General features: G+C 39.8%; 9 protein-coding genes across 11 annotated transcripts in view; 6 read left to right on the top strand and 3 right to left on the bottom strand.

The window, feature by feature from the left end:
• The window catches only part of rbms3 (RNA binding motif, single stranded interacting protein), a 220,201-nt gene extending 216,283 nt beyond the window's left edge, over positions 1–3,918 (top strand). The window contains exon 14 of the mRNA XM_066691284.1: positions 1–3,918. This exon is cut by the window's left edge and continues 4,558 nt beyond it. The gene's annotated coding sequence lies outside the window, so the exon portion shown is untranslated.
• A 46,435-nt stretch (positions 3,919–50,353) lies between these two features.
• tgfbr2b (transforming growth factor beta receptor 2b) lies at positions 50,354–79,134 on the top strand. 2 transcript variants are annotated; one of them, XM_066690541.1, is made up of 8 exons: positions 50,354–50,673; positions 56,181–56,246; positions 58,401–58,548; positions 58,839–59,029; positions 67,803–68,602; positions 70,648–70,789; positions 76,520–76,647; positions 77,942–79,134. In XM_066690541.1, exons 1-8 carry the CDS (start codon positions 50,598–50,600, stop codon positions 78,119–78,121), a joined length of 1,731 nt encoding a protein of 576 aa, XP_066546638.1. In that variant the 5' UTR covers positions 50,354–50,597; the 3' UTR covers positions 78,122–79,134. The 2 variants fall into 2 exon arrangements, with proteins under 2 accessions (XP_066546638.1, XP_066546639.1); XM_066690542.1 differs by lacking the exon at positions 56,181–56,246 and having other exon boundaries at positions 50,358–50,673.
• Positions 79,135–83,075: 3,941 nt separating this feature from the next.
• Positions 83,076–96,927, bottom strand: LOC136713710 (acidic amino acid decarboxylase GADL1). Its single transcript, XM_066690900.1, has 15 exons — positions 96,832–96,927; positions 94,651–94,817; positions 93,788–93,914; positions 93,521–93,611; positions 93,094–93,203; positions 92,650–92,765; positions 92,398–92,477; positions 92,235–92,289; positions 91,766–91,882; positions 91,525–91,589; positions 91,276–91,357; positions 89,282–89,481; positions 86,637–86,688; positions 86,234–86,323; positions 83,076–84,429 (listed from the first exon to the last, which is right to left on the bottom strand). The coding sequence occupies exons 1-15, from the start codon at positions 96,866–96,868 to the stop codon at positions 84,256–84,258; spliced, it is 1,563 nt and encodes a 520-aa protein (XP_066546997.1). The 5' UTR covers positions 96,869–96,927; the 3' UTR covers positions 83,076–84,255.
• A 13,688-nt stretch (positions 96,928–110,615) lies between these two features.
• On the top strand, positions 110,616–164,337 carry stt3b (STT3 oligosaccharyltransferase complex catalytic subunit B). The gene is made up of 16 exons (XM_066691381.1): positions 110,616–111,100; positions 141,560–141,668; positions 142,948–143,235; positions 147,107–147,172; positions 149,202–149,301; positions 152,921–153,019; positions 153,737–153,883; positions 154,694–154,742; positions 156,191–156,345; positions 156,847–157,058; positions 158,059–158,246; positions 159,416–159,587; positions 159,768–159,941; positions 160,513–160,626; positions 161,316–161,528; positions 162,033–164,337. Exons 1-16 carry the CDS (start codon positions 110,850–110,852, stop codon positions 162,111–162,113), a joined length of 2,418 nt encoding a protein of 805 aa, XP_066547478.1. The 5' UTR covers positions 110,616–110,849; the 3' UTR covers positions 162,114–164,337.
• Positions 164,338–166,281: 1,944 nt separating this feature from the next.
• osbpl10b (oxysterol binding protein-like 10b) lies at positions 166,282–245,741 on the bottom strand. Of its 2 annotated transcripts, XM_066690559.1 has the most exons (13): positions 245,031–245,741; positions 230,858–231,033; positions 227,575–227,654; positions 222,185–222,253; positions 213,999–214,196; positions 204,541–204,748; positions 200,483–200,637; positions 183,368–183,514; positions 177,956–178,454; positions 173,491–173,677; positions 172,850–173,032; positions 171,136–171,289; positions 166,282–171,037 (listed from the first exon to the last, which is right to left on the bottom strand). In XM_066690559.1, the coding sequence occupies exons 1-13, from the start codon at positions 245,300–245,302 to the stop codon at positions 170,993–170,995; spliced, it is 2,373 nt and encodes a 790-aa protein (XP_066546656.1). In that variant the 5' UTR covers positions 245,303–245,741; the 3' UTR covers positions 166,282–170,992. The 2 variants fall into 2 exon arrangements, with proteins under 2 accessions (XP_066546656.1, XP_066546657.1); XM_066690560.1 differs by lacking the exon at positions 222,185–222,253.
• Positions 245,742–247,487: 1,746 nt separating this feature from the next.
• On the top strand, positions 247,488–261,346 carry gpd1l (glycerol-3-phosphate dehydrogenase 1 like). Its single transcript, XM_066690864.1, has 8 exons — positions 247,488–247,679; positions 248,361–248,538; positions 249,042–249,182; positions 252,793–252,931; positions 253,656–253,768; positions 258,352–258,588; positions 258,699–258,805; positions 259,316–261,346. The coding sequence occupies exons 1-8, from the start codon at positions 247,624–247,626 to the stop codon at positions 259,410–259,412; spliced, it is 1,068 nt and encodes a 355-aa protein (XP_066546961.1). The 5' UTR covers positions 247,488–247,623; the 3' UTR covers positions 259,413–261,346.
• Positions 261,347–262,046: 700 nt separating this feature from the next.
• kiaa1143 (KIAA1143 ortholog) lies at positions 262,047–264,397 on the bottom strand. Its single transcript, XM_066690979.1, has 3 exons — positions 264,155–264,397; positions 263,896–264,040; positions 262,047–263,519 (listed from the first exon to the last, which is right to left on the bottom strand). Exons 1-3 carry the CDS (start codon positions 264,260–264,262, stop codon positions 263,314–263,316), a joined length of 459 nt encoding a protein of 152 aa, XP_066547076.1. The 5' UTR covers positions 264,263–264,397; the 3' UTR covers positions 262,047–263,313.
• Positions 264,398–264,834: 437 nt separating this feature from the next.
• On the top strand, positions 264,835–280,279 carry kif15 (kinesin family member 15). Its single transcript, XM_066690412.1, has 35 exons — positions 264,835–264,970; positions 265,867–265,894; positions 266,216–266,402; positions 266,720–266,796; positions 266,906–266,943; positions 267,219–267,316; positions 267,578–267,754; positions 267,971–268,180; positions 268,293–268,418; positions 268,557–268,679; positions 268,814–268,964; positions 269,324–269,415; positions 270,143–270,352; positions 270,575–270,752; positions 270,873–271,014; positions 271,201–271,342; positions 271,461–271,655; positions 271,775–271,882; positions 272,170–272,275; positions 272,697–272,862; positions 273,192–273,342; positions 273,564–273,649; positions 273,814–273,892; positions 273,982–274,068; positions 274,221–274,325; positions 274,477–274,599; positions 274,728–274,874; positions 275,137–275,238; positions 275,362–275,526; positions 275,770–275,867; positions 276,168–276,228; positions 276,918–276,955; positions 277,205–277,337; positions 278,636–278,767; positions 279,217–280,279. The coding sequence occupies exons 1-35, from the start codon at positions 264,952–264,954 to the stop codon at positions 279,310–279,312; spliced, it is 4,176 nt and encodes a 1,391-aa protein (XP_066546509.1). The 5' UTR covers positions 264,835–264,951; the 3' UTR covers positions 279,313–280,279.
• Positions 280,280–280,437: 158 nt separating this feature from the next.
• tmem42a (transmembrane protein 42a) lies at positions 280,438–285,515 on the top strand. The gene is made up of 3 exons (XM_066690413.1): positions 280,438–280,756; positions 281,780–281,926; positions 282,188–285,515. Exons 1-3 carry the CDS (start codon positions 280,574–280,576, stop codon positions 282,329–282,331), a joined length of 474 nt encoding a protein of 157 aa, XP_066546510.1. The 5' UTR covers positions 280,438–280,573; the 3' UTR covers positions 282,332–285,515.
• Positions 285,516–288,358: the final 2,843 nt, after the last annotated feature.

The following is a 288,358-nucleotide window of genomic DNA, read 5'->3' as shown; positions in this document are numbered from 1 at the left end:
ATCTATTTCAAATCAGTTTGAAGAGAAACTTATTCATAGTAAGGATTGTTTGGAGAAAAAGAAAACATTTTCATTCTCATTCACAGTTTAAATACACAAGTTCTTACCTGAAAATGTTCTGTTTTTCTTGGTTTCTTTAATTTCTTTTGTTCGTGTTTTTTATGGAAGGCTTTTCTTCATCAGGTGTCATGTTGCAGGCATACACATTTCTGTCATAAGTGGAAATCAAATTACTTGTAAAACCCTTTATGAAAACATCTTATAGAGTTTTCTGGAGCAGTATTTCTTTGTATGTCTGTATTTTCTTAAAATCGATAGCTGGTTAAAATATAGAATGATATCCATCTGAAAATACGCAGCAAACCTTTAAGATGTCTGATTGGTTACTGATTGCAGTTTTCATGGAATATCAGAAATTCCAGTACTTCTCCACAAACATAGGTACAGTTTTCAAAGTAAATAAATATTCTGGAACCAGTAAAGATCTCTCTAAACTTCAAGACACTGAAAGAGAAAACTGTTACATTAATTATTGTATAATTACAGACATACCAGACAGACCTAGAGGAACAATGAAAACTACCACAGAAAATTCCATTGGATTGTATATATGTAAACATACACAGGATACTGTATGTAATCAGTGCCGTCAGAACCCCCCCTTATCTGAATTTAATAATAATTAATGGAGATGAGAACAATCAGTATTTCTCACCAGGCACTGTTCTCTTTGGCTGTCAGTCAAACCCTGTGTTTAATCATCCAGGGGGAACTTGGGCAACAGTCTGATTTAATTAAAATGACTGTAGCCAAGCCCACAATTCTTGACATTGGAATCTCTTCCACATGATTCGCTTGGATTGGTCCACCAAGGAAAGGACATCTTTATTCAGACACATTGCCTTGAAAGGTAAAGAGCAAGGGGTTCCTCTGGTCCTGAGTGTGTACAGGCTATCAAATCAATGAATGATACTGACTCTGTAACAACTTGAATTGTTATGGTATAGCATTTCCTTACTTTAACTCTTTCCCGGTTAGAAAACGCTATTGTATAAAAAAAATAATAATAGGATCCCCCGCCCACCCAGAAGAATGCTTTTTGCAAGGTTCTTTTTGTGTATCAGCTTGCAGAGCAACCTCAGTTAAAATGGGATTTGATTATTGTTTCCTGTATCACAAGACTCCTTGTTGGGTTAGTTGAGTGCTGTCCTAGGGGGAAACAGAGGGAATCACAGGTATGGCCAGACTGCCACTATTACAGACGGGTGCAGATAAAGAAGAGGCATCTCCTCGTTTTGCTACTCTCAGAACTACAAAATTATTGTTTTTTTCTGCCTTTGGATGAATAACACTAACATGTATTAGCTGCTACAAATGTTCAGTATTTGAAAACTAGATGTGTTGGAAAGGTGTGTGGCATATTACTACTTCTGAGTACTGAATGAATCCAAATTTACCTCCACATGCGAATATACTGATCATTTAAAGTTAGTTCACAGAGAAATGTAACTGTGCTTCAGCCGTAACATGCAATGTGGTGATTCTGATTGAGTCGTGTTCAAGAGCAGACAGCATGTTTTCTACGGTTTGCATAATTGTTGAATTCTTCCAGAATGGTTCTGTATTAAACCGTTTAACTATATTAGGGATTCCCAAACCATTCCTGGAGGACCCCCTATCCTGCTGGTTTTTGTTCCAACTGAGATCTTAATTGCTTAATTGAATCCTTATTTGAACTAACAGAGTCATATAAAGCTTAATTTGATCTTGGTTGGAACAAAAACCAGCAGGGCAGGGATCCTCCAGGACCAGTTTGGGAATCCCTGAACTATCTTTTACTTTAACCTTAGGACTTTTTTGCAGCTACAGAGACAGGAAATGTATAAGACTTAACATGTCATCCAGACATCATAATGCATTTTCAAGCAAGTGGGCTGCCCAAAAAATATATATAATCTTATAAAAATGTCTATGATCTCAAATGAACACCACTCATAACTGTCAGAGAGACAGTGCCTGTGAAATTGTTGAAAATGAGATTTGATTTTGACTGGCAAAAATCCAGATGCATTATTTCAATACACCGCCATGAAACTGAACTATCGTCCACACACCTCACTGCACGTTTCAGTCTTCCAGATTCTCATGTGTGTAACCTATCCGCTTGACCCTCTCCGAAAGACTCTGATAGTCAGGTTGTCATTAAATCTCTGCCAACCCTGTATCTTCCAAGAAAAAAACAAATAACTGGTGTTCTTCTTGAGACTGTTTTGGCTACGGTTTGAGAAACTTTGCCATTATAGTTTCACAAGCCATAACACAGGCTCATCCCAGCACTGCCAACAATGTCTCATTCTTTGTCCCTGAATAATGCAGGGTATCAGCCCAGCAGCCCCCCAGTGCTGCAGAAAGGTGGCAGTGTTTGTGTTGTCCGTGCTTCTAAATCCTTCAGTTTTCATAACCAACAAAGTTTGACCATACTTAAGTAAGGGAGATAAGGATCGGGGGGGTGCGATCAAAACATGTAGTCTTCCGAAAATGGCTATGATGCGATTGAAGCAGAATTCAAGCTCAGAATACAACAAATTACATTCCTAGAATCTGCACAGAATAATAATAAAATCCGATAGGAGAAGGAAGCAGTGGAGGCTAAACATGTTCATATATGTCCTGCTTTGCTCATCTCTAAAATGGTTAACTCGCCCATCTTCCCACACCAAAACTCAGTAATAGGATCCCAAGCGCTGTCAATTGTTAGAAGTCCTTGAGGAGGGAAGTGTTGTTACCCAGCATGCAAATAGGTTCTGCATTCTCAGTCAGAGCATCTCTTTCCCCTCAGTCCTGTCGTGAGCAGCTGGCCTTCCTTTTACCTCATTTGAACACCACATCTAGCGAGACATTGATTAATGGGACAGATCAGCCTGGGAGAATACAAATTCAGACTGAAATCTGCACAGGGCTCTGAGAAGGCGGCCATTAGCTTCTGTGTGCCTCCAGATTCTCACTGCATCAAAATGGGGTATTGCCTGTTTGATATTGCTGTATTTTGTTTTATAGTCTATACAGCTGTGTTTTTTAACTTTAAATGACGTTGTTCTGAAATTGGTGTTACAAGTTAATAGTAAACCTGCAATCTACTCCCAGGATTTTCTTGTCATGATTCTCTCATAGTGCCTCTCCCCCTGAACCCCCTCAGATCATCTCAGACTTAATGGTTGACTGAACAGTATTTCATGAAAACACAATTATCAGCAAAAAGTGTGGAATAAAGGTGAAGAAGTTTGTGTTTGTTTTTTACACTGCATTCTGGAGCTCTAATTGTAACGATAATAATGTATAATAAATGTATCAATCCCGCAGTCTCTGCCCTGCTGCAGTGCTGGTAACAGGCTTTGCCATCCTTTTACTGCCAGACTACATCACACTTAGAGAGCAACTCTGGCCCCTGAAACACAGGCAAGGCAAGAGAGGAGAGCGCCATAGAGGCAAATCAACACACCGGGCTACTGTATATTGGAAAAATATCAGCATTGAACTCGAGGTTGATTTTACGCAGAGTGTTAAGCCCACACCTTCCTCAACTCAGTCTGGTTGCAGAAAATATTAAAAATTGTATTTGAGTAATGTAGGAGAAATCAAAAATGTTCTACCAAAATTTTTAAAAACAGCAAAACCTCCATTAGACATTAAATTATTGAGAAAAGAATATTTATGAAATCATTTTTGTACAGGTGTTTAAAAGATAACGCAACAGAACAGTTCTACAATGCTATTTTTTTATTTGCAGCACGATCATGCCTCTCATGTTTTCGGTTGTGATCCTGGGAATTTCTGTAGATCAGTGGATGTTAGGTTTAAACTTCTGTTTGATTTTTTTCTTTGATGAAGCTTTCAATAAAAAAATGTTTAAAAGAAAAAGTCTCATTTACAGATTTATTTATTTGTTTTTAATTGTCTTTTAGGTCAATGTGGGAAAACGATGACAATTGTTTTAAATACATTTTGTGCAGGAAAATGAATGAATGATTTCTGAACGATTAAATGGTACATAAAAAAAGAACTGACATTTATTGTTTCCAGTTGATACAGGTCATATTTTTAAATTTCATCTCATAAATCAGTGTCTGCCTCTTCATACACAATCAGCCTGTATTCCTGTAGAGCAGTATAGAGAATCCTCGTTAGGAGACTGTAGACAGCATTATAAGAGGAACATGACAGTCAATGATAAACAAGCCGATGATAGATTAGGACATATTGCTGGGCCTATCAGAGTACTTTGCAGGCAAATGTTGAAAAAGGAGAACTTGTCATCATTTTAAAGATACTAGATTCCTTGGAGATGACAATTCTGTAAGTAACCAGTGACAACCAGGTCTGGCCTAGACTGGCCTGTTATCAAACAATGTGTCCCAGCACCCTGCCATATTGCAGGAAAACATTCAATGCTTGTGGTTCTGTTCATGTGTTATCTGTGTTTTACAGTACTGACCCACTGGTCCATGAGGGAGATGGTACTACAGAAATATATGCATGTGGTAAAATACACAACATATGTCAAGTGAAATTAAAATTGCATTACATTATTTATTGAGTGAAATAACATTTCATATATATATTGAAAAAACTGCTTTAAAGAAGCTGAATCTAACTTTATATAAAGGGGGGCCGTGCTCAGGATTGTAAACCCAGGGGTCAGAGCATTAATGTGATTGTTTGGCCAGATGGTGCAGCCTGGCCTGAATATAGCTGTGGGAAACCATGATATTAGTTTTGCAGAGATGGATGGATATTCCTGTCACAATATCACATAATAAAAAGTTTTTAAAAACAGTTATGACAAGTAACCCTGCAAACCCTTTAAAGGGTTTCAATCAATTTGAATATTGCGTGTTTATGTTTGGCAGTTTCATACATTTTAATTACATGTACAATAATGCCATGATTGCAGTGTTGAAATGTTTACAGCATTCAGGTCCCATCTAGTCACCATCACATCACTCAGACAACCACGTGTAATGACGACACAATGACAGGACTGTCTGTTAGGAGAGACCATTCGAGGTATCAACTCTGCACATCATTACTACAGCTGTATATGCAGCACAAACCACCTAAAACGTGCGATGCCATCTGTGGAAGGAAATTGCTCTATTTTTAGTGGCAGTAGCATAATGCTATGGGGTCAGCCTATTGATGTCAATGTTATGTTTACCTTATTTTTGGACCCCTTTTCCTCCTGTTGAAGCAGCAACACCACTTCAATTTAAATTTTCAACAAGATAATGCTAGTCCACAGTAAGGGTCCCTCAAAACCAACCACCACACAGATTGACTAGAGAAGCTTCCCTCTAGTGTGTGTGCAGGTTATTCAGTAAATGTTTGTGTTCATTGTAATGGCAGATAAACCAGGTAAGGGTAACTGATGCAGCATTCAGAGCCACCCATATTCAAACCACCTTCTCCGACACCCCTCTGACCACCATATCCACACCACCATGCCAGCAGAGCGATGAGACCAGATGTGGGGGGCAGTTGAATGCTTTGAAATCTCTGTAACAAGCTCTATCTACCCAACTGGATCCTGCGTGCGCCCCACAATACACGTGACTGACACGCTTTGCCATCGGAGACTTGCTTCCAAGTGATAAAATAACGTCAGAGCCAAAAGTGTATAGTACAGCATAAACCTAATCCTGTCCTGTAAAGTTATTCATCTGAAATGTGGTTCTCTGAGGTTTTTCCGGTATAGAAGTGAAACGTATGCATTTTGATGTGCGCTCATTTCAGAGTGTGATTTCAGAGAAGCGAGACAAAGTCTTTCAAACATTTAAAATATGTTGGTATTTAACATTTAATGTGTGCCAGGCACCAGGGCTACCCACTACCCTAGCATACATATGAATCCTCACCCGGTTAAGTATTTTTAATTTTTGGCAATGCTTATTATGTTTGGGTTTCTTTGTAAGCATCACTGTGGCTAAAAATCTAAATCAGCATGGAAATATAAATATAACTGTCAGTTTTACCATTGATTTACCCCCAAAATTAAATCTTGAAAGCATGCAGGCTTCAGGATAAAGTTACACTTCAACCACATAAATAGTCCCTCGCTTGTCATTTAAATAACATTGTCATGGTCAACACTGCAATCTAAAATAGATCACTTCCCTAGCAATTAAACTAGCATTTGGTTTCAATGTAGCACTAGCTCTGGCGTACACGGTATGTTTTTTCATTGTTGATTAGTCATTTATTTCATTATTTTGCTCTTATCCAAACTCCATTTTTCATTGTATTATATCTCTATTCCTTAAAAAGAAATCTGCTGACACTAAGATAATATCAGGTAGCATGATACAGCTTTTTTCTGATGAACTCTTATCTGACCTTCATTCCGTTCTGCAGCTACAGACACTGGCGGAAATGTCATACACACAGGCTGCAGTGGTTAACAGGGCACACTATTGATTTAACATGAACTAGTTTTAATCAAAGTATGAGGAAAAGGAGAGGGGTGGGATCTATTTTAGTCAATCAAGCACTTTACTCCTGTTTAAGTAAATCAATATGCAGCCCTGCCACTTTCAACACTAGAAATGAATGTCACAATTTATTTCATTATCTTAAAAAGAGGTTTGATGGCTCATTGATCAGCACAGTTATAGTGTCTGTGGAAGCAGTAGCACTACAGTAATGCATTCAGGCCAAGGATGGGCATGGAAAACTAAAACAGATTAAACATACTGAAGAGAACCTTAACCATTCAGTCAATATTCATGGTTGAATAACAATGTGGCAAGCTTGTCATGAGAAGAACAAATACATTTCTATAAAAGTTACTGCATGCATCGCCCTTGAAGAAGTTTGCACAGAAACAATTATAAACCCAAAGGAAAGAGTTTTAGTATTAAGTTCTCCTCCCTTATGCAAATGAAACATCCTGGATTCTCAAACAAGTGATTGTCTTTGAGAGGATGAAGAGAACACAATCAGAAAATGGACATCCATCACAAGTGTGTCAATTTTCCCTTTGCATGGATCACGGCACAGCTTGTAACTGGGAAAATGTTTGTCTGCTCAACTAATAAAGCATTTCTTAAATGGACAGCCGAACGTGCAACACTTTATTAGCCCAGAATTACAATCCGACGCTGCCAATCGGTTTTCGAAAAGCCAATTCATAGTTGTGTAACAATCTTGGAAACACTCCTTTTCCCTCAAGCCCTTTGAAGCCTCAGAAAGGCATTTACATTCACGCTGGCCTTTTCTCCCCTGCCAATCCAGCCCAGATAAAAGCAGGACTCGATCCCCACAGGCCTGCGGAGGTCACCTGTACAAAGGCTTCATCAGGCAGGCCGCGGTGTGTTGTGCAGCCCTCCTCATCTGACTGCTGACGCGCCTTGAAAGGAGCCCTTTAATTAAACCCTTCACGACGAACGCGGGGAAGGGGTCCTGATGAGTCCCTGCAGCGAAGGGACAAAGTAACTCAGAGGGAGGGGAGCGCTGAGTGACAAATTACAGTCAAACAAAAACTGCAGTGTATTACCAACCGACCGCCACATTGTCGTGCGATGGGGAAAAATGGTGTGCTGGAAATGGAGTCTATCTAGAGTATATATTCTGAAGGGTTATATATGAAGAAAGCTTCCATTACCTCAGCTTTCTATTCTCCTCATCATACGTCATATGGATTTTTTACCTTAGTTTCCAAAGTCATATTCTTATAAATTGTACCAGGGCTGCTTTTTGAGTTATTAATTCATGATAAACGCATTTTCTAACTAGTGCTTAGCCATCCGTTATGATCACGATTGTAATTTCACCTCATATCTCTGGATGGAACTCATTTCAATTTGACTCTCACCTTCATCACATTTCAACTTTTCTTCTTCTTGATTTCTTGGGTTGAAATTATTCCTATATCTCTGCACTACATAATCTGTTCTTTTTTACCATTCTTCTCACCCCAGTGTCAATATACAGTGGGATGCCTTCAGCAACGTATAAATCTTTAAACGTTTCATCAGACTTCACAGTTTCGACTCTCATCACAGTTCTCATTTCATAGCCTGCCAGCTGGTTGAATGTTGAATGTTGAAAAAGTCTAATCAGTATCTTCTTCCATCCCGAAACCAGCCTGCTTCCTGACCTCCGGCCAAGCCCAGGTTCTGATGTTTCCATGTAGTTTACAGAGCACACATCAGGTCGTTTTAGGCCATCTGTAGAGTTATGACACATTTAGTTTATTGGTATACACTGTAAGGTCTCCTCAGATTTATAAACCTACAATAGATTAGCTGTACATATACACTCACCTAAAGGATTATTAGGAACACCATACTAATACTGTGTTTGACCCCCTTTCGCCTTCAGAACTGCCTTAATTCTACGTGGCATTGATTCAACAAGGTGCTGAAAGCATTCTTTAGAAATGTTGGCCCATATTGATAGGATAGCATCTTGCAGTTGATGGAGATTTGTGGGATGCACATCCAGGGCACGAAGCTCCCGTTCCACCACATCCCAAAGATGCTCTATTGGGTTGAGATCTGGTGACTGTGGGGGCCAGTTTAGTACAGTGAACTCATTGTCATGTTCAAGAAACCAATTTGAAATGATTGGACCTTTGTGACATGGTGCATTATCCTGCTGGAAGTAGCCATCAGAGGATGGGTACATGGTGGTCATAAAGGGATGGACATGGTCAGAAACAATGCTCAGGTAGGCCGTGGCATTTAAACGATGCCCAAATGGCACTAAGGGGCCTAAAGTGTGCCAAGAAAACATCCCCCACACCATTACACCACCACCACCAGCCTGCACAGTGGTAACAAGGCATGATGGATCCATGTTCTCATTCTGTTTACGCCAAATTCTGACTCTACCATCTGAATGTCTCAACAGAAATCGAGACTCATCAGACCAGGCAACATTTTTCCAGTCTTCAACTGTCCAATTTTGGTGAGCTTGTGCAAATTGTAGCCTCTTTTTCCTATTTGTAGTGGAGATGAGTGGTACCCGGTGGGGTCTTCTGCTGTTGTAGCCCATCCGCCTCAAGGTTGTACGTGTTGTGGCTTCACAAATGCTTTGCTGCATACCTCGGTTGTAACGAGTGGTTATTTCAGTCAAAGTTGCTCTTCTATCAGCTTGAATCAGTCGGCCCATTCTCCTCTGACCTCTAGCATCAACAAGGCATTTTCGCCCACAGGACTGCCGCATACTGGATGTTTTTCCCTTTTCACACCATTCTTTGTAAACCCTAGAAATGGTTGTGCGTGAAAATCCCAGTAACTGAGCAGATTGTGAAATACTCAGACCGGCCCGTCTGGCACCAACAACCATGCCACGCTCAAAATTGCTTAAATCACCTTTCTTTCCCATTCAGACATTCAGTTTGGAGTTCAGGAGATTGTCTTGACCAGGACCACACCCCTAAATGCATTGAAGCAACTGCCATGTGATTGGTTGGTTAGATAATTGCATTAATGAGAAATTGAACAGGTGTTCCTAATAATCCTTTAGGTGAGTGTATATTTTCAGTTGTGTTATTCAGCAGAGGATGTATTCCAGAGATTCATAACCTTGCTGGAAACTGAGTGTGCTCTTAGAAAGGACTAGCTTTGTTTATATCCTGCTGGGTACTTACAGACTGGGGTTCAGTTTTGTTGTTCTCTCTCTCTGTCTAGTTTTATATGAGGGAGTAACGTCTGCCTCACTGTCCTTATTGCACTTGCGTCTTCTTGCCTTTTTGTGCAAAGTTATTGTCTATTTTCCCAAATCTGGGCCTAGTTCCCTCTAATGCTCTGGTGAAGAATTCCAGGTGATATTCCTCAAGTGCTGAGCTCAAACTCTTTTTTGGTAATATTGGCCACATTAGCTGGCATGTTTCCGACTAAGCTAGCAACCTTAATCCTAAAGACTTAACATATTTATATCATTAGTTGATAAGAGAAAAAAAAGAAGGATTTTAGGATTTGATATTAGGATTTTAGGTTGTGCGTTTGCTTTATTGTCTTGTCAAGCTCGACATTTAAGGATTAAAATATATTAAATTATCTAAGGCTTGTAGAGAGAGAGAGAGAGAGAGAGAGAGAGAGAGAGAGAGAGAGAATACAAATAAGGAGCTGTCTCTGCTTACAAGCATCATTCCTGAGGAAAGCAGAGCTGATCTGATGAGTGGATAGGATCATTTGCCTTACATAAGCATGTGATGCATCTACAGCATGGTTATCAAGTTACTTTTGGGTGGTCAATAGAAGTGGTATAGTCTTAATATTAGTCTTTCAAGCTGCTCCTCTTAAACACAAATGGTTTTCTGTATTATTTATACATGATGATTACAAATAGATGTTAACATCTGTGTTGTCTGCTGCTTTAGAGGGCATTCTGAATGACAGAGGAGAGAGTCCAAACATCTTGTGTGTCTAAATAATGTACACAAAATAAATTGGGCAACGAGTCTTCGATCACGCTTGTTTACACGGAGGAAATTGCATCTTAAAAACAGTCTTTGCATTTCCTGTCTCGAAATAGCAAAGTTATTGACAGTGGCGAAGTCGTTGTCCTTCTCAGAGCATTTGGTAACATACACAGCATCAAGTACAAATTACACTGCAACCCTTCCTCGTGCTACAACGGTGGACAGGAGTCCCAAAGGAAGGCTGTGTTTTGTGTTCAGTGGTTCGCCTGTGCAGCTATCCTCATTTTACTGCACTCTCTTAATAATAATGATATGCTAATGTGAACAATGCTGGTGCTATTCAGATTATCCTTAAGCAGACTACAATTTTGATGCCTCACACTGCCTCTAAAAAAGAATAAATAAATAGGCTACCCAAACTCTATTCTGTCTGTTGCGGATTTCCTGTGAAATAAAAATGTAATATATGTTGAACCAGAGAATAATTATAATCTTAATTCCTTTTCTATAAATCAGAGCTGTGATGCTGGTTCACAGAACAGACCATCGCCACCTTCTGGGCAAGCGGTACATCAGAGAAAACAGCATGAGATGGATTCTGTCAATATTTAATGCTTGTCAAAGACTTCCATGAGAATCGGCATTACTGTTTCCTAAATTCCTGCTATGTCATGCGTGGAGTCTGAGTTGAACATATGGGCATTTGTTTTATGACCAATATAATTTGAGAAGCAAACTCAGCAGTGGGTCTGTTGCATTCATTTTCAGATTTCTGTCTTCGAGGAGGCTTTATTAATACAACACAAATCTTAATTTGATCATAATGAAGCTCAGTATGAATGTGTTCTCGCAGCCTTGTAACACTTTCTATAAATTAAAAAAAAAATACACACAATGGCCCATTTTCCTTTTAAACACACAACCCAGCTATTGTTAGAATCTTGATTTTGGCTTTTGAGAAATGTCTCCTGGTTGCAAGCTTGTTAAACAGTGATATTATTGACAATATGCTTCATGTTGACAGTTTGCGGTGTATTTGTCATTGAGGCAGTGTGCAATCCTTTGTCTTCAGACTGTCATTGATTCCTCTGATTCATAAGAAGTCTATTGATCTCATCAACGTCACCGGTTCCTCTCTCTTTCTAAACCACATCAAACTTACTGCTCTGCAAGAATCCAACATGCATTTATTAATGGCTATATTACAACAACAGATAGAAAGGAATATTTATTGATGTTAGTTTAGCAATGCCTTAGAGAAATAATTTGCATATGAAAAAAAGTCCAAATGTAAATGATTAGTTGTCATACTGCGCTGCTGAATATTTGTGCAAATCTTCATGTTGTGAGGCCCAGTTTCTAGAGTTTTTGAAGGTTTGTTTTATGCACAAAGACACTCGTCTCTTAGATGTATGTCTGCTGTTCTAATAAAGTCGGGATGCCCTTTTTGAGAGATCAAAATAATAACCTAACAAACTTACAGGCCCTTTGGGAAATGGATATTTTGATTTAAGCAGGGAAATGATGCACATACAACTGAATCACTGCAATGACAGCTTGGTATTAAGTTTGGTTTTGTTTTCATCAAATTACTTTGCATGTAACTTATTTTGCTCAAATCAATTGAGTATGGTGGCAATAAAGAACACTTGTGTCCTTGATAAAAAAAATGTTTAAAGTGTTTCCAGATGCGCCTCTTTAAATGAACAGCAGATGGCACTGCAATCAACATGTGGAAATATCAAATGCGGGATTCTAAGCATGAGCTTTGTGCTGGAGTTGTGCAACCTGAGGCCTGTAACCGTGTTCATACAATAAACATGACATAATCTCTGTGTTTTAAGGCCTTCACTGAATCCACAACCTTGTAAAATTACTGTGACTCCAATTATTGTAAAACTGAAAACAGTTTTGAAAGTAATATAATGGATAGATTAGAAGTATAGACAGGTAAATATGGTTCACCTGTACAATATCAAGAAAATTGTAAGAATGGTTTTACATGATGTTACATGTTTTACAAGTGCAAGTGATGTAGGCAACACTGTTGAAATGCAAAGCAGCAACACCCTCATGTACCAGAATACCTCCCCGCACCAATGCTGCTGTTCCGGTGATGAGTTAAAATGCATATCTGCTGCTAATTGGATGAAAGGTAGACTAGAGAAAAAGAGAAAGAAAGGAATGAGGTGAGTTTGGATGATATTCTTTTAATCTAGACACAAAACATGCAGAATACACTCAATATCAAGAGTTAAGCCTTACAGTCTATTTCTTACTGCACTGCACATGAAATTCTCATTGTTAGACCTGGAAAGATATTTCTGATTCAATCCACTGGGGAGCAGCACGGTTACACAGATCAATGTACTGTATGTGTATACTTGAGAATTCAATGCACTGTGAAACATCCTTATACCACCAAGTGTCCATGTTTTCTTACGTGCAACGATTTTGTTAAAAGTATACCTCATTTAGTAGAACATCTGTCAAAAGATGTCCTTTGAAGTAAATGATGGAAAATGTTCCCCTCTTCCTTAATTTGCCGAAGGTGACGCAAATAAAGTCTACTGAGAAAGCTGTGGCAATACATGAGGGGTGCAATTGTCCTGACAAGATGTTGAGTGGGGCGTGTGGGTGTGATTTGTCGCTTTGCCATCGAGTTGTTCAACATCGACTCTATACGACTTCAAGATCGACCGGGAGATCAAAGGTTGGGGAGCATTATCATAAGCAGTGATGAATAAATGAATGAATAACTGCTGAACAAGATGTTGACAGAAACCTTTTTTATATACATTTATATGGCTTCTGAATTGGATACCAATATATCAATCACAAATCCGGCCTTTTCCGATCATTTCAGTACAAATTAAGAACACGGCAAAACTAACCAGTGAACAACAAGTAATTCAGTCACGTCTCAGAGCAGCAGAAGAAACAGTATTTCTCCAATAAATCAAGATAATTGTATTACAGGAATTGGTAATGGGTCTAGCCCTGCTGCAATACACAATGAACTTAAAGAAACAATTAGGTCTTGTGGGACACCACTAACACAGCACTTCTTATGTTCCAGGTGGTATTCTCCAAAATTTCTGGAAATGATTTTTTGTGGGGGGGGGCTCGCAATAGCAGTAAGTCTGGGAGTTGTATTTATACAGGACTTCTCAGCACTCTGTCTGCGCACAGGAGTGCTCCAGCTGTTCCACATCAGCACAAGGACTCGGCCCGCCGTCCGACCACACTCCCCGTCTCACTAGAGGACACCAGCAGAAAGGAAATGCAAATAAACTGGCTGGTCTGTGGTCACCAAGGGGAATATATAGAAACCACTGACATTCACTCACTGACACTTTTGTTTGTCTTTGACTAGTTCGTGCGATATCTTTTTCAAAAGGTGTCTGTCTTAACCAAACATCTGAAATCCAAATGAGAGGAAGTTAAAGGGGGAAGCATATGAGGGGTACAACAGCTAATGCAGCTTTCATTTTTGTGGGATCCTAAGACACCTATTTCCTCTTCAGAAGTGTTTTTTACAGGAGTAGAAATTCAGCAAGATGAATCATATTTTATTAAGAAACACTGTTAGAGAATCAAAGAGATTACGATTTGTGGAATAAGAAGCAGGCCTAATATATTTTTTATATAGGCCTACAGTATTTATGTATTTATATAATGTGTATTACACACACACTCGTTATTTACAAACTGCTGAATAATCATGTTTATCCAATATGTTGAATTCAGTTTGAAATCTCATATTGATTTCAAACACATTCCATATTTGTTGTTTGCTAAACCTTAGTTTCTAAAATAATCACATGAGAAAAGACCCTATGGAAAAGATTAGACAGATGTAATTATATAGATGCATAGAAAGATGTATGTGTGCCTGATAATAACAGTCACGTCAGCATAGTTAACATTATTTGTTTTTAATTTACCCAACAGTCTTAGTTTCTAAATAAGCAAGTTGCCTTTTTAATACTCAATAATTAGTTCTGTTTCTCAGTTCCTTTCAAATCTGAAGTACTTGTTTGGAACTAAACAGCTGCAAAATCTATTTCTGAAGATTTAGTTTTTCTTCTAAAACAGGAAATAAGTTAAAACCATAAAAGGCTGGTGAAAGATTCGTCTATGCTTTAGAATACGTCTAAATGTGTAAACAAGCATAGATTCTTGGCACATACATTGATAAGTAAACTTCCTGTTATCTGAATGTTTAAAAGAAATCGCTTTCAACAGCAGATACTATTTCAAGATATCATAAGGCTGTAGCTTTATAATCTTCCAGTTAAATTTATCTGATTTTAGTTAACATCCAATTTAAAAGTATACAGAAAATTCTATAGAAATAGCAAATCTTAAATAATAATTCAAATTCATGTTAATGAATATAAGGATGGCTTGTGTTGAACAGTTCCTGAGTAATGTCCTGAGTGTTGATTATGAATATGTTCATAGTCAATTGGTTATTAATTAATTGAAATTAGAAATCTTTGCCAACTTACCTAAAGTATTAAGTTCTTATATTATAAAAGAAGATATTTTCCCACATCCATCCATAAACGTATAATAATCAGTCTTATCGTTTGCTAGCTCAAGCAGAATCACAGTACCCTGTGTGACCTTTCACCCCTCACTGGACGTTTGGCATATAGGACCTTGATTACCATCTTAAACAAAGTACAGATTTATATGTGACCTTGAGAAATGTATAATTTCAAACATCTCTGTCTTACATGTATCCCAGCAACCATCCACCCTTATTGTTACCACTTAAACATGTTGCATAATTTCTCCAATTGAACGGTCAGCAACTTCAAGAGTATTAGAAAGATAATCCTTTATACATCACCCTATTAAAACATTAAATTGGAAAAGCACAAAGGCAAATTCGACTTAATTTTCTGTATAGATAGGTCTGTCATGAAAGAGTATTAAGACTACGAAACTGCTTGATTGCTTTACAGTGCATCATGTCCCGGAGCTTGCTCCAATATGTGAACAGAATGCAAGTTAAAATTATCCCCAAAAATTATAACAGTTGGATTTTTTTTTTTTATGATACACTTAATTATTTTACAAGAAGGGATACAAATCAAATAGTTTCTCTTCATACAGTTTTGTTCCTGCCACTTCAGTAATTTCAAGTGGACAAATATACTTGTTTTTATTGAAATGAAGAAATGAAGGCTATTAATTCTTGTTTGTCTCACAATTCTCCACTAAACCCATCTGAACAGAAATGCCTGGCCTCCAGAGAGTCTGAGGTTTGATGTGTTTGGTATTACTGCTCAGATAAGCTTCAAGAATCGGCTTTAGGATCAGTCATTACAACCGCCATTTACAAATCATTGCGATAGCTTCCTGTCATCTACTATGTATTAATCCTGCAGCCTGAAGTCTATCAAGTTTTTTTTTCAATTACATGCCATAGTGTTTGTTTTTTTCATCTATACAAGGAATGTCAATCTGTCAGTGAGCCTGAAACAGAGACGGACTGTCTCAGAGAAACAGAAACCGCTTTGAACAATGACGTGTGTTGCCTCTTCTACAGAAAAGGCTCAGACTTCAACAGTTAATGCTGTAGATCTGACTGAGCACAAACCATAGCAATTCTGTTTTAATGCTGTGAGCAAAGATGGCGTAACAGATGAGACTAAGGCCGTGGGACAGGTACAGTTGGCCACAATAAGAAAAAAGTGGTGTCCTGATGCTCGTTTAGGATGGGATCTTGTGGCAGCTGTACATACATGCAAACTCTTCTAGAAACACATTTTGTTTGAAAATAAGAGGTTGTTTTTTCTACTCATGGTTGTTTCTGTAATTTGAGCTTTTTCCACTGTTTATAGCATTTCCATCACACAGTTTTTAAAATGTCAATGCGTGAGGTTTGTCACTTTAAAAAAACAAGGTGTGACAGTGTGAGGTGGAGCCTCAATGCATGAGCTATGATCACAAATGATTTCTCTTTAAATGCCTCTGAAAACATCTAAAAGTACACAATCTGCATAGCGAAAAAAGCATTCATCATCCCAATTTTCCCCCTAAAATGTGTTGCATTTGTAATTTCTGATGAGTGTAAACTTTCTGCTGTGTGATTGTTTCTGGTGCTGGGAAATAGTGTCAAATTTTCTAGTATTCTGATTATTCTGATTTTGTAGACTTGTATCAGTATGCGGGAGAAGCTAGTCTCCTACTCACAATTTAATTTACTTAATATGCGATAGTTACTTTTTTGGTCCCCCTACTGTCTGACACTGAACTGTCACCATCTGCATGCTTGATGACTCTATCATCGATACAAATTGACACGTACTCGTGGGAAGGCCAATATTTCTTTCTACGTGGTTGTTGTTATAGTTGCTACGAAGACAAAATGGCGGCCTATTCATTTTCCCCCCAACAATACCAATTGCTAATGTAGGCCAAAAACCATCCCTAATACCTTTTTTTTCGTGCTGTACAGTACTTTTTCATGTCTAGCAGCTCTTTCACTACTTCCTCTTCTGACCACATACCTACACACATCCAGGATCCTGGATTAACAAATAAAGCTGTCTGGAGAGACACTTTGGCAATGGCTTACTGTTTGAACGCTTGCCTGTAGACTGGAAGAGCGGATTTATTTGCTTTTTTCACTTAGTTAAGACTGCTGTAGGGAAACGCCAATGAAAAGATCAATGATAAAAGAACTGTGCAAAATAACATGCAGGTGAACAAACACACATCTCATTATTACACGTTTTACTAACTCCAGACCACACAGGCTTCTAGCACCGGTGCCATTAGGATACTGATTTTAGGATTAGCGATTCATAATGTAAGCAAAGGATGTGTGTGGCCCACTATACCAATATTGTGTAGTACCATGTGCCTACGAAATTTCAACTACACCTACAAAAAGCTTCATATTCACATAAAAGTAAGAGATTTGAAACAGGTGAATGATTCAAATAAACTGCAAAACTAAAATGCCATTATCAAATTCACTGATGCCAGAGCTACAACATCCTAAAGGATCTGCCTTAACACAATGTGTTATGTTTTCCCAGCCATATTGCATAATTGTAGCCATTATATAAAAGGTGAACATTCTCCATGACCATATTTCCTTAGTTTTGAGTGAGTGCCAGGTAAAGTTGACATTACAGTAATGCTGGAGCAGAGTTCAGACTAAATGGAAACTCGTGCTTCAATTTTACTACAAAACAAAAAAAAAAAAAAAAAAAAACCTTGAAAAAAGGTGTCTGAAAGCTAGTGGTAATAATTCAGGAATGTGCCACCCCAAATCTAAAGAGAAAGGAAATTACCCTACAGTTGGCAACATTTCTGAAATTGACAGCAGTGCTGTAGAAATGAAATTCTTCAGTTTCAACAGGGCCTGTTAACATGTTTTATCTTGATTTCAGGTAACGTGTTAATTTCCAGGGACTAGTTTTGTTGGCAGATATCATTCAACAAGACCCACGTTATTTTTGTAAAAGGCAATACAACAGAAACTATTAATAAGTGCCCCCCACTCCCAAAAAAAATAATATATAAATCAAATATTTTCTTCAGTATTATTTGCCAAAGGCTGAGTTTGCTTTTGGATAAAATAAACAAGATTTCCTTTTTATCATTGTGGCCTTCTCAAACTGCTGCTGAAGTCCTCGGCCTGTGGGAAAATTGGGTCGACAGGAACGCTTTCCCTATTTTTCTGGAGGTGAGTACAGGATATTTATTCTGCATTCGTTCGTAGAAACACAGTGAGGGGATGAAAGGTTGGCGAATTGTTGCTTTTTTGGAGCCCAAGATGATGAAATGGCCTCTCTTCCTGTTGTTTCCCACATACTCTCCTTGTACAAAGAAAAGAGGGCTGAATGCCAGGAGAATGAGCGCAAAAAGCCAGTTCAGCATGTGTATTCAGACACCCCTGGGAACAAGCCATGAAAGAGCAGGAAAACTTTCTCAGGAAGAGGTTATAAAGAAAAAATTAATCACCATATCCACAATTGTTCAGAATCATAAATAAGACTTTCACACTTAGGGACAGTATGAATACATGCAAATACAAATGTATTTGTCTTTGTATGTAAATAGCCTATCCTCATATGATTATGAAAGAAAACTACCATCACTATACCAACAAATGAGCAATGGGACATGAAATATAAAAATTCCAAAACACTGAATCTTGAGTACTATCTTCTTGCTCTGTGCAGTTCTTTTCCAAACTGAAAATTGTCAGATTTCAGTCTCCAATTTTCAATTACACAGCCAGACTAACATAATACAGTATATGTTGCCCGAAATATACAGTGGGAATTATCATTTCAAGATTGCAAACCATTGAAGTTTCCCTCGAGTGAAAGAATGTAATGAAGACAACAGCGGCCTCGGTCTAGACATTGACTATATAACTAACTGTATCCAGATGCTGAAAAATGCCAGTGTCCAGAATGGCTTTGTAGGAGACAGCAGAATTAACCATTGTCAAAATAGTCTGTATTCATTTTTTCCAATACACATTGACTGCATTGAATTAAAAAGGATCCTGAGTTACTCAAAATAAGAAAAAATACACTTGTTATTCAATGAATATTTCTTTAAATAAACCAATTGAATCATATTTTTTTAGAATATCAATGCTTGAGGCCATCCTTTCATACTACAATCAGGATGCAGTGTACTACATACAACATACTATGTTGTCATCTATTCAACTAAAATTCAAGTAATATTAAAACAGTATGAGGATTTTAAATGCATGCATCACACTATAGTTTACTTTTACAGTGCAAGGCTGACAAATGTAAGTTTGTGAAATTTTCATTCTTGGTTTAATTATTATCCTTAGAAATAGTAGTTGTCGCACTACTACTATATTACTATTATTATTACTAAAACTTCCTCCAAAAGCTTTCATGAATCAGCCCCCAAATGTAGTCTCCCACCATGTTCTCGTTATACTTGGTAGCGGCGTTCAAAGTCCAGTATATCCTGGTGGAAGCGCTCGCCTTGCTCCTCCGAGTACGCTCCCATGTTCTCCTTGAATTTATCAAGATGAGCATCAAGGATATGGACTTTGAGGGACATTCTACACCCCACTGTGTCGTAGTGCTTCACCAGAGTCTCAACCAGCTCCACATAGTTTTTGGATTCATATGTTGTTTTTTTCTGACTTTATGTGAATGAAAAGACACACATTCGCCCGTTTTGTCATTGGAAATAGGTACATTTCAAAATATCACTGTCCCGGTCACAAAAACAATGTTTTTTGGGGAATAATAGCCATTTTCTATACTTTTGAGGCATAAGCAATTAGGAAATAACACTTACTACCCAGGAACAAAAATTGTGTTACATAGTGTTATAATAATTTAGCTTTTCTGATTCTGGATGAAATTAAATACTTACAGACTTTGATTTAACCAATACAATCTGCTAAGCCTATGAAAATAACTCATTACAATCATGACAAATTACATTTAAAAAGGCTACATTCTATATGTATTGTATGTAAAAAATGTAAAATGTTCTTACATCCCTTTTAGTGCAATAGTGTTTGAGGTGAACAAGCATTTTTCTGAACTCAAATGAAGCAAGTGTTGTAAGTATGTCAAGTATAATTTCTCCTGAAAGTGTTTTTTTAATAAGCTTGATTTAAGTCAGTATTTCTTTACAACCCACTTATCTTGGAGTTCCCAAGAAACACACATGTACTTCAGCCAAGACTTATGAAAAAAGAAAAGGGACCGTTATATTTATACGAGCTTCAAGATTTCATGGTGACAAGGTTTTCCGAAACATTAGAGCACTGATAAAGATTAGCATTGTCCAAAGTGTTGAGCTGTTGAGCTGGGAATCTGTAATAATAAGAAGTGACCAAGTATTAAAGTTTGTTCCTGTAAAATTGTTGTTTTTCCATTGTATTTGGGTGACTTAGGTGTCATTGTGTTGCCAGATACACTGCAGATGTGCAGCTTTGAAAGATGCCAAAAACAATGCAATTAAACATTTATATCACTTCAATTGTAATGTGCTTCAGAATACATTTCGCAATTTAGGGGACGATTAATATAAATCAGTAAAGGAATAACAGAATAATGAGGCTGTTCAAGAAGGGGCACAGCAAAATACAGTGATAGCAGGGGTGGGTGGGGGGGGAATGGCAAAACAGCATGAGAGCGGCGGTGGGGGGTTTGGGGGCGTGCAGCCTGTTCTGGAGGACTGTATGACCTCTGTATTGTAACACCTAGGTGTTCGAGACTCAGGATGACTTTGAAAGGCAAAAGACCGAGACCTAGCACTGCAGCACTGTACATTGCACACTCAACACCAAGTGCGTTTGACACACAAGGTCTCGAGCCTTGTTAAAGAATTACCTCATTGTGGGAGCGGAAGTTTAACATTTCATTTTTCAAGGCAGTTAAAGCACACACTTGTTTGGACACCTTGAAAGGCTTCATTGTGGCTGAAGTGATTAGAATCAGGCCGAAAACCATAAACACTCCCTGTGGAAAAACAAAAGCTAGGTTTCCATCACTTTCCGTTCTAGAATGCCTGGCAACAAGTGGTGAGGCCTTCTCTGTGCTCTGATCTCTCATTGTTTTGTGGGAAACATTTAGATTAATTGCATTATTTTTCTTTTTTTTGCATACTTGCGCGGCTGCTCTGCTTGAATTAACAGCCAAGGAAATGTAATCTGCTGGTTGAACAATTCCCTGTGTACAGTAGGAAGTCCAGCCAAAGCTAATAAAGCAATGGTAATCGCTGATGGTTTCTATCTGGGACTTCTCTCTGCTGTTACCTTACAGATGCCTATTACTTTCCACTGAATAACTCAGATGTGTAGCTGGTTTCCATGGTGCGGAGTCTAATAGCAAGAGTAAACAGTGCTAATTTACGGGGGGTAACAGTTAATTATACACCATGGAGGGAAAGGATAGTGTGGTAGGGGCAGCTGTCCTTTGTAGCTCCACAGACCTGAGCTCCACCCTATTATTGCTGCAAGTGATAAACAGTCACACATGCAATGTGTGCAAGTGACTGTAAACAACCCAAAATAAGACGCATATGTTAAGAAATTATAAAGAGAGCACGCCTAGATTTCTCTACTGGTTTCGCAAACACTGGGATCTTCAACAGTATCCAGTCAAGTCTGTTCTTAATAAGACTATTTGACAAAAACATCTTCTGTCTTTAAAGCAGTTAAACATACTATCAGAAATATCTTTCATGATAGTGATGCTGCAGATTTTATGTAGAGGCCCATATTCTCATCTTCCTTGTTGAGAGCTAAACGGTTGCTTTTGTGATCTATACCTCATGCCAATAAAACTAATAAACAACTGCTACTGAGCATAAACTCCATTGACAGTGTACAGACAACAGGGCAGGCCCAAACCAACATAAAGACTGAACATTTACTCTGAAATACTAATTGAACCGCTTTAAGATAAGTGACACTGTGAGAAGAATAAAAAATAAATATCTTGCAAACATGTAAAGCTACTTCTCTTTCTTTTCTTTTGTCACGACCTCCTTCGTGGCGATTATTTTTAGGTTGTCGGGAGAATCCTATAAACTCTCTTTAACATTCATAGCTATGCCATATACATTAATTAGATTTGAAATACATGATTATTACCTAAGGAACTAAAGAGTATATACTAGTGCATCTCCTGAAGATAATATTTCATTTAATGATTACTATTACCATGCATACACTGCAGACTACTTCTGCCTGGCTCATATCTCTCAGACAGCTGCTCAAAGAATGTGTGTGCTGATATTTGTTAATCATTGCTCATGCAGTGAATGTTTGAACTTCTGAAAGGTTTTCATTGCAAACATGCACTGGGATATTAGTTTGCCTATTACTGCAGTGTAAGTAATATTATTCTTCCTATGATTCATCAGCTATGCTTTTGGTTTGCTTAAATATCACATGAGAAGATTGGATATTGACACCCAGGTGCTGAAAGCTGTGAAATGTACAAATTAAAAACAATCAATTGTTCATATTTTAAAAGCACACTTTCTTTTAATAAATGTTTAAACTTTTAAAATGATCATAAAATACACTGACTTTCTGTATAGCGTTGAAAACAGAGATGCCAAGTCTTTTAAAGGAAAACATGTAGATCTTGTTTACAATAACTGAATATAAAAGTGTAAATGATAGCAGAGGAATGTATTCTAAAGACACATTGTGAGACATCTTATAGTTCACTACAACAGAGGCAATACCAAACTGGACTCGGAAGCAACAAAATCAGAGTTCATGTTTTTAAGGGGAAATTATCATCAATCACAGAATGACTTCAACTATTTCTAAAAAGGTTAAGATTTACAAGTGTGCATCTATTTTTTCAGTAAGCACCATGTTCAATCAACACAGAACTCATCTGTCCTTTATAAAAGCATCACACAACCACATGGAATTACACTGGATATTATTACCTTGATCATATTATAGGTCAGTTTCATTGACGCCTCTTGTTCCTGTTCAAACAATTCCTGCTGTAAGGACCCTTTCTTGTAAGATTATGAAGCTTTCCGTCTTACAACCAATGGATTCAATCAAACGTGCATATATAGTCTAAACAATAGCGTTAAGAATTAGGATCACTTACAATAGTTCTCGGTGTGTTGTTATTGGAAATGGCAATACAGCACACTTCACAATGATTGAGCAACAGACCACATTGTAATTGGCAAGTTCAATGCCATTCTTTCCCGTTTGTGTTTAGAATTCTTGCCACTGACAGTTTGATTTTCTTCCCTTTGTTGTTTTAAAAGGGAAGTTTCCAGTCACGTGGCACTGGGCTGTTTTCTTAAAGCCTGATATAAAAGCACAGCACTTCTCTGTCAATCCAGAACCTATTTTAATTTAATTACACAGTAGAAGAGTTTGCTCATCACATGATCATCATCATCATTATTAAAAAACACAATTTCCAACAGTAACACAAGTGTATTTCCACTCTGTTTGGTCCATTATAATATGCACAGATCAATGTGTCCACTGAAAACTGGCAAAACCTTCCAGGCTGCACACTAGAGCCTAGCAGTACTGAGAAGGAGGCCTCGCAACTTCAAGCAGCTCGGCTTTGTTTGATGGCTTGTGACCATCCATCTTCCTCTTGATCACATTCCAGAGGTTTTCAATGGGGTTCAAGTCTGGAGATTGGGTGATAGGGTCTTGATCTGGTGGTCCTCCATCCACACCTTGATTGACCTGGCTGTGTGGCATGGAGCATTGTCTTGCTGGAAAAAACAATCCTCAGAGTTGGGGAGCATTGTCAGAGCAGAAGGAAGCAAGTTTTCTTCCAGGACAACCTTGAATGGGGCTTGATTCATGCGTCCTTCACAAAGACAAATCTGCCCGATTCCAACCTTGCTGAAGCACCCCCAGATCATCACCGGTCCTCCACCAAATTTCACAGTGGGATCGAGACACTGTGGCTTGTAGGCCTCTCCAGGTCTCCGTCTAACCATTAGACGTCTAGGTGTTGAGCAAAGCTGAAAATTGGACTCATCAGAGAAGATGACCTTACTCCAGTCCTCTACGGTCCGATCCTTATGGTCTTTTGCAAACCTCAGCCTGGCTCTTCTTTGCTTCTCATTGATGAAGGGCTTTTTTCTAGCTTTGCTCGACTTCAGTCCTGCCCCTAGGAGCCTGTTTCGAACCGTCCTAACCGTGCACTTCACCCCAGCTGCTATTTGCTATTCTTTTTGTAGGTCACTTGATGTCATCCTATGGATGTTGAGTGACATTCGAATGAGTTTGCGGTCATCCCGGATAGTGGAGAGTCGTTTTTGTCCTCTGCCAGTAGTTTTGTTGTCCCCAATGTCTGCTGCTTGACCTTGTTCTTATGAACCGCCATCTTTGACATTTTAAGGATGGAAGCAACCCGACGCTCACTGTATCCCTCGGCCAGTAAAGTCAGAATTGAACACTTCTTTTCCTCACTCAAAACTTTCCCTTTCAACTCTTTTGGCATGGTCAATAGTTATTTTTTGATTCCAATTACTTTTTAGGTATTACTAGCACTGTTTTTGCCATCCAGCTGGTCCTATTGCAAGGTTTTCAACTGTGAGCTGTGGAAAATAACTGGAATTAAGAAACTTGGTTATGAGTAAGTGCTTTGAGCACATGTGAGATTTTATCAGTGATATTTTACGGGAATAAAAACACCTCCAGTATGGAAGTGTTATTAATTCTGATTGCTCAGAACAGCCAAAGGGCATCTACATTGATTTCTGTAACTATGCAATTATGCACACTGGTGCCAAAGTTAAAATAATATGAAACCTTTTCACTCAGTCCAAATTTTCTTTACTCAGAAAGTTTCTGAGATGGTAAATTAAGATATCTTTCTTGTTCACTTGCTCATAGAATTACATTAATAGTTTTTTCCATCCATGTAGCATATATGTACACGTGATATTTTGTCATATTAAGATAAATACTGACAACTGTTACTAGTAGCAATCAATCTTTGGCACCAACTTGAAGAAACTGGGTACAACAGTACATTTCTCTAGGTAGAAAGAAAGAAACAATCCTTTGACCATCTAATTAAAAGTTCTTAAAAGAGGGGGAAAAATAAAATCTCAGTAAACTCAAGTGTTTAAAAATAAATAAAAGTGACAAAGACTGGAGAGAATTCAAAGAGCTGTTCTTCAATTGTACAATTTACTAAGGATTGATTTGCTCTTGCCATTTTAACAAATTTCTTGCTGAAAATATGTAAACAAAATCAGTCACATAGTCAAAAAAAAAAACTTGTAATAGTTTATTTCTTAAGAGTCTAAGGATCAATATGTCATGTTCCCTGTGAGTCTTTAATTGTACCTTTTTGGTGCGCTGCTAAATCCTGAACAATTTGTGTATCTCAATATGTGGTTTGGGTATCATTTATTTTCTGATCTGCATATCATGCTCTGCAGGGTTATCTTGCAGACATTCAGGCCATTACAGATGATATTTACTCTGTCCAGCTGAACTAATGTGTGCTAAAAAGAAACAGGATGGAAAAACTTAATCTTTTCTGATTGTGCACAGATTAACCTGTGTAACAGTTAAAATGACAAAGTCACCTTTGTACTTGAGGAATGCTCACAAACTGGAATCTACAGGAATAATGTTAGTTACCATTTTATGAGCAATACACCAGAATAGCTTTTTCCACTTTGGTTTATGAGACTCCTTGATATATTTTCCATATATATGAAATGCACTCCATTCAATCCTATTACTGAGAAAGCTGGAAGTGTCGTAGAATGATTATGCACAGAGACTTGAATGTTCTGTATATGACCAGTGCTGTCTCAAGGTAGGATGAGTATTTTAATTATTTGTTCCAATCCTATCGGTTTAAAAAGCGGGGCTCTGGGCAGTGACTTGCACTGATGCATAATTGCTTCAGTCTTGTTCTGCCATGTGGCGGTTGTGTCATTAATACCCTTATCTGCTGCAGATCAGTCGCATGTGATCAGTCACACCCGCTCCACCCACACACATTTCAAATTCAATTTGCTATGGCTGACTAAAGCCTTAAACAGTTTACCACGTCACCTTCTTCAACTCATTGAACAATACCCTCACCCGCATAAAAATAAGTTGCTCTCAACTGAAGAAGAAAAAAAGTCCAGAAGGATGTGTAGAGCTGAATAGACAGGCACTGTCCCTACACATGCCTTGCCAGTGAGATCACGAGTGTGCAGTAGACATGATTTCAACATTTTGTGTACACTGTATAATGTAAACAGGGCATATGCACATTACAGTGCAAAGCAGTTCACTTTCATTAAAAGATGATTGAATTATCTACCACAGTTGACATAAATAAATATACATAACTAAATAAAATTATTTAAAAATGATTTAGTGCAATAGCACAATAATACTTTAAAATAATTACAGAAATAAGATCCCAGAATATCCAGTCATGTTGTAAAGTTATGAAGCCACTGATCAGTCCTTCTTCACAATCAATATTTGAGAATAGCCTGTAATGTACACTTGAGGAAAGGCAGCTTTGCTTATTCAGATCCACACACAGTTTGTGAAGTAAGGCCATTGTCTGCTTTAATACCGATTTGTAATTTCCATTCCATGTTTAGTTTCCGCTGGAGTTCAATCATATTTTTAAGCCAGAGGCAAAACAAAGGCTTTAGTTTTGTATAGTCCATTGTTGTAGTTCTGTTTGAATACCACTGATCTAACTGTATCAGCATTTATAAGACAAAGATTATGTTCCTGTTTTCTAGCTTTCTACTGAAAGCTGAAAGACAACTATTTGTCAGGTTTCAGTGGTGTGAATGTTTTATTTTTTTTTAACTGAGACTGTCTATAATTTAAAAAATGTATACATTTTTATACAGAATTATGACAAAAAGCATTTTGTACCACATTATTGCACGTGCCAAAATAACACAATCAGTCTTTGTTCAGTCCTGTGTATCTCCATTATTCTGAGGCCTGGGTAACACACACACGCGAATACATACAAAAATATCTCTGGAATCGCTGCAATGTGGGATCAAAATGAGGCTCTTTTCTCATTTCTAATGATTGTAGCGACGAATATTTTCCATTGATTAAGAATAAAAAGAACATCCTGTCACAAGAACAGGCTGTCTTTTGGACAGTGGATGCATCTGAAATGTTGGTCATGATCCGCTGGAATGCAGTGCGGACCGAAGTTCTGAAGACTTCAGAACAGGACCTCAACGCCGACCAGTCAGGACAGGCATGAAAATCAGAGCTGTCACAGTGGGAGGACCTTCAAATAAGTAGGTCTAAAGAAGGAACCAGGAGGACAGTTGAACACAGCACGACAGGGTGACTGGATGCTGCTAAGAGCATAAACTGTATGCTTTGACTGAAGCTGGATATCAGACCAGGGTTTGAATCTGGACCTTGATTTCCACTGGAAATGCACTTGGCATGGTTCACTTCCCTTGTTTGATTGTTTGATTGATAGTTTTAATGTTCAATAGGCCGATTGATTAATTCAGTAGGATTTGGCGATATCCTTGGGTGTGTTTTTCCACTTTTGGAACTGTTGTTGTGATGATGCTCTGTTGTGGAGGGATTCAAAGCTCAGCTCATATCTGTGGCTTTCCTCCTATTGTGTGTTATGCCAGACTCTCCTACTACAGTGTACAGTCTGACCTAGTCAACAGATGTGAACATTCCCTGAGTCCACAACCAGCAATTCCTGAAAAGAGAAGACACCCAGACAAGCTTGCCTTCAATTACCAGTTCCAATTCCCCCACACTGGACTCATCTGAAGCGCCGTTCCCAACAAACAGATGACGTTTCTTTGCACTTAAAATTAGTAACGTGCCATGAGGGGGGGATCTGTAATTGACTACAGCCCTGCTTGTGCGGTAGGTAGGATGCTGTGTTCTGCCGAGTGAGACGATAAGTCTTTATCTTCATACAGCACAGTGAAGAATGGAAATGTGCTTTTTAGTTTGTGTTGTGGTGTAGACTGAATACCCAACCTGTGGATCATTCCCATCTCTGCTGTGAGACTCTGTGCTTAAAAAAAAAAAAAATCTAGATCCAAGCATCCTGTCTTACTTGAAAATTCTTGCTAAATAATAATAATGTTACATAATGTTAAACAGGAAATTAGTGAAATGAAAACTGAAAATGTACATGTAGATTTATCATGCTTGATAAACCTAACACCACTCTTTATTTTCAGCATTTCAGAAGGAGCAGCACCCCTCTCCACGCCCTGAGTGCTAACCGCTGGCAGCTGCTCTATCCAGGGGGAGGCTCTGTAGCTTTTATAAGTGGACTGTAGAAACACCTCAGGAATTTCTCCTCTTGATGCCCAGTAAACAGAGCACACAGACACAGTGTCCAGTGGATTGGTCTATCAACAGCAGGTCATGCGTGTGTGTGGGTGTGCTTGTGTGTGTGTGTATGTGTCCGCCTCCCTCTCATTCCTGAGTGACCACAGTAAAACGGTATGCAAGAACTCCACACCACTCCCCAGGAAGCTAGCCTCCAAGTCTCCAAACTGACACCTTGTTTACAGTGACCTACCACCTCCCCCCAGTGCTAAAGTGTAAGAATTACGTGGGCAGAAAATATGAAAACCTAAAACTCTGTGTTATTCAAGAATGCACAGATATTGCCCTGGAAACGCTGAAACATTTAGTTATTCTGGCTGACCCCAATAGTGTGGTAATTGGCACTGAACCTTTTGTTAACAGTTCAAATGTTTAATTTGTTACTGTACTACATTTACAGAGTAATGAAAGACAATACTGGAATTCGAACAGATGTTTGGTTTCCTCCTCACTGACCGGCATTTCAATAATTAATCTATGTGACCCCATCATTTTCAATGTGTATTTGTATGTGTGTGTACGTGTCTGTGTGTGCATGTCCAACCCCAAATGGCATCACAAAATATATAGAGAAAGATAATAGGCACATTTACTTTGTCATTTCTGATCCGAATCAAATGCATCGGTAGCACTGGCAGTGTAAACGCTCGACCGGCTCAAGTTCCGGCATGCACTGCGGAGGCGTGTGTTTTAGAGACAGGGAAGTGGACAAACAGCCTTCACATCAGTGGAGCAGATAGGAGAACACATCCCTGCTGCCTGTATTATAAATAAAATACTGTTAAATCTCTAAATGGCTTCTTATTTTATGCAAAAATATATAACTGATTTTTTATTGTCATTGCTTGTGAAAAAAATATGCAAGTGCATTGGTTTTACATGTTATAATAATTTGTAGCGAGATCAATACAATTTTCGATACAGCCCTGTGTTCTAATTGACTAATTTAATATATACATATAATTAAGTTTGATCTGACGTGCTAATGCAACAGTGTTTTAAAGGCAGGCAGCAGATCAGTGGAGCAGACCCTTCCCTAGTCCCATTACTAAAAATAAAATATTGTTAAAATTAACACTAAATGGCTTGTTACTTTATCTCAGCAAAATATATTGAATTTTTTGAATTTTTTTGTTGAGGCGAAAAGTAACATTTTATGTTTGCAAAAATTGTTTGTATATGTATTTTAAATGCGTTGGTTGCGAAAACTATGCAAGTGCATTGGTTATACTTGTTAGAATAATTCGCAAAAAGATAAAACTATATTTTTGATATAGCCATGTTATAAAGGACTAATTTAATCTATTCATATGATGAAGTCTGGACTTGTGTGCTAGTGCGCATGCGAGGACCCCTGTGGCAGCTGTAAGTTGATCCTGTTCAAATGGCAGTGTAAACGCAACACCACTGATCGTGATCAAATGTTACAATGCATTTGATCCGGATCAGAAATGGCAGTGTAAAAGCCTAATGTGTTTATTTACATACATAATAAGGATGTATTTATATTTATTTGGACTTTGGACTGGGGAGAAAAGATTGAATGGAGTTTATTTGCTCAATTATTACCTGAATATGAACTCTTGGATGCAAATAAGAAAACATTAGCTCAATGGACTCAAAATAAACTTGAGTAAAATCAATAAAAAAAAATAAAAAAAGTTTATTAATGACTATTTTATATTGTTATTTTTAAGTAAATTATTAGTACACCAAAAAGTAAACATTACAGGGGTAATAAGTCAGGGTATCTCCAATTTGTAATCTAAAAAAACAAACTCTCACTCTCTTCCCAAATAATGTTCCCTTTAAAACGTTAAAGCAGAAGACTCATGATTTCATGGCACTACATTAAATGGTTTAATTATATTACAAAGACCTTGGTCAAAGGTTACAAACTCTGGCATGGGCTACTAATATGCAACCAGTGATCATGTGGACATCCTGTCACAGATTACAAGGCCAGGGGATAATGACCTTAAGTACCTTACAGTAATTTATAAATAACTTAGTAGTACATGTTCCGTTAACTTGACTACCCCTAAACTCAGGCATGATTTTCGTGCATTTGGCCACAAGTCTCTGTCAAGCAGGGTTGCCAAATGGTGACATCCGTACATGTCATGTTGTGTTATGCTGTTTGTTTACTTCATTAGTGCACAGAGGAAGTACCATCATTGATAGCATAATTCTACTGGTACTCATTTCATATTTGGATTTGGACAAAACATTGGTAGATTAAACTGAATCCTTTACTTTCAGTTCTGGCAGTCACTTTGTTTTTCCGAACTAGTTTTAACCTGCCAACTGCTCTGGTATATATTTTATTAGAAATAATGAGAAATTTGTTCCTAACTTAATTTTTTTTTTTTTAAAGAAAGGCTTATATTTTCTTACAGGAAGTCACATGCTTTGCTAGCACCAAGCCTGTAAAGGTTTTCATTGACATCTGGAAAAATAACATTTAACTGAAAGGGTCTCTATTGGAAAACCAGACTGGAAGACTGTCCTTCTCATGTTTAGAAAAAAATATTTTGCCATGATGTTTTTAAACTTAATTTCATATTGTACTGAATTATAAACACATTCCCCTCCTTTACAAACATATACCTATGTACAATAGGTAAACATTTAATAAGTTCTAGTTAAGAAAATATGTATTGAGTACTGTGTAGCGTCACATAATTACTTCAGTGCAATACAAAGTCACTAATTATTTCTGAGAAATAAAACTTCCATGCCTATTCCCTGTCAACTGGAGTGGAGTGATTTTTTCTTTTTCAAAAATATTAATATTGTATTCTGCGCAAAGAGAACTCAATGTCAATGTCAAATCTTGAGTCAAAAAGAAACCAAGTAGGAATAATGATTCGTGAACATCAGAGTATCATCTCTGATACATCAAGATCTCTAAACACCATCTTCAAACAAACGCACACAAATCAAAACAGGTGGAAAAAAATAAATGTCTGCTATGAGTGTATAATCTCTTTGCTCTAACTTTAAAACATCAAATGTACTTTTTAAACAATGCCTAGAGATTATGCATGCTCTCTGTTCTCCTCCACCCTCTTCTGGCTAGTGGACCCGTTTCCTGTCTGGGTGTGTATAAGAACATGCTGCTCCTTTCGAGGGGCTCATTCCATGTCGTTTGGGTCTCAGGTTTAATGTGTACCAAGTTCGTTCAGAGCTTACAACTAGCTGAGAAAGAATTGAACCCTCACAAATTAAACCAGGCACCAAATATGATAAACAGGTTAGATAAAAAAACAAGCAAACTATTTTTACACAATGCTGTTGGAAAGTAACTATTTTTCTTCTCTCTCTATTGAAATCATTGATTTGCTAATTTGATCTTACATCTTCCTTTATTTTAGAACAATTAAAGCTTCTTCACAAAGTGTTTGCTGACCTGTTGGTCTTGACACTGAATGCTGCCAATCGCCTGGGCTGGTTGTAACCTCTCTGCCCATCTCTCTGGCTCTCTGAGCTTCCCTGGCTTATCAACTGAAAGTCACAATGGTATTTCCTGACAGTGTCAGAGCCTGAATGTGGCACAAGATAAGAGCCGCTTCCTACAATGGCACACCCAGCACGTAGTCCCTCTCCTCCTAACCCCTGAGCCCGGGCCTCTCCTCTCTCCCACAACCCCACACTGCTCAAACTGCAGGACGTCATGGGAGACAACATCTGCCATTGGGAGATTTCCACTTTTTCCCAGAGAATCCTATTAGATTTCAATTGGCCCTTTTCAGTTTTATATTGTTCCACTTCTATTCTTAAGAATGGAAAGACTCCATGCATAAACAGGAATGATCTGTTCCCAAGAGTCGTATCATGAAATAGTTATCAAAGTTGACTGCTTTGATGTGCCGAAAAGCTGTTTTCATGCTTGGAGCACTGCTGAAAATGTAGGGTTTTGTTTTTGCAGTAGCTTTACAAACAGGCACAATTCAGAAATGGCCAGTTATGACAACACAGCTACATGCACAGTAGTACCCAATCACTGTAATGCAAAACAGTTGCTAATTACGACAATAACACTTCTCCATGCCCGCACATGGACTAATCCACACACACCCACACACCGGCTACATGCCAATTTTTCCCACAATGTATTTGGATATTACCCCAGACCGACCTGCGCTGGCTCTTCATCGCCGGGGTCGTCCGGGCCCTCGCAGGGTGGCGGGGGTGTAGGCGCTTGTATCGGGACGGTGCTCCTCCAGGCCCCTCTTCACTGTGGTCTCTCCTTTGGCCCCGGGCGGCAGGACAGGTGCGCTGCTGACTTTGCAGCTGGGCTCCTCGGTCATTGGCGACAGCTCGGCGGCCTCGGTTGTCTAGTCTTCTCTGTCTCCCCGCCGCTTTGATCTGGTGCTACCAGCTACAGTACAGACAGTCCTGAACACAACGTTGCACATTTAATTTCACTATCTCTAGCTACTTTGTGTAATAACGTTAACCTTTATCTGGACAGGACAAAACAGACAAACAACTAAAAGATCCAACACTACTTGCTAGGAAACTTTCTCCGAAAACAGGAAAAATTATCCAGAGAAAGAACTAATGTTAACGTTAGCTACATGCGTGGTGGATTTTTTTTTCCTTGTAAAAGTAAAACTCAACTGTCAAATTCACTCCGAGTTCCTAATGTAAAGGCGAATCTAAATTAGTTTTTTAATGTTTGGGACTCAAATTGACCCCATGGCGTGAAGGCCAATCACAATTCATTTTGGTTTTTACAGCTGGTAAACTGTAGTGTGATGCGTTGCAGGCGGTTTATGAATGAAGCATGCGATACAGCATAGACACAATACATTGTGGGCATGACTAAGGGGGCAGATTGTAGGATAGAATAAGGATACAAAACTGACTAACTTTTTCTCCCTCTCTTGGCCACCTTTCACAAACATTTACTCCAAATCCTTGCATCATCTCCCGAGATGTCTTTCTGATGAAAACAAGTTGTAATTAAAGATTGGATTAATCAGAGGGTTTATTTATGCTGAATAGAGTGAAGCCTTCTATTTGAGCATTGTTTCAGCACTCTCCCTTTTTCAGCATTTCTGTCCTTAGCGAAATTATTAAAATGTGGTTTGTGCATCAGCGTTTGAGTTCTGGGGCTCTCTGGTGATCATCAAGAGAATATCACATTGATGACTTTTACACAACTCTCCATAGACCAAATAGAGTAGACCAGTATCAGCAGTGTTTAATTTCTGTGTAACATTTCCAGCTTTCATGTCTTTTAACTGTTACAGTTGCAAAAGGTGACCAAGGGGAATCCTAAAGGTCCAAATGCATAAAGCACTGTGAACCAGAGTTTTCTACACTTTCAGAAAACACAAAGTAAAGCAAATTCCTTGTTTTGTTTTTGGTGATTCAGAAAAACTGGTGTTCGTAAATGTTTGATGAAAATTGTTCAAATGGACCAAAATAGAAGGAAGCTCAGCAAATGAAAGCAGTGTAGCATATTAATAAGAAAGGTATAGGTATTCCAGTTGCTCTTTTTAAAATAAATACATTTAACTTGAATTTATATACACTCACCTAAAGGATTATTAGGAACAGCTGTTCAATTTCTCATTAATGCAATTATCTAACCAACCAATCACATGGCAGTTGCTTCAATGCATTTAGGGGTGTGGTCCTGGTCAAGACAATCTCCTGAACTCCAAACTGAATGTCTGAATGGGAAAGAAAGGTGATTTAAGCAATTTTGAGCGTGGCATGGTTGTTGGTGCCAGACGGGCCGGTCTGAGTATTTCACAATCTGCTCAGTTACTGGGATTTTCACGCACAACCATTTCTAGGGTTTACAAAGAATGGTGTGAAAAGGGAAAAACATCCAGTATGCGGCAGTCCTGTGGGCGAAAATGCCTTGTTGATGCTAGAGGTCAGAGGAGAATGGTCCGACTGATTCAAGCTGATAGAAGAGCAACTTTGACTGAAATAACCACTCGTTACAACCGAGGTATGCAGCAAAGCATTTGTGAAGCCACAACACGTACAACCTTGAGGCGGATGGGCTACAACAGCAGAAGACCCCACCGGGTACCACTCATCTCCACTACAAATAGGAAAAAGAGGCTACAATTTGCACAAGCTCACCAAAATTGGACAGTTGAAGACTGGAAAAATGTTGCCTGGTCTGATGAGTCTCGATTTCTGTTGAGACATTCAGATGGTAGAGTCAGAATTTGGCGTAAACAGAATGAGAACATGGATCCATCATGCCTTGTTACCACTGTGCAGGCTGGTGGTGGTGGTGTAATGGTGTGGGGGATGTTTTCTTGGCACACTTTAGGCCCCTTAGTGCCAATTGGGCATCGTTTAAATGCAACGGCCTACCTGAGCATTGTTTCTGACCATGTCCATCCCTTTATGACCACCATGTACCCATCCTCTGATGGCTACTTCCAGCAGGATAATGCACCATGTCACAAAGGTCGAATCATTTCAAATTGGTTTCTTGAACATGACAATGAGTTCACTGTACTAAACTGGCCCCCACAGTCACCAGATCTCAACCCAATAGAGCATCTTTGGGATGTGGTGGAACGGGAGCTTCGTGCCCTGGATGTGCATCCCACAAATCTCCATCAACTGCAAGATGCTATCCTATCAATATGGGCCAACATTTCTAAAGAATGCTTTCAGCACCTTGTTGAATCAATGCCACGTAGAATTAAGGCAGTTCTGAAGGCGAAAGGGGGTCAAACACAGTATTAGTATGGTGTTCCTAATAATCCTTTAGGTGAGTGTATATCATAAAGTGCTAAAATCCATTGAGAATTATAGTGGTTGAAAATAGCACCATTAATTTGTGCTTGAGATATACATATTTTAACATATTAAAAAGAGACATCTGAGTAAAATGTTATTTGTATTAATCTGATTCTGTTTGCATCACATAGCCCATCTATGAAGGACCGACATTGATAAACAGTTTTAGACAAACATTTAACCTGAAAAGTCTCTGTAAATGATATCCTTTTTGATTCCTCTCTTTATGATACCACAAGAGTATTACCTGCACTGGAAAAATATATAACTTGCTCTTTGCTGTAATAAGGCCCTTTTCCTCATGTTGATCTAGGCTTCCACGTCTACATTTACACAGAATCTCCTCTCAGTAATACAGCTGTAAACGTGCTTCACTACAGCAACTAAATGTTTATCCTGCCCGCTGGTTTACATCGGACATTAACAGCTTTGTTAAGTTTCTGTTTTCTCTGGTCAAAAAACACATTGTGTGTTTTTAGAAGCACTGTGTAGTGTGTGGCTTCAGGAACAATATTTTGTGGTTTGTTGTTTTTATCGCCTGTTTGTGTCTATATTTTCCACATTTCTCTTAAATGTGTGAGCACATGGTCATGCTAGTCACCACATCACAGTCTTCTATGGCCTAGTGATAAATAATGCAGTTAAATTTGCTTTGATTACTCTGTCACTCTGGTTTATTGGCTGTTTTTGCCCACTGCTGCATTGAAGGTTGTCCGATAAAGCAGCTGGACACAAGCAGCTCCAGAATAATGAATTTGGCCTGCGATGGCTGTAAGCATGGGGGCTCTTCAATGCTTCTGCTTTGTTGAGGTGATCTGTTACTCTAATTCCTGTTTTGAAATCCTGCACCGATGAATGTGTTAATGTTGGAAGGCTATTTTATTACCACATTCATCTCCCTAATAACATTCATGTTCAGGTAGCAGAGCATAAAAGATGTATAAATGATTTGATTTGAACATTTTATTGTTCTTATTATCTAGCTTAAACTGGTTTTGTTCATTTTTCAAAGCCTACATTATGAAACCTCCCTGGATATGATATATTTGTGAAGTAAAAAATCACTGATGTGGGGGTTATGTATCTTTAGAGCATTTACTGCCCTTAATTAATTAAAGAAAACTTGAATCTTTAATCTGTAACAGTTACTTTTCTAGCAGAATATCATTAAAGGCTTTCTTCTCCTTTGCAGTGCAATAGGTTTATCACTGATTGTTATACATAATGAACACTTAATCTTTTCCAAAAACTCTCAAGCCCTGTAATCATGGTTTAGCTTAGAAAACTGAATGTCCTTCCACTTTAATCTTCACAAACATTTAATTAAAGACTTTGAATTACAGAATGAAGAAACTGCTCAATTTCTGTAGATGTGACATTGTTTACTTTGCAGTTCAAAGCCCACCCAATCACAGGACCTTATTTTCATGAACAAGAGGATTTTGTGAAGGAATGGGAGTGTTCAGTTTATATAATCAAAATACAATGTGTTCTTATTTATATTTATGTATATGTGTGTGTGTGTGTGTGTGTGTGTGTGTGAGAGAGAGTTCCTTATTCACTGGTAAGTGGTGGAAATGTAACATCTTAAAAATGAAGATAACATGAACAGGAAACCGATGCTTAAAAATAATAATTAAAAAATAAGCAGGTTGTGTGTGAAAGTGTACAATAAATCTCACTTTTTCTCAGGGATGGCGCTCATTACGTCCTGGTAGCACTCAAGCACTTTTGCTACCGGTCATGCTTCATCAGTCTGAGTGTCCTTTCCTGCTTTTATGTCCACAGATCACGGGCCAGAGAGTTCAATACCAGCAAAGTGCGTACTGTTTGGAAAGCACTTTTCCTTCCTGAACCAATTCAGAGAAATTGTTCATTTTCACAATAAACGATTTCCAGAATCATCCAGTGGTGGCATGGTAAGAAATTATATACATAAAAAACAAGTAGCGTTTAATTAATATATATATATATATATATATATATATATATATATATATATATATATATATTATATGATGCACAAAAAAATTGAATACATGTTTCTGTTTTATAATATGCTTCTAAGTATTCATTTAAAATTAGTTAATCTGGGAATGGTTCTCTTTAACTCAATGGGATTCTTCATGTAATCTCATATTTTGCAGCTCCAGCTATTCATTTATTTGTAACGTCTTAGGAGTCTGCAGGATGCTTTCCTTGGCCATATTCCATCCATGCTGTGGGAACAATAGGTATGAACTGCAATGACAATGATCGACACAACATTTTTTATATACAGTATAGTTCCCTTTCCTTTGATTTTGCTCCTTGACAATGCATTTCCAAAACAATACGACTTTTCCAGACCTAACCTTAAATGAGACACATTTAGTCAGCAGATTGATCTACAAGTTGGGATCCCTAATGGTCTGTGTGCCTGAAAAATAACTTCATTGTTTACTACCGTTCCTGAATCGAACAAAAAATACACATACTCTGCAAAAACAGGATTTAATCAAAACTTCAAAGTGACTGGATTGTATTTTTAAATGTTCTGGTTTAAGGGGGAGTTTGAATACCCACATCGAAAATGCCTTGTGATTTCAAGTACAGTTGGCAGGTATGTGACATACAGTACAGTGAGGGAAAAAAATATTTGATCCCCTGCTGATTTTGTATGTTTGCCCACTGAAAAAGAAATGATCAGTCTATAATTTTAACGGTAGGTGTATTTTAACAGTGAGTGACAGAATAACAACAAAAAAATCCAGAAAAATGCATTTCAAAAAAGTTGTAAATTGATTTGCATGTTAATCAGGGAAATAAGTATTTGACCCCTTCGACTTAGTACTTGGTGGCAAAACCCTTGTTGGCAATCACAGAGGTCAGACGTCTCTTGTAGTTGGCCACCAGGTTTGCACACATCTCAGGAGAGATTTTCTCCCACTCCTCTTTGCAGATCCTCTCCAAGTCATTAAGGTTTCGAGGCTGACGTTTGGCAACTCGAACCTTCAGCTCCCTCCACAGATTTTCTATGGGATTAAGGTCTGGAGACTGGCTAGGCCACTCCAGGACCTTAATGTGCTTCTTCTTGAGCCACTCCTTTGTTGCCTTGGCTGTGTGTTTTGGGTCATTGTCATGCTGGAATACCATCCACGACCCATTTTCAATGCCCTGGCTGTGGGAAGGAGGTTCTCACCCAAGATTTGACGGTTCATGGCCCCATCCATCGTCCCTTTGATGCGGTGCAGTTGTCCTGTCCCCTTAGCAGAAACACACCCCCAAAGCATATTGTTTCCACCTCCATGTTTGACGGTGGGGATGGTGTTCTTGGGGTCATTCCTCCTCCTCCAAACACGGCGAGTTGAGTTGATGCCAAAGAGCTCAATTTTGGTCTCATCTGACCACAACACTTTCACCCAGTTCTCCTCTGAATCATTCAGATGTTCATTGGCAAACTTCAGATGGGCCTGTACATGTGCTTTCTTGAGCAGGGGGACCTTGCGGGCGCTGCAGGATTTCAGTCCTTCACGGCGCAGTGTGTTACCAGTTGTTTTCTTGGTGACTGTGGTCCCAGCTGCCTTGAGATCATTAACAAGATCCTCCCGTGTAGTTCTGGACTGATTCCTCACCGTTCTCATGATCATTGAAACTCCACGAGGTGAGATCTTGCATGGAGCCCCAGACCGAGGGAGACTGACAGTTATTTTGTGTTTCTTCCATTTGCGAATAATCGCACCAACTGTTGTCACCTTCTCCCCAAGCTGCTTGGCGATGGTCTTGTAGCCCATTCCAGCCTTGTGTAGGTCTACAATCTTGTCCCTGACATCCTTGGACAGCTCTTTGGTCTTGGCCATGGTGGAGAGTTTGGAATCTGATTGATTGATTGCTTCTGTGGTCAGGTGTCTTTTATACAGGTAACGAGCTGAGATTAGGAGCACTCCCTTTAATAGAGTGCTCCTAATCTCAGCTCGTTACCTGTATAATAGACACCTGGGAGCCAGAAATCTTGCTGATTGATAGGGGATCAAATACTTATTTCCCTCATTAACATGCAAATCAATTTATAACTTTTTTGAAATTATTTTGTCTCTCAGTGTTAAAATACACCTACCATTAAAATTATAGACTGATCATTTCTTTGTCAGTGGGCAAACATACAAAATCAGCAGGGGATCAAATACTTTTTTCCCTCACTGTATATGTCCCTAATTAATTTGAATTCTCTATAAAAAAAAGTATTGTTTTCACCAACAGAAATATTTAAAGCTGTTTATATTTAGCTATTATCAGTTCTCACCCTGAGCTAATTTTACATTCACGTAGATTCTGCATTGCTGTCAATGTTGACGATGAGGCCTATTAATGTTAATGACTACTCTAGTAATCAGTTAAAATATACAGTGCAGGTTTTGTTTGCTTATTATTTTAATTATTCCTCTGCACAGATGTTTGCCTGTTTGTTGTTTTAATGTTCACAAACATGTTGGTATCTGACACACATGTCCCCCCACGTGCTCTTGGAACAATACATGGACTTTCTAGCTGCTCATGTCATAAACAATCCACAGATTTTTTTTAATCTTCATGAAGAGTACCGATATTTGCATTACAACAGGAAATAGCACCATGTCACATTTGTATTTGGATGGTATATGAAAGACTGTTTAGTCACTCTACCCATGACTGTGGCCTGTAAGAGCTGGAGCTTCCAATCATGGTTGAACTTCATTTCCGTTTGAGCTACGAGCCGAGGTTTGAGGTCTTTCTAAATGTAATCCACATGTTACTATGGAGCTGAGTAATCAGTTGTTTCCAACATGTGCTCTTTATTAAATCTCTTCAGTCATTCTGACCTGGAATTGTTTTAATTATCCATAAAGAGTGTATGGCAACTAAAGCAAGTCCATGTGTTATCTAATTGACTGTGTATGTGAAGATTAATGATACAAAGAAAACAAATGTACAGACGCGAAGCCCTTTGTCAACATGTGGGGATTATAAAATAAAAAAACACAATAAAACATCACTCTGGGAGGCAATAAAAAAAAACTGCAGGCAGTGATTGACTGCAAGGCAAGTTGGGATCAGCTGAGCCTTTGTATTGGCGTCCCTTATTATGACACTTATACGTGTCATTTGAAAATGAGATCCATTCAGATGTACTTCAATTGTCAATGTAAAAACAACATTGGGCGTGTTTCAGACCTTTTATGTTTTCTCATGGTGAGAATCTGATGAGGGAGAGTGTCTTTTTCTGCCTGTCAAGTGTTTTTTCATGTGGATTGGAGTTGTCTGGATCCTCTCTCAATGTGCCAGAGCCTTCTTCAATGGGGCAAATTACATGCAAACCGACAACACATTTCTCACTAATTTGTCATCAGGACAGTTCTGCTTCCCTGTTTAGATGTGAGTTGTTGTTTTTTTTAAAGAAAGAATTCAGTCTTCAAAATGCAAACGGCCCCATTCATCATCAAATTATGTGAGGGTTTATTTAAATATTACATAATGCACTGAAAAGAGATGTTGCCTTACATGTTCACATGTGGTGTTACGCTGGACAGAGATGATGAAAGAGTAGGCTGCCCCATCTGTCTAGGATGCAAAGGGCTAGCAGTTAAAACTATGCATGCAGCCATGAGGAAAATAGTAATAATAATATTAACAACTTTAATTACATTATTACTGTTATTGTTAATATTAGTTGTTCTAATGATGGTAGAAGTAGTGTGTGTAAAAAAAGGCGACGAGACAGCAATTCCTATTATTCACTCGAGTTATTTTGCACGACTTTCGAATTTGTGTTTTATCAAATTATAATGACACGTCAGTTGCACACTTTTGAACAAGCACATTCACAGTGCAATAAAAACTTCCATGTAAATCCCCCCAGTGATTTTACTGTCAAGAGAGGAATGGTTATATATCTGTTACACTCCTGAAGGCAGCACAACATTTACTATGCATTTATCCTAAGCTTTGAAGAGGATTGGAATGTATCCATCAATAACATTTGGGTTTAATATTTTGTTCTGTAAGTAAATACATATAATATTGATTTGTTTTTACTTTTAAGGATGCAAATTTGATAAAGGTGGTGCTCTCTCTATCTCTCTCTCTCTCTCTCTCTCTCTCTCTATATATATATATATATATATATATATATATATATATATATATATATACAATCTCTCATAATAATTTATTTTCAAACTCCTTTCAAATAAATTGCACTGAAAAATGACTCCATGGTTTCCATTATTCTTTGTGAGACTGGCAGAATACCAATTCATAATCTGGGTAATAGGAACATGATAGCAATAACAGGATAACAGTATGTGAATGGAAAATATGTTGCCCCAAACATGTACACAAACATATTTATTATACTTATCCTGAAGTGGCTTTTCTGAAATGATATCCAATGTAAACAAAATAAGATTCATGTTCCATTGATATTAGCTATTTGAACACAGTTGTGCTGCATTAGAAAGCAAGGAGCAGTGGTCTGTACACTTTCCCTGTCACTTTGTGAGTGATAGGTTTCCTTCCATGCATGCCTTTCTCATGAGGATACCCTACTCTTAGAGACGTCATGGCAAAATATAACAGAAATGTTCCTGTCACTGTTAATTAGGGAGCACAAGTAAAGAGAAAATTCAGTGCGAGTGCACATGGTTTCAGATGTTCAAGTAATTAAGATAACATCAGTGTACTTGCAGTAATGTATTCAACTCATGAAAAATAAATACATTTTCCAAAACTTAATTCAGCTTTGTCAACAGAATCACTAGGACTCTGAAACCTGCATCAGCAAGAAAGATCTTCAACTAATACTGCCTCATTAACAAAGTGTAATTTTGATATAAGTAGCAACGTGGCATAACCAGACAGTATTATTTTCTTCTTTTCTGAAGTTGCAGACAATTCACTTGTCTATGATTCCGAAAATTAACAATGTTTCAAAAATACATGATTTGTAATATTATTCAGGTACAGCTATTATATATGGAAAACAATTTGCTAAGCCTTAGAAAGCACATCATATAAGCAGACAAACAAAAACCTGAAAGCTATTCTAAGGTACAGCATGTTTCTCTACAATGGATGAATTTCGCAATGAGAGCCTGTGTGTCCCAACAGTCTGCAGTTTAATCTGATCTAGTGCATTTTTGTGTTGACTTTTTGACCTTAAGCATGGGCAGAGAAGAGGGGCCCATGGTAAAGCATGGTCTCATCACGCATGGAGATCATGCTATACAGGTGTCCCACTATGATTGGTTGAGAGGAACACTATAAAGCTTTCTAAACTTGCAAACTGAACAAAGGAACGAAGAACAGCAGGAAAGAAGGACAGGAGGAAGACGAGAGAAGAGAGACACACCAGAGGCTGCCTGCTGCTGGATGTCTTACTTAATCACCTAATTATTAAACTATCTTGTTTGTTTTCTTTCACTTATTGTTTAATGGTGTTTTCTTGCTGTTGCTCTCCACCGCAGCCAAAAACATCTGCAACTGAAGATAAATGATTAGATGTATATCAATACAATCAATTGAGCAATTAAAGGATCTTTAATATCCCTACAAGGGAAATTAATTTGGACCAAAATAGCATCCACGTATATAATACCAAATCCATTAAAAAATTCATTAAAACATTGAAAAAACAGACATTTGAACATAGAACATAACAAAGACACATCATTAAAAATGTATCATCATGAAGTGCATTACCAGTGCATTTCACAAACATGAAATACGACTTCTACCGGTCCCTCTGTGTCCACTTACCATCAAGTGCTGGCAGAGACGAGGTCCCTCTGCGAAGGCGGTGTCCTGGAGTCGGGATGGGGCTGCCTGGGGAGAGACGCGCAGTAAACAAGGGTGAGAATGGCTGAACAACACCATATAACCACGAGAGCCTGTGGAAGACACTCAGCACTGTGTGGTCCTACCGCCCAGTCTAATTAAAGGCAATTTTAATAGCTATATTATCATGTGATTAATAACAGCCATCTGTTCTGCTCAGCAGACTTTTCACTACCCTGTGGAGAAATAAACAGTTTCCCAGACTGCAGTGTGTCCGTGGTGCAGCACTGGAGATCCTGCCGAACCTGTGTGGGAAAGGGGTGACAGGGAGGCTCGTGGTAAACTAACCTGGGGTGGCGTCGTCATTCTTTGTTCCAGTGTTGGCATCTCTCCAGTGGCACTGTGAAATACAAACACACAATCACACAATACCACATGGACACGTGCTGAGTGAGGCCACTTCCTCTGTTAGTGGTGAAATGGCAGGATTAAAAACAGGGGTTCTTAAATGGAGAGCAATGGAGGGCTGGAACAACAACAATCTTCTTGGCGGGGCGACTGTGAGCTTCAGTCAGTGATGGGGTCTTGATTGTTGAGGGCCTATGTACGTTAATACCAGTCCGCCACAAAGTCAAACTCCTGGAACAAGTCCTGCTCCTCCGGGCTGAGGAACCTGGAGCCAAGACTGAGGGTTGGGGCTGAGGATGTTAATTCATTGCCCACATCCTTGTGGTCTCTCACACTGGGCACAAATGGAGGCATTACCCTCTGTGCCTCCAGCCCAAGCCAATCCACACTCTGAAACGAGGGAGCAGGAAAGAAAGATGGTCAGGATAAGGTGGTGCTTCATGTGAAAGAGCAGATGTAAAACGGATGGGTGCACCACATACCCTGAAGAAGGCATGCTCCATCACTTCTTTGGCGCCTCGTGGCGCCAAGCTGCATCCTTGCTCATCAGCTGCAGATTCAAAACAAGAAGGAGACGCACGTTAGTCTCCATCAATGGACTTAAAGTTGATACATGATGTTAGCAAAAGGTTCTGGTAGTCCTCAGTGCCAGTGAGCGTGTGTGCATTGTTATTGTGAAGCTCACTCCACTGCTACATACAACCCTGGCATACGAACCCTTGTCGTGACTTAGACTGCTTCGTTTGACAGGTGCTGGGGGAATGACACTGGATCATTCAGGATACTTTCATACAGATAACGCTCATTGGCTCCAGTAAAAGGACGCTATGGGCACAAGGAGGAAGAGAGGACAGCACATTAAAGGGTTACTCCAGATCGAACCGACCGAATATTCACAATCTGAGCCCAGGAACGCAAAACCCACACAGACACTACAACAAAATGGTCAATTCACACCTTATAAAACTTATTAAAGCAGATCAATTATAGAATACAAGGCAGAATTCATCCCTGCAATAACTGCAATCCTACCAAGAACCTGACCTGGTGAGCAAAGTGTCCTGATGGAGTTGTGATCATAACCTGGCAATAAAGGCATGTGCTTTCAGTTCTGTGTGCAATAGAATACTAACTGGTGCTTCAGTTTCTGGAGCTATAAGATCAGATTTTCATTTACTTTGGCATTTGCAAAATCATTTGTGAGCGTCACAATAAAGCATTTACAGCATCTAAGAGAAATGAAATGAAATGGGTAAATAGTTCAGCTTGGGCTGTATGATAACTTACCTGTGTGCAATGTTGTGCCTGTGCAGGAAATCCACCCCCAGCACCACACAAGCAGCACTGAATCTGTTCAAGAAAAGAGACCGACCACAAAAAAAGCACAGTTAAAACGTCCATTTATAAAAGTGCATCTTAATATGATCATGATCACAAATGGTATGATTTAGTTGCACTGGTTTAGTTATTCAGAGGTTGTGTACCAAAGGTTAGGAATAATGGTTTGCAATCATTTCTGACTATATCGGTACACAGTTCTGAAACGCACCTCAGGCGTGACATCATTACTGTGGGCACAGAGAGCTTCTCTACCGAGACGCCATGCAGCTCAGTGTCTCAGTTACACAGCCCGGGTCTCCGAGATCGCTTCTCTGTCCAGTGTGAGGTCTCCCCCTTCGATGTATTCCATGATGAACACCAAAAACTCCTCCATCTCCAACCGTTCATTCTCCTCCATCTCCAGAGACTCACACTCCTCCAACTCCAACTGTCCATTCTCCTCCTTCTCCAGACACTCAAACTCTGCCAACTCCAACCATCCATACTCTTACAGATCTTCAAACTCCTCCTCCAGATCTGTAGGGTCGTTCAAGGAGTCCGAATTCTCCACTGCATCCTGCAAATGAGCATTTTCATGTAAAGAGCAACAGCAACAAAAGTTTTGTTCTTTAGGGTTATAACTGAGAAATGTCACATCTCTGTATGAAAACAGTATTTGATTGTAGTGTGGCCTTGACTGTAGTGGACAGCACTGCACTGATAAGGTGTGAAATGCACTGTGAAACTCAACTGGACACGTTAAGGGACTAATCCGAATTATGCATGAAAACAATATAAATTGAACCGCAGCCTGTTTCAATTAAAACACTGCATTATAAGATGACTCTGGCTGTTTGTTTTGCAACCCGATATACAATTATATTTCTAACGGAAAAAAAATGGATTTGGGAGAGTTGCAAACAAAAACTATATCTCATTCTTTAGCATTTGAAAACAAAATCAGATAGAGGTCTAAACATATGCGGCCAATGGGATTTTAAAATTAAATTTTTGTTATCTATATTTTAACATTCAAAGCTCATGCCCATTTTGATTTGTAAGTAACAAAAGTTAATGAATGTCAAATTATTATAGTATAATGTTAACGTGTGTAGATTAACCATTTTGAATAGTCTGCAGCAATAAAAAGCTATGATTTCCCCGTGGCCAAGTGTATGCCTGTGACTTAAATGTAGATCACAGTTTGTGAAATCAGCAGCTGTTTGGGCATTCATCAAATGACTGTCCTTGTCGTGCTGATGGGAGGCCCACCAACTGTCCTGTACCTCAAACTCCCAGGTTTAATAAAGACTTGATTTCAGAGCAATAGGGACGTTGTCTGGTGAAGTGACCAAAGCCTCCAGGAATGTAACTTGTTTTCTCATCACATTGTCTGTACTCCTCCAGAAACTCTGTAAACCACTGAGTCATGGGCTGAAGGGCTCAGATTGGTGGAGAGCACATTTTGTGTGGGTGTGCATTTGCTATTGCTACATGCTATAAAGAGAATGTCATTTAAACCCCCATCATCTAGATGAGGAAAACATGTTTCTTATTTACTTGTTTAGTTGAAAGGAATACTTTTTTGTTTCTCCAAATATTATTTTTGAGATCATTTTCGTTGTGTGGGCTATTTGTTTCTTTCCTTGATTCTTCAGTTTCCTGCAATGTTTTGGGGAGTTTCTGATATTTTAGCACATGCAGCGACTGAATCACCTGGGAATCACCTGAGTACTGTCATCATTTTAAAACACTATTTGTACACACTTAGAAGGGACTAGTTTTTGACATCACTGCAGCAAACTTAAGATGAATGTAGTACTAGTATAACTAAAGACCTCTGGACAGTAACCAATCAGGAATTAGTTTCAGAGATATTAAATCCTGTGCCGAGGGCCCTGGTCTGTTCCATTTTCATTTAACTGAAAATGAATATGAAATCAGCTGCTGTGACATGAAGGGTGAATTATTTGACAAGGGGAAATAAGCACACAAATATACAGGACATTACAATTTAATTGAGTTTAGCCTTCTAGTTTATACAGATATTGATGGAACATTGTGTGAACACTGTTTATAGCTCCTGGTAAAAGTATTATACTTTATTTGAATATACTAATGGGAGGATAATATCCTGTTAGAACCAGGAGAGAGAAATATTTTGGGTTATAAGGTCAGGAGAACTATGCTAGGTATTTTAACAGGATTACACCCATTTCACGGAGGAGCTGTGGATTGTAATCAACATATAATTAATTACCTAAGAGTTCAGGACAACAGCTAGTGTAGGTTAGCAGTGTGGAGTAATGGTTAGGGCTCTGGACTCCTGAGCAAAATGTATTTAATAAGACGTAGGGTTAGGCCTTGACGACTCCTACAGTCCAGAAAGGGGAGCATACCACACATTTCGATACATATTCCTGTGCCATTTCTTCATTCCACGGCAGTGAGAGAAGTTGGTCTCTGCAGTGTTTTTGTACTGGTCTATGTAATGATGTTGTGTTTTGGTGTAATTTGCAAACTTGTTAAAAGTTGTTTGTGAAAATAGGCATAGAGACCTATATCCGTATGTAAAGAAAAAGACTGTTACAGTAAATGCAGAACTTACAACAAAAGGAAAACGTTGCTTTGTAATTGCAAGTGTTGAGATGAGCAGGGCAACACAAATCTCTGTCTCAGCTAACTTATTAGACACACAAACTCTTTCCTTTTCTTAAAGTTGTCATTGCTTAGAGTAGAGTAAGCATTTGAGGATGCAATAATATACACAATCTCTGTTTCAACTTTAATTGCCGAGTGTTTTCGACACAAAACTGTACTTGCTGACAACTGCAAAGTAATCTTTTTGTTCGCACCTTCTTATTGCAAAAATAAAAACCAGTTGCCAAAACAAAGGAAAGCACTGTTTATTTAATCTTACCGTGGCAGAGGAAAATCTTGACACACATCTTGCTGTTTGCATTAACTAGGAGAGTGTGTTTTTAAAGTTGTGAGAGAATTCTTCTGGAATGTGCTTAAAATAATGTTTTCATGAATCTGGGTTTAAACACTGGCCATATTAGATCCAGTGCTTGACAATGGATCAGGGGCAAGCACCATTTCGTGTCTGTGCCTGCTGTTGGATTTGTCATGATGACAGTGAAAAAGGAAAGATGTTTCCAACTAATTAAACAACTATTGGTGTAATTATTCTAAATACACTAAATAAACCTCTATACATGCATCTAGTCCCTAGTCTGTGAAATCAAAATTGAAATGCAGTAGCCTTTATTGTTTTAATTTAGATACATAAGTTTAATGTTATATTTATATATTTATTCCATATATACTTTGTATGTCAATGTGGAATATTGTAAACAGGAGTATAAAACAAAAAAAATACAGCTATACGTATTTTAATGTATTTGATGATTAAGAAGAAAACTCTTACCCTGTCAGTTCCTGGATTGATGCTGATAAACATCATTAGGCAATTAGCCCATTTATGAGAATAAAGTTATTAGCTTTAAATGAGTGACTTTTGGCTCTGCTGCTACACAAACTGGCTACCTATTCCAGAAAGATAAAGGAGGGGAATCTCAGAGTGTGACAAGCCTGTTACAGCAAACAAACCATTTTCTTTTCAAACTACTGATGCTTTTATCATTAAACAGACATCAAAGAACAAGAAGCAAACAGGGTGCAAAAAGGTCTTTAAAAAAAAAAAGACATATATAGCATAGGTGACTACAGACAATTGTGACTTGCGTGCCACAAGATCAAGTTAGACGTCATTGTAAAAAATGTGCAAATGATCTGGTCTGTTCTTACAAAAGCTTATTTTTGTTGATATAATATAGGCCTGACCTTTTCCATGTCCTTTTTACCACCTCCATTCAAAAATATGCATGTGAACAACATCCAAGAGTACTCCAAATACCTTTGTAGATGAAAATGCTATGATTAATGAATTCAGTAGTTACAAAAAACTGTTCTCCAAGTGGGACTAGAAAAAAGTTGAATAAAATGTATTATTTCCTTATTTGTTGATGTTGACTGTAAACGTTTGCTTTGTCTGGTCATACACAAGTATCTTTCAGGTGAAATAATAAGTCAGACCTCACCGGAAATTTTAGTCAAACACAGCCTTTCAGTTCCTTTGGTACACCTTTGAACAGGAAATCAGACACAGTGTTTAAAATAATTAAAAATTCCAAACTGGGGTAAAGATGTTTATTGGGAGATTTGAGAAATTCCAAAAGGCATTGAAACTAAAATCCACTGAAATGATCACTGTGCACTCATCAGACAGAAAAATAAATTAAGGACAGTTAAATATACACAGAGAAAAAAAAATAGCATAATAATATTTTGTACCTCTAATTCAATCTCTCTGCATCTGAGTAAAACGTTTATTGAAGAACAGGTATTTGTCAGTTTTAAAGCCATAATCTTCTCATAAGAGGATGCATTTAAGGTTATGTATGTGTCTGCAGGAGTCTGGCAATTATTGTTAGCTATCATATAATTGTTCTAATGCCTTGCTCACAATACACTGTATTTTATAATGGTAGCTTGCAACTGCCTTTCCTGAAGACTTATTAGATTGATCCCTTGGTTCCGCTTTGTTATGAAGTATCAGACAACCCCCGCTCCAGAAAGAGAGGCAGTTTAATATAAAAGGAAATTACTTTTTACACTATTACTTTATATATATATATATATATATATATATATATATATATATTGCAATACCTGAAAACTGCTTCCAACAGTTTCTACCAACACAGGTGAGATTAGATGGACAAGGAAATTCAGTTCCTATCTTGCATTATGTGACTTCTTTGGATTATAAATATTGTTTGCAACAACTATTATTGTATTCTTATTTCTTGTGATTTTATATTCATGTTGTGTCCATTCAGACTAAACTAGTATAATAATAACAATAATAACAACAACAACTACTGCTACTGCTATTATTATTATTATTATTATTATTATTATTATAGCGTCCAAGAATAGTGCTGTGGGGTGGATGTTAGGGAAATACTTAAAAGAAAAAATAAACTAAGCTACAATAGTTATATTATTATGATAATTCTGCCTCTACGTTACAAGTATGAAAGTCACGGGATATCACTATGTTTCTAAAGGGCAAGTGCTGACAGAACTAAGGAGGCGTTCGTGTCTGCGCAGATGTCTACAGTTCTGCGCGGATCCACCAATGGCATCGGCGGAATTCTGCAGATCTGCACAGCACTGCGGACAGCTGCGCTACAAAACGTGCCCAAAGCTCCAGATGCCGGTTGTACTAACGTGATCCGATTCGGTTTATCTTGCATTAAGTTTATTTGAGGACTTTTTACACAGAACCATTATCACCAGCAGCTGAACGTGGAAGTCGTCAAAAGGCATTGCATCTTTAATACGTATAATAAAACCAAACACGACGCCAAGCATTGGAAAACCTGGAACAAATACGGTTCCTAGCCTCTATACGCAACTAACGTATATAAGAAGTTTTATAGGCTAAGATTAGCAGCGCTGCATTGACTTCTTCCTGTAGTTTCCAATTAACCTATATAGCTGGAAAACAAACGTATAATTGTGGGAAAAGTAGTGTTTTCTATATCTGTGACTTAAGCCTGTCATTAGGAGCCTGCCTGGGCTAGTAAAGGACTGACAGCTTGAGAGAGAGAGAGAGAGAGAGAGAGAGAGAGAGAGAGAGAGAGAGAGAGAGAGAGAGAGACCTGCCCTTTTTCTGCAAGATTTCCTGTTTCACCAAAGAAGTGAAGGCAGCCTCGGTGACTCACAGCCCGGAGTCAGTGTTTGTAAGGCTGGAGACAAGTCCAGCCAGCGGCCGCTCAGACCGGGAGGACGCTGCCCTCTCCCCGCACACCGACAGCGGATACATACCCTCGCAACTTCACTCGGGATACCGCTTCTGGGACAAGAAAAAGAAAACCACTTCCCCAGTTTTGAAGAAAATCAGAGGAAGGAGCTGCTTTCCAGATGAGTCGGCTGGGCTTTTCCGTGTTGTGGTGGACGGTGACTCTGTGCGGCAGCGGCGTCTTCCCTGCCCGGGCGGGTGAGTCCGCTGGCGGCGTTTTTAACTCCTTGCGTGTCGTTTGTTATGCCCTCCTTGAAGTGAACCTCACACTTCCCCAGACACATGCCACTGGTATTATTAGTCGATTTTAAACCGCAAACACAGACAGACACGTGTGAGTTGGATGTGAACTAGTGAATATATTGTGTGTGTATTAAATCGGGGTGAATTCGGAGCAGACATGTGCGACAGGTGGTGGCATTAATATAGAAGAACTAGAGATCAGGATTGTGTGTGTGTGTCACTGTCACTTCTTTATGGTACGTTATCAAATGTTCAGTAAAGTTTAGCCACACAATAACCCCTCTTTACAGTGCCCTGCAACTGTTAGTTATTATTTTAGAGTACCTATTTCAACGTATAGTTAGATCACGTATTGTATGACTGGTAGAGATGTGACTTGTGCACATTTCACACACCAAGAAAGGTGTTGCTGTGTATCCATCATTGCTGCTGCTGAAGTTTATCTGCGCACCCTGACAAGGTATGCACAGGCTTTGGCCAAAGTTCAAGTATTATGTAAACGCATCCTTACTATAAATGTTAAACCTTATATTATTATTAATTGATCATGCACATTCCATATAATATCAAACTTGAGGTTAAACTCAAGGGAGGGAAACAAATGTACTTAAAAAAAATACTGGTGGTGAAGAATTCATATAAATGCGTGTATATTCTTAACATTTATTACAAATGCATTTGGTTCCTGACCTATATACTGGTTAATGTTAAAGTACAATGTATTGATTATACTAACTGCATATTATTACACTCTGATACTTGTATTGGTTATTTGTATGTCTCAGCTGGTTAATTGGCAAATGCATTGGGAATTATATTACAACTGTGCACTAGTCCTTAACGCAGTTTAATCAATAGTGCCCATGATGGGGACAATGGATTTGAACACAAACCTATTTACATGTCAGGATTCCAACAGACCACAATGCTTTGGCCTGTAAACAACTTCAGAGACACATATGTCACGCGTGTAATATGTAGAATTCTGGAACATGATTTTAACAATCAGTTGCTGAAAGTGTATCTGAGCTGAACAATTTCCACAGCTCATAACATCATGTTGCTGTGCTTTAGTGTTCTTTTGGTCTCCCTTGTTGTAGCTGTTGTTGCTGCATCTAAGTGTTGGCCAACCATGAGCCCACCAGTTTTGTCAGTCATGCGTGCCTAAAGAGTGTGGGTGTGTTTGACATGGTCATGCATTTGAGGCCTCTAAAAGTCAGTGCTTTGAATCACGTTTGGGCCATTGCTCCTTCCATCAGTGTTTATGTATCACATTACGTTTTCATGAGAAACACCCATCACAGAGCGCTTTACAAGGTCTTCCTAATCATCGGACCGTGTGACAAGGACAGGGTCATCCTTATTTTCATACAATTGCACCAATCTGCCAATTTAAATTGTATTGAACCTTTTTTCATCGTAAAGCACATCACAGTGAGTCACTATACAATAGGAGGGAGTCACAAAGAAAGCAAAGACTATCTAAAAGTGATAAAACAACAACACGATGATAAACCACACATGTAGGATATAGCTCTAAGTACGTTACATATGACAGGAAACCAATAGATTTGGAAAAAGATAGTGGCTAAGCAATGTCACAATGTAGAAAAAAGTTTGGGGCGTAACAACAATCAGCACAGCATGAAATACTACAGTTGTTGTCAAGAAGGTTATAGAATAGAGTATAGTGAATAGAAATTAACAGGATTTCTGAAAAGGTTAGCTTTTGAAGTAAAGTAAAGAAAATGTGATTTGTACAAGGTTTTCCATATAGAGTGTATTATCACGGGACCAGTTATAAATGCAACTAAATGATTCAGGAGAGCTTATTAAGAACATGCTTATAATTCAATTAATTGGTAACTGTTAATATAACTTCCTAAGTATGATTTTTGTGGATCAAAACTTGTGTGATTTATTATAGCGTCTCATGTGGTTTTAATAATCCTCAGTATATAATATGGAATAGTGAAATATAATGAGCTCATGTTGAAAGTATGAGAGCTGTAGGTATTTCCTGTGAAAGTTTGTACGGATTACAAAACAATCACGTGTGTGGTAGAAATGTTCTGCTGCTCGGACTTCAGGGGAGCCAAGGAAGAGAATTCATCTTTTTAGCAAAGCAGAGGCTTTAATGGAAATGAAAAAGGGGCAAGTAGGCGAAGTTCTGACATCTGATTATTTCTTCCTGCAAAGTAAATGCTCTAGGAAGAGGGAGGACAAAACCATCCAAACAAAGCCCACCTACTGAATGCAGTGATGTAAATCTGCGTGGGATGTTAAAAAAAATGAAAACAAAAAACTGTTCCCAATGTTGTCATAACCCACATATAACAGAGAAGGATATGAACTGTTTTCTTTTTATGCCTGCAATTGTTTTGATTGTCTGGAATGTAGGTATAGACCTGGATTTTCTGTTGGTTTACTTGGACACCATTTTAAAAGAAACTCAGGTGTCTGTACCACATTGAGACTTTGATCCAGACTCCTTAAATTAAAAAGTTGTGTTTGCATGAGGTAGAAAGAATAATCCTCTGTCAAACATGTAGCACTGGAAATGGATGGTGGGTGAAGGTTTTGAATTAGCCCAGGTAAGACTCATCCATGGGTCCTCACCTGACTATATGAAGTCAGACCTTGCTGTGCTGCTCTTTGCATATCCTCTGACCACTATTACTCACAACCTCTGAAGGGACAGACAGGCTGATTTTCATGTGCCATCATGTTCTACCTTTTCATTACCTTCTCCTTCAACCACTGAAATTACAGGTTAGCCGACTAGTAATTATCGGAGTTCTTGTGTGTTTTGTTTTTTCCACTGGGTCCCCAGAGTTGGTGGGAAGGAGTTTTAGGTTGTGTTCGCACATGCTGTAGCTTTACGCACAGAATAAAATATGAGGGAAGTAAAGTGTCGATGTTACTGAGATGGTTGTACTGCATGTTTTCAATGTCTGCTTGCCATCCCATAATTCTTTATTGTAATTCTTATAGGGTACCAGTGTGACAAAATACTTTGTTTTCTGCCACTGCCTGCTGCATTTATAGTATTTTTTTACAGCTGAGTACACAACCCTCTGTGATAATGATATATAAATTGAGATATTGTATCACTACACCCCTCCCTAAGAAAACTATATTAATTTTTGGTAGTCTCCTAGTGAAATAGGTGTAAAGTGAAAAGTATAAGCTTACGCTCACGTGATTTAAAGTGCATTCCAAATAGGCTGCAGACCTTGTGTGAATGATTACTAGGAAGGAATGCAGCTTCTTTTTATACCAAACTTGCAGGCATCTGTAGAAAATGCTGAATTGCTATGTAGTGATGTGAACCTCAAACCTGCATCACTGTATTTATACTAGTCTATAAATGTCTACACATCACACCAGGAATAATGAGAAACCTCAGTAGAACAAGTCTCTGTAGAATAAGATATTTTACTACTTAAAGCACAGGCATACCACTGAAAAATTAACCAAGAGTGTATGTCTATGGTGAGAGAAAAACAACTCTGTCTTCATTAAAGGGCTGGTAATGGCCGTTGAGTTCGGCCTATTTCTTGCTGAAAGCAGTTTCCTGAAGTTGTTGCCTGCTTTACCCCTATACAACACCCCCACCACAGAGCACAGAACATAACTGAGTGGAGTCTGTACAATAACTCAGAGGTTTCAAATGAACTTCAATTATCTGTAATTCTCTTGGATTCTGCTTAAAGTAGAGTGTGTTTATTTGTATATTACAAGAGGCATGTTCCTTTTCCCAGCATACTGCTATGGAGCATTTGTGACAGGCAGTAATTGTTTTAATTGAAAGATACTTACAAAACTAGTGTGATGAAAACTAATTTGTAGATTTGTGGAGCCCTGACTGAGTGACCTTGCCATCACAATTCTTGCTCTGCACTGAATTATAATAAAGTTAACTACCTTGTATTGTAAAGGACTGTAGTGCAAACAAATGGTGCATGGTCCAGTCAAATGCAAAATATTTTTCTTCTTCCCATTAGATCTTGAATTACAGAAAGCCTTTTTCACCATTTGTATTTGTTTCCGTTTGCCTGACAGTTATACCATGTTACGTTCGCTTGCAGATTTTGTGGCAGTAGTCACTTAACTAATTGTTTATTGATTATTAGAAGAGGAGTATTTCCCAAAACTTCAAAGGTAAAACAGCCTGCATTGTTTCAATCACTGCACTACAAAGACGGAGATTATCCATCATTTTCTGTCAGGCTGGATTGTATGTATTTGATATATTTTGCAGCAGGAACGAACGTATGCCGAAGCTGCTGCCTTTCAGTCCAAACTGTTCCCTTCTCACCCACTCGCCTGCCCATTCCAAGCACTGAGACCTCTGCCGTGAGGTGGGGTGCCTTGAGAGCTGGAAGAACTATTCACGTCTAATGTCAAGACCGGGAACTGACTTCCACCCCTCTCTCACTTCCCTTAACTTCCTTGTGCAGAACGCCCTGCTCCTCACACAGAAGTCCTGGATGTGGATGAAGTGTAGGCATGTACACAGTGCTTCCTACATCAGCTTTTTCTTCAGAGTGGTGGGGGACGGGGCTGTGTGTGTTTGCTTATTCATTTCCCTGGAGAAGGTTTAAGATCGAACGTTTCTGGCAGCTGGAAGTGGTTCTCATTTGCATGTAATTCAGAAGCTGTTTGCCTGTGGAGGACTTCACTGATAGCAGTGGATTAGCTTCCCATTCAAGGTCTGTGTGCTGTTTCCAGCAGTCGGAGACAGAGGCAGCCCGAGTACAGTTTATCAGGAGAGCACATGTAGCGCTAAATAATTGACCGTGGGCCAGTCTTCATGGCAGACTCCTACATGCATATTCCCTGATAGATCGCGGGTTGGAAAAAAAGACTAGATAAGAGCATTTGAAAATAAACAGAGATACTGGATGAATGTAAAATCAGGTATCTTCAATTTTCTTTTCTTTTGATGTTCGCCCTGTGTTTTCTAAAGATTGAGGAAAGAAACTGAACAACATGCACTGGAATCAAGCATGCATATCTGTGCAATTTGTAATGTTTTCCTCTTAATAGCAAGACAAATGTTTAGGATAACAAATCACCGTCTTGTATCGCCAACAAGAACAGGTTTATGTGTGTCACTTTGGTTCCCTAGATGTATAAATGCCAATGTGTCATTTGCATGCTATTACACATTCAAGAAGATCAGAGACCACTTGTGTTTAATTCAGTCTGAAACATTTCTAAGAATGTGTACGAACACCAACGAGTTACCTGAAGATATGAATAAAAAAGATGAGTGGTGTTAGATATTTGACACCCTAGGCTTTTTCAAAACACAGATACTGACACAATACGGCTGTTTAGAATAATCAGTTATGTACTACAACCTAAATAGCTATCAGTGACCTCAAGAAAGAAAATGGAGAACTTTGATCCTTTTACAAAAAATAAATTCTGCCTCATATCTCTTTTGCTTTCAGACTTTAAAACCCCATTATGTGGCTCTCAAATGGCATTGCAGTTGGAAAGGAAATTTAGTGACAAGGGTAAGATCTACCACACGGGCCTACAGATAATGTAAATGGTTTAGTCTGAACATTTAAAGATTGTAGCTCTCACGACAGGAATGTGTGCATTACCCAGAACTCATATAATAAGGAAATTAACAAAGAGCTAAATAAATTGGTAATAAGCAGTGTGGTGTCTACAAACTCTGTAGGGAAGATTCGATCTTACAGGAGATTCTCACCAGACTTTAATCCAGCCTGACAGAAAATGATGGATAATCTCCGTCTTTGTAGTGCAGTGATTGAAACGATGCAGGCTGTTTTACCTTTGAGGTTTGGGAAATGGAGCAATGGTGTGCTCTTGTTTGGGGGAAGGGCCTGCTCTGTTTTTCGGAGCTTTCAGTAAGTGCTTCTGTCTGTGATAGTCGAGATCTTGCACGTGCCGTGATGCATGATATCCTGCATGCGCCAGCCTAACCTGCTGACCTCTGCTGGGATATAAACACACTTGTACCAGCGGTAGGGCCTCAGTGCCAGGGGATAAATACGTAATGACCTCTTGTCTCATTGTGATTTAAATCAACAACAACAACAATACTGGCTCAGTGCACTGTGTCTTTTGTCATGATGTTTTGTGTGATGAAAGATCCTTTGATAGTATTTTATCTTGGGTGATTATGGCTGCTGTGCTGGCCAGAGCTGGGAGTGCACAGAAAGCCTGTCAGAGTCCTTACTAATAAACTAACCAGCAGGATAATGGCATGAGTCCTGTAAGGAGGCAAGAGTGTGTTGTCTTTTCCATAGCCATAACTGGTCTGAGGTTGTGTTTCTCTGCAAGTTATGATGTGATGCAACTACACATATGTAATATAATTACTGACATAATTCCATCAGATGACTGTGATGGTGAGGCTTCCAAAAAAATGGCAAGGCAATTGAAAATAACTCAAAGGTAGTTTAGTGAAATAGAAAGATTATGGGTAGATACATTTGAGTGTGTAGGCTATGTGGTGTGTGTTTTCCTGGGGTTAACCACAGCCCCAACTGGCAGGAAAATGAATATTTCTGTCCTCCATCAGACGTCTTTTTCCGAATACAGTGATAGGATTAGCTAAATCTAATAAGGTCAAGTAAACAAATACACATTTTATATATCAAATCTGAAAGTGTACAATTAGATTATGCATCATGGTCATGCTTAACAAGTTAGAAATGTGAGTTTTATGCCCAATGTCATTTACTTTCTTTCCATACAGTAGCTCCACTAAGCGTTTTGGCATCAGATGTACAAATTAGTTTTTGTAGCCAATTAGTGACGTCTCCTGGCAATTATTAAAAATGACAGGGACAAGAAGAAAATTGTATTCGTGTTATTTTCAGAGCTGTTTTATCATAGCATGAGCAGAGCCAGCATCTTATTGAAATACAGTAAAGAGGCAAAGAGTGATTGACCTAAACAGGCTCAGCCCACTTTGCTTAAATATGGACACACAGTGAAAAATACATTTGTGAACCTACGTAGACCGTCGCATGAAACGGTCAGGGAGAGTTCAGTACCATTATTAACAATACTTCCTTCTTCCTAAAGTAATAGCCCAAATCTCAACATTCAGCTTTGATCCAAACATGCTGCACGATGACACACCCATTTTCCTACTCCACAACACAATACTATAATGCACACACACATTATTATTATTATTATTATTATTATTATTATTATTATTATTATTATTATTCTTACCAGACGCCCTTTTCCAGGGTGATGTACAATTTTATATCACATTTACATACTTATGGATATTGAGACATACAGCTTTGCTTATTATTAAGTTTTCCTCTTAAAATGTTTTATGTATTCATTCTCATGTTATTTTCAAGACACGATTCCTTGACTGAATAACAAATCAAAAGCAATTTCATTAACCAGCATTGACTTGTATTGGTTCCTGGTTGAAGAAATGGTTTGAAGATGCGCTGTATTTATTTTAATAAAACATACTGACATTGAGACCTTTTAAGCCAGGGTGGACTTGGATATTAGGGTGGATATTAGCAAAGTTAGTAGTAGTAACAGCAGAAGAGAAGAAGAGTATAAACTTAAACAGGAGGACTGTGTGCAATTTAACGCTGCTGTTCAATGTGAAATGAAACTTGTAAAAGCTTGATGCATTTGTGTTTGTTTTTGTTCAGGGGGGGCTGTGAACACGTTCAAGATGTCTAGACTGTGCAAGTTTTGTGATGTGGAACCGTCAATATGTGACAACACCAGCGAATGCCAAACCAACTGCTCCAGAACGGCGATATGTGAGAAGGTGGATGAAGTCTGTGTGACCATTTGGTAATTCTTGTATTTATTTGTCAATGTAAATAAGATTATTTACCACAGTAACTGTGGAAGTCCACAAGATTTTTAACAGGATTTTTTTATGTATATATATATATATATATATATATGTATATATATGTATATATATTATTCAAAACTAATCTCACAAAATAAGACATTCTATACCTTTTTAGTTATTCAAATATGTACATTTGCCTCTGTATTTCCATATAACCAGCAGATCTGTATATTAAAAAATAGACAAAATATTGTGGGTTCTGAAGCCTGTTCTTTTCTTTCAGGAGGAAGAATGATGAAAACATAACCACTGAGACGTTGTGTCACGACCCGGCGAAGGAATTATATGGCTTTCTGCTGGATGACTACAATTCCACACGCTGCTATATGAAAGAAAGGAAGGCTCCGGGGACACAGTTTTATATCTGCTCTTGTAGCGATGACGAGTGCAACCATAATCTTATTTTTTCACCATGTGAGTAGATTCTACAGATTTTCTTAGATGATATACAGTAGCCTCCAATTGCATTCACACTCCTGATGTAATGTAATTCAAGGATGATATAGCACTAAAATGCTGGTCTACACTCAGTATTTTTCTATAGAAACAAATCACATTGCAAAGAACTGTGACTGTCATACTATGAAAGAATTGCATGACTCAGTAGATCACAAAACAGCAATTGCTACTTCGTGAATCTGCCTTTGGCTTGGATACTGGAGGAGACTCTTCCTATAGGCCTTTGATAGATTCATCCACCTCTCCGCATAGCATAAATATAACATTTATGTGATTAAATTAACTTGCATGCATCTGAATAGGCGGGGAATAAGTATATTGATTTTTTTAAAGGGAGAAGTTTTTTAATATATATATGGTACAGCAGCAATGAAATCAAAATGGGTGTTTTCATAATAATTCCATCTGGGGTTATACACTATCAAGGGAACGAGCAATAGCATAATCACTTGTCGTAATGTGTTATCAGCTCTTAAACAAAAGCAGCTTTGAAATGCAGGGAGTTGTAACATGCTGGTAGGGGTTGTGCTTGCGATCTCAGACATGTGGTTTCCTGTCTGTGTTTAAGTTAGAGCAGAACATCATCTTCCAGCCAGCATGCTGATAACTTCTGGTGTTTATAACGACATGATGCCAGCAATGTGATTTAACTTTAGTTCAGTTTTCTCCTTTTCCTCTTTCTGGCTTTTCATTCTGTGGTTAGAATAAGATAAATTCACACTCACAAATGATGGTAACCAGTCTTGAAATCTGAAATCTCGCTGCCCTAATCCTTGAGGTGTTCTTCATTATTGACACTGCTATGGGAAAAGAGTTTTGTGTTGTTGATGTTTTTGTAGAACATGAGTGGGTAGGATAAGACAGACATCTGGGACTACAGTATTTTGTTTTAAGTTCAAATGCAGCTTTATTGCTATTAAAGGAATTGCTCCAGGATGTTTTCACTGTTCACAGCTTTATAAGTACATGCCAACATTTTCATATACTGTCATGTAATGCCCTTGTTTAAACTTAATAATTATAAATAGTAGTAGAAGAAGCAGTATACTCTAAGCAATTATTGGCCTCTATATTACACATCAGTAGGGTATGAAAAAAAAAAGTTCAGAGCAGACTAATCATACTTCTCCAAAACTGTGTTTCAGTACAGGCATGACTGTAGTTCCTTGTGAAATTCATTTTGCAATCTAGATGGATTTTGCTCATTTTAACCTGGAGGTTTTTATAGGAAATGTTTTTTTTTTGCATTAGATTTAATTTGTGCTTGTTCAGAGCCCTGCCACACTAAAATGAACACTGATGGAAAATCAGGGAAAGACATTTTGCAACAGGAACCATCTTTTAAAACGGCTCTGGGAACTCTGAGGAAGAATAGCTTGTTTCCCACCAGTGGGTGTAGCTGCAGCCCACCTCCTGTGATCTGGACACTTCACTGGCCTCAGTGACCCAAAGAGAGATGTCTAGAAGGAATGGCAGTCTGGCATATCGCATTACTGGCTGAACTTCCCATAGTCTGCTCGTCAGTGGAGGTGGTTCATGTGTATTGCCCCTGGACATGCACGTGCGCTGCGTTCTGTGTGCATGCACTCCCTGCATGTACCTCACGGCAGCTGGCATTCAAGTCAGGACACAGTGCAGACACTTTCTGCTACGGCACGTGAAATCGAATCCCCAGCACATCCATAGCTCCAAGTTTAAAATCAGCCCACCTCCCGTCTGAGTTGGCTGTCTGATCTACATTTCAGACAATTTTCTCATTGCTCCGGCGACTGAGTCGTAGGTGTCCTTATTTTCAGTGAGAAAGTAATAAATAGGGTTATGTAAACTGGTAGCACTGTAGATACATTTCTCTCACCTTGGGTTTAGTGGGTGCATTTAAAAATAAAAGCTTCCAGTTTAGCCTTTTAGTGTGGTTTCAGCTGCATTTTTGCACCCTTCATCAGTCAAGTAGTTTACCTTACAGCCCAGACACAAGAGACGTGGAATGAACATGACTAAGTCACCCTCAGACTAAACTTCAGATTTCACCGCCAGTTAAGCAAAGTTTAGGACAAAAAAAAAAACTAATTTATCAAACCATCTTTGTTGCATTATTTTGTTTTTTTATGTGGTAGAAATAAAGTAGTGTTCCTCATATTTGGTAAAACGGTATTAACCCAAAGTCTCAATGATTAACCTTGTTGATTATTTTCATCTGCCTTAGAATGTAACTTAAATTTAACATTGTGTCATTGGTGCTTTGGATACATAATTTAACCTCCTCTCTATTTTTCACTGTATTCATATGTGGGGATAAACTGTTAAATATAAGTTAGACCCTGCAAAAATGATTGGGCAGCTCTCCGGAGGGTGTTCTTCTTTCAAAACTGCATTTGAAGGGCCGTTATCTGGTGAAACCACTGATGTCTGCGCTGGATGACGATGGAAAGTGCGTCTCACTTTCCATCGTCATCCAGCGCAGACATCAGTGGTTTCACCAGATAATGGCTCTACAGAGGTCATACTTCAATATGTATCGGCATGATAAAGGTTGTTCAACATCTGCAATGTAAAGCAGATGGAAGGAAATAAGAATATAAATAACATGTTTCCTTTAATTGGAGTTTAGGGCTGCAAAAATAGCAGTGACCTAAGTCTTCTATAATGACAACACACAGTAACATCACAAGAGACCATGTAGAAGTACATCTTTATTATATACTGTATTATTCCTGACATATAAAGCAGTCAAAAGGCACATACAGAGCCTTTTAATGACCAGGAAAATAAATGACGGTGACAGTATTACAAGTATTATAAATGGCATTACATGAGATGTGCACACACACCCGTCTCACTCTATTCATTTTGAAATGTACAAACATTGAGATGCTTTGAATGAATCTGACAACAAAAATCTGTCAGCACGTGTTCTGACCTACCGTTCGCAAAAGAGTTAAACTTGCAGCAGTGCAATGGGTGTGAAGTTAAACTGTAATGATAATAATTAGCTGACTGATGTCTTCCTGGCTACAGCCTTACATCTGAATTTTATTTTGGGTGCTCAGCAATTTGTAATGCTTTATGTAATACAATGCATGTAAAATATGATAACTTTTTTTACAGGTGGCAGGAACCGTTAGACAAATTTTGTAGAGTTCCCAAGCTTACTGAGGAACCTGAAGTTAAAACCTGTTAAAATGTGGTTTTAAAACATTGATTTGCCTTTTCAAATGATATCATGTCTGCTTCTCCCCTCTGGCATTCTGTCAATAATGTCAAACTCTTTGCCAGTATGGCAGTCCTTAATGTGTGCTGTAGTTGACAGATTAAAGGCATTTAAAATAGTTTTCATTAATCTATATCTAAAATGTTGATGTTTTTTGTTGTTGTTCATTGAAGGGCCTAGCTAAAGAAGTGGTATATAATTTGTCGAGTTGATGGAGGGTTGTCTGGACTCTTTGGACTTAACAAGCATCCTTCATATAAGGCAACAAGAAAAATGAACTGTACTCTGCTGTGACATCTTGAAGTTATTTTTATAAGTTTATATTCAGATTGAAAACACACACACATACACACGTTTGCTTGGGTGGTTTTTGACTGAATTGTATATTCAGAAAAGGACATGGTTTATAAAAAGAGAGGTTTGGCCCAAATTCATAAATAATATGGTGTGGTATATTTTAGGCCTGGAAAGTTACTCGAGTTTATTTGAGAGGAAAGACTTGTATTATTTTGAAAGCATGCTTTCCCGTCTTCCTCTTCTAGTCTTTTATTTTTGTTTTCCTGCAATTACTCACATTTTTTATTCCCACTTGGTAGCAAATAATCCTTACAGTATGTTGCAGAATTTGTGTAATACCAGTAAAGTGAAATTTGCTCATGGAAACCAGCCCATTGGATATTTCCATAAAGCATAGTTCATTCCCTTTTAACTCGTTTGTCTTCGTCCTTGTACGTGAAATTAAGATTGTATTTGAAATTCGACTGACGGATCTTCAAAATTAATTTCTGTGCAAATGTTTTGGAGGAAGGAATGAAGTGTGATGTAACAGTGTACTGCATTAGAGCCACGCCCTCACATGCAAGGGCAAATTGTACATAAGTAACCATGCAAGTGCAGTCTGTTTCTAGAAAGTGTTGGTCAAGCTTTTAAAAGCCGTATCTAGCTGATAACTGATGTTGATTAGACTCACTCACTGCACGGACTGAGAACAGGAGAAGGCAAACATCAAGCTGGTTATACTTGTGTATTTACAATTCAGAACTTTATTCCAAAACAAAAGTATATCATTGCATTGAAGAAAGGAATTTCAATTGTTCACGGAGTAATGAGTTGAAACCCTTTACCTGTTTTTGGTTCTACAAAGCCTACAATCTACTTTACTATTGTTTTGGGGTGGAGGAGGTTTGTAACTTATCGTATAAGCAAGTGAAGCTTGGGTTACTGTAAAATGCCTGTTGCACACCACTTTCTAATGAATTAATGCATTTGGCATTGTGGGGTTACCTGTAATAATATTGGTATGAATGAAAGCATTTTGCATGGTGGATTTATCAGTTTTCATCCTCCACTGAACCAGGCTATACAAAGGTCAGGTTTATTAACATCGAAAGATCCCCTGACTCGTCCCTGCAACAAAAATAAAAATGTATTTTAAGGGAGAACTGTCAGCAGGGCAGCAACACGATACCCACAAGCTTACCGAGCTGCTCCAACAGCGGCAAGAAAAGTGCGGCTGGATAATTGGCATGGCTGGATGTTGGGAAAACAATGTCTGTGAATGACGTGTTTCCTATTCCAACTATTGTCCGAATAATCAAATAAATAACCCAATGAACGATGTGTGACATGTTTTGGTACCGCTGTTTATTTCCTTAGTTGCGGAACAATATCATCTGCATTCATATTCTTGTGGGATCCTCCTGAAAATCATAATATAATCCATAGATACATCACATGCAGGAGCATGTGGACAAGGAACAGGGGTGCAACTCGTGTTTCACAGGAGGGGTTTCAAGAGGTAACTGTGGGCTGCTGAGACACCAAGTATTTGCACTCAAAAAACAAACCAAAAAAGCTTAGTTTGTATTATGAAACATCAGTGCTCAATTACTGAGCGCAAACCGAAAAAACGGTAGGAATCAGAAATCATTATTTATGTAATGTAGCATATTTTGTCCCAAGTATTGCACTAATGTATTGTAGTTAATTAAGCCTGGTGTGCGTGTTAGTTCTGGTATGTATGTGTATTACGCAGCGTGTGGTCATTGAGCAGTAAAATCGGCTCCCCATCTCCTGCTCAGCCAATCAGCTGCTGCCTGACGCGCAGACGCGCTGTTGATCTCGGAGGAGTGGCGGCTGCGCTTACCCACAACCCCCTGCTCTGCGCCTACACAGAAGCATAAATCGGCCTGAAGCCGTCTTTGTAAGGACCAGACGCCATTTTAGAAAATTGTAATAAACATTGAGTTGTTTATTATGAATGTTTACCTAACTTAATGTTATAAGTTATACATTATTTCAAAAATTCCGTCTACTCCTTACATGGATTAGGGCGTCTGCTAATATAATGATGATGATGATGATGATGACACATTGCCGACTCGTTTTACTCTGAGCAGATTTTGCTCTGAACTCGGGCTGCTTTCTGCGCATGTCTGATGTTGCCCTCAGCTCCGCCCTGAAGCCCCGCCCCCGAGCTCTTGATCCTGACAGCTGATTGGTCCCCAGTTGCCTGCCTTGATGGAAGCAGTTTTGTCGGTATTGCAGGAGTGGAAGGAAAGTCAAATATTATTAAGTGGATGCTGATTAAAACATTCGTTTTACATATAATTGTATCATAATACGTTTGTAAATTAGTTATTTTGTCAATCCAAGAAAATGGATGTTGGACATAGTGGAGACCGGATCCAAGATGACTGCCAGGAAGGAAACCACGTTTTTAGACGGAAAAGCCGTCTTTGTAAGGAGCAGACGCCATTGTAGAAATAATGTGTGACCTATAAAATTAAGTTCGGTAAGTATCAGTTTAATTAAATATGTTAAAGCAAAATGGGTCCACCAAGCGAGAGTGGGATTAAGCGAGATTCACATGACACGGATTGTAAACAGCGCTGAGCGTCGTGTTCGTATGTTTGTTAGTAAAACATGCTTTATTCGCAGTACTGGGACGGGCCTGACTGCAGGCGTTTAAAGCGCATTAAGACACGTTACGCGTTTGAAACTCCTCTGTGTCGGTCGGGTTACATGAATGGAGACTTCAGAGGCGAGGCTAAAATATGTCCACACGGCAAATAATCCGCAGTTTAGCTGTTCATTTATAGAAATTAGGAAACCCGCTCCTGCCCCAGCCGAGCCGGACTCTGCGCGAACTGACTGCCGGGAACAGCAGCTCTCTGGACATCCGTATCAACACGTCACGTCCTATTGGCTAATAACCAGGAAGGGCTGCTGCTAGGTTCCACAATAACGAGCAGTGAGTGCAACAAACCTCCATGACAATACATTAAAACACAAAACAATCATGATCATCCGTCATTCAAATAATGCTGGCGAGCCGCCTGTTGACTACCCCTGCCGTACAATGTACAGAGGGTGTACAATAGGACTGCTCACATGCGTCTGATTATAAGCCCATGAGTGTGTAATGTCTCACTCGTTTAGCAAAATTCAAAGTGTATTTCTGATGAGACACAGACAGACAGTCGGCGTTTTCCTGAATTATAACTCTTGGAAGTAGAGCCCTGCTCGGGATTGTTTCTTGCATTTCATATCCCGCTCCCACCGCTAAAACCTTACATCCCGGTCGGATACGCTGCTATATAGACGGATTTCAGACACATTTACATAGTTAAACCTTTATTTAACTTGCTTTACATTGTTGAAATTATTTTTTGTCATTCCTTTCTTAATGGAAGGTTATTTAGAAAACATACTTACGAACTGTGAAACATGATTAGCCTGTTATTCCTTTTTGAAAAACTGATCACAGTATTTCTCCAAATCAGAGGCTGCTTTTCTGCTTTAGTGTCCCACAGTCACAATACAGTGAACAGGAGCTGTGGAGACTCGTTTGACAATAATCATCATCATCGTTAACAATGCACGGTAGTTAGGCAGCTCCAGGCCCACAGCCTCGAGTAACACGCCGGCTGTCAATTTCTTCATCATCAACTACCGGATGTTGTTGTAGCGGAGGCCGGATCCAAGATGGCTGCCGGAAGAAACAGCACTTTTTTAGACGGACTAGCGGCGTTTGTAAGGAGCAGACGCCATTTTAGAAATAACGTGTGACCTATCAAGTTTAGTTAGATCAACATCAATCCAATTCAATATAAATATGATCAAGCAAAAAAAAAATTGCCGGAGAGAGGGGGACTCGAAACCTCTGGTGCTGATCGATCAGTCATATTATTATTGTCCCTGATGTTTGTCATTGTGACAAGAGTTACCTGTCTAGTTTTTGTTGTTGTTGTCTTTTGTTAACCTCTTGTCTGCAAATATTTCCCTAACTTCCCTTATTGTGTGTGAATGTGATACGAATGAGGCATTCCTTCCATTCCTTTCCCAAAAATCACTGCAGTGTATGTCCCATACATAGAGATCAGGTCATGTTGCTGCGAGTTTACTGATGAGTTTAAAGATGGCAACTTGGGACAAATGTAGCATGCCACACCAGCATTACAAAATGTCTGCCTAAGGTCAGAGGTCGAAACGTAATGTTTTATGGTTTTTGTTTCACAATTTACATTTTAACGACATCATGACTTTAGTACAATTAATAATATATTGAAGTAAGCTCATAAGCATGATTTATTAACTGTATGTATGTATGTATGTATATATATACATACATACATACATACATACATGTTTCTTTGGTTGGGTATGGTCAGAGATGTAATCAGCCATGCATTGTATTTCTGCATTTGTGTTCGGTGTGAGCCCCTTTAACCCATGCAGGGATGTGAAATCTAAGCTGTCCTATTTAATTAAAGTAATACATGAGAGATCACATGGTACATCTAAGTAATTTGAGACACTGGGTGAGCGCCTTCTAAAATATTTAAGTCCGTTGTGTATTTTAAGGGACCATGTAGTATTGTGTTATATCTGTACACCTTAAACCATTTATTTGATAATTGTTTCATTGTAATTTCATTGACACGGAAATAAAACCACAAGAGATTAATGATAAACTCAGTTTGTGTAATAGGAATAGGATTACGAAATAGTTTGCAAACGTTTATTTACAGATTCTGCATTATATTTGCAGAAATATATGTATATATATATATGTTGTTCATATATTTACAACTAGCAAGCTAAAGAAGTTTGCAGTTTGCATCTTTAAATGTTAAGCCCAGCAAAATTCAGACCTCTAGGGATGTGCTGGTAAATCATAACGTCCTATGTAATTGCTCTTATCTATAAACGTCCTGTAGGTATAATTAAACTTCAAAAACTAAAATGGAGCAATACCTGTGGTGATGTATTATGATCACAAGGGTTTATCCTTCCTTACCCTTATCAGTTATGTAAAACTAGCTTGATTTACATTATATTATGTATAAATCGCACTCATCATTAGTTACTGTTACAGATTGGTTTTGATTTCTAAATGTAACCTTTCTTTGTTACCTAAAGGCAAAGAATACAACAATAATAATAATGTGAACCAGGTCAATATTACACATTTTGCACTTTAATATAACAACGGCTTCCTTATTTTTGCTGTTGCAGTGGAGAAGAATCCGAAACAAGAGACTCAAGTGTTGCCAGTCATCCTGATCAGTCTCCTGCCGCTGCTGGTCTTGGCCATTCTGGTGATCACTGTGTTCTACTGGTATCGCATATACCAGCAGAGGAAGCTGAACGAGGAGTGGGCGAGCAAGAAGCCCAAGCAGCGCAAGATGGGCCATCGCGACTGCAGCGACGCCTGCGCCATCATGATTGATGACGACGGCTCCGACAGCAGCTCCACCCACGCCAACAACCTCAACCACAACACCGAGCTGCTGCCCATCGAGCTGGACATGCAGGTGGGCAAGGGGCGCTTCGCTGAGGTGTATAAGGCCAAGCTGAAGCAGAATGCCTCGGAGCAGTTCGAGACCGTGGCCGTCAAGATCTTCCCCGATGAGGAATATGCCTCCTGGAAGAACGAGAAGGACATCTTCTCCGACATCAACCTGAAGCACGAGAACGTCCTGCACTTCCTCACTGCCGAGGAACGTAAAGTGGAGAAGCAGTACTGGCTCATCACAGCCTACCACCCCAAGGGAAACCTACAGGAGTATCTCACCAGGCACATCATCAGTTGGGAGGACCTCTGGCTCCTGGGGGGCTCTCTGGCTCGGGGAGTGGCCCACCTGCACAGTGATCACACCCCCTGTGGTCGCCCCAAGGTGCCAATTGTGCACCGGGATCTGAAGAGCTCCAACATCCTGGTGAAGAATGATCTCACCTGCTGCCTTTGTGACTTCGGCCTAGGCCTCAGGCTTGACCCCTCACTATCTGTGGATGACCTAGCCAACAGTGGACAGGTGAGACCTTTGTTTGGGGCACACTTTGTTGGTTCCTGGAGTCACTTTTAAATGTTATTTACAGTGCATTGCCTTTCTTATTTACTGAGCAAAGCAGTAATTTTCCTGATGCATCAGAGAAAGTAAAAAAAAAAACATAGTTATCCGTTTCCACTGTTTCTGTTGATGCCTTCAGAATTTTTAGACAATCCAGGAAAGTTCACTTATTATATAAAATGTCTTCCTAAACTTAAACCATCTGACTGTTGATTTTTTTCTAGAGAACCATTACAAACCTCAAGGATGTAGCACAACCAGACTACTGTCTGAAAATGTGAAACTCTCAGAGCCTCAAGCAAACCTGCAGTATGTTTTGTTATAGGAAGAAAATACCACAGGCCAAGTAGGATGGTATGAATAATAACTCTGCTGTTTTACTGTAAACAGTAATTACTAGTATTCTCTTAAACGTGGGCTCATTCTAAAACTGTCAGCAGTGGCAATCCATGCTGAAAGAACTTGGTTACTAATGGGTGATTTTTGCATTTCCTTTTCAAATCATTTGCTGGCTGTCATTTGCTGGAAAAACACTTTCTACATGCTTATATACCATTGACTCATAATGGTGTTGTAACAGCACACGTTTATCTTGTAATCTCAGCATTCAATTAATGCTGGATTTTTTGTATTGAAGCATATTAAACCCTTATGTTCAAAGTGACTAATCCATGAGCAATATAACAGTCATTAAAGCAGTTTTAGCAATGATGCATTATGACCTGTGTGAGAAGAATCCCATCATATTTTTTAAGGACTCTTATGCACTAGTCTGTCTTTTGTTATGAGTTTAACATCTGGATGGTTTGCTGGAGAGTGCACATATATGTATAAAATCCCTTTAGTCTTTCCCAGTGTCATACAATTGATCAGCTAGGTTTCTGTTCAACCATAGGATCTGTCAGGTAGACAATTAACTACAAAATGTTTTCATTTTAATTAGTTTCTTGGTTTTCTTTTACAGTATAGGAAAAAGATGTGTAATGTTCCTAATGTCTTTGCCAGGTTGGGATCCATTCAATCTTTTAGAACAGTTTTCATTCCAGTCTCTCTTGCTCGCGTTCGCTGTGAGGAAGCCTCGCAGCTAAAAACTCTGAATGTCTGCTTTCACTATACAGACAGTATTGACTGAAAGTTACTGTGGACTGCTTGTGGGACAGCGTAGGCAAAGAAAGCCATAGTGAGTGTGCGTTTGACATCAACAGCCCAGCTCCCCTGTGCATTGCTCCTCAGTCATAAATAAACACAGGCCTCCCACTCCTCTGTGGTCTCTGCTCCAACAGACTGATGGGGATGTCCCTGTTCCATTGTGCCATTCTTGTTTTTTTGGTGGTACAAAACAGGCCTTAATGCTCACACTGACTCAGACAGCATGACGTCACCATGCCAGATAGCTGCAGTGTCACGCACTGTTCAGTTGTTTCTGCTGTGGTAAAGCCCTCTTGCTAACCACAAGAAAAACAAAGGTTCACTTCGGCGCTCGGAACAAATGCTGCCAATGAAGGCCTATAAAAAGACACAGAAAAATCTAGCTTTTTGAGGTGGGCCCCATTTTGAGGTTCTGCCTTTGTCTTTGCGGCGCCTGCCTTAATAATACAATGTTGCACAGGTCAATAGTTTTGATGCTAACGTGCAGTCTCCTCCAGCCATATGAAGAGCAGGTTATATGTCTGAAGAAGTGTGCTCAGTGAACAGTGTTATAAACAGTGTCCCAAACTAAATGACTTACCCCATCATAATAGTAATTTTTCCAGTTTTAGTGAACGTTTACTTCATTTTGGTCCGAAGTGCTGTATATTAGCAGATGAATGCTGATGTTAAACAAACAAGTTCTGTTAAAAACAACTTTATTAACAATGAATAGAGCTTTCATAAATCTAGTTGTCCTTCATTTTCATTTGCAAATGTGAGATTATAGAAATGTTCAGTTTCAAGAAGGACCTAGTGTTGAAAGTGCTCTGGAATGCATGAGCCGTGTCTCAAAGAACGCTGTTGTGTTCACTCCACAGGTTGGGACCGCCAGATACATGGCACCTGAAGTTCTGGAATCCAGAATTAATTTAGAAAACATAGAGTCTTTTAAGCAGACAGATGTGTACTCCATGGCCCTGGTGCTGTGGGAAGTCACCTCACGCTGTAACGCCATTGGTGGTAAGTAATGAACTTTTCATGCAAAATATTGGCTATTGGGTATTAGTGCTTCCATTAAATTCATACTTTCCACCCCTGGGATCTTGTGTGTCTAAGGCCTGTTTGTTTTAATTTTTCTGCAGGTCTAGTTTGCTTCTCTGTTGTACAGTATTTGCAGTGCCCATGCGCTAAATATTACTGAGCATTTTGGGATTGTGGAAGACACAAACCAAAATTAGATAAAATACAGTTACCCTTCTCAAAGCCAACAGAAATAGAGACCCAAGTGCGTGTGTGCATGCGTGCGTGTTTTTTGATTGTTAGTATTAGAATTTGTGGATTCAAATCATTATGCGACATTTACTTAGAATTATTAAAAAGGCATTACTGGTTTTCATTGTACAACAGCTGATGTATTTCAAGTTGATACATAATGTTGCAATATGAACAACAGGTGTTTCAAATTAATTGATATTATCAGGTCATGTGACATCATGTGTCTTGGTTTACTTGCACTGCAGTAGAAAAAGGAAAGATTACCTTAATCTAATCTGACCTGCACAGTTTTAGTAGCCCTGGAGTAATTGTTAATGTTTTTAATTCTTGGTCCTTGTTTAGTTTTCTGCATTACAGAACTCAATTGTCTGAATTTGTTGTAATATTTTTCAACACATTTCACAAAACAAAGGTGCTCCAAACAGGATATGATAAAAAATATAGTTCACTTCCTCCCACACAAATAAACAATAACATATTATAAACTCTATGAAACACAAAGGCTTGGATTTTCTCTTTTTCCTCAAACTTTATTCTTTTTTCCTGTTTTTATTTTTTCTACTAGTATGTGCTTACAGTGTCTATTGTGTAATTGTTGTGAATTAACAGTACTGGTCAACCTGCACACTGAAATTTCCTGTTTTTTCCATCAACCCCTCAAAATAACTCTATAGTAACACAACTCCAGTCTCCTCTGAAAGAATGTTTGGTGAAACAGAGCGTATAACTTTTCCCTTTAGATGCCCTTTAAAAAGAAAAAAAAGTTTTACATTCATATGGTGGGGGTTCAGAATCATAAAACAAAAGTTTTAAATATTGTGATAGATCGATCAGAAATTCTCCTCTGTGAACAAATGTGTATAGAATTTGTAGTTACATTTCGACTTTGCATCAGTAAAGTCAATAATACTCCAGTGCAATCAAGAATGAACAGTGAACTAACGGATCAAGTCACAAGGTCATATGTTCTGGATTTTATTACCCACCACCTGACCTAATTTTGAGGCCCGGAAATAGAGGCCTTGTGGTCTTGAATGTCACGGTCAACTCTATAGGTTCACAAAGAGACTGGTGTGTCTGTGGGGGTCAGATGTGACTAGGAACGTTTGACTTCTAAACAAGGTGGTTATTCAGTGCTGGGGCGCAGGGTGTGTGACTGAGCATGTGCAGTTTTCCCTTATAGTCATGAGGGGTTTTGTGTTTGTTTGGTAGGTTGTTTTCTTTAGAGAAAAAACAGCAGGGTTTTATTCCTCACGTTCCAATAAATATATGTTTACAATATTCTAAAGACACAGGGTCTTGCATTGCAAGGGATTTAAAACCAAAAATAATGGACAGTACATACATTCTATTAAAGTAAACCACCAGAATAAATGAATGATTAAATAAATAAAGCAATAGGAACACGTTTAATTTTAGAAGTTGAAATATCTGAGTGGATCAAACCTCCCACTATTTTAAACATGCTGCATAATAAAAAAAAATTATAACTTGAGGCTTTATGGATCTTTCCCTCTGCAAATGTATTTACAGTAGTACTTTTTTTTTGTTTTAAGTAATGCATTCAAAAGGAGTTAACCAACTGCTATAATTCCTCACTGACAAAACAAATTCAATATCAAGTCCCCCCTGTGGGAGAGTGCCGATGTTCTGACAGAAGGGAGCTTTGTTTTGTGTCTGACCCTTAGCCTTGAGTTCTGCTTTTGATATGTTAAGCAATGGCTTGGCAACAGAAATCAATTTCAAGATAACTTGTTTCGATAACTGCATCTTGCGAACCTTGTGGCTTTCCTTTTGATTTTCCAAAGCAAATCTAGAATAAGGGGCATATTCTCCACAGCAAATACCTTGAAGTCTCATCTACTGGACTGCACAGCCTCTGCAGTCATAAATTACTCCTGGTCAGCATCGTGATTTTCCATTCTTGTGCATACGGATGTCAGCCCAGCAGGAGAGAGAACCGGGATGTAATGGGTTTGCAATGGGTAACAGGAGACCCAGAATTAGGGCACAGCTGGGAAAATGTGTGTATTTTGGTTAAGTCTAGTCTGTCCATCCTGACTTTCCTGTGTGTGCGTAATGCATTGAGAGGCAGGGAAAAAAACTGAATGCGTTTATAGAAATGGTCATTATTCAGTTTGGAATTGAAACAAAATTCATACATGGCTAAGCAGCCTAGATTAAGGCTTGAGTTTTACAGTCCTTTTCCAAACCCACTATGTAAAAACTCATGTTCTACACAAACGGGTGGATTTAAGATGGATTCAAATCGACTACTGTCTTTGTGGTGAATTGCATTAATCATGGCTTTTATCTTTTAAATAGTGTTCACATAATGTGGGACACATTGTACGTCGGTCAGTTTTAATACCATGACAAAGACGTCCCGTACTTTATTAGTGAAATAGTTGGCACAGTGATTTTCGTGCATAAATATGTCATTTCAAAGGATTCTGTCTTGTATTAGCCGCATAAGGAACGACTTTGGAACACCAACATTGTGCAAGACATTTTTGGGTTTTGAAAGAAAAACTAACAAGAATGGAAACCATACACTCAGCAAAGAGAGGCTAAATGATAAATAAATAAGAACTGAAAATATCACCTCTCATCACAGTTTTCAAACTGTTTATATTTGCACCCCAATTTCAAGCCTTTGCCGAGTTCTCCCCTCTACCTTTATACTGGACCCTGGCCTAAGAATTTAGAAATGAGTCTTTACGTTTTATCACATAACTACTGCAATACTTTCACCCTGAAGGGAAGTCGGATCTTTGAAGGTCATCTAGACTGGCACAACTCATACTCTGTGAGTGCATCACCATCATGCTAACCTTCCCCCAGGCCGTCATTCACACAGTTTTAAAAGTTTTTAAGTTTTAAAACTTCACTGACTGCAACCATTCCCACACAGCGAGTCACACATATTAGTGTGTGATTTCACATTGTGAATGGTTTACAATGTGATTGGAAATCGGGCAACTTTTCTTCGACTGCTCAGCCCATTACATTATTCTAATAATGAATTATTGTTTTTATGTATTTCCCATACCCTCACCAGGAAAAGCGGTGTAGAAGATGGATGGATGGATGGATGTATTTCCCATTTAGTTTGGTTTGGTACAGACCAATATATTCAAGACATAAAATGGTTTCTTGCAGTTGACTAATTTGAATGAGCAGCAGAATAACTCCTCTGTTTAATGGCTGCATGGGTGGACTCCCTGTCAGAGTTACCTGCTTTCAGATTGTCCATTACAGACATCCTGTGCTGCATGGTACATTAGGGAGCAGGCTGCATAGTTATTGTAAGCTTTTAAATGTCAGTGATAAAAAAAAAAAAAAAAGGAAAGGAAACATATTTATCTAGTTTGGCCTACTCAAACTCAAAAATGTCTTCCTGAATTTGAATCTACCCACTTCAGTTCAAATCAGACTTCAAAGGGCGACACAAGAATATGCTCTTTATCCAAAAGTGAAGTGTGGGTAGGAGCATCTCGTTTTGTCATTCATCTCCTATATAATTTGAGTGTCCGGAATTAGAAACGGGCTTTGGTGGGGTTTTGGAAGAGCACTTAACTGCGCTGACTGCCTGCCAGTATCGGAATTCTTTTTCTGGAACTTTTTCAGCAGCTGTGGACCAGATGTCAGGCTAGGCGTGGAAGCTGTTTGTCACTCAAAAGCTTTAACAATCTGTATGACGCCAATACGCAGTGCAAAACAAGTGTAATTCCATTGACAGCTTTCTCTGGGAGAATCAAAAGCATCTGGGAGGCAAGGCTGATAGCAGATTTATTTAGTTTTTTTCTTTCCAGTCGGCCCTGGCCTAGGCCTTACAGAAAAGTGCGGAGGAGCTTCGGTTGTAGGCTTTTCAAAAGATGTGGTTAGTGTTTGGGTCTCTGAAATTGACTCCCAGGCCATTAAATCTGAACCTATAGAATACAGCTAATGACAGCTAAAGCCAGAGTTTAACTTCTGTTTTAATGCTACATTATGTTATCAATTAGTACATAAGTTAAAATGGAAGACTTGACCTGCTGTCTGCTGTCTGTGGCTGCTGTTAGATATTCAAAACACATTGATCTATTTCTCAAAGAATACAATATCAACTCTCCCATTTAATGTATAGAAATAACAAGACTAATCCCTTTGACTACAGCAATACACACAATAAATATAGGCAAGATTGGCTTGGATGTATTTAGTCCACATTTTTGCAGTCTTAAAGGGATATGGGAGAGTAAATGACCGTAACCATTTTTCAATGAGCCCATAAACATTTTGTAATGGGAGGAAGCAAAACAAGAAGTAGTCAATCTTCCTTGTAAAATCTGGAGAACTTGCTCAACCCAAAACTGGTATAAGCTCAGCAGCTGTTCCCAGATCAACCATGGCATTCTTCACATTGCAGAAGGACCTACTGTAATTCTTCCTGTTCAAACGAATGAGAACCCCCTCATCTAGGTCACATTTTCCCCCTTTTCCACAAAAGAGCCTTTCGTTTGGGAGTATTACGGTTTTTATTTGTTGAACTGTTAAAACCCGAGAGCTGCAGATGAGCTCATTCCTGTGTTTTCTTTTCGTTTTTTTTAATGAGGTAACCAGCTTAACAGATAAGAGACTATTTTGCTCAATATGTTCTGTGGAGAAAGACATATGTTGCGATTACAGCTGAATGTGATATAAATAATGCTAATAAGAATAACTGGAGAGTGGATGGATTTACAAAAAATAAAACCTGAATACAGAATTCAAATGGAGGAAGTGCCGTTGTCAAAAACAGGAAGGGTTACGTTGCGGCTTGGCTAGGTCTCAGCCCCCTGTTTCCTGTCCTCCCTGGATCTGTGCTGTAGCCCAATTGGCAGACCAGATTAGCTTCTGGGTTTCCCCCCGGAAACTCCCAGTAAGAAGCCTGTGCTCTGTGTGGTGCGTTTTACAAACGTTTTAAAGACACACTGTGTGAATTTGACATGGATCGTCTGTCCCATGCGTTGTAAACATGTGCATGCACACAAAAACAGTGTAACAATATTAACACCCCACCTTCACTATGTTATGAACAATCTTGGCTGCACTGCACTGAAGGTACGGGGCCATACTATACTGTTGCATATAGTTACATTTATATTGATAATTTTTCTTTCTCTTCTTTGTCTTTTTTTTCTATGTTGTTTGGGGTCTTGCTAGATCTGTGCTTTATGCTTCAACAAACATAATTGACAGATTATATGACTAAGACAGTATTGTGGTACAAGTTGTGATATAAAAATAAACCAAATAAATAAATGTTTGCGCATCAAGATCAAGAAGGACATGCATTTTCTCCTACTAATCAAATTGGGAGGGAGGTATCAGCATGAGTTCTCACATGCCATTCCTCATAAGACAGGGCATTCCTCATGACTCGGCACAGACGCCTTCATGAACGCACACGTTACATTTCTGTGTTTCTGTTCTCTCTCTCTCTCCCTGCAGAGGTGAAAGACTACGAGCCCCCGTTCGGCTCCAAAGTGCGGGAGCACCCCTGTGTAGAGAGCATGAAGGACAATGTCCTCCGAGACAGAGGCCGTCCAGAGATCCCCAACAGCTGGATGAACCATCAGGTAGGAATGTGCAGTCCACACTAAGAGCAGGACAAGATCCCTGGTCTTGTTTACTGTGCATTTTCCAGATTCAGCACAGAAACAAGTATGTGTGTGTGTATTCTTTGTTTGTGGCTTAAAATGATCAGTCGTCGTGCTTGTTCTGTATTATGAGAGAGCTTCTCACAGTGCTGACTCAGTGGTGAATCACTAGAGAGTCTGCCGAACTTATGGTTTGTTTTCATGTCTACTGCTCTGGCATAAGACACAAAATATTAGAGCTTGATATGGAATCGGGTAACAATTTGTATGTATAGTCACCCAAATTTGGTAAGTTCATGAAATGCCACTGAATTTGTTAGTTTAATCAACATTGCTGGTTATCCTAGTTTGGTATACTATACCCTTATAAATAAGACCTAATGACAGGGCACAAGGAAATGTCAGATATTGTAGATAGAGCTGTCTGACATGTTGAAATGTATTTTCATGTAATGTTTGTGAAGGTCACAGGTCTCCCACATCAACCAGACAAAAACCATAACATATAGTACAACTCAAACTCTTGTAAAATAATACAAGAAGTATCACCTAGTGAGTAACTGCTGTGCGATTGTGTGGGCTTTGCCTTGACATGAGTCATTAAAATATCTGACCCCAGTGCCTTTTTCTTAGTTTTCGTTTAAGACTCACAAAGCTCAGAAACCGTGAAGTTCAACTTTCACTGAAATTAGATTCAGCCTTTTGCAGTTGCAGATAAAACCAGTGACATTCACAATATTCATGTAGAGAAATGCTGACTGATCGTTCTTTGCCATTCTCAGATTGCAATACTGCTATTTGAATAAAAAAAATCGAATCATTTCTTAACCATTTTTACAGCCGCAGTCTAACACTTTCTTATTTTAAATACATGTCTTTAATGCAGATTTACTTTTACTTTACTATATATCAGTGTTTCCCACCAGTGTGCCCTTTCACATTGCTGTACCATCAGCCATGAATATGTGTGCCACGGATATCAGTCACGCATAAGAAACAAAATATGAATTCATAAATAATGTATTCAAATTAAATACATCCTGAGAGAATTGAACTCAGGTTGGTGTGCCATACTTATTTTAAGTTAAGTAGGTGCTTTATTGTATTACATCAATAGATACCTAAAACAGTCATGAAGTGTCGAATACACAAAAACACAATACAGATGCAAAAGTCACAGGTTTCAAAATTCTCACGAGTTCCTCCCTATTAGAGTGATCAGTTGTGACCGCACTGTAATAATCACAGTCCTTACTCTGTACTGTGTTTCCAGGGAGTGCAGTTTGTGTGTGACACCATTAACGAGTGCTGGGACCACGATCCGGAGGCCCGGCTAACCGCCCAGTGTGTGGCCGAGCGCTTCAGTGAGATGGATCACATGGACAAACTGTCAGGCCGGAGCTGCTCCGAGGAGAAAATCCCAGAGGACTGCTCTGTGAGTGACGGGAAGTAGGGGCTCCCGAGAAGAGGACGGCCCTGTCGGAGGGCTGCTGGAAATTTCCAAGAGGGAAAAGGCATCCGATTGAGCAGCTTTGCTTTGGACTTCTGACTCACTTCCTGGGGAAAACACAGAGACTTCCTGTCCCCCTGCCTCCTATGTTTTATTTTTTGGGGGGGAGCTGTCATAAGTTGCCAGGGCAGCTGTGTCATTCTGTCGAGGTCATTGGAAAAGAACGAACTTATAAGAAAGGGAGGGTCTTCATTTCTTTGCTTCTTTTTCTCTCAATCTGTTGGGAAATCTTCACAAGACGGAGATGTCAATTACAGGACTACGGAAATAAGCTTTTGTTATAACCAATCATGTTTGCACTTTATAAATATATATACATACCAGATTGTTTTATATTCAAGATAAGAATATATTCTATCCAATAATAGTGGGGTTTGACTTTCCCACTTCAGGTAAATAAAACATAAGACGACAATGTAACACTTATGCTTTTGATAATCTGGCCCAGTTTTTATAGGGCATTTTTATAATAATTGTTATAAAAGGGGCAAAACATGGGGGAGATTCATTTTATGGGGGTCTTTTATCGGTGACTGGCTGGGAAGCAAGTGAATCTTGTTGGAAAAATCTTTTCACGTCAAGAAATCTCAGTTTCTGCTTGTGTGACAGAGATCGGGTATAAAGAAACACAGACCGAAAAAGAGAACTGAAAGCTATGCAAGCACTTAAGGAAAAGGGCATCAAAACTCATTCGCAAAACATTGTGCACTGATACGCTGATACGTGTCAGGGGAGCGGACATCTGTAATCCCACTACATGTTGTCTGTGGGCATTGTGCTGAGAAATACCAAATATCCAGCCTCTTTTTTGACTTTATTTCTCTATATATCCACAAGATCATATTTCTGCTGATAGTTATTAAAATGTATAAGTATTTACTCCACAGAGTAAGATGTTGATCTGTTTTTTTTATTCCAGCTAACAGTTTTATAAAATAAATATGTTTGTCTTTTTTCCCCCGTTTCTTTGTTGTGTTTATTAAGGACTAACCCTTCTGGAAGTGGTTCTATATTTCAGTATGTACAGAAGACAGTAACACTTGGAACATCTGTAATGAAATGTCTAGATGAGAGGAAACTGTTTAACTCATCTTGCCTGCCTAGTTGCATGTAGTTAATTATTAGATTATGCAAGGTTTCCCTAGTATAGCTTGTCAGTTAGTATCAGTAACATTTGCTCCTGAATCTACCTGCACTCCTCTTGTTCACTGATTATTTAGTGTTCAATTTAAAGAGAAACATGCTCTCTGACCAAACATGATGGTTTTATGTGTCTAGAGTATAAGTAAGATGTATACCACTCTAATTTAATTGGTAAATACACAGTAATGTGTGTAACTGTGTGTGTTCAGCAGGTAAATAGTAACTTTCTTATTCCAGTACAATCTGCACAAAGCAGTTGGTTTTGTCTTTTGCAATAACAACACTCATTTAGATAAAGCCTAAGGTGAGGGCGCCACCTACAAAAACACAATAATATCAATTGTGTGACCATAATCCTAATCATTACTTGTGTATATTTGTTGATGACGTTTTGTCCGAACTGAAATGAAAACATCCACATCTGTCACTACCCAAAGAGGACAAAAGCGCACAACGAAAAAACACTGTTGCTTATAAGATCGACTAAATCTGGAAGAGTGGTATGTGTCTCACCTTTATATAATAACAACACATAAAGACGCACGAAACGGTGATTTCCGGAATCCGCTTTAAAGTAGTAGTCTGTCTCAATGTGTTAATGTGTATCCATGCATTCTGATGGTCTTTTACCATTCCAACACATGTTCCTGGATGATGTATAAAAACTATCCCTGGGTGCACCACTGTGAAAGTCACAAGTATTATTGCTTTACAGATGAATATCCTTCTTTTTCCCATGACCTGTCATGTCAACACACCACCATCAAAAAGCCCTGTGCTTGGACTTTCACCCGTCTGAAGACCAAGAACTGGGTTTTCAAAAAGACATGGAAATATGATATTGACCTTCCAGAACCATCCTATGTTTTGTATCTCCTGCGAGCTGGTGACCTTTTGTGATATTTCTACTGCTGATGAAAATCTGGAAATGTGCATGCGTCTAGGGATGGAAAAACACTGACCCAGGCCAATATATTTGCCACACAGGCCAGCCACAAGCAGCTCGGAGTGGAGCAGTCGTAAGTAGAAAAAGCCATATTGTCTCTCGTCAGTGGCTCAACCAGTAACAGCCTCTACTGGGAGTGACGAATTCAGTCTTATGGTCCAGACTTCACGATCTGCAATTGTATTCATGGCCAAACTTACTGTGACTGGAGTTTTCAGTGAAAGCTGCATGAGTTCCCCAAACATTGTTCTAGTCCTGCTGAGCTCACAGCATGAAAGAAGTGGATGACTTGACATTGCACATTTCAGAGGATGCTTGTCGATTATTCGTGATTTTATAGGTGTCTTCAGGCAGTAGCTGTGGTTGTGAAGAAACACAGGAGCTAGAGCTGAAAGGAAAGCCGCGTGAAGCTCCAGGACCAGTGTTGGAGATACAGGAAAGAAATGACTGGCAGCCTCTTTCCACTTTAAATTGTCATTTATCACTGAATGCTGGGGAAACTAGGACACGGGTTTACAGTGTATCCTATTTCAAATACAATTTAAAAAGCCAAACCTAAATGTGATATTTTATGTAAAAAAGTTGCAATTTCAAAGGGTGTAAAAACATCCTCCCTCACTGGAGAGAATCGCATATTTATAGCGTCCCATCTGATACTGGTGAGATGGTGCAGTCCACACATTCCAGAACACATTCTGGACTTGGCCCTAATTACAATGTTGTGAAACTGAGGAGACCACAGACCGGACTTGTGTGAAGCAGGGATGGGCCCGCTCATCGCTTCTCATTTTAATTCGTTTTACTGAAGCACCAAAGCGTCTACTTGTGGCGGTGATGGCAGCAGTTATTGCTGGAGTGAAGTCGTGTTTCAGAAGAAACTTCCACAGGCCACCATGAGCCGAGTGCGGTTTGTAGCATCCAATGTTTATGGTGTTTGAATACTGTGCTCTCTGTCCAGCTGGAACTGTGGTCTCAAGAGCTTGATCATGTTGTTTCACAAGGTGCATGTTTGTTGTGAAATAAATGGATTATGGTAATGTAATTCTCAAATTGTTACTTTCAGCAGGGTAGTTTGAACACCTCCCATTTTCTTGCCTGCAGTTTTCAACCAGTAAGGTATAAATTAATTGTACCCTATGACCCTAATCCAGTGATTTAATCAAATTAGTGACATCAACACTGTAACAATGACCAATATCAGCAAAGGAATTGTACAATGGAAGTACATCAGTATATCAACATTTGACTTTTTGATCAAATTCAATTGTTGATATCAACAGTTAAATTCCTGTTATCAAAAATTAAATTGTAATTAAAACAGCCTGTCTCAATACTGGTATTTCAATTACAGTGACTGAAGGTGTGGCAAACGACGAGAAATTCAGTCGACCTCACAGTGTTGTGATGTATAGTGTACGAGCAGAGCAACTGTTCCCAGTCAGTGTATTTCTCTATAGACAGATAGGCCGAAAGATAGATGGATAATAAACATTTAGGTTAGTGACCGCTGCCTTTTTATACCTCAGACTTCATTACATCTAACGAAATCACAATGGGGATTTTGTTGCAATTAGACTCTCTTAAAAGGCATGAATAGAGAAATGTAATGAATGCTCTCGTCAGCTGTGCGAGAGATCTGCACTGCTCAGTAATCAGCAAGCATGGAAATCGGTGCAGAAACTTCATTATGTCAGCTACTCTTGGGTACATTGCTGATGATCAATTAAACAGGCCAAGAGAATTCAGCGTTAAACACAGCACTGCATACTTTCAAATGCCACCTGTGATTCAATTAGAATTTCACAAGGAACCAAAATCTCGCACCCAGCAATCACTGCGGTTCATCTTCATTCTTTAAAGAAAAATAGCGGCACTGGATTTGTCTGTATTCTTACACGTTTTGGTCTGCCTTGTGGAGTCTTTAGTTACCATTTTAATACCTCCTTCAGTGGCTTAATGCTTTTATATAATCACAGGAGTATAATTAAGCAAATGGTAGAGGCGAAATAGTCCTGGAACCATTGATTTGCATATAATTATAGTACACATTACAGTATGCAAATGTATGTAAATTATTTTGTATAAATTAAAGCACCCCCACACAAATCAAATCTGACCAGTTGACCGAGCAATGTCTTAAACTCCTAAACTAGAAACCGAAACGGTCGAAACAACTGCCAGTTCTGTTTTTACTGTGAAATCTATACACACTGAACAACAGGATTTGGATCACAGGAAATTCAGTTAATTTAATGAATACAAAAAATAAATCCACTCCCATTTTCCCCATCTGAGCTCCTTCATCACTATTTCAAAAGGTCAGTTTTCAGAAATAGTACCCTGCGTGGTTTTATCAACAAATCTGCCTTTTCTGCGCACTGCTTCCCTTGTTTATTTTCTGTTCTTTAATTCATTAGTCATCACTTCTGCTGTAAAGATAAGTCTGAAATTTAGTGTATGGTAAAAGATGAAATAATCTCTCAGTTTCTAATAAACTCCCATTTTTTAAATCATCAAATGCCATGATCTTTAGGATGCCAGATAAACAAGTGTATTCAGTCTATAAATATATTATTAAAGAAATAAATATAAAATAAATCCCTCATCCTATATAAACAAGCAGTTAAAAAATCTGGCATACAGACAGTTCTATTATTTGATCACATTTCTGTGTTATCCTTTTGACTGCTACCAGTGTGTTTAGTCTATAGTTTCAAATGTTCAACAGTTTGGGAAAATTGTATTTAAAGAGTTTGATCTCCACCTCTTCGCTAAATAAGAAAGGAACGCCTCACTGGTTATAAACTGTTCAGAATTTAAATCTCAGAATAAATTTAATATTTAAAAGAGAGACACAAAAGAAGAAGATACACAAAATACAGACACCAGTAAAAACAAGAAAACAAAAAACAAATTAGGTAAACCACATTGTCCTTTCCCTTGTAATTAAACTTGTGGAAGAAAGTATTAATAGTGAGACTAATCTTTGCATGTACTTGATGAATATTGGAAAGGAGTTTTGCCCGTCTAAAATGATAATGAGAACAATGATGTCAAGTTTAGTTAGGTTTCTGTAACTATGGAGCAATCTAAGCTCATATACTACAAGATGGCATATGCAAGAACATTTTAGGGACAAGGCACAGCACTCAGGTTAAGCTCATTTATGCGAGTTATTGTGATTATAGTATGCAAAACAAGTTACAGAAGACAGAGCTAAATTAAACCTTAAAATAAAGGCTAAAAAGGAGAAACGTAATGCACACCAGGCTTTCGGTCAACTACAAAAATAGCAGTTTTGTTCCTATATGTACAATAACGGATTTGTAATGTAGCGTTTAATGACAAAGTAATATTTGCACTGCACTGCACGAAAAGCTCATGGTAAATCTATTAAGAGGTCCCTTTCAAGATTATTTTCTGTACAGCCAACCCATTGGGAAGAGAAGTCCTGGCTTCACTCCCTACCTACATTACATTGCAAGCGTGTTGGTGTATAACTGTGGGATTGATGTCTGTAGTTGTAAATAAAGTGAAATAGTTCTTTAGTCTCAATTAAACTAAGAGCTAAACAGTAGGCTTAGGACATTAAAGACAGGCAATAAGTGCCATTCAAAGGGCAAACAAAACCTACACAATTTGTATGTAATCTTATTCCTTAATCGTTTTCATTTTAACCGGTTTTAAGTCAGGCTGGTCCAAAGAATGTAATTATATTTCATTTAAATATATACACACCTTTAAATGCTTAAAAAAAAATATTTTAGAGGTGCATAGGTATTGCTAGCTGAATATATCCTTTTCTCTTCTGTCTTTTTAAACTGCTAAGACATCAGAGGGTTTTTCAGAACAATTTCAAAGGTTTAATTCCAAAAGCTGGTTGTGAACATTAAATGTTTTTTGGTTCATTTTTCAATTGAAGAGTCTTTAAAACATTCTGCATTGCTGGTGTGATCAGCAGTGTCTTCAGGTCTGTGCTGGGTGGTTGTTACAGGTCTCGGCCCAGGGCCTCGATCTCCTGCAGCACAAAGTCTATGTCCTCTCGGCTCACTTGGGGGCTGATGATTATGTGGCGGAAAAAGTTCACGAATCTCCGATGCGGCTGATAGCCCACCATCATCGAGCCTTTCTTCATCATCCTTTCCTTGATGACTGGCGCCACCTGTTAAAAATAAATAAATCGTGAAGACCCGTTCACAGTCCGCTACCTCGGCCTTTCGCTTAATAATAGAGGACGCTCGACGGAGGAGTGATTTGAAGGGTATTATTCATTGCCAATCACTTGTGTGTTCTGAAGAACAATGTCACCAGAATGATCAATTCTGCAGCTGGACCCCTTTTTCATTTTCGTGAACCAAACCACCAACCACCATAAACCGGCGATGATGGGCTAAATAACACAATGTGCGTTCTGCGTGGGAAAGCTTAGGAAATAGTTACGACCACCAAAATAAGGGGGCCGCCACATGTGGGAAAGCAGCCTCCTCCGTCTGCATTTCATCCGTAATTCTCCTTTGAGAAGTGCTTCATTTTCCAAGCGCAATCTTTGTTTACGACACAGACTGGAGAACTTAGCGGTTAAGGACTGAATTCCCAGAGCCTGATTTGGAGTCAAAAATGTACTATTGCCTGAACCCTGGGGGTACGGCATGGCACTTGCGTGTCCCCAGACCAGGTAAATTTAGAAACGGGGATTAAGTGAAACACCAGAACCGGCTACCAAGCTAGACACGGAGTGGGGCAGCTCCACAGACTGGATATTGAGCAATCTGTCCTATTGTTCCAATTGTATTTCCCGTCCTGCTGTTAAATTATTTCCAGGTTCCTTGAAGGCCTGCTCCTTTGCTAGTAATTAGAGATCGGTCCATTCCCCATCCCACTGGAATGAGTCTACACTTCTGTACGGCCAATCTGAGATCCTCTGCAGCAGCTTTGTTCCAGTGGCCAAGTTACTCTCTAGAAACTCGAACATTTTTATTTTTTTTTTATTTTGTCTAGAATTTGTTCTGGGCCCCCTTCCCTAAACCACTAATAATAAATTATCGCTACACTACATAACCACCAAAGCCTTTCGGCGTTTAAAAATGTACTTATTTTTTTGCTTTCACTACTAAAAGCATTATTGCTGCTTCTGGGATCCCCAAAAAGCGAGACAACAGGTGAAGAGGAGGAATGGTTTTTCCACCAGCGCACAGATGTTTATGTATCATTCACTGCTTAAGTAATACGTCTGCTTCCTACCTACCCTACCTTTTTTTGTACTATATGTAGATAAAGTAAAGTAATTAAAATGTTCTGTGGATTTTTAAATGCTTATATTAAATTAGATAGTGCTGATTTAACACAAGAGCTGTTCAGAATGAGGTATGAAAATGCATAATAAAATTAAACATTAAATTGTATTTAGTTCCTTTTTTTAAAGGTGTGAAAGCAAAAAGGTCACCACCATAAAATAACTGACAGAAAGTGAAACTACTCTCACATTGCCACCCTGTCTCAACCACAGCTGCCTTCTTTTAGTGGGAGAGGTTTTAACCTGCTCAAAAAGGCATAAACACAGGCATAGGTGGACCGATTGTTGCCTTTGGGTTGGTTTCAAGACATCAGCAGACCATTCGAATTTCCTCACAGAGAACTCAGCAGCTTTCTGCTTTTCGTTTTTTTCACACTTTTCTCCCACTTCCGCTGCCATCTGCTGCCCTCTGCTGGAGTCCTTTTATCCTCTGTCCTTCCTGCCAGTTTTACTATTCACACACTTACATAATCTCTACCCGATATACCCAAACAGTCATGTGTTGCTTCAGTACAAATACAAAAATAGAGATCATGTTTGTAAAAGCTTCAGATAACCTCTCCTCTCTGCCGCTAACTTAGCTCTATGTCTCTCTTCCCCAAAAGCTCTGCCTGTTACTGATGAAATTAATTAGACAAACGCGTTACATCCCTTTGCGGTTTTCGACACCCACCTCGCGTAGTCTTTTCCAGAAGTCGGGCCCTTCAGGCATGTTCCTCAGGCTGGGGGGGATGTACCAAAAGCAAACATTCGCATACTCGGGCTAAACGATAAAAAAAATAAAGACAGAATAGGTTACAAATCTCTCTGCACCAGCTCTGTAAAAAACTGTCAGCTTCCACACACTGTGTTGTCATTCTTCATAAAGATTGCTCTGGGGTGTCTCTCAGTCACAAGCAGCAGATTACACAGAGTAATAACCTCTGACAGCCCAGATCAGCCACGGGCCTCCACTGCAGGTGTGGGGCAAACCCAATCACTCCTACAGCTTCCTGTGAGTAGCACTTTGTGAACATGGGCTTGTATCAAAATATCTAAAGAGGAAATAAAACTTATGCGACTGCAACCCTACCCACCTCCATAAGGAGCTGAAATCCTTCCCTCTTCTTGACTTCCTCAGTTAAGTACCTGTAATGTGAAAGTGAGAAAAATGATTGAAATGCCTCAGATAGTGGGTCTACATTCATCAGTATAACACAGTGTCAACCCGTGTTTACATTGTTTTGCAATCATGTCATATTTGCATCCCATCATCAAATGCTGGACGTAAAGGCTTTTGGAAGGTTCACACACTCATGATTCACAGGATAACAATGAATCAATAAGATGTTGGGTAATAAAATACAGGGAAACAGGTGACAGCTACAGAGGATACTGGACTCAATGAAGCTTCTGAGCCATAGTGCGGTCATTTATAGGTCTAGACCTCGAGACCTAACAAAAGAATAGTCCATATATAGCATAAAATATGTAGAATCAAATATTATTCACTCAGTCTTGTGACGACAGGCTGACTTCAATTTTGTTTCACTGCGTTTAAATGCGTTCATGCGATTTAAAAAAAAATAATAATAAAAAAATGCACTAGCCAGTTCTGGGATCCACATTTTGTATGGTTTATAAGCAAAGGAAGAAACTTTACTTTTTTTTTTTTTGAGTGGGTCTCCTCAGGTTGTGCCGTCTTAAAAGAGATTACCCTGAACTGTGGAAGAAACGGATTACCCTGAATTAAGGAATGATCCTGGATTATAACAAAGACTGCATGGATGGCATGTAGGAGTGTTGTTGTGTTCCTCTACTGCAAGACAGCAGAGTGAGAATTTAATGTAGATGATATGAAGTCAAATAACTGGACAGCACAGAAGAGAAAGTACAATTAATTGGCTAATCCCTCTGGTTAATCTGACCGTTTAAATACTGCAGGATCTTTTAAGTGAACCTTGCAGACTGTGCTTTAAAGATCGTGTTGTATTTCATGTTTTTTGCTAAACACACATTGGTGGCTACAGAGGTAGGAAAAAAAATCCTGTAGTCAGATTTAACATTGGCTGAAAAGATGTTTTGTGAAAGTTAAGTTCTTGAATTATGGGTAAAACAAATTCCGGTATGTTCATCCTGAAAACCATGACCCTTTATCAATACTCTGAAACAAGAGTTCAGGTCTAGAATTATAATGCTTATTCCCTTAAAAGGTAGCATTAGTGGCAGCTCAGGGAAGCTAACTGCAAAAACCAGACAGCTTGATATGAACAGAGAAATGTTAAGTTGGCACTGAGAGGTAATGTAATCTATAACAGCTGTTTATGATAACTCTTGGAGCTACGTTCTCAGTGCTAGGAATAGCTGAAAGTTTGATGGTACAGGAGATGCGATAGAAGATGCATCAAGTCTTACTGATTATTGTGATATTTAAAAGAGGAATTTAGCTGGTGGGCCCTCAGTGATGTGTGCACAGTCCAGGCGATGGATGACATTTGTGTGTTGCCAGACCCCTATTTGGCTATCTGTGCTAAAAATAGCCCCTAGTGACCATGATGTCGAACTCGAAAACGTCACCTGCTGGTCACTCACCATTCAACATCCCAGCCTGTCCTTTTATAAGCTTAAACTTGTATTTTTATAAACATGCACTAAACAAAAAGGAGACAAAGAGGATATTGCAGAAAGGGCTTTTGCGAATTGGTGTGACAGCAGCACACATTGTGGGACGAATGAAAACTTTCAAAAGCAGAGCAACAGCCATTTGGGTCTCAGCGGAAAATCCCCACACTAGTCAACTGTGTATTGGGTCAACCTCCGAAGCCAAGTGTGGATCTATTATTGGAAGCGCAGTGTAACCGGGACCCTTCCAGATTCATCTGATCCCTTCTTAAGTGGACAGTGAAAAGGGATTGTATGAGGACAGGACACAAGCCCAGCAAGAAAAACAATCCACTTGCATCAGAGCGGAACATATATGTGACCTGACGCCGAGAGTGGAAAGTTTCGTATGTAAATCAGGGCTGGTAAGCCTTGGAGATCTGTTCTAGACTGAAGGGACTGCTCTACCCTTCTATGGTGCTCTCGCTGCTCTCTGATGACTGTGCATCCCCACTGTTACAGCTGCTTAACTTGTACTTTTCCAGTAAGGCCCCCAATGCCTTACTTACACGTGAGGTGATGCACAGAAGTCATGCCTGTGTGTCCAAGATTCCCATTTCTTTCCAAATCACTCTCGAGTCAGTTTTGGCAACTTATTACCAGGTAACGTGGGACTGCAATGAACGAGAACTCGGTTTATGTTGCAGCTATGTGCAACTTCCTAGCAATGCAGTGAAAAACAATGTTTAATCTGTTGGGAATCTGATCCCAGATTAAAGGCAATACAAAGTCTTTGAATGGGCAGTTATCCAATACATTTAAAATACTGGTGTAGGACTCCAGTTGCTGTCACTTGCATCATTGACAGAAATTAGCAGGACAACATGCATAGCTTTTGGATCCAGCCCAACATATCCTGCGCTTTAGTCAATGCAATTCTTTACACTTTACTTTTCTGGAAAATAGGGATTGATTTTTGCTCTGGAGGGAAAAAAAAAAAAAAAAAAAAACACACCTGATCTAAACTATTCAGATGATATGCTGTATTTGAACATCACTCTCAATAAGTCATTTTTATATTTAATGAACTATAGAAGACAATGAACAACCACCTCCTAAGCCTGGAAGCCACAGATCTGACCTGGCCAATGCGAGTGCCCTGTTCACCCGCTCCTCCAGCCCCTGGGTGCCAATGGCCTTCCACATCAGCCAGAACTTGAAGGCATCGGACTTGCGGCTGCATTGAATGGACTTGTCCCCGGTGTCATAGCGGATATCATAGAACTTGTCCTGCTGGAAGAGGTATGAAGCCTGCGCAGAGTGACAGCGCTGCAGCAGCCCCTGAAAGAAAGACACAAAAGCCTGTCACCTTTAAAGTAAAGTGTGTGTTGCTTAATCCGTTTTGTTACACAGACTAGTGGAGTTACAGGATACTGAATGACTGAAGTGCAGAGGAATTCTCGACACAGCCTTTACACTTAGGAAGAAAGGTAGTAAATCAACAACTTTTCACCTCTGTGGATTTCTAACTTTCCTTGGATTTTAAACAATTAAAGACACAAATCAGTATGCAAAGCCCTTGGCATCAATCTCTACAGGGATGAATGATGATACTGGTTATGCAAGGGGATTCAGATTGAAAACCCCTTTCACAGAATGCATCAAAGTAATGCAGAAAGCGTATTATCATCCAAAATAGATTAGACTCAGTTGAAAGGGTTTTATTTGTCGCAGTCCAGTAACTTCCCAAGACATCTGCTTTCTCCAGTTCATCCAATATTTAAGCCCCGTTACCCTGCCGTCATTTCTGAAAGGTCTCATCTTTTATGTTCAAACCTTCTGAAAGAGGTGGTGTGTCTTCCACTTGGAGTTAAACGCACCTAAGTATTCATGCAGGAATCAAAACCTGAATATTAATCTTCGTCTGTCCCAACGTACCTCTTAACCAAATCTCCTGGCAGCACAGATTCATCTGTCTGGAGGTTAAGTTATGGAAAGGTCAGAGACAAATGAATAAGGGGCACAGCTTTGCAGTACTGCTGTAGCAACCCACACTAATAAGTTAAATGAAAAGTAGCCCATTTTGTATGCATACAGCCTACATTTTTTATTACGTAAAATATGATGATTGCGACGGTTTAGAACTCCTCTTTTGTGGGTGCTTTCAAATGTAGCACTCCTGATATGGGCATTGTTTGAGAGAAGGTGATGCAGTTTATTGTAGCATTAACTTGGAGAAACCCATTGTTTGAAGAGGTAATCGATCGGCCTGGGTTGCCTTTTAACAGAGAGAACATGTTCTGGTGTTGAATGTTGTCATAAATTACGGGACACATTTTTCCTCGAGATAAAACATTTTGAACGCTCGCTCGCTCGCTTTTCATGTGCAAGATCAGGTCAATTTCACAGAGAATAAACAGCTCTGTTATTAAGCATCCTAATTAAGGACACGCTTCTCTTAATCAAATTGTACGAGTCTTTCATCTCCTGTAATTCCTCTCAATGACTCCTGCTGTTCGGCACTAAGCACACTCTGCCTGGTATGAGCTGCGCCGCCTGTGTCATTGTGTCACTAATGTGAGGTCAACAAGGGCCATCTGGCTTAATGGTGTGAAACTGGCAAGCTCCCCAAACCTGCTCTCTTCCCAGCCGGCTCGTGTTTACCACCATCTTGGACATGCTTTTGGGAGAAACAAAACTGCAATAGCCTGTCTGTTGGAGTAATCGGAGAAGAGGAGGAACGGCAATCGTGCGGCTCATTCTTACGATCAGGAAGGCAGGTGCAAAGTGCGCAGCTTCCCTGCAGTCTGAGTCACTCCGGGAGCATGTTCATTCATTGACACCCAAATATTTTATGCCTGGTTTTATTTGTAAAAAGAGACCCAATTATACCAGGGGATTGTTAGTCAGACCCCTTACAATTAAAAGAAAGTTTAATTAGCTTGTGTTCTTGAAGCCAAATCTATTATCAACCTAAGTGCAAAAATACAGTTAAGATATCTGATCTCTTCATTGCACACTAATATTCGGTTTCTGTCAGCACAGGCAATACCATCTCTCCTCCCCCCCCCCCCCCCCAAATCCCTGGCTACCCATTCTGTAAAGGACAGAGGTGTGAACTGAGAAACCACATACTGTTTGGTCTTTGACTAGAAACGCACAGCACTGCAGGCCGGCCATCAGCATCTTGTGGGGGTTCCAGGCCACTGAATTAGCTCTGCGGAAGGCAAGAATATTCCCAAGGAAAATAAAGAGCCAACATCCAGTGTACAAGAGCAAGCTATCTGCACAGGTGTTCTGTATTCACACGGGCAATGAAGATAATCTTATTGTTTTACTAAAGAACTTGTTTTCCCAGTTGAATGGAATGGAACAAGAGTCTACCTGTGGATGCCAGTGAGAAGACCTCGATGTTTCCTGGACAGTAAGGCTCCACCGCCCCAGCAGGCCTACAGAGATGGAAATACGGGACGATGGGTCAAGGGTGAGGAACTGTCACACACAATTAACATGATCGACCTGACCCTATATTAGTTTCCTTCTGGTACAGCTAAGCATCAATACGTTTACCAGATTTAAAATCATAAATGATTGACATGGACAAAACAGTTGGTGTGCAACTTACATCAACATGAAACCAGAGGCCATGTCTTTCACAGATGTCAGCAATTTCCTCCAGGGGGTCAAACGCTCCCAGCACTGTTGTCCCGGCGGTGGCACTGACCATGAAGGGAACTCTGCCCTGAAACAGACCAGACTCGCATCAGTACCAAGGGTTTCCCCAACAAATTCAACCATTTCAAAGAAATCCTTGGCTTGTTAAAGGCCAGCAAATGCTTAATCGTTGTTCTAAAGGCCTACAGGAAACATGTTTCTTATCTTCAGTCAACATCTAAATTATGTCATTTGTCCATAGAAAGTTATCCTTTAAAACATTATTAACCTGAGAAATTTACAGAGCATAAACTGCTCAGTCCATAAAAAGATCATAGGTAATTAATTAGCATGATGTAATCTTTTGAATTGGAGGAGAGAGAGTTTAAATGTAGGATGTGCTGTATGGGAGTGATTTTGTCCTTCCCTCCATCTCTCACCTCATTCTTGGCCTGTTGGACAAGTTTCTCTAGCTCTTCTGGAATCATCTTTCCCCTAAAGCACACAAAAATAAAGGTTCCTCAGTTATGTGGGAAGCAGGACTAAAGAAAATCCCAATCAAGCATCCCAGAAGACAGAGTCTGGCTGCCGAGCCCCACCTACCTGTCATCCGCAGGTACTGTGCAAACATTCTTGGTACCAATTCCCAGAAAGGCAGCTGCTTTGCTCACTGAATAGTGGCTCTGAAAACGAACAGTAAAAACTAATCCTTTTGGCACTATTCAGTCAATAACTATCATACACATAGATGGGAAATATTTGATTGACAAATGCGGAAAGGTGAATCACTACCATCATTCGTTTTGTTAAATAATAATCAGGGATCGACTGATCGACATTTGCTCATTTCCTTACCTCTTCTGAAGTGAACAGGATCAGCTTCGGCATCCCAGACAGCCCCTCCTCTTTGATGTTTGGACAGAACTTGTAACGTGCCACGTTGACCGCGTACATATTAGAAACAGAGCCTCCTGTAGAAGAAAGGAAGGTGGCAAACAGTCGGCTATATTGGTATTCAAATATAAACACCCGAATCCCCTTCGGATACATTTCAGTCATGGAACCCATGGTAAAGACAAGTGGTCATGTGATTTAGTTTGCTATGCGTTTTGCTAAAGGAAAGCAGCACAACACTTACACAAAGCGACTGGTCAATAAAAGCTTTTAAGTAAAGTGAGGCTTCTCAAAGTATGGTTTAAGGGACATCATCAAGTGATCCAAACTCTAGACCTCCACCCCTAAAAACAGATCATTGATCGCAAAAAACACGTTAACTTATTGAGTAATCGGTGGTCTCACCTGGGCTGAAGATCCCATCGCCTCCCTCTTGCCAGCCAACATACTGGATCATCTTATTTATTACCGCCTCCTCTATTAGTACAAATGTGGGCGACACCTCATACGTGTAGCTGCCAAGATCAGAACACATTTTGCATTGATTACATTGTCAATTCAAATTCAAGTTTTACAAAAGCAAATATTTATTTCTGTAGACTTTAATGCACTGGTAAATTTCCATTTTTCACTTTTGAAACAATCATATCGTTACATTTTTAAACGTATGAAATTCCGATCACTCAAATCATATATTATGGAGATCGGCTTTCAGTTGAGGATTAGAGCTGAAATGATTAGTCCAAACTGCGGACTGAAGCAAATGCTCAGTGGATTGACCATTGCACTGTGGTGCTCAGATCCTAGTGGAGCAGTAATGGTCAGCACTTACACGCTGGGATTAATCGCCTCGGTGATTAAGCGAGCCACCAGTGAGTACGGATCCAGTCCAGCGTACAACTGGTTGAAGAAGCGGGGGTGACCTGGAAACAAGAGCACGGGTGGTTAGAAGAAAAAAAAAAAAAAGTAGCAGGATTTGTATTTATTTGCACTTGCTCTGGTTACCGTTTGTTTTAATTTTGCACTTCAGTGTTTTCTATTAGTTTGGTTAATCCCTAAATGACAAGTTTAAAATGTTTGTGAGAATGCATTAGGACACCTGTTTTCACACTGTACCGGATGACGTCCCGGCACCTCTCCAAGATCTGGGTGTGCGTCTCTCCCTGGTCTCGCAGCTCCAGGTCCAGCTTCTCTTTCAGCTGCTCCGGGGACTGCCACTCACACACCTGTGGAGAGAGGAGTTGGAAAGCACATCACTTACAGGCAAAGAGGGAAGTGGATCTTGCACATCATCCCTGCAGAGCAGACTAAGACACTCAGTAGTCCCTGCTTCCTGAGCCCACAGAGGTAAACGGAGCCCTTCTACTATGGATATGTAAAGAGATTTGCCTATTAAGAGACTGGTCTTGTTTTTACTTACTGTTGTTCTGTGCCATTGGTCTCCATGGTTTCTTGTGTACCTTTGCGTTTTGGAAACTAAAAAGGTGCTTGTGCTTAATAATTTCATGACTCTAAATCAATTTTAATCTATCAGTCGACTGGAGTTCATGTAATATACACATACAAAGCTAGCGGTAGGTAGTCCTGGCCTTTCATAATATCTGTAAAACAGGATAAATCATCTGTTCTAGCAAAGCTAGTCTGATGTCGTGGTTTCTCGGCTTCGTTGGGTAGTCTTTGTTGAATTCAGAGAACAGTGCACCAAGGGATATTCAAGGCCTTTTATATACATTTTTATACCCATCCCCTGATCTGTGCCTTTCAACAGCTCTTTCAGCAGAGACTTTGTTTTGAAATGCACTACCCAGCAGAGAGCCTACAGAAAGGGTTGCATTTATCCTGAAATCATTTTAATCAATATAAATTTAACACAGGTGGAGGCCACTTAACTTGGCATGAGGATAAACTAGGACAAACCTCATATTCCTACATTGGGAGTCTCGTTAAGCAGACAGGCCTTACCTTTTCATTGACGTCTGTGGCTTTCAAAACAGCCTCTTCCATGATCAGTGGAAGGGCCTCCCGCACAAACCTCTCTCCAACCTTGGAGTCCAGGATGGGTCCATTCAGATGCACTCCATCCACCAATACAGCATTCTTCTTCACTGGCCTACTGCTGCCATTACTGTCTGTCAGGTGCAGAGAGAAAGTGTGCCCTGTTACCATCTGAATCACATCTTGCTGTGGGCTCCTAATCATGATATAATACATCCTCTCAGTGCATACTTTGGTCTTACATGGTTCCCGTTGCACTAGCACAAATCAGGGCAGTTACATTTATTTTCCAATACAAAAATATCTAGTATTGCTACCGCTGATTAAATCATCCATCATAGAAATTAAGCAATTTACTTACTTTTGTTCACTTTAAATAAAAAATGTGTATTCTACATGGTTTAACCTCAGGGTCTGTCATTCACAGACTGGAACAGAAGACTGTCACAACACCTAAGTGTTCTCTTTGTAGACTTTGTAAACCCAGAGCACACAGGGATTTGGTCGGGATGACCCAATTGAAAGGGAATTACTGAACAATGTGGCTGAAATACCAGCAAAGACATACAGCAACTCATCCAGGATTAAATCCTTTGTGAGGGACCAGCAGTGTGATACTCATGTTATTGTTGGTGGAGCTGTGCTTCCGAGAGAGAAACGCCCCCACTTTTAAGTATAAGGGCTGTCCAAATCAGAATGTAGATTTGTCAACGCCCAAAACATTCCTGTGAAGTTGAGCAGATGATTGGCCATGTGAATCAGGAGGTGGTCCATAGGAACAGGAAGTTCTGAAGTGTTGGCCTCCGAACAAGCCCTGCGAGACCTTCAACTGACAGTGCTTCTATCATTTAAATGCACTTGTCTAAATTGCCTTTAAAAATAAGTACCATTTTTAGGTACAGATTTTTGTTTTTATTTGACTGGAGATCAAGATAAAATGAATTGAAAACTATTTTTAACGTTATAAATCCTATGCAAACTCTTTCAAATCCAATGCATTTCAAATGAGTTGTATTTAGATTAGAATTAGATTTTTTTTTTTTTGCATCAATCTAAAAAGTAGTGTAGCTCAGAAACGGGATAATCCACAAACTAGCACAAAGCACAAGTAATGCCACTGTCATTACAGGCATTAAATATCTATCCTGGGGAGTGGTGTGTCTGAAAGACTTTTAGCAAGTGATAGAAGATAAACCCTGTTCATACAATTCATACCTTATGCGTCTAGTTGAACACTCATCTATCACTATCAGTAAATGTAAATGAAGATTCATTTTTTTGTACTATTTTATAAAATATGTATTTTTACTAGATAAGTTAAGGCAATGATGCGGACTCGGGAAGAAAAGTATCGAGGTATGTAACCACACTATTTGGGCAGAAACTATAGTTCTTTTAATATACATTTTAAAACCAAGTAACACCAGTCAATTACAGTAAATAACATGGAACAAGCAATGTGTATATTGTAAGAAGTAATCTCATTCACCTATGCTATACATCTGTTACACAATCCAAAATTAAAATAAATTGAAAACACTATACTGACCAATGTACTTATTCCACAAACATGGAAAATACTGGAGTTGCCAGTTCAGCTGAGTTTTTCATATCTGCTTGACAAACCAAATTTCCTTCTGGTGAATTTAAATGATCCTTTCAGGCACAATGGGCCAATGATCAACGTTTTGAGAAACAAAACTTGAAATGCAGTTTACAGAAATTAGTAATAAAGCAATTCTATTTCCTAGGGATGTTATGGCACAATATACACACTCTTAAGAGGCTTAAGACAGGGATGTCTTAAAGCTGTAATTAGGAATTAGTAAGAGATCAATACCCAATGAAGCCGAGGGTGTGAACAGTGTTTTCATATTAATGTAAAACTGCATTACACCAGGTAGCTCACCTGCTTCATGAAACATAGGCTATGGGTATCATACATATGTGCAGCTCAAACACCACAATTCAGCATTCAGGGTCTTTAAAGCTTTACTCAAGCAGACTTTACAAAGAACAGTTCAGTGAAGATGAGTTTAGTGGAGTGTTAGTCACTACACCCTGCTGCCTATGGTCCACTTGAATGTATGTAATAATAATAATAATAATAATAATAATAATAATAATAATAATAATAATAATACATACCACTGGATATTGAATTCATGGTTACAAATCTTCGCATCGAGATGAGCAGATGCTATACATCGGTTGAATGAGCTTTTCTCAATTGAAAACTAAAGCGCAGACTCTGCCGCTGCGATCTTATTTATAGGCTGCCGGTGGTGACGTCACTCTAATCCGGCGCGGGACGCCAGGGCGCGCGCTCGCAGCCCGTGCTGGAGGAGCAGCGGCGCGCGCCCGGGCAGGGATTACACAGGTCATGCCTGTACTTACACACATGCAACATGCGGCTCTCCGTCATCATTCTCACTTTAACCTAGTGAAAACAGATGATGGAAGTGCATATTTAACAGGGATCGCAAAGACAATGCATCATTTATGATTCATTCATAATGGTACAATGAGATTAATTGATTTGTTACAGATTTGTTACGTTTTTGTTTCGCCATCGTCTATAGCCGACAAATATAATTATGCATGATACAAAAGCTAGATCTACAACGAGGGACAAACGTAACAAAGATACACAACCTACAATTTGACCAACGTAATTTTTTCCAGGTTATCTCTTCGTCTTGACATTTAATCTGGGTAATCGTGTCTAAAATCCTGAAATCATTATAATATGAATGATAATACGTATTGACTCTATTTGACTCGCGTCAAAACCAAACTGCGTTATAAACTTGATACAATTAAATGTAGTGACATAGTGCAAAAGTCACTATAATGCGCAGTTCTTTAGCAATAAAACATACTAGCACAGAATATGATGCAGTTAATTATACAGGGAAGAAGAAAAAACAGTGCTAGAGTCTCTGCAAAGATCAGCCAAATTAATACAATAGTGTGGCTTAAACAAGGCTGAAGTGTAGGAGTTAGTGCATGCATCTAATGGCATTTATAGGATGCCGTTGATAACAGTATAGATAACCACGAGTAGATTATATTAATGACAATTTTGCACCTCCTCCTTGAACTAGAGGTACCCTTGGATGAATGCATCATAAACACCAACAGTTTGATGATATAGTTGGAGCAAACAGTGGTAACTTAGAAGTGAAAACGTGGAGGGTACATGGCATAGACAGGGTAAATAATTGTCAGATCCATTCCGAAATCCAGGGTTAGATTCAAAAGGCATTTCTGATTGTGCCACATTCAAGTGAAAGACAGGCCATTTGGTCTCCACGAGCAACAGGGATGGTCTGTGATGCACGCAACTTTCAGAAGACCGTAGTAGTGCTTATGTTTGCTATATTTTGCCATACAGTTTTAAAAATAGTATACCATAGATATTATATCATCATCAGCAGCAGCAGCAGTCTATATCAATCCACTGCTTGATGAAGGCCTCCCCCAGATGTTTCCACTTCTTTCAATCTACAGCTTCCCTTTTCCATGTCACATGCAAAGTTTATTTCATTGTCTCATCTTTTATGTGGTCATTTCTAGGTCTTTTTTCATTGGGATCATCTTTCCTATTCCTATAATACTTTCCTAATATAATACTTTCCTAACTTAACTAACATAATTCCAGAAATACTTTTCAGTTTCAAGAAGAAAATCCTATTGAACTTTACCCTCATGCAATAGCAAACTATTCTACTATTGTAAAACATCCTCCTTCCTTGAACCCCTTCCACCTGATTTGTAGCAAAGTAGAAGATTGAAGGTTGTTTTAAGTTTAAAATCTGATTGCGAATATGTTTTTTAATGTGAAAATAGTAGCATCAGCAAATGAAGTTTGATGATGTGTCTATGTGTATTATTATTTAGTTGGTCTCCTCAGCATGTCTTTGACCCCTGCCTTAATTCACCCTTGTGCAAATGTGTGTCTGCAGAGGAAATGGATGGTCTGTGGTAACAGTCTGATTTGACTTGGTGTTGAATGTCATTAATTCCCTTCCTACCTCACTGAAGCACCACAAACTCAAGTACATGTTTTTGTGCAAATTAAGCATAACTTAAATGTAAAAGATAGTGTACTTATTATATATTGTTCTTTTTGTGCAATTAAATGATACTTGCAATTACATACATTTGTGTTTTTAAACAACTCGCATAATATGCTTATTACTTATTGTAGATACAAAGATAGAGGAAGATAGGTAGATAGATAGATAGATAGATAGATAGATAGATAGATAGATAGATAGATAGATAGAGGGCAAAAGATTAAACAAATATGAACAAATTGTTGGAAAGGTTGCTTCTCATTGTCTGCCAGTTCTGTTACCATTCAATCTATGAAGTGGTTTTAAAACACAGCAAAAAAATAATAATAAGTACCCAGCCAATTCACAATGTTGTGACAACATTGCAGTAAGATAAATGTGCATTGCTTAGGAACAATGCGACACTGTGACGATGCTAGAGATGTTAATTGGTCTAGAATTAATGTCGTGACAACATGGCTAAAACCACACTGGATGATGTCATCGTTGTGGTATGTGTATCTTCTAATTCACAACCTTTTTTAAAATGACGTCTAGGCATCAGATTGCTGCTTTCTAAATACAAAGGACAACTATTAATTTAAATGTAATTTAAAACTTTTTTCTCTTTCACTAAAGAAAAAAAAATGGCTGATTTAGCCATTCCTAAATTCCAGAGTATAAACAGAAACACCTGAGTTACAACTGCAATTATAAATTACAAAGCATGAAACTACATCTTAATATATGCTCCCATGTATGGGAGGTACATGCCACATGTTTAACTGACATTTAGAATTGATCTTTAGAAATACTGGTTGATGAAACCAATTTCCAGCTTTAAAAAGCAATACAACATGAACTTTTGTGTCCTGAAATATGTTTTATTTTGTATTTACTTATGCTATTGTTTTTATTATTCCTATTTATCTGTTTATATTTAGTAGTTATTGTTGTTTTGTTCCTCAGACCTAAAAGTTGTTCTGTGTTTGTACAGTAAACCATTGTGTTTTGCTAGGAAACCATGAACTATAAAACCATACAAACAAAAATGTCTATACACAACTATATTGTATTCAATTCAAATACATTTGAATTTCGTATAAGCTGACACTGAGTGCTTCACACACTGAACTAATAAAATTAAAACCATTATGAACAGAGAAGAGGAAGATATCAGGGAGTGTTATAGGAGGAAAAATAAATAAACAAAGATTTGATTTTAACATAGGATTTATTTGATGGATGAATTCCAGGATCTGCCAGCAGGGGCGCTGTGACTTCCATGTCTGATTGCAGGTAAAACTTCCTATATTGGCATCTAAATCGCTGGAATGTAAAGGATGACAAATAATTATTTTTCACTCTGTATTGAAGAGGCTTATAAAAAGTAAACACAAATAAATACACAATAAAACTCCCACATAGCTCACAATCTGTCACTCATGGGAGATTCAATTACTTTTGTCTGGAAAATATAGGGAATCAAATAATGAAGGGTGAGAGTATGCCCACAGAAGGTGGGGAAGCAAGAGCAGTATTTTTGGGTGCTTTAAAGGAAGCTTAGAAGGAAGAGAAACAAAAAATCAATCTGATCAATCAATCTGATTTCAAACATTACTATTAGATGGAAACCCCCAATCTGTCAAAGGAGGTTCCTGTCTTCTCAAACAATCAAGTTGATGAGGGTGAATGGAAAAGACAAATCCCACGTGACTACAAGATGGGCTTGTTTGAGATATAATCTTATCACTTGTGCTTGTTTTCTTGATTAAATGCCTCATTCAAGTGTATCCCCCCATGCTGGGGGGGGGACAAGACATTTACTGCACGTATTCTGAGCGTTGCTGTTCAAATATAAATTGTAGCTAGAAACCTTAATGAATTATGTCACTGCGGGGTAACTGAGGCTGTGCTGACTTCTCCATTCCTGAATTTGATTTAAAATACCCCACATCCCCAGTCTATAACATTACTGTGGGCATTGACAAGACAACTCTATTTTACTGTACAGGCCAGTCGTTTTTAATGTTAGCATGTCAAACAGCTGTGTTTTCTACTGACACAGACTACAATTTTATGGTGCTGCTCTAATAGCACTGTCAGTTCAGTCTATTCTTGTATACTGTTCGCGATATTACAGGTATAGTGAATGAATGATTTGATGAATGATGAATGAATGGTTGATGCTTCACCTGTAGTGAAAATGATGGCTACAACTAATATATATACCCAGCTACAGTGGAGTGATGTCTGTGTGAACCTCTGAAGGCAGTGTGCCCATATTTTGCCAATGATGTCAAATGTAATGGAGAAGTCGCTGGACCAGAAACTCTAAATTAAGTACTGTAAGTCAGCATGACCTTTGACATGAGCACCTATTTGCCAGTATGTTGGCGTGTTCTAATTATAGTGTAATGGAAAAAGAGGGGCTATTGTGTTATGCATGACATTATGACAAAGTCATGACTAGACTCCTTACTGAACATTTTAACGAGCTGGGTACTCTTCAACCTCTAATAAGTCAGTGTGCTGCCTGACCAGCAGGGTCACTGTGTCATTGAAACCTGCGCATGGAAATCCAGCAGCCAGCAACATGCCTTTTTCTATGTAAGTGGAAGCACCTTAAATATTGAATAATTTAAGTATTTAATACAGTAGCTTTACCTTAACTCATCTAAGGACTTCAATGTATTAAGATATTTACCCTTAAACTCAAGGAGCGCTTTAGTGGAAAACTATGCAGGGAAAATTCACATTCATTGATTTATGCCACAAACCACTAGCCCTCAAATTCCAACTATACAGTCAATATTAGATTTGTCTAAGATTTCTACCCTCTTCATATTCAGGGGAGATGTAAACATCTTCATTAGAGCTGCAGTTGCCACTGTGCCGTGTTCATATCCAGACAGTTCCTTAAGATGCACTGGTACACAGGCACGACTGAATAAAAGAGAATCTGTGATTGCTTTCACAGCTGGCGGCATCAATCAAAAATAACAAATCTCTCCACAATGTCTGTAATGACAGAAACTAGCCTATGGAAATAAACATCAACCTGTTTCTTCAATTATTGTGAATGCAGAAATCATTATGGCAAAGGTACTTTTCTTATAGACTTTTTACTGATAAAGTGTTTACTTTTTTTAATGGATATCACATATTCTTATAGACTTTTTACAGCTTAAATGTTGTTTGGAAGCTGGTGGGGAAAAATGTCACACTGTCATCCTGCATTTTCAGAACAAGTGTGGGAGTAGGATAGCAAGAGTGAGTCAGCCCTGTCACTAGTTTCAACTTATCCTGCTGGATGTCAGAAATGAAGGTTGTAGGAGCTGTTCTGTGTACGCCTAATCATGCAGTTCTTTACCATAGTCCAGCACTGACCCCCTGAGAACTAGTGTGGTATTGCATATACTGTCAAAGAAGACCAGAACATACCGGGACGTCTTCAGCAACCTGCTATTGAGCTGGGAACGGACATCTGAAACACATGAACATCTGTGTTTAAGTAAAGTGATGATTGCACTGCTGGGAATGTATGACACAGAAAGGCAGACAGACAGAAGGAAAGAAAGGAATGAAAAGGAAAAGCACACTCCAAGATCGGAAAAATACATTTCAAAATAATGTTTTGTTTTTTCATGTAAACGTTTTGGATGATGGCAGATGTATTGCTAGTCTGTTGTCTTATATGGCTTATCCATGCCTGGGTTTTATATTTTTGCCACATTATTATGCATGCTAGCAGTGTAGCCTACTCGTCTATGATAAATAAACATAACCTTCAAGATGATTTAGCCTGGATATGCATTAGTATAATATTGAAATGACATACTTTAACCATGACTGTGATTATGTTGTGATACCAAGGGGCATAGGGGTGAGAGTAATTTTTAAATTGCCTGAATATAAAATGAAGGTGGAACTTCCAAGAAAGACCACTGGCACACTGCCTTTCCCATTTCCCAGCATGCCTTTATTGTGTCCTCTAATAAAACAGCAGGATGCAATTCAGCAATAGCACCCTCATTATCTTCCTTCCTGATCACTTGTTAATACACCATAAATATCATGTACATACATAAAATATCTTGCAGGTTTTCAGTGCTTGCCATGTAATTCCTGGGAAATTCCCTGTTCTATCGTGCTCTCTCTCATACAGATCCTCATTTCGTCTGCGGAGCATCAGTCATACATTTCTATCTGTAACACCCTGGTAATCATTCAGTTCAATTCTCACCACTTGGTTTTATGGAGAATGCAGTCATTCATATCATAAGCCTCATTTATATTTATGTCAGTATTTATTTGTGTATTCCTTGAGATGTTTGCACTACTATTCATCAAGTAAATGAATCACTCACAGTGCATGGTGGCTCCCAAAGCTTGGAGGTTGCCGGTTTAGATAGAGGCTATGACACCAACCCAGGATACGGGGCTCCGAAGGAAAAGTGGCACAGTTTCCTGCGGCCGTCTTTACACCCCAACCTGCAAAGACCATGAGCCGGAGTCCTGGCCTCCCAAGTAAGGGCTGAGTCTGTCCTCAGTTCACACTAAAGCCCCAATATTTGTATTCTGGACTTATAGTGCAATACCTAGGCAGATGGCCTGATGATGCAAATGTCTCAGTGGAGAAGTGCTGCCCTCACATCTCCAGGACTGCTGAGGATCTTAGATGTAAGTCAGCTTGATCGATATCTGCATATTCCAACATGGTGGCTATAAAATGGAGGATGTAGTGGGGAATTCTGTATTTGTGAAAATAAATAATAGATATAAGCAAACACTAGCGATATATTTAATTGAAACTGACGTTGTTATTCGATTAAGATTTTGGTGTGAGAACGTGTTTGGAACTCATACAGCAAATCACATAACAGCACAGGGTATGTATAGAATATATGTATATAATATATGGTATGTATATATACAGTTTGAAGCAAGTATGGATTTTGTTTAAAATGCATTATGGTCACTGATGTGCAACAGCTGTAAACCGGCCATAAATTGAAACATTTGCGGTTTCTGTCATTCTTCTATATAATGCTCTTTCTCGGCAAGTGAGCAAGAGGCACTCAGATCTAATAATTGAAATGGACCATTGTCATATCTCATGGCTCAGTAGGTTTCTGTTCCACACCAATTATATAGAGTATTAGAGCAAATGAGTATGAAATGATGTGTTCCAAACTAATTGAACCAGGTGACTTGTGCACAGTACGTGAGACCTGGATTAAACAGAATGGCACTTTCACTTTTATAGGGTTTGTACATCGACAATTCATGCCCCTATTGCTTAGAATGTCCATTATTAGAATGTGTTCAATTTCAGAATGTCGATTTCTAGAATGTGTTAAATTAGTGCATGATTGGGAATCTTTATTGTCACCTATGCATTATAAAACTTTATAAAAATGTAACTCCATAGTTTTGCTGTTTCCTATTGGTTTCCTATGGGCTTTACTAATCTGGACTATGGGAATTTCAAAACATATGCTTATAAATGTTTCTAAGGTATTATTTTCTACAGTACACTTTATTTACTCCCTACCCAGCATGTTGTACACAGAAGAAACTTCCACATAAACGATGACAAAACCTCTGTAAAACCATATCACAAGTCCTATGATAAATTCACCAATGTAATGTTGCATAAGGGTATATAAACATGTTTTACACATTAAATGTCAAGCGGGAAAAGAGCTTAATGTCTTTCAGTACCGTTATATACCTTAATGGGATAATGTTGCTCATTCCAATGCATTAAACATGTCTCTGCAGCACAGTGTGTGTGCTGTGTGTGCTGTCTGTCAGTCAGCACTCAATTCAACTATCTCTATACAGGCAGAGTTCTTGCTCATTAATTATTTTCCTCATACAGAGGAGCACAAAGATGTTCAGGGCTCAGCTCAGACTCTCTGTATATTCTTCTGGCAGCTTTCTCAAACCATAAATCTATCAGCAATAATAATTGTGTTATGTTCTGTGACAGCTGGTGTCATCCCCAGCTTGGGGAACTTGGATCTATTGTCTGTGGCCGGGGGCACTTGACTGAGTCTTTCTCACCTCTGGGGGCACACAGCTGAGTCGAGTGCAGCTTGGGGCTCTTGTCTCTGTTGCCTACAGCTGGCAACACTTGGGCCTGTTCACTGACTCATACTCTGTCAGGCAAACCTTTCCTTATTTCCTTCTTTTGATTACATGATAACTTCAAAACCAGTAACCATAAGACCGTCTATCTTCAACTGAATTCCCTATAAATCACCCTGACCATTTTTACACATATTATTTTCAGATTTGTTCAATTAAATGTATCTGAAACAATACAAGCAACAGTTTATAGAATGCTAACTCTTAAGTAGACAAACCCAAGTTAGATCTCTAAGCTTCATAATTGTTGGGCCAGTATTGTCTATCCTGTGGTACAAGGTAAGCAGTACAGTATGTACAGAGAGGCTAAAAACAGGGCTCTTCTATCTGTGCACCAGCCAGCTCTAATCTAATGCAAATCCTAAATAAGAAGCACACACATTAAAACAAGATTATCTTTTTGTATTCTGTTTATGTTCTTACTGTCATACACAGTCGCTGGACTAATTTTTCACTACTTTTTCAATATCTGTAGCAAGCTGACGTGTAACCCATTATCTCTAACCTAACCTACTGTACAGTAATCCTTCTTTTCAGAAACGCTCGACACGAGAACATGTTATTCAGGACTGTCTGCTTTTTTTCAGCTGGCAATCTCCACACACTGATCAAACTGTACTCTTAGTTACACAACAACAACCAAAAATAAGTGGTGCAAAACTATACCTATGAACAGAACGCAAATAAGTGTATTGTACTCACACATTCCTATCCTTACTCAGAATACATTAATAAAAAATCATTATACTATCATTAAGGCTTAAGTCTTTGATTGTCAGATATAATAAACATAATAAATGTAATGTAAACATAATGCTTATATCATTTTGTTTGTTTGTAAATATATATATATATATTAAAAATACAAAATAAAAATAAACACATAAAACGCTTTACATAATACATAAAATTGCTTTCAGCTTTTTTATTCCACAGAGCCATTACAGTGAAGTGGTTTGGGATCCTAGGTTTTGAAGAAAAGCATTGTAGCAATGTAAGCTGCCAGTGTTGTTCTAACTGTAATTCAAATTAAATTTTTCCTTGAATGAGCAATTCAATCATCTGAGTTTGTATTAACAAGTGTTCTTCACAAGTAAGCATTCCCAATGTGCTTTGTTTAGAGCAATGCCTTCTTGCTTGTGACAGAACCAGGGATTGAAGGGGCTCTTTGTGAGAGGTAAGTTAATCGTTGCACCTATATAACCATGTGCATAGCTATTTTATGTATTACAGGCACCTACCCTAGTCCTAACCTCACCCCCTAATCAAATTCCCCATCCTATCCCTGAAACTAGCACATGTATATGTTTGCATAAAAATGCCTCCTGTACCACATTGATAAACAAAGCTTATATTATTTGTTGGTCACCTCCTAGTCTTCATACAAAGAAGGTATTTGCATACATTCTAACTCCGTTTCCAGTATTATGAGAGCATAATGGCTCCCAATTGTTTTGTAAGAGATATTTACACACTGCCACACAAAAACAATCCATGCAGTAAACAAATGTGTGTGTGTGTGTGTGTGTGTGTGTGTGTTTGTGTGTATCATAAGTGTGGTTATATGTCATGCAATGTACAAAAGTATTGGCACACCCTATTTTGTAAAGTATTTTGTAATTTTCCAATACATTTTGAAAATATTCCATTCACAAGTAAGGATAGTTGAATCAACAATATGTATTAAACTAATTTATTGATTAATTACATTAAGAAAAGGGGCCAGTTTATGTGTGACTAGATGTGTGTTTTGTGTCTGTGTGCGGTGTTTGTGCGTGATTGTATTGGATTAAGAAAAAAAGTTCTATAATTCTGTTTAACTGGCGCTTCCATTTCTTGCTGCCAAAGTCTTGATATGTTTGTTTCCAAACACAATTTTATTGTAATGTTCTACAGTACCTTTGGCCATACACCCAGTTCTGCATAGCAATTGGCAAGATACAACATCTTCTATGCACTGGATCAAAATACCAGGGAAAATCATATTCATGGCTACATTATTTACTGCTCTGTCTCCTTTTTTCCCTTTACTTTGTTCACCCCAAAGCTTCCATCCCACCTTCAACCCTTTTATGCCAGTTTTGCGAACAACCCTTTTCATCTTTCACTCCCCTCTTATCCCTCGCTTTTATCATTCTTTCTGGAATTCTACCCATTTAGTTTTCAAAAAATTGATTTGCCCTCCATATAGCCTGACAAGAAAAAGGCCATAGTGTTTGTTAAATAATTTATTTTTAAGTGGATAATGAATTACATGTGCACTACAACACATTTTTTTTAGAAGTATATATATATGTGTGTGTGTGTGTGTGTGTGTGAATTGCTACTAACATGATCAAAGGACTTTAAGCTCAAAGCATTCTGGCTCTTAATCTTGAACAGGAATGGCACCCAAAAGAAAGCAGGCTTTGCAATAATGGTAGTTTAGTGGTTTTATATTGTTACAAAAGAACTTATATATTATAGAAATATTATATATATAGAAATATATATTATCTTAAAAAATTCACCTTAGCAGAAGAAAATATGTAGGACAGCTGTGGAGGACCATTATTTAATCCCTAAGGCATTTTTTTGTATATGCTTTTTAAATATTTTATTTTATTTCACTGGATCTCCTCTGTGTTTTTAAACACCAAAAAACAGCTCAGTATGGGTACAGAGGGCAATAAACAGCGGGATGGGATATAAAGCGATGCTCCTGTGAGTGGGAGTGGTTGCTAAGAGGCAATACTATCACAGCGCATTTAATTTGCTTTCATGTCCATTTTCCAAATGTATGAAAAGGATAGTAAGCAATTTGTATAAATGTGGCCAAGTAAAATAGACATCAAGACCATCTTAACCTAGAGATTAGTCCATTAAGTTCTAAATGGCATAACATGTAATTGACACTTAAAACATCATTGCTTGGGAGTAATATATGCTAGACAGAGGGCTACTTCAACATTAAATTAGCTTTAGGCTGCATTGACACTGGTTTAATTGTTGAATACAAATAACCTTCAAACAGACCTTCATCTCTCAACCCCCAAATTGAGATGAAAAATACACAAAACATTGACTATATAGGTGTGAGTTATGTATTCTCTCTCTATTAGCCAAAAGTGACTTTCTTTCTTGACTGTATTTCTTTGTGATGAAAAACAGCAGATGCACCTGTTTGAACAGCATCAGTCAACAGTGGTGCAGTGGAAGTGATAAACGTCTTTGGACTCAAGCCTATATACACATATCGAACCACAAATATCTTGACAAAAATGTCTTATGTCAGATTTCTGGAAAGTCAGTATGCAACTTTTTACCCTATGTGGTATGTCAGTTGAAATCTGGACAAGATAGCTTAAAAGGTCAACAGTAATCATATCACCTTTCATGTTTGGAATCCTGGGTTCTAGTACAGTCCTTAGCACTGATTAAATAAGCTTGAATAAAATTGACATCTGTTCCCTAAAGAGTCCCCATGAGACTCAGAGTCTCTGGCCCACGTCACACTGTCAGATCGGCACTTCTGTGTAAAATGCCGCTGTCATAAGAAGAGGTTGTGAATGAGCACTTTATAGCGTTTATGACGAAAAAGCAAGTGACTGGCTCACCAGTAGAGATGTCAGCACTGATCAGAAAGTGACTGTTGTATCTGTTGAACCATTACAGGGGTTATAAGAAAGCAAGGTGAAAAAGTGAGAACTGAGAAGCAGTGAAAACAGTTTGGTTAAAGCCCTCAGTCAGCTGTCTGCCTGTGGTTTGCTTGCCTTGATAATACAGGACTTCTCAGACAGAAAAGTGTCAACAATTCCTTGCAGCTTTATGAAAGATGGTGGGACTGTGGTGTGATCTGTTGGCGCAGCATGGACATATTTTTAATTAATGAATCAACCACTCAGTAGCAGATGCTTATATAATGAGCCCATCTAAACTATCAAAAAACAACTTACTGAGACCTATTGTATACACCGATCAGCCATAACATTATGTGGTATTATCAGTGGGTGGGATATATTAGGCAGCATTGAACATTTTGGACTCAAAGTTGATGTGTTAGAAGCAGGAAAAATGGGATGGGCAAGCGTAAGGATCTGAGCGACTCTGACAAGGGGCAAATTGTGATGGCTAAATGACTGGGTCAGAGCATCTCCAAAACTGCAGGTCTTGTGGGGTGTTCCCGGTCTGCAGTGGTCAGTACCTATCAAAAGTGGTCCAAGGAAGGAAAAGCGTTGAACCACCGACAGGGTCATGGGTGGCCAAGGCTCAATGATGCACGTGGGGAGCGAAGGCTGGCCCGTGTGGTCCGATCCAACAGACGAGCTACTGTAGCTCAAATTGCTGAAAAAGTTAATGCTGGTTCTGATAGAAAGGTGTCAGAACACACAGTGCATCGCAGTTTGTTGCGTATGGGGCTGCGTAGCCGCAGACCAGTCAGGGTGCCCATGCTGACCCCTGTCCACTGCCGAAAGCGCCTACAATGGGCACGTGAGCATCAGAACTGGACCACGGAGCACTGGAAGAAGGCGGCCTGGTCTGATGAATCACGAGTTCAAGGTGTTGACTTGGCCTCCAAATTCCCCAGATCTCAATCCAATCGAGCATCTGTGGGATGTGCTGGACAAACAAGTCCGATTCATGGAGGCCCCACCTCGCAACTTACAGGACTTCAAGGATCTGCTGCTAACGTCTTGGTACCAGATACCACAGCACACCTTCAGAGGTCTAGTGGAGTCCATGCCACGACGGGTCAGGGCTGTTAGCGGCAAAAGGGGGACCTACACAATATTAGGCAGGTGGTCATAATGTTATGGCTGATCGGTGTGCATGTCAGGAACTGCATTTGCTTGCAATACAGCTCTGCTTACGTTCCAGACAAAGCAACTGAGCACAAAAAGGAAGAGAAACAGGAACTTACTTGAACAAAGTACTTCCTACTAACAACGACACAGCTTCCATTTCAGGGAAATAATTTCAGTTCACACTAACTGATTCACCTTGTTTAATACTGGTAAAGACAAATTAATATGCAGGCTACAAAAACTTGAATTTATGCATGACCATAACATTTTAGAAAAGACAGTAAAAAAATAAAAATAAAAACAACAGTGAATGAATACTGCATTCTTTACCTGTTGATATTTCCCTATTACCCTCCTGAAATGATCTACATAGACCAGTCTCATTTTTAAGTTTGGGGTTGTAGTTATCAAGATTCTTACGTAGCTTAAAAACATGCACGTCATTGCAAATTTAGAATAAATACATGTGTTTTAATTGCATCTTGCATAAGAGAAATAGCATTCTCAGCACCCGAATGGCGTATGTAAAATATCTTTTAAAAATCATTAATCAAAACCATCATTCACTGATGCTATTAATGTGAACTCTTTGCCTTTAACAGTTTCGCATGAGGATTGGAATTCATTTATTTCATTGGCCGGGAGATCCATTACGCGCTCTCTACGATTCCTGGCTGCTCATTGGGTAATAAGACAGTCAATCACTGTCAAAAGGCTCATGTGATTGGCCAGAGAAAACGCATCTTCCCAATTGTGCGCCTTCCAGTAATCCCCTGTAGCTTGCGTCCCATTGGTGGAGAGAGCTGTCAGTTATCCCCGTGCTGATGCTGGATTGGCTGCGAGTGGCGAGCGTCTGTGTCCACCCCGCGGTACCTGTCGCGCTGTGAGAGGTGGAAAGCGCTTCCTGTTAGGCCGGCGGTTCCCTCCCTCTTGCTCCCCCCGCTGATTCAGACAGTCGCCTGTGCTGGAGTGTCTGATCCCAGCTGGTATGTTACTGTGCAAACTGTGTCGTTGCAAATAAACACCGGTGGAGTTATCAAGAGGATACGGGGGACCGGAGGGCCTTTGCGAGGGATAGAGAGCACGGCACGGCAGTGAAGAGACACTGACGGGGGGGGGGGGGGGCTCTCTTTCCAGTCCACATACGCCGTGGATCACGCAGAACATGGCGGAGCAGCATACAGTCACCGACGGCAAGCACAAAGCTTCCGCGAACGCCGGGGGCTCGTTCCCGGGTCACAGTCGGCCCAACGCCGCCGGCGGAGGAGGAGGCCTGTCCGGCGGTCTCACCCAGCCGGCTGGGTGGCAGTCCTTGCTGTCGTTCACGATCCTCTTCCTGGCCTGGCTGGCGGGCTTCAGTTCGAGGCTCTTCGCCGTCATCCGCTTCGAGAGCATCATCCACGAGTTTGACCCTTGGTGAGTAGCCTGCCGGGCGATGGAGCCGCGGGGGGATTTGGGCACCGGTTGAAACGCAACAGCTTGCGATCGCCGCTCTTGCAGGTGCCCGCAACTTCACCGTGGTCCTTCTCGAGCCAACTCCGAGAGAGATGCGTTAATTCACGGGAATGAAAGGCAGAGTTGCGAGTTGCTTTAACTTGTTGGAAGGCGTTTGCTGCACACGGCATCCATAAGGCCAGTGCGTCTTCGTTCATCGATTGAGGACAGACACAGCAGATGTGCCGAAGTGATGCAACTGCAACTGGCAAAGCTGTAGTTTATTAACATACCACCGTGAACCATGATCGCCTGTGTATCTGACATGATTTTCGGTTTATGATTGTTTGCACTGTGCATGTGGTAGTAGTGGCGCTGCAGCGCACTGTCCGAGGCGTAGAGCAGCGTGGCGTTTATGTAACCCTCTAAACTGAATCTGACAGGGGCAGCTGAACCCGGAAGCGCCGAGGTTTTTGCAGCGTTTATTCCTTGCATGATCCAGCTGCTGTAGTAGGTTTAACTCACCTGCTGAATGTATTAAACTGAGTCAGGATCAGCACTGAATTTCACATGAAGGATGCAGAAAGAAACAGCATGACTGTTTTATAATATCCGCTCCAGGAGGTAGACATTGGTAGCTAATGTGTCCGTGCACAGGTTCATTGTGTGCATCTTGTATTGTTCTGTGGCATTTGAGCTTGCAGGTTTGTGTTCATGAATGAGCTTCACAGTCAGTTGTTTTTAGTCTTTCTTCTCAAATGCTCAGGAGCAACAGAAGTGAGCATTTCTGCAATTAGCTTGGGTGAGCACATGCTCGGCGCGCTGCCTAATAAAATAAGGGTTTACCTGTAATTATGCCTATTACTACCCAAAACACTAGAGACGAGTTGCTTCCCAGCTTGTTATTTTTGCCAATGCAGCCAGTTCTAAATCGTTACCCCCCCCCCTTAAGGCCAGTGTTAATCAAATTAAGTACATGCTGTGTTATTTTAATGTAAGGTGCTTTGCAGTTGAGGAAGTAAAACAGTTTGAAGTTGGCTTAGCTGTCTAGACCATCAAATCATATGGGGAAAAATATGCTGTGTGGTTTGTTGAGCATGGATACCCACATTGTTGTTGTGTAATACTGTACTCAGTCTTTTGTGCAACACCAAATGGAAGAATGTGCATGAGCCTGAAATATAAAATGCATCATTTTAGTATAGGAAACTATTTCTCTCCCCCCCCCCCCCCCCCCCACACTCCTCTGGAATACAGAGGCATCTGCAGTTTTTGCCAAATTCAAAAGAGCATCTGATAATGTAATCAGTGGTGTAGTATGACTTATTGTACATGTTAATTTAAAAGGAAAGTCTCCTTGGTAGTATCATTTTATGTAAAAGAAAAGGAACATTTGTGAATTTTCTTAGTTTCCGAGATCATTTCTGGGCTTGCTTTGGCACTCAACGACCATCTCATTTATTTCACCAGGCATTCACTTGAAAAGGTTTCTTGTTGCAATTATTTCAGGTTTTCCACACTTAAGCTCGTCCTCTGATATCCTTGTCCAACCTCAAGCTTTTAATGGTAGAAGTGCAGGTCTGGTATGTGCTAGGAGCCATGCCATGACTTTGTAGAGTTTTGTATTTGCTGTATATTTATATATAAATAAAATAAAAAGATGGGCTGGTAATCTCCCCTTCCCCAGCTGAAGTGGTGATCCCCGAGCTGATCAAACCCTTGCAATATTCATAGTGCTTCAGTTCGACACTTAGACAGGGAGTTAAATGATCGGCCTGGGAAATGTAATGTATTATTTGTATATCACGTTATTTACAATAAAAGGAAAATGACTGCCTTACCCCCCCCCCCCCCCCATATCAATATATATGTTTGGGGCCAAATGTTAAATGCATTACGCATAACTTGAAAATAGAATGCATTTCCTAATTTTATGCTGCTGTTGAATTCAGTGTCATTCAAAACTCCTACTAGGAAAACATCATCTGAACCACCACTCATGTGTCACTAACAGTGTGGGTTATTTTCCGATAGCTGTTTACTGAGGATCTTCTGCAACAAACCATGAATCTCTGGCCTTGCAGCACATATCAGTCTGGCTCGCAGCCAAGATAGGCCATTGGTGGAATTATTGATTTTTATTATGATTTCATTTTCATCATTTCAGAACCACTGAACATGGAGTGAAAAGATGGAATTTGGGATGTAGGCTTCAGTTTTCTTTGGGGGCGGCAGGAGCGTTCAGAAATGTTTATTCGTCAGTCAGAAATCTTCCCTCAATATGAAATATTCTGCTTGAGTAAAATGGTGCTCTAGACTGTATTGCCAAAATATAGCGGGAAGTTTATGGACATAATAGAGAGAACTGTGCCTCTCTTCTCTGTATGTTCTGAAATCTCATTCCCAGTATGGAGGGTCATGGCCGAAGCAGGAGTTCTAAAGATGTGCTTAAAGCATTTCTTCTTTATGCTTTTGATCTCTTAAAATCTCCAATGAATCAGAGATCCTATGGAATCTGCGCAAAACCACATTCCAGAATCATACTAGTTGGTTCCAAGGAGTTCTCAAAGTGCAAAATACATGAACCTCCTGTAGTATTGCATTTATTTATTTACATAGTGTAATATCACTCATTCAAGTGCATTAAAAGGCACTACAGATGCAAGGTAAAATGCCCAAATAATTGGCACTTAACAGCATATACTTGTAAAAGTGAGGAGAAGCCAACGTTTGCTTTCAATACATAACAGGTGTATTCTGTACTCGTGTCAGTACAACAGATGCTGCAACTGCAGTTGCTTCTTCCAAGAACATTCCTTTGATTTGTGATTGTGCACTCAAAGCAAACTGAACATGAAACGAAGGTAGAGAAATCCTCATTCATTTATCTAACCATTATATTCTGTGAATAACAAAAATAATCCAGGTCTGTGTTCATTAAAGCAACACTTTGACAGCAGTCCATGACGAATACTAGACCTTGGACTTGAATAGATAGATTTTTCTATAATGACAGACTGAATGAAGAGCTGTTATGTCAATTTAGTGTTTTAAATATTACATTTTAATTTGGAAAAATTGAAGAAATTGGTTCCTACATACTTTAAAAAACAAAAACAAAAAAAAACTTCTAGATTCTCTATCAATACACAGTTGATGTATTAATTCCTAAATATATGTTCAATGTAACATTTCCTCCACATTCAGGCATACTCATTTTAACCTTGATCAACTGTAATTTAAAGCTGATTAAGGGAAAATCTATATACATTGTAGGACCATTACATTTCTCACTAAAATATGACAAGTAATATTACTTATTAATACATGTAAATTAGTACATTACTAAATGTTGAAAATGTAATCCTGCGTTAACACATTGGAATGTGTAGAATTAATAGGTCACTATATATTGATGTATATGATGCTTACAGTCATAATTATTTTGGCATAGTGTAAGCACACTATATACACGTCAAATACTGGACTTTTTCACACTACCAAACACTTGCTATACGGCCAGATGGAGGGGAGATTTAGCAGAGCTGTATGTGACGGCTGTAGAATTTGTGTCGTGTATAAGGGTTAAGAACTGAGTGTGTCATGAGTTTTGTTTTGAAATCCGGGTGAGATTGGTATATAATTAACTTTCTGCATCCCTAGCGTCCACCAATGTCTATCTGTTCGCTGGTACTGTGACAAATACCTTTCGGGGCATCTGGAACAACAGTGGCGCTGAGCAAGCAAGAAGAGGCTGCAAGTGAGAGAATCGCCTGAGAAATCCAACTAGGAGAACAATTTGCATACAGAAGTGGCTGAGGGATTATTGTAATGGAAGTAGCGTCGTCCTACAATGCAAGTCATTAATGTAGTTTCTGTTTTTTCCCTTCACGCCGTTCAACGTTCCCTCCCCTAGCAGTAGTGCTGTATACGGTGTTAGTCGCATGTGATAAATTATGAATGCAGAGAGTGTCGAAGGGTGCTGTGTTTGTTACCTACCCATAAAAAAAAAACCATAAGAAGCCGCTTCCTTTCCTCAGATAAGCCTTGATTTAATAGGTGCTTCATTTGAGATACTTGTGCTGAATCGGCAGTGGCAGTCCCCCCCAATTACAGATACCTCCTCAACTGGGTTTAAAGTGTGCACAATACAACTGGCCTATTGAGAGCTGTGCTACCTGCGTACTTCATAAGCCACATGTTCAGCTTTGAAGGAAAATGACAAAAGTGACAGGTGATTATTAATGGGATTCGCTGGTAATTGTAAATTTTGGTGATTGCAGGGGGGAGGGGAAGGTCACTGCGTTGTGTAAAACCCTTTGGCCTGAATCCAGAGACAAATGAGGGAAGGATGAATGTGTGTTAATATTATTGCCAAAGTCGGAACATGCAGGGCCAGGGAGATACAGCAGGCCTTTCCCACAGCTCTGATGCCCGATGTGTGGCCTTGTTCAGGTAGTGTCTTGGCTGGTAAGGCCCGTCTTCTGTTCCCCTGTCAGTTGGCAAAATGCGGTTTTACTGCTGCCAGATTTAATCCTCACGTTATGTTCTCCAGAGCCACAGTGTTGCATGTTAGTGTCATTCATTGTCCACGTGTAGTGATTTATTGTTCACCTAACATAAAGGCACTCTTCTTTGGTCCAGTAGAGATAAAAGCATATCTTTGGAATTTGGCTGCTGCTGATTTGTAGCTCTTCAAATGAAAGATGTGTGTGATGGTGTCTTGGGGGGCGGTGGGGGGGTGGCAGAGAATCAACTGTTCTTTACCAAATTAGCTTCAGCCTTCAGCCAGTTCTCCCATCTAGTGATCAGGGACAGTCAATCTAGGACAAGAATGTTGGTCAGAATACGAGGGATCGCTGCCGCAGACAAGATTTGAGCATCCTGCTGCACGATCTCTGGAGAGACTGGCCAAGTCTAGCATATTGTTAATGAGCAATATTACAAACATATCTGTCCAGCAAATGTCCTCCTACACACGCTCTGAGAATTGCCCTTTGATCACAAAAGTTTATATATGCCTTCTTAATTTCGTTGAGAGAATATACTGATCTACTAGTTTCAGAAGCTGTGGTTTGAGGCATCTTGGGCTAAGCTTTATAATTTTCCATGAATATTATAAATATATTACTGCACTTGTTTTGTCATTACTACATTATGAATGTTTAGGGAATGTGTGCTTAGTCAAAGTGGACCCGTCTATTTGTCATTTTAACACCCCTGTGAATTTTGTTATTTTATCCAGGGTGAAAAACCTGACCTTAGGAAATATATGAATGGATTAGAGATGGCAGGACAGTGTACAAGAGAAAATAAATATGAATGCGAGTGATTGACCTGTTCTATTGTTCTGCAGAGTAGCTGTTTGAAATGAATACCTTGGGGTTTTGTGAAATGGATGCTTAAGTGCCATGGACCTGCTTGCACCTTCAGCTTTTGTCCCAACTAAATATTGACTTACTGTCATGGTCGTTTCTCCAGAGGAAGCATTGATTGTGAAATACACTTTTTTTTTTTTTTTTTTTTTTTTTAATACTTGCAGACATTAATGCAATATTTGAGGTGGGTTCAATTCAGATCTCTTCAGTGGAACAAGTCAGAAAATAAATTGCCTTTTTCCATTCCTAGAATTATGAAATTTAAATACTAAATGTGCACCGTTGCTGCCCGCAAATGCTGCATGTCTGTGTATTCAAGATTTAAAACAAACATTATAAAGGTTTGATAACAACCTTGCACTGCTGAGCATGAAGTGCAGATAAATATTGAGCTTTGGAGTCCTAGTATTGTTGCAGAAAAGCTGTAGGTTTGAAATGTTTATTTTAAGCAAGTTGGCAACATGCAGATGAATCCTATTTAGTGCTTGTAGACTCTGGCATGTGTATTGTAGATTTGCTGGTTTCCACTTCATATCTTGCTGGTAGAAAGATGCAGTAAGGAGAGACCCCTGCCAGAGTTTTGTTTAATCTCAATTGACTGTGCTGAATGCAGTCTGCCTCGTTCTGTTGTTGGATCCGATTTTGTATAGTTGAGTTTGACTTTATTGAGCTATGGATGCAGATTAAAGGAAAGGTCCTATGGGTTCTAATATCACGGTTTTATGTGTCTGTTGTAGTGTATACATAAGATGCATTGCACTCTTCCAGATTAGTTTTATCATACAAGCAACTTTGAGCTGTTATCAAATCGGCATTGTTGGCATTTCGCGCTCTTACTCCTATAGTAATTATACTTTTCATGGACCTGAAATCTACTCTGCCCACGCCTGTTTGAAAAACTGAAGATGACATTGTTCTTTTGAAAAGTACATCAACAGAGGAGATTAATTCACAGGGGAGATTGTTTGTGCAATAAGTGAGCATAGCAGTTATTAGTGAATGAATGAGATGTCTGTTCTTTAGTTAATTAATTAAAAATACGTAAGTGTATCTCCCCTGCATGTCTATTAAAAATAAATAATTTAGGTGATAGTGTTTCAACCCCCTCCAGTCTTCAGTGTGTCAGTGTTTTGGCTCATTTCAGGGATTTCAAGAAGCTCAGAGTTTATAGAGCAGCAAAGGACACTGTCTCCTTGATGGCTTAATTAACAAAACTTAACAGCCTTGACAACTGGACCCAGGCTGCACACGACCTTCCCGGCACCGTGTTTTCTGTACCCATCTCATGTCAATACAGTTAATATTCTAATAGTTCTTATAGTATAAAATCATGAAAAACTTAGATTTAAGGTATGCAGATTGTTTTGCATTTGTATTGTATTTTTTTGTTGTTGCAATTAGTGCTGTAATTTTCGTGTTACTAGAATTTGTATTTCTGCCCTTTGTAAATTTGAGTGTTTCCCCCACTGTCTTCGGTCTGCTTACAATCACAATACAGGGTTTTGTGGGATATGTGTATCTTTCAGGAATCAAGGTAGTAGACCTTGGTAGCTTGAATTTAATGTGAAGTTGTTGCTTCTTTTAAGCTTTTAATAAATGTATTCAATTTTCAGTTGTAATGTATTGACATGATATCTACCTATAGCTGTAAATATTTGGACATGACTGTTAGGCTTCTCCGTCTAGTCATAACGATTTGAGTGGTTTCAAATGATAGGGCTGGAATCTGAGCCAGTCATGCGACTGAAGGCAATTACTGTACATCACTGCAGTATTCAGAGAGCAGCGGTGTTTTTTAATTGTTGGAAAGTTCTTTCAGGAACTGACACCGAGTATTTTGTTGCTCTGGATACCAGTTCTTGATAGCTAGACTTTCTTTGCAATATTAGCTGCACTGATCCTTATCCATGTTTCCATGTAAAATTTATGGATCTTAAATTAATAACAAAGCAGTTACTTTTTTTTTTTTTTTTTTTCTTCACTGTACGTAGTCAAAAACAGATGAGCTTTCATTAATTATTACTTCTGTTTTAAATTATCCAAAGACCATTTACTGGGGTGGGGGTATTCATACATCCCTTACAGCTGCCTTTTGAAATTTGTATTGAAATGTTTGTCAAGTTTTTTTTGGTGCAAATTCATAATTATTTATGAATTTGCTTAAATCTTCAGTAGGAATGAACTTGTATGAATCAAACTAAACAGCTCCTGGTCACTACTTTCAATGGCAAAGTCAGTCAATCCATTCGCCATGACGGTGTATTTTTCAAAACTCAGAATGTGAAGGTTCAGGTAGAACTTTCACGACATTTTCATATCACAATTAAAGCTGCCGAGTTTTATATTTTTTTGCTTTTCCCAAACATTGTGTAATGCTTAATGTGACTGACTTCTAAATATTTTATTTTAATCTTTTGAATGCAAAGTGTAAGTGAGGCTGTCTTGTGCATCACTTGCAAAAATCAGTGGGTCATTCAGAGCGAATGAACTTACCTCATTATCGGTAATTCTTCCGGTTTAAAAAAAAAAGTGCTCCTTTTTAAAGAATTGTCTTCTTAAACCCTTTCTTGCTGCATTTTCTTCAAAAAGCCAGGACATTTATCTTAATCGGCTTGTCAAGTTCATTTTGAAATGTTTCAGCCTCACGAGTTATCTCACCCACATCTCCGTTTTATTCAGACTGGCAGTAACCTGCTACAGCAGACAAAACACATCTCATATCAGAGGGTTAAATCCACCCCAGGAGCATTCACAAATGAAATAACTATGTAGATTTCGCTGCCTCTGAATGAATTGCTCTGCTGTCACATCAGCTGAACTTGGCTGTCTCTACAGTAAACAATTGAATTTGTTTGAACATTTTGACTTGCAAATAAGTATGCAGGCTAAATAAACTCAACAAAGAGCAATGTCGCTTTGAAAAAAATACCTCTCGAGCTTCTTACTGCTCGGCAACACTTCAGTGTGCAACTTAAGTGGCAATATGTAGTAGCTGCCTCTGGGACCGATGAGTGGGTTAGGCCCACTCTGCAATGCTGCAATGTGATCTTGAATGAGCATATTTGAAAGGACTGATGTTTTTAATGAAACCTATAAGCTACTTTTTTTCCCTGAATGAATGAATCCTGAACTGTTCTTGTTTTAGTTTTCTGGGTGAGGTATCTTTAAGGTTTGTGCTCTGTCCTCCACAGCTACTATGCATATGACTTTCATGCTTTCACCTTTTTTTGTTTTCCCTACCAAGTGTTAGAAATAATCAAGTAGATACATTTTGTATATATATTTTTAGTTTATTTAAAATGTTTAATGTTTAAAATAAATCCTTGAACCACTGCTTAGCGAGTAAATTTCATGCGGTTCCTTAATCCTCCTTCTCCTCCCGTCTTCAATTTAAAGATGTGAAGGTAGTTTTTGTTTACTTATGCTCTGAATTTGTGTTTTATATGATGCACTTCAATTTCATCACTTCATTATAACTATGGCTGTCAGTTTTGTCAGGTGATAACCCCTTCTTCTTGTGTAGCTCTGCGCTGAAGCAATCACATTAAGAATTTGTCCTTTGTGATTGACATGTTCGAGAATTGCTGTGATTGAAACACCCAAATTTCTGTAAACCTGACATCCAACTGATGGATCTTCAGCAGTTTGTTTCCACCCCCCCACCCCCCTCCACCTCTTTGGCTAGACGCACTATTTTCTGTGTCCTACATTGCAAAGTATTGCAGATCTGATCTAGAGATGAGATTCAGCATTACACTTTCCTGATGCATAACACCCTAAGTTTTTATTTTTATTTTAATCCTCTGATCATTAAGTGTGTCAGGTATAATTTAATTTACAAAAGGCACTGTGTAGGCCAGGCATATTTAGTTTTGAGGTTGTCATTAGGTGACCCCATCCTTGATGTATTTGTTTATATTGCTGCAGTTCGTATGTTCCTTTCTAACAAAAAGCCGGGTTTTGTGATGATGAGCAGAGGTGCTTGAATTCTCCACTTGTGTTTTCCACTAAGGACAAGGTAAGGTCTGCAGGCGGCTGATGGGTGGATCTACTGTCTGAAAGAATGCATAACTTGGTTTTAGATTGTTAGGCAAATCATTGGTTACAGCGAAAGTTTCCAAAGCTAACACAATGTGTGAATTGTCCGGAGTAGTGCTAGAGGCTGACATCTCCTGACATTTGCAGCTTAAACATCCAGCTTGAGGCAAACTGGACAGGTGCCAGCTCCACTCCTGTCTTTCAACACTTTCTACACCAGAGGACTAGTCAGATATTACCTCAGTTGAAATGCTTCTTAATCTTGATTTTATTTTTATCAAGTCGTTTTCCTCCTTATATAAACTTGATTTGACTGTTGAAGGAATAAATAAATGTCTGCAGTGTTGAGTGAAGGGGACAAAAACATTTTTGGAAGAGAAATTTTGGAATGTAATGCCTTAATGTTTAAAATGAATTTTGAGTAAAGCAAGAATCTTATCCTATTGTATTCACAATTTCTTAGCATTTTACATAATGTGGGTTCTCCCTACGCTGTTTTGGTTATGGGGCTTCCTGTTAAAGTCAGTCTTGAAGGTGCTTTTGTACCTTGAACTCAAAGGGATGATTGCATTGCTACCGAAATCCATCTGTCACCCTCACGATGTGCAAAAAGCATGTCAATGTATTCATTGACAGTTGTGCTTTTTTTTGTATCTGCTACATTTCACTCGGTGGTAGTTACTATAACCAGCAGGCAGGATTTGGTGTCAATCTAACCGGGTAATTAATGATTTGTTAATTTGATGCATTTTTGCTATTAACTGCTTCACATTTAGACATTTTTCTGTGAAAGATTTCCGTTGCAATCATAAAACTTTGAACTAGGACTTTATATTTAGAGTCTACACAATCTAGTCCAAACTGATGTACTGATATGTAAATAAGTTGACAAATATCAAAGCATTACATCAGGCACAAGCCCAACACAGCACATCACCCAGTCAACACCATCCCAACTGTCAAGCATATCCAAAAAAGATTTCTATAGCTGCCAATGTAGTTCCACCAAGTACTGACTTCTGGGCCTGAACACTTATGCAATCAGTACAATTCAATGTATACATCTTCACAGGTTTTGTCACAACATCCTATATATAGATATAAAATCTTCCACATGTTTGCATCGTTTTATTCAGAAAACACATTCATGGAATTTCTAATTAGGTTGCTGTAGCTTTCAAGCAAGTAATACATACAGTTTATGTAAAAATTGCTGCTTTGGTGACCTCTGTTGTATAGTTGTCAATATAGTTTATGTATTTATGCATGTGTGATTACTTCACACCTGCTCAGTTTAAAAAGATGACATTCCTGTTCTACAAGGTTTCAGATTTGAAGAAGACTAAATGCTTTACAGTAGAACACTTTTGTTTAACGATGCAAGGATTCAAAATGCTTATTTAAAAGCTTAATGCAGTGGCAACTATCTGCAGTGTAAGAACTGATGTTAAGTCAAAATTGGTGTTGGTTGAATTCAGAGGCGATATATAAGGCACTTGTTTTATTTCACAAAGTTGGCATGCCTTAAGTTTAAGCTTAAGAGCTCAATCAAACGGTTAAGTAGTTAAAATGACTTAGAATGGTATGACTTGCTGCTTTACACATTTTGTCAGCATGAAAAGATTGAAAAAGTTCAGTCACTGCATCCTGTCCATTGTTTCTACATTTCCGATCTGTGCAAAAAATAAATATTGAAAATGCAGGGAATCTAGCTGTAGGGGGGAAAAAAAAAATCATGATGTAGAAATAATTTGAATAAAGACGTTGAATACAGTGAAGGGGAGTAGTCCTTCGAGCATATTTTAGAGAAAATTTGACTTTCAGTTTGGAAGTTAAATGAATTGGCATTGTGCAAATTTATATTTTGATGTGCACAAAAGGCAGATCAATAATACAATATTGGGATTCTGACATTATTTTCAATTATTGCTTATTGAAAGATGCCATTGTTTAGTGTTTTTAGTGCTTCTAATAAGCAAGCCTAATCTTGTAGTAATCTGTCCAAAAAGGCCCTGTGGCTGAAAACCTATTACCAGAGAGCCGATTATTTTAACTCCCAAACTCTGTGAACTTTCAACTTTGGCTTCCATTAAACTTCACACAGCAGACAGCTGCTGCCTGTTATTTTAAAGCACTCAAACCAGCATATGTCTGAATCCTGGATCATTTTTGTAGGCCATTTCAATGTGTTTGTGCAGTTCGAGGTCACTTATCTGGTGTTCCTGTGCCTCTGCTATAGTGGGGCATGGAAGTGAGCTGAAGCTGGAGAAAATTATACCACAGGACCTTGCACTGTAGGCCTGGAGATTGACAGGCCTGCTTCACAGATGAGAGAGGAAAAAAACGAGATGGGTTGTGCCTCACTGACCATGACCACTCCAACCTGAAGCCATTACTGCAGCTTGATGGAGAAAAAAACAGCTTCCCTGAGTAGAAGAAACCCCTGCGATATATTCCTTAGTAATCATTTTTATTTTCCCTCCAGTGCTCTTCTGTATATGCAAACACAACGGGCGATGGAGATCTTTCCTTTATTTACTTTGCTTTGTGCAATTGATGGAAGGGGCTGAATTATTTATTGGTCGAGTGATCTGATTGTAAAATGCACCTCAGCCTCGATGTGGCCTGTGATTGAAGATGTTTTGGGGTGCTGATTGAATCTGTGACTCTTTGGAGGTTTTCTTGTCTCATCCCCAGTATTTTTTCAGCCATTCTGATTTAGAAAGCATGCCTCGATTTTGAAATGGACAGATAGTACTGTTTGAGAGCTTGATTCATTTTACCACAAGGTTAAAACAACTTGACCTAATTTACAGCACAGCAGTTTCCTGATGATGGTAATTTTTTGCAGTTTGTATTCAAATTAAGGATGGAATGCACTCCTCTCTCCCCCATTGTATTTTGTTTTTTTCTTGTCATCATTCTTTCATCTTCACACTAGGTTTCCTCATTGTGTGCTTGCCTTTTCTTCCCAAATAAAGACTGGTTTAATAAAGCTGCTTGCTGCAGCATCCCACAGAATGTGTGCAGAAAATAAAGGAGTATAGTTTCCTACTTTCACAGTGTAGTTTCGTACTGTATATTATTGGCTGAAGGGAGTACAAAATGGAGGGCCAAAAATACCGAATTACATACCATACATGCAAAATGAAAAGTGGGATGATAATCTTTTTCAGCTCTTGTTTTAGCACTTCAGTGAACTTAAAGTGAAGTATTTCTGTAAACAATCAACTCTATCTTAAAGTAGATGGAGCTTTTCAATGCAAGTATAAATTACCATATTTTCTTGCTACTTGTTAAACGTGCAGCTTGCTTGAAAAACTAGCATAAAAAGGACGAAGCTGCTGCTTTATAATCTGTTCATCTACTCTCTCAATCTAATGATAAGATCTTCAGGAACTGAAAAAAGCTTCCTTTTCCTTTATTACAATATGAATTGCATCATTAACGAGTCTTTATATCTTTGAGACTGAAAGAGGGCTTATGGACATTGTACAAACTAATTTGTACTTTTAAGAACACAGAAATGTGGCTTTCATAGTAATATATATTTTCCATGTGTTATACAGTAGATTTACCCTATTAAGAGGTCAACTGTGTCAAAAACAGGTTTGTACTTTATAAAGACAAGTTATTAAATGGTTCCTTAGGGACATTTGCTTTATGTTGCAGTTTAATAACAGTTTGAACTGCCATCTTCTAGAAAGAGACATAATTTATTTTACAGAGTTTTTAAATGTGCGGGGGGGATTGAACGATCCATTAAATTGGCTCCTTGTGTGCCTTGCCTGTTTGAAATTCATCATTTTTGTTGACGACTTTTCTCCTGTGGATGAAAGACTGCAGTTGACATCTCATTAGCCTCCTGATTCCTGGTCGCCCCGTGTACATGATGTTTAAACTCTGACACCAGGGGAATGTGAAGGAGTCGCAGCTGAACGGGTCCTTAAATGCGGGGGAGGCAAACTTCCTTTAAAGAAGATGGCATTTGTCTGTTAGTGTCGTTTTGAAGATATTGAATTGGAAGATTCTTTTGAACACATCATTTCACAAGATAATCTACGGCAAACTGTAATGTAAATTTGAATCTTCTCCCTCTGTTTTTAGCTTTAGAGAAAAGCTGTATTACCCTCTCCAATCACAACTCTCATGTGGAAATGACTGATGTAGCAGTAATCACGCATACAGATCCATTTTTATGAGGTAATGGTTGAGCCATCTACATGCAAGATATGCATGAGAAGGTTTTAAAGTATTGCACTTGAATAGTGGGGGATGGGTAGTCAGCAAGCCGGATTAATCGTAGAAATGTAATCCCCAGTGCATTTCTGTGCATGGATTCATGTAGGTTACGTAATTGACACGTGTGTGATTGGTTAAATGGCCTCCTACGGTTTACATTTTTCTTATGTCCTTTTTTCTCTTCTTGGAAATATTATTGAAATGAAGTTTTTCACCATGTGCCTCCCAATGCTTCAGAACACAACTTTGTTTCTATGTATTTCATATAAATTGAAGGTAGACTGATGCCTGAAGACTGCTTGATTGATGCCGGCATTGTTTAAATGTGCCCTTGCCTTGCAGACATCTGTCTCCCAGTATGTGCCCACTATGTGGTAGTCAGCTGGACACTCAACGAAAGCACCCATCGCACTGCTAGCGTCCGTTTCAATCCAAGATATTGTTTACTGCAACGGGAACATTCAGTTAAAGACCTGGTTGTATGAAAAATCTTGTAAATAACTGAAACCTAACAGTAGGCAAAGATATGCAAGCCAGAATTAATTTCCTGTTTTTGAACACTCAAAAAGCACCACTGCATTCCTGTGGCACAGCAAGATTCATATGTTTATATATTTATTACCTGTACTTCACAGCTTTTCTTTCAAATTTTTAACACAGTGCTTATAGAATATTCCCAGCACTTGTGTGGGCTGTGCTGCCATTGCCTTTCTGACATGCTTAGCAGACCTGCATTGTTAGAAGCAGGAGAGCCATAATTTACTTTCTGTAGACATGATGAAAAACCTCAAAATGAGGCATCTTTATTTATGAGTTTGCCTTTAAATCCCTGATTAGTCCTTAAACAATGCAGACTAAATATCAGATGCAGATGTGTATTACTGCTTCTTCATGAGTCTGTCTTTACTGCAACTAGTTTAATTCCTAATCACATTTTTTCCCTGCTCTCCCTTCTGCTATCTTTACTTGAAACTATGCTGTTGTGATTTGTCTTAGTGGTGATTGTTTTGGATATTGAGGTCAAGTTTCAGACTTGAATAAGTAACCCTTTGGCTTATAATGCAGTGCTATAAAAAATAATTAAATAAAAAGCTCATTTTCATCAGGTAGCAATAAATAAAAATTAGCTTGGCTTGATCCCCTCAGTAGGTTGTTCTGTTCCGTCTCCTCACTCTGCTGCAGTGCAGTTGGTATAATTTGATTCTTTGGGAAGGTAGGTGTACAATTCATAGCAATGTCTTGACCCGCTGATCGCTTTGAAATGCTGCGAAGGAACGTAGGCTGAGAAGCTCGGGGCTGCTAGTGTTGACCTCTGTGATTGGTTGAGAGCTTGAATCCTGGATCTGACAGTTATGGTGTTGAAAGAATTTAGCAGTGTGAAAGTGATAGTTTTCTCGATTGGAATGGACAAGGGACCTGAGTTATTGCTTCGGAGTCCTCTTTGTGTTTGTGTATGTATATGTATATCCTGATCTATATCTAGGCCTTGTTTTAAAGTGTCTAGTTGCAGTAATTACTGGATCTTTCAAATGCATAGGAAAGAAATTTGGAATTGTGCATTTTTCTGGTGGTTCTGTGTAAAAGTTTTGATTTGCGTAACCCTAAATATTGTTAAACTAATCTTCTCCCTCGCTGTCTGGGTTATTGTCGCTGTGATGCATTTCATCTGCTTGAGATGTTCAATGCACAGTACAATAGCAATCCCTCTGTAACGAGGCTGTGTGAAACTATGTAACCTGCGCAGCCTTACCCAGCAGATTTGTTTCCTGCATCGCACAGAGTAGTGGGACCTAATTTACGAATCTGTAATTGAAACCTTTAGATTGAGGGGGAAGAAGGATTTGACTTGGTTTTGCTGTGCTGGTAATGAATACGACTCGATTTGTTTTAATTTGGTATCTTTAATGCAGGAGATCTTTTAAAGTCATATACTTTCTGAGCTCTGTCTCCTGTCAGATGGGCGGTGTTGCTTGTAGAGATTCACATCCTGTAGCTGCATGTTTGCTCCAGAAAAAAACAAAACGACGTTTACTTATTTTATTACTCTGAATTAGACTTTTTAATGTAGTAATGTAGGGCATGTACCTCCTAAAGTTGTATATCTTTTGGATGATTTTTCTTCTAGTGAAAATGTTTAATTTGTTTGAACAAGCATGCAAAAAACACTTTGTATTAAGGTGCTGCCCTTTTGTCGCTGCTGCAATATGTACGGCCTGCCTTTAGTTTGAGAGCGCAAAATATTTACAATCTTACAAAAATGCGTCAAACTCAAGTGTTTTAATATTGACTTTCCAAATGAAACTGACTCGTACACAGTTTTTGTTTTGAATGGAAAATATCCATTTGCCATGTGGAAGACGCTTAATTGCAGACACTAGTGCCTCTGTCACCCTACACCGGAAAAACCTGTTTTATATGAAGGGCCGGATGGAGCTTGTTGCATTATTTTTCTAATTGACTGTGATTGCACAAGCAGCACAGATGATCATGTTGATAATCAAATGGTAAAATGGAGAGAAGCTGATGTAAAATCCTTGTCTTTTGTACTACCTTTTTCTGACACATTGTGCTTTAACTATGGAACTATATACTCACCTAAAGGATTATTAGGAACACCTGTTCAATTTCTCATTAATGCAATTATCTAACCAACCAATCACATGGCAGTTGCTTCAATGCATTTAGGGGTGTGGTCCCGGTCAAGACAATCTCCTGAACTCCAAACTGAATGTCTGAATGGGAAAGAAAGGTGATTTAAGCAATTTTGAGCGTGGCATGGTTGTTGGTGCCAGACGGGCCGGTCTGAGTATTTCACAATCTGCTCAGTTACTGGGATTTTCACGCACAACCATTTCTAGGGTTTACAAAGAATGGTGTGAAAAGGGAAAAACATCCAGTATGCGGCAGTCCTGTGGGCGAAAATGCCTTGTTGATGCTAGAGGTCAGAGGAGAATGGGCCGACTGATTCAAGCTGATAGAAGAGCAACTTTGACTGAAATAACCACTCGTTACAACCGAGGTATGCAGCAAAGCATTTGTGAAGCCACAACACGTACAACCTTGAGGCGGATGGGCTACAACAGCAGAAGACCCCACCGGGTACCACTCATCTCCACTACAAATAGGAAAAAGAGGCTACAATTTGCACAAGCTCACCAAAATTGGACCGTTGAAGACTGGAAAAATGTTGCCTGGTCTGATGAGTCTCGATTTCTGTTGAGACATTCAGATGGCAGAGTCAGAATTTGGCGTAAACAGAATGAGAACATGGATCCATCATGCCTTGTTACCACTGTGCAGGCTGGTGGTGGTGGTGTAATGGTGTGGGGGATGTTTTCTTGGCACACTTTAGGCCCCTTAGTGCCAATTGGGCATCGTTTAAATGCCACGGCCTACCTGAGCATTGTTTCTGACCATGTCCATCCCTTTATGACCACCATGTACCCATCCTCTGATGGCTACTTCCAGCAGGATAATGCACCATGTCACAAAGGTCGAATCATTTCAAATTGGTTTCTTGAACATGACAATGAGTTCACTGTACTAAACTGGCCCCCACAGTCACCAGATCTCAACCCAATAGAGCATCTTTGGGATGTGGTGGAACGGGAGCTTCGTGCCCTGGATGTGCATCCCACAAATCTCCATCAACTGCAAGATGCTATCCTATCAATATGGGCCAACATTTCTAAAGAATGCTTTCAGCACCTTGTTGAATCAATGCCACGTAGAATTAAGGCAGTTCTGAAGGCGAAAGGGGGTCAAACACAGTATTAGTATGGTTTTCCTAATAATCCTTTAGGTGAGTGTATAGCAGTCTACTATAGATTAATGTTTTGCTAACCCTAACCCCCCCCTTTTTTCTTTAATCATGAAAGCCTATTTTTCTCATCAGTAATGAAAAGATTGCATGCAGCTGTAATAAGGTGTTTGTTTGCTTAGTATTAATTGTAAATTTGCCAATTAAATCTGCTATTTTTGCTCGTTGTTTTGGATGAGTGTCTTTGATGTCCTGATATTAGTATATTTGTTGAGCCTTGGCAACCCTTACCCGGTTTAATCAAATGTATTATTGGCGTAACTGTCCTGGAAATGAAATCAGAACTGATCAACAGCAAGAGAGTGCTCACATCAATCATGTGTTAGTGTAGGATTTACACATCTATTACACAACTTTTAATCTGGACTGAACGCATGAGTTGCAGAAGAAATCTAAAGCTAATGTGATGTCTGCATAAAATCTAACTTGATTATCCCATAAATGAACAGAACACTATAGTAGGATTAACACAAAACAGAACTGCCCTCTGCCTTACACAAACTAGAAATGTGCGTTGTGTGGATTAGATTAGTAATACTGGGCTCCAGGATTACGGATGCTTCCTGGTACAGTCCGTCAGTCCTTGGATATGAATGTACTTGGACACTTTCTGTCCCACTGGTGCTGCCTCATGGAAAATCACACGAGACTGAAGGTTTCAGAAGGCTTTTTAAAAGCTCTACCGTACACACTTTACAGGTCTGAAACAGTTACATTTTCTCTCCGCATGATTCTCATAAGTGTGTGATTGCATTACTTCTAGTCCTAAACATTTAGATCTTTCTATCAGTATAGAGTTCTACTGAAATGACAGATTATTTAAAAATCCCACATTCTGCATTTGATTAGCTTAGTTTATTAGAGCAAATCAGATTGCCAGAATGCCCTGACTTGGTAAACTGGATAACTACTAACTTATTCAAACACCAAAGGTGTTGTGTAACATGTTTTTACATAGGAACCTTACTTTACCGGCAAATTGAAAACTTTGCTTCACGGCAGATTTGTATGCTTCCTTTGCTTAGTGCTGAGCTCATCATTATGAAATTGGGCTCCTCTCATGATTTAAGAGCGCTATTAAATGTATAACCTGGACTCCCGTTCACTGCAGGATACTTAATGAGGAATAGAGGGTTTTAAATGTACTGAGGAATTGGGCTTCTCTCCCTGCTCTAGTTCTTTTCTTTTTCACTAAATCTGTGATATTGGTGTCCTCATGCCATTACCATGTGTGACTCGGTGCTCTGTGATGGAGATGAACGCTGCAAATCTCTCACCGCACACTGAGTATAATTGCTGTGATTTTGTTTGATTGGCAGACCAGCAGCAAAATATTTATTTATTATGCCAGCTTTCCTGTTATTGTAGAAAGCAGCTCTGCTTGGCAAGTTTCACCTGCTCCATCAATTTAATTTTCTTCCGTGCTGGTTATATAGTTGCAGCAGTGACATTCCTCTGGCCTTCCCTGGGCTTTAATCTTTAGCCTGGGCACCAGTTTGCACTGTTGGCACTGTACACTTGTTTGTGTCGTTTTAAGGTAGGAGAGGCTTTGGAATGGCTCAATTTTTACGATCAGTAATGAATTAATTTGACACTGGGGTTAACGCCACCATTCGCTGCCATATGATCTTCAAAGGAAGGAAAAAAGATCTGTAAATATTGGCCATTGTTCAAATTTTTTTACCCAAATGGTGTAATCATAACATATACAATATAGGACTACCCCTTTGTTTTTCTTCAGTTTTTATCAGTGTAATTTTTGTAGCAGCTATAAAGGCAAAATCAACATTTCACCCTGCCTTCTGAATAGCTGCTTCTTTAAAAAAAAAAAAAATAACCTAAAAGCTTGAGTCTTCATAGGTAAGCAGTGGTTTTCCAGACACTTATATTTTACAGTGCTGCTGATACAGTTCACTTGATGTGCCAGTAATTATCTTTTTGTTGTTCACATCTTGACAAGCTTTTAAACTTCTGGAAGTAACTACAGTAAGAGTACAATCCCTTTCAGGATGACAGCTTGCATTTTTGCATCCTCAAGGCTGCTGTCTAACAGACCTTGCAACTTCTGGAGGAATGCAAACTGTTTCTGCTTCCAATGCATCAAGGTTTTGAGAGAGGTGATTTGGGCTTCTTAAGGTACTTCGACTGTCAACAGACAGCAGGCTGAATGTAAACTGACATTAGTAAAGTCATTGCACCAGGCTATGTAATTTTTAAAACCCTGTCAGGAGATGAACAATGAACAGAATAAATACTGGCAATTAAGATGGCACCCAATGTAAAAGGTATATTTTTTAAATGCCATTATTTGCTTTTTAGGATAAGTGTGACTTTTACAAATTATGCTTTTATAAATTATATTCCTGAAGCTCTTTAATATGCATAATATGTTTTAAATGTTGTGTGCAGTATTTTAAAATTAAGTAGATTTAAAATGTATCTGTACCCTATAAAATCTTGTATTCCTGTTGTTCAATTAAATTGTGGTGGGTGGCATTTTCACCAGTAGGTTGAATAGGCTATCAGTCTTAAAATGAATTTCAGACACAATCCTGTTTAGGAGGGCATGTGTGTATCCAGGTTGTTTAATTGAAATATATGTTGATACTTGCCAGTGAGTGTGTTCTGTTTTCATGTCTTTCATGTTGATTTTCTAATTGCATATAAAAGGTAGGCATCCTAGTGCTGCTTTAGCCCAAGGAAAAAAAGGGAAAAATGTATGTGTTTGTCCTGGCATAAAAATAATTATACACAATGTTTGGTCCTCTTGTGAAAATCTCTGAGGTGCAGCAATAAAACATTAAGGAATTCAATTGAGTGCAATAGTGATAGTGAATAGTGAATCACCTATTATATATATATATATAATTTTTTTTTTTTTTTTTTTAAACATTATAAGAGCTCTGTCTTGACCTGGGCAGTGCTATACATTGTATTGGGACGTTAAGTTGTGACCAACTGAACACTGCATCCAATGTGCGTATTGCTAGAGAAGCACCATTAATGTGTTTTAAGAGTAACAATGCTGGAAAAGCACTGGTCCCTTTTGAACAAAATGATGTGCAGAAAATAAAATGTTGTGGTTTTAGGGGAGGAAAAACACCATCTATATGCATAATTAATTGTATCCCGCATCCAGATACAAAGCCATTAAAGCAGTGTCTTCATCCACAGTGACCTTTGTCAGCTGACCAGATTTTTGAGGATTGCCCTCAACTGCTTCTTTCAGTTCTACAACATGGTGCCGCAGGGGCTTTCTGCTCATTTGAGGTTTAAAACTGCTTTTTCACAACCCAGCAGTCATGTTTTGCAAAAATCAAACCATGATAATCCAGGGCCCAGGATAAGCAAGGATTTCAGTTCATTTCTATACACATGTATACACAGCTTAGTAGTAGTGTAGTAAAATAATGGTACAACACGGGCCAAATATGTAGCCCTATTCTCTGTTTGTATCGCATATGTTCCAACAAATCTCAAGCTATTTGAGCTGTCCGTTTACAACTTCATAAAGATTTGCCCCCTCTCTCCTGCTTTTATAATGCTTTGAAATCCATCTTGATAACTTGAGCTTTGCTTTTCAATAAAATCCTAATTACAGCAGTTGTAACAGAACGCAGTAAACAGTCATGCTTTTAACTTCCTGACTGAATTATTAGGCTGAGTAATTGTTTCTATTTAACATTCTTTACGCTTCTTTCATCAGAGCTTCTTAGATCTGCTTAACATAATAGGAAATTCAGATACCCGTTTAATGAAAGCATACTTTTATTCATATGATTTATATGCCTTTTTTTGTATTAAGATAAGATTCCTCAACTGTCAATTTGGCCACACTTTTAAACAAACATGACAGTGATGTCTGTCTCGGTTATATTAATAGATATGACGCCCTGGTTTAATCTAGTGTGCTGTAGTACCCTGCTGGCTATAGCAGTAGCTAATCTGCTTCTGCACTTTTTAATGAAGCTCACTTTGTTGTGAGAAGATTGATGCAACCATCAGCTGAAGTTCAAAAGAGGTTTGTTTTACTTTAATTATCCATGTGAAAGAATTGAAAAAACATTCAAAGTAGTTACAGTTGCTGCACACATGCATGGTTTAATTAGTGAAAGGAAGAGCCACTAGCTGTTTACACAAATAAATCAAACAAACAGAAAATTGTCTAGGGTAAATGCTGCGATTTACATGTATTGCAGTTGTGTAATTTGTTTTTAATTCATATTGCCAGGAAATAAAAAATGATCATTGGCCTTTCACAGGACACTGTGATCACGACAATGTTTGACTGTTTGATCAATACTGTATGTAAATAAATGAGCCAGATAAAACATTCACCTAATTCACCAGATGCCACCTTGTGCCTTCCCGTAGGACTGACTGAACTAGAGCTTGTTCATTCTTGCAGGTTGTGCACCTAATTATTTTGATCTAAATACATTTCCGGTTTACTGCTATACCTTGTTTTCTATTGCATTGTATTTTTTTATGACATTGTCTGGTTCTGTATTAATACAAAAGTTGAGATTAGGATTGTTTTTGACATTATGTAAGCCAGGTAATTGGCACAACTTGATTGTTTGTAAATGCATGGTCTCTGCCTTTTAAAATATTCATACTTTTTATATTTTTCTCATTCCGTAGACGGACAATAATTCTCTTTGGGTTTATCTGCATATAAACTGCAGATGTGTGCTATTTAATAGTACATTTACAGCAGACTTTCATGATTCAAATAACTGCATAGAAAAGCTTTTATGGAGGATAGTTTTAATGTTGCCACACTTCTGTTTTAGGAAAGGTGTGTGTGGTCTATCAAGGATATGAACGTCAATTGTAATTTTGAAAGAGGCCCGCAGGTCTCATGTAAACTCAAGCAGGAGTGTGCTGGTGATGACTGAAGTTAGAAGTGACATGTTATAATTGAGGAGGCACTCTGACTTTAGCAGTGCTATTCAAATAATGGATTAAAAATAGATCAATATTTTCAGGAGGTTGAAAACTAGGTGGAGGGTCTGGGCACAGTGTTCATTGGTTCGGGGTCTCTGGTCTGTGTTAGTTCGTTAATTCTGTAGTTGTGGTGCTGCTCACCTCTGGCCTAGAAGTAGTCTTCATCAGGCTGGAGGTGCTGAGATCTTCAAGTACTCATTAAAATACTGCAAGTGCCTCCTGAGGACTGTGCTACAGAGGACAGAGTGGATTAAAGAGGACCCATGTGAATTAGTAAATTATTTTAAAGGGCTTATTGTAGTTTCCTTCAACAGGAATGTTTCTATGGTTATAACATCTACTTGTCGCTAGTGCTTTAATTTCTACATTACAATAATTTTGAATGTCCTCATTGTGAGTTGTGTGTGAGGATTCTGAGTGTCAAATTGAATTAGCATGTCCGGTGAAATTCTACAGCCTTCTAACTGTTGAACCACAATAGCTTACAACACTGGCAGAGTGAGATTTGTTTTTTTAAATATCCCTTAGAGGAATATGGAGGTTACTGTTGCAGCAGCTCCTTCTGATCTCCCCTTTGTCAGCAGTCTTCAGGCCATCTGTTGATTTGTTTATTTATTTTGTAGAAATTGGACTAAAGCGCAGGAGAAGACATCTGCATGTATAAGGCATCCTCTGCCTTCCTTGATGAGGTGAGAGCTGCAGCAGCTCTCAGCAGGGTTGTACACCTTCAGCTCGCTGCTGCAAAGATTTATACTCCAGCACCGATAGAGCACTGACTCGTGTGCTCCACAATGAAGCTGTTCTGCTCCGAAATGAAAGGACAGGTTAGCGCACAGCTACTGTACCATGTGCCAGTGCGGTGTATAGGACCCCTGCACCTCGCTTGAAATGGCTGTTGGCTGGTAAATGGATTTCTAGCGTTTCACTGCACGATTGAATTGTTCATTTAAGAAAACAAGGCCCTATATCTCCACAGAGTGTGAAATTGTGTTTTATTAAAATGACAGTGAGGTTATTGGAAGTGTATTTGCTTATAATGCACTATTCCCTGCTTCAAACTCGCTGGCTTTGCAACGAAGGGCAGACTAAATATCATAGTGCCTGCCGCTATCTGGAGGTATAGCTTAGTAGTTTACTGTAGTTTTCTTGTTTGGCATACTGTGAAGTACCTGTGCATCTCAGATCAAGTCAGTTGCTGATAAATAAACCTAAAAATGAAGTCCCAGGCCATTGATCTCTTGAAGAATTATGATGAACCATGAGACGAAGAGCAAGCTATTCTTCACACATACATATTAGAACATCTTTTTCTAGTTAATTACCAGTTCATGCTTCTCTGTACATCTTGGCTTGAAATGAGCCGTTCACTGGAAGGCCCACATATTAGCGACCATGAGGTTATTTATGAAAATCTAATTAGAAAAAAATAATGGGACAGCTGGTACAATTATACTTACAATTCATCTCTAGCAAAGAGACCTGGGTTTGAATAATGCAAAATGAGTCTTTTGAGGACAGTAGTTGGCTGGTTTGTCCCTTCACAACATAGTTTATCTTACTGTGCCTTTTTTTTCTTCCTAGGGGAAAATTTAAATTTTGGGCACAAGTTGGTAAACCACTACTCAGCTCCCTAATGTTATCCTTCTTGGCCCCAGGGCAGGCTTGAAGATTGATGAAGGAGGATCTTGGAATGACACTGCTTATACAATCTGTTCTCTGAACGAGAGCATGTCAGTCGCTGTTGCAAAGAGTCTATCAGCTTTCATTAGCCCTGAATCCCATCACAAAAAAAGGGATTTCGCAAGAGTTTACCTGACTACTTCAGGAGTAGGGAGATGCTGATTTCAAAGGTGTATGTTCACTTCATCTTGCTTTGTGTGACTGGTTTAAATTGTTTTTTCACAAAAGCCCAAACTAATAAAGCAAATCAGAGGGGAGACGCCTTACCTGTTAACAATCTCTCCTAAGGACCCGTAGCTTTTTTAAATTTTTATTTTATTAGTGCAAATTCTTTACCTGACCAATGTCACGGATTCAATCATTTAATGTAAAAAATATTGGAAATGTACAATTAAACATGGACCAATGGGACTCATATTTATCATTCCTCTTCCCCTCACTGTTCTCTCCAGATGTTGACATTATAAGGATCAAAGAATTGTAGAGAAACCAAATCCATCCAGATTTCTTTTTGCTACTTGAAAGTCTTCTATCCTTTATTAAAGGTCCACGTAATGGCTGAGAGTGCAGCTGGTGGGGGTGTGAAGTTCAAGATCAATAGAAACGGACGATACGATGCAAACCATGATGGATGTCTGAAACTCAGTTCTACAGTCTGGCATTCCAACGATTCCAGTAACATCCCACTTTAGCTGCACAGACCATATTGTTATGGTTAATGGGAAAGGGACTCCGGTTTTTGAAAGCATTTGAAGCTGAATTTGCACTCTGCTTGAGTGGGTGTAACCCTCTGAACAGCATCAAAGCTGTGTAAGTACGCCAAGTGTGAAAGGGATACTGGCTAGAAAACCCAGCCGATCTGCTGTAATCCTCTGTGGGCTGGTGGAAACGCAATTTAATGGTTGAACTGAACCTAATCGCTCTGGAACATGCCAGAAATGATCTATTAGCAGGCAAGCACACACGTATTAAATGTTTTTAATCACTTGCATTTTTTTTTCCCCCTATTATCATCAAACGAAATCTCATTATGCAGCAAGAAACCTGTACGTTATCTGCGATGCAACAGATTGTGGCATTTGCTTTCCTGCTGCACTTTAATCCTGTTAACTGTGCTGCGTTTGAGCAGGAAACCTATTGGTACGTTTACTGTGGGGAACCCCAAAGGCTGTGTGAAAACGAGGCCGGTTTTGAACGTGTTCTAAATAAAACTGGCGAGCGGGGCACACCGGGAATGACAGATTACATATGCACAGGAATAAATACCAGCTTGAACAATGTGTAGCCCCTTTTAAGTCTGACTCCTCGGATTTGTTTTAAAAGCTTGAATAATTTTATTTACTTATGCTCTAACCCCCCCAATCTTGTACCATATTGTTACTTATCTGCACTTTGCAGGAAATTTCCTTTTCCAATTATTGCAGTATCAGTTGGCAGCTCCTTGCAGAAGCAATATAACCTGCATTGATATAGACACTTCCATTAGCAGGTGGCGCTCCGTCACTTTTGGGTTGTCAGTGTGACCGTGTGATATCTTTGTCTCTCATAGATATTTATTTTCCCCTTCTTTCAGCATTAATCCTATACTATATATATTTACTGCAGAATTTTTCTTTTTTTAACATAAAGCAGATCTTTGTGGGCACATGGATATGACTTATTTTAGTCAATTTACAGATGCAGTTTTGTATGACACAATTATAATGTTGAAAACTATACATATAAATTACTTCTCAAAGAGTATCATGTTTTAAAGTGCGTGTTTTATTGATGCATTAAACAGCATTGTGACTGTTGTCTTTTGTTTTTATTACGGTGGTTTGCTAAATCCGTGGAAGGTGCACCGCTTCGCTTTTGCAATTTTGAGGAATCCATCTTGACAGATTGGACCCTGAAGCTCATTGTGAAGTTTCCCTAGTTCTCCTTTCCTGAGATCCCTACAGACTTCTGCATTTTATTTGTGTAGACCATTATATGCACACCATTTGTCAACAGAGGGTCTCTTTTAAAAGCACTCTACAAAATTACACTGGTTTTCTGCAGTAATTTGACCCAACAGCTTTGGATTAACTTGACACTACATTACCCTTCCCTCTAAACTATAGTCGTTTTTAGGTTCTACATCAAGCACTTCTGTGGAGTATGGGCTTTTTTCCCCCCTCCCTCTCTCCAACGGTTTCATTCCCCTGCACTCAACCTCCAGCCCTGGCTTTTAAATTAAGATCCACAGAAAAGGAGGTTATTCACAGTGCCAAAAAATGTTCTGTTGCACATCACAAGCTCCATTTATACAGTTACAGCATATCTTCTCTAAAAGGGCATTTTGTTTTTCTTCTGTCAATTCCTTGCTTTTTGCACTGTGGGATTAGATGGCCTTTCAAGTCTGACAGTAGAACATAATCTGTTTGATTAAATGCTGAGCTAGTTTGTTTAAATGCAGGATTGACTTTTATATTCAGCTCAAGTCTCAATAGTTGATCATGTACAATACTATATCAAGTTTAAAATTTCTTATTCAGGCATACTATTCACACTCTAATTTCTCCAAAACAATAGTCCGACAGCAAATATTGACAAACTAGGGTGTCCCTGTCAGACGTGAAACACTTCTAAATTTAAATATGCCAATAACATTTCTAAGCTCTTTAGAACTATGAAATTTACCATGCAATCTATAGTGCCATTTAACATGCAATTTATACTGCTCTGTAACCTTTCAGTGCAGAGTTTCATTGGATCATCTTTACTCATAATCCTGACAGTTTTATTTGGGATTTGCTTTTATACATTAGTTTAGCATAAGTGAGTGACTACAGTATCGAAGCTATTAATATACTTGGAAGTATCAAAGATCACTTTCGTTTGTTTGGTATGCATTTCTTTTAATGTGGCTTTGAAGTAAACTGCAGCATAACCAGTCAAATTCATAGCTCCCCTCCCCTCATACTAATTTTCGCATCTTTCTTGCACGTTTCACAGATTCAAAGAAAAAATTAATATAAAAATGCACTGAAGCACAGAAATTTTACAAGTTAAATGGAATCTCATCAGATCCTATTACACTGGCAGTTTTTAATCTGTGATGTCTCATCACCACTCATGTTGCAAACCTCCCCTTCATACAAATGTGCACACAGTCATTCTGAACCAAATTGTGCCTTTAAAACTGAAGTACTGAAAGACAAACTGACTTCAGGAGTGCAGTGGCATGTCTTAAACTCTGAATACCAGGAATTAATGGAAATGACTTGATTTGTTAAAGGCCTTTGATGTTCTTGCAGGAGATAAGCTTAGAATTTAAAGTTGGCCGATCTCGGTCTGGACTGTAGTTATGCTTTTTTGTATTGGCTCCAACTGCTCATATCTGCAGTACTGATTGCAATTTGCACAGTACATCAATTAAATCACAATCTTAAATTATAAAACACATTTGTGTGTGTGTGTAAATGTATACATTTAAATTATTGAAACAGTTATGTATGTGGACTCTACCCGATTTGAAACGAAGAACTGGAGCTTGTGGATAACTTCATTTTTACATTTTAAATCACCTCTGTTTTTAATAATAAGGAACTTACTTTGCGATTTTTTTTTTTATGTTTAATGGTCGGAAAACTCGAGGACCACAACTTAAAGCACCTTGTAAGTTCTCACTCAACTCTTACTGTGTCAAGAAATGTATGTATTAAAAACCAAATAACCTTATCAAGAAGGCTGGATATTATCTAATCTCATGTGAAGGCTGTTTTGTTCTCATCTTGCTCTACTGTTCTTCGAAAATTCTCAGTGTCCCGAAGGCCGGTATTGACATAACAGGACATGCTGTAGTGCAAGGGAAGTGAGAGTATTTTAAAACTGGAAGAAACCATTTTTAACTGTAAAAGGCTCTGAGCTACTTTTTGCTGAGGTGCAGGTGCAGTATGCATACCAGATTTAAGAGATGCAGGTGTATTGATGCTTACTGCACTGTGAACCTGACAAAGGTTGGAGGGAAATGGCACTGGCCACAAAGTAGTTTACAAATGAAGCCGAAGGATTCATGATGCAGCAGTTTCCTGTACAGAAATTCTCTTGCAACATTGATGGCAGCTCTGTGTGGTTGGGGAGGCTGTATGATTACATTACCATTCATTAAGACGAGGCAAGAATCTTCTGCTGTGATGGGTTCAGCTCCTGTCTCTGTGAAAGGAGGCAGTCACTGACCTGATGCTCAGTTCTGGTTGTTAGTACATCTCTTAGTGCTGTTCATTTCCAGATCCCAGGAGGTAAAGTCTGCAAGATTTTTATTAAGGCATGGAAATAGTTGAAGTTGCTTAATTTTTGTTTAAGTATGTTATGGTGTAATGAATGCCTCTATAGATTCTAAATCTTTCATGGTCTTGCAAACACCCAATCAGAGACATTAGAAAATCACAAGTCACTTATCCACCCAGAAGTTCATTATTCTTTAATTTAGTTGAGACGGGAAAATTAAACCAATGACAATTAGCGGAAATGCACCATTTTAAAGGAGAACTAGGCTTTTAATCCAGCAGTGTCTTGGTGTGTGTTATGGGGGAGAGATGTTTTAGTTTTGTATTTATGTACTTTTAGTCTATTAAGCTTAAATGCATTGTAAGGTTTTATTTTCAGTACTTCTAGAATGTGACATTAATTTTAAGAATGTTAAGACTCACTCACAGGACTGAAATTGAAAGCGGACTTTGAGATGTTTCACCCCCCAAGGAGACTAAATGCTGGCTCTTCACATTTTGTCGGTTTGCATTTCTCAACGTTTTATAACCTCTTAAAAGGTGCTTCAAGCCCTGGCAATTAATGCATCATTTGTTTTCATTAATTGTTAATAGTCTGTGCACCACCTGCTTGTGGTTTAGGAGGCTTTCAGTGTAGCGTTCCAAGGAATCCAATCCACACAAAGCTATCAAAGTTTGGGCCTGCCAGACACATTCAGCCTTTACAGCTGGCTTTGCATATGCCGGGTCATTCTGGGACACAATTGCCCTTATTACTGTGACAAAAGCTTGATTAGTCAGAATAAGGATTGTATACCATTGGTATACCCCTCTGATTTGAATAATAATAATACAAAAACAGCTAATATTTAAAACATTATGGAGAATTAACAAAAGCCACTGAATTGAAGAGCTTCATATTTGTATTATAATTCATAAGAAATTAAGTGTCCCACATTCAAACTTATCAGTGAACTTCCTGCCCATAGCAGGGCCTCACTGTGGTGACCATTTCATGACTGGACGGGCTCCAGTTTATTGTGGGCTTACATTGCAAAGCATTAATATTCTAGTGCAGTGCTTGGCATTAAGGGCAGAATGCCGCTTTATTCAATTTTATTATTGTGGTGTCAAGCCCCCTTCTATTCCCTGCTGGCTTAAAAAAACAATTCGTTTTTTATTTGGGACTTCAATTTACTTACTAAGTACCCACAATAAAATCTGAAGATCACATTTTCTGAAGGGAATAAAAGTTAATACAGGGTTGTGAATTTAAATAATGTGCCTGCATTCATTTAGAAATGAGGGAGGCATCCATTCTTCATTGGTCTTAATGTGTGCAAGAAAACTTTAAAAGCTTGAAGATTCATGAGGAATGTCTGCAGCTTATTTGTTATCTCAGGGCTTGGGGTTCAGGAGGTCAACAACCTGCAGAGTGACTGTAATATCATAATTTGGAAATTGGGCTCAAGTTCAGAACAGTAGTTCACAAGACAAACTACTAAGGAGGTGATGCATGTACTCAACTGGTGTTGATGCAGAGTTAAATGTGAATTTGAGATCGAAATAATGTATGTTCAGAGAAACCAATATATTTAACAAGGAAGCACCCTATTGGTGGTGTTTCCAAATTTAACTATACTTGTAGACACATAGCTGTAGATAAACTGCAGATGACAACGATAGACCATTCGCATGCAGAACAAGTGACTTGCTGAAAAGGCAGAAAAATGATGGTCAGGTGTAAAGCAATCTCCATTGTTCGATCTTAATTTTATGTCTATGATGAAGTGTTTTTCTTTGTCTGCTTCCACGATCTGCTGCATAATAGTCTCATTTCCACACAGCGTGGGATTGTGCGCTCTTACTCATTCGCTTTCTCTCTCTTCGCAAGAGTCCTCTTGAGCCCTGAATACAGCACTACAGGAGTAACTGTGAAGGTGACTTCTATCTTAAGAGCGTGACCACTATCCTGTTCTTCAAAAGAATTGGAAATACTATGATGGGAGACACAGAATTAATTAATTCCTCCCCCTCTTCCCCTCCTTCTTCAGGATTGTCCTGTTTTACTTACTCCTTTGTCTTCCTTGGTGTCTTTCAGGTTCAACTACAGATCAACACATCACCTCACGACAAATGGGTTCTACGAGTTTTTGAACTGGTTCGATGAGCGTGCCTGGTATCCGCTGGGCAGAATAGTGGGGGGAACAGTAAGTGACCTTTTACTTTTTTGATAGATATTCTAGACGTTGAGGTTTGTCTGGAGCTGTCAATGCACCAGCTCTGTTTTGCATGGTGTAATGTTGAGTCAGTTTTGATGGTTTTGGTTAATGCAGTTAATGCGTGCGTGAGTGTGTGTGCGTGCACGTGCGTGCTTCTGTATAAATGGAGCCTGTAGGATTTTCCAGAAGACTAAAATGGAATGATTGTGGGGAGAGATCTGAACAATCACCATCTTGCTCAGTGGCTGCAAAATTACACAATGTCTGTTAAAGGGCCATTTTACTACCTTGTGGTGTAATGCAAAACCCCATGCGGTCTGAAACGCAGATTCCATAACTACGCTGAATGTGGCATTGTTCATTTCGCCCATGCAACACAATGTGTATTGAGAGACTGCGATGTTATACAGACACCTTCCTGTTTACAAGGATTCTTTCCTTTTACATATGTCTAAGGCTTGGGAATGAATGGCAGAGAAATGTGAGCATTCTTCACAGGTCTGTTCCTTCGTTCCTCTGGCAGAAGATTCATATTAGGACTACTTGGATTACTTTGGTATGATCACCTGACTGTCCATTTGTAGAGCAGTCATTGTGTGAAAACTGAATACCAGTAATTTGATAGTGAGAAACTGCTATCAAATATTCTGCCTTTTCATAAATAATATTGAAAGTTTGCCAACATGCCATCTATTAAGCCACATCTATGAATGTGTGCTGAATTGATTTGACTATTTCAGTATCTCAAAGGTAGTTCCTCTGGTTCTTGTTCTCTAGTTCCCTCAGTGCACTTACAAATTGCTGCATCAAAATATTAGACGGTAAATAAGGAAAACAAAAGCAAACAAAACAGCATCTGTTATTCCAAGACCTATAAAATTGTAATCGATTTTCTAATATGTATCAGGAGCATTTTAATTTAACCTCCAGGAAGCCGTGGTGGAGTTGATTTTTGTTTTGAGAAGCCGAGCAGAAAAAAGCAGTCATTAAAGAAATGCGTCTTAATACAGCGCCGCTAATTACAGGCTTGTGATTGGGGTTATACCGACAGAGGAATAGCTCTGTTGCTCACGCTATAAATATTTGGGCAGCCTTCTGCTGGATCTGCATTATTCAAATTGATCTGCACAGTAATGTAAACAGAATGATCTAGCTGTGAAAAAGTATTCATATATGCATTACATGTGTGTGTGTGTGTGTGTGTGTCAAGCTATGCATTTGTAATGAGATCCTGCATTCCTTCCCTATTTCTTCCCCGTCTTTGTAGGTGTACCCAGGTTTGATGGTCACAGCCGGCCTTATCCACTACGTGCTGAACCTCCTGCACGTCACAGTCCATATCAGGGATGTGTGTGTCTTCCTGGCGCCCGTCTTCAGTGGCCTCACCTCCATCTCCACCTTCCTGCTCACCCGAGAGCTGTGGAACCAGGGCGCTGGGCTCCTGGCCGCCTGTTTCATCGCTATAGTCCCCGGCTACATCTCTCGCTCCGTAGCGGGATCCTTTGATAATGAAGGCATAGCTATTTTTGCACTCCAGTTCACATATTACCTTTGGGTAAGTCAGACAATCAACTCCTCCTTCCCTTCCTCTTCCCTTTTTCTTCCTTGACTGATGAATATAACCGCAAATTAAACCCACATTGTTTTCACCTCTTTATTACGTTGCCCTCTTGTTTCTGCATTTGAAATAAATAAACAAAACTACTCTCAATACGTTGCCAAAGTCCATTACAATTCTAGGTGATCGAATGTTATCTTTAAGGCAGTTCTGAAGCTGTCAAGCCATTAGTGCTATTTTGTGCCGATTTTAAAATGGTGCACTTCATTTGTACGTGATGGAAAACAAGTGATCTGTACAGAAATAAAGTATATATTGTAGGCAGATGCAAAAAATGCCCAAGAGGTAAATAACTGCCTCTGAAATTACTGCTGGCAATATTATACCGAATGATAGCATGAGAGCAATCATCAGGGGATGCTAGGGGGAGTTGGGATATATAATCCATATGTTTGCATTTAAATCACCGTACATTTTTGTTTAAATTTTCTTATTTGTCTGAATATATCATTGTTTCATATTCAACTTAAAGCTGTAAAATTGTAATTCAATTATTTCCTTTAGCATCATTCAGAAGATTACAATTTCCTATGCTGTCTGCCAAATATAAAACTCATTGTTTCTGTAAGTGAGGTCCTTGTGGATTAAACTTAACCTCCTAGTTGCTATATTTAAGTAATATTTGGAATTAACTTTAAATCAAACACTTCACATCTGTCTCTTTGTTTGAAAAGCTTCTGTTTTGTACGATGTAGAAATTCTACAATATGAACACAAACTGAAGCTGTTTTGAAGATTTGTTTCAGCCTGTAGATTTCTGCTTCGCCTTTGTAAAGCACAATAGGCGACTGTGCTCAAGCAGTGTATAAATAACATTTGTACAGTTCGACCTCGGCTGAATAACTGGTCATACGATTCTGAGCTCAAGGGCAAGCCCTTTAGTGTTTGGGAAAGAGGCTGCAGTGCAAGGCTTAAGCGATTTTGTTTCGTCCCTCTTTCCCACTTAAATACACAAACGAACAATATATATAATCTTAATTTTGTAGATTCAGATGCAGATTAGGACAGATTATCCCTGTAACTGCTGTGGAAAAGGCCTTTAAGTTGATGAGCTAGGTATCTTTCTTGAAGTTCAGTTCACAGATTGAACATTTGGAGAAAATTTAAAGATTGTTGGAATGTGCTTTCTCAGACTTCAGTTTTTATTTTCAACTTTGAATAGAGCCTGCGGCCCCCAGAATTTACAGTTAAGTCGGAGCTTGACTGAGGCCCCCTTGAAGCCAGGATCCTCTGCACCGCTTTCAGTAGAGACCTTCAGTATCACTCTCAGAGCACTACGGGTTTCTAGCTGTCAGTGAACACTAACTTAAAGCTTGGTTTCCCCTCTGGTTATTTTCTTCCCCATTGTAAGACATCTATCGATCTATCTATCTATCTATCTATAGATGTCTTTTTTTTTCTTTGGTACATTTTTGGTCTGATTTGACATTCATTTTCAGTGATATAACCTACCTGTTAACACTGTTAACCTGGTGTTTGACTTCTTCTCGAGACTGGCTGTGACTTATCAGAAATCCTACACCAGCACTTGTGCTCAATATGTCGACAACACTCTTAACAGAACCTTTCCTCTCGGATTGTTCTTGCATTTCAAGTGAACCATAAAAATAATTTCACAATCCAAGGTTTTAAAGGTTGGAGACAGTAATTTTTTTTCATCTAGTTCCTTAAGAGTAGCGCATGGCTCTCAAATTAAATTCCTTTTTAGTTTGCGCTCCAGCTTGCACTGTTATGGTAGCGTGAATTTTCATACCCTTGAGTTTTTATTTCTTGTCTTTTTGGTGAACAACATGCCTGAGTAGTAAAGGCATTGTACTTTGCCCCCTGATCCCTATTTTTATTTATGTATTTATTTTTTAATACATCAGTCCACACTTTAAGCCCCTGGCACACCCATTAACACAGCGACACTGCACAACTGGGGTGGTGATCAGATAGATCAGCTTTCCACTGCTGTAGCTGGGAAAATCTCCTGGATGTACGGTAGACAATTAACTGCTGTCATATCCATTTATTGGTCTGTGTTCTAGGCAGTTTGATGGAAAATTATGCCGACAGATTTTTTTTTTTTTTTTTTTTTTTTTTTTTTTTTGTGCGTTTGTACAATTTTTTTATTTTCCTTAATGGATATTTTATTATGGGGCCGAATACATCTTAGATTTTGTTCTGCAATTTATATCGGCTTCTTGTACTTATTTAATCTGAGAGCCATGGGGCGTGTTAACCTGTGATCCAGTTCACCCCCTTATTTTCCCCCAGAAGCTGAATGCCCTGTGTTCAGATTAGTGAATTTCAAATCCATTGAGTCAACGAGATGAGACTTGATTGAATGCATTTTACCGCCGTTCTCTACCGAGGGAAAGCAGCCTCTCACTGGAGCGGCCCTCACTAGAGCCCATCTGCTTAACGGCTTGAGTGGAAATTGCGCTGCTGACGTGTCCAGGTGACGGAGGTCTTCTCCGGTTGCACCATGGCTACGAATTGGAACATTTAAATGTCACCTTGCTGTAAGCCGACTGACTGGCAAATTCGATCATGACAACCCTTTCAATTTACAAAGGGGGAAAAATACCCAACTGATTATCCGTTTAATTTTTTAATTTTGTACAAAAGGTCAATCCTTCTTCCTCAGGGCATTGTGGACAACGAGCTTCATATCTTATTATACTGATGAAACTCTTTCCTCTCATTGATGTAATTAGCAGTTCATAGCATTGTCTGAAGTGTATATATTTGTTGGGGGTGTGAAACTCCACACTTGACCCTTTCTGCCAAGTCTTTTTCCCTTTGTCATTTGAGCATCTTAATTATTGTTCAGAGAAAACTCCTCGCATCAGTGAACACTAATTTCCTCCTCTTTCCATCGGAGAAGTCTTTCTGCCTGTGCCCTCAATCCCTCTCGGTGATAACTCTGTGTAGAAACTGACATGGTTTCCTCTCTGGGATTTGCAATACAGCTACCTCTGTGGTTTGTTAATATTATTTGTTGACTCAGCTCACTGTTGTTGATGCAGTATATAAATAAAATAAATAACAGCCGTTGTATATATAGCTGAAAGCAGCAGCCCTTGCAAGCCACACTCGATTATTTGAAAAGCGCTGGTTGTCTAAGCAGCTTGTTACTTTGAACAGGAATGTCACAAACATGATACAAACAAGCCCGGCTTGCCTGCCAGTTGAGCCCCTGCGTAACTTCGTTTTTATTATTGTTCATTATGCTTGGGGAGAATTGGCTTGCGTTAGTTTAGTTTACCTACATGCCACAGAGCACATTTTCCCATCATATGTAGAGATAAAGATGTAAGTGTTGTGCACAACATGGACATTCATAATGTAAGCTAAAATGTATTGTAACAATCTTTAAAAATAAGAGTTGGGTGCCCTCTATAACAGTCATCAAAAGAACAAGCACTTTCATGTGACTGACTGGATGGATCTCGGCCCTGTCCCAGATCTTCCTAAACTGTGCTGGGAAGCTTTTGCTTATGTTATCTGTATTTTCCCAAGTTATAAAACTGAGCTACACTGCTTTTCTCAACCTATTTAACGAGGATTTCCTGCCTGTGTGTAATATCACGTACAAAGCCCATAGCAGGGGAATTTTATATGCCAAGATATTTACAGGCTGATTCCTTATGCCTGTGGAAAATGCTGTTCTGTTTGGGGGAGCTTTTGGATTTAGGATGGCACCTCTCTTAAGCTTGATTAACTTATCCATAGTCTTTCCTTGCGGCATAATTGATTCCTTTTAAGTGCCAGATGCCTTGATTCTGTTATATTCCTTTTTTTTTTTTTTTTTTCCCCGCAGGTGAAGTCTGTTAAAACTGGCTCTGTGTTCTGGACGATAGGCTGCTGTCTGTCTTATTTTTACATGGTAAGTTTCAAATGTTTATTCTGTGTCCAAGGAAATGTACTGTGCAAATTGAAATCAATCCAAACCTTGCAACAACAACAACAAAAAAAGTCTGGGCAGAGACTACGCATCTATTGAATATTTTAGATTTTCCTATTATTAAACGACATTGGAGAATTAGATTTTTGGGTGGGTATAGAGGTTTAAACTTGAGGTGAAGTTGACAACCCCAACATACCTAGTCTTTTAACTCTTGTCTTATTAATAGTACATAAAAAATGGGGTGGGGAAAATCAAAGGAAAGATTTTTGTTAAAGGCAAATATGTTTTTATGGAAGTAGCTCAATTCAGTACACGAAGCTCCCTTTCTCTCACTGCAGGAGAGGATTTAAGTGTTTAGAAGCATTGCATGTGTGATGATTATGTAGCCCAATCATGGAAAATTGTATGACCATTTTGGCCCCTAGAGTGAACCCCTATCAGTTGCTGTAAATGAAACTGCTCGCTGTGCTGTGTACATTCATTGATGGCCCCCTAGTGTTTTCATTCCACACGGCAGTTTGCCTTTTTAAGCATCCTCTCTCCATATCCCCAGAGTATGTCGAATTAAAGTAAGCAATAATTAGTTATAATCAAAGATGACTTCTTCACTATGGTAATGTATTCTGTTGCATGGTAATGTATGGGATGAAAAGGGCTCATAAACTGGATGGTTAAAGAAGCTCTTTGGAGATCAAGCCGAATGAAGTGATAAAACCAAATGATTCCAGCTTGGGAACCGTGCATCATTCCACTTCATATCACTGCATTTCTAAATATTAGCTTTTCATTTGCAGCTACGATTGATATCCCTGTTTTATCTTCATTTTTGGAAATGTACGTGAAACCCTGTTAAAGCTTTAGGCCACATGTAGAAACCATGAACTTTTACCAGTGTAGTTGATTGGGTGCTTTAGAGTCAAAGGCAATGCTGTAGTCATAGGTGAGTTGAAGCATTTTTATGGGAATATGGCAGCCATTCTAGTCTTGTGAAAAGGGGGCCATGCTCGGAAGTCATCACACAAGAGTTTGACCCAATCGATATCCCTGTTCCGCAGCCGCAGTATAAAAGGAAAGTACCGTGGTGCTGATGAGAACGGTAAAGTTTTGACAGGCCTGAGGGAGGGAGAAGTGAAATGTGAAACTGATGTCTTGTTATGACAGGGTGAAATGATTTATTAGTGTCCTGGCAGCAGTGTCTCGTATCGGTTGCAGCCTGTTCAATAATGCGGCAGAGAGGTTACCAAATGGGATTGCAGCAACTAAGCCTCCAGACGAATTGCAGAGTTTTCACTGCAAAGCTTTTCTATGGTCTGTTCTCTCTCTGCAAAGTTGACATCACAGAACGATCAGGGATCAGCTCCCCAAGACTGAAAAATCTGCACGATTTGGAGTTTTTTTTAAACTCATCGTCTATTAAAGTCGTTAATGTCCTCGTCCACCAGACATTAAAACATGGCATGAGGATAAAACAAACTCCCAACCAATGTGCTTAACCTGATCCCCGCCATTGCACAGCGTTGTCAGCATCTCACAGAAATGTAATAGAGATAATTTACGAACCTCCTCCTGATGTAAGAGCTGTTTCATAATGATGGCTGCATCTGGTGCAGGACTTCGCTATAACTGTATGTTGGTGTTCTTTTAGTCCGTATATACTTGCCTTGGCCTGTGAACTTTATTTGTCCTGGAATGCTAATGCTGTAAAGCTTTGTGTCTCCCCTCTCTTATCCTTCTGCCTCTCTCTGCCATAGCTGCCGACGCGATTTCAGATCAAGTCTTTTAGACGTGTACTGCATTTTGGTTTAACGTTTTCTCAGTCACAGCCTTGCGTGACATTAAAATGTACCTGGAAAGCAAAAGCCTTTAATGTGAAAGTAGGTTTAATACAATGGCCATTTTTACACTATGATTACACAACTGTGTGCACAGTTTGTTGAATATAATGTACATATTAAGTGCCAGAAGTGTCTTCCTCATTTCTGGATGTTTTTCTTTAATATTCTCTCAGGTTTCAGCATGGGGAGGCTATGTGTTTATCATCAACCTGATCCCTCTGCACGTCTTCGTGTTATTGCTCATGCAGAGGTATAGTCGAAGGGTCTATATAGGTAAGTAACTTGTCAGTGTTTTGCATTTTTTAATCAATCAGCATTTTATAGATGTATATTTATATGCATATGTATGTTCTAGTCTGTGGAGATCTTAAAAGTGTATTATGTGCACGGCTGCCTCAATTGTAGGCTCATTGTGCTGAAAAAGCATTTTAGCATTTGCTTCATTAGAAAGGCAGGCAGACTTGCATACACTGAAGACAAGGCATGAAATCAATGGAGAGCACTGCTGAGGGGCTTGAATTATTGACAAGCCTGCCCAGCTGTTCTAAATTTCCGCAGTTAGATGGCAACCCCAGAGCAATCTTTTGTTTGTTATCCCCCCAGGGCTTGTACTTATGGACTGCTCTATTATATTTTGAAAAATATAAAGAATACATTATATTTATATTTTTATTTTAATGTAATGCTCCCACTGACAATTAACCGTACAGAGTTCCTTTACAAACAGTCCTATAAGACGTGCCATATTTAAATGCAGCAGAACCTCGGCACAGTTTGAAAGCAGTGTGTGTAATATTGGGTATTCTGCAGGGCTTTAGCAGTGAAATGTATTTGTTTCAGGGTTCGTTGTCTAGTTGTGGATTGGAGATTTGTTTTAATATAGGAGAGAGAGACTGAGAGAGATGCACAGAGGCTTCTGAAATTGCCCTGAGGCTCTCTGAAGCTGCCCAATTATTCAGTGTGTCAGGGTGTTTATTTTGTATCCTCAGAATGCTCTCGCTTGTATTTCCATAGTGGCACCAGAAGCTGGGTCCACACCTGAGTTTTGCCCCTTGGTGACATTAAATGAAAATGTCTGTAACAACCTTCTTGCAGTCCATTTCAAGCATTTGCATTTGTTTATCCCCAGTCTCTCATTTAAATAATGAGCAAATTGCATAAGCACAATGATCATGCAGCAGACTGCCTATCTCCACATCTCGGCACTGAGCTCTGTGGTTATCTCGCACGTCGACTTACTGAATTAGACGAATGGCAGTGATCGTTACCTTGACTCGCTTCCCTGAGTCTAGGGGAATGTGGATCTTTCCCCCAAAGGATTGAAAGGTTCGTGTTCAGCTGCATCTGCTGGCTGAACCTTTTCCCCTTATTTAAGATTTTCACACCTGTATTTAAGCCACAACACTGGCCTCTTTCAGTACAGCAGTACAGTACAACCATGCGAGTCGTCTGGTTTGCTGAGCAAGAATCTCATCAGTCACTGCCGGCCCATTGGTCCACAGGAAGTCTCGGTTTTAAGGATTTCAGGTTCAGCAAGAGAGGCTCATTGTAACACACCACTATATGAATGTGCACAGTGCCTGCATTACAGACCTGGACTGCATTGACGGTGTTTCGCAGCGCTGTTTCAGACTTGGTTTTATAGGGTTTGTTTGTTTTGTTTTTCTTTCTCCTGCTTGTAGTTGGTTAAAATGCTGCCTATTTAGATTCACTCAAAACTGTAATAATTATTGGATTTTTGTCTGAAAGTCATCCCTGAATCTCTTCCTAGCTTCCTATCAAGTCTGTTCCTAGAAATTAATAAGTGGTTGGAATACAGTTACAGCTCTCACATCCTCTAATGGAAGACTTTCACTGCATATTTAATACAACGACACATCCAGTAGATGGAGCAACTGCTTCTCCTCTTTGTATTCTGCTTGTGGGCTCCACTTGCCATGATCAGACTGTGATTGAGAGGGTGCAATTATACTTCAGTCGGATATAGCTGAGAAATGAAGATTCCTATTTATCACTAAATACAGATAAGAAAGTGACTGTTATGAGAGGTTATATCTAGAAGTTTTATTAGAATGTGATGTAGTTTGTTCCTCTAGAACCACAATTCACCCGCTCTTAGTTTTTGCTAGCATGCTTCACTCTAGCAGAGCTCCATTATTTCAGAACATAATTCCATGTTGAATACAATTTCATAATGTATGATTTAAGTAATCTTATAAAGGGGTTTAAAATCTGTAGCATTAAATGGGATCTTAGTTTTTATTATGCATTTTGGTTTAAGTGTTTTTGAATGGTGTCTAGCTGCTGGAGAGCTTATGGTATATTTTGTTTTACTGCAAGGGAATTGAATCAATTTCTTTGGATAAGATATCTCAGCCAAAACTTGGGGATCTCTGCCAGCATACATACACACACAGTTTGACTTTATTCACCTTATTCTTGCTTTAATACTTTAGACATGGGTAGAGCAAGACTGCAAACCAAATTTAATGTTAATGGCTCTTAAATTTCTTCATTAGTGCTGTTTAAGTAGACGTTCCATACCTTGAAGGTTATTGGCACATTATCAAAGTCTGTCTGCTTGCACTTGCGCCCACACCTTTCTCCTGTTTCTGAGTGAATAATTACATTTTGTCAGCCATGTTTGTCATTTTACTGATTAATGGTGCATTGGCAGATGCTGAGCACTTTGAGAGACAGTGGTCTGCAGTTTGGCTTTACACTTTCCCATTCATCATCAACAATCTCCATAACTGAATTGGAAATGGCTGCCATGGAAATGCAATTAAACTACGAAAAGGAATGGAAATTTGCCAACTGTCTGAAGATACCCAAGTGAAGCGCTGACTTACAGTAACCCCAATCTCCAACTGTCAGTGAATTTCACCTCCTAGAATAACATCTTCTTGTTCAAATGAATTGCCTTTGTACAACCATTTTACCACTGATTGTTTCATTTCCATGTGTCCTACTCACCCTTGATCCTAATTTAAAGTTGACTGCAAGAATGATGAGCAGGGATATTTTAGTTTATTTATATATATATATATATATATATATATATATATATATATATATATATATATATATATATATATATATATATATATATATATATATATATATATATATATAATAAAAAGTGTGTGTGGGGGGTCATATAAATATATAGACAGTCTACTAGGCCAAAATGTGAAGTGGCTCATTTTCACAGTTAAGTGATGTATTGGCTCTTCACTGCAGTAATTAGTAATTATTCCATCTGGTAAAGTGTTTCCAGACCCACGTTTCGATAGTCAAGCACACGCACATTGTCTGTCCTCTCAGTGAAAGAACTACTCCTTCACCATTCATTTAAGACTGTAACTTTCACATGGCAAGATAGTGCTATGCTGCATCAGTCCTGAGAATCTGTACAAGCTATGCTTGTGTAAAATAACTGCTGTGTTTCTGTTAGCGGCCACTGACTGGGCCCTGCAGGAACTAAAAGATCAGGTCCCACTGAAGGTGACATCAGCTGATGTTGGCATCTCTGCCTGCCATGCACTGCTGACCTAAAGCACATGACACATGTGCCTAGTTGACCACTCCCTGGACTGTCTTGGGGTCAGGCAAAGGAAGGATTATATTAAGAAGGGAAACCACAGCCTTATCCCCTTCCCATTTTCTTGTCATGTATTTTTCTTAAAGGAAAATCATGCTCGTAACTGTTCTTGAAAGAAAACCGTGCCAATATCTTGCTCAAATAACTCAAATTTGTACTTAATTAGCTCAGCATTTCCGAACAACAATATTAAGTCCACATAACCCAAGGCTTTAAGGTCCAGAGTTTGTGTGTTTGGCTATAACCCTGTTCTCTTACAGCTTTTGTTTTTCCCATCTCTCCTCTCAGCTTATAGCACGTTCTACATCGTCGGGCTTGTGCTTTCCATGCAGATCCCATTTGTGGGCTTCCAGCCTATAAGAACGAGCGAACACATGGCAGCCGCAGGTACGTGCCCTTCCTGTCTCCGACATGCCACGGACGGAAAACTCGCTGCCCTTGTTCTGGAATTGCTCCGGGCAAGATTCTATACTGTAGTTTATTTTTGCCTTTAGGATTGCTTTTTCATTTTGAAGGTTTTTAAAGCAACTTTCATTTGACTCAGCATACTTCTTCTTTTCCTGGTCTAAACTGAATATGTAAAGCATGTGGCTAATCTAATGCATGCGTTTGTTATTCTGGAGGCTAACAGTGCTGCAGTATAATCATCCCCTGGCTGCGTGCAGCTCATCCCTGCAGGCAGATCACAGCTGTACACACGTCTGCTATGATGTCAACAAACTGTTCAATCGAGCATGAAGGGGGGGGGGGGAAACATTCAACCTGTGAGACCTGGAAGGTTTAAGCCGTAGTGAACTCTGAGACATCTTAATGGGCATTCACCAACTAATGCATGTAAAGCCAAGAAGAAGAGCGGGGAACCTGAATGAATTATGCACCTGATGTAGAATAGTGTCAGATAGCATTATTGCAATGTTTTGGTCAGGTCAGTTAAATCATAGTATTATTTGTAGCACATGAGGCTGAAGTTTTGAACCTGAGGATGAAAGAAGCAGCAAGACTTAATGCAGAAGAACTTAGCCATACAAAATGGAGTAGACATTGTGAAATATTTGCTAACTCATTCTGTCATGTCATGGCCCCCATGTCTTTCTCCCACACCAGGTGTGTTCGCACTGCTGCAAGCGTACGCCTTTCTGCAGTATCTGAAGGACCGGCTCACCAAGCAGGAGTTCCAGACGCTGTTTTTCCTGGGAGTGTCTCTGGCTGCCGGAGTGGTGTTCCTCACTGTCATTTATTTGACTTACACAGGTTAGTTTCCATGGCAACCCACCCAGAGGACCGCCATCTTCGCAGGGCTGGGGGAGCGCTCTGCCCTCAAATGCGCTCTCACTTCTTTACCAGTTCTATTATGGAAAGTTGATCTGGTGGGGTGCGTTAATTACCCGGGAATCTAGTCCCTTCCCTGCCTTCACGTGCAAATGAGCTTTTAACCCCTAGGAACCCAGTGTGATGCACATCGCGCTCGGAGGATCACCAGTTTTTTCTCAGGCTTGTTAAATGTGGGAGACTCGTACATCACAGTGGTTCCTAAGGGTTAAACCCACAAAGTAATGATATCAGCATTCTGGCTTTGGTGTGACGGTGCTGAATTATTCATCAGCACTTCCCAGGCAGTCTAAAATCCTGCTAAAAAATTGAGTGGAATTGAATCAAATTGAGCACAACCTCATCTGCATCACTGAGGTTTGTAGTCAGTGTTTAATGGGTTTTCCCCACTGCTTTATCAATGCTTTATCAACAGCATCTTCACTGCTCAGTGATATACTCATTAAGAACATGTTTTCTCATCTCTGGGTTTAGTTTTTCAAAGCAATAACTTTAAATGTTTTCTAACCTTTCCATATTTTAAATGTATAACAATTTGAAAAAAAGTGCATTTGCTCAAAGACTGTCCAACTGAAACTGCTGATGCTGGGATTTTGAGTGCATTTTGATCCCTCCCCCCCCACCCTTGCTCTTGTTAGAAGCATGTGGAATAATTAGGGACCCCCTTGACGGCTGCTGTTGAATGAGATTTTTCGGGACTTTGTTAATGCTGTTTCCTGTGTTTGTGTGCAGGTTACATCGCACCATGGAGTGGGCGTTTCTACTCTCTGTGGGACACTGGGTAAGCAGTGCCAGTGTGTTGTCCGCTTGCTGGTCAGGCTGCGCTGATTTGCCCGCTTGAGGAAAACCGTGCTATTGGCTCCACACTTTTCCCTCAAGCTGCATGATATAAAATTATGCATTAAAACAATCATCTTTGTTGGACCTATTTCAGCTCCCTGGCTGAGCATCAGAGCCAAGTTTCATCTACACCTGTTTCCTCTCAACCATCTCCTCTCCCCTGACAATTGTCTTAACTGTTTTGAAAATATCCTCAATTGAGGTTTAATTACGTTCTTCTATTGCTCATTTATCCACTTTGCAGATGGGCCTTTGTAAAGTGAGAGACCTGTAGAGACTTCCTGTTTTTTAAACCATTTCCTGTGTCATCCCGCTTTTTTGAAACCTCTAGTATTTTGAGAAATCAAGAGGAGCTGTCAGTTCTGTTCAATTCTAACCATCACACATCCTAATTTAATTTGGGTATCTGGATTAAGGTTGTTTCAAAGTAAATCAAAGGGAATTGGATTCATATAATTAAATCATTCCTTTCTATGTACATGATTGTTGTTCAGTAATTAAATTGTAAACAGATCCATATGTTTTAGTAATTAACTAAAATGCGGTAATGATTTGGGAGGCAAATAGAAGTTATGTGAATGACAATGTGTGAAATTGGAAGAAGGAGAGATGAGTTTCGCCTATTAAACTAAGGAACCACGGCGTTTCAGTTCATCAGCAGATGTAACCAGAAGCACATTAATGCAATTGAATCGAAGCAAATATTTGCTTGTTCGCTTTAATTAAGAATAAATTGGCTTATCTTCATGAAAGCAGAAATAAAAACAAACCCTTTGCAAAACGTTCATTATTTGCACCTCCTTGTCGCAATGTTTTTTTAATTCTTAATCAAGATCTAAAAATACATTTCCCAATTTTGTAGAAATGGTCGATGTTTATCATGTAATATCTACCTTCTACTGAATGTCTGATTTGCTGCACTGCAGTGTGAGCTCCAGCTCGCCGAGAGACTGCTGTGAGATGAACTGTTCCCTTCCTCAAACAGTTTTTTTCTTTTTTACTGCTCCACGGTGTCTTTACGTTTCCTTTTAGCACTTCGTGACATACACCACAAATAGATGCTCCCCTCTCGCAAGAATATTTTATTTTTTCAGCAGCAAATCTGCTTAGTTGATGGTTGCAAGTCAAATATTTCCCTGCATGAATATATTGAATACTCTCACCGCACTGTAATGTCAGGAATGGAAAATACTTTTGCAAGTCATAAGATGTTTTATATATACATGCGTGCATAGAACTGTACTGTTTGAGCCTCCGACTTAAGTTCTCCACTTCTCACTGAAAAGGTAAAAACCTCCATCTCAGTGCATGTTTGAAGTATGAATGCTGTTTGATCCTCCTCCAAGCAGCTGGAAAGCGACTCACTCTAACTTATGTTCTCTCTTGCAGTTACGCCAAAATCCATATCCCCATCATTGCCTCCGTGTCGGAGCACCAGCCCACGACCTGGGTTTCCTTCTTTTTCGATCTGCACATCCTCGTCTGCACCTTCCCAGCAGGCCTCTGGTTCTGCATCAAGAACATCAACGATGAGAGGGTATTTGGTAAGGGCACTGCAGTACACAGCATGAACTTGTTTAAGATGTGATTTCAGCACTGTTGCCATTATTACGTGGCTAATGAAGCGGTTTTCTTTGAGGACTGGTCAAAGTCCAGTGGTGCAAATGTAGGACATCCAGAGAGAATGAAAAAAGCTTCAGGGTTATGCTACTATTAATTAAGCCTTTTTTTATTTTTGTAAATGAAACCAGAAAAGACTGCTTTTCAAACTGAATTGACATTGTATTTACAGGGGTGAATTAACCAACTCTGCCATACCTTGTCCTACCTCATACCATTCATTTTGTTCAATCAAAATGTAGAGTTAGATTTCATCATTATAGGCACAAAAAAGAAAGCAATAGTAAACTGCCTAGAGGTCTGACCGCACAAGTCATATTTCTAATGGAAAAACATTTTTCTCCTGTGTATATAATTAATTTTTGATGCTGAACTGTTGGTGAGTTTAGTATGGCATGGTAACCGTTGCTCACTGTCCCCTGCAGTGGCCCTGTACGCCATCAGTGCCGTGTACTTCGCCGGGGTCATGGTGCGCCTCATGCTCACCCTCACGCCCGTGGTGTGCATGCTGTCGGCCATCGCCTTCTCCAACGTCTTTGAGCACTACCTGGGCGACGACCTGAAGAGGGAGAACCCCCCCGCTGAGGACAGCAGCGACGAGGACGACAAGAGGAACCCTGGCAATCTCTACGATAAGGTGTGTGGGCTGCTCACCCGCTGATACGGCACAGTGGGCTATATCCCAATCTTGCGCTGAAGCCCGGATTCGGCAGGCCTGTATTCTCCACTGGGAGCAGACTGCCCTGCGGGATTCAGAAGCAGTGTGCCCACAGCTTGCTCATGGTGTTGAGTGAGGTCATTCCGGATCCTTTACTTCTCTTTGTTCTGGAAAGAACCCTGTTATGTTGACCTATTCATTTTAAATTCTTTTGCTTGGTAGTTCTTATTGTGGTGCATGAAGGCTACATTTATTGGGATTTTCTACTACTCTGTAGGCGTTCGACAACCATCTTGTGTGTTTGAAATGACAATCTTGCTGCCCTGGTTTTACACAGCACCCTGCTCACAGACTTATTAAAATTGTAATAAAGGTATAGGTTGTTTAAATGCATTTTTGAGCTTAATAGACAATACACAAGCTGGAATATAAAAATATACCTTTCAGATTTGCTTATTTAAGCAGGATACTCCTCTAAAATGGAGTAAAGTTATAGGACATTGTGCTGGATACCTGGCACATGTCAAGTGTTCACAGGCAGTTTCTGCAGTGTAGTTCTGTGACGTTTCAAAGTCACCCTGCCTATGGTACATGGCTGTTTAGAAATTCACATGCTGTTGCTCAGAATAACTCTGCACCTGCTTTGAAGGTTGTCACTGGAGTACAGCTGAAAGTGATTTAAGATGGCTACATTATTTTTTTACCACAAGAACTGTTCTTAAATAATTGTATTTACAGTACAAATAAATGGATTGCTATTGGTTAGGTGACGGTTCCAGTATGTTAACTTGTATGGGGTTCGTACAATGCTGGCCTCTTCTGTTCTGAAAATACCATGAGTTTTTAGATGTGCGGGTAGGTTAGTCCAATTTAAATGTGTTAATTTATAAGCCTTTCAGGAGCCAGCCTTTCAGGAGCCAGCCTCTCACCCTTGAAACACCTCCCTCTGTGCCCATCTCACTCATTCTTGTCTCCATAGGCTGGCAAGGTCCGGAAGCACGTGTCTGAGCAGGAGAAGGCGGAGGAAGGCCTGGGGCCCAACATCAAGAGCATTGTGACCATGCTGATGCTGATGTTGCTCATGATGTTTGCTGTCCACTGCACATGGGTCACCAGCAACGCCTACTCCAGCCCGAGCGTGGTGCTGGCCTCCTACAATCACGACGGGTAAGCGCTGCCCTGGCACGGGAGCCTCTTCACTTGGTCACACTTGGTGTTTGTTGAATTAAGTGAAAATCATATTTACATTTCTTTTCCCCCCCTGTATTTACTTACTGAGTGTGTTTTCTAGTGTTGCCTTTTTATTAGTCTAAAGAGAACATGAGTTATGTATCCCCAAGCCCTAGTCACTGTGTGATTGTGAAATGTGTAAATTGTCCTCATTCCTGTCTTTACTCTTGACAGAACAGTTGAGGGGGAAAATAGCCCAAGGAAAGCACTGAGAACTATTTATTGTTAAATTTAGTTATTTGTGCCATCTCTTCAAACAAGAACCTGTGGTTTTGGGTTGGATCGTTTTTCATTATTTCTTTTTCATATTTAATTGAACAATGCTGTTTATTATTCAAAGTGGTGCCAGTCTAAATCGTGTTGCAATGCATTTTAACAAGATTTTTAAAACTACTTCAGTTGTGATGTATTTTTGCAGTTTAGTTTCTCTGCCTTTTGTCAGTATATAGGCTACATTGCTTTTGCATCAGTGCATCTGCTTTTCTTAAGTTTATGAATTTTTAATTTGCAAACAGTGCCTGTCAGAAAATACCTCTATTAGGACAGTATATCACATGAAGCAAAAAGACCTTTGTGAAAGTGTTTGAGGTGCTCTTTACCCAGGAATAATGCTATGCTAGTTGAATCTTCCACTCTCTAATCTGTGTAGAATTCAAGCATGGAAAACTAGTGTAGGGCAAAAATCTTGATTTATTGTCCATTCAGCTTACATCTGTTGAAGCTCGACTTATCCTGTCTGACGGTATTCCCAGTGTTCAGAGACTGTGGAGATTGTGTTCTGTGAACAGCTGTGAGTGTCTGCTGTAAAGCTGATGAAAGCAGAAGGATATTATTTAGATAGTGGTTCCAGCTGTAATGTTCCACTTCTGCGATTGCATATAAATAAACAAGGCCTTTTGATGTGCGTCTGGAAGTGTCTGTGCATGTGTGGCTGATAAAGCAGGTCTCTAATAAAGTGGCTCTTCTCAATCAGGACACCTCAGACGAAGTGTGGAAGTTTAAAAGGATGGGCCTGAAATATTGTGTTTTCACAATAGTTCTGAAAGCAGTAGAAACCTTATACCACCACCAACTTCCTTGCATCTAAGTTGAGTTTCTTTTTGCAGAACAAGGAACATCTTGGATGACTTCAGAGAGGCGTATTATTGGCTGAGGCAGAACACGGACGAACACGCACGAGTCATGTCCTGGTGGGATTATGGGTACCAGATCGCAGGGATGGCCAACCGGACCACTCTAGTTGACAACAACACGTGGAACAATAGTCATATAGCCCTGGTAAGTCATATAGCCCAATCGGGTGCCTTGAAACCAGTACTCAGGCAGCAAAAAGTGATCAAGTCCTTTGGTAGTCTCTGTGTGGCTGTTCAGGCTGTTTAAGGGAGGTCCTCTGTGGGCGACGCTGCACTTACATCAGCCGAGAGGAAATCCGTGATGTCTCAATGCTCCTTTCCCCAGGTTGGCAAGGCTATGTCATCCAATGAGAGCGCAGCTTACCAGATCATGCAGAGCCTGGACGTGGACTATGTGTTGATCATCTTCGGCGGGGTGATCGGGTACTCTGGGGATGATATCAACAAGTTCCTGTGGATGGTCAGGATAGCAGAGGGAGAGCATCCCAAGGACATAAGGGTGAGAACTTATTTTCTTCTGTACAGCTAGGGCTTGCACAGTACATTTTAATATTCTGATCTGTCATTTTCCACATTGACAGAGTATTCAGGTCTTAAGACCAATCACACGGTGGTCAAAATGATTGATGGAGAATGAAAGAACTCTGTATTTTTCTCTGTTTGGAAAGCATAATGAGTCAATTACATTGCAGAACATAAAAGTATCTTGCGGAATTTGACATCCTGTTTTTGGAGGTCATTAATCAGAACGCCACAGTAGTAGGCAAATGAAAATTGACACTGCGTGAATTGAAGCTTTTGTTGCTCTTGTTGCTCTTGTTGGGTTTTGCTAGAGGTGCATTCAAAATTGTGAGTAGCCCTCCCCCCTGCTCCTCAGTCACATCGTATTTCTCTGGCATCATTTGCTTTCATTGGCGCTGGAGGTGTGCGTGTCAATGTGAACTTTACTATCCTGACATTGCACTCGTATGATTCAGCATCGGATTTGTCAGTGTTGGAGCGATGCGGTGGCCAGGGGTTTGATGCCATGTGCTCATGGATCGTTTTGCCTCTTGCTCTTCTCCTTGCAGGAAAGTGACTATTTCACACCCCAGGGAGAGTTCCGTGTGGACAAGGCAGGGTCCCCCACCCTTCTCAACTGCCTTATGTACAAGATGTCTTACTACAGGTTTGGGGAGATGCAGGTGAGCATAAACTTATAAAGATGACAAAAAAAAATGGTGGCGATTCGATTTTTTTTCAAATTAGCTGAGCATGGGACAGATGATCTCGTCAGGTCAAAAACAGATGTCCTCATGGTCACAAACCAGTCCCTCTGCATATACAGGATTTGTTTCTCTGGCAGAGAAAAGCTGTAAACGTTCTCATCCTGGAGCAACAGCCTTTACAAATACAGCTGTGAATATTGTGGGTTGTGTGTTTGTCAAGAGGATTGCGAGTTAAGTTTGGTTTCTAACGGGGTAACCTTCGAATTAATCTTAAAGATGAGGAATAACCGCTCTGACTTCAGGGGGAAGATTTTGCCAAACTTCTCTCTCTCAAAATAAAATCTAATTAAGCTCCTCTTTAAAATTACAAAATAATAATAATACAAAAAAAAAAAAACATTGGATCAAGATATTTTCTAATAGTTTTTGGGTGGGCTTGCGTGTCACAACTTATAAATCTGACATTTTGTATTGATTGTCCTGCACAGGTCAGGAACTGAACATCTTTACTGTCTCTAGATGAGTTTAATAGAGAGAAGGCTGTCTTGTGTTGCATAACTCATAGTTTGAACTTGAAGTGCACAGTGAGACCAGAAGCCCTTCTACAGCACTACAGACTGCTGTGTGCACTGTGCTGAACGCTCTCCCCATTTCCTCGTCCTCAGCTGGATTTCCGGACGCCACCTGGCTTCGATCGGACGCGCAATGCCGAGATCGGGAACAAGGACATCAAGTTCAAACACCTGGAGGAAGCTTTCACCTCCGAGCACTGGCTGGTGAGGATTTACAAAGTCAAGAAACTGGAGAACAGGGAGCCACTGGATCACAAGCCGCGAGTCACCAATATCATTCCCAAACAGAAGTATTTATCAAAAAAGGTACGTGTCGATTTTTTGTTAGCAGGACTATAGTCTGTGTTCACTTTGTGTGTGTTGAGGGTATCTCCTCACTCAATACCTTTCTTGTGTGACTATTAAAATGCATTTTGGCGTCTTGAATTTTCTCCTTCAGTTTCCTGCCTCTAGTTTGTAGATTTTGCCTCCTTTTGAAGCTGCCCTTATGTATCATTAATGGCATTGCATGCACTGTAATATTCAATTAGACTTGCATGTGTGTGTAGAGCTGGAGTAAGCTAAAGGGCATCTGTGTTTGAACTGAACACATTGATCTGTGGAGGCGAGCTGGGAGCTGGGTCCTATAGATCTCATTACTTTGAATCTGATCTTCAGTGTGCCAAGGGTACTGGTGTATAATGATGGAAGCAATGTGCAACCTACCAGGCTTTTTTTATATATTTGAAAGTTGCAGCCTTTTAAACTGGCTCTTAATTTCGATATTGTACAGCAAGTTAATTTTAGTTTTTTCTTTCCCCCGTTGTACAGATTGCTAAAAGGAAGCGTGGCTACATTAAGAATAAATTGGCTCTGAAGAAAGGGAAGAAACTGAACAAGAAAGCTGTTTAATGAAGATGAAAATCAAGCAAGAAAACCAACAAGAACAACAGTCATCTCGAACCCCTGAAAGTCTTTGCCTTGAGCTCTGGTCCTCCTCCCCAGTGAAGTGGGTAGCAGAACTGTCATCTGTCGGGTTTCCACCGAGACTCGAACAGGGTCAGGTAGCTTGAGAGAGATCCATTGGTTTAACGAGAGGACCTTTGTCTCGCTATTTACTTTTTTTGTACTTGAATGTGCTGGCAAGGCAGAAAGCTGCTGAACTGGGTTGGCAGCAATTATGATGTGGTACATATTATATAATCCTATAAATCTCAAAATGAAAATAAATTAAACTGGGAGTGATTGCACCAAAGAGCCCTCTTATTTCATCCTTGGCACATGTAAACTTGTTACCTTTTTAAAATCCTTAATAAAAACGCTAAGAGGGGTTATAGTTCCTGACGCGTGTACAGACAAGACAATATACGGTATGGAGGAACACTTTATAAAGAAATTGAGCTGTTCTGTCAATGCATTCTCTTAGCTTGGTTTCCTTAGTCTTTGCAAAGAAAACAAATTACATACATTTTTCCACACGTGTAAATATGTTATATAAAGAAAATATCTAAAAGGGTTATATAATATATATTGGATTTTTGTGGTGACTTTAAATAAGCAGATTTCTTTGGCTACTTAAGTGACTTTTTTATTGCAGCAGATTTTGTTTACAACATGCAGTATGAAAAAAAAAAAAGTGAATGCAATAACTTGTTTAGCTGGATTTACAGTAACTATAAGGATATTTCATGAAGAATGTGCATTTTTTTTGTATACTATACTTAGATTGTATATTCTGCTGCTAGATAAAACCGATTTTGATTTGAGAGAAAATTCTTTATTGTACCAGGTCAGAGAGATTATTTTCTTCCATCTTCCAAGAATAAGCTTTTAGTCTAGCCAGGGGTGTTAGCCCACACTTTCATCAGTTAGCTCTCCTGTTATATACAAGACATCCACACAAGCTGCTGTTAAATTCCTAAAGCGGGCCTCCGAGTTTTGGGGTGTTTTTTGAAGCTGCAATAAAAGCCGACAAAAGGCAAAATATCTCTGCAAATTTGAAATGCAAAGCAGGCCGCTTGTTACGAACCGTAATCAAAGCCGCCCCTGGAAACGAATGCACACCTGTACCCTAGAACAGCATCGGAGCTCTGATTGGCTTTTAAAAAGGTGACAAGTCTACAGATCACATCCTGCATAGGAAACTGAGGGCTTCTAATCATTACTATGTTCTCAAAGTCAGTGTATACCTCTTGATTTCTTTCTTGATCCTTTGTTTGTTTAGTTTTTTTAATATATATATTTACCAATTTTTTTCAGTGTCGGGTGTCATCTCCTTTTATTGTGCTAACTTGCTATATATGTGTTTTTCCTTTGTGTTTTTAAAGTAAATGATGTCAACCTGTCATCCTATATGCCAGAATGTGGGCATTAGTGACTTAAGCACGGGGTGTCATATTGATCTAGCACATCACTTTATGAACTTGAAATACTGTTCAATATTTATTTACATCAATTAATAAGTGGCAAGGAAGCATATGAAGATTTGAAGGGGATGGTCGCATCCTATCACAAGATATAAAATTGTACTTTTTTTCTAAGTTAACATGTTTATTCCATCAACTGTAAAATTAGATGCTGGTGTAACAAAACAAAAAAAGACTAAAAAACAAAAATGGGGAAAAACTAAAATGTACCTTTTATGATTTAAAAATGTAAATGAAATGGTTCAGGTAAAGCCTTATTCATGGAAATTGTGTTTGGGAAGATGTACAATATTCTTTTTTTTTTTGTATCATTAGTGTTCTTTTAAATCTCTTCCCTCTGGATTTTGTTGGTTTGTTTCCTGCCCTGTTTTAGCAGAGCTATGCTCTTGGCACTCCCCACCCAGCCCTCTTTAAATCACTTGTATTCCTGGGAATGTTTTTCGTTTGTTTTTCTTTTTTCCTCCCTCGCCCAGGTTTACATTTTTACATTGTTGCGGAAGACTTGGTTCAATCCTGTTCAAATGTAGACAAAATAAAATTCAAGTTTGTGTAAAAAAAAAAAAAAAAAAAAACTTTCGGTGTTTTCAATTTTCCTATTTTGTAAATAGGAATGATCTTTTGACTAGGAATCTGCCCAGTGAAATGTTGATTCAGGAAATGTTCAGGTACTTGAATGCTCCCCTTAATAAGAATTCAACTAATTGCAGCTATCATGTAGTCATTTCTTTATATTCAAGATTATTTTACTTGCTTTAATAACTAAAAAAATTGCGATGGTTAAAGTGGTGGCTGCAGACTATGCACAGGGAAGTTAAGTTTACTATAGCATCTGTTCACTTACAAAAGCATCCACGTGATGGCAGCACTCACCTGATGTATTCCTCAGCAGCTCAACATGTTTAGTTTGACACAGGCAGACAATAGTGGATTATGCCTTCTACAGGTTTCTAGTTTTCAAATCTCCATAAACTTGTCATCTTTAACTTGGTTTGTATGAAATATTATATATGCATTTACTGCACTTAAACCAATAAATTAAACTACAGGTTAAAGTGAGCTACTTCAAAACTACTTCAGCCTCAGATTGTAACTGATCTACTCTGAAAACTTGTTTATTAGCATCGCAAAATCAGTCCCAAAGGAGGGGAATCCAGATTGCTCTATCCCCGTGCTGCAGAGCTCCAGCTCCGGGCGACGCGGTTCCGGGCCCCATGGCTGCAGCGGCCCTGATCTCCAGACACACGGAGCATGTGGGGTCCTCGGGTCTTCTGAGAACGTGGGAGCTGAAGCTTCAAGGAGGAGAAGATACCGCAGCGGAGTTCCCAGTGGGCCGTGTGGGAGGAGAGCGGCTTCCCCGTCTGATCAGGGAGGGGCAGGCGCTGGATGTGAGGAGCTGGGATCCGGAGCCGCGGAGCTGATGTGCCACAGCTGCCGGTGAGTAGTAGGGTCGAGGAGAACAACATGGCCTTTCACGGTTTAATTTTCAAACTGTTTGTGTGCAATTCGATGTTATGGTTCCACACTATTGTGCTCTAATACACCATAGAAAGACAGATGTGTTCTAAAGGATTGGTGCGTCAGGATGATTAAAATTAATGTTTTGAGTAGATGTAAACCATTGACTTCTACAAGAAACAGTTCATGTCTTTTTATAATTTTAGGAGATGAAAACTATACTATTCTGTTTGCTCAGATCATTGGTTCATTTAAGGTTTAAATGGTTTGATGAGCACAGCGGGAAGCCTGTCTAGCCAGGGCTGTACTGTACAGCACCAGGAATTAAATCTAACCCTGGACTGGGATGTCAATACTCCGATACGAGGCAGGCGATCCATACTCTCTCCACACGCAATCCACGCGTCAGTTGTGCGTTTCCACATTCAATTGTGTGATTGCTATGCCCCTTTGAAGGACGCAGCATATTAAATCAAAGCTATTCGATTTTGGCAGGAGCCCTGGAAAGGGTCCGCTTTCTGATTTCAGCAGACTGCGGGACATCTGTGCCAGAGCTCTCGACAGTGTCGGTGTCGATGAGAGTGGGAACAGATTTAACAGATTTCCTCCCGTTTCTTTGGAATCTGAAATGCAGTCTTTGAGATGAAATGGGAAACTGTCTCGCACTGTGTTGTCTTGCATAGCACTACACTACAAAACGATCACTTGCCTGGATCTGCAGAATGTGAAAAAGTCGTTGCAGGGGCCTGTAGGTGGCGATGCTTTGACCTTTGCCCTCTTCAAGCTTTGGAAAAAGGGCATCGGTCACTGGCAACAGTCCTCATGGGCCACAGTAATCACTGCTAAGCAAGCCTGAAGAATGGGCTTATTCATACGTGTGAACAATCCTCTGACAGAGAGGCCACTGTAGAAAAACTAAAACAACAAATCAACAGGTAGAACATCTGGCTGATATAGTTCACACTTTTTAGAAATGTGTGAACTGACTAAAACACTATTTACTGTAACTGGAGCCTCAAGTGAACATCAGTGAAAAAGCTCCGGTTCTCCTTCAGCCCTTGAAAAGAACCCAAGTTTAAAACATTTATTCAACATACAGAAGCTTTTCAGTTTTGTTTTTTTATTGCTTTCAATTACTTCTTAGGATTGCCTTTGCATATTTATCCCATGTGAAAGTGTAAATTCCAAGACACCCATAATGTGATTGCCATGGCATATTTATTTTAACAAAACAACTTATAAACTTTTTTTCTTCTTTTTTTGTTTTACTGTATAACAAATATGTGTTGCATAGGTTCTACACAGGTGAACGAAGAGTTTGGTTCAAGCTCTTGAATACATTGCAAAGCTGTACAAATTGAGCTAAGTGTTACATATACATACATTCAGGACACTTGATGTCAACCTGCACACAGTATAAACAATACAGAACACGCTCATTCAGACAGATCACAATCCTAAAAAAGATTATAAGGACTGGCCATCCATCCATCAATCAATTGTCTGTCTGTCTGTCTCTCTCTCTCTTTGTCCTTAGTCTTGATGGTATAGAAAAAGTGCTTCTTTTAGTTAAAATAAGGCAGGTCAGATCTCAGACACTCACTACAAGAGCTGAAGAAATCAGACTGCAATTTGACACTAAAATAAGAAGTTACAAAATATACAAAATTCTTTATGACCGGTAATGACATACATTTGTTTGTATTTGTTGAGATCGCTTTTCGAAATGTGAAAGCAATGCCAAACTAAGTCTTATCGCTTCTGTTCACCCTGTGACCCTAGTGTGCACAAATCTAAAAAACATTTCAGCTTCGGATTCGTTTTTACTGGTGATGTAGGAACTGAAACTGCTTCACATTATAGTATACACTGATCAGTATCACTGTAAAGCTCATCGTTCAACTGAATTATGAATGTGTTTTGGATGAGGTATTTCAGCATTTTATAACAAGCAACCAAGGCAAATGGAAAAAAAACGAGAAATAACTAAAACTGCAGACTTCATTGTCAATTCTAGTCTAGTTCAACACCCACCGGCTTACAAATACTAAGCATCTACCATTTCAATCATAGACTACCTATGCATTTTAGTATGTAATTAAACCCAGAACTATAATAGTTTTATTCCAGCTGTGCAAACCTTTTTTCCACTTATTACCAGCACCTGCAGCCTTTTCCCACTTGTACTTCTATGCTTTAATATCTCATGGTAGCACTCAACAGGGCCCCAGCATCACATTTTAATATGCTCGTAACAGTAGAAAGTCCTCTGAAATAACAAAACAGTCTGTGCAGGCATGCATGGCTTTCCAAGGGTTAACTGTGCACAGTCTTGTTTAGCTCTTCGGCTTTCAAATCAGCTTATATTCATAAATCGCCGGCGTGCGGCTAAGTGCACTGCAGTCATATATGATGGGCGTGCCCGTGCTCTCTGAAAACTCCTCAACCATTATGTATGAACACTGAAGGGTGCGTCAGCACTGAGCCGGCAGCTACACGGATGCACACGGCCCTTGCGTGGAATGTGGGAAAACCTTGTGAGTTTCAAGCAGGGGGGGGGGGGGGGGCTAAGTGAATGTACGAACCCACAAGCAGGCAGAGTGTTACTCCAACATAACCAATTTTGTAAATTTTCCTACTGCACAAGGCGGGCTCACGTCAGAGCTCATGGGACCACAGCCTGAGCTGCTTCCCAGAATCACTGCGGGCGGCGGCATGATCACTGTCCGAGCATCAGTCACGACGCTGCGCCAGTCTGCTCATGTTAACTGTTACCAGGCCAGCACACGCAAGACCGCCTGCCAGGAGCTTCTAACAAGAGAGAAATGCCTCTTTCCTGTGTAACCCCGAATCATCAGCCATCATTAATCGCCATTAACAGGAAAGGGAAGCCAGATAACAACTTTTTGCACACTGTGTATGTGTAATTGAATAATGCTCGTTTAAGCCGCTTTCTCTAAACAGAAGATGTTTCTCTCCCCGTCAGTTTACGGCAACAACGGCCCGCTCTGCCCCTCGTGGGACATCAAGAGTTAAAACACTATCAGCAGCCGGAGAAGACAATTGCCCCGGATTAAAAACTGAACTTGTGTGTGCCGTGGAGGACTCTTATTCTACCTGCAGAAGCCCTGTTGTATTGGGAGTCTCCACAAGACACTCAGATATGACATCTTACATCGAGGGGCAGAAGCTGCAGCCTCTCTGAGTGAAAAAAAAGTCAACGAGACTGCGGCAAACTCGGTGCTGACGGAAGCTCCGCGGTTATCTGAATGTGGCTGATTCTGGATGGCATTAGGAGAGTCTGGCTCAAAACCGCTTTGGCAGGTTTATTTCCACAATAGCGAGTGGAATGCTCTTCACACTCAACAGAATGTATAAATACCCGCAATTTAAACCTCTCCTCGGCTTGGGGCTGCGTTGTGAAATGGCAGTTCTTTGTTGGATTGTATGCTTTTCCCCTCATTACCCTCGAGCAATGAGCGCAGTCCTGGGGTGCGGAGTTATTCCCACTGCTGCTCATTGTTGGGAGCAGTCTTTGATTATTTCGCTCTGAAAGGTCGGTCGAAGAAAATGGCCTTTGAGTGGAGCCAACGCCACCTGGTCTGCAGCCGACATATTCCACAGGCCACACTGACACCACAGCTGCCCGCCAGAGGGGGAACAGATTGTACTCGATTCAAGTCGGCAAAAAGCAACTCCAGGAGAAGAAGAAAAAGCATAAAAAGTTGTCTGATTGCAATGGGATTATACAGAGAAACATGTCCATCATGACACAATAGGGCAGCCGAAGCAAGATGAGTGTTACTAAGCAAAATCACCAAAAAAAGAATCAGGAACTAAAGAAAACCCACAGCACTTCTATGCTTTTCTTTTCAGCGCCTTCATTATGTATAGAGTTCACCGCATAATGAGTCCGTCGCAGTTGAAGTGATGGTTTGCTAATCAGCACGTCAACGTTGACATGGAGAGAAGCCGAGGGTCTCCTCACAACTTTCCGATGCCTGTGTGAGAGGACAGTCCTCGATTGTGTCTTGGCACTGCTGAGTTGAGAGTGCAATATCACACTGGAGCAACACAGAATGAGAAGAAAATCAACCAATATTCATCCCAGGTTTGTAAGGGAAGAGTGGCTACAGTCTGGCTATTCCAATCTCTACGCTATCCAATCAGTGAAGTCTGATGGTATTTTTGAGTCACGAATATGGGCTGGCTGTTATAAAAAGCTCAACAAGATAAGCTTGGAACACTTAGGACTGTTTATATCCTTGGCTTCTGTGTTTTATACCGATCCCTGTTCAATACCAATATGGTGACCAATTATGGAAGCTCAAGATTCAAAATATAAGTAGAAAACTGACAGCTTTTGCAGAATAATACTCTCTCTGGGGCTGATTAGTTCAAATAGTGCAGGAATCCGAAAACAAAAGCAGAGCCATGAACCAACATCCGTATGCCTGGACAGTGATAAGGCAGGACTCACACGGGTCAAGGAGAGAGACTCTAGACCAAAGGAGAGCAAACCTGACGCCACACACAATCACCAGACATTTCCACCCTCTGCCTGTCGTTATCTTATTATGTCCGGTGGCTGTTTGTATTTATCCTCTCTTAGCTCCTAACTGCAAAATCCTTCACTAAAACACTATACCTCACACATTCGCAAAGACCAGGAAGCAGCATCTGACACGCTTCCCCAGGAATGCTGGGCCTAATCCTTCCTAGGCAATACGTAGGCCCTTTCTTACCCAATATGTATCACCTTCCTGATAAAGCAGAAGCAAATAAAAAAAATCATGTTCCAATAAACCCCACAAAACCCTGGCCACAGTACACCTGTGTGGGGTACAGAAATGCCCACAACACCATGTGAGGGACCACCAAACTATAGCGAGTCTGAGAGATCCTGGAAACGAGTTCTGGGATGTAATTGCATTTCCTAAAATCAATTTAATTTCTCCCAGTTCTGTGGATACTGGAAACACACCATGCGGCACCACCTGAAAGAACCTGTTGTCACATAAAGATGATTATGTGGGATTCAAGGGTCTGCTGTTAAACGGAAAGTTTGGTCCTCAGTGAATGTCGGAATGCAGTCAAAGAAAACATATTGAAGCCTGAAGAGTTCTTGATGTCAAAAATAATACAAGCTAGGATAATTAATGGTCCTGCTCTTAACAGGGTTACAGTATAAGCTAGACCCAGTGACGGATGCTTACATGTGGTCTTCAGAACGTCTCACAAACATAAACATGCAAAACGACCACTCTTTAGACACGGAGGTCGACAAGCACATTGACGCGGCTGTATTCCAGAAACACGTCACAACGCCGCCGTCTTGCTACCCTTCTAGTGAGGCGAGAGTCGGGGGGGAAAGTGCGGAAGAGTGGGAAACATGCTGTCGCTACTGATTACATTCCTGTGACCTAAACAAGGTGCTCTACATCTGCAATGGCAGGACACATTGCAAAACACAAGGAGGTGGAGAAGAAAATCAAGAGAGGGGGGGGAAAAAAAACACAAAAATACACCAGTGGCAAATCACTCTGTACGTGTGCAAAAAAGGTCTTGGCAAAGTGAAAAATAGAAATATTCTACTTGTAATAATAAAAATGCTCTCTCTCTCTCTCTCTCCCCACCCTCCCCAGCACCGGGAAAGGTGAAAGAGTTGGTCGGACTAGGAGTGTATTTACAAGGATGGCTCTTGGACATTGGGAGCTCGCTGTCCGTGTTCTCATTGGCAGTTCTTGTAATTGTATCACTCCTTAGTCGTGAATCAAGTCAAGAGTCCTAGAGGACTGGTGGGGACACTGGTCTACTGTCCTCAAGTATCCCATCATCCTCCTACCCTGACTGCCCTCCATCCATTGGGCTGGACTCCGTGATGGCTAGCATTGGTCCCATGGTCTCGCGTCAATGTGTCTTCCAGAGTGGACTGTGATACACCCAGCCATCGCCCTACACACACAAACAACAAACACACAGTGCTTGATTTCATTTATCGTACGAAACAGTCCAGCCAACTGCAGTATGGGCAGAGTGTGATGTGCTCTCACCTCTTTGACGAAGTACTGGGGTTTCCAGGGCGTGTTGCTGCTGGCTCTCTGCCTCTCCTCGGCCCGCTGCCGCTCCTCCAGGCGATGTTTGTGCTCGGTGGCCGTGTCAATGTTGCCCTCCTTAAGGGCGCTGGTCACATCCTGCCAGAGACGCCTACAACACAGGAGCACAGGGCGGCCGTCAGCATCCCTCAGCCCCGCAGAGACCCACAGTCCCCACCCGTCTCCCCTGCTGACGGCACGTGGAACAGCTAGAAAATAAAGCTCTCAGGCCAATTAGGGTTCATCATCTAGACTGAAACAGAGCTCTGTAGCCCAGTAAAGACACTGTTGGTCATTACATTGACAATTTTTATTTTATTTAACCCCTGAAAGAGGCCCTGGGAGCTAGTGATGGAAGTAGTGAATCTGCTCAAATGCGGCTTTGATTACATCAATTGAGTTTTTAAAATTCTGCTTGTACCAATACAGCAGATTCAGCAACCCTCCCCTCTTTCATAAGTTTACTTTTCAACGACAAGAGCCCAGGATTGGAGCTGCACTTTCAATTATATTTCTCCAATCCCAGCATTTACATTAAATAAACGAAGAAAGAAATGCGCCCCTGACACTATTAGAGCTATCAGGTAGCTGGCTAGGGTTTCAATTAACTCTGTAATTGTCCTGACATTCCGTCCATGTAATTAAGAGGCTCGTCGGAGCAGCTAAACATCACATCGTCCTCTTTGACATTAAGGATTTAAGTCCTGCCACTCAGCAGGGTATTTGCAGGCCAGGACTCCACTTGTGAAAATGAGATGCCACTTAAGATAGTGTTGTGGTAAAGAGGGCAGGTTTTTTTTTTTTTTTTTTTTTTTTTTTTTTTTTTAAAAGATGAATCTCTACTAGCTGACCCAAATGCACAAAAACAAACCAAAGAAAACCCAACACATTACCAGGAGCTAATAGAGCTGCAGTACGTGATCATTTTCTATAAAGATGCCATGTTATGATATGAAGAAATGAAAGAGAAGGTCATTCCCAACCTTATATCTGATTGAACACCAGTTGCTCTTTGCAGTAAACCTTTGGCAGCCACACCACGGATATTAAATCTGAGATGATCCAGCTGCAACACACTATGCAGGTAAAGTCCTATTTTTAGTGCTAAGAAAAAGCACTAAATGTTGAGTGGCCACTATCCCAATTACATGTCTTTTCTGCTTTGTTTTAAAAATGTCTTAATTATATATTCAGAGAGGGAGAGGTATTCAGTAAAAGGTTTGGATGACCCCCCTCAAAAAAAAAAAAGACCAATTTCCATCTAAAGCTAAAACCGTGACACAAAACGCTTATGCTTTGATTACTGGCAAAGACTGCTGTACTAACGCATTTCAAAGGAAATGTACCAAAAATAAACTCCTCCTGAGTTTCAGAATAGTGTCTGTTTGCAGAACATGTGTGTGGGTGGAAAATGTATACAGAGAGAAAGAGAGACTAAATTTACTAGCTGGAGGAAGAAAGTCAATCCCAGCTCTTCTGAAAGCCAGTGTAATGTCAATTGGAATGATTTCTGGGGGTGAAATGCAAATACATCATCTTCTACTAGGCTCAGTGTGTTAAAGACATCACAATACTGCCTCATGTGCCATTTTGTCTTGATAACCTTGGTCATTTCCTCATAGCATATATCAAAACACAATTGACAAATGCAAGAATTGTCTTCGGAGCTCACCTGGATTCATAAGGCCCCTGTCTCTCCACTGGCCGGATCTTCTTCCTGATGATTGGCAGTTTGGTGGTGTCAATAACTTTGGTCTCTCCGCTGCTATAGGTGAACTCCAGGGTCCCATTCCACTCCCCCTGGGCCTTGCACACGATGGTGTTGGTGGGGTTGTGTTTGACTTCCGCGGTCACCCTGTCGCATGACGTGGAACAACACAGTGAGTTACAGTGAGTTTCCCCAGGTCTCCATATTCAAAACCAGTTCCTTCAGTGTTGTTTTTAGGTTTAGGTTAATTGATGGGGTGAAGAATTATGAAATAGATATTTTGTTATCTGATTGTCTGAAATCTACCATAAAAAGGCACAGCACAGGCATCATACAGAAAGGCACACTGTCGGTAGTGAACAAAATGTCTCCGTAGTTACATCTAATTCATCACTGGCTATTGCTTTCTGTCACAATATGGCTTTTGCACGCATCATGCCTCTATACAGGACATCTGTGGCCTGGCTTCTTCTCCCATGGGGGTTGAATACACGCCATACAGCAAGACACGGGGTAAACGAATCCCGCCGAGGACACCGTGCTAACACAATCATGCGCGCACACGGACTCGGGCACAAAACGATGACGCGTGAAACTGCACACACCTGTGTACTTTCCCACCGTAGAAGGGTTTGGTGTGGAAGGTGACGGTGGCCGAGTAGCCCGTCTTGACACAGTTAATGGACACTTTGCCCCCCAGTTCCACCCACGGGACGGTGAGGATGGAGCGGGCGTAGGCACAAGGCAGTGTGAACACATACTCTTCATCGTGCTCCATAAGGCAAAGAACCCCTACAGAGAGAGAGAGGGAGAGGTTGAGATCAACACAGAACACCTTTCCATTCTCACACTCTTCAAATAATCACACTTTTTACAGTCAATCCTGGCCCTGCGTCAGTTCCTAAGAGTCCAATCAATAAATACATTTTAAGTATGTAGTAGAAGGATCCGGATCCAGAACAAACTCCAGAACTGTTCTCTGAGGCGAGAGTGTTCATCAAATGTTGCGGAGTTTCCCATTAGAGAGTAAATCATTGCGGAATAAGAAGGAATAAGAAATTAAGTGAAATCTGCACTTTTTCTCCAGGGGAATTATTGATCAAACGGATAAATCCAAACCCTCATTTGTCTTCCCCTGGCACACGTGAATTCTGTTCTCCTCAGCTAATCTGGGCCGCCTCTGGAGACAACAGTAGCTGCAACTGGTGCTTTGTGTGTTAACTGTCTGTACACACACATCTCATATTTGTTCAGCAGTGAATACACATTCAAACAATCTGGGGCTTCGTAATGTACTGAAAAACCTTTGCAGAATTAGCATAACCCTCTTTTGTGTTAGGTAAGTGAACAGCTGTGGTATTAAAGCAGATCTCTTCTTGCAGCTGCTGTGAAGAGCAGAGAGTTTGGCTGGGATGCCCAAATCGCTGCCCCAGAAGGAACTGAGCTGATCACATGATGAGCGAAGTAAAGTGTGAGGCACCAAGACTAAGTCCCTCGGCTCCTGCTCTGACGGTATATTTAATTGATTAAGTGAATGTATACGTGTTTGCATACAAACCGTGCAATAAAAGATGTATTGGGAGATAGCAGGGTTACATGTGGCTTTAGACTCCCAAACAAATCATTCAAAGCCTTTCCAATTGTAACTGTACATCAAGTGATTAAGATGATATCACTGTCATGTCATCTTATTCTTCTCTGCGGACAGAGGTGCAGCTTGTGCCAACACTGTCAGCCGTGTGGGGGGGCTGGTCTAACACATGGGCTTGCGTTAGTGGGGAAATTGTTTTAAAGAAACTGCTTCTGTTTGAAAGTATGGGATTCTCAACCTCAGCTCAGGGGCTTGTAGTAGCAGAACATTTACCCGTTTTCTTCATTAAAACAACAGGGATAAACACAATTGTGATTTGTTAGCTGTGCGATTCACATCAAAGCTGATGCATAATCAATTTTGTTGCGCGTGAGTTTATTTGTATTGTGTCGTATTGGATTTCGATTCTTCGTGAGAACGGACTGCACAGCCTGACTGATAATTACACAGAATTAAGGGTTCGTTTTTTCTTTCTGCTGGGGAAGCAAATGGAAGGTAATCAATTCATCAAACGTTACCAAACACAGAGGAAATCCCCTACGTCCGATTCATACCTAGTAAAATGGACGGAAAACCAGCCAAGGAAATAAAATCTCAGCGATGCGGTTTTGGAGGTGTCTGGCAAAAATGGAACAAACCAGGGACCAAATTGACAGCATGGCAGTCTTTTTAGTGGCTAATCCAGATTGTGTAATCCTACTGTGTTTACAACAGACAGGGGAAACATTTCCAGTGTAGGAAGCATGTAAATCTCTCTCACACACACACACTCACACCAGGCAGCTAGAAGGGTGAGAGGACAGTTTGCAGTCTGCTGACCATCCATGTCTGAACCTGTGAATGGGCCATCAGAGCGCAGCGATGCTCTGGTATAATGGCCACTGATGGGTCAATTGCAGCCCCACTGCTCTCTCGCTCTGACACATGCAGGCCCTGCTCCATCTGATTAAAAATCTATTAGCCACCAGCATCTCTCTCACAATCACATCCCGCTCCACTCCTACAATATAAATGTGCCCCCAGCAAAGGCATGGGGCCCCGCTGTGCATCTGCATCCGTGCAAAACGCAAAAGATCACTGCTTTCTGTACAGCCAGAGATGAAAAGCAATAACTAATAAATACAGTAAATAAAAATTTATTGAATGGATTTACATATGTATTATTCCACAGAAAATACATAGGTAATAGAATCTATAATTTATAAATAAATACGTGTACAATGTGAGTACCATACATATATTATTTTGGTAACACTTCAATTCTCATTGTAATTGGCCTATAATAATAATAATGTGTTTGCTTAAGTGTTTGCTACGAACTACTAGTTCCATTGTTCGCATACAAAAGCCCATTGTAGGTGAATAATTCAGTATTTGTTGCTTGCTTATTATTCATTTACAACTGCTTTTTGTGTGCCTGAAACTATCTATATTTAGAAAGGGGGGGGACCATGAACAGTACAGCTATATCACTGCTTTTATCAGGAAAAAAACACCATCTAATAATACCTGCAGTACGACTCGGGACCTGAGAAACAAAACAAACCCCTCACTCTCTTCAATCCCATTCAGTACAGTAGGAGTGAGAGCTCTGCTGTCGGTGTGTAGGAGGACACCTTGAAGTGTAAAACCTGAAGCAACCTCCATTGATTGTTTTCAGCGTTTTATAAGGTGTCTTTGTGTTCGAGGGAAGTTGTTTGACAGATCCAAGTAGAGGTTTTCAGATCAGCCACAGGAAATGGAGTAAGCCCTCAGGTGAAGAGGGATGAAAGACAAATGTTTCCGATTCAGTTCAAGCTCGGGCTGGCGCTGGGCAGAGCGGAGGTTTTGTCTGTATCATTAATACTGCACAAACACACCGTCTGTAGGGAGGATCTTTCGCAGTTCTCCACATGCTGTAAACGGTGAGGTGAACACGCCTACATGAAAGCAGAGGATTTCTCAATCGGGCCCCACGTGCTCTGGACAAAGTCTCCAGTCAATATCAATTTTGTTCCTGTACGCAGAGCAGGCCCTGAGCCATTAACACTCTGGCTTGTTGGGGGTGGGTATCAATCGGCAGCCTATTTCTCAAGTGTTATGATAAAGCTCAAATACTGAATCAACTGCCTTATCATAAAATATACTTGTATCTAGGCTAGGCTGTTGCTGACATCTATTATTTCTCTGTGGAATATGAGCAAAACAGGAATGATGAAGTGCGTAAAGACGGGTGGGAGGTACTGGGCTGAACTCGCTCTCTTATCGCATCTCGGTTGTGAATTATAATGCCAATTAAAACACCCCAAAGCATTTTAATAACTGAGAAGAAACTGTAACAGGACAGCGACATGAGGAAATCACTAAAATGTAACAGACGTTATATAAGGGAAATACAAAGGCTTGCTAATACAACCAAACCACTAGAGCTGAAGTAAAAAATAAACCATCACAATGGAAAGAAAAGCAGGGGGATCAACCACACCTGGTCTGCTGTTTAATAATGGCTCCCAATTACAGCAGGGAATAGAGGACTGCCTGGATTTACAACCAGTTGAGAACATGTTCTCGTTTACGCCTGGCTTGGGATTGCACTACACATGTGAGAGGCCCCGTGTTGCTTATGGAATAGAGAGGACAGTGGATTAAAATGAAATCCGAAGGAGCGGTCACTCTGAATTAACACTGTGGCAGAGTTGGACAAATCTCAGTGGAAAGAGCAAGAGCAGTTTTGTCATGCGTGTTTATGATTGAAAGGAGCAATCATTAGCATTTGAGAACAGTTATGATTACTGTCAAGGCCGTAAATATATGAATACAACTTGTATTTCAGGTATATGCAATTTAAACAGTTAACACATGCACTGACGTGTACTGATACTAGCTCTTCTGCTGAATAGTTACCCCTCTAGTGTACCGCCTAGAAAGCCAGTGTGGAGTGAGTTAATGTCTCAGGGCTGTACTTCTGTGATCACGCATCCTTGACAGTGCTCTTATTCATGAATCTGGGAACAATCCCACCCTTAGGTGTCTAGAAAATAACTCAAAGACCAATTTGAAGTGTGCTGTTCTTTCCCCCCCCCCATTACATTATGCACAGAATACGTTATTAAGAAATTCTTAGTTTGTGGAGAAAAGGGTCATTATAGCTGGTATAAACAGAGAGCGCTGTCACAGAAGAATGAGAGAGGATTAGAGTGGGAAATAAAATGCATTTCCTGAAGTGAATAATGTTGTTTCGTATATGGTCCAATGCTACTGTCATAATCTGAGGGGTTGGCTGGCTTTCTCCTGAGATCAGCTCTGTATCGAGCGTGGTTTGTTCTTTCATCGTAAGCAACCTATTCGCCAGATCAAGGTTCAACCCGAGTCTGGTCTCTTCACGGTTTCATCTTCAGGAGTCTCACTAAAACAATTTCACTGTGAAAACGACACCTCAGTCAAGTTAGTCTCCACAATTCAAGTGCAACAATAACACAGAAAACAAGAATGAGACCTACCTTCCCCAATCATGGACACTCCTATGGACATCCCCATGAACTTGCTCTTGGTCCAGACGTGCGCGTTGACACACATATTCCTCTCCTTGCACTCGCAGTAGAAGCCAGACACGGGCGGGTGGTGGGACACCTGCTCAGCCACAAAGCGCACCCTGTAGCAGTCAGCCGGCTCCCTGCCTCGGGGCTCCGGTGGGGGCGGCCTGGCCGGCTCCCTCAGGCCCGGGGCCGAGCTGTTAGTCCTCAGGGGCCGTACTCGGTCCTTGGGCACGTCCCAGGAGCACTGGAAGGTCTCCCCGATGATGGGGTTGTAGGGCTTCTTAGCGACGGCCCCCTTGCGTCCCTCGTGGAAGGCGGTCAGGTAATACTCCACGAAGCGCACGATCCGGTCCTCCGGGGTGGCGGCCGCCGTAATGGTGATGAACATGTCTGGGTGCGCCATGAAGTTGGCGTACATCTCCAGCAGAGACCTCTTCTCCAGGATGAACGTGGGCAGCACCACCTACAACAGCAACACACCCACTCAGTACAGCAGAGGCACTCATTCAATTATTTTTAATCATGCATCCTTCTCATGGGGTTAATTGAGTAATAAATCATGATAACATAACAGTCACTTGAAACACTTAATTAACAACCATGTATCTCAATTAGGAGACTTTCTACTGCTAAGTTAGAGAGTGTTGATCAAAAAAAGTACCTCTCCACAGTGCATTCAGCTTAGCGTTTGCTCATTCCAGAAAAGTATTGCATTGTGAGTCATACCACCTTTTTTATGCCACTTATTTAATTATCACCCTTAATTCTCAATTAAAACCTAAATAGAATGCAATAGCAGATCCCAATTTCAAGCTGCAGCTGTAAAAAGCGTTTGCAGAGTGACCAAGGAGGCTTTCTGCATTCACAGTCATTGTCCTAATCCTGTAAACCTCAGCACTTTCTCTAATGGCATTCGGTCGTGTTGAAACTGCTTCAGTGGGGACTATTTAACAAAGCAAAAACTTCAATACAGATGAGGAGAGGCCAGCACCCAGCTCGGCTCAGAAGAGGGAAAGTCTTCAAGCCACGGACACATATGATTCCGTAATCTCCTTAGATCTGAGGGTGTTCAAAAGAAACTAATCTGCCTTTCCACTCCTCAGATGATGCAGCACTTCCATACATAAAACAGCACATCAAATCAGGGAGTCAACAACGCTAGGTCATTTCTGCCCTCGAGCAACAAATAAAAATGCTCCCCACTACACTAACAGTATCTGAAAAACCGATTCAAGATATTATCCAGGGGATTCAGAGAGTAAATTGGATAATTTAACCTGTTGCTCCAAGGTTTCAACCCCGAATGCATTTCCAGCAAAATATCAAGTCTTTTAATGCTACATCACACACATTGGAGGCTGTTTCTCAAATATCAAGGTACAGGCTTTACAACATGAAAGTGTCTTTGGCTGATATTACTCTAAGCTCATGTTTAAAAAGCATATCAAATTGTTGTTCTTCTGTTCCTGTTGCACACCCATTGAATGGTACCTACGTCACTGTGTAAAACTTATTTTCTCGTTTCTTTATCTTGCAAATCCAGAACGCTTGTACGAAATATAACCGACAGGAGCCATCTTCCCCAAAAAGTTTGAACAGATCCTTTCGAAACCGGCTGGTCTAAATTTACACGTCCCATGCACAGCCACATTTTCTTCCTGGAGACTTGAAAGGTTGTGGCACTCGCTGGGAAGTGACAGGGCTTTTTAATTCTGAGTCTCTAACCTGTGACAGTGAGGAGACTGTAAAATGTTTATCCATAAAGTATAATTAGATGCCTCAAAGTGCAAAGCAAGCCAGAGTGTGTAGGCTTCAACCTGTCAAAAGTTTGTAAGCTGGAGCTCAGCTGACACACACACAAAGGACGGGAGAGACAGAAATGTTTTAATGACTTTCAATAGCCTCATCAAAATCCGCTGAGAACAAGATCATTCCCTATCATTCCGCTGCATGCTTGCTTCCATAAATATCCCAACGATTACCTTTCATCACACTCTGACATGCACCCAACACCTCTGCATTTTGAGACGCATTCTGTAGGCATCCGACTGCATACAGTATGATTGCTGCAATCCTACTGGAACAAGTGCAGGGTGGTTCATTAAATAAGTTTGACAAAAGTTTAGAGAATGGAAATGTCTTTCCCTCTTCTGATGTATTTAACTGAAGCAAAAGAAACACAGCTAGAAGATTAATCACCGCAGCTACACGAGTCCCAAACTACAATCTATTAGCACACAAGATAAATTGTTTTGGAGTTAATGCCCCTGCTGCAGATATTTATAACTGTAATACTCAAAATGGGAATTTTCTAGCTTGTTTGTTTGTTTGGAGTCACTTCGGGGTGCCTAAAGTCACCGAGATATATAAAACATACACATTCTTCATCTTTAAATATTTGTTTTCGATAAGCTTGTATGCTCTTCAATAATCACCGTAGGTTCCTAAGTATTTTGAGGTTCTGTGCATCAAAATCTAGAGTTTCCCTGAACTCATGGGTGTTTGAGGTAAACTAAAATGAAGTTGTATGAAATCAGTTTAATTTCAGAAAGAACTTAAGGGCAATTTAAAAAAAATGCAAAGGGGAAAACACACAATCGCTTGGTAAAAGTACTCTGGATTTTGCAGAGTTCACAACCTGTTATATGACTTTTATATCTTTAAACCTTAGAACGCACTTGCCCTGCTTCAATTGATTTGTAACCCACACTTGTCATTTTCCTGTCCACCGTACCATTTTATAACTACAGCTGCCACTTCTGCTAACAGGAAGGAAACAAAATCCCCCCTATCGGCTCAGTGGAAATCAAGGGCAGCCATATTAACTCCGTGTGTGAACCTCGTCTGAGGCCACTGCCTTGGCACGCTTGGAGGGTTATCACTGCCAATCTCCACCTATTACATCTTCCACAGCGGCACTACAATACGCCTAAAGACACCAGTGTTTTCCTCCTCTGGAAATTTAGGAAATCAGAAAAGCATGATCCGTGAGCGCAGAGCGAGACGGCACACAGGGATTATTCATGGGCCTCAATTTATGAGACTTTTTAGCTATTGTAGGTTTAGACCTGATTCAACTATCTGTATTCAAGGAGAGACAATCAGCTCAGGCACAGTAACAAGAGGTATTCAAAAGACTAACGATGGGAAAAAGCTAGGAATTCAAGACTCAGGAAGGCCAGATCTTCTTGCATCTGGGGTAACTCCATTCTGAACTATTTTCTGAGACTATTAATACTTCCACGACAAGGAGAAGGTGAACGGTTAAGACTGGTAGACTATGTTCAGATCTGATTCAGTTATGAGCATTAGCTGAGAAGCAGTGATTTCTATGATGGTAACCAAAGCCACATCCACCCCAATTTCATCCTAAAGCAACTTCATGGCTTAGCTGTGTTCAATTTATCCAATAGAGATATACCACTAAGAGGTTATCCTGGGCCCAATCTGAAATTTCCAGCTTAAAGTCTTTTATTCCTGTTGTCCACATGGGCGTTTCATCTCATGCAGCTTTTAAATGTATTAGTGGACACTGGTTGGCATGTCAACACAGAGCCATCACACCAGATCAAGATGCAGCTGCAAAAAGCAGGAGAGCATTATCCTCATTAGCAATGTTTTTATGACAAAATGGAAAAAAACAACATCTCCATAACCCCAGACTGCAACACATGGCATTTTGTAAATCTTCTAAAAACTAGGTCAACCGTGCCATAATGGTTTTATCTGATTAAAAAACACACTCCGCCTCTCTCTGCTGAAACGTCTCTACCACCTGATATCTTGTGCTGGAGCCCAGGGATCTGCTGACTTGCTACATTAAACACCTCTCCTCAGATACACGGGATTTGGGAAGTCTGGCTCCAACGCAGGGCCCTATTTCCCCAGTTTTTTTTCCCTTCAAATTTTTAGACTTCAAATTAAACTATTTTCATATGCAAGACAGACTTAGTCTCTTTTATACACACAGCATACACACAACGTCTGTACTATGAGTATAACTTAGTTTTCTCTGAACGCCTTTTACCACTTAAGCTGTAAAGAGTCATAAGATGCATCTATTTCTATATTCGGTGCCCCTAAGGTATTTTATCCTCTTCCACAGTCAAGCTGTGTCTCCTATTCTTAAACCATATCCAAGTCAGAAACTCCCCTGTGTCTCACTGCTCCATTTTCTAAGCTGCGGTAGATACACTCATATTTACACATTTTCTGTGCGCCTAAAACCAAATTATAAACATGTCCGCCATGGCCAATCTCAACATACCATTAATAAACGTAAACCTTGCTTTGTAGCTGTTGCACATTGAAGGCAACTACAGTAGTAGGAGTCAAAATTGAACCCTTTTAATCTCTGATTGTGCCTTCCTCCAGGGGATTGGATTAATGACTGATATTAGAGCAAAAACTGAGAGGGAAACATGTTATTATTTCCACAGAGCCTGGAGGCTTACCAAGACTCAGCTTCATTCTGTAACAGTGACTCGTCTTCTGAAACAGACCCGGAGGTAAACCCCTGTAAAGACATCATAATCCTGCTTCCCGAATCTCCAGTCATTTGGGTCGGCTTTATCGACTATCCCTCTTGACAAGGAAAAGCACGGGGAGAGTCAGACGTGCCTAGAAATGTACTGACCTCAAAACACATGAGCAACCGATGGCTTTCTATTAAGACTCGAATTCTTTGATGCACTTAAGCGGCAGAAGGTTAGAGTCAAGCCTTCCTGCATACGGCCTGTTGAGATATTAGGTTTCAGCTCCTAGAAGCTACAAAACTAAAACGTGTTGAATCACAGGCTAGGTTTCATTCATAAGCCCTCAAAAATTAATCGCGCTCTCTGTTGTAGATGATTGGCTGCTGACGTAACTGAAGAGGGAGAATTACAAAGCAGCCACCCGGCCTTTACATCTGATGAATAAAGTCCTTCGAGGATCTGTGGCTCAGTGACGTGGATGGAAACCATTCTGTCACCGAGGGCTTTTTGTTTAGGATTTTGTGTTGTGATTGAGATGTGTCGCAAACATTTTTGTTGAACCACTTTTACCTTTTATAAAGGAATCAGCCAAAGCAATAATAATAATAATGTTTATGATGAGCTTACATCAGATTTCTTATAAACTTATAACCTTAAACTTAGTAAGAATAACAAAAACCTGGATGCCAGTTCATTTGTTTCCTTATATCTAATTACTGAAGTGCACAGAGAGATAAATCCAGCTCGTACCTCACTGCCTGGATTAGCCATTCGAAAAGCCCATCAATTATAATTGGCTACGATAATGTGAACACAGTGGCTTGGCCCACGCTCTGCACTGCTTATAACACTTCCAAGCCAGTCTGTGTTAATGTTTTTCCCCGTGGGACCGTGTGCCTACCCTGGTGAGGTCCATGCCCAGTTTGAGCTGCGACAGGAGGTGCAGGATGATGCTCCGTTGGTCGTCCATGACTCCTAGGTCCTCCTCTTCGTTGTCTTCGGTGTCGGTCGCCTCCTCGATGGGGTTAATGGCCTCTGGACGGAGATGCTAGACCAAACGACAGACAAGAACGAAAGATGAGCTTAACGGGCACAGCTGGGGTTGAGGGTTCTGGGCTGATCTGAAAGGCACTGTGTGACGCCGGCGAGATAAAGACTCGCTCGCGCCACGCTTGCTCAGAAGCCGCACTACCCTACCCCTGGTGTGCCACTGAGCCGAGGGACGGGCCAGCAGGCTCCGCGTTTCATCTAACGGCACCACGGGCATATCCATGGGCACACCTGCGGTGAGGGGAAGCACTAATTGCCGAACTGAGAAAACTCCTATCCTGTTTTGTTCAGCTGTCTGCCTGCGGTTGCTGGGTTCAAAGGTGAGCGTGCCCCGAAACTCCCAGCGATATAACTCTGCCTTCTCAGTTTTCTCGGGAGCTCGGCAAAGGACCACAATGAATGTTGAATCAATTCATACTGTGCCAATGAGAGAGACTTCTCACACATTAACCCAGCCGAGTCTAGTTTTCTTAAGGGTACACATACACACAGGCAATGATAGATGAAGCCTCAATACATTTTTCAGAAAGACTTCTTTATACACACAATACACAATGTTGGATAACAAAGTATTTATTTAGGAGACGCCCAAACTGGGATTTGTCCTTCTTTAGAAATATCTATCAACGCCTGTTTTATTCTTTATGACTGCATATATATTATATTACAGAAAGCTATGACACAGAGATTCCTACTCATGCCTTTCTCACCTCATGGTAACTGCTATTTTTAAAATATGATTACAGCAGGTTTTTTGAGTCTGGATTACAAGTACAGTGATATTATATAATTATTTTTATGCAGTAGAATCCCACTGATATTTATGGTAACACAAAAAGACATACAAACAGGTATACTATATATGATAATGGTCACTGAGCAAATAATCCAAGGCAGAGTTTCATATGTTTTTTGAATCTGGAAATCTTAACCGCAACAGTGATGTAATTGGACAGTAATTCAACTGCAATTGATTGATTATATTAATTACATTTTTAATCTCTTCCAGGTCAACTCAATGGGGAGGAAATCAATCCCAATGAAAATGTACAAAGGATTTAAAAAATAATAATAGCCCAATGTCGAGTGCACAGCAGATGTCAGAATGGGTAATGAAAACCATGACGCTCAGCCCAGGACTCAGTACAGGACAAACGTCAAACGTCACAAATCTGTCCCTCTGTTTAAACCTCTGTGGAAAAGCATGGAAGTCAAGAGGAAAATCGTGTTCCCAGAGAGAGTGAATGCAGAATTAATGTCAGCTTTAACTCCTGCCTGCCTACTAACGCAGGGCTGAACCTGAATATTTTATACTGTGCCTGGCAGCACCATTCGCTTAAATTACTCACATGCTTCCACATATATTTGTGCAAGGGATTACTATGCAAATGGTGTTAATCAATGTCACAGCTGGTTTTTTTTCTTGGTTTTATACAAACCTACACAGTGACAGAACAGGTCAAACCACTGGGCGTTTTATGCTTTTACAACGGACACTGTGACTCAACCAACCAATCAATCAATTAAGTCAATTATGCTTCTAATTATTATGAAAGCTAAATTGACACAATCCTCTAGGTGGCTTTAAATGTAATTTATTTCAAACCATGTTCAAAACTATTTTTAAATGACTACGTTTTTTGGATCTGTGTATAATTTCAAAAAACAAAAATAAAATTTAACACAGTACAGTAGCACAGCATCAAACCTTAATAAACCTAACTTTCTCCAAATGCTGAAAAAGAAGGTGGTAGATGTTCTGCTTACAGCATATGAAGGAACTGGAAAATATAGAAAAGCCACACACACAACCTGTTCAATGAATAAATCATTTCAAACCTGAAAATGACATTGGCCCACTATAATCCATTGAAGCGTTTGTACTACGAGATGAGATGCCCTGCCTTTCCTGCCACCGGGTTGTCATCACAGTGTCGAGGGACTGTCCTGGTATCGTTCCTGGAGGGCACAGTAATAGCCTGATATGCCCGAGAAGCACAGGCCAAGTTCAAGGTTGCCTGATCTAATACAGAGTACTGCCAATCATTGCATTATTTACTAAGGTGATCAATATGTACTATTCAAGGCAATCCGAAACTTTGGGACAAACCATGCTAAACATACGGGCCTCTGAACATGGAAGCATTACTTTGTTTCTCTCCGAATTTTAAAAGAATCCACAAGTTTAATGCCCACAGACCGGCACGGGCACAGACACACATTCACATTTGAACTATATGGACCATGGTCACATGTTCAGAGTTCAGAAATATGTAGCTTGTTTTTAAGAGAAAAAAGAAACATTCAAGAAGCTACATCAAGGATATTGTCAGACTTAAATGACAAATAATTATAAAATTAATATTCTAGACTAAAAAAAAGTTGTAATATTATTATTATTATTATTAATAGAATCACAACATCAGCAGCAGCAGCATACTGTTTTTTGTGTTTTTTTTGCCTGGTTAGGAGACCACTTTTACAAAGTAATGTGTAACAGCTTCTTTGTTGGAGAAAATCCAAAACCTTGGTTTTCAACAAAATCAGCACAGATCCAGCTACACATCCAATGTAGTACCATTCACAATCAGACCCAAGAGCAAGGAGGGGATACCCACAACACTGCAATAAAACTTTTCTTAAAACGCTGGAAGCTGGAAGCAGATAGTCCAACCATAACACCAAAAAAACACAATCAGATGCAGAGAAATCCCTTCAACTTCACATCTAGATTCACAAAGAACCACGCTCTCCTGTGTAATTGTTTCAAGTCACAAATCAATACAAAATACAGAGATTAAAAAGCAAGGAAACACACACAAACACAAAACACCATCATGCAATCAACAATATTAAATATTCTCTTCCCACCCAAACAACAAACTTCCCCTCTGCTGCAAATGGACAAAATACAATAAATCCCATTAAAAGAATAAATCAATAGGATCTCCTTTAACTTTGCAGCTGAGCAGTCCTGCCTGGTGCTGTAGATTGTGCCCCTGGTGAACACAGTATTCTCCAAAGCCCCCCTGCTGCTGCAAATAGAAACTTACACTGCATGTCTGGGTAAGGACGGGTTTGCCTTGCATCCAGCTTGACCTCATTGCCAACACTGGATGCCTGCTGAGAGACTTACTGAAGGCAGCGTAGCAGTGCAGGGAGCCAGAGAGAGAGAGAGAGAGAGAGAGAGAGAGAGAGAGCTGGCTGTTGGCTGTTCGTTTTTCGCGTGGGAAGAGAACCCAGTGATGCTAACTATTCCCTATCCCACAGCCGCCCACCCCCAGCCCTCTCCGTGATCCCCCTCCCCCTCCTCTTCTACCCACCCCCGAGTCACATGATGCCCAGGATCAGTCCGCTTAATTACCACCAGCCTGGCAGTTCAGGAGACACCATCCCTTCTGAACCTTATTCTAGTGGGTGGCTTTCAATTTTATATATTATTATTATTTTATTTCTCAGCAGACACCCTTATTCAGGGTGACTTACAATTGCTACACTATATCACTTTATTTTAACATACAATTACCCATTTATACAGCTGGGATTTTACTGGAGCAATCTAGGTGTACAGTCCCTTGCTCAAGGGTACAACAGCAGTGCCCCCTACCTGGGATTGAACCCACAACCCTTCACTGAGTCCAGAGCCCTGACCACGACTCCACACTGCTGCCCGTAAATATATATTTATATACTTTTTCTTTATTTTTCTTTCCGTTTCATGTAGGATCCACAGGAACACGTGGGCGGATAGTCAGGAAAAGTCTACTGATCTTTTTACTTCAAAGCACTCTGCCTGTGCACTCAAGTACAAAAAATAAAAAAGGGGAAAAACACTACTTTGTGACAGCCACTCTCCTCTGCCTCTCAGTCAATCAGTCTGTACCCCCCCTGTACAAAAGAGGGAGTCTCACAGTTCATTACAGCTCACAAGTCTGGACACATGTTGTGTAAATGGACTCTCACTCATTCATTTTCCCTGTGTCCACCTCTGTGTGACTATAAATCTTCCCTTTACTGTTGGTCTCAGAGTCACTGGGCAAAGGAGAATTGTGTAGCTGTTACTTTCAACACCAGTCATGATTTTACAATTCTTCTAAAGTTGCAAAGAAACAAAGCACAGAATGGCTCTTTTAATCACGGGTAAATACCGAAGCGAGTCGTTAGTCTGAAGTCTGGAGAACTACAAGCACATCTTACAGAAACTACACTTCAGAACAATTAGCTCCCCAAGAAAAAAGATCCAATTAAAAATGTTCAGAGCTCGTTATCTACTGCAGAAACGTTTAGAACAGACACGAGTTAATTATTCTAACCATAAAGTACATCTTCGGATGTATGCTGTATACTGAATAGTACACACGCACACGCACTATATATCCTTGTTCTTTCAAAAGGTCTTTCACTCAGACCTCAGCCAACCTTAGCTTCCCGGCCGATGCTTTGTTAATGTGATGTAAATGTATTATAAATTCCCAGCGCACAGTAAATCTGTGTGTTTTTATCTTTTTTTTTTTTTTTTTTTTTTTTAAGTTACATACTTTGCAACCTCCTCCAAAGCTGACAAGGGTCCAGTCAATCAAAGGAGAGTTAAACTAGAAAGTAGGCCATTCTTAACTGCAGTGAGACAAATGTGTAGTTATTTAAACGGAAGTAGTGTTTAATGGGCAAGTCTCGTCTAATTCAGTGCCTGACAGGAGTTCTTCAAACACCCACAGCATATTCTATATCTATACAATTAAGAAACGGATTTCAGTAAAAACATTGTGGGAAATACCTAACTGCTTTCCAATAAAGACCAAGAAACAAGAAGAAACGGTTAGGTTGCAGGCTTAGTGACCTACAGTGCACAAACTATGCTTAGATTGCATTTATCAAGCACAAATTAAATAGTCGTATGTTGTATTAATATCTGCATGTGGTTGCATAGTTGCATCCCATGGGCTGGGATGTGTGTTTTATACATGATCATCTGAATTTGAGGATGTTAAGAAAAATACTGCACCAAAACTTGACTAGGTAGTAAGAGGTCACATAATCAGGGATTGGTATTTGAGATGAAGGAAACCAGCGGGGTCATATGACAAGAGTTGTAAAGATCATTGGCAGGGTATTAATAATAAACCATTGGCACCGACGCTGCAGGAATCAGAACTAACCATTGCATTTTGATTTGCTATCATTTCACCTGGCACTTCAAACAGCAGGTATTCTGAATGGCATTCATCAAACGGAGGCTCACAGTTAACGGTCACCACATGCAGCGCATCGCGTCAGATCATGAGAGTCACATAGTCTAGGCCTGATATCTTAAAGGAGTGATAAACCCATTACTCCAAATGACTAGTCTACTGAGGAGGGGTCTGTGCATCTTGAAAAGCCATACACAGGGAGCCCTATTAGGAACAAACAATGGTGGTGGAATTTTACCAGTTTGCAGGTTGGCATTGGGCTGTGTTGGTGAAAATGTGAAAATACACCAAGAGATTGTTTTACAGCCATTTACATATTGCCAATCCATAAACGGATGATCCTTACTTATTTACTTGCAGTCACTTCATCCAATATACAATTTACTGAGAGGTCTGAGAGGTGTCTTAATGTTAAAAGATTTACAACATCTACAGCATGATTGGCACAAATACACTTAAGAACCTCCTACTTTTGTCCTGTAACCAATCAGTGCGAAGGAGCTTGTTCCCCAGCCATTGGCCTATCACCATATGATGCGTTGGGAGCTCAATTCATATTAAAGCAAGAGTAGAATTTAGCACTAATATGATAAAGCACGGTTTCTATATTGGACACAGAAGAGTTTGTTAATTTTCACAATACATTTTTTAACATGGTGCATATGTTAAAATCAACAAAAATCACAAAAACAACAAAGCAAAGCTTCAGTCCTGCAAGGGAGCCACCAACTACATAAGGAGGCAATCTAGTCTCTGTAATCCTTTTGCATCACGGTTTCTTGAAAAGGGGGTCAGGTTTGACATGCCCAGTGGGATAATTGTGATATGGAGAAATGAAAAGAAACTTCCCCATTTCAATCCAAGACAGTTTAGTGTGTTAGCACCAAAGAAAAATGACAAACGGGGAGGCAGAAATGAAATACTGTTCGACCTCTTCAGGGACATGACTCCAGAACCTCTACCCAGTCTTTAAGATCAAAACTACAACAGCCCCGGGTACAGCTACACATGAAATGATAACACTACTCCCTCCCCCTTCTCAGTGGAAGAAACCGGTGTCCTACTTTCTATCCTAGATCATTTTTTTCCCCTCTTGTTTTCCAATATGTCCCATGATTATCGCCCTTAGGGAGAATCTGAGGAAAACACCAGAGTGGTATCTGGACGGCTGTAACAAGCTCTGCGTGAAGTCTGGCCACCTGCTTTCTCTGTGATATATCATTAGTAGAATTCCCTTTGAGGTACACTGACAAGGTCCAAAATACTTTCCACTGTAACGAGCGAAAGATCGCCAAAAATAAAACGTAACAGCCTTAAATAAGACATCTGACAAGATGTAGCTTGACGTTAAAGTTCTGACTGCACTCCACAAATCTGCCTCAGCTTTTATTTCAAATCGTTATCTTTCACGGAGCAGCTGTGCTTTTATTTCCCCAGTGTAACCTCCATGGAGATAAGATATCAGAGCAACATGTTCTAAAGGTTAAGGCTTACATTGTTGGCATGCATTAAGTTACAAAATACATAATATATATATAATTGGAGGAAGGGGAAATTCCATCCATTTAAAAAATAAGCCTTTAAAATGAAAATAACAAAATCCATCCATAAACATATAATACACACACATATCTTTATTGAAATAAAAACAACTAACATTAAAAAACAGACGTTTCCTTAGGCCATCTCAAAAATAACTACAGAAATACCCAGAGCTAGAAGCCAATCAATTACATAGGAGCCAAATTGTGTTTCAGTCATCTCTGTACTCATGAAAGCACCAAATGAAAAGGAAAAAGGAGAAGAGAGGCTGGAAAAGCATCAATGATCACAAGCGTGTGCTTAATGTGTTCCCAATTCACTCTGCTTTTCGCTGCTGCACTTACCAGGGAGGGGAGCATCAATCTGCCGCAACAAAAAACAAAGGAAAGAAAAAAAAAAAATACAAAACACAGTTGACGTTTACGGAGCAGTGGTATTTCAGCTGTGAGGAGAGCAAAAGCCCAGGTTCTGTGTGTGTAGTAATATAGCAGTAATGCTCCTCACTGTTTCGTATCCCGTGTGCCGTAGTGTGGCGACCCATTGGCCACGGTGTTTGAGAGGAGGGTTACCAACACAACAGCTCCCCCGGCACCTCAGACTGTCCTCGCCACATGACCAAATACTACAGGACTGAAAAGGTGTGAGAGCACCAAGCGTCTGAGGCTCTTGTTTGTTTTCCCACGGTGCAGTGTAGGGAGGGAAACTGAAACCCATAGGAAGCCACTATCAAAACAGAGATGAAAGTGTAAAAAGCCTATGGTAAAAATCAAGCTTGCAAAAAGACAAATAGAAGTGATGTACAGATCTAATAATACAGATACAAATATTACTCAAATATACACTCACCTAAAGGATTATTAGGAACACCTGTTCAATTTCTCATTAATGCAATTATCTAACCAACCAATCACATGGCAGTTGCTTCAATGCATTTAGGGGTGTGGTCCTGGTCAAGACAATCTCCTGAACTCCAAACTGAATGTCTGAATGGGAAAGAAAGGTGATTTAAGCAATTTTGAACGTGGCATGGTTGTTGGTGCCAGACGGGCCGGTCTGAGTATTTCACAATCTGCTCAGTTACTGGGATTTTCACGCACAACCATTTCTAGGGTTTACAAAGAATGGTGTGAAAAGGGAAAAACATCCAGTATGCGGCAGTCCTGTGGGCGAAAATGCCTTGTTGATGCTAGAGGTCAGAGGAGAATGGGCCGACTGATTCAAGCTGATAGAAGAGCAACTTTGACTGAAATAACCACTCGTTACAACCGAGGTATGCAGCAAAGCATTTGTGAAGCCACAACACGTACAACCTTGAGGCGGATGGGCTACAACAGCAGAAGACCCCACCGGGTACCACTCATCTCCACTACAAATAGGAAAAAGAGGCTACAATTTGCACAAGCTCACCAAAATTGGACAGTTGAAGACTGCAAAAATGTTGCCTGGTCTGATGAGTCTCGATTTCTGTTGAGACATTCAGATGGTAGAGTCAGAATTTGGCGTAAACAGAATGAGAACATGGATCCATCATGCCTTGTTACCACTGTGCAGGCTGGTGGTGGTGGTGTAATGGTGTGGGGGATGTTTTCTTGGCACACTTTAGGCCCCTTAGTGCCAATTGGGCATCGTTTAAATGCCACGGCCTACCTGAGCATTGTTTCTGACCATGTCCATCCCTTTATGACCACCATGTACCCATCCTCTGATGGCTACTTCCAGCAGGATAATGCACCATGTCACAAAGGTCCAATCATTTCAAATTGGTTTCTTGAACATGACAATGAGTTCACTGTACTAAACTGGCCCCCACAGTCACCAGATCTCAACCCAATAGAGCATCTTTGGGATGTGGTGGAACGGGAGCTTCGTGCCCTGGATGTGCATCCCACAAATCTCCATCAACTGCAAGATGCTATCCTATCAATATGGGCCAACATTTCTAAAGAATGCTTTCAGCACCTTGTTGAATCAATGCCACGTAGAATTAAGGCAGTTCTGAAGGCGAAAGGGGGTCAAACACAGTATTAGTATGGTGTTCCTAATAATCCTTTAGGTGAGTGTGTATACGTTTGCTGGTTCCATAGTCATCCACTTTGTGAGTGACAGGTTTCAGCACCCTGGACAGTTCTCTGTTGAAAGGCTGAATTTGAAAGCAGGAGATTTTTTTTATGTCAACTTACTTTGACTGTGTCTGTCTGGGTCAGGACTTTCTCATGTTAATAAGCATCTCCTGATGGTGCTGCCTGGCTGAGATCTTATAAACCACTCTGGCATGTGGAGATACCTGTGGGTTTAGCACTCAGCAGTGAAACACCAGATAAAAAATAACAGTGTGTGGAGCTCAAAAGCTATGAATCACTAAAATGAAGCACACTCTGAATTAGAAACGGTGGGGTAGGTGAGCAAAAAGTAGACAAGCGATCTGTCAGTGATACCACATTCAAGACTCTGCAAGAAGGCCAAAAGTAAAGAGTTAGAGAGAAATAATCCTGTTTTTTACTTTAGAGAACTAACACTAAATGGAACAAAATGACATAAATAAACCTATAAGCAGATGATTCACTGCATAATGTCCTCCTACTTACTGATAGCAGGCACAGAGGGACTGAGTTACCACACAGTGTTTGCGGTGGATCATGAGGAACACGGATAAACATAAAAATAAGTCCGTTACCAAACTGCGTTTCCATAATGTTGCATATTTGATTTCACTTCGAGAAGTAAGGGTTCTGAGCCTTGTGGGATGCGTCTATTCCCCCTGTAGCAATGATTTAAATACATCTTTTTAAAAGTTCTGCAATTCAAAATCTAATATGTGTAGCAAAACTTAGTATACCAAAGCATTACATCAAATTAAAATCTTTAAATCTGAGCAGTGATATTCCATTGTTGTGCCACAGAGATGCCATGTTAGAACCTCTGTATTACATCATACGTTCCCCCAATGTAAGCCCAAGAAACAGCGTAAAACCCTCTCCCACCCACGACTGCAAATTTGAAACTAGGCCCACACACCCAGTTCAGTAGGAACACAATCCAGATTGTTACACAAGTCTAAGTTTCCTGGAGACACCAGCCCCACCCTAACCAGGACCGAAATGTAACCGTAATTTCCTCATTAAATTTCAAGTTGCGACATTTTTCAAATCAAATTTCTAAAAACGACCTTAATCTAACCTTAAGATCAATTTCTGCCTTGATCTATATTCATTAAAATTTCTCATTTTTGATGTACCATTTTTCAAGTGAATTCTGAAAACATTCAAATCTTTAGCTCATACAGGGATAACAGTTAATTAGCCAAACACCTACATAACATTCAGATTCTTTATTCCAAACTGTGATAGTACAGAGACTCAGGGACATATTTCACCCCAACAATTATCTTTTCATTTTAACAAGCGGGGAGGAAAGAGAACCTATTCTTGTACTAATTGGACCCATCACATAACTACATGGGAGTAAAGTTCATTTTGACAAAATGGAAAGAATACTTTGTACCAATTCCAGTTCTGTAGCCACTCATCAATTTAGCTATTAGCTTCCCAGGGTTTTATTCATTCTCAGAATTCTCCCTTTGCCCATGCTAAATAAAAGAAAAACATCTGGGAACCGTTAACTACCATACTTTATCCACTATATATATATATATATATATATTTAAAAGAAAATGTAGTGCTAGCTCCACTTCCAATTACCTGTGCATGTGTAATAAATGTGTTAAATATCTTGACAGCCAATAACCGACACCCTGTAGGCATTAGATCAAACCAGGGAGGATAATTGTCTCGTCTTTGATTTTCTGAAGTCACTGCATTTAAGCTGGCAGAATAGACAAGGAAACAAAGAATACATGCCAGTGCTTGGCCAGAGAATAAATTCCCTTGACTCAGTATAAGCGATCTGAATGCATCTTAATTAAGTCCGTAAGAAGGTCATGATGCAAAATGCAGAAATTAATCACAGACAAATATTCCTCCTTGCCCATTTGATTTCTGTCCGAGTGCCTAAAATGCTTGTTAAAGTGAAGGTAACGCCAACACAACCTTCGGTGCTGGATCTGCACAGTAGACAACATACATTCACCACACTATCGAGAGAGTTGGGGGGGGAAGACCTATTCAAATGCTTCAAATATAATAACCCTGACAGCATTTCATATCCATTACTGGCAGAACACACTGTGACTTGTGATCTCTAGCACCATCCACTGATGAACAGAGGGAACTGCACCGTGTGTGTGTGTATGTGTGTGTGTGTGTGTCAAAGATTTTAGTTAAATTCAAAAAGGATGGTGTAAATTTAAAATGCAGCTGAACCATAATCTGTCTGCCTGTCCTTTCCTAACCTCTAAATCAGTGTGAAAGCAGTGTGATTAAGATACGCCACCATTGAGCCTGCTTTAAACTGGCCCTTCTCTCTACACTAGCTCTCACAATGCCAGACCTTCTAGAATAGTCTGAATAGTCCCTTCCCTTAGATCTATCACTTATTATTATTACTACTAATAATAAATAATAATAGAACCTTGCACTTCAGGGATGTAATAAATACAGTTATCAGAAAAGTAACAGACATCTCTTAAAAAAAAATAGGCCACTTTTGTTGATTGGTTTGGCATGCCTCACAGTTTAAACAAAACGGTCTATTCAATGATTGGGGGTGGGGGGGTGGAGGATAATCCGTTGCCAGGGATGTATTTACCCCGATTAAGTTGCTGCTAGTGAGAGTAACGTGCCCTCATGGATTGATTTGGAGAGGAGAGAATTGTTGCTTGACAACGCTGCAATCACCGGTTTCCACCGTGAGAAAGATCATTTTTTCTAAATCAATTCTGCATCTTTCAGGTTTGAAAAATTGATTCATACAAGGCTTGTTTCTTGCTATAGCGATTCAGGTTCTGGCCTGCAGCATCGTGCAAATGTAAAAAGAAAACAAAATGATGGCCGACACAAGCACTTTTAACATCTTCCCTTATAAATCCTGACCCCACATTGGCAGAGGTCCAATACATGATAAAAAAGCACTTTCTTTTTACAGATATGCATTGGAGTATCTCACTGGAGATACTTATTCCTAAGTCACACAAACGAACAATGTCACCAGTGCCCGTTCACCCTAAGCCACAATTTCACCTTCAATCCTAAATAAATGCCAGTTTCTGTCGCTTAAAGGAGAAAAACTTTACTACCAAATATTTTTTTAATTACACACAAAAATTCCTATGACCTAGTTGTTGCTCCAGCTGCAGTACCATTTGTTCCCACTTGATGGTACATGATTTCATTTCTGTGGCACACTTTGCCTGCTGTTGCTCAGTACCTAGGTATGACATCATCCATACAATAAGAAAAATGCTGCTGCTTACTACTACAAATACTAACATTAATAATAATTATCATAACTGTCACTAATAATACAAGTATCTCTATCAGTGCATTGTATACACATATAATTCATATTACATGCATATACATATAAAATACAATCTGAAATTTTCACAGCTGGTTCCTGACAGTGTTTCTGACTGGCAGAAGCATGGATGTGTTAAGACTATAACCCCCCCTTAAAATATATATTGTCTTTGCTGGAGCATGGCTGTGGATCAAATTTGTCTAATTATTAAGTATCAGCTTCCTTGTTGAGATTCGGTTTAATTACAATCATTATCAAAAGCATTCTTAAATAGAAAGTGTAATTGAAATGCTAAGTGGATTATCTGCAGCCATAATTCAGTTTATCAATAGGAAAGGTGTGCATATCATTACCATGCTGTGAATAGCTGAAAACATTCACATGAGAATGGCAGCTGAAATCGTACACAATAGCAAGCGAGTCCTAAAACAAAGCCGCCCTTTTATCTCATCATTTCTCCACAGCAGGTTTCAAATATGGACGTCTAAGTGTGAGAGCAATTATACTTTTTAATTGGTTCACCATTTTCTGGGTGAAGACGCAGAGTGCAGACCCATCTTTTCAACTACATATGAATATAGACGGCGCTACTGGTGAGCATCAATGTCATTAAACACTGTAACCTACTTACATATCGAGTCCAGTGTAAGGGACTGAGGACACTTTAAGCCATTAAAGGCAGTGACTGGGCCTGATGTCTGAATCTGCTGCCCTTGTTTTAGTCTGGTGTCAACTCAAAGTGACACTTGACTGTTTTAATGCAAGAAGTGTATAAAGAATTGTTCCCATCGATCAGGTGAACAGCCCATTCGCATTCTCCAGCTTGGGTATCCTAAATTTAGGTTGGGAAAAACAGGAATGGCCACAAATCTTAGAGTACATATATATATATATATAGATTTGCACACTCCCCAAGTGCTTTCGATTTTCCCTCTAGTGTAAAAGAGAAAGACAAATTCAAAGAACTGTGTTACTAACGATAACATACCATAATCAGCAGCAAATACTCCAGAGTGGTAAAAGCATCTACAGTTTTTGTTACATGAGAAAGAGAGGAAGAGAGAGAGAGAGAGAGAGATTCCCCTCTTAAATCAGAACCAAAAAGTTCCTCTCATTCAATATGAAAGCAGAACTCAGTTTTAGTTGTGGGTCCTCATCAGTTCAGAAAAGGCTTCATTTCTAGTTTGTTTGCTCTTGATTCAACCCCTGAGCCTCTGTACATTAGAACTCCAATAATCCTTTATCTCTGTCACTTCTGCGTCCAACCCGGCCTTCATCGGCATCCCGGCTTCCACACATCACAGCAGAGCCTCCTCTGGGGGTTGAGGCACGGTTCCCAATTTGTGCTGCGAGGGTTAGGTTTCTTCACGCTGCGCCGTACAGGAAACGCATTAATGAATCCGAACAGTTCGAGATATATTATTCTTATTTACAGTTTATGGGAAGGCGAGACCCGAGGGATGTCTTTTCGTGGCAGCTTACCGAGCCAACACATAATGCAACTCGGAGTCTCGAATTCCACTGATCATTTCACGGGAAAAATGTTGCCGTTCTGTGGAAAAATTACACAATTCCATGTATGTGAAAATGCCCTTCCCTACATCTTGGGCGGACTGGGCCTCCGGGGGGGTGGCTATAACCACCAGGGAGTAAAACTTCTATCAATCACAATCATGCGAAGTATTGTATCAAAAATAGAAAAATGTAATTTAGATGATTACAGTTCCCCGTTTATATAAATCACATACAGACTGATGTGCTGTAGCTATATGTTATGAAACCATAAACTAGTGATTTCCATTTAATTCAGCAGAGATCCATAAGCACATTAAATCTTGTCTGCTTCCCTAGGAGAAAGACAATCCTCATATCAGGACCGCACGGCTCCTCAGAATACCTTGAGAAAAATTATACCTTTTTAAGATATCCTGCAACTAAAGGCTTAAGTAAGTGTTCTGCATAAACTCCAAGACCCCCCCACCTCCCCCCCGAATCTACATTTAGGTTGTCAGTACAATGTCCCTTGTTCGACCCTCAAATCCTGCTGGCTTGAGACAGCTGGAAACTGTACAGTGTGAACAACCCAAAATTAATGGCCATTATTGCTGTGGTGCCAACAAGTCCCTTGGGTATAAATTAAATTAAAACTTACAAACACATTTTCATACAAACGAAGTCTCAATAAAACCAACAAAGAAATGCTTTGGAATGTGACTTTCCCTTCCCTGGGCTTTTGTATTAATGGTTCTTCATTGCTTGCTTAGATTTAAATTAAACTCATTATTTTGTGTTTAATCAAAATCAGTTCAAAAACTATAAAAATGGTGGATAAAAGAATACTCCAGCTTGTTTGCTTTAATGAATGGTTAATAGATTAATAGATCTGAAACAGTTTTGTAGAGCACTATCCATATCAAAGTGACAACATTGCAGTCAACTGCTGCCTTTTTAAGGATGAGGCCTAAATGATAGACTCAAGGGCCGTGAGGGAGTAAAGCTGAGAAATTAATCGCCTATGAATCCTGAACGAAGCCGACATTAGGATATGAACCTAGCGTTTCATATTAGGCAGGTGTGACGGACCAAAGGAAGACGGCGGCTCACAGGTTAATGGCCACGGAAAGCCGAGACACTGAGTTATGACTAATCTCCGTAGTGGCCCAGTGAGGAGAGGTTTGCCACTGAAGGAAGCCTGCATCTTTTAGCGAACCTTGATGAATGGAGTCTGACAGCGGGCGCACTTCCTTGTCCGTAGCCAAGACGCTGCTTTGTCATGTGTAAAAACTCATAAGCGCACAGGGGCATCCAGCAAGGCAGAAAAATAGCTGCTAAAAAAGGAGGCTGAGAGATAGAAGCTCTGAACTAAGTCTCTGTCTGATTCAGGCATTCATACAAGTGAATAGGTTACAGATAGACACAGAGATATCCTAATCACCCAGCAAGGGCCACGGGATATTGCTGCCCAGGCCCAGAGAGCTCAACATTTTCCTGTGTATGCTCCATAGTCCATACAGGCCAGTTTAAAATGGCATACAATTTTTCTGAAGTGTGGCAATACTGTCTGAGATGTCTGTCTATACCTAACTGATAGCTAACTGATAACTTAATCCAAAACCAAAAGGTAATATTTTAGTGGGAAAGATCTCGCTGATTTATAAAATCCTTTATAAAACATGTCTTTTCTAACATCACACTACAAAAATAAAGCCATGCAGTTTGGGGTTGTCAAGCAGTGTAACAAGGCGATGAAGACACACCCAATCATCAGACGCAAAACTGCAGCCCAGTCTTCATACTGTGACATAAAGCTCTGTGACCTGTGGCTCTTCTTGTGCATTACAATCCCACATCCGAACCAAGCACTTCATTATGAAGATGTATTCTAATAATGCATCGATTCTGACACGTTAAACCCCAGCCGCGCAAATTTGTTTTGACGGGTACTTATTGCTTCTTATTTCTTCCTCTCACATGGCAACTTCCATTAAAACCTCTAAACAGACAAGATTTCCATGACAGCTCAGAGGAGAAAGATTCCTGAAATTCACATTTCATACAGACACTGGATAGGGAATATATTTGATCTTGTGTTTCCTAAACTTCTAATCTAACAAGCTCTCAAGTCAAACCCATCATCGGTTTAATACTCTTAAAATCATCATTATCATTATTATAATTAGCAGGAATTCAGATTAACATTCTTGAATTTGTATGTCAAAAGACACATTTTCTGTAAGTTGTGTACGCTCAGGAATAGGGGATAAAAAAAAAAGAAGTTTTCCTTTCAGCAGCTTTATTTTACCTTACCAGTGTTATTGATCTTATTGTCAATATATATATATATATATATATATATATATATATATATATATATATATATATATATATATATATATATATATATATATATTGGCACATGCATCCCTTGTCAATTATATGAAGACTGGGAATTAGTAAATCCTACTGCTCTCAATAGAAGAGGGTCTCAGGAGAATATGCTTTTGAACGCCTTGCTGGGAGTTGACAGAGACTAAAAGCAAAGGAGTTCAAAGAATTCACCCTAGTTTTATACTGTAGGTCTGAACCAATTAATTTCTGGTTAAGTGGTGAGCTGGAGATCCTGATTTGACTCCCAAGAGAATCACCCTAATCAAAGAAACATAACTAGAACACACAGAATCATGACCTGGGAACCCTATTGAATTTGCCGATGTGCCACCTAGACCTCAGCTTGAGCAAAAGCCAAACAAACCCGGCAGCTGTTCATATCCAAACCGAACAACAGCAAAATTATGATCATGGACATGCATGACACTCAATGTAATTCTAAGCCTTGTATGGTGTTTTTGGAACAGAGGACGAAGGTCAAAGAAGGTAGAACAGTCTCTGGCAAACTCAGAGCAGCAGAGAGAATAAACCAAAGCAGAAAGATCTCTTAACTGATTGTGCTAAGACACAGCATAAAGACCTGTCTCATAAGCAGGCAGATAGTCCAGATTTACGAAAAGCATCTCTCGAACGGAAATAAAATGGAAGATAGGCAGATGATTCCTTTATCTGCATTCTGTCCCGAGATAATATTTTATGTTGCCGGCTTTCAGAAACAACACAAAGCAGGTGAATGGATAGGGATAGAATGACCGATTTCCTTTAGTTTTTAAGGTGGTTCAGTATGATTCGATAATCCCATCCCTGAAAAGGCTCACCAAAGATGAAGAAACACAACTCTTGTAATTTCTAACAGAGTTGGTCAAAATACTACCACAAAAACAACCTATATGTAACCGTAGAACCACAGGGTCACCGACAGCAGCACTTACCTCCATACTCTGGGGAAGCTCTCTATTGCTGATGTCTGGGGAGGGCTCTGCAGACCAGGATGCATTGGTGCTGGCCGAGGGTAAGGGCGTCAGGCCTCCATTTTTCAGATGCTCTGAGGACTCTGACTTGGGCGCAGGCCACCCGGGGACACTGTCTGGAACAAGACACAGGACACCGCATCAGCCGAGAGCAGGGCAGGCTCTACCAACATGAAGGCAAACGTTAGTGACTCGAATTCCCCCCACAATTAAACTCTGACAGGGAACCAAGACAGATGGCTCGGATCAACGACCTGAATGGGAAATCAAATCATGCCATCTTGTAGATGCTGGTACAGTATTTAATGAATCCAGGTCACAGATGTGAATTATCCAAAAACCAGTGAAATAGCCCCTCCCACCCCCCTGTCACACTGAATTAGTCAACAGCAGAAGTGGTGTTGCGCAACAGAAAGAAGGAAACTTCTATCTGAATGCATCTATTTTTTGGTTTAGTTAAGTGAACTGTGGCTTAGACCAAATCAACCTCGACCACTTGTAATCACAATCCAAAAACACGGCCTTCGGACAGGTTTGTGTTATACAGGAAGAAGTCTCTTACAAAAACAAAAACAAATGCCACCATCAGTTATTGGAAATGTAACACTAGCAAGTTTTGAAGTGCTCCAGGTCTATGGATTTGAAACTTCAACTACAATGCTTAAGCATCTGCTGCAACGTAAAGTCTGACCAGACTTACTTATAAGTGGCATTAAAAGATTAAACAGCATTGGGAATTCAAACAGGGCCTTTATACAGTGGTATAAAACAAATTAATGACATTAAAACATTAAATAAAGGGAAATGTATCAGTGCAAACAGACATTTATCATTGTATTTCTGCAGACCTGGGAGTCAATGGCTTTCCACAGAATTGTCCTTTCAAGCAGTAGTAAATGACATACAACGTGAAGCTTTCAAAATCTTCTTCCACATATAAGAAGTTATATCCTTAATAAAAAACATACATAACACTTTCTGTCTGATCTAAAGCAGTAATAAGAATACCATTGAATTAAAAAAATATTCTGCAGTCTCTTTTCCTGAAACGTAGTTGAGATGATATATATGAAGCTCTTACTTTGATCATGACATCTAGACAGCTTCGAAGAGACGGAACTGACCATGTTAAACTGACTGGACAAGGCATTCTCTCTGCGGCAGTGCCTCTGCTTTCATGGACTGGTTGCTCTCTCTTTGTATTTTGCTCATGCGAAGCAGCTTGAAAAAACGATGGCAGCCGCTCTCAGAGGGAAATGGCAGGGCCCTGTGCGCTTGGATGGAAAGGCCAGATCATGCAAACTGTACACCATGCAGAAAGTCAGCCAAGACAGCTTTTTCAACTTGAACAACCACCCAGTCCATACATAGATCAGCCCAGAGTGGCCAAGAATATCAGACAATAATAAATGCTTTATGTACAGTATGTCCTGAAGTAATGACAATCATAATAATAAGCAAACATTATTCAGTTGCTGTCTGTAGTTGGACTATGCAAATATGCAATACTACAATATATTTTATGCCTTTGTGAAAAATATAACAATTCTTTATTTTCACCCCCTATTTCTAATGTGATTTCACTCATCTAAAGATTGATATAAGGTATGCAATACAAATGTAGCAAAACTACTGCCAATATAGCCTAGCAGCAGAACTACTATAGTAGATGACAAGGAAGATTAGGGATTATTAATGTGGGTCATCCTACAGAAACTGAGAGATTCTGCAATTGTAAACTTCTGAACTCACTCCCTCATATGTTCTTCTTATAACCAAAGACTCCAGAACACAATGTCATGTGGTGAATTGTGCGAAACACATTAACATCCTGAGACTTTACTGTAGAATCTGCTGGCTTTGTGATATTCTTTGTTGAAGAGGGGTTTCTGAAGAAAAAGGGCTTTGTGTGTGGAACTTGTGTAGTTAGTAGTACTGTCAAATACAAATAAACCCAGAATATCAATTAAAGTATTTCTTAAGCTTTTTTAATCGTGTAAAAACCTTTATTTTCCTAGTATTAAGGTCTCTTTATACAAAACCGTTTAACCTCTGAGGATTTCTTCAAACTGGAAACATTTCCTGTCAAAATGCAGCATCCCAGCAGACTGGGTAAATTGTATTAAATTTAATGTGTTTTTCATACTTAAAATGGATGAGTGCAGTGCACTGAATCAAAAGGAACTCTGCCAGGAATGCTTCCATCTTGATAAAATGTTTTAATAATATAAAACAGTCTTAGACATTTATCTTCTGTCTACAGGTTAAGATTAAACCAAAGTGACTTTTGCTTCAAAGGAGACCAGACACCACCCCAACCAGCATCTTGAAATGGCACGTTCCCCTTTCCTCTCTGCCCACTGCTGTTAAAACCCTGGCCACTGCAGTATTTCTCACTTGTGCACAACATTGACAATGCCATTCTGTGGAAACCTTAGGTCTTACAGAAGAGACTGCTCTTAAACTGGTCTGGTAAAGCATTTTATATATTGACTGAGCAAACAAAAATATAATTTTGGTAAATCACCAAAAACAAAAAAATAATAAAAAAGCACAGCTCAGAGCCAAGGACATCATATGCCATGACCGCATCCCAATACTCTCAAAAGAAGCTTTCATTTTGAATCACTTACAGGTCATCCAAAGGCCATGACAGCAGGGACCTGGTGAAAGTGTTTCACTGGTGACAAGGAAGAGAAAGGCCCTCATGGCAACAAGCTAGCATGTCAACCCAGCCAAGCTTGTTGTCCTGCCAGGGCCCAGCCAATCCTTGTTGTAGGTGACATGGCAACCACTCCCTGGACTTTCTTGATTGGTTAAAGCTTTTTAAGAAAACACCGAACAGGCCCCATTTCACAATTAAATCAATCCATGCCGTTTATTTCCATACATACGAAACTTTGATTACCTGGAAAGGAAGACACATAAACCTGAGATGCTGATCAGGCAAATATGAAGTTGTGGAAACATGGACTGAATTCACCTATGCCTTTGGAGTTTGGTTTCTGAAAGACCTCAACTTTTGAACAAAGCTGTTCAAATCCTTTTGGGCAAATTAGAAAATGTCAAACTAGAAAAGCCTTTCAGTATGTTTTTCCCAATTAGCATGCCTCTTCGGGCAATCCTTTCCGAACAATACAGTGCAGTACAGCGCTGGCGCCTTGAAGGAAAACGTGATTTAGTGCCCCAGTGTGAATTCATGCATTGAAAGGAAACAATGCCATTCCTACTGACTGCATGCTGACCATCATAATTCCCTGCATGCAACATTTCTGTGCTTCGGTTTTAAATGTCACTGAAGGACATAAGATCATTTGGGAAATTTTGGAAGACATTGTTGCCTTCAATCACGCCATTAAATCAGAGCTATGATCCTGCATACTGATACAGGTTAATTCAATCTTCAGGAATGGTAGTCAGGTTCTGTGCCATGCTGCTAAACTTTTTTTTTTTTTGTCTTGTTCAGGGTTATCTGTGTATATGCAGCCAGCAGCGGGAGGAGGCTTTATATACTTGCTGTACAGTCTTCCTTCCCCAGACTACTTGCCTGAATTGCAACACACAGTAACTGCAGACATGAAATAAAATAACCAGAAAACACATCAGAAAAAGAGGTAAAGCTTCAGCAGAGCAAAGAATACAGCTTAACAAACCGTTTTCACCTTGGCCTGATTGCAAATAATCAGTTTTCTTTCAATAACTATTTGTTCAGTTTGTTTGCTTTTTGGGAAGAAAATGTACTGATAAAGTAAAACAAGACATACAAGAGACTCTGATCATCTCAGCTTCCTCAAAGATGCATTTTACCCCATTGTATATATTTTCCTGGAGACTTTGAGCTGTGGGCAAATAGCTAATCCAAACGAGGGAACTCCTAAATACCTTTTAAAGAGGACCACAAGACAGCCATTCAGTTTCATTACAAGAAGAACAAAAAAGCAAGCTCAGACAATTAGTTAATTTCCCTACAACTGTCCAAGCCTGTAACAGTGGGTGTCCAATGCTCCTGGCCGACTCACCAGTGGGCAGCCCCCGGCTCTGCTGGGTGGCCTGGCTGATGTTCTGCTGCAGGATGTTGAGGCACTCTCCCAGGCAGCTGAGGGTGGCCGCTGAGGTAGCTTTGAGCAACAGTAGGTCTTGATCCAGGGCTGACAGGGGCCCCCTGGTGGGAAGGGACTCGATGGATTGCACCAGATTCTTCTGCTGTCCCTCTGCCTGGCTCATTATCTGGACAACAACACAGAAGAACCAGAGGAGAATGCATGTCACAGGCATGTTGCAATCTGACTCCTGTACGCTCACCCCAGCAGTGAGCAGAAGCTTCACATGAATTTGTAACAACTGTCACTCCATCCATTCGGCATGCAACCCGTTAAAGGCATTCTGAATGTTTTATGGCTGATCTGCAGTGGCACCGGGAGAAAATGGGCTTCAGTGCCTCAGTAGAACTGTAGGCCATGTCAAATTATCTTCCAGGGTTGCCCCAGCAGAGCAATACTAGCCTCCTCATCACACTTTTGAGGTACACAGTGAAGTTTTGCAGTGGATAGATGAAGTCCGATAATATCACAAATCATGCAATGAGCAATTTGCTTATTTATCTATAAAGTTTACATTATTATTTGATTATTATTTTGCCTAATTAGACAGTTGCTGCTTTTTCTTAGCACACCAGACTATCATTGCTTACAAGCTGTGCAAAAACTATTCAATTTCATACAGAAGAGAAGTGTTACAAAAAAAAAAATGACATTCCAAGAACAGATAGATGCACCCATCAGAAAGATAATGTATGTCACATGGGTCCAATAAATTGAACCAGGCTTTTCGGAGGCTGTAGCTGATTTCTCTCAGTTTATACAGAACTTATTTTTATGGTTTATTTAAGAGCTGTTAATAAGATGCAGGAAACTGGATTATAATGACTTTAAAATACTTCTAGGACTTCCTACAAATGACCTAGTTTACCAATCTTACATTCTTCATTTGTTCTGCACACTGAACGGAATCATTTTCTATTAGGTGGAAAGCAAAAACACATCAAAATAAATACACACATATCTAAAATGTGTTTATCTTATATAGCATACACTTCTGCTTGAAATATTCTTCTTCTAAGCATCACATGGTCCAATTGACACCCGTTGCCTATTACGGTAAGCAAGTGGGTATTTCCAGATTGGTAAATGGCTTACCAATGCCAAGCCAGTTCACACTTACTTAAAAAAAAAAAAAATCATTTACATTTCCATGAAACTACTAGAGAATGTTAATAACTTGAATGTGTGTCACCTTCATAAATAGCACTTATCTGCATAACCTATTAAAGCCCATGAAAAGATTGTACATTGGCACTGGAAACATATGAAAAGGAGTGTATAAACCTTGCTCAGATTAACCTTTTCAGTTTAGAACTCAGAAGCTGGCAAGGAAATCAACAGCTTCCAAAGCCTTCACTCCAGCTGAAAAACGCAGATAACAGCACTCAGCCTCGGTACGTTTGCGTGGCCGAGACGTCACCAATCGACAGCTGCTAAAGCAAAGAAACTTTCCAAAAACACTGCTGTCTTACGTGCCATCCCCAAAGCTTTTTATCTTTTCTGTGAAGGTGGAACTGTCCGCTTGGCTTTTTATAACATTGCATGAAGATAATGACAAAGAGAAGCAGTAATCCCCTAAGTTAAGATAACGTAGTGTAGTGTGTGTGGTCAGAGCCCCCAATCTCTTTATTTTCTCACAGCCAGTTCAACATTCCTGCACTGATTTCATTTGGGAGTGACCTTCAGGGATCTTTCTCACACTTAATCCTTCTTCATTATTGCTTTTGTTTCTTTTACTTTTCCCCCTTGCATTCAGATGGTTAATTTAAATATTTCTGTGCTTTACTTTCTTTTTAGTGCAAGACAGGTCTACTCTTGACTCCCCATCTACAACAACCTCCTCCAACCACCCATACTACACTCACATTGAAAGGGTGAGATGCATCTAAATGCTTTAGTCCCAAAGGTATTTATAGTATGAACATTAGAACAAAGTATATATAGTGTCACCCCCTCTGTGGAAGCGAAGTCAATACATATCGTAAGGCCCAGTCTTGAAATATACAATTGTTGTTATGTCTGAAGAAGCAGCTTGTGAGAACATGCAATGCTGCACACTCTTACAACATTATTTAATTGATTTTACATTTGGAGAGAGAGAGAGAGGAGAGAAAGAAATCAAAACAATACAATACTCTGAGTAGCTCTGCTTTTGTTGCGTAGCTGAAAATAAAGCGTCAAAGCCCACAGCCACATTGATTTCTTCAGGTAGGACTTTGAAACGGGGCGGAAGGAAAGATGATTTTAAAAGAGTCAGCAATTGAAAATAAAAACCTCATGAATCATTATCATCATTAGATTTCCCTCCAGTGCTAAGCAGTCAGTCTGAAAGAACGGGCTGAAGACTTGCGATCAGAGAGCACTACAGGAAGTGCAAGACGTAATATGAAGTTGGCTCCCGTTGCAGACAGCTTTCTTCTACCCAGGCGGCTGGCTGTGTCCTACGTCTCGGGAGTCTAGATTCTTGTACCAACAGTGAGAACACAGGTGTGCCATGTGTCCCACCTCTAGGGAAGTACTGTATACGAAAAGTGAGGCTCTCTGCTCAAACCAAGAAGGGCACCAGAAATTATGTCATGTTGAAAAGTCTCAGAACCTGCTTGGATAAACCACATTTATAAATAAATAAATAAATAAATAATAAAGGAGAGCGGGATGCTTTTTAAATCCTTAAACCTTATTTAAACAAAGTGGGCTTTTTGACTGAGTTATGTTTTGTTTTTTTTCTCTCATATGTGCATGTACATGTGTGTCTGAGTATATGTGTATGTGTGTGTGTGTGTGTGTGTGTGGGTGTGGGTGTGGGTGGGGGGTAACAGCTTTATCTTGTGAATCAGTAGGATTGAAATGATGTGCCTGGGAGTAATGGGCCACACTAGCCTTTTATTTATTTATTTATTTATTTATTTATTTATTCCTTTTTTCAAACTAATGGAAAGCAGCGCCCAAGAGGAGAGCTCCATCAGACACTGCTGCTCAGAATGCATTGATTTCTCCCAGCGGCCAGGGAGCTGGGAGACACCTGCGCTGCAATGAATCAATGGCTATAAAAGCCTCTGTAGGAAAGATTATAGAGAACACAGAGGGGCGACGGGTCTCTCTCAATCATTTCTATTGCTACCAGTTGCACTGCGATAAATTTCAAGCAAAGCTGGGCTGTATCTTCCCAGCAAACCACAAACCCAACCTAAATCCACTGTACAGTACCAGTTACAGAGATTATATTAATTTAAATCAGGAATGGGTCGGGACTTTCTGATCTCTCTTAGTCTTCACGCTCGATATTAACATGCAGCAGAAACACAGCGCAAACTGCAAGGTCATCTGTATGATCCACATTTTTTTAGTAGACTTGAATACTTAGTATCATGAGACAAACTATCCTGTTATTAAGATAATTAAACAGGTCTCCAATGTAGCCCAAGTCTCTTATCCCGTGGTTCATACATAATTAAGAACTTAAACATTTCAGTTTCACTTTAGGTTTGGGTGTCAAATTATATTTCAAATTTTAACCTGCCACTTACTGAGTACTGGTTAATTGTCTGTAATAACGGGTATAGTACATTGTTCTTACATATAATTCCTTTTTAAATGTGTTATTCGCTGTTAATAGCATGTGTATTACTAATATATGAACAACATTTCTAAATACAACACTTATTATAATGAAAGTAATACTCAAGGGAAGTAATAGGTATAGGAAAGCCTATTGGATACCGCTTGGGAATAACAATGAGAAAAAATATCAAGACAACGGTACTGTCTGAGCCAGAGAAATAACTAACTTTGTCTTTCATTTTACATTTTTGTTTACTCTCATGGAAAGATGCAAAAGCAATTTTCTGACAGCAGGACACATAAATAAACATTTGGTGCTTTTCCTTTTCCCTGCTGTTCTTTTCCAATATGTTATGTTATCTCTGTGAATTACTCCTTTTTGGTTACTTCTAGAGAAATCCATATCAAGCTTCTCAAAAGTCAATAGCTCCAAATGACAAAAGAAAAAAAAAAGAGAGCAAGAGAAAGAGAAAGATCCCTTTCTCTGTTTGTATCACACTCTTACAATATATTACAATACAATATTACAATATTCCATCTCACTTTGGACAGAAAGAAGATTGGTCCGATTACTATAAGCCATTCATCCTTGCAAGAGCGGGATCAATACAACGCGGTTGCGTACACGCACACGCACACACACACACACACACACGAGTCCACTGAGAGTTGTGTACCATCAAGCCATCTGCTTCATGTAGCACTGCCATCCTAGGACACAAATGGGCTGGGCTTTCATGTCAGGAAGACTTGGCACAAACTGATAATATTCCCATTCAGACACCTAAACAGCAACAGCTATCTATGATGAATCTCATACTCTAAACATGTGGTAGAAATGTATGATCCTTGTATTTTAACATCCCAAAATTACCTGCCTTCCCCCCCCCCCACAAATCTTTAAATAGTGTATGAAAATGAAAGCAAAACTGTATTCCACAATGCTGCACAATGCCCACAAAAAATCAATTTACAGATATGATTCACACCAATATAAACAGTCTGTCCATAAACATTCAGTTTTGTTTTGAGTCCAAGAGCAAGCTAACCATTAGACCATCTGAGTTCAGTCTATAAAAACACTTTAAATTTTGGAAAGCACATTTTTCACATGCAACTTTAGTTTCCCCATTTCAAATTCTAAATGAGAAATTGATTTCGCTCTGTCTCAAGATGCATGCAAGATGCACCTTAACCAAACGCACTGTGAGCCCCAATCAGCAAGATAATAACAAACAGAAATTGCTTCTTTAATATTGCACAGTCCTGTCCTCTAACACACTAAATAAACCTTTTTGCAGCCAAAACAAAACAATGGAGTATCTCACCCCGCTGTGTAATTTGGCACCGGCTGTCGAATGCAGTTATAAGAAGTTAAATCACTAACATTTTCACAGGTTTTTTTTTTGGATATACAGAGATAAAAACAAAAAAAGAGAACAGCTGCGAGTTGAAGAGCAAGATTGGATTGTTCTCAGGAGAAACACAAAGTAGGACTGTTTAACAGCATCATTTCATTTCACTGGCACTGTCTTTATAGCCACAAAAGCAATGATTTACAATGCATAGCCTCCTAGTTACTGTGACAATCCAATGAGAGATTTTTACACAAATTAGGCCTATCAAACTCTCTCCACTCTTTGCCATCAATCTCAAAGAAAACTAATATCCACATGGACTTAATCCTGGTTGCTCTCGTGCTGCTCTCTCTAGCACAGTCCTCTAATGGGTTTTTTTTATAGAGTCTGATGGCTCTGTACAGCATAGCACAGGCCAGCGATAAAAAAAACAACACAAACATAACATTTATCTGAAAACTGGAAGCATTTAGAGCAAATTTTATTGTATGATTCCGTTTGTGTCAGTGTGAATGTTGCACTAAAAGCTTGCCGTTTTAATTGTGCCCATCTTTCTTCTTCTGGGAATGCACTATGCAATAAATATAAATGATTTGTTTCAAGTTGTATCTCTGAGCCACTCATACCAAATGCACTGAACCATTATAGTCTTAAAAGGCTTTTATAAAATGTAAAAGGATAAGGTGACATTGCAAGGAGAACAAGAACAAACCCTGAGGTCTCCTGACTCATTTGGAAGTCAACTTCAGTTTACACACACACACACACACACACACACACACACACACACACACACTGAACAGAATCAGGCATCTCTGTCTGTATTTTTAAGGAGATCTACATTACAACAGGCCTGGAATGCCCATTAGACTGGCATTTAAAAGAGGCTCTTTGTTTCTTAGTGGCTTATCATTACTCCGGGTGAAATTAATATCTCAGGCTTCTGAAAAAGCCCTTTCACAGCTCTTTTTACTTCACCGTTGGAAAAAAAGATTTGCTTCGCTGTACAGTTTAATATTCTTCCATCTGGGTAAAATAAAAAAGCCTTGACCTTATTAGCTTTTGAAAACCTATTTAAAAAAAAGTAGTCCAAACGCATTTCAAAAACCACATTTGTGTTTGTGCATTTCCTGTATCTGCTTGCAGGAAGATAGCATGAGGCTTATAAGACCCACCTAGCCAGTAAAATTGTGTCTGTCATATATACAGTGCGTATAGGTTTCCACGCCTTCTGCTATAATGGCCATAATGTGTCAGATTTTCCTCCTCGTTCGTTATGAGGATTATCAAAGTTATACATTAACCTCTGCTACGGCACATCTGACATTGCACATTCCTCACAACATGGCTCCACTCTCCAGGTGTGCTTTTATTACTTTTATGTCTTAGCAACACAGGGGTAAATGGATGAGCTACACTACAGGTAAAAGCAAGAATTTGTTTTCCCATAATGCCATGCAACATCACCGTATGAAAGTCAGTTACTCGCCATCATTTAGAAACATCATTTAGCAGAACAGGTGGTGGGATTATTGCCTTTCTGTTCTTTATTTTTGAATGGCTTCATGCACTGGTAGAGCTGTGATAATGGCTGCTATTATCCTGTGGTTATAGTAATATTTAAATAAAAAATAAAAAAATAAATCATAGGTGTTGGGGCTGCTTCCTAAGAGCTACTCCCCAGCAGAGCATGCCTTTTTGTACCTACAGGCCTAAAGCTCTAATATATATAAAGTAAAATAAAATAAAATAAAATAAAATGAAAGAGAGTGGCAGTTTAGGGTTGTCATGGAAACTAAAGAAAACCAATTTGTAGATGTTGAATTTGATTAGATGAAAACAAACCACATTTATATTTATGGTACCGCAGCAAAAAAGTGAAACCACAAAATAACATACATAAGGACTAATCCCAATCAGTCAATTATCCCCAGACTGTTTGCTGCTTGCCTTTGTCAGACTTATTTTGATTAGCTGTGTGTGTCGAGAGGGACCTGTTCACACTGTGCAGTTAGGCTCAACAAGGAGCTAAGGTTTAGTTTTCATTTCTCTCTTGTTTTCACACTCCTGCCATGTTAAATCTTCACTTTTGCCCAATACACCCCTGTTCCTGTGTTTGTTTCCTGAGGACCCACCTATTTCAAGCCCCAGACACCATGTCCAACCCCATATGGTGTCACAATATATACATCTATGCATACTCATCAGCACTGACATTTTTTTAATTAACTCTCTCAAATCATACCAAAGCTCTTTGCTCATTTTATCTGGACCTTAATTTAATTCATGGCACTGAACTGTAGTAGTAAAAGGATAAATGCACTGAGCTGGCAGGCTCTTTTTCCATTCCCTAAAAGAGGTCTAATCCTGGAGAAAGCAAGAATTCACATCAGTACACACAGGGATCTTGGTAATAAATCCCCAGCCTTTGGTCAATGCCAGACACAAGCAATCAGTATAATATACAGCAGGTCACTTGTAAGTCAGCTTGTTGTTTCGTGAAGCAAAACAGCTCCTCAGACTTATAGCATTACAGGCGATTGTCCTGTTCTACACTCTGCAGTCCGCCTGCCCGAGGATGGAAAATCTGTTCTCTTATGCCAAACCGATGCTTCCAGGGCACGATTGCCGAAATACTGGAAAACACAGAAACCCTTTGATTTCTGGGATCTTTCTTGTTTTAGTTTTTGGTAGCATTATATTTGTAGTAGAAAAACAGCTTTTCATATACTCAGTTGGCGTTGCCTAAATCACACATAAACGTGATGCACTAACTGTAAAAATGCATGCAAATGTTAAGTTTTACTGAACATAATTCTATGGACCACGGGACATAATAAAATGTGTTATCTCCATAGACAGGCCCTTGCTAGAAAATGTTATCAATACTGGCAGGACACTGTTGAATAAAATATGTACTGGCAGTCATTGTGCCTTTCACAAAACTACAAACAACCTCTACACAGTTCAGGAGCGCTGGTATAATCTGTAACTGGCAGACAGAGCCCCATCCCATTGCAGTATAGCACATGTAGGATGACATTTTGTGACAGTAGGTCTACGTAGATGCTTCGAGCAGAAATGTAATGCATCTCCTCTCACCCGAACTTCAGATGACTGCAGTGTCTCAGAGTTGCTTATGAAGGCTGAATCAATGTTAAGTCAGGCTCTGCCATGCCCGAGGGAACATCGTCACGCCATTCTGACGAGTTGCAATGCAATGCGTTGGTGCTCTTTAACCCCCTGTGAATCACGCCTCCCGATTGCCCCTGTCAGCTGCCAATAATGACAAGTGCTGACGAAGGGATGAAGGACCTGCAACAGAACTTAAAGAGCTCCCTGGGGTTCACAACATAAGGGAGTCAGGCGTTCGTCCCTTCTGATTCTATACGAGACAGACCGGCTACTTGTGTAGAAGGAGGGAGATGCCGATTTTTACCCATAAAGTACATAATTAGATCAATTTGGGGGCTGGTGGCTGTGGACGACTCGGTTTCTTTTATCTGTACTAGTCCTGTACTACTACTTTCTGCATCAGAGCCTGTGCAGGTCTATATAATGAAACAGTGGGTAGTGTCATTATAAAATATACAGCAACCTGAGGAAAAGGTGTCAGTACTCAGAAGAATGTTGTTACGGAGGAGTGCACAGCTTGATAAAAAGGTGCCACTGCATCCACCACAAAGCGAGACTGCAGAAGGAAGACATTTTCTCAAAGCAATAACTAGCAGCAATTTTGCCTTTCAATTTGCAACAATTTTCAAAGCCATTTTCTTTAAGCGGCAGGACAAAACTACAAATGCACATCTAAAGTAAAGAGATGCATCATTAAATATACAGGATTAAAACTGAAATTCTGGTTTATGAATCCAAAGCAAGGTCTCAGCTACATAATTCTCACAGGACTGCTCTCTTTATGTTGTCAAATACTCAGAGACACCAGGCTTTTCTGAGGATTTATTAAATGTAAACTTGAGGAAAGATATTGTGAATGTTGCAGAAGAATAGGTGTGCTAGCGAGGTTTCATGTGAAAGTAATTGCTTTTGTGTCTAAAGGCCGGCTTCACACGGTGACATAAGATTTAGGCCTAAAGCATTTCAAAAGGTATGCTTTCAAAAGTTGTAACCAACCATTCCCAATGAATATGTATTAGGCCCATAATAACAGTATTTTTCTCTCTTTCTCTCTCGACTTTAATCATATAAAAATAAAAGCCCTGATTTGTACACAGCTATAAAAATAAAACCTTCAGCAAAACACTGCCTTCTCTACATCTGTCCTTTTTAGAATTGGTTTTGAACCAAAACCAAATACAATAAACTGGTTGGGGGGGAGAAAACAAGTACATATCGATGCACTTTTTCAATATTGTAACTGCAGAGATGTGAGATGAAGCTGTCTGAATGTGGTTAGTAATCAAGAGGTCTCAAAGCGAGTGGCCGGTTAGCGTGTCCTACCTCTTTTACCTCCAGCAGGCGTCCAGGGTACTGGTTCTTGGCTCTGCGGGCGGCGGCGGGGGACTTGTGGTGGGTGATGGTGACGATGCTGGAGCCGCCGCCGTGCGAGAGGTGCCTCTGGCTGCCGGGAGAGGAGGACGAGTTGGTGGTCCCGTGCGGGAGCAGAGAGAAGCTCCGGGTCCTAGCACCAGCCGAACCCTGAAAGAGGCAGCAGGCGTCAGAGCGGCACAGTCTGCAGCACAGGCAGCCCAGCCACGGCGCTGACGGGGCAGATGCGTGGTCCCCGGCGCCCGGCACGCGCTTTCCGCGTGAGCCGTCAGTAACCAATAGAGCTGACTAACTGATTAGAGGGCAGGGAAATAAAAGCTTGTCTCAGGAAGTGCAGACCCACACTGCACTCAAAAGCTATCAAAACATACCTTCCTGGTTTGCCATCAAGTGGTCAGTTCATAGGTTGAGTTAAGTCCATTGACCCACTTTAAACATCATATTTGCATCTTGATGAGATCCAAAATACACTAGGGCTAGATGTGTGTATTTTGTTTTCTGACCAATCACACTTCTTAATTCACTTTTTTCCCCTCCCTCACTGAACATAATATAATTTAAATGGCTAAAAAACTACCATCAAACTGCCTTGTTAAACTCTCTTTCAAAAACCTGGTCTTGTGAATCCTATAGCCCTACTGGAATACGTGAAACAGCTCTTCTGCTTACTTTCAGAAGCTTTGGACAGGTCACAGGAGAAAACTCACAAACTATTGTTTATGATTATTTGCGTTTGTCTTCGACGAGTTCAATCTCCCATTTCACAGCTTATTGCAATCTTGCCTTTCGGTATAAATGCACCCCCACCCTCAATCATTGCTATTGTTGGTTAGAGAAGACAGCCGTGTGATTTTTATTAAGATACCAGTAGGCTCCAATATGACACTGAGTTGACACAATGAGATTATCTCCACACACCGTTCAGTCAGGAGAGAATATAATGTCTTTTGTAGCACCTCCATCATAAAATACTAAACAGGCACAGATGAAGATGAGACGCATTTTGTTTCCTAATACAAACACCACAGGAATCAGCCAAAGCAATACTGGAGTCACTTGTGTTAAAGAACAATGTTTAAAATGCATTATATTGCCTTAAATTCAACTAATGGTGATGAGAGAAGATATTTGAATTTAAAAAGCATAATCAGTATAAATTATCTGAATGTCCAATTACTACAGACATTACATTTACAAACGAGAAATAATATAACACAAACAATCCCAGGATGTTCATGGACCAAGTGGCAGAGGAGCACATGAAGAGCAATGAAGGTTTTCCTGTAACAGATTAAGCTAAACAATTAGAGCGTTTTAAAAGCCAAAGCTGTGTCACAGAGAAATAAAAAGTATCGGCCGCCACGCCCCCTCTGCAGTGAGGAAGACGGCGATCCGCAATGTATCCAATCACCCACACACTTCGGCAAACATGGCCGTGTTAAAAAGACAAAAACATGTTTTTCCTTTTTAGGTCTGCTGTCAGCAGAGTTTATGTACCCTAGCGTCCCACAAAGTCACAATCTATGGATTTCTTTATAACCCAATAACAACCTTTCCATTTCCACAGTAAATCAAGATCCCATCTCCTCCTTGGACATTAGAGAGCCTACTGTGCTTTCTCCTGCAAGTGACGTTCAGCAAGGGCATTCTGGGTAAATGGAGAAGGTCAACGAAATTACAGACCAGTCTGACCACACTCCCTCTGAATGATTCCCATAAAGATCCAATGAATGGGTAAGATAATAAAATAATAAAATAATACAATACAAAAATCCTATTAACTTTCATATTTTAGATTCCTTTCTGTGCCTATTATGGTACCCGGACTGGAAACCCATTTTAGTTAAGGAGTGTAGGTACCTGACAAAAAGTGTCAGGACACTTTCACAGTTGTATGAATATGTGACAGTATTTGTGCTTACTTTATTCATTCAATCATCCATCCATCCAATTTTCTATTTTGTGCTGAAGACAAGGAAGGAGGGCTTCAATTCCCAGCACAGCGTTCATGCTTCCAGTGATGAATTTCTGGAGAGGACTCTGTCGAGTAGATCGCCTGGCACATAACATCCTCATCTGCATTTTAAAATGATGTCAATTACTGGAACCAATGAAACGGTGAAGCGAGCTGCCTAGAGATAATGAGTATCCTTTAAATAAATGTCAGCACAATGGCCATCTAAAACAAACACTACATTTCCTAAGAGATCTCATGAGCATCAAAAACAACATACATACGTTTCGTATACTAAAAGGTTTTTGAAGTTCACTATTTCATGTGACTATGCACCTCAACAGACATTGTATTCCTTCATTCAAGCTCCCCTAATCCATTTTATGAACTGAAGTCCCCAAAAACATTTTAAAAGGCAAAAACAAAGACCTTTAATAAAAGGGTGCAATATACACAACCCACCCTTCGCAACGAGTCTTGCAGCAAGTCCCCGGTCTGCTGTGTTCTCCAGACACGTGACGAGTAAAGAGAGAACTCAAAGGTGCATTAGGGTTTGATGGTCGTTATCTAAAGAGCTAATTAGTTCCATCTGTGGAGAGGCACGGAAATGTATAGAAATCAAGCTACATCAGAGCTTGGGAATTAGAGCAATTTATCACAGACCATTACTCTGAGCTGCACTAAAGTTTGCCCAGAATGTTAACTATTCCATACAAAATTGATAAATTACCCGTTTATTTATTTATGCATTTATTTATTTATTAAGCAGCTTGCAGACTTTAGCTTCTACATCCTAGCCAGTATGAATTAAATCCAGGGATCACAGTGGAATTTTCTGTGGGACACTTGTTTCCATCCAGCTTATTCACACCAATGTTTGTTTTCTTGTTTATAATCTCATGCTTTCATTTCAGAAAGAAGGATACTCCCTCTGTAGCAGGTCAGTGTAAACTGGTGGCCTGTTCATTATACACATTTTATATACACTCACCTAAAGGATTATTAGGAACACCTGTTCAATTTCTCATTAATGCAATTATCTAACCAACCAATCACATGGCAGTTGCTTCAATGCATTTAGGGGTGTGGTCCTGGTCAAGACAATCTCCTGAACTCCAAACTGAATGTCTGAATGGGAAAGAAAGGTGATTTAAGCAATTTTGAGCGTGGCATGGTTGTTGGTGCCAGACGGGCCGGTCTGAGTATTTCACAATCTGCTCAGTTACTGGGATTTTCACGCACAACCATTTCTAGGGTTTACAAAGAATGGTGTGAAAAGGGAAAAACATCCAGTATGCGGCAGTCCTGTGGGCGAAAATGCCTTGTTGATGCTAGAGGTCAGAGGAGAATGGGCCGACTGATTCAAGCTGATAGAAGAGCAACTTTGACTGAAATAACCACTCGTTACAACCGAGGTATGCAGCAAAGCATTTGTGAAGCCACAACACGTACAACCTTGAGGCGGATGGGCTACAACAGCAGAATACCCCACCGGGTACCACTCATCTCCACTACAAATAGGAAAAAGAGGCTACAATTTGCACAAGCTCACCAAAATTGGACGGTTGAAGACTGGAAAAATGTTGCCTGGTCTGATGAGTCTCGATTTCTGTTGAGACATTCAGATGGTAGAGTCAGAATTTGGCGTAAACAGGATGAGAACATGGATCCATCATGCCTTGTTACCACTGTGCAGGCTGGTGGTGGTGGTGTAATGGTGTGGGGGATGTTTTCTTGGCACACTTTAGGCCCCTTAGTGCCAATTGGGCATCGTTTAAATGCCACGGCCTACCTGAGCATTGTTTCTGACCATGTCCATCCCTTTATGACCACCATGTACCCATCCTCTGATGGCTACTTCCAGCAGGATAATGCACCATGTCACAAAGGTCGAATCATTTCAAATTGGTTTCTTGAACATGACAATGAGTTCACTGTACTAAACTGGCCCCCACAGTCACCAGATCTCAACCCAATAGAGCATCTTTGGGATGTGGTGGAACGGGAGCTTCGTGCCCTGGATGTGCATCCCACAAATCTCCATCAACTGCAAGATGCTATCCTATCAATATGGGCCAACATTTCTAAAGAATGCTTTCAGCACCTTGTTGAATCTATGCCACGTAGAATTAAGGCAGTTCTGAAGGCGAAAGGGGGTCAAACACAGTATTAGTATGGTGTTCCTAATAATCCTTTAGGTGAGTGTACATGGACTGCTATGGACCTAAACAAATCTACAGCAGATTGGAAAACATAGAGGCCTCTAAACCCAACTATTTTGATCACTAAATATAATTGAACTGCCAAATTGCTAAATTATTCAAAATAACCTGGATATATCCTGTACACCATTACTACCTTCATCTGTTATAAAAATGAGCTTCCCCAATCTGTCTAGTTTCAGATATTCCTTTTGATTTGATCATTAATTGGGAAATGTTTCTTAAACATGACAGTCTTCGGGTACTACAGATATAATCGTAACGTAAATACATTCATAAATCAGATTCTGAAATGTGTAACTGCATTGCAACACAAAAAAAAGAGAAACCTTTCACTGTAACCCATTGTATTAAGCCACGATCCTAATCTTGTCAGACGAGACATGCCATTTAATCAAAATTACAATGATACCTTATTTTATAATGATATCTTAGTATAATTGAATGCAATACTGCTTCCTCAGCTGCCAGCATAAGTTACCTAAGCTCTCCATGACCTTGACTGTTAGATCTACCTCAGCAGTGCCTCACAGTCCTTAGCCAAAGCAACTTTAAATGAGTGTATACAGTATCTCATATGAACTCTCCCAGAATGCCCTGTTGAACGCAAACCAGAAGCTTGAGTAATGGCATTTGGCCATGTGATTTGCTGGCACGCCACCAAGCTAACGACTGAGTGGAGATGCTGTGACACCGGGACTGCGCTTCCTCGCTTTCACAGCCAGACCAAATCGCTCAAGAGCACGACCATAAATTAAGGCTTAATTAAAAAGGCCGACCTGAGCCACGTATCTTTTATTCAAGGGCCTCATTTGGCCATTACTGCAGCCTGCTTTAGTGAAGTCTGTGGATTTGAATGTCTTTGACTCGGCCGGGCCCACTCTCATTCACAGCTTCTTTAAACACAGATTGCACGTCTTCTGTTGCGAAGAACCACACATTTCGCAAACCAGCAGGCAGTACCGCATCCCCCGGAATAGTTTTGTGTTTATTTTGACCAGAATGTGATATCTGCAATACTTTTATCTTGTTTGGAAAATGATTATTTTAATCCTGGTTTGTGCGATTTTGTGCCTGCCTGTGCTCTGAGCAGTCAAGGAAAATGGACATGCATAGCCGAGATATAAGCACCCTCAATTGTGCATCTCTCCAATTATTACTTTTCAAAGCTGCTGTATTAAGTGCACATGAGAACAGAGGCAGACAAGCTCCCTCCCGACTCCAAAACCATACAAAGCAAAGTATTGTTACGAGAACTTTTTTTCTCAGCACTGACGTGAAGAGACAGTGAAGTGCAGGAGATACAGACTGCTGCTTCAAGGTACAAAGAGAAAATACTCTGTTTCCAGTTCCTCTCAGCCTACAACGCACAGGCCCTGAACTTTGCTAGATGTGACCCCAATGAGATTTTTTCCAGCGAGTCAGAGAGTGTGTTGCTGTCATCCGGCACAGATAATTAGTGCAGAACTTGGACATGCTGGGCAAAAGACCCTCATTAAGGTGTTCCCGGAGCCTTGCTTTTCAGGATCATCTCTAACGTGTGCAGAAGGAGTAAAAAACTCCCTGGCTCTTCCCCAACTGAATTAGCTTTGTGACAGTGAGTGCACATCCAATACCACAGAAAAAGATTTGAAATGGCACAGACTTGCTAAAACAAAATGACTTCTGTACATCATTCCATCCCTCTGTTCCAGAGTCATTCTACAGGAATGTACTTTAATGTTTCACTTTTAGAAAACCTAAATGGCCACCTTAGGAATATTTGAGTTTTTATTATTATTATAATTATTATGTGAAGTTCAAGGAGAATAATTTCAACCTCAATGTCAAGCAATGATTTCAAAGGATCACAAGCGTGGGATCAACTGAGGAAGGGAGGTGAAAACTCTGTATCATGGATTTATGTTTTTCAGTGACCTAGGATGCTGATGGGTGTGTCGGTACACTATACTGTTGGTGTAAGGGATCCCGATTCCATGGTTTAAATCCAGAGAAACCCAAAACAGATGGACTGAAGCCTGCGGAGAGAATTCCAGCAGAACTCAATAAGCCGCTCTTTCAAAACTGGTGATCTAGCGGTTTATGCCCTCGGCCGAATCGATGTCTGGCTTCAGTGAGTCTGGTACTGAAGAAACCTCTGTGTATTTTCTCCTCCATCTTCCCACTTGCCTTGCGCTCCACATCTCTGAGGAGATCTATGATGAAGGTGATCAGAGGAGGTCCAGCATTATACAACCGGTCCTGTTTTATAGCTTATGTGGGTGGGTACAAACTGAACCGTAGCCATTTCACACAGTCTTGCTTGTTCATTTTTACTGCTTCACCATCTCACATCACTAAGGTGCTGGAATCAATTGCCTTGAAAATGAGAGTTCTGTGACTGAGGGACAAAGTTAGAACTAAAACTAATTTCTGAATACACTTTTAAATAACTTACAATCAATACAGGAGTATACATAGAGATGTCCTGGCTTAATCGTTGGTGTCACCAAATTTCACAGAGTGAAGTAAGATTTTTACAGCTTTCCATTTCCTTCAAGTTAAGGCTGTGTGTTCATTTGACTTCGGCAAGAGACAGCTGAATCAGTTCTAACTAGAGGCGGGTGGGAATTAGTGTTTGCAGATGAGAAATGTTAGTCAACGCTTGCAGTGCAATTCTGATTTACATCACTGCTTCGAGCTCATGTACACAATGATGCCTGTTACACATGCAGGTTTTTGTTGTTGTGTGGAAGAGAGAATGAAAGCAAGGAACTCTATTAACTTTTCTCAGCCTCAAATTACTCCACTGACAAAACGCCTCCTGCATAGTGAGTCGCACACAGCCTGAGTATCAAGCTGCTCATTTTGGTAGGGCAGTGTGGATAAGTGCCTGTGGCAGATGTATTTACTGTTCTGTGGATATGGAGGGATGCCGGGACTGAGGTCAGGTCACATCTTGGATTCGTAAAATAAGAAACACAAAGATGAGCCGAGCAAAGAAGGGGACCATGCAGGGAACTGACATTAGGTTAAGCCACACAAGAACAATAGCATTGCCGGCAGTTGCAGAATTACACAATCTTTTTGAAAGTATAAAATGGAATCCCCGAGTAGATAGACAATTGACAATCAGAAATTAGAAGCACAAGGCTGGCACTGGGATCATAAGCCGCTTTTTATTAAAAGAGCAAAGCTCCGTATAGTGGAGCCCTGAGAAAATCCACAGATGTTCTCTACAAGGTCATACAACGCCCAGATCTTAGCACTTGTCTCACATTGGCATGCTGGGGAAAGTCAACACTGATTACTTATGAATCTCCTACCCAGCTTTCCTGTAGAAAACCATGATTTCCTATTTTGTATCATGGCCCTCTTCCACAGCCCTAGAAAAGGTCTGGAAAATATTCTTGTCCACACCCTGTCTCGATGCTTGCTCTATGACATCTTATTATCTGACCACTTTGACATTTTGTGAAAAGTTCATTCTGAGGTTTGTTATGCAGTCGATACATCTTATACAACATAAGAATTCTTCAATTGCATCAATTGTAATTATAACAAATATTGTTACAGTAGTTGTCTTTAAAGCAAAACAGACCACCCAATGTAATCATTAATTTTTGTTTGTGAACTATGCATTTACCCAACAAGATTGTTGAAATTGTTCACACATTGTTAAGCCAGTAAATATAGATTACAATATATTGTTTGCTCAAAATCATAATACTTCCTGTTCAAAGACAGGAAATAACATATTTAGGTTCATAAACATAATTGTGCATCTTAAAATAAATTATTTTAAACGTATTTGTTTTTTTAACATCAGTACTTAAATCACACAGTTAATTGTTATCCCTCTGTTAAAATCTATCAGTCCCATTTTAAGTTGTTTTCTTTCCTGATCTTTGTGTTGTAAAATTACAGATATTTAAAAACAGTTGCGTCTCCACAGGAATCCCCTTATGAAGTCGAGAACTCACCAGCCCCTCTTGGCTGCTACTGGTCTTCTCCACACAGAGGTTTTCATCAGAGCCCTTCATTTTTCTGATCTGAATCCAAAGACAAGCACACGAAACGGTCTATGTGGACACTTGGCGATGACAATTTGAATGCAACATGTGAACAGAAATATGATTTCAACATCATCACAGCCTTACATTTCTTTCATGAAATTACACTTCCAAGATGACCAGAAACCTTTATCACCCTTCTAAAGGATTACAACAGACTTACAAAAGACAGTGCACAGCAAAGAAACATAAGCATTATAGAAGTGTTCCTTATTTTACCTGATGACATCAAGGTGTTTGGATTTCAAGTCATTTTACTATACTAAATTGACTTCAAAGGCACTATAAGAATTTGAGATCAGCAGCTTTTTTTTTTTTTTAAGACATGAACAATTGACTTATAACTCAGTCGGGGGACTCCAGTCTCTATAGTGATGAGAATAGGTCAAAACCAGGCCAGGGAAGGTAATTTCCACAAATATATTATACAAGTACACTGATCACACATGATGCAGGTGCTATGAAACAGCCCTGACACAGGCGTTATATTCATCAGATGTTTGCATATGCTGTGAGGAGTGTGGCAAGACACAAACATATTAGGGGTAGTAAAACCTGTACATGCTACATAAAAAAAAAATATGCAATAAGAATAAAAAAAACTGTACAAGTGAGTTATCAAATCAGCAACCAGTTTACTGCCACAGCTTTGAGAGAAATCCAATTCTGCCTCTTCAAGAGATAAGCCACCAACCATGTTGGTGACCAGTTCTAAACCCTCTGAGCTCCCCCTTCCTATCCTTGCAAATGTTAACAAATTTCAGACTGGGAACTTAAGTGTCAGCATTTCCCTTTTATGTTACAGTAATGTGGAATGATGAAAAGTGTAACATGAAACAAGGGACAGCTCCACCTCTCAGAGAAAGAGTGGAGTTAGTCATTGCAAATGCATCAGTACAATCAGGTATTGCCAACAGATTGCACGACACCCTGACAGCTCATGATGCCAGGTGAGTAATATGCAGCAGGTACAGTAATGTGACAGAAACCACAACTGCTAGTTAAAAAGCAGGCAGGATTAATTGAATTCAAAGGCTGCAAAATAACACGGCTGATGAAGATGAGAGAAGCTGGTGACTCACACATCTGACATACATTGCATTGATTTCAAACTTCCTCACAGTTACAACGGCACTGGAAAACCTGCAGTTTGTTATCCAGGCTAATGCAATGCTGATACTGGCTAATGAACAGCACAGATGGTGGCTGTTTGTTTGCGTGTGCATGTGCAGAAAGTGCATCTGGGCGAGAGTGTGTTTGGATGTGGCAGGATCTCTGAACGTTATTCACTGGAGTTTGCAGTCTTACATGAAAGTGGTTTATGGCTTGACAGTAAATTGCCACAGGCACATCTGTAAATATATTCATATACATTCCTTCTCTGGTCATATATTGAACAATTTCTATTTGGGCTACTGAGCCTATTTAGAATATTTCATGTCATTTTTAAACTGCACTGCAGCCACGGTGAGAAATATATCCAATTTATTTATTTTTAAAATAACTTTACAATGAACCCAATGTTACAAGTTAATTGGCATGATCATGAAAACTGGGGCAGTAGCTATACTTGTCGATTCATTTTCATGCACAGCAAATGTACCCTGAAGCTTCAGGGGCATTTTAATAATTACTGACATGGTGCAATGAGATTTTAAAACAGGGTAAAATAAGCATTTTCCTTCTTCCAGGGGAATTATCTAGTATGTACTTTAGAGGAGGTGAAAACCAGACTCATTGGATACATACAGGGATATTTTCAAAGGTCTCTACTTCACAGCAAACATTTTATTGAGGTTGCAAACAGAGCAAGGGGATATGTAACTACAAAATATCAAATTATATATTAATATACATGTTAAACTAGAGATCATCTTATTTTTTTCTTCCATCGGAACCAACCACTTTGAATATTTAACGATCAACAGATTTTATAATAAAACATGGCTTGTTAAAAATAATAATAATATAATTATAATTTTGAAATGCAGCACGGACTTGTACTCGATTAGAAGGCAGGAGGATACACAGCATACCAAAGGAACATTGTGCTGATGACAGAAAGGAGAACAGAAATTGAAAGGCAAAGCTTCAAGAGCAAATTGTACACTAGCTCTTTCTGTGTCTGAAATTAACTATATTTGTAGATCACTGATTTGCACTGCGTTTCATAATTAATGTAAGTTATAATCCACTTGATGCTGCTGTATATGAAATTCTGAAGTATTTGGTATAAGAGCTGAGGCAGAGTCAATACAAATCCTGGGGACTATGATAGGTTTCTCATTATGTATGCTTGGCTTTATGCTTCAGTGTAGGTCTATGCAGCTTTTTGATGATTTGGTCCAAAAGATGATTAAATTAAATGAGTGGATTTTTTGTTGCAATGAAGTGCAATCGTGCCCTGTAGCAGCCAGGCAAGAGTTAAGACCCAAACTGATCACAGCTAAGCAGCCCATGCAGTGAACACACAGCCATTGCTCAGCTGGGACACCAACCTACTCAAACCCATCTATCCTGTGCTGATACAGGGAACAGCAATGCTTCACAAGAAGACAGACCTTCCTTAACCTTCAATTACATGATTCCCTTTAGCAATCTATAAATTACAGGGACTTTAGAACCTGGCTCTTGGTTACAAAAGCACTGCGTCCATTTCTCTGCATTCTAATTTTGTTCTGTCCAAGAGAAGAAACACAGAAACAAGCGAGTAAGAGACGTCACTACATCCACTTTTTCCCTGGTTACTGTATTTTTATTACAGAAACATACAGTACTGTGCAAAGGTTTTAGCCAGGTGTGAAAAAATGCTATAAAGTAAGTATGCCTTCAAAAATAGACATGTTAATAGATTATATTTATCAATTAACTAAATGCAAAGTGAGTGAACAGAAGAAAAATCTACATCAAATCAATTCTTTTAGGTACACTTGCACAAAGTCAGGGATTTTGTAGGCATATAGTCAGGTGTATGATTAAACAATTATACCAAACAGGTGCTAATGATCATCAGTTCAATATGTAGGTTGAAACACAATCATTAACTGAAACAGAAACAGCTGTGTAGGAGGAATAAAACTGGGTGAGGAACAGCCAAACTCAGCTAACAAGGTGAGGCTGCTGAAGACAGTTTAGTGTCAAAAGTCATACACCATGGCAAGACTGAGCACAGCAACAAGGTAGTTATACTGCATCAGCAAGGTCTCTCCCAGGCAGAAATGTCAAGGCAGACAGGGGTTTCCAGATGTGCTGTCCAAGCTCTTTTGAAGAAGCACAATGAAACAGGCAATGTTGAGGACCGTAGACGCAGAGGTCGGCCAAGGAAACTTACTGTAGCAGATGAAAGACATCATGCTTACTTCCCTTCGCAATCGGAAGATGTCCAGCAGTGCCATCAGCTCAGAATTGGCAGAAAACATTGGGACCCTGGTACACCCATCTTCTGTCCGGAGAAGTCTGGTCAGAAGTGGCCTTCATGGAAGACTTGCGGCCAAAAATCCATACCTCCAACATGGCAACAAGGCCAAGCCACTCAACAATGCACGAAAACATAGGAACTGGGGTGCAGACAAATGGCAGCAGGTACTCTGGACTGATGAGTCAAAATGTGAAATATTTGGCTGTAGCAGAAAATAGTTTGTTTACCGAAGGGCTGGAGAGCGGTACACGAATGAGTGTCTGCAGACAACAGTGAAGCATGGTGGAGGTTCCTTGCAAGTTTGGGGCTGCATTTCTGCAAATGGAGTTGGGGATTTGGTCAGAGTTAATGGTCTCCTGCTGAGAAGTACAGGCAGATACTTATCCATCATGCAGTACCATCAGGGAGGCATCTGATTGGCCCCAAATGTATTCTGCAGCATGACAACGACCCCAAACATACAGCGACAGTCATTAATAACTATCTTCAGCGTAAAGAAGAACAAGGAGTCCTGGAAGTGATGGTATGGCCCCCACAGAGCCCTGAACTCAACATCATCGAGTCTGTCTGGGATTACATGAAGAGAGAGAAGCTACTGAGGCTGCCTAAATCCACGGAAGAACTGTGGTTAGTTCTCCAAGATGTTTGGGCCGACCTACCTGCCGAGTTCCTTCAAAAACTGTGTGCAAGTGTACCTAGAAGAATTGATGCTGTTTTGAAGGCAAAGGGTGGTCACACCAAATACTGATTTGATGTAGATTTTTCTTCAGTTCACTCACTTTGCATTTTGTTAATTGATAAATATAATCTACTAACATGTCTATTTTTGAAAGCATTATTACTTTACAGCATTTTTTCACACCTGCCTAAAACGTTTGCACAGTACTGTATATATGTTAATTCCGATTTTCACATTTCTTAGCCTTTGTCACAGGGCAAGGTTGATAAGATCTCTTACTGAAATGGTTTTGTGTATTGCCAGCTGAACACAGCTAACTACTAAAAGTGTCGCTATCTGGTTCAGCTCAAATATCGTTCATTTATGGGTGTCTAACTCTGTTCCACCAAGGATAACAACTGTTCCACCATGTGTAATTTGGTAAATCAACCACAGACACTCACTTTACTTCATGTGTGCCATACAGGGACTTTTTGATTATAAGCAGGCTTGACTTTTGCCTCTCACAGTAGCGCACATAAGAAAAGAAGTGAAGGAAGAGCAGTGATTTAACATGGTATAGCGTTTACTGACAGGAAATCAATCGTGAGGCAAAAAGTATTTTTTTGTGTCATATGCATGCAAACAAACGCAAACTGTTTCATAGATGACTGGACAGAACGTCTACATTTTACTTATGTGTCAGTTATGATGATTGTACCCCTGATTATACCGAGCTTAACATCAAGAGAAAGAAGAGTTAATGAGAATACAAAGTTCTGACTCCTTTGCTTCTTTGAGGTTTTCAATTTTGCTGCAATAAAGCCAAGCCTCACAGTTACCATGGACATTTTGCCATGCCATGGAAACTGTTTGATCATATGCTTTTATTTGAAGGTCTACTGTATCTTTAAGCTGCTTCTTCAGGGGATACAATTAAATGTGTAATTGTGAAAATGTATCATGACAATTACATTAATAGCACAATAACATCTCTGTACGGATAAAACCATATAAAATCTATAAAACCTATTAAAGTCATGGATCAAAACAGAATTCTTCAGTCAAACCTTCCATTTACAAATGAAAACCCTGGTATTTGATGGCAGGTTTGTGTTTGGTAGAAAGTTGATTAAAAGGTGTCGCTCAGAACACAGGGGTTTATTCATATTCCTCTACGAGTGTAGGCTGTCATGTCAAGTGTACGGTACGTGGCCAACCTACCTTGGTATTGCCTTCAGTGTGCTGCTTGACACAGGCCTGAAGCTGGCTCATCCATAACTGCTGCTCTTTGGCATCTGCAGCTGCAAACAGACAAGAGGAGAAATACTTAAGAGAACACTCTGCAAAGTATGAGTCTCAAAATGCAGTTTGCTGACTGGAGCTGGAATCCCACACTCGAGTCCACAGAGGTCTGCACCTGTGCCTTTTCTATAGATGGACTACAACAAGGCCAGACCACCAGATTAATCAGCTCTAAGGAAAATTAAGTGAAGGAATCGATAAGCCAATCAGCTGTAGAGAGACACAGAAAAAAGGTCTGCTATTAAAAGACAAACACTGAAACTGTGGCTCACTTTGCCCAGACATGCCAATGTTGCTGTAGGTTTTAGCACATTTTGTTAATTGGCACAAGTTGATAATTCCCCAAATAGCAAAAGTGTCATTTTCCAAAACATTTGTTTTCACTCTCTTTTGGCACCTAGATGTACTATTTACCAGCAAAGTAAAGGTTCATTAAATCACAAAGCACAAATCATTTGCATCACTGGTAATCCACCAAACATATGTAGGCATTAGTACTGCTTTCATTGCATGCAATGAAAATACTGAGACCCTATAACCTAAATCTGTAGAGATACGTTGATAAACGTATTGGAACGATTTATGTTGTGTGTGGGGGGGGGGGGTTGTGCAAATAGAGTCAAGATCTGAGATGTAGAAAAACTAGATCCTTTGAAATAAAATGGCGGCCAAAGCCAAGAGTAAGAACAGCAACACATAACTAATCACATTCAGCACTGCAAAACAAAATCCATATCGAGTGAAACAATTACCCCCCCATCAAGGGATCATAAAGAGTGTATCGAGTATTGGACAGATGGTGACGATTAAATAGAGTGCATGCTATGTAAAAAAAACATGTCTGGTCAGAGGAGATTAAGGAATGGGCCACTGAATCAAGATGGTGTGCACAGATCTTGGGAAGAACATTATGGTCTATATGAAGAAATGCCACTTTTTACACATCAAGACCCCAGACACCCCTTTATCAGAACGGCTCTGAGGGTTTCTGCAGCAGACGTCCAGATTTTTTAACATTTTTCGAATTCTGCCGAGCCTCAAACCAAACTCTCATCCACGACTCAAAGGCTTTGCGGCTTGTAAGAAGGAAGTCATCTCCTGTCGTTACCCCTTTAGTGATGATTGCAAATTCAGTTTTAACTCTGAAAATAATAGACGGTTTGCAGCAATTTTAATGAAGCCAAAGCGCTGCAGTAAGCATTGAGTTCACAGCTGCAAGGCAGATCAGAGGAAGGATTCTGTATCAGATGTAACAGCTTTTATTAAAGACTGAATTTGCGTGTGTGTGTGTGGGGGTGTGTGTGCGGGGGCCAGGTCAATTTTCAAAGTCATAATAATAACCGAGATATGCTATAAAGGTATTACCAGAGACAATAGCATATTGTGCATGAAAAAGTAGAAAACCTGAGCTAGCTAGAAAGGAGGAAACCAAAAAACACAAACTGAGAAACACAGGAAATGTAATGTTTTCCCAGCAGACGGATTTCACCAGGATGATTTGACAACAGACACTCAAGCACACTGGTTCTCTCTGGTACCCACCAGGTGTTACATCAAATATTGATTTTGTTTAACATGGGCCTCTATCTGTGAATTTAAAGGGCACAACAACTTTTCAAAACAACGTGCACCGTCAGGTGCACTAAAGCTGAAGAACATCCAATTTTATTTGTGTCAGGAAGCCATGAAACCCCCCGCCTGGGACTGCAAACTTTAATTGTGACCAGTCTCTTGTCGATCAGCATTGACCTGCCATTATGTGTGGCTGAGTATGCAAGTCTACATCCTGGACAAATTCATTAAAAAAAAAAAAAAAAAAAACTGCAGGCAATGCACTGAATGCTATTGGAATCTTAAATTTAAACCACAAGTATCCTTCCATGGCAAATCTCATTATTCTCATTATGCGTCTCTCACCATTTCAGAAATTGCTCTGCAGGGTTTAAAAAAGAAGTATCCCACCCACATGACTTATGTAAATTGAATTAAACTTAAAACATACGGTTGTTGTTTTTGTTTACCTTTCCTTATGGTAGACTATATCTTGTTATTTCTAATTGCACTCTCTCTACTGGAAGATGGGTTGATAAATCTAGTCAGTGTAGAATATTCAAGACTATCGCAGGCAGGATATCCCAGACAGCAGTTAAGTTGTCTGCTTGTATTAGACTAATAAACCTCACTTCAGGTTGGCCCTGGTTTAGCAGAGAAGTAGTTACTACACAAAAAAAGACCACAGATATTGTTAAGGAAAGCAGCAGTTTGTATTGATGTTATTTGCTGTCTTTTTGCAGGACTTTCTGCAAAACAGGAAGTCACTTTTCATTAAACCTTGAACTTTCCTTTCTAGAAAGTACAGTAAGCTGGGTTTCCACGGCAACCTTAGTGCTTAAAAAGACGTTAACTTTTCTTAAACGATAGCTGCTGTTTAATTAACCCTCACCTGCACTGCACAGTAGAGCTAAGAAGGCTCCTTGCCATGTGAGCAGTGCCTAAAGCAAAAAATAACATGAAATATATGTAGAAACACTTAACGTGGCTAGAAAATTTTATATAGGTATACATGTATACCTTTATACCTGTGCATTCTATGAAGAGGTTTTGTTTGATAGTGAAGACTTACTTAAGCACTAGCAAGGCAACAACAAATGTGCCAAAAAAGAAACCCCAATCAGATAAATGGTCGTTTACTTTTCAATTTTACATTTCTCATTTACACCACTGTACTCCCCTCGGGCAAAGCAAGCGCTGACGCTAGCTCTGAAAGTTTTTTATATGCGATGGATTTGTTTTCTTTGTATATGAATTATTTACTGTAAATACAGATTTGTCTTTCGATTGAATAAATAATAAGAATCTTAATCTTTAGTTTAGAGAATAGCCCTAAAGCAATGGCTGCCCATAATGAAAAGGTCAGCATGCCACTTCCATTCCCGTACAGAGGGAAATCAGTGGAGTTATTACTGGTATTAGCAAAACTGTCCTGTAGCTACAGCCAGCAAGAAAACCCTATTGAAGTATGAACCAGCAATGTGAAAGCATTATCAAACCAGACCACTGCCGGGAGAAGCTGCCCTCAAAAACCAGACATACACATCACAAACTGTTTGATCACGGTATCATTAGATTCTAACAGATTACCAGGTGGCACCTCGACCAGTTTGCGAAGGTGGCGAGTCAGTCTCGGCTGTGGGTGCCGTACCTCTGAGCTTGTAGAGCTCCCCGTTGGCGGAGTAGACGACGAACATGTGGGCGGCCTCGTCACTCTGAGACACCGAGGCTCCGGTCAGCGGCAGGACACCCCGGGGCTTCTGACCCTTGCTGTGCTCGTTCACAAAGTACTGCAGCGTCCCGGCTTCCGAGTCCAGCACGAAGTATCTGCAGAGAGACGGCAATCGCAAGCTGCTTACAATGGCCAGGGATGCAAAGTTGGAGGGGTGGCAAACACCATTGAAGGAGCTAAAACCACTCAATAACTTAATGACAAGTATGATGAAATTGGACAGGTGTGGGGAACTTAATTATTTTGGTCAATGATAACTTGTAATGGGGGGCTATATGGAAGCTTCCTCAGTTATTAGGAGGAGCAATCAAGCCCTTATTTCAAATTCAGGTCAATAAGACAGCAAGGTCACAAATGGAAACTTACGAGCCGTGAACTCCAAGTGAAAGCAGAGGATATGCACTGGTGCTCTAAAATATATATTTCACACAGAGAATTATTCATGAAGGGAAATGGAAACACTGAAAGCCATGTCATGGAAGCTGGCTGGTTTGGATGCTTCAAATTCAAGCCTGATTGTACGACAGGATTGCTCACTGTATAGGACACTTCAAAGCACTGATGGGTTGAATGTGTTGGTCTTATTCTTCAACTAAACCAAGTACTGATGTTCTGAACTTTTGTAATTAGAACATATAGTGTACAAACGAGAGGAGACCATTTGACCCACTGTGCTCGTTTGGTGTCCATTAATAACTAAGTGCTCCAAGGATCCTATCCAGTCTGTTTTTGAATGTTCCCAAGTTGGAGAGTTTGTTCCAGATTGTGACACCCCTCTGTGTGAAGAAGTGTCTCCTGTAATGGTCTAATGTTCACAAGAAAAACCTCTACAACAGGCAAGGACTTACAGAGATTTGTATCTGTGGCCGGTGTTTTTGTAAGTAATACAAATCCAGTTATTATTCTCTATAAAAGCCCTTATTGGTATATTATATGTGAAATGTAGGTATTAGTCTTTTGGCACTAGAATCAGAGAGGGCGGTAAAAGTATATGAATGGTTTCCAGCACAGAAGAGTATTGTGTCATGCCAAAAGCTAGTTCCCTACTTATCTTCCACATCCACAAATCATAAAGGCACCATGAATGCATTTGATGTAGAACTTATTCAAAAGCATCTAGAGAACCACAATACAGATGCTTGCATTCATTGTTCATCACATGCAGTTCAATATAATGTAATGTGGTTATAATAAACTCTCCTTCTGCCTCATGAAGATTATTGCATTATTATTCTAAACAACTTACAGAAATAAACACGCCGGGATTCCTTATTGAGTCATAAGCAGCAATACCAAAATACACATCACAACTGAATCATTACACGCCTATTCTTAGACGAGAAGGTGAAGAACTGAGGTCTCTGCCCCATCGAGGAGCACGCCTCATTCTCCGAATCCCAGCACTGGAGCGAACTGGGTCAGCACACTGTGGAATAGTGGCTTCTTTTAGTCAACAGGCTGTCACTTCCACTGTGCCTCACACGTGAAAGATGTGCTCTTTTCAGACAACTCGCAAAAATGTCTTCGACCGGCAGTGGATCGGAGATTTCTCCTATCACTTCAAAAAGCATTTACTTGTCTTTGTCATTATAAAGAATGCGTTTCGGTGAGGGACTCAAATATTTTTAAAACGATCTCTTTCGATTCCGAGTGTAATACAAATGATTTAACTTTCCTCTGTACTACAGTGTAATCTCTTTCACAGACCGAGGTCGGTTTTTGTTTTTTTCCTCATTGCAAATCCATTCTGACTGCTAATGATCGTGTTTGCCACATTCGTAGATCAAACTGGCCTACTCCAGGCAAAATGGCGTGGCATTTGCAGGGTCTAATAGATTCTAGGTAATGTAAATATTGTATATTATTGTGCTGCCATGTTATACAGAAATAATTAACTACTTCTCAATACATAACTTCTGCATTTTGAGGGCAGGGCATGCCAAACTATTTTCACCAGTCATATCTCCTTCTGGGGGCAGGGAGATAAAGGTGAAATTGAGATAACCTTCTTCACGGCATAAAAATACGAGGGTTTCTACTCAGTGCAGGCGGAGAATTGGGCGAAATGTTGAAACAACTACACATTCAAGGCCAAACAGGGAAGGTACAGAAGTTGTTGCTGGGGAAAGTCTTAACAGAATACGAGATCATGTTACTCAGCAGTGCCATAACTGCCGATTCATTGGATATATCCTTCATGTGGGATCAGTTACCGGAGATACCATGAAATGAAGAATTCTGGGCTGAATGGCCTCCTCTTGTTTCAAACTTTTCCACTGGTTTTGTTTTGGAAATGTATTTGACCGAAACACACCCAAAGTGGATCTGTAATTAAAGCTTCTCAACAAATCACTGTATGTATGTTTTGTGTTGCCTGGACCCAACATAAATTGATAAGTGGTTTGTACTGCCAATACAGTAATATATATTTACAGTTCTCAAACAAACTCTGAAACTATCTCCCCCATTATAAATGTATTCTCACCTGAATGACATTAAATTCTTTGCCATGTCCTCGTCTTAACAGCAAGCGAGAACAAATAAGAATTGCTCATTTTAGGCCTGGAGCAATACTGCAGTGAGTCACTTAACAAAAGATAAGCAAGAAAATAAAATTCCCTTCAACAAATTATTTATAACCCTGACGTTTACAAGATTTTACCAATTTATGCACACTTCCTTACATAACACACATCTCCCGTAAAAGTCTATCAAATTGAATGCTGCAGGAACACACTGTGTAGATCTTCTTCCAGGAAAAACGATTCTTAGGAAAGAATATCGGCCCCATCAATCACATGGAATTAAAAACACAATTTATCAGTTTTATGGTCAGCTCTAATGTTTCATTCTCTCAGAGAGCAGACTACTTCTCATCCTTCACTTTACACAACTGGAACAGAAAGACCTGCAGATTTTGTTCAATCTTGTGCCCAGAGAACATTTTATACGAGCCTTCCTGTCGAGTTTAAAGCAGACTGTAAGGTCCAGATTCAACTATACATTTCCCTTGACAGCTGCCCTGATATCATTTCATTATTGAAGAGCCAATTAATCAGAACCCAGCTTCCATACAGCAGTTGAAGACAAAAATTAGCGCATAATACTAAAATCTAATGATACATTTTCACTTAGATATCTTTCGTTAGAAATAAATGGCTGTCAACTTTCACAATTCTTTTCTTACTGTACTGAGCTTCCGTTCAGACAAGGAATATTTTAGATTACATGGCTTTTTCTGCAAATTATTTTTGCTGTGAAAGTCCATCGTTGGGACAGGTTAAAGAGCATCTGCAGTGGAATGCAGTCTATCCCTATCAACAACACCACACAAAGAGGCATTCACAGCAACTGGCTGCCCAGCCGCACTGCAAGAAGATCTCCTTTGGATGACTTTGCCAGCCCTCATCAAAAGTTCACGCAGCCCTCCTTTATTCACGCCAGGTAAAAGGTGGAAAGTAAGAAACTATTATGAAAGAGCCCTGGACCAGAACAGCTCCTGCACCCCCGCTGGTGCATTCAGGCAGAAACGTACAGAGGGATGTTCGAGGGATGCGTGTTGTAGCTCGTGTAAGTCCCCCTCTATTATGCATGCGTGTAGCTCCTGCGTTCCCACAGCCCGTGACGTTCATCATGCAGGGAGGACCGTCAGGCAGGTTATTTCAAGCACAGATGAATCTCTGAAGATGTAATTAAAACATGAGTGTGTAGCTGTCAGGAGGCACTTAGGCCAGTCCGTACTCGGTAGGCAGCATTGGGAAATAGCTCAATTGGAACAGAAGTGTTCAGACGCGGATCAAGGGCTGCTTTCTGTCGAGGAAGCGTAGGGCTACTGTAGCAAGGCTTTCAGACAACTGTCCCAACCCGTGTGCCATCAGGCATCAACATGAACAGCATTTTTGGAAAGACACACATGGACCAAACAACAAACAAACAAATAAATAAATAAAAATAATAAACTCACTGTGGTCTCTCTCACTCTTTTTACCCTCCCAACATGCAGGAATGGGAAATTGACTTTTCCACTTTCGCTTTCCAACGCTAAACTTTATTCTCATTAGATATTAAAAGCACTAACACCTGGCAGAATACCAGAGATTAGAGCTCTGTTTCTGGAAATAACAAACAGTGGTGTACTGGTATTTTAGTGTAAAATATGCAAGAGCTTATGTAAGAGATTAATGACCCGCTTTTAGCCCATCAGATGATTTAGAATATGGATTTTGTTTTATTATTCTTATTTTAGTTGACCTTTTTCAAGTCCATTAGCACAGTCAACGACCTTTTGGAAACTAAGTGCTAGAACTCTGAGGGAAGAGTTTTTCTAGGCATTAAAAAAGCTCTATCTCACTGAGGTGAATTAAAATACTGGGGTTGTACTGCAAAGGAATCAGTTGCTCGTATTTCTGAGGCAGTCATAAACACTGCCCACATGGTCAGATTGCAAGATTGGTTCTTAATCTGGTTGCATTTCCCTAAATTGGGAGCTTGTCTGATTATTCTCTTAGTTCTAACATTAAAAAGTTTATTTTAAATGGTTTCAGATGTCAAGAAGAGGCTGCACTTAATTGGGAGTGAACTGGTGTCTTTTAGATATTGCCACTTTACCTACAATGATCTTACGGCATCCTCAGATGAAGATGCTTGCACAAGAGCTCTGACTGGAAAGGACCACCATTTGTTGCTTTACCAGAAGAAGCAATTGATGCAGTTACTAATGCTGGTATATTATGTATCATTTCATTTCATGGTTCTTTGTTGCGAGACAGCATTTGGCATGATACTATATCTATTGTGATGCAGAAGCCACAGCAATAACTAGCCAGACAGAGGTTTCAATGCACGCTGCAGGTCAGGGTGCCCAGAAGACCAGAGAAATGAGTAATAGTTTGCGAGTCTTGCTTTGACGTTTCATTGATTTTCAGTGAAATACAAACGCCTCACTGATGCTCTAGACCAACTCGAACAATCAGCGTACACAAGTATACAACTTTCTCCATTAACACAGTTACACAAACATCAGCAGAGAGCCTTAGAATGCATTGCTATTGTTCTCATGTCACAGATCATATACCCACCTAGAAAACGCATCTAAATTGTACTTTGAAATAGTACATTTCAGTCTAGTATTGTCATATGGTCTATGGAGGCCTTCTCGTTGCATCAGCATCAGCGATTAGCCCTGCCACTATGGACATCAGGTAAAGGCAAATAGAGATAACAGGGTGGGGGGGGACAGTCATGAATTATTAAATATACCTGATAACATATACCCCTGTGATGCTCTGGAAACATCCCTTATCAAAGAACAGAAATACAGCACATTACCAAGCTGAAGCAGAACACTTTTTTTTTTTGGCCTTACACAAATCACACTGATGGCATTGGTGATTAAGTTAGAATAGATCGACTGAGGCTATCTAGTATGGAATGTCTTTATTGAATTTTAAAGCACTTCCGCCGTGTCTGACTTTGAAGATAAAAAAAAAAAAAAGTATTTTCCCTTAAAATCTGGGGTATTGATGAAAAGTCTGAAATTCTGACGACAATGTATCCTAAGGTGATCATGCTTACAAAAACACCTCTAACAGCCTGGATTATATCAGTCCATTTCAGTACAGTTTTTTTGCAGTTTGGTTTTGGTATTAACCTCGATCTATGTCATTATTCTACAGTTGATTAAATGAAGTCCTATACATTAAAGTCTATCTTATAAAACGTATAAGACACATATACATATGTATAAGATATCTGATCCAATGGGCCTACATAGTTGTTGATATCAACAGCTGATGGGCTATTGCTGCACAACTCATTTCTAAAGTAATAATAGTTCACCTCTGGGTTTTCGTAAAATATCTGCAGTAAATTCTCGATTGGCATACAGTATTGTTGGCAAAACTGCATTTTTTTCCAGTTTCATTCGATATTTACACTCGAAAAGACAAAAGAGCACTTCCTTAATCATTTAGCCCTCCTGGGGAAAGCAGTATCAGCATGTTTTCTAGTCATATGCAGGAAACGAAAAGATAAATAATCAGCAAGAGAGCGAGAGAACTGGCAAGAATGTTTTGAATACAATGTGTGTTGACACATCAGAGGTGATATACAAAGTCCAGCAATAAGGCCCCCAGTTAAACATTAATTAAATGACGGCTCCCGTTTATTATCAAGCATGTTTTAAAAATGGTACTTTGCCGTACAATGCAATCTCACTAAATTGATGTCAACAGAAATACTTTTGTTTAAAAAAAAAATTGGCTTTTCAAGTATGACATAATTTAATAATAAGAATAAATTAAATAATTTCTCCAGAGTCTTTTTACTAGCCCTCTTCAGTAAGGTGTTTTATGGATCCAAAACATATTATTGATTGACACTTCACCTGCAAAAGATAAAAATAAAAACGCTACTTACAAAAATCACTGCAATAAAGCAATCAAAGGTACAGTAGCATATTATTTATTGTTCTTTAATGAATCACTGAACTCACACTTATTATAATAGCAATGATTGATTCATGATTGATACTGATTTCCACTGACTCTTCTAGGTTACATAACGGTAAGAAAATACACTATACAACAGATTTAAATCCACTCTAACAGTTTTGGCTTGTTTCAGTTGGGATCAATCAAAACTCCCCTGTTGTTAGGAGTTAGGAAAGGCAGCTTTAGAAATAGTGGGGTGGGCTTACTATAAACTTTACAAGTTAAAATTAATAAACAGATGCAAAGTCGTGACTATTTACAGTTCACAGCGATCAAATGATAGGCTTGAATGACGGATCGATGAATTGCGAGAAAAAATAGGAACCGGGTGTGTCTGGCTGAGGGTTTATTTTCGCAGCTGCATCCTGTGGTTTCTACAGCTGACAGAGATAAGCTTGTCCAGCCACATGTTACTTTGATGCTGGCAATCCAGGGCGGGAGAAGGGATCGATAATGCCGAACTTGGCCGGTGTTTAATTACAACTCATCTGCTGACTCGCAGACCGGTTTCGCGTTTGCCAGCGGATGTTAAAACAACAGAAACTATCTCTGGCATCGCACTCCAAGTCAGTGCTCAGAGTTATCGATATAAATAGAGCTGAAGTCTGCAAAGGCCGGCAGTAACGGGGACGGGCGGATTGTATAACGGGGTGTGTGGGAGATCACAATAGGGCGAGGGCCAAATAATGGATTAGCGCCTCATTTATCAAATTCACACGCAGCATGTGCTCGGTCTCGAGGCACACGCTACACAAATGGATACATTTGTCATATTCGGTCAACCTTACATTTCTTTGAAACGTGAGTCCAACAGGATAACAATGTAACCAGGCAGCTGCCGAACTATGGAGTGCCTTCGAGTGTGGGCTTCTGCAGTTGGCATGGAAACCCGTCTTGGGCAGCAGTAGTTAGACTGAATGCCAAGCCGTAGACACCGAGAACAGAGGTCTGAAGAAGTCTGTAAACATGCTGGGGTTTGACGTGATCATATTTAAAAGACAAACCTCCCATATTTGAGCTGACACCCTCCAAAACCATAATGCAAACCAATATGCTTCACTGCGAGTTAGCTTGGTGGCTGTATTAAATTAAAAACATATATATGGAAAGTTGTTGTTTTTTTTTTTTGTTTGTTTTTTTGTGTGTGTGAACTTTGCAGCTCAATCTCCAGGGCTGTAAGCAAATGCCAAACCGCAGAGCGTGCATTATTACAGAGATGTTTCAGAAGTAGACGTCAACATGGAAGGCATCTATAGCAATGCAGGTTAAAACACATAAATAATAACCGTTAGAGCTTGGTGAGCATGGCAGAATATGTTTCAAGCGCCTCAGTCTAAGTTCAGGACTCTGCCGTGCTCGGAGTGCTTGAGCTCTCCCTCAGGACTGGCATGTCTAATGGGGATGGCAGCGTACCCCATTAGCCCCCAAAACACACAGCAGCTCCTCACACTGCAGGACGTGGACCGACAGAGACACGCACAGCTACACTGGGTAAAAACTGACGAGTCTTGCTCTCGCTGTACTCACATCAAATTTCAAACAGCAGCGCTCACTGCACACGCCTGGGCATCTCTACATACTGAAGAGCCGCACGGACTGTAATTTTACACAGAAGGGCAGCATGTGTCCCTGTCTGGCACCCGGCAGCCATCCAATTACAAGGGCAGCCATCAATCCCCCCTCACAATAACAGCAGGCAGTAACACAGCACAATGATTTGTAGGGGCCACTGCCTTTAATTCTGTTCAGCACTAATAACAAAAGCCATGCAAAAGTGAAACCATGAGAAACAGAATTAGCTGTTCTGTTTCCTCCACCTAAATGAGAATTGCACCATCAATATCAACAGATGTGGCGCACATGTCTCGGCAGCAGAAATGAAAGGAGGTTGGGAGGACAGTCTCCAGAGGCTATCAGCCGTTCTTCCTGCCCTGAGAAAAAAGCTCAATTATCAAACAGACTAGGGCAAACTTAGTGAAAGGGTTGCATAAAGTGCTGGGCTCCCCCAAAGACTTGTATTTCTAGAGCCTTCCAAAGCTAGGCAAGCTGCAGCTGACAGAAACATAACCCATCATTTCATAAAACAAAACTGACAAGTTACGCTTTTTATCGGTGCTTAAAATAAATGGTTTCGCCCGAGTGACGGTTCACTTCAGCCAAGTCTCTAAGAGCACTGGACCAGACTGAAACAATGCCCTCATCAACAACACGGACATCAAAGCACTAAGTTGAATAGACTGGCACTTAGCAACACGTTATATTCAAAGGGTAAAACAGGCAGCCACCCACAATAATCTCCGGATGCTTCTCGAACATCGGCGTCCCTTGTGTCTACTGTGTTGTTTCACAGTATGGCAGGACTAATCCAAACAATGATTCCCGTTCTCCCTCTATTGTTTTGTCAATATTACCCCGTGCCGTTTAATTGCGTTCATTTGTCACCACAATAGTAGTCCACAACTGAACAGATTGAGTTAACCTGCCAAGAGTTATAAGATATGTATGCATGGCAAGTGCTAAGAGATTGTACTTCTTTATTTTCAAAATGCCATGTTACATTTAAGAAAGCTTTCTTTTTCGGAGGGGAACAATGAAAAGTATTAACCGTGCACTGATATCTAAATGTCACACCTGTTGGATCCAAACGTCTTGGGACCTGATATTCACCAGGATAGGAATACATTATTATGACACTGCCAGGGATTGTAAAAAATAAAAACCTTGTGCCTTTAAGCCCTTAATTCAATTCATTGGGGAATTAAAAAATAATCGATTTAGATTTAATAATGTCAAAGTCAAGTGCTGTGCCAGAGAATTTTGAATGCTTTCCATCCTATTCTTTTTTTTTTTTTATTAGGCTATTTTCCACACACACTCGATAAACAATTAATTAATTGCCAAAGCATTCTTGCTTTAATTCAGAGAGTTCAAAGGTTTTGCTTGTACAGTGAAGTACAGAAGTTACAATGCTATTTTCAACAAAAATAAATTTGATTTACAGCATTGTTAACTTTACACTTCATTGATCTTCATGTGATTTCCTTATGTGATGCTCATCCTATGCAAATTAAACAGAAACACTGGTTCTATTTATCTATTCATAGCTAACATAATAGGAAATTTACATCAGTGTTACCGCACAGCACAAGTCAAAACAGAATTGGCATATAAAGTATAATTTGAAAATCTCACTCAGTGAATGAAAACCAAGTTTGTATGACAAACACCTAGTTGGTCAGATAAACTTCATACAAAGTATGAAAAATTAAGCTTAACATTCACCATTTTAACAATTGACCTGGAATAGATTACATATCATGAATTTCGCCTGAAGCCGGGAGGGGAAAAACGGACAGGACAAACTGGACAACTCACTGCTAGTATCACCTGTAGACAATTTCACTTGAGCAGGTCATACAAAGAGACGCACATGACACCTTTAGGGACTGACTGCAGTCAATATAGTGTTGCCTCGGTACAGAGCTTTGAGTCAGGTTTGTGTCTGGCCCCCTGTTCTAGAAACATTACACTATTTTGACATTTTCTAATACATTGTCTTTTTCCAATTCTTAATATCCTTGCCCTCTCTGGTCTACCGCACACCCCCTCCGTCATACACTCTACTTTGCCCTTTCAGCCAGTTTTAACAAAAAGTTTTTTAAACATCCAAATAGTCTGACATTCCCATTAATTCATTAAAGTACAGGAGAAACAATCCCAGAAGCCCAAAGCATTTTTAATCTCAGAGGAGAAAACACCCAGAAACAACATTTCTAAGATATAAAATGAGAATTTGAAATTGATATTTGGAGAACTGGCTAATGGTACAGAATAGAACTAACTGATTTATAGATTTAAATATGGTCAAATATTGATCAATACAGTGAAAAGAAAAGTATAAATAGACACTTAGGTTAAGGTGTCTGGTCACGATAAGTTTTTAAGACACATTTTAGATTAGAATGATATATTTTTTTAATTCAGAATTTAAATTATATTTATTTTTCCACCAGTCTGCGATAGCCCGACAGCTTGTATAACATTTGTATGCTGAAAATCTAGGTTACCTGAAGGTATCCGCTTTCTCCAGCTGAAAAAGAATGTCAGCTTATATTAAACAGAAAAGAAAAAAAAAAGCACATAAAGAATGGAATCTTTAGACATAAAAAATGCACATTCAGGAGAGACTTTAATAATTTAATAGTCTATGTCAAAGAGTTTTTGATGTGGGTGGAAAGAAGATGCTATTTTGGCTAAAATTTACTTTATAAAAGCCTTTTTTGAAGCAAGCAGTATGAAATCAATTTGGATTTGGAATCCAGTATTGCCTCAATTATTTCACACTTTATTTTCTGCATTTTCAGTGTCTCTGTCGGAGGTGTCTTAGGAACACTACTTGAGAAATCATTAGTACCTGCAGTGAGGACTCTTGACAGTATGAATCCTCATATCCAAGTCTAATGATGCTTGTGGATCACCTGCTATTTATTTGTCCATATACCTGCTTGAAGTTTTAAAGCTTTTAAAGTTGTCTGGGACTTTCTGCTTACTGATACTGTCTCTCATCACAACTTGTGACTCTAATACAACAATTCTCTTGACATACTTTACAGCATGTCTTTTTGTTGTTGTTGTCTAGTAAAGAAAGGTAGGACAGACTAATAATAAAGTGTGTCTCAGTGCTGGGGACAAATCAGGATTTTTATAATGCATCGTATAAATGATTGTTGGTTTTATTACAAAGAAATCTCTACGTAGAGGGGTAAAAAAATTACACTATCCCAAAGGGGCTTTTAGTTGAATAACGTGATCGATTCAGTAGTAGGCCTGACAACAGCATGAAGTCTCAAATAACTTTATTAACAGTGCAGAGCAGGCTGACAAGGAACTGCTTAATACAAACAAAATGTCATATACTGGTAAGGTTACATATTCCAGTGTTGCATTACAAAAACAATGTCATAAAATTACAAAAGAGTTATAAAAAGAAACAAATACACAGTGCTAATGTCTGTGGGGACTACAGGTCACTTTAAAAACCAGCACTTGGAAATAAAAATGAAACAAAGATGCCTTCTACATTCCATCACCTGCAAAAACCTGGACCCACAAATCAATGTCTTTTAATGAATTGTTTCCTGTTAGGTCAAAAGTCTTGCATTCCCTACCAGCTAAACAGTAAAATGATTTATTTTCGGAGAATGAATAGGATTCAATTAAGCGGAGTTCCTGCTACAGTACTTCTGGCTAATACCAGACAGTATGCACATATAAATAATGATAATGGTCTCTAAATAGTGAGACGCAATTAAAGCTAAATCGCTTTTCATGTTTCATCCTCAGTCGGCACACGCAGCACAGAAGCTGAAGTTGCTGCAATTAGTATTCCACAATTACAACACTAATGTTTTTCTAGCATCTGGGCCTGTCTATGAATATGATTGAAGACTGTAGAACCTTAGGATGGATTCGGAAAAGAGACAATGGCATTCCATACCATGCGTTTACTTCCCCAAATTCTGACACAAAGGCGAAATACAGGCTTTCTGCATTTCAGTGGACCCATCACACAGAAACTCCTGGGGAAGGAAAGAATACACTGGGGCATTTGCCATGCAGGGTGCTTTTAAACAGGTTTGGCAGCTGTCCTTTAAAGCTGAATTCAGTTTGCTTCCCTTCTTGTAGACGTAAAGATGGGATCAAACTAAAGCACCGAATCTGTAGCTTTTTCTCATTCGGTTTTCTGGACACAAGCCCTTCCTATAGTAATTGAAAGCCATAGAAGCTTGGTTACATCTCAATCAAAAATGTATATTTTTTCCCCAAACCAGTTCTCATCTCTTTGTTGTTCTCGGGAATGCGATCAAATTTCCCGGCTGTGTAAGGAAATAGTCCGATTTTGAAATTCAGCTTGCCTGTTGTTAATGCAGTGGGTCCTTGGCAAGAGTGTGGAATCAACAGTACTTTAATTCTTCTTCTTAGGTTCAGGGTGTATTAAGTTGAGTGTGGTTATTGTCTGTCCTCCTGCTGTAACCTGATGCAGCATGAAACCCAGCCTGATTCTGAACAAAAAGCCGAATGAGAGGAATGAATGAACGCATGAACAGGACACAGAGCTTTCGGGAACAAGTAGCACTGAGATTTATTCAGCTCCAGAGCAGGGCAAAGGATAAGCCATCTCTACTGTAAACAGCCTTTCACCTTGCATGCAGACAATTCCTCTATCAAAGCCACTTCCCGTGACGCACATTATCCTAATGAGAAAGGTCCTCAGTCAACTCCAACCCCTCTCTCATTTGCTTTAGTAAACTTACCCACCAGGCTAGTGCCTTCTCGACAGGCTAACTTCAATTTCTGTTATGGTTAAGTGTGGTAATGTATAATTAATAACCAGACACACAACTTGAAGCACAACATACACACCAGTAGACTAGAGCTAGACAGCATTATGGACAAATGATATTTAGGGATATCTTGCAAATGTACTTTGGGTATCTTGATTTGAGATATCTTCAAATTATCTTTTACAATATCACACAATTGCCTCGGATTTTACCTTTTGGTCATAGCTACACACAAATGAATGATTAGGACCTTAAAAAACAAAAACTTCCCCAACTGAAAAAGCTCACTAGCCTACATCATTCACTTACAAAACACCGATATATATATTAAATGACAACAACCTCTATCAGACCAAATCGAGATGTGCATCATCCTTTGGTGTCCAGACTCATTCACCACAAACTATTTTTCAACAAATAACAAACACATGCTTTTAATAAGACTATCAAAAATGGACAAAGGGTCTTTCATTGTGTCCTTGAAATGTACTGTGGATTGAATGCTATAGTTGATTTGCCCTTAAATATGCATGTGTTTACTGAATTCATGGGAGTGGTTATATTAAAGATACGTTTCAACACTATTCTCAATATTTAATCTCCAGTTTGCAATGCAAATGTATTTTTTTCTTATTTCATGGATAGTTATCTTGCACATATTCCCCGCATGTAATTAATAGTTATACTTTAAAATTAGTAGGTAATAGTGTCTAGGCTCATCTTTTGAAGAGCAGCTATTTATTGCATGCATTCATGACTGGCAAAATGTGGGCAGGTATGCATTAGTATTTTCATTGAACTACTGGTCATATGATCGGAGTTTTCTTGCTTGCTTTAACCTTGGACGTGTGTACTGTTATTATCACTGTTGTATTAACAGGGCACTGCTGATTTTAGTGGCTTTACTCTGCCTTAACGTCCTCATACACAGATACCAATATGTGTATTGAAGACAAAAATGTTCTACCACCCGATGAAAGCACCAGCACCTTAGTAATAATACATATACTGCATTTGCAAATGCATTACATGGACGACACCCACTCCAAAAGTCATCCTGCAAAAAACATTTGCCAGTGGAAAAGTGAAATCTAAAAGGAATGCAAAGGAAATGTCTTTCAATACGAGAGACAGACAGAGAGAAACAGTAGGTTTTCATTTGCAATAAGGTTGATCGCTCAATAAGGTTCGGCAACTTTTGGTTTTTGTAATGCACAGTGCTGGGGATGCAGCATGGTGTGTTATATATATGATTACCTGTTCTGCCATCCTTGCAGCAGGTTGGTGTATTTACTCAGCACCCCCTCCAGCTGCTGCCTATGACCCGGTGGCTGCAGAGCGCCGGTGTCGCCCGATCCTCCCGCCCGGCTCCCCGCACTCCCCGGCGGACTCCCGGCCGAGCCCGAGCCGGGGCTGGTGGAGCCGCTCCTCCCGGGCTTCCGCGCTGGGTTGCCCCGGTCCGAGGACGACGAGGAGCCCGAGCTCGACTTATTCGTCCCGGGATGCGCACCGCTAGACGCCTTGTCCATGCTGGCCGGATAACTTTCCGTTTTTACAATGTCATAGGTGAGAGCAGCGTGCAAGGACCGATCTTGAAGCGCAAGAAGTTACCAAAATGCAGTGTCCATATTTCTCCGCCTGGGTGTCGGTCTGCCCGGTCATATTCCCCTGTCTGTGCTTGCTGCAGCGGTAGCACGGTGCTGCTGCTCGGCGCTTTTCTATTGGAAATCAGCGCTGGGTCACTCCCTCCGCCTCTCCGCCAACCCGGATATTACAGTCAAATGTCGGACCTACACATCATCACTCCGGGAACAGGCGCGTAGTGCCACAGGACGATTTCCTTCTGTATCCCATCCAAGTGCTGATGCACCGATTTAACCACCTCGTTGTAGAAATGCAGTTTATTCCAGTGGCGCTTTTTGCAAACTGTTATCGGCCTGTTATGGAAATGCATTGCTGCTTCTGCCACCCAACCCTTCACTAGGCATCACAAGACACACATGAAAAAATGCATGTGCTTTCTAAAAGTTTATTTGCCAATATAGACGTGGCACATACGTCATGTTTTTATGAGGGAGTACAAAGTTGCTATATGAGATCATAGGCACGGCAGCCTGCAGTTTTTACACACACACACACACACACCCCTGCCAATTGAAAATCAGACGTTTAGCAGTCCCAGTTATGTTTCCATGCATGACCTTCACACTACACAGTTATTTATTTACATTTTGCAGGGGCTGAGTGGTTCATCTTTAATGCAGCATTACTTACATCAGCAACTAAAGTGAAAATAGATGACGGTACTAATGCACATAAGACCTGGCAGTACCTGGAATCTTCGTCCACTTTGCAACAGTCTTGCACTGGAAATGTGTTGCATCAAGGTAGTGAAAGGCAATTTTCATTATCCTGGAGAAGGTGCAGATGGCACTGTACAATTGCATACTCAAAACAAACATATTGTGAGCCAGCGAGCTTCAGTATAAACCGGGACTGTCTGTTTTTCTAGCTCTAGCAGGTGTGCACAGCTTATTGGCTTACCACTGGACTTCTATACTGTAAAATATGTCCTGTAAGTCCATTACTTGCTGCCCTACTGGCACTTCGTCACTGTGCTGCTCCTCGTTGTTTTGATCATTAACTAAGTTACTGAGACAGACTGGGCATAGCACAGCCTACTGCCATTCTGTTAGCAAACAGTGAAACCCTAGCTGTGGCAGTTCATGGCTCACAGTCAGCGCTTCTGTGAACATACTGGAGGATCAATCCAGCAGTGGCAACAAACCATCAATAAACATGATATAGTCGGCTCTATATTGTGCATCCCTTAGCTGTTCCCCACCATTTCTGAGACATGCAATACATTATTAATGTTGCTTGACAACACTGCTGTACACTGTAACCACTCTTACACACACAGCAGCAAGCAATCTCACACTATACTGTATCTGCACCCCCCAGCCCACTGAAATGACCTGATTCATTGCCCCTGTTATTGCTGAGTACATACATACATACACGCATACACACATATGGGCAATGTGAAAGGGATCACACTAAAATATGAAATGGATTGTACAGTGCTATTTGAAGCTCAGGTGTGGGAGATTAATTAAGGACAGCATTAATAAAACAAGCATATATAGTGTTGACTAAATGTCCATGTGATCAGACATTCAGAAAACACTGCTTTTAAAGGGTTTATGTGATATCTTTCATGTTATGGGAAACCAGCACTTGGAGATAATAAATAGTACTGACATATTGTTAAGTGTGTTTCACGGCCCTTTAGGACTGAAGGTTATCCCCAAAGAATAAATAGATGAGAATTCAAATTGAACTCAAATAGCTCTGTAATTAACAGAAAACATCAATCAGTTGTCTATGCTTGTCAAATAGGTGTTGTTTTTCTTGTACATTTTCTTATTTTCTGAACTGTGTGCTGTTTTAACGTTGTCACTCTTAGTACATGCAATTTCTTTTAAAAGTACATTGTAATATATTGTTTAAAATAGTGATATAATTAATAATGCATGCATATAACTGTTACAATTGATGTAATGCTATTGATGAACATGAAAAATATAACTTGATGTGTGTTCTTAATACCCAGTGCAATTTCTGTTGTTAAAGCGGAGCAAAAGTTGAAACAGAGTCATGAACTACACTTCCCACAATGCACCAGCGTGTCAACTTTGTGATGATGCCATTTATAGCGGTCTGGTATGGATGCGGGCATTGAAGTAACATTGCACACTCCTCTATAGTACAAAGTCGAGATCTCCAGTTATTGTATATTAAACTAATATATAAATACCTCGATCTTTCGCTTTGCATCGGTCCTTTCATGTTATCTACGATGACGGCACCTCTGAAAGTTTGCATTGTGGGATCGGGAAATTGGTAAGTGCTTTTCCAGACACGCACAGTGAGATATTGTGAGGATCTTGCACACTTCAGTGTGTGTCGACACTGGTTACAATAGGAGCTACCACGATCAGAGTAGTTTAAGGTTGCTATACAACTCAAATATTTGCGATATCTCGGATTGATAAAGGTCTATATGGATTGAAGCAAATGGGTTTAAAACGGCTGAGACCTGAACACAACAGCCACCACCATCTTATTCTAGGCTGCACTGTGCCTCGCAGAAATAGTCACACCCTATCCCAGTTTTCACATTTTGTTGCTTTAAAGCTTGCAGTCTTGACACTTTATTGGGAATTTGCACCACAAATTGCACCAAGCCGAGTGTGCAAAGTTGGTAGAGCTTTATCCAAAGAGACTTGCAGGTGAAATTGCTGCCAAATGTTCTTCCACCAAATATTGAGTTAAAACAAATGTATGCATAATTTTGTAACTTTTTTTTGTCACAAAATTGGACAACATAGAAGCCCAAACAGTGGCAACACTGTCACATATAGTCTGCAATTAACTTGACAAATGTACAATATACATCTATGTAACATTTCATATTTGGAAACACTATGGTTGTTTTCTTCTATGACTGAATTGCATATATAAATTATTTGAGTTGGCCAAAAACATGCAAATACTACAATTCTTCCGCTTTATTTGCTCCAGGGGCTCTGCGATTGCCAGAATAATAGGCAACAATGTGAAGAAAGAACAGACGTTTGCCTCTACGGTGAAGATGTGGGTCTTTGAAGAGAATGTCAGTGGCAGGAAACTGACAGACATCATCAACACAGACCACGAGAATGTGAAGTACCTACCGGGATACAAGCTGCCCGAGAATGTGGTAAGAGGGCTTCAGTGGCAGAGCTGGGGAAGAGTTCCAGTCGAGTAACGCTCAGTGTCGTGGACAGAAGGTGTTGCAGTAATGTTTGGTGAATTGTAAGCCATTGGGCTATAAGAAAACCACATCACGACAAAATAACAGAAATTAAAACATACAGCTTAGGTCTACAGTGGGATGCAAGCTGTGCATGTTTAATTATTAGCATACGGGGAACATCAGGAAATCCAATGCACGTAAATAGAACGTTCTGAATTTATTCCGACGTCTTACATTTGATGTTCTTAAAATCCTCAATACTTGTGCCATGAAAATGTACTGTATCACCCTACATCTTGATCACATGGTGACGTTGACAAACTAAAGACCAAAGAGTTCATCAATTAAGAAGGTAAGGGTGGGAATAAACGTCCAAACTGGTCAGACCTTTGGTAGGACATCAAGCTTTAACTCAAGTCCCTGTTTTGTTTCATCAATCCCTGCGACTCGGCTCTGTCTTTACCCAGGTCGCCGTGCCCAAGCTCCAGGATGCTGCCAAGGATGCCGACCTCCTGGTCTTCGTGGTTCCTCACCAGTTCATCAGGAAGCTGTGTGACGAGATGGTGGGCTGTGTGGCTGAGAAAGCACGAGGCATCTCCCTGATAAAGGTAGGGTATAGTCCACCCCTTGGTATTCAGTCTATTTTCTACAGTTAATAAACTTAACAGTGAAGTCTGAGAAACATGTTTCTAGCACATCATCTTATAATCTGCTGCTTCTGATTATAAATCAGATTGTACTGGAATAATAAGTACAACAAAATCTTCCCACACACAGTTTGAAGATTCAGTGGTGGGGAAACAAATATGTGCTTCTGACTAAATAAAAAAATTGGCTGTGCTTTTCTACATCGTAATCCTATTATAAAATGCAATAACAACAAAAAAAACAAAGATTGTGAGCTGCTTTTGTTAGCTTTGCTTTTCCACATAGACAGGCGTGTGGAAAATGTGATGTAACATTTCCCCAAAGATTTCTTGCTCCATTTCTACTAAACACACACAATCCCCTTCCGGAACCTTCTCACTAGGCGTTTCTAGCGTGTTGATTGAAGATTACCAATGGATTCTAAATGATCTTTGGAGGACTTTCAGAAATGAGCAACATGATTCAGCTGAATGAAGAATTTTACTTTGAAAAGCTTGCTGGTATGGTTAATGAAATGCTTCCAAATTCCATTTTTTCTGCAGTGCTTAGTAATAAATATACTTGAATTTGAGATCTAAGCTAATTATTTCGGAATATGTAATTTCCTAAAATCAACTTTTCTATTGTAACGGCTCCCTGCGGAAATATTACTCATAACTGTAGTATACACAGACCAGAGTTAATCCAATAACAGCTTAAACCGAGACCTCGTATTAGTATCTTTGTTTGAATACTGAATTCTGTCTTCGCCCAGTAGGTGAAACAGAAATAATTTGTATTTGTTGGCGCACGTATGATTCATGTATTGTTTCGTTTTTTAAAGTATGTTTTATCTGCAACACCAGAGAACTGGGAAAGCCATGTCAACTCCCTTCTTCGGCTTTAAATGAGATTTGAATCAGTCCGGATTACTAATCAGTGATACATTCGAATGGGGACAGAACAATGACAAGGTATAAGCCTACATGTATGGGGAGTAGGATGCTGATTTAGAATGCAGTATTATGTAAAGAGGATTTTCCTGCCATATTGATAATCCATACCACACAGGAGCGCTCTGCACAGAAACTTTTGGAATAAACATGTATCTTTAGTTCACTTTGGTTTACTTTAAAAATCAGGTACCTGTGTAGATGACACTAATTAATATTCTTAGTTAACTATAGTAACCCTTTTCCCCTTTTTTGTGATTTGTTAAGATCAGTATTTGACTTCTAAGAATATATTTTGAATGTCCTGGTGGGGGCCCTCCCCTGTCTTTCACTAGGTAGTTTGACTTTTTGCACAATACACTTTTCAAAAGGGAGGTTAAGCAATTCATGATTTACTTGTATACAGTTCCTTCAGCCTTGGGTGATTTAGGACATTATTACACATTACAAATAAGTAAAGCAACTGTATACAATAGAGAATGCTACAACAACTCAAGTTTTGTGTTCATCCCAGAGAACAATGTGGGGAAACTCCACAGAGAACGCTCCACAGATCATATGCTGTGTAAATTGAAGAAACCCAATTAAGGTTTCACAGTTGAGCTTAGAAGAGAAGGGATTTGGGTGATAAAGATTCTGCTGAGGCCACTGAAAGTGAGGAGTTAATAGGATTAGGAAAATGCCTAATTCTTAAAAAAAAGTAACCTCTACATGTACAGTTGCAGTAGCAGATACAGGGGCTATAGTAGTGTTGTGCACAAAAGTGTCTTAATTGAATTGAATGCAGGGATGCTTTTTATTCTGCTGACTGCAGACTGGGGGGGGGGTGAATCTATAATTAATTCAATGCTGACATCAGAACAGGATGCTTTTCTATTATGTTTTCTTTCAGACACCTCAGAATCGGTAGTTTGCGGCTAGAACCAATTTCAGCTGTCAAAGTTCTACCCAATTTTGCGAATGTCACTTGCTTTTTGAGGGTTTTTTACGGGAGTTACTTGCTATATCTAATACTCTGTGATTAAAGGGTGCCATACGCAAGATGTATGCTGTATGGAAACAATCCCTTATGGGTCCTTTGTAGGCAGGCTCAACAGTCTGGGGATTTCTTCTCTCTGCTCTTGTGGTTGACTGTAGCGCATGCCTCATAATTCTCAGTTTGCACAGTTGATGATAAGCTCGAGCTGTTTCAAGACCTGGAGTAGGCTTGTGGTGGAAAGAAAGTATGTTTTAAGGACAGATTTCACAGGGGCTTCAAGTAAACCATGCTAACTCACTCCTTGTACTGTTGCAGAATCTCGTGGCAGCTGGAAGAGCTCACAGGTAAAGCCTGAAGGAGAATGAAACCGAATATTAAAATCAATCACTGTATTGCCTTTGATCATTGTGATTAATAGACGTACAGAATCTTGCTGCTTAACAATCGGTCAATTCTGTTTTAATTTGACAAAACTTATTATCAAATTGCGCACCATGCAAACGCACACCTTTCTCCTGCATGGACCTGTGTGCTTGTGTGTGCTGTGCTTGCGTTCGCTTCATTACAAGTGTACACAGCAGGCTTACTGAAGGTTTGCCATGCGGAGTAGCCTCCTGTTAGGACGCTGAATAGCAAATTAATATATAGATCAAGTGCCTTCAAGAGATATTCTTCTGTTGCACTAGTATTATTTAAATGATATTGTAAGCTAAGCATGTAAAATAACCCAAGTGGTAGCTGTGTACACTTGGAAGAGTACATTCATTTACTACTTTACATAAACAGCAGTGATATTTCTATTTGATTTTGCTGTTCAGTTTCTTTCATTTGACGCACCCCCAACCAGAATCTCGACTCTCACTGCCACTCAAAAGTCCTACAAAACCAATGTGGTTTTAGGAGCATGTGTAACAGTATTACAGTTGTTGAAGTATTTTATCTGTAGAGGGCTGAAGGATAAACCAGTGGTGTGTGATGTCTCCCTTGATTGCCTTTCAATTTTATATTTTGCCTTCATCTTCAGTAATCTCCATTTTCAGGCAGCTGAAGGGCTATTTGATTTTTCTATGCCTTGTCCAATTTATATTTGATCAAAGTACAAATGCTTGGCAATTATTAATATTTTTTTTCACTGCAGGATTGATTTTGTTTGTTGGCTTGTTTGTTTTTTGCTTCAGGAAAGGTATAATCGAAAACAGTTAATGAAAAACGGTGCATGTTTTAAGTGACGGAACTGAAAGTGCCGTGCTTGATTTTCATTGATTTGAAGATTTAAAAATAAATAAATGCCAGTTTGACTTTCCTTCTGTCAATTTAAGTTTAAACTGAAAATACATACACCTTCTTATCCAGTCCTTTTATGTTCTCCACAGATGTTTTCTAACAGCCCATTTATTTTACGAATCCTTTTTTTTTTTTCTAATGAGATCTTTGAACACTGAAGTATGAAACGTCTACTGTGTTAAGGGTAATTTAGATTGATAAATATTCCACCGATTATTCCAGAAGACAGAAGTGCAATATATTTTGTTTCCTGTGGTGTGTTATCACTTCATACTCTTACATCGCAGTGGTAAGGACTGTCAAGGAGCTTAACCTTTGGCTAATATATGACTTAGCGGCAGTTATTTGAACAATGTCTTTCGATCCCGTTCACAGGGTATAGATGAGGGGCCAGAGGGACTCAAACTGATCTCCGACATCATCCGAGAGAAAATGGACATCGATGTCAGTGTCTTAATGGGGGCCAACATTGCCAATGAGGTGGCTGCAGAGAAATTCTGTGAAACGACAATAGGTCAGTGTACGTTTCTGTAAATCTGGGCCGGCGGCAGAGGAATCTCTGTACGGCAAAGGGGTTTAAAAAACGTTTGGAAGACATAAGATACATGGGACCACATCAAAGAACGATGATGTTCCTATGCAAGCTGAAGACATCCATCACCATAGAGCCAAAGTGAGATGCTGAAAAATAGATCTGTCATCGCTTGGCTCATGCTATCGCTGTAACCTTCGTAAGAAATATGAAAGGCTGAATAGATTAACATTGGGATAACTTTCATTCTCGGCTCTTTGTTGAGTCTATATGACATGCTTTCAAAAACTGTAATTTTCTTTGTCCACTGCCCTGAGAAAGTCTTCTATATCATTCAAAAGATTTCTTAGAGACTCCCAAGTGTCTGAGCTGTTTAATGGCTTTTTTTAAAGACAGACCAGGCTTTACAGCTGGTTGAATCTGCCTAGAAACTGTGACTGCACCAATTAGTTTTTCACAGGAGGATTAGAGCCATTAGTCAACTTTCAGCCCGCTTGGAAGAGGTCAAGGGAATTAATAGAACAAGGTGAATCTTTTTACGAAAAAAATGTTTTATTCATCAGCATTTACAAATTAAATGTTGGTCTGTTGTCAGAATTTGCATTTTTATGTGTATTTGGGTGGACTGTGTATAGAAGCCTGGGAAATAACTAGATAGTCGAGATCAATAATTCATTTTTGACTTTTCTTTTTTTATCCTCTCCAGGAAGCAAAAACATGGAAAATGGCCTTTTGTTCAAAGAGCTTCTGCAGACGCCCAATTTCCGTATTACGGTGGTGGATGATGCAGATACTGTGGAGCTCTGCGGAGCCCTAAAGGTAACTTCCTTATAACCAATTGTACCCCATGCAAACATATTGTAGGATCCCTTTGAAACGTTTTCAATAACGGAAAACTAGGCTTTAATTGGAAAACCAAATTATTTGGATCGGGACATCTTTTTCATTAAAAATCAAAATATCTGACAGAAACAAACACCAAGGGATACAACACTGAACTCATTTAGTGTGCATTGGAGTGAATGATTGACAAATTAGCATGAAAGGGAACTTATCATTGAAACGTTTTTAAATGTCACGCTTCAGTTCTCTGCTTAATTCCTTTCAGCACTTGATTGCGCCTTTTCACTGTCAGCTCCGATGTAACTGTTTATTTTATCGTAATTAGACTTTGGTTACCTTCGCAGTTTGAAGTCGAAGTTAATCAAGGTATGGCTGTTGTATTAACACAAGCCGTGGTGCTTATTCAACAGGAGCAGACAACGTGTAAGGAAACTGCTTCTTTAAATTCAAATCAATCAGATCAAATTTGTAGCCATCTTCTCATTTTAATTGTGTTAGTTAGTCAGTACTTAGAATTTGGAATGAACCTTCATGATCTAAAATTATTGCTTTTTTCTCCCCCAAATATTACATAAGTGTACAAACAAGAGGAGGTCATTTGCCCCATCGTGCTCATTTGGTGTCCATTACTGAGTGATCCAAGGATCCTATCCAGTGTATTTTTAATTGTTCCCAAATTTTCAGCATCTACCACATCGCTGGGGAGTTTGTTCCAGATTGTGACAACTCTTTGTGTGAAGAAGTGTCTCCTGTTTTCTGTCTTGAATGCCTTGAAGCCCAATTTCCATTTGTGTCTCCGGGTGCGTGTGTCCCTGCTGATCTGGAAAAGCTCCTCTGGTTTGATGTGGTCGATGCCTTTCATGATTTTGAAGACTTGAATCAAGTCCCCTCGTAGTCTCCTCTGTTCCAGGGTGAAAAGGTTCAGTTCCTCAGTCTCTCAGTAGGACATTCCCTTCAGACCTGGAATAAGTCTGGTTGCTCGCCTCAATATCAATCATCTTCCTTCCTTTGCAAACTACAGTGTGACAAGCAGGAGCACAAAGAGTTTTCAGATTTTGCTGGAGGTAAATGCTTTGGGGTCCCTAGAGGAACAGCTGCTGAAGGCTTTGGGGGTTCTGAGTTTCTGAGCCGACTGCTTGGCATTCCAAGAAAAGAAACGATGGAAAAAAAGAAAGATAAAAAACTTTTAGACAGGTTATATACTCCGCATACAGTCTGTTAAGAGGTAGATTTTAACTCTTTGTTCTGAATTCAATGGTATTACAGTCTGTAAAGCAAGCCATGGCACACAAAATGGAGCCAGGAAAGCTCTCAATTTGATTTCTGCTTCCTATGCAAAGGACAAGCAGAAGCCCTCGTTTGCTCCATTGCTCCTCTGGAAACATTTTTAAAGATATATTTTCATGTGTAATTACAATGCTGATTACCCAGAGCGTATTTCAGTTGTGCCAGAGCAGCTGCTGTCTTTGAATGAACAAGAATGTGATTTGAAGCACTCTAGATTTAGACAAAATAGTAATAAATCAGCTTCTATGTCAATAAAATACTTGTTTTTACCGCAGCGAAACAAGACACTTATGAAAAACATGGTATAATTGACCTAATAATGCAGTGATCATTCAAAACCATCCGCTGCCATCTTTGCAACGCTCAAGGAATATTGATCCCGCCGAGCCATGTAAAAGTGAGTCAGCATTCCCGGCATAAGATTGTTTCTATTATATTCCGCCTGGAGAATGGCATTTTAAATTACTGAAAAATCTGTACTATGTAATCATTTTCCTCCTCCTTATTTTCGTATTGTTTCGTTATTTTTATTCTGCTCAAAGTAGCTTCACTACATCCATAAAAAAGCAAACCGTATTTTTAGAAAACACAATAGCAAATAATTATAATCATGAATTGTGTCAGATTTCCCCATAGAGACAACTAAAAGATAAGAGCTCCGTGGAGGTGTTGTTAACATATGGTTTGCAGTGTAGTGCTGCGGTGAAATAGTAAATTGTCACCAAAGAAAACCAAACCCCACCAGACTGCCAGCCTCTTATAAGGTGTGCTGTTGGATCCCAGCGGAAAGTAAGCAGAGCTGAGACAGTCTGAGTGCTCTTACTCAGCGAGGAACAGAGCAGGTTTGTAGCAGAGAAACTGATTTAAACCTGGGGGTGGGGGGGGGGGGGGTGTGCTCAGAGTCTGTAGATGCTCGATGTCCTGCGAGAGACCTCACTCTCGGATCAATCGTGAAGCCCTCCGTGGCTCTCCCTTTATAATAGCTGGGTGCCTGCTCTCCGTTTAAGCAACAGAGCGCGTTTCCTGAAGCACCGCGCTTTAACAGTGCTTGCAGATGAGTGCCCTATATTATTCCCAGTGAAATTCGTTCTAAAATAACAGGGAAATTAGATCGGGCAAGGCAGCCAGCCCCAGATGCATACCAATAGGTTTGACCTCCCCACTGCTTTACTGAATGTTTATTCATAAGGACGACAAAACAGCAGGGTGAATGCAGAATATTTTACCAAGGTTTTTGAACTGTGTAGCAATGTATGCAGAGTTCTAATCATTTTGCAGCCTCGGTAAATCACCCTTTTGAACGATTGAAAGCCTGAGATATTTAGGCTTTTCCTATCTTTGCATAATCGTTTTGCATTGGGTTGGAGGATTAATATCCTGCAGTGGCTGGTTATTGAAGTGTTCACGAGAATATTCCCATTTTAAGGACAATTTATAGCATGATGATATTCTATTCGGTGCTGCAGAATTCCATATCACTCAAATTTCACAAAACAGGAGAACTACCTGGGTTAGGCTGGCACACTGGAATTGTGCAGTTGTTTTATAGGGCTATTATTAAACGGCTGAATTTTGCATTGTTTTTTGTTTGTTTTTAAACCTCCAAATCAGCAGTTAATTGACACACAATGGTTTATGAACCTAACCAATAAAATGTTCTGTATCTTTATTCTGAACTGCGATACTTTATGGTGTCAAACAGTTTTAGGGCCAAAGTCAACTCATGAAACTCATTAACAAATGGCTTCATGTCACGCACCCCCAAATCCAACCCTCAGTTCGTTTGGTAGGAACACAACAAGTGTACTACCTTTTAGTGCAACATTAACAATATATTAATGAAAGTATTCCAAGCTATGTGTAACTGTAAGATCAATTCTGCTCTCACTGCATCCCAAATTAAACCATAGGCAAACATTTTTGCTATTATATAACGTGTATTATTTCAGATACTGGTGCTTTGTTACCATCTGCTCTGTGTATAGGTGGGGTTGAGAACAAGTAAAGAGGTTTAAAAGTCACTGCTAAGAAAATCAATGGGATTGTGGGCTGGTATTGAAGACGAACTTCGCTATTCTCCCTGTGGAAAATCCCCCAGTCTTGACTTTGGTCCCTGTCCTCATCTGTCACCTGCTGATTACTATCTGGCTCACAAAGACATGAGGGCCCTTCAGTAATACTCCTAAATTGCACTCCAGTCAGACACAAACTTGGCTAAATCACGATTTGTGGACTCGCAAAAGACTGTTTTGAATGTGGGTGGAAAAAATGGAAATAACAACGTCCCCATTTAATGAGAAAAGGCGAACATCTCATTATTCTTTACTGAGGTGCTCAACAAGCATTATACTTCTAATTTGTCAGGCTAACGTAATTATAAACCCTTCTGGCCAAATGTCTTTCCTGCATTGCTGTGGAATACAATGCTGTGATAGACTCCTCTGGGCTGTACATGTGGACCCGCTAAATTGTCTTGTACTCCTGGTTCATTCTTACATATTATTAAAAAATGCTGTTGACAATAAATCCTGATTTGAGTCCCAACACTAGAATATGTTGCCGATCTGTGAGGCAAGACAGTGAAATAACGTCTCCCAACAGACTGTGTTAATATTAACGGCAATGCTCAGGAGGATTTATGAGACTTTTCTTGCAAAGAAATGAAAGGCAACACAGTGTTTATAATTCCCTATTTATGAGTTATACAAATTAAAATGTAAGGTGCCGTCTGTCAGAGGTGTCAAACTCTATTCCTGTTGGGTCTTGGTGGCTGAATCGGACAAATTGCACTTTCACTCTTCTCCTCAGGCTTGAAAAATGTTTTATAGGTGCTGTGTCTTGAATGAAGTACAGCTTTTATATTGTCAGGCGTACAAAAAAAAAAAAAATAAAAAAAGGTTAATGGCACCAGCTGAGCACATCATTAGGATGATTTAAGTAACTCAGAGCTGACGTTTGAACGAGAGACTCGGCAGCCCAAGATAGGAATTGAACTCCTCCACTCTGTGAAATTTGAAGGAATTCATTTTCCTGCCCTCAAGGCTCATTTTCTCCTCTCTCTCTCTCTCTCTCTAAAACTGTTTCCTTACGTTGCCCACTCCCTTGTTCTTTCCTGCCCTGTCTCTACATTTCACTTTCTACCTTTTTCTCTCCCTCCCACTTTTCTACATCTTCCTCTTTCCCCCTCTCTCTCTCCCTTATCCTTCTTCCCCATTCTCCCCTCTGTCTTCCTCTTTCTCCCTCCCATCCTCATCCCTGCCTCTCTCCACCAGAACATCGTGGCGGTGGGCGCCGGGTTCTGCGACGGCCTGCTCTGCGGTGACAACACCAAGGCGGCCGTGATCCGACTGGGCCTGATGGAGATGATCGCCTTCGCCAAGCTGTCCTGTAAGGACGGGGTGGTGGCCCCGGCGACCTTCCTGGAAAGCTGCGGCGTGGCTGACCTCATCACCACCTGCTACGGTGGCCGCAACCGCAGGGTCGCTGAGGCGTTCGCCAAGACCGGCAAGGTGGGTAACGAACTCCCACCTAGCGTAGTCCCGAAATAGTTGTTGCTATGAAGATGGCCTGACCGGTTGTTACAGTGTGTGCTCTCCATCTCGTGATGCTCCTCTGGCAGAGTATCGAGGAGCTGGAGAAGGAGATGTTGAACGGGCAGAAGCTGCAGGGACCGCAGACCTCCGCTGAGGTCTACCACATTCTCAAACAGAAGGGCCTGGTGGACAAGTGAGTACCGCTGTCGAATAGGTGCTTGTTGTAGATTTGTATACAATGTTAATCGGCACACAGTAGACATTACACAGTAATCTGCATCACTGGGGAGATCTTTCCTCACATCTGAGGCTCTGTGAATCCATTTGCTTATCCCGTTCACCAGGCCAAAAAAAAGAAATAAATCGCTTTTCCTTGGCAAGAGCAGCAATCACATGTTTCCTTTTGATCTCGTAACGAACGGCTGATGCATCAAAGAGTTTTCCGAGGCTTGGTTGAGTGGCACTCACGGCGCGGAGCTGGGATTCATCTAGTTTCGGTTTGTAGTGTTCTGGGGAAACTCAACTCAGCAATTTTGACATGACTGAACATCTTTTCATGTTATGTTTTTATGTTTGGAGAAGCACTTTAGCGTGGGGCAAGTTAAATGACAGCAGACAATTTCATAGTAGAAATTACAATTCACACTAACTTTCCTTAAACTATCTTTAAATAAATTCTATTTGTCTCTTTTTATACCCCTAGGTTTCCATTGTTCACGGCGGTCTACCAGATCTGTTATGAAGGGAAGCCGGTTCAAGACATGATTTCCTGTCTGCAGAGTCACCCAGAGCACATATGACCTGGGCCCTGGCACCCTGGCCTCCTTCCTGGCCTGTTCTCCCTGATAAGAACGGCCACTTTTTCAGGAGCAATTCCAATGTCACTGTGCTGGAGGAGATACAGTACAGTGGTCAGTTTTAGATAGGATGGTTCATCACCATAGTAGCAGAGGACAAATCTTAAACTGTCACATACAAAACAAGGTTAAATAATGCCTTTTGGTCAAAACTACCCCATGATTCTAACCATATCCGGTCCCTGTGCATTTGACAGTGTTTGTCTCCCCCCATCTTCAGTCAACACTACGTTGGAAATTGCATAACCGGTTTGGTTCCTGGAAAAGTACTGCTGTTTTATATCCTTGTGCTGAAGGATACAAAAGCAGGAAAAGAGATGCAGACGATTACAATCTGAAACGGGGAGGCGACAAACACATAAATGGCACACGTATGTTTAGGTATCAGAAACCTATTTTAGAAGTGAGATAGCTACATTCGTTTTTACTTTACTGAGTGCAGTAGTATTATGATTACCTCAGGGTTTAAATACAGTTTGTTTTTTGGGTGTTTGAATCTATCTCTGATATTGTTATGCTTAATGTCAAATTCATAATGAAAATATGCCTGTGGATATCTCTGTTGTTTTTTCCATATTTTAGTTCAAGTGAAACGCACAAGGTTTTTTTTTTAAATGACAAACCATTTCACATTATTTTGTTTTTATACTATTTCCATAAAGTACACATACCTTTAGGTACTTTTTAAAGCAGAAATCTACACTTTTTAAATATATAAATATTTATCTTCATTATAAAGCCATTAAACTAGAGGTGTTTTCTATTCTAGCTCAGAAGATGAACCGTTCCAATAAAGGGAAAGATTTTTTTATATGTATACTCTGGGAATATGATTTGGTTATTAGTTGCAGCTGTAGAATCATGTTGATCACAAAACTGTAAGCAGTCCCCCAATCCAACTACAATGCCTGAGAGGGAGACCAATTTTGATCAAATCCAAGCCGAAAAGCAGAACTTTTTCATTTTCAAGACATTTTGTATTTTAATTAAGTGATAACAACAGCACAGCTATGGAATACATCTTATATATCTAAAACAAGTCTTTATACATCGAAGTGGTCCAAACTGTTAAGGTGCTGTATATCTTGCCTGTAAAGCCCTAAAATCTATACAGGTTTTAGATTTTTAGTGCTGCCAGGTGTCACCTCTGCCTTCATCACTTCCTGCAGAGACGCCCCTCACTTCCTGAGATCGTCCATTACAGAAACATTTTCAAACTGCACTGCTTAAAATGTCTGTGGCTCTTTAAAACAAAAGAACATGACCAACATGCTTTAAAAAATGTACGCCAAGAAAGATTCATTTGCAGAGAAGAACTGTTCCTTACTATTTTTAGTACATCCACATTTGTTCAATTTATAATGAGTGCATCAGCTTGTTTTAGACATTGTGAAGCTCTAGTTGAAAGCACAAGCCTTATGCTTTCTATCGTTATCTTGGTTTAATATATTGGGAACATCAGCTCTCTTTTTTGTTCTCTTTACCCACCAAGCTTGGCACGTCTTGCTTAAAATCCATCTAAAGTTGTCTGAACTCCATTCCCTCCGTAATTTGATTTTACAAAGACCTTCTCAAAGGACGCTTCAGATGAATTGAGATATTTAAAGCAAATTACTTTACCCAGCCAGAGAATATTATAAGTACTCTCTGTATGTAGCTCACTTTTAAGTTGCCTTTTACATTTCCTCAAATTGTTAATGAATGTAACACAAATTTAACCTTACAAAATTCTGTACCAGACAATTACGGTTTCTGATAACATAATCCTGTCTCTTGTTGATGTTTTATATGCTTGCTTCTTCATTCAATGTTTAATTTCTGAAAACATGTATCACTTCCTTTTTGGTAGAAATAAAACTAATTTCTCTGTTGCACTATTCATGTCTTAATGTAATGGTTTATCTTAATTGTAAACATCGATGCAGAGCGTTTTTTGCACCACCATACAATGTCAAATTATGTGATTATAGTGCACAGTACAGTAACACAGGATTGTGTGTGAAAACAATACTTAAGTAGTCCACCTAAATCAATAATTGCATTAATTAAATCAAGTGATTGTTATTAATTGAATACTTACCTTTCCCATCTTCATTCCGGGGGGGGGAAATAGATAAAAACTTGAATGCTTTGTAACCCATATAGATTCAAATCCATTTGAAATAGCCCTAATTTGTCCTTTTAAAAAACAAGCAATATTTCAAAAACGTTTTATGAGTTTCTTCATGAAGAAGCAGTGAACATCTACCAGCATAGACTTATACAAGTAGAGCCATCTACTGGCATTGTAGTGAATCTCTGAAGCTGTTAACGTTCAGGTTGAAAACAGGAACTGACCCTGATGGTATGCATTTGTACTCCAGTGGTAAGTAAGTTAATGAGGAATGAAAAGTGGCACCACCTCAATACAGATCAGATGGAATACTGGATTTCTTTCATTATGTGCCCTATATGCAGATTTGACTCTTAATGGATACTGTCAGGGGTTGGTCAAACAGAGCCAATAACTATAGGTAATCCATAGAGGGCACACTTCAGCATTGTGGGGGTATTGGTAACAAAAAAAAAAAAGTTAAATATATGAAAAAACAGTTTTATTCTTTTTTCAGTTGTACACAAACACACACACACACACACATACACATCACAAACTCTGGCTTTTAAAAACAAATCTAGTCATTTACGTTGCATTGTTTAACAACTTAAACACTTCACCTGCTCCTTTGTAGAAGCTTTACATATATGTACATCCGATGAGCTGATTCACAATAAAAACGGTACACGTGGCACCCTCTATCCTAATTAAATAAAAGGGGGGTTACTTAGCCATCTTTTACAACTATGAAGAGCAGTATACTCCTGCACTTTAAACATCCGAGTTATTACCATAAGGAGAGGCAATTTCATCCTTATCATGCAGGTCTTTAACTCCGTTAGAAAACACATTTTAAATAGGGGACACAGATTGATCGTACAAACAAGTACGACTGTATAGGGAAATCAAAATTTGTAATAATTAAACAGTATAATCCAGCTCATCAAAATGCTAAAAGAAACGCAACATGTGTTTTCATACTGAGCTGTCTGAAAGGGACCTGGAACTAAAGGACATTGAATTTGTATTGATTATTTTTTCAGGGCAGAAGCCAAAAATGACCATGGAACGTTCCAAGGTGAAAGAGTCTGATCTTTTAAGTCTTATGACGGATTTACTCATCCCCCCCCTTCATTTAGAATCTAATTTTTCCCTTTTACATCCAGCTATGTGCAATCTGATTTGCTGATACAGGACCTGCAACAACCTGGGAAACATGCATTGACCCCATGGATCTTCCAAGAATCCCAAGATGTCTGAACCTTGGTAGACGCTTTCACCAGATAAGTCCAATGGAAGCCCAATGTAGATATGATTATGAATTCATTCTTCTGAAAATAAAGCAGTGGTACCACACTGTAGTCCACCAGGGCTGTAGGCTTTTCTGTTCCAAAGTTACCTAATCTGTCTAATGCACTTAACTGGGCATACACATGATTTTTGGATGGTCTTTTGCAGATCCTTTGCAGGCCAAAGTTTCTATAAAGGATTTTGAGGGAAACAAGTCCAATTAATCAGACAATTAGAGCATGAAAATGTTGGCATTTAAGATTTGGGGTTTTGAAGTAAAATAAATTGAAAAATGTAAATGATTAACAAGGAACATCTACATAGAAAAGCAAATCAGTGCATTTTAATGCTGCTGTTTGTTGTGATAACTCAGTCCCACTCAGTCACAAGAACCCTCTCAAACAGCCTGAGCTCAATAATGGGTCCACATGGTGCAGGTCAGACTGCCACAGTCAGACGTTACCCTTCCTCTTCCTCCTCCTCCTCCTCCTCATCCCCAAAAGAAAGCAAGCTGTTGTTTTTCACTTTCTTCTGCTGGCTCTCTGTCTTCTTCTCCTCCTGCTTCTTCTTCTTGCTGGAGCTCGCAGTGATGCCCTTGAACTTCTCAGAGGAGCGTTTCAGAGGCTTCCTGAACACGATCTTGCCATCTGCGGGGGCGTCATCCTCTGGAAGTCAATGAAATTAAAATAACCAACCACAATTCATATTGCAATCTCAACAGCTAATGTGAGTCAAGGCTACTCTGTGTGTGATTCATTCAATCCATTAGTATTCATTTTATATAATTAAACAAGTAACTAGCTAGCTATGCCCAGTAGAAATCAATATGTAATAATAACAGTCATATGTAAGATAAGGTGTGTAATATTATATTGGCCCACTAAAGAATAAACTACATTTGCAGCTGCTTGATATTCAATCTTTATTAGCATCTAGGTGTAAAAAGGAGGCGAAAGTGAAATACCATTGGTCAGCACAAATGTTTAGAAGCTGTAGAGATTGTCTGTCAGTAAACTTGACGAAAAAGTAAATCTCACAGACCATCATCATCATCTTTGACGTCTTGCTTAATCTTCAGGACCTCTTCCTCCGTCAGGTCACCCTTCTTCAGAACCACCACCTGAGGTTTCTCATCGTCTCTGTCGCTGCCATCACTGTCATCATCCACCGTGGGCATCTCTTGCCTCTGAAACACACACATAAGTCCGGTTTTACATCAAACAAATCTTGACAGAACAAACAAATAAAGTATACTGTGTCCTTCTAGTCAGTCACACCTATGCTTAATTAGTCTCCTTACCTTGGTATCGATAGTCGGTCCCTCTTTGTAGCCAACATCGCTTTTAAATTTCCGGAGAAAGGACGGCTCCGCGGGCTTTACCCAAGACACTTGATTCTTCTTACTCATGTCGTAATTTTCGGTTTATTAGGAATACAATATGAAACGAAAGACACAAATCGCGATGTAGTAAAAGATATGTCTTGTGTCTCGGGCTATACGGGTTTGTTTGCATGAAACGTCATTTTCCTGAGCCCGCTATCCGACCAATTCTACGTCATTTTCCCGCGCCCGCTATCTGACAAATCACACAGCTCCTCATTTGTCAATGGTCCAGACCTAATGTGCATTTTACATTTGAATTTAGGGCTTTTTATTGTTGTTGTTGTTGTATCGAAGAAAAACAAACATCACACGATCAAAATAAAAATAAATGCATAATAATATCGTCAAGAGACAAGTCGCTTTCTTGTAGCGCAGATCTGCGCAGATCTGCAGGATCCCAACAATCCCATTGGTGGAGCAGCGCAGACACGCGCAGAACTGCGGAAATCTGCGCTACACGAACGCGACCTATGAACACCACACACATGTGACATTGGTAAGCCATGGCGGCGCCCTGTCTGACTTCACTAAAGAGCCATCAACACACACGTGGTGCAGCTGATGGGATGGATTTAGGACTCTTTGAAGGTAAAGCGCCAAAATTTGAATGTCCGCCATTTGTAGAAGATATAGGTTCTGTTTTTGCGGAAACTATATATGTATTTTTAAAGACATATTTTGTTTAATACTGGTCGCCGTGAAGTCAGTTGGTCATGGGAACTGGCAATAAAGGTATGTTCGTTTTTTTAATTTGAATTCTGCAGTTGATGAGGCAGTTTGGCTTTTATTAAAAGCCATATAAACAATATATTTTAATGAAAGCGATCGTGAAACAGATAAAGTGATCGGTGATCATCGATTATTAGTATTCAGAACTCGGTGGCTATCGATGTTCTGATCAATACTGTTGATCTACCTACCTGTCAGTAGCTACAGTATTACAATTGCGTTTTATTTAACATGCTGGGATTTGTTTACATCGCTGAATAAATGTAACGTGTGTTTAGTAATTGGTCATTTTGACAGGATATACAATAACATTTATAGATAATATTACACAGAATTTGATCAAGTCTCTACACTTTTTTGGAAAACAAGAGTTCGATTATACAGCTAATAAGGGTTAATATATATATATATATATATATATATATATATATATATAAATAGCTACTGCAAAATGTCTTTAATCTTTCGTGGCAACCTGTTTTTTGAAAATGTATAAATGATTTTACAGTTTCGATGTACTGCCCGATTTTCTCTACCATGTAAGAGTTGTGATCCTTATGTGAAAATTACCTGTTTTACATTTGCCAAGAACTTGCGATGAGATCCAAGGTGGACAGTTGGCCTGTTTAAAAATGGCAGTACCTCAGTATAAGGGACATTTTTTGATCATTATTTCTAAAGGTGGTTTACTTTCGAGACAAAATGACCTCTTAATTAAACCCCCAGGTGTCTGACAGCTCTTTGTAAGTGTCAGTCTGATTTACCAGAGCTGGTGCTCTTACCAAATCATACTGGCTAGGGATTAACATTGTAGCTCATGTTAAAGTAAACGTGCTTCATTAAACAACAACAACCAATAATAATTATAATAGTGACAATATTTTCTCTCTCTTTCTCAGGGGATTCTGGGGACATTTCCCTGTCCAGGTAAGAGGGTGGGATGGGTGGAAATGGTTGATGTGAGAGTGCAGCACTTGATTCAGAAACTCTTTTAACGCTGTCAATAAATAACCTGTCTTGCTTGCATTTAATTCATACTGACTCCAGGGATAGCTTTAGCTTCTCGTTCTTGTTCTTATCTTTAGATGGGAGGTCCCATCCATGTCTTTATATTTTTATTTCTACTAAATGTCAATATCAATGTCCTTATTTCTAGTACAATTGGTGCTTTTTTTCCATGTAATTATAGAACATAATCTTAACTTGTGAAACCTGAATGTGGTTTTGAGTGATTGTGATTCTTCTCAGCCAAGAAGGGGATGCTATCAGGGTGTTTGTGAGAGTCCGTCCGCTCACGCAGGGTGGTGGGCTGTCCACAGACGGGGATCCCAACATGTGTCTGACCGTCACCTCGCCCAACACCATCCGATTGCATTCCAAACCTGAGCCCAGGACCTTCACCTACGATCATGTAGCAGACATGGATGTCTCTCAGGTAGGAGACAACAATTTTAAACGACTCGTTTCTCCTACATGCCATCCATAGGAGTTTTTTGTTTTTCTCTCCTCCGTGCCTAAATGGTTTATTTACTTAAATGTTCACTCACTTGTTTACATGTTTACAGGTCAGTATTTTATTGTATTGTATTGATGTGTTTTATTTTGCTGTACGTTTGTTGTATGTTTACCAGTCTGTAAAGCGCTCTGTGGCTACCCTGCGAAGGGCGCTATACAAATAAAAATTTATTGAATTGATTCAATAAAACTACTGTAAAATGTTTATAATTATTATTCAATTGTATTTTTGTACAGGAGGCAGTTTTTTCAAGTGTAGCAAAGAACATTGTGGAATCCTGCATGAATGGCTACAATGGCACTATATTTGCATAGTAAGTTATGCTTTTTGAGACATGAATTTTTTACGTACTTTGGAGAAATTATGTACACTTTTTTTTCTAATGTCTATTTCTCTTTTAATATCAACTCTTGTCTTTTCAGTGGGCAAACTGGGTCTGGAAAAACCTTTACAATGCTGGGTAAGGGAATGAAATGCTTGTTTATTCACTAAATTGTTTGTTTCAAATGTAGGCATCTGTGAATTGGTACTGTTGATGTTTGTTATATTTAGGTAGAAAATCATGTAGAAATGGTAGGTGTTTCCATTTAAAATCAGACTGGATAGGATCCTTGGATCACTCGGTTATTAATGGACACCAGACAAGCACAATGGGTCGAATGGTCTCATCTTGTTTGCAAACTTTATGTTCTTATGTTATTTCTGATATATTTATTCTCAATATATGATATTTAGGTCCTTCAGAGTCTGACAACTTCACTCACAACATGCGAGGGGTGATTCCTCGGAGTTTCGAATACCTCTTTTTCCTCATCAACAGGGAGGTTGAAAAAGTAAGCATTGCAGCTTTAACTGAAAATATTTCAATTTTGCTGAAATGTCAGTCGGATTCTCACTGAGCACGAACCTAAAGTTATTATGTGTGTCCCTGCACTACTTTTCCTAAAGTCTGAGCTGGAGCAATTTGTCCTTGGCAAAAATCCGTTTCACTTTGTCTACTTTGATACTGCTCTCATAATCGCCACAAGTTGTGTAGAGAATTCTGCTCTTCACAGGTTTGCCTTTACAATAACTGGGACGGCTTGTTTTTTCAGTCTGACAAGAAGAGTTTCCTTTGCAAGTGCTCCTTTATTGAAATCTACAACGAGCAGATATTTGACCTTTTGGACAGTGCGTCGGCTAGCCTGTTTCTCCGGGAGAACATAAAGAAGGGAGTGTTTGTAGATGGTGCTGTGGAGAAGATTGTTACTTCTGCCGTGGAAGCTTATCAGGCAAGTCACTCTGCTACGAAATTGCTTTAATTTGCATTCATATGCTACTGCTTGCTAGTTTGGGGAACTCTCAAGGGAAAAGATGATACCCCTCTAGTTCAAATGGTTTATAGTTTTGTTTTTCTCTTCCTCTTTTGGTTTCCTAGTTAGCCTATAGAATGTGTGCACTGTCAGTGTTTGTTTTTAACTGCCTTGGCCCTCCTTTCTTGGTCCTAGGTGCTGTCGATGGGTTGGAGGAATCGGCGGGTGGCCTCTACATCCATGAACAGGGAGTCCTCACGGTCGCACGCGGTCTTTACCGTCACTCTGGAGTCCAAGGAGACGGTCAACGAGATCGTGAACATCAGGAGCAGCATGCTCAACCTGGTAGACTTGGCTGGCTCAGAGAGGCAGAAGGACACCCACGCGGAGGGGACCAGACTGAAGGTCATTGCCCTTCATGTCCAATATTTTGACGCAGGAGTGCAGGCTTCCATCAGTGCAGGGCTATATGGTCTTTTTCTTTCACCGAGTCACTCATGTTGCTGTCCATTTTCAGGAGGCCGGCAGCATCAACCGCTCCCTCAGCTGCCTGGGTCAGGTGATGATGGCCCTGGTGGACATGTCCAATGGGAAGAGCCGACACATCTGCTACAGAGACTCCAAACTCACCTTTCTGCTTCGGGTGAGGGGATTTATTATTTTAGATTTTTTTTTTTTTCTTGAACTGCTACATTTATGAATTTCCCTGACATGATGAAATCTAAAAGCTGTGTGAAGTTTTCTATAAATAGTCTAAACTCTTCCTTTTCTTTCGTTGCAGGACTCTCTGGGAGGAAATGCCAAAACCTTCATTATCGCCAATGTCCACCCGGGCTCTAAATGCTTCGGGGAGACTCTGTCCACTCTGCATTTTGCTCAGAGAGCAAAGCTGATTAAGAATAAGGTTAGTGTTATAAAGGTCACTTGGGGGCATTTTTATGTACATCTGTATGTCCGAGGCACAATTACACAATATATGATATTATGTTATATTCATGTCGATCCCTGAGTCGTGGCGGTCTGCCGTTGTCTGTGCAGGCTGTGATCAATGAGGACACGCAGGGCAATGTGATGCAGCTGCAGGCCGAGGTGAAGAAGCTGAAGGAGCAGCTGGCTCAGGCATTGGCCGCCCAGGTTCATGGGGAGGTGCACGGGGACTCTGCACCCGGAGGGCCCAGGGGCCCCTCAGGTAAGAGCTTCTCCCTGAGGGCAGCAAACCCCATCTCTGTTGCATGTGGGTCTTAGCTGCACAGCTAAATTAAAATTGTAATAGTTCAAATGCTGTCCTTTATGAAATCCATATCAGAATGAAAGGTAATGGGAAATAAATGTCTACTGTCTAATACCATGAAAACAAAATGTTTTTTGTTTTGTTCAGTTAAGGACTTCAAAAATATGTAGTAGAATTAAAATAACATTTATTTTAAACATTTTGCACAGTTTTTGATGGACTAATCATATAGAACTACCAGTTGATGACATTCTATGTATTCTGCTAAAGTTCTGTTTAGATTTCCCGTTCGAGCTGAATTTTGTATTTCTTTCTAGATCCTGTTGAAAATGGTGTTTCACACGGTGAATACAAGAGCCATTTTTTAGAAGCCATGGTGTTCTGGGAGAAAAGTGAAAGTGAAAAAAAGGTTGGTTGTTTTTTCTGGTGGCTGGATAGTTTTATGGAATGCTTCCCCCCCTCTGGTCATGGTAGGATGTCTGCCACTGCAATGTTTGAATTAAGTTATTAGGACTGCATACGAGCAGTAGTGGAGCCTGTTTCGCATTAATAATTGAATATGTGCACCATTTTGAAAACCTTCTGACAAATACATGCCTTCCGAGGCTTGACAGAGGAAATTACATTCCTTTCTCTTGTTAATGTACTGTGAAAGCCATTTCCTCTGCAGCTACGAAGGGTGACCTATAAAAGACAAGTACAAATCAGTGCGGGTAATAGAATTTCTTTGGACAGTCGTTAGCTGGAGAGATGGGAGCATTTTAGCAAAGAGGCTTTTATTGTCATTTGGTGATGGGGGATGTGTACTAGCAGATGCAGTAAAATTTGCCCAGTTTAGTTTGGATTATAATTGAAAAGCACTCCTCTGGAACATTGTTTTAAAGCATCTTCCCTCTTATCACAAGTAGAAAGAACACATTATTGTGAGAAAATGTGAAGTCAGATACTGTAAAAACAAGTCAGTCCCTCATGGAGACTAATGTCATTTTAAGGTCTTTTTTTGGATGGTGTGTGTGATCTAAACTTTTTAATCCAATGAGGTCATGTTTCCTTTAGGAATTGTGAGTGTGGGCGAGAGCGGGGCAAAATCTGAACCGATGTTTCCCAATCCCAGTAATCCTCTTTTCCTTCTGCAGACGCTGCTCCAGAAAGTGGCTCAGCTCGAGGACGCGTGGGCCAAGAAAGAGAAGTTCATCCAGTCCAATCGGATGATCCTGAAGTTCCGCGAGGATCACATCTCCCGGCTGGAGAAGACCCTGAGAGAGTCGCATGGGGGGCTGTCGGACCAGGAGAGCGATGCTGTGGTGGCTCAGCTGAAGCAGGAGATCCAGGTGTTAAGGGAACAGGTGTGAGATGAAATCTAAACCCTGATGGATAACAGACAAATTGTGTTCATGTCCTTTCGGCTCATTACACTTCACTTTTTGGAAATGTTTTACCTTCCCTCCTTGAGATCAATTTTAAATACTCTCAACCCTAGAAGAGGCACTGTGGCCACTTTTTTTTTTTTTTTTTTTTTTTTCCCCCCCCCCCCTCTTCTCTAAACTCCTATTGTTCCTGTTGAGTAGGTGGACCAGCACCCGCGTGTGGCGAAGTACGCAATGGAAAACCACAGCCTGCGTCAGGAGAACCAGCAGCTGCGGGCCCTGGAATCGGTGAAGAGAGCCAGAGAGCTGAACGCAGAGGTGGCCGCACAGCTGGAGAAGGCATTCCTGGAGACCACGGCCTCTGAGAAGCCGACTGCAAGTGAGAGACACGGTCACTGCGTAGTGATTCAGGAACTTTACTCCCCTTGCAGTTGTAACTATTGTATTGTTTATGTCCTTGACAGTAATGAGATTAAAATATTGTTGACTTGTTTTTCAGGTCAGCTAGTTTACTCAACACCTGTGACAGCTGAGAATGTGTCATCAGTGTCGATGGAGAGGCTAAAGGCACAGCTTATGCAGAAACAGACTGAGCTAACCACCACAGTTCAGGCTTATGAAGAATTCAAAGAACTGACTAAGTAAGTAAAAATATATATGCCTATATATAGTGACAGTGCTCTGGGTGGCGCTGTATGATCTGCCCAAGCTGCACTACGCCCTAAAAAGACTTGCATAAAGCTGTGTAATTTGTCCAATATCTACATAAATGTGAAACGTTTCAGCATAGGTTTTTGTTTATTTAATAATAACTTCTGTATGAACAGACAGAAAATCATGGAGATGGAATCGGAAAAGCGGTACCTTGAAAAAGCCAATCAGCACCTAGAGAATATTTTGGAGGCAACAAAAGCCCACAAACGAGAGGAAGTCTCCCAGCTGAACAAGATGCACGTTGAGACAATCAAGGTAAGGAGGGAGGGAGGGAGGAGAATTGCCAACTGGAAGAAGGCTTTACAAGCGAACTGCACGTTTATTCAGTGAAAGGTTTTTTCTCTAACGGCTCTTAACTCGCTCACGGCCACAGAACCTGACCACTCCCACCAAGGCCTACAACCTGCGCTCTCGCTTGGTGCCACACTTCAGCCCTGACCGCACTCTGGACGGGATCGGGGAGAACCCAGACGAGGAGCAGGTGGACGACATCCTGAACGAGCCCGTGCCTCCGGAGATGACCGAGCTGGCCTGTGAGGCCTTGGCCGAGGAGCTGCACATGGTGCAGGTAGGAACATTTGCACACGGCAATTCACCATCAACACATTTTGTTTGATCTACTATTCTCACATGTATATACATGTAAAATGTTAACCCTATGTTGAAAACGTATCTTGCTTTTTCCAGGACCAAGCCAGTGCCCTCCAGATCAAGCTGGACGAAGAAGAGGCAAAGACCCGGAAGCTGCAGCAGCAGATCAGTAAATTGGAGGAGCACTCGACTAGAGCGGAAGAGGTAAGAGATGACACTGGATTTCTATGCCACTCCAATAAATGAAGAGTTTATTATTATTATTATTTTTGTCATTTAGCTGACGCTCTTATCCAGGGCGACTTACATTTGTACCCATTTATACAGCTGGGCATTTTACTGGAGCAATCTAAGTGAAGTACCTGCTCAAGGGTACAACAGCACTGCCCTACCCACAACCTTCCAGTCATGAGTCCAGAGCCCTAACCACTACTCCACAGTGCTGCCTTATAAAAAGTTTATAAAAAGTTTCAACTCTCCTGTCCCTTCAGCTGCTCTCATCTGAGAGGAAAAACTGGAGTAAAGAACAGCTCAACCTTCAGGATAAAATTCAGTCTCTGGAGAAGAACCTGCAGGAGGAACAGAGCAAGATGGACGGTGAGCTGATCTGCTTTCTGTGTGACTCCATGATTGCTGTCCCTGTGCATGAAAGCAGAACCATTATTTATTACTTGTGTGAGAACATTCTCCTAATTGGTCTGCTGCACAACAAGTCATATACCATCCCACTGACTTGTATTAAGAACAGGATTCATTTAAGATATGTAAGGAAACCAAGTATAGCAAAGGCTTTTGGTTTGGTTTGACCTAGGGATCGACACAATCAGAACTATTGGTATTCTAGTTACAAGGTGGGTGCCTTATTTATGATTTTTGAGAAAATAACATTCCATAACCGTTATTCTGGAACTGTTTTAATCTCCTATAACGTTCCAACTCCCATCGTGCCTACACTGTCTTGTAACCCCTTGTCCCCTCTTATGATGCCTCCTGCTGTCCCCCTCCTCTTGTGTTGCAGTGCTGAGGAGCGAAGTGCATGACCTAAGGCTGGTGCTGCAGTCGGCCGACAAGGAGCTGGCGGTGCTGAAGGCCGAGTACAGCTCGTACAAGGAAAAACAGGAACTGGAGTTTGGCCAGCTCTCCAGCAGCCTCATCGGTGTGCAGTTGGAGCTGGACAACGTCAGGTACCCAGTCACGGTGTTGGGCGAAGTCAAAGCTGCAGTCGAGGGTCAATTAATCTCGTTCTCTGAAGCCAGTGGTTTCCAGTTTCTGGTCAGTCCTCTGAAGAGCCCACATGAAGCTGGGTTTCATCGGGCTATACTGTAATGGTTGTTAATCAAGAAAATAGGATGATAGGAAAAATAGAATAATAGGAATCTTCAGCATGACCGAGGTGTAATCGGACACTAATTCTACCTTAATTGGTCGATTTTATATGAATAGAAAGTTCCACAATTGTAGCCAACCCCTCCACTCTACTCAATTCCCTCCTGTCCTGTCTTGTGTTGTCCAGATTGGAACATGACAAGCTACTGGAAGAGCGACGCTCGGTACAGGAGGCTCACGACAACCTGCAGGAAGTGGTGAAGTTTGAGTCGGAGGAGAACGAGCGACACCTGGCTGAGAGCAAGAGGGAGATCACCGCCCTTCAGGCTGAGCTGAGTGTAAGCAATCGTGTACATTTCCGTATAGTTCCCACTTTCCTGTAGACTTTACAGACTACCACATCAACTGGAAAAGGGGTAATGAATAAAAGCTGCACAATGCTAATCTACTTATTGATCATAACACTGAAGACGTGCTTTCAACACAGCAGAGACGTATAATAATCCAGCAGCTGTATTGACCCAGCACCTCCTCATCCCCGTTTTATTTTTTGTTTCAGAAATTGATGGACTCCCTGAAAGTAGAAAAGGAATACAACAGCAATTTAGCATCCCAGCTGGAAGAAGACAAAGAGACCACTTCCAAGTGAGTTTCTTTTAAAGGGTTATGTTTAAATATGCAGCAGATGTTTCATACTCAATACCCCCCCAATCCATGTCACTTTAATAAAGGAGTGTTGCATTTTAAGACACTGAATCTACATTTGCTACTTTCATTTTTTATAAATGTCTTATTTATTTTTAATTCAGGGAGCTGTTGAAAGCCCTGGATGAGAATATCCACTTGAAGAAGCAGGTTTCTGATTTGAGTTTGCAGTGTGAGCAACAGGTATGTGTACTATTTGAGTTGTAATGACTTCTTTGTTACTATAATTTGACCTGTTTTAGTTTTTAATATATTGCTCATTCTTTCCCTAGATGATAAACCTGCACAATGTGGAGAAAAGTCTGGCTGCTGCACAAGCTGCAATTGCTGACCTGGAAAGCAAGAATGCCTCTGACAAAGTAAAGATGGCTTATTTTTTCATTATTGGTTTGGTGTCTGATTTGGTTATATGATAAGAATTAAAGTAGAGGGGTCAGATTACTTATCTCTTGGGTTAAAAAAAAAAAAAGAAGAAAAATCCACTTTGTTGTTTTTTGTCCCCTCTCTAAAGGAGTTTGTGGTGGATATTATGAACCAGATCCAGGAGTTAAGAAGCGTGCTGAGTGAGAAAAACGAGATTCTGTCTGCGCAGACCAGTGAGCTGGAGGACATTAAGGTAATCGGATTGGGTCACTTTTTCTCTCCCTCCACATAGTCGGGAACAAACCTTTAAATGTCTTACCAGTTGCCCTTTTTTTTTTATAGCTACCATTTATTGTTTTCTAATTAGTTTTGCCTTTATTTCATACATGTGCTCCCTGTGACAGGCCAAGTACTCCGCAACTTTGCTAGCCAAGGAGGAGAGCAAGATGATCATCCAGAGGTATGAGAAGGAGACGGTTGAACTCAGGGAGTCGATGGAGAGGAAAGTGGCCTCCGACCTCATTGAGGTGAGCACATAATGTCATTCGGTGATGTTTTCCTGTCTGAGAGTGACTGAGATGCAAAAGTATAGTTGGAGAGGCTGTACTCAATCAGCACAGAAAGCCAGATTCACCCGTTCTGTTCTGCTCCGTAGCAAGAGCTGTTGCAAGAGGACCTGTCGCATGCAGCGGAGGAGGTGGAGAGGCTGACGAAAGTGTTCAATGAACAGGCGGCTCTCCTCCAGGCTGCACAGGCAGAGGCCACGGAGAAACAAGCCACCATCCGAGAGCTGCAGGATCAGGTAGCGCACTATTAATAGGCCTGGACGGCGCTGACTCTTGTGCATTTATTACATGATAAATCAAATCAAAATGTTGGGTGTAATGGGAGCTCAAGGACACAAGTAACCAAAGCGTTTTTAGTTGTCCTTGTCATCTTTTTACGGGCTGTCAGCCTTTTATGATAATCTTTTAAAGGTTAAATGTCTGTCTTGGCTGTATCGCTGTAATTTTAAACTTTTTATTTGTTTGGGTTGTTTTTTTCCTTCCTCCTGTATAATGTAGCTGAAACGGACAGAGGAGCAACTGGCATTTAAGAATGAAAATGAACTGAATCCCAACGAGCTGGAGCAGGTGACCCCCATCACCCCACCATGTCACTCACAGGTAGCGTTGTGTGGCTCTGAACAGAACAGCGCAATCTTGTGGATGAGCGCTTGAAACCGTGCCAGTACACACAACAGGTATGCAGCTACATGTATGAGTTTGTTTTTTTTTTCTCCCTCAAAGACCCCCAAGACACCCTGTAGTTTCAATACGGACTTGAGGAAGGTGCTGGATACTCAGGAGAGAGAGCTGGTGAACCGGCGCTCATCCATGGTCACTCTAGAGGTGTTGGTAAAAGAGATGAATGCTGAGAGAATGGCTAAGAATGAGGAAATTCTGCGTCTCAAGGTACTACTTCACTTACTAAAGGCTTTTAAGATGCTTTTAAGTACCCCGGGTATTGAATCCTCGAGGTGTACATGTACAGTTTGGTGTATCTGCTCTTAAAATGTACTATTAGGATGGTCTACCTGTTTATATACATGTAAAAAAATACATCTAGGACAAATTGTAGTTCCCTTAATCAAGTGCTGGTAGGCTTTTTATTTGTAACATTATTTATGAATGGATCTACAATTCTTTTTTCTACAGGGACAGTTGTGTGAAAAGGAAAACTTGCGTCTGGAAATGCAGACTCTTGTGGACAAGTGCTACACCCTGCAGAAACAACAGGGCCACCATACTAACGGGTAATCTAAGTTTTCCTTGCGTGTGTAATGATTACATTCCCAAAAACGTCATTACATTCCTAAAACGTCTTGAATGTAGATTTGGTAATTACTCCGGTTTCTTTACTTGTTGAAATGACCTAATCAGGCGTTTTCCAGGGCTGAACTTGAAGTAGCTTCCTAAAATTATGATAACCTGTGCACAGAGGTTAACACATTGAACTTTAGATCTGCCCATTTGGATGTATTCATCTTGTATAGCTGAACATGTTTTTGCTTCCTTCTTACTGTTCTATAATGCTGCATCTCTGCTCTTAACAGTGAAGACAAGCTTGATCGTGAAGCTCTCATGAGAGAACTGAAGGAGGAGAGAAAAGCAAGGGTTAGTGTTACAGCACCTGGCTTTTATTTTTATTTTCCTCTCCCTAAAATAATCAAGCACATCTCACTTCTGGAAGGAACCTCTATAATTAATTTCAAATCTCGACTTAATGTGGTTCGAACATGTATTACCTCATTTGACACATTCTCAAATGTCCGCTTAATAACGTATTGTTACAGACATTACCCGACTTATGTAAAGGTTCTGTTCTGGCAACCTGTCTGGTTGTGTAAGATTTAGAGCTCTTTTACACTAAGTTTGTACAGTACAAGCATACAGGTACGCAAAGTTCTTTTTTTTTTATGTTAGAAATGTCCTATTCTTTGCCAAAAATGTATTGTACTTCATGTAAAAACATTTTGAAAAGGAAAAAATGGTTTTACGTTAAGTCAAATTTCCCAGGGATGGCCTTTATTATTATTATTATTATTATTATTATTTATTATTATTATAAGCTTTTCTGCACAGTATAAAAGCACTGTCTTGTAAAGTATGTAGCCTACACTTTCCTCACAAATTATGTACTTATGTCATTAAACTTTTATTCTTTGTAATATAGATTGAATTACATTTTAATACGTTGGTTAAGCAAATAATACAATTAACTTGGTGCACTAAATCTTGATGTATCTATTTATCTGTATCTCTAGATCTATAAACTTAATTTCCCATTATTCTGCTTCTCGCAGGTTACCTCAATGAAGAAGCTTTCTGAACTGGAAGAGCAGTAAGGCTTTCTGGATTATTGTTAATTTGATAGAATTAGATTTTCTTGTTTTTCTAACTATGCTGTGTAATTAAAGTGTGCACTATTTTAATGTAACTGTTCCTATTTATTCGTACAAAAAAATAACACTGCCTTAGAAATTTGGCACACTTATTAGGAGATGAAATGGGTCACATCAGACGCACATATGCCTGTGTGTCCTTAAAGAAGCTTTCCTGCGTCTTGAAGCCTCGCGTTTCTTATTTAAAGGTTGCGCAATACTTCGACCACCCTGTCTAAAGCGGAGATCTGCATTCAGGAGATGACAAACGAACTGAGGAATCGGTCGATTGAACTGAAAGAACTGAGGGAGAAAGATTTGGAGCAGGAAAAACATGCCAAGGTAAAATACCATCACTGATATAACCTGAGCTTTTGAAAATGATGCAGACCTGTACCTGTAACTTGTCTGAAATACGTTTTACTCGTATCACTGTCCGTTGCAATTAAAGCAGACTGTTGCTACCACCATTAAACTTGAGTTTGAAGGTAGAATCAATGATGACCTTGTTGGATAACCTCACCTATTGAGGAATACAATCATACTTGGTGCACTTAAGCCTTACAGGTAACTGGCCATTTGAGGTCACTGTTGAGTGATGGGAGAACAACCTGGGGAAAATTGATCCCTGCAAGCAAAGCAGAAATTTAAACAGAAATGAGAATCGACAAACTCCAGGCCCCTTTAATTGACTGCATCTTAATGTGCTGATCCCCTCATGAATTTGTAGTTCTTTAAATACACAGTTAACTAGATTCCTCTTAGGTGGCGAGACTTGCTATATTTCTACGGAAGAATACTGTTGTACTTGGATGGTCTGTTTCTCTATAATGCAAGTGATTTTGGATGCAGACATTTTGATCAATGTAATTAATTTTAAAACCTTTCCATTAGATTTTTTTTTAAATCAATTTCTTTTTCCAAGTTTTGGTATCGGAAGATCTGCTGTTCTGTTTTAGGACAGCATAAATTGTCACCTTCCTTTAGATTACATTTCTCCTCCTTGAGAGTGGACAATAATTTTGCAGTGCTTTTGGATCTTTCATCCTAGGATTAATAATCGTATAATAATTAATCTATTAATTATTCATTTATATCAAATAATAAAACACTTGATTAAATTACATTTATCAGCGTGTCTGCATCTCTCATACAGGATCGGGGACCACAGAAATTAAGCGCAGTTCAAACCAGGTATTTATTTTTATATTTTCGGATTCAAATAGGAGGAATAATGTAGGGGGTCTGGTTAGCCCAGAACTCCAAGCGGTATATTTATCCGAGTGCGGAGTCAAATGGTTCTTTTTTTACATATGGACTAAAGGTTTTGCCTTCATATGGATGGTAAAGGAATTGTGAGTGATTGCTGTATCTGTGAAGACCCAGGAGCCACTGGAAGGATTTGAGTAATTCTGACTGGGGAAATGTAACACTTCGGTGGAAGATTTTTTTTTTTAGTACAGATTACCATTCACAACATTTCTAAAGTGCTTATACTCTGTCAGTCCAGTCAGAAAGGTCTTCAACCCATGCATCTCCCCTGTGGGTGCATTCACTCCTTACTGCACTCACTGGTATGATAAGGAAGAAAAAGATTAGCAGCACAAGATGCCAAACGGCAGCTCGCTTTTGTGTTTCAGGAAGTGGATGTTCTGAGGAAACAAGTGGAATTCCTGGCTGAAGAGAATGGAAAACTAGTGGGACATCAAAACCTCAACCAAAAAATCCAGTACCTGGTGAAGCTTAAAAAAGAAAACACCAAACTGATTGAGGTACCTTTACGGCTTTAACCCGAGGCGGATGTTGTGCGGTTAAAATATACAGTACTGCAAAATAAAAGCGTTAGATGAAATAGTTAAAATTTAAATTCCTTGCATGCATGTTGTTCCTTATCCATTTATTTGTCAGTGGATCACTTTCTCCATCAGTATCCTTGAATTGAGGTAGTGAAAGTCAAGGACAATTCCTCTTGTGGGATTTTGCAGTCTGTGTAGACTACTATTTATTATCCAGTTTAATTGACTTGCTATCTCCATATAGATCACCTTGAAAACTAGAGTGTTTGCAAATTAAAGCAGTTATCTCCATCAAGAGTTGTAATTTTTCTAAACCTTTTACATGGACTACCCTTTTATTTGTACTTGACATAAGATGTTGAAATGAATGAAAAGATTTTTTTTTTTTTTACAAACCCTGTTTTTTTTTGTTGTTTTTTTTTCAGGACAATGAAAAACTCCGCCTGGAAGTCTACAACTTGAAAGAAAATGGCAAAAAAAAATCTGACAGCCTCTCCAGTGAGCCCATGGGTTTGAATTAATCTCTCAGACAGCAGGTGCATGAGTCACACATCTCGTATGAAACACGGTTACCCACATGCTTCCAACGCTGTGATCTGTTTTTTTAATATTTGACCTAATTGGAAATCAAACCCTGGTTCACATGATCCAGCTCTTTTCCTTCTTCTCTCAGGGGAAATAAGTAATTGTCTTGTACTTTTACTGTGTTCATAGCTATTACCTGTGATTTTTTTTTAATGCAGATTTTCTTTATTACATTTAATTAAAATCTGAACAATGGTGCTCAGGCCTCTGAAAACCTAAAAAATACTTTAAATCTGTGAAAAAGCATATATCTGAATATATACACATGGCGTCTTTTAAATGAGATCTATGACTGTAATGTGAGGACTGATCACTAGCATTTGCCAAGAAAAAAGGAAAACTAATGTAGTGGAGGTTTGTTTTCATAGTCCTCTACAGTACTGAAATTCTCACAGACATGTCTGATATGCATTTATATTGCCCACTGAAATTGTGGTGTGGAAAATGTACATCTGGGCAGCTAATAACTATATTGGCAGCTGATGTTATGGATGTGTGTACAATTGTAATTGTGCCCATATATTGATCTGCTCAGAAATACTTGCTCAAACCACATGGCACCAGAGTCTGTGCCTGGTGTCTGTGAGAAAGTATATTTTTGACCGTTAAATATTTGACACATCTGGGCAACAAATCTTATTTTATATAACATTGTGATGATATTTTGGGATTATGCTGATTTTTTTCCCAGTCAGTGTCCCTCCACAGCCCCGATATCCTGTAGTTTAGTTTATGATATGGATTTTGTTTCTAATGTACTTCTGTATTTGTATATATGTTCATGTTCTTTGTGTGTCACAACGCTGTCAATGTAGTCCTCTATCGACGGGTGCTTCACTGGTGTAGTAGAATTATATTTTTGCTAAAAAGAACATCGTGTAAATAAACTAGTAAAGCAAGCAACACATTGTCTTTTCTTCCACAATCGATTCCTAAATTAATTCGATGTAGTTTCATTGGAAACAATTGAAAGAACTGCAACTCCCAGAATTCAAAGCACCCTCTGCATCACATGGTGTCATTCGAGCCCATAGCTGTGTCTATATCTATGGTCGAGCCTCTAGCCCGGGGAAGTTTGATTGGTTAATCGGTTGTGGACGTCATAACTCGGAAGTCTGGAGATTTAGCTGCGAAGGCACAGCGAGGGAAATGTGATGGACTTGAGGATTGAGGTTGCTTTAATTTCCGACCGCGAAGATGCTGTTCCCCGGGGTCATCTATGCATTGCTGGCGGGCTTCCTAGGAGCCGTCGCTTCTTCGTCGGCGAAACTGTCGCTGGGAGCCGATTACCTGAAAGGAGTGTGTGAAACGGGGCTCAAAACATGGGGAGGAGACGAGAGGAGTTTCAGGCAAGCGGACGACACGACAGCCTGCGACTGGGTAAGGGAGCTCCGGGACGAGCATGCACTGACAGCCTCAATAACCCACTAGACAGGGCTCGACGCCGCTCAATAATTGACATGCTGGTCCGGTCTCCGGCACGTAGCGTCCACAACGTGAGGTGACGTAAGTACGCACCCCGCTCTTCCGCGATACTCCGGTAGTGTCGGCACTTGAAGAATATGGGACAGACACTTGATTACGCACACAACCTCAATTATATATATTATCTTTGTAAAAGTGCATAGTCTGTTCATAATACGTCCGGTATTTATGTATTTTTCAATAAGAAGTATAGAGCGTGGGAAAATCTCAGACCTGACATGTCTTGGAAGCGCTGACAATTAAATGACCTTCAGAGTATGATAATCAATTGTCCACCAGTTTATATGCGTTTATCAATGTAAGTTGCAGTGTGTGCTTATTTTGAACTTCGTAGCCTATAAACACCCAAGCTCTCAGTGCAACCTCCTCTTTGCTCTGTCCATCTTGCAATAAGCATCTACTGCAAATTAAATTGTTGCGCTTTAAACAACTTAACATTATGCCAATTCATTATTTAAAGTTCACTAGGCAGGGGGTTTAAATACACCATTAAACTGAGCATGTGTAAAGGTTGCTTTAGAGTTACAGTAGCATCTAGCAATTCTGCAGGTCCATTGAGTGTGCAATCACATACCTTTATTCAGTGATGACCTTAACGATAGACTAAGGCCCATTTTTCCCTAGGCAATGCAAAAAAAAATGTAGAAGTACATTTATTGTGTGTTGAAAAGCACTCTCTCCCCACAAGGGTTCTCAGCAATGCAGGGAGACACTATAATTAATACTTCCATAATCTGGGTTAGCAGGGCTCTACTGTTCTAGAATATGAAATAAGCACTTTATATTTGGATATGAGGAATTCTGAATTATTCGGATTGATTATGAACACCATAATATTCATTAGGGTGTTGTAGATGGCTTCATTTTGCCGCCACCAGCAGGTCTGAGGGTGACGTTGAGGTTTTTTTTTTCTTGCAGCTTCACATTCCCCTCCGCCTGCTGTGTGGGGGGCTGCTCTTCACCTGCAATGCTGTGATGTGGACCTTCTTTGCGAAAGCCCTCAGGTACTCCTCCTCCTCTGCCAGAGCCACTGTGACCACCACCGCTTCCAACTTCATATCCTCAGTGAGTACCCCCTTCAGCGGCTCGTCGTGTAGACCTGCTGTGTGTGATCACGGCAGTTTGACCTGGTAGCCATCTTGAATCTTTAATATTGCACTGTTTGCGTGTCATTGTTTCTCCTTCACAGTGTTGTTTTTGCTTGCTAGATCATATTCCCACCCAAATAAACTTGTTTCTGAAAAGGACGTGGTTCGCCTGTGGGTGTACGCAGCTAAAGAGTTGGTTTACCTGTGTGGTTTGACTGCTGCTGTCCTGATTTTGCAGGCTTTCTTGGGGCAGCTAATCTTTGGGGAGACCCATGCTGTGCTGTGGTGGGTGGGCATCTCGCTCACTCTCTCTGGGCTCCTGGTTCTGCACAGAGCAGCCCCGCCACTTCCAGACCAGCCTGCGATCAAGAAGGATGAGTGAGGACGGTCCTGGGACGGCCTCCTCCTTGCGTGAACATATAACCGAATAAAGACAAGTAGCAAAGCAGAGTGGGGAAGCATTTGGAGAGTGGCTGCTGCAAAAGTCAACAGGAGATTTGATAAAATTGGTCCTTCTTTGCATTCACATATGCAACAGCCTAGGCTACCCACACCTGCTGATACGATTCTCAAGAAAATAGCATGCTAGTTTTGTTGTTCACTAGATGTCACGGATGTATGATTTTATTTATTTTTATTTTTGTTTTACCCGTGGTTGGTTATCGGTAATCCCCAGCTATTAGTTGTGTAAACTGGGTGGATCAAGTTTATAGAACGGGGGGAAAAAAGGACCGACTTTATAATCCTCTGTCAGCTTTTGATAAGACTGCCAGCTGCACTAATGGTGCTCAGTGAGGACATTGTTTTGCCTTTTCTCACGCATGCTGGGTCCTCAGATGGACTTAAATCCCAAAACACTGTGAAGGGGTGGGTGGGGCTCTGATTCTATATTTATTTTTCACAGAATACAATTTCAAAAATGCACACATAATCACAAAATGGGATTAACATTCACGTGTTGATTACGTTTTGCTTTACGTTTTTATATATGCATGCAATAAAAGGAAATGGAGAACTTTGCGTGATGGTTCGTGAAAAAGGATCCCTTTGTAACTGTCAGACCTGACTGTTCCTTCTTGAATTGACTGATACTATATCGTCTTTTCTGGTTTTCCACTGTAGATGGACAATGTTTGAGCACTGATCATATGTGACATACACTGCCCATTTAAAACAATAATACATGACTGTTGGGTTATCATATTTGCACTGAACTACTGATTATAGTAATGCAACAACCTTTATTTTTTCCCTGCTTTGGCAAATATTGCAATGACACAACTTTCAAATGATCCCAACTATATTTGGATCTGCAGTAGTTGGTAATAATCTCAGTGCTTGGACTGTCAGGACTGTAGCCTCAAAATTGTTCACTACTTTAATAAATAAGTTTCCTCTTTGTATAAATTGTAGAAAGGAAGCCTTCTGAAGATCCTGTAAAGTTCTCCCTTATAAAATTCCAGTTAATACACTGTGTGATAAGATTCTAGATACACCTGTTCTAGTTTTTGTGCTATTTAGACTATAGGAACTTGTACTTAAGTCTTCCAAAGTCAAAAACTTTGCATGTAGGTTGCTCAGACGCTGCAGGACTGGGTGACAGAACACAGAGACTGACAGGGTGTTTGATTAAAGCTTAGCATGTCATGGCGCTATGAAGGACCTGTTTTTAGTAGCAAACCCAAATCACACCTATGGCAGAAGTTCAAAAACTGAGCTGTTCACCAACAAAGGCCTCTTTCTGTGTTTAGTTTGGTCTGATTATCATCTCTCTCGGTACACATGGGACCTAAAATACAATGCTCCTAGTGAAGAATGACAGCAGATCAACACCCTGCATTTAAAAAAAGAAATGAAAACATGTTTGTTAAATGGGTGTATGGTTTTATCCAAACTATGCCAACTTATGCCAAACCCTTTAATTCCTTCCTATGGAACTGTACATTTGTGATGTGTAAATACGTGTATTTTTTTACTCGAGTCCTTTTGAAAACAAACCGTTTGAGTAAACATTTCCGTGTTTGACAAAGGCACAATCTGATAGATGCTTGAATAAATGGCTAATTCAGAACCGTCCGTGGGTGATGGATGTTGCCTGACAGTGAAACCCAGGCTGGGTGGACTTTTTTTGTAAGCATGGTAGCGACTTGCTTGGGTTATATAAGGTGGCATCTGTAACAGGACATTGAAGTAGCATGACAGAAATGAAACAATGTTGGTTTATATAATGTGTCTAGATAGCTTATTGGCTTTCTTTTTTGGAGTCTGACTAGTGCATTCACCATCCTGCATACACTCTGCCAAATAAGGAACATTCAGTGTCATAAATGTCATAAAAAGTAAAATTGAGCTTAAAATAGTACAGCACAGTATGTTTTTCAGCAAACCTAAATAGAAAAAAAACATATATTAACAAAAGTATTCACACTAAGCTCTACACCAAAGCAAAACTTTGACCTACCTTACCTGTAGATTGCAAACTTGTACCTCATCGCAGTTTAATGTTGACAGAAGCTGCTTTCTATTACTTCAAAATAAAATTGTGATGGGGTACAGGTTTGTAATTTGCAATCCGCAAGTAGGTTAAAGGTTTGATTTGGTATAGGCCCTAGTTCATATTTCCTCTTTTGTCTTTAGTTACAGCAGTAGGTATGGCCAGTCTGACCCATGTAGTCTTCTCCTTTTTATCTCTCAAACATGTGGCCCATGTATTGGTAATAATTCAAAGCTGTGATCCACCAGAGCTTGTTAGTGTGAAATATGGCATCATCGGTGCATTGAGCTTTGTGTACACAACACTTTGGCCGGTGTGCTTCTGATGCCTTATTCAGCTGTATTTGTGCCGTTGTCTTACATGATGATGCAGATTCCGCAAACATCACGATACGTCCTTGGCTTTAGTCTAGGGTGTTTAACACACCTCACACAGAGATATGTTTCTTGGTCTGTTGAGTCTAGAGTCTTGGCTGTACTAGCCTCCATTTCCATTTGTTTTGGTCATTGCAGCTGTTGCTTGTTGTCTACAGACCTTTTGTGATGCAGAAATAGATTGTATGATGGTCTGCAACTATTTATTCAACTAATATTGGCATCACTTGTGCTTTATGTCAATAGAGATCTAGCGATTGTTTGTGGAGCTGAATCATGACTACATTTGTCCATGCATAATATCACTTTTAGTAATAGATGCTTGTAAAATAATATTAATTATATGAATTATATATGATGTACTATATTTTGTTGTTACATAGTTTTTATTTTTTAATTGTAATCTAAATGCTGACCTTGGACCTTACACTGCAAAGTTCTGCAGTACTTAATATCCTTGTTCATATAAATAAACATGTGCAAGTGTATTTGTAGGTAGATGTGTATATATATGTATAGCCATACATATATACACACAAACAATTTGAGCTCTACAGACTCCACAGTAGGTAAATAGTTATTGTATTGTCCTCCAATCATGCGTTTGTTCTTGCAATTGTGAATGTTTACTTATGTTTTCTTATTTGCTTTGTGGGATACTTCCTTATGTCTTTTAATAAAACAATAGGTATATTTGACTAACATTTTGATTATGATTTATTATAATCTCATTCTCCTTGCAAGTCTGTCTGGCCTGGAGGAGAATTGTTAGCTTGCAAAAACCATAACATAACTCTGCACTGTGCCAGAAACGGCAGGCATCCCCAAGGCTGAAGATTTTGTATTTTATTGTTGGTTTATACACGTAAATATCAAATTCTCTCAGGATCCAACCGCGTAATTTATTTTTCATTCTTTTTATCTTTCTTTCTTTCAATCTTTTAAATGCTTCTCATTGGACCTGAAAGCTGAATTGACTGAGTAAATAGAAATTACACACAGGGTTGATATCAAGAGCAACACTGTTTCACACCTTACGGGCTACAAAGAGGACTATAAAAATAAATTAATCTGTCCATCTGTTCTTTGGCAGGCTGTGTTTTTTGTAATACACTTGATTTCAGACACCACAGCTAAGTGTTACAAGTGAACTTTCACTGTCTCCTGATGGTTTTCAATTAAACTACCAGATGTAGAGGCTGGTTTGAAGAATCTATAGGGAAAACAAGACATTTCAGGAAAGAGCTTTCCAGAATATATCACATACATACATACAAACATAGTATATAAACCAATCAGCCATAACATTATGACCACCTGCCTAATATTGTGTAGGTCCCCCTTTTGCCGCTAACAGCCCTGACCCGTTGAGGCATGGACTCCACTAGACCTCTGAAGGTGTGCTGTGGTATCTGGCACCAAGACGTTAGCAGCAGATCCTTGAAGTCCTGTAAGTTGCAAGGTGGGGCCTCCATGGATCGCACTTGTTTGTCCAGCACATCCCACAGATGCTCGAATGGATTGAGATCTGGGGAATTTGGAGGCCAAGTCAACACCTTGAACTCGTGATTCATCAGACCAGGCCGCCTTCTTCCATTGCTCCGTGGTCCAGTTCTGATGCTCACGTGCCCATTGTAGGCGCTTTCGGCAGTGGGCGGGGGTCAGCATGGGCACCCTGACTGGTCTGCGGCTACGCAGCCCCATACGCAACAAACTGCGATGCACTGTGTGTTCTGACACCTTTCTATCAGAACCAGCATTCACTTTTTCAGCAATTTGAGCTACAGTACAGCTCAGATTCTTACGCTTGCCCATTTTTCCTGCTTCTAACACATCAACTTTGAGGACAAAATGTTCACTTGCTGCCTAATATATCCCACCCTAATATATGCCAAATGCTGTTTTGTAGGCAAAGGGTGGTCACACCAAATATTGATTTGTTGTAGATTTTTCTTCTGTTCACTCACTTTGCGTTTTGATGATTGATAAATATAATCTATTAATGTCTATTTTTGAAAGCATTCTTACTTTACAGCATTTTTTCACTCCTGCCTAAAATGTTTGCACAGTACTGTACATTTTGTGGCATTGTCATATATAACATTAAGTACATGTATGTGTATAAAGAATATCTGGCTTAATATAATATATATTTATATTATATATAATATACACACACATATATACTATGTATATATGTATGTGATATATTCTGGAAAGCTCTTTCCTGAAATGTCTTGTTTTCCCTATAGATTCTTCAAACTAGCCTCTACATCTGGTAGTTTAATTGAAAACCATCAAAAACTTTAGCACAGTACTGTATATTCTTAGTTGATCCCCCAGCACCACTTTAACTCCTCTGAATGCAAAGAGATAGGGATTTTGAAAATAAATTAGACAAAGATGAGGTTCTGTATCATTAAACATTAGTCTATTGATCTATTAGTCAGATTGAAAGCATAAGTTGTGCTCCAATGTGACCAGTTACAGACATTGCATTTACACAGTCTATAAAAGAAATGCTGTGCGATTAATATTGAAAGTCTGTGTGCTTTAATTTTGTCACTCTGGGAACTAATCAAAACAATAATTTATGTTATTTTTAAACAAGTTAAACAATCTAGGCCTGTTCCTGCAGTCTTCAAGTTCATCAACCCACTTCTCTTTAAGGCCGTTTGACCCGGAGTCAAAACGCACAAGGTAGTGTTCCATTTGGATAGCCTAATCTGCCAAAAGTCAGCTGGGATTTTCTTTGTTTTCCCTTAACCGTTTCTTAACTGCATGGACTGATGTTATTATTATTGTTGTTGTTGTTGGACATTAGTTAAAAATAATACAACTATAGAAACAACATATTACCTGTTATCTGAAGTACTACAATCCCATTCACACTGAATGACACCAAAATGCAGGCAACGTTGCCAGCTAAAATTGTGCCTGTTGCACCCCATTCACACTGGTTTTAATGCCTGCAAATTTGCAGGATGTACCCATTCACAGAGAAAACAGGATTGGTTCTAACCAGGGAGGCGGTTCGGTTCGGACTCACTAGGAAGAACAAATAGGGAAACGCAAATGATATGTCAATCTAGGTGCAAATGCACTCTTGCTATAGTTGGCTAGAGACTTAACACTAGAACATACATAGACACATCTCTGCGTATCTCAATTTCTCCTGCATATCCGCTGTTACTAAATATTTGAATTGGCGTTTCAGCTGTAAACTCATCAAAATTAATGAGCTATAAAGGCGACAATATGTGTGGGCTTTGTAATCAAATGAGTAATTGTGAAAATGTATAATCATGTTTATTGGTGAAACACGCCAATTTCTACACATCATATATTCATTATTATCATTATTTATTGTATTAGATTTGCACCCGACATAGCGCTGGTCTGATCGGCTCAAGTTTCTCACTTTCCTTTTTTAATTCAGTCCTGATCTCGTTGCAAACCCGGGTCTCTGGATCAATGTCTTGATCATCACTGTCTGATCCTGATGCTAATTGGTCATCCCGTCCACGGAAAGCAAAGTTCA

The sequence above is a fragment of the Amia ocellicauda genome, chromosome 18 (assembly GCF_036373705.1).
Source record: "Amia ocellicauda isolate fAmiCal2 chromosome 18, fAmiCal2.hap1, whole genome shotgun sequence".
NCBI classification, from domain to species: Eukaryota; Metazoa; Chordata; class Actinopteri; order Amiiformes; family Amiidae; genus Amia; species Amia ocellicauda.
The sequence above is the reverse complement of the archived record's forward strand: the minus strand, read 5'-3'. Positions and strand labels throughout refer to the sequence as shown.

Bases quoted from the DNA above. Each gene is read 5' to 3' on its own strand.
- tgfbr2b (XM_066690541.1), top strand. From the start codon at position 50,598: ATGAGTCGGCTGGGCTTTTCCGTGTTGTGGTGGACGGTGACTCTGTGC. The intron at 70,790-76,519 runs GTAAGTAATGAA...CTCTCCCTGCAG, and splicing joins ACGCTGTAACGCCATTGGTG to AGGTGAAAGACTACGAGCCC. The intron at 76,648-77,941 runs GTAGGAATGTGC...CTGTGTTTCCAG, and splicing joins ACAGCTGGATGAACCATCAG to GGAGTGCAGTTTGTGTGTGA.
- LOC136713710 (XM_066690900.1), bottom strand. From the start codon at position 96,868: ATGCGAAGATTTGTAACCATGAATTCAATATCCAGTG. The intron at 93,612-93,787 runs GTGTCCTAATGC...TCTTGTTTCCAG, and splicing joins CCGGTACAGTGTGAAAACAG to GTCACCCCCGCTTCTTCAAC. The intron at 92,478-92,649 runs GTAAGGAAATGA...GTTCGTTTTCAG, and splicing joins TCCTGTTCACTTCAGAAGAG to AGCCACTATTCAGTGAGCAA.
- stt3b (XM_066691381.1), top strand. From the start codon at position 110,850: ATGGCGGAGCAGCATACAGTCACCGACGGCAAGCACAAAGCTTCCGCG. The intron at 158,247-159,415 runs GTAAGCGCTGCC...TTCTTTTTGCAG, and splicing joins GCCTCCTACAATCACGACGG to AACAAGGAACATCTTGGATG. The intron at 159,942-160,512 runs GTGAGAACTTAT...TTCTCCTTGCAG, and splicing joins AGCATCCCAAGGACATAAGG to GAAAGTGACTATTTCACACC.
- osbpl10b (XM_066690559.1), bottom strand. From the start codon at position 245,302: ATGGACAAGGCGTCTAGCGGTGCGCATCCCGGGACGAATAAGTCGAGC. The intron at 227,655-230,857 runs GTACGGCACCCA...GTCTGTTTGCAG, and splicing joins GGAGCTCTACAAGCTCAGAG to CTGCAGATGCCAAAGAGCAG. The intron at 214,197-222,184 runs GTGAGTTCTCGA...TGCCTCTTTCAG, and splicing joins GTAGCAGCCAAGAGGGGCTG to GGTTCGGCTGGTGCTAGGAC.
- gpd1l (XM_066690864.1), top strand. From the start codon at position 247,624: ATGTTATCTACGATGACGGCACCTCTGAAAGTTTGCATTGTGGGATCG. The intron at 247,680-248,360 runs GTAAGTGCTTTT...TATTTGCTCCAG, and splicing joins ATTGTGGGATCGGGAAATTG to GGGCTCTGCGATTGCCAGAA. The intron at 252,932-253,655 runs GTCAGTGTACGT...TATCCTCTCCAG, and splicing joins ATTCTGTGAAACGACAATAG to GAAGCAAAAACATGGAAAAT.
- kiaa1143 (XM_066690979.1), bottom strand. From the start codon at position 264,262: ATGAGTAAGAAGAATCAAGTGTCTTGGGTAAAGCCCGCGGAGCCGTCC. The intron at 264,041-264,154 runs GTAAGGAGACTA...TGTGTGTTTCAG, and splicing joins GACCGACTATCGATACCAAG to AGGCAAGAGATGCCCACGGT. The intron at 263,520-263,895 runs GTCTGTGAGATT...ATTGACTTCCAG, and splicing joins CGTCAAAGATGATGATGATG to AGGATGACGCCCCCGCAGAT.
- kif15 (XM_066690412.1), top strand. The intron at 272,863-273,191 runs GTACCCAGTCAC...TGTGTTGTCCAG, and splicing joins TTGGAGCTGGACAACGTCAG to ATTGGAACATGACAAGCTAC. The intron at 275,868-276,167 runs GTAATCTAAGTT...TGCTCTTAACAG, and splicing joins CAGGGCCACCATACTAACGG to TGAAGACAAGCTTGATCGTG.
- tmem42a (XM_066690413.1), top strand. From the start codon at position 280,574: ATGCTGTTCCCCGGGGTCATCTATGCATTGCTGGCGGGCTTCCTAGGA. The intron at 280,757-281,779 runs GTAAGGGAGCTC...TTTTTCTTGCAG, and splicing joins ACACGACAGCCTGCGACTGG to CTTCACATTCCCCTCCGCCT. The intron at 281,927-282,187 runs GTGAGTACCCCC...CTGATTTTGCAG, and splicing joins CTTCCAACTTCATATCCTCA to GCTTTCTTGGGGCAGCTAAT.